At 43.0% G+C, this 288,358-nt stretch overlaps 8 protein-coding genes across 16 annotated transcripts; 5 read left to right on the forward strand and 3 right to left on the reverse strand.

Annotated features, from left to right (window-relative positions):
* The first annotated feature begins 920 nt into the window (after positions 1–920).
* Positions 921–21,808, forward strand: jakmip1 (janus kinase and microtubule interacting protein 1). 2 transcript variants are annotated; one of them, XM_047585117.1, is made up of 23 exons: positions 921–1,337; positions 7,393–7,730; positions 8,174–8,506; positions 8,820–8,981; positions 10,452–10,664; positions 11,948–12,061; positions 12,322–12,468; positions 12,700–12,849; positions 13,872–13,925; positions 15,172–15,300; positions 15,434–15,562; positions 15,680–15,763; positions 16,664–16,726; positions 17,218–17,316; positions 18,228–18,329; positions 18,424–18,477; positions 18,564–18,629; positions 18,831–18,899; positions 19,016–19,093; positions 20,014–20,223; positions 21,233–21,298; positions 21,460–21,536; positions 21,637–21,808. In XM_047585117.1, the coding sequence occupies exons 2-22, from the start codon at positions 7,575–7,577 to the stop codon at positions 21,508–21,510; spliced, it is 2,529 nt and encodes an 842-aa protein (XP_047441073.1). In that variant the 5' UTR covers positions 921–1,337; positions 7,393–7,574; the 3' UTR covers positions 21,511–21,536; positions 21,637–21,808. The 2 variants fall into 2 exon arrangements, with proteins under 2 accessions (XP_047441073.1, XP_047441075.1); XM_047585119.1 differs by lacking the exon at positions 20,014–20,223 and having other exon boundaries at positions 923–1,337.
* Positions 21,809–21,963: 155 nt separating this feature from the next.
* Positions 21,964–33,553, forward strand: LOC125008076 (golgin subfamily B member 1-like). 2 transcript variants are annotated; one of them, XM_047585116.1, is made up of 19 exons: positions 21,964–22,205; positions 22,674–22,949; positions 23,245–23,386; positions 23,801–24,679; positions 25,402–25,854; positions 25,955–27,370; positions 27,455–27,541; positions 27,728–27,883; positions 28,486–28,602; positions 28,770–28,892; positions 28,995–29,051; positions 29,162–29,644; positions 30,053–30,211; positions 30,304–31,018; positions 31,464–31,594; positions 31,674–31,727; positions 31,837–32,013; positions 32,106–32,158; positions 32,441–33,553. In XM_047585116.1, exons 2-17 carry the CDS (start codon positions 22,756–22,758, stop codon positions 31,951–31,953), a joined length of 5,283 nt encoding a protein of 1,760 aa, XP_047441072.1. In that variant the 5' UTR covers positions 21,964–22,205; positions 22,674–22,755; the 3' UTR covers positions 31,954–32,013; positions 32,106–32,158; positions 32,441–33,553. The 2 variants fall into 2 exon arrangements, with proteins under 2 accessions (XP_047441072.1, XP_047441071.1); XM_047585115.1 differs by having other exon boundaries at positions 22,742–22,949.
* A 758-nt stretch (positions 33,554–34,311) lies between these two features.
* Positions 34,312–77,866, forward strand: LOC125008218 (Kv channel-interacting protein 1-like). Of its 7 annotated transcripts, none has more exons than XM_047585358.1 (8): positions 34,312–34,394; positions 40,032–40,339; positions 74,228–74,352; positions 74,947–75,180; positions 75,272–75,379; positions 75,468–75,572; positions 75,805–75,867; positions 76,283–77,866. In XM_047585358.1, the coding sequence occupies exons 2-8, from the start codon at positions 40,108–40,110 to the stop codon at positions 76,328–76,330; spliced, it is 915 nt and encodes a 304-aa protein (XP_047441314.1). In that variant the 5' UTR covers positions 34,312–34,394; positions 40,032–40,107; the 3' UTR covers positions 76,331–77,866. The 7 variants fall into 7 exon arrangements, with proteins under 7 accessions (XP_047441314.1, XP_047441315.1, XP_047441313.1 ...); XM_047585359.1 differs by lacking the exon at positions 34,312–34,394 and having other exon boundaries at positions 39,956–40,339; positions 74,947–75,016; positions 75,110–75,180; XM_047585363.1 differs by lacking the exons at positions 34,312–34,394; positions 40,032–40,339 and adding an exon at positions 64,352–64,599 and having other exon boundaries at positions 74,947–75,016; positions 75,110–75,180.
* Positions 77,431–82,010, reverse strand: LOC125008220 (T-cell leukemia homeobox protein 3-like). Its single transcript, XM_047585364.1, has 3 exons — positions 81,312–82,010; positions 80,097–80,334; positions 77,431–79,251 (listed from the first exon to the last, which is right to left on the reverse strand). Exons 1-3 carry the CDS (start codon positions 81,736–81,738, stop codon positions 79,068–79,070), a joined length of 849 nt encoding a protein of 282 aa, XP_047441320.1. The 5' UTR covers positions 81,739–82,010; the 3' UTR covers positions 77,431–79,067.
* An 11,886-nt stretch (positions 82,011–93,896) lies between these two features.
* Positions 93,897–105,711, reverse strand: hrh2a (histamine receptor H2a). Its single transcript, XM_047585374.1, has 4 exons — positions 105,657–105,711; positions 96,571–98,083; positions 96,310–96,481; positions 93,897–95,922 (listed from the first exon to the last, which is right to left on the reverse strand). Exons 2-4 carry the CDS (start codon positions 97,571–97,573, stop codon positions 95,913–95,915), a joined length of 1,185 nt encoding a protein of 394 aa, XP_047441330.1. The 5' UTR covers positions 97,574–98,083; positions 105,657–105,711; the 3' UTR covers positions 93,897–95,912.
* A 3,362-nt stretch (positions 105,712–109,073) lies between these two features.
* Positions 109,074–190,821, forward strand: LOC125008053 (dedicator of cytokinesis protein 2-like). The gene is made up of 51 exons (XM_047585074.1): positions 109,074–109,224; positions 110,748–110,831; positions 111,178–111,218; positions 111,360–111,415; positions 111,506–111,602; positions 111,700–111,848; positions 111,977–112,112; positions 112,415–112,572; positions 113,740–113,821; positions 113,965–114,100; positions 114,714–114,789; positions 114,939–115,015; positions 116,397–116,647; positions 116,955–117,053; positions 117,197–117,269; positions 117,568–117,671; positions 118,811–119,009; positions 120,517–120,614; positions 120,707–120,796; positions 121,027–121,127; positions 123,443–123,577; positions 128,177–128,285; positions 128,712–128,782; positions 130,600–130,706; positions 143,518–143,660; positions 147,851–147,946; positions 175,317–175,412; positions 175,501–175,595; positions 176,370–176,448; positions 176,584–176,684; positions 176,968–177,026; positions 177,317–177,465; positions 178,179–178,264; positions 178,446–178,602; positions 180,231–180,271; positions 182,306–182,396; positions 183,292–183,402; positions 183,795–183,884; positions 184,548–184,652; positions 184,997–185,138; positions 185,429–185,510; positions 185,653–185,737; positions 186,103–186,189; positions 186,423–186,599; positions 187,071–187,154; positions 187,257–187,394; positions 187,865–187,992; positions 188,094–188,301; positions 188,447–188,552; positions 189,529–189,674; positions 190,095–190,821. Exons 1-51 carry the CDS (start codon positions 109,182–109,184, stop codon positions 190,155–190,157), a joined length of 5,517 nt encoding a protein of 1,838 aa, XP_047441030.1. The 5' UTR covers positions 109,074–109,181; the 3' UTR covers positions 190,158–190,821.
* Positions 148,111–168,496, reverse strand: LOC125008054 (protein INSYN2B). Its single transcript, XM_047585076.1, has 4 exons — positions 168,315–168,496; positions 157,390–159,307; positions 154,865–154,939; positions 148,111–150,227 (listed from the first exon to the last, which is right to left on the reverse strand). The coding sequence occupies exons 2-4, from the start codon at positions 158,976–158,978 to the stop codon at positions 150,044–150,046; spliced, it is 1,848 nt and encodes a 615-aa protein (XP_047441032.1). The 5' UTR covers positions 158,979–159,307; positions 168,315–168,496; the 3' UTR covers positions 148,111–150,043.
* Positions 190,822–238,437: 47,616 nt separating the features above from the next.
* Positions 238,438–282,155, forward strand: trpc7b (transient receptor potential cation channel, subfamily C, member 7b). The gene is made up of 12 exons (XM_047584424.1): positions 238,438–239,109; positions 243,438–244,200; positions 251,723–251,905; positions 254,586–254,750; positions 259,584–259,800; positions 261,039–261,272; positions 262,917–263,181; positions 276,311–276,506; positions 276,818–277,039; positions 279,982–280,062; positions 281,603–281,678; positions 281,980–282,155. Exons 1-12 carry the CDS (start codon positions 238,622–238,624, stop codon positions 282,117–282,119), a joined length of 3,030 nt encoding a protein of 1,009 aa, XP_047440380.1. The 5' UTR covers positions 238,438–238,621; the 3' UTR covers positions 282,120–282,155.
* The last annotated feature ends 6,203 nt before the right edge of the window (positions 282,156–288,358 follow it).

A 288,358-nucleotide genomic window follows, 5' to 3' on the forward strand; every position in this document is an offset into this window, starting at 1 on the left:
TTCTCAGGATAAAAGCATGTTTATCCTGTGAATATGTAAAGAAAATTAAATACAAACGTGCACATAACAAGATACGTAATAAAATTTTTTATTTTATAAAATGTATAACTGTTTTTAATTTCCTTGGCCAAACAGACAATATGATAGTTATACAACAATGATAAAACTGACTTTAAAATAATAAATTATTTAGATTCAGAGATCTGACATCAGGTAAATCATTGCCATTGTTATTTTTTGTGTACCAATCCTATGTGTGTTCCATCCACACTGCTGAGAGTAGAAAAAAACTTTTTAAAACCTTGAATGCACCCATTAATGATTTTAATAAATATTGTGTATAAACATCAGGCTCAGACACCATCATCTATTTCTTTGGTGTAAAATATTGAAACATGTTTCCTTGTTGGTATGGGAGGAAGTAAGGAGGGGAAATTCAAAAAGGAAGAAGTTATTATTTACAACCTAATGAGAATTCATTAATATTTAATAGAAATTTCAAAGCAGTTGCGAAAAAAACAAGATTTTATTTTTAGGATATAACAGGTTATCATAAACGAAATAAATGGTGTAAATTGTTTATAAATTAGTGTCCAGGATGAAAGCCTGGTTTTTCCTGCAGCAGAGAGTATTGCTGGGTCTTGTCTGCTTTCCAAACACATGTTTTACACCAATTTTACATGGCGCTCTTCTGTCTGTGCCTCCGTAACCCTGACGACCGGCGTACGTCTCTCCCGCACCGGTTGCGTGGTGTCCACGCAGTTACCGCGCGCGGTGTCATTCTTGAACACGCAGTCAGGTGTCGCGCTTCTATCACGCGACCGCCGGCGACGCCCACTCGACTTTTTTTCCCCTCTTCTTTCTTTCTATTTTTTTTTTCTGAACACGCGTTAACGTCGTCGCGGGCATTAACACAGTTGCACTTCATTATATAAATATATATGTATATTTTTTTTAACACCGAAATCTATAGGAAAGGATGACGTAGCTCGTGTGTGTATATGTATGTGTGTGTGCGTGTGGGCGTGGAGAATAATGTCAGCGTGCGGCGCGAGAGGAGGGGAAGCCTGGAGCTGCTGGTAGCTCGAGGAGGGTAACACTGCTGTCAGTGGCGGAAACCAGCTGCAGCTGATGTTACCTGCATGGAAATGTGTTTTAATGTCAGACGGACAGACGCAGTTTGCGGTTAGCGTCTATCTCGGCATCTTTAGAGTGCACGAGGTGAGTTAATTGAGCTCCACGCCGAAGCCCTGCCTCCCTTCCTGGATGAGAAGCAGCAAATTAGTCAGCGGCTTCTCAGCATCGGGCCACTTGTGACCACTGAGCCTCCATTTCAGGTAAGTTTTGCTCGGCGGTTAAGCCTTGACAACTTCTGGAAACCAGTTTGTAGTCTGTGACAGGCGGTGAGCTGCCATGACACACGTCGGACATCCGCGTTTCATCAGCTATCGGCGCGGCAGCGGTTTCATCGTTTGTGGATCTCGGTGTTAAGTCGGGGCTGCTCACAGTGACCGCGAACCCTCCCATGGACCCGCAGACGGATGGGAATGTGTAGTTTGGGCTTTACCCTTTAACTAAACAGGAAGCATGGAGCGTGATGATAACGTTAACCGACGCGAGTTATTTAATATTCCAACGTTTTAGTGTCATCCTCCTCCTTATCTCGTGCGTTTAGCTTCTTTCCGTACCCGGTGCAAAGGGAGGCCCCCTTCGCTGAGACCACATCGGTCCGTGCTCACACCACACCACACCACAGCAACACAATTTCAGCGGTTTGCACAGAAATGTCAACACGCGAATGCAAGGACACCCGTCCTTCTTTGGCTGGAGGATGCTGCAGCTGCAGCCCCACGCATGTCGCCGTGGGGTGTGGTTGGCAAGCTGGACAAACAGGCTGTCAGCGGAGTTAAAGAGCTCCCACCCTCCAGCAGCACCCTACTCTTTAATCTCCCATTTGACAGCTCATTTAAGGGGCCATCCACCTCGCTCTAAGCCCTGCCAAACATCCCCAGCATATTCCCCCCCAACACAGCAGCCCTGTGCCACGCATGCTTCCTGTCTGTCTGCTGTGTTCTAACCAGCAGGGACTCCTGTTTGTCATAACAGCCATGAGGCTCGTAAATCTGCCCCATGTGGACAGCTAACATGTGTTGCACACTCACCTCTATTTGATCAAAAATATCACGCATGCCGTCCCGGGTTGTTAGCTGTGCCTAAGAAAGGAGACGACTCATGCAGGCGTAAATTTTAACATTTTATTTCCGAGTTGACATCTTTTCTGTGATCACATCTGTGATTGAACGCACGTCACAGCATCAACCCTGCAGACTTTCTCCTCGCTCCTCTCCATCTGTCTTAATTAGGATACATCATATTGTTGTTTTCCTTATCCTAATGTGACAGGGTGCTATACGAGAACAGCCCTGGTGCTCTACTTCCTCGTAACGCTTACAATAAAATATGAGTTCACTCTGACGGCAATGCCATGATTTGATAGAGGACATGAGGTTATTATCACTGCTAACACACACACACACACACAAGCACAGAGGCCATCCATGCAAAACCTGCACATATAGTTGCTACTGCATGCAATACATTAGACCAGAGCCTGAGCAGTAAAACTAGTGACATCACGCGTGTGTTACAGAGACGCAGAGTCACGTAGATGCATGTTTATCTGTTTGGGTCGACTAGACATTGGGGTCAGTAACTTGTAGCTACTCTGCTGGCATAGTACTTTTTAGGTCATATGCTTCACTAATGTGACTCTTGGCTGAGTTACTTAACCTCTCAATGGGATCCTTGCAGTGTCTTAAGTGTGTCTCCAGACTGCGGGTGTGTGTGTGTGTGTGTGTGTGTGTGTGTGTGTTTGCGTGCGGACATCGGAGGGATGTCTGGAGTGTGGCCAGACCTGTTCTGACAATCTGCTGATGCTGATATAAGTGCTAGGAGAAGGTATGTGTGTGTCTGTGTGTATGCTGAGGCATGGCAACAACTGTGCAGTATTAACAGGAGTTTAAATTAGATTAATATAAGACTGTACACACCTTCATTATTGACAGGTCACCTCACCAGAGAAGTGAGTCTTTGTTTTAACTCCCATTGTTATTGGACCTTTATGTCTCACTGAAGTCTAGTCAATGTGTGACTATTTGTGAGTGTGTGTGTGTGTGTGGTCTGTCTAGCTTTTAGGAATTCCCTTTGTAAAAGTGTAATAAGCTGGTGGCCATTTGAAAGGCGTCAGTGTTCTTCACATGTCCGCTAACGTCAAGCCATTAGCTTTTGAAGTGCATCAGAATATATTTTCATATCACATACAGATCGTAACAATTATACTGCGTATCATAATATTTTTGTGGTTTCTCATCATTGTCATTATGTCAAAATATTTGTATATCTTTTTGCAAACTTAGTTTTGCATATGTCCATGAAAAACAGGTGTATTGCACCAGTGCCACTACTTATGCAAAGTACACAAAGTACAGTGCACATTTAATGTCTTCATTTGATGCAGTTTCACTGGTAGCGTGACCGAGCGGTCTAAAGCGCCGGATTAAGGCTCCAGTAGTATGAATGATTAGGTTAGATTGAACTTTGCCATATAATTTATGTGTGGAAATAACTTTGTTGCATAAAGAAATGAATGGATGGGTCAAGCAACAGGAACTGTAATTTCCCCACGGTGGGACATTACGCTACAATTACAGGATTAAATTGTTATTATTATTTTTATTATTATTAATACATTTTTTGATTGCAGCTTCATCAAAATAAGCTGTGATCAACTTTGTGATGGTTATGTCACATTGTGCAAATCCTTTAACTGGGACGATGCTCAGTCGATTAATTGAAAATCAAATAATTATTACTTGCAGGCCCAGAGGAAACAAAGTCATTCATAACCGTAGGGTAGGATGAGGTGAATAGGAAATAGGAAAAACACTCCAGTTTGACTTACTAGGCTGCGATCCCATATCTGTTTATTGCCAGCTGGTTCTTTGCAAGGATTCGCAAGGGTTTCTTGTTTCAAATGATCACAACTATCTCCAGCTGTTAAAGTAGCTTACTGTAGGCAGCTAAGAGGCTCAGACCACTGTCTGCTCTGCTGTCAGTGACGTCTATTGCAAAAGAGATCGGTACCAAAAAAACCTCAAAACATTTTCGCGTTCTTCAGTTACAGTAAATGCTACAAAAGAGGTAAACCGAAGCCTGCTGTAACCCTGTAATCATACACAGGCCTTTCCTCAGGGAGTTATGAAACTACCTGTACGTTTGTCACACTCGGTGCAGCCTGGTTTGACAGGATCGAGGCCGAAACGTTGGGCTGTGCTAGCCAGGTTCAAGGTCAAGTCTTTAGATTATGCATCGGCTTCTGCATGCTGTATTAATTCAGCACTCCTTAAGTTAATCTTAATTGTGAAACTCTTTCGTCACCACTTCTCTCTTTCATAACTTATTTAGCTCTAGTGTTTTCTGTAAACCGATCCCCTCACTGCTACGTCCGCTGCGTTTAAAAAAGGCCTCGATTTCTGTTGGCATATTTTTATTTATACAACTTATTGCAACATATGACTAGTGACTGATTTCATGAGTCATAGGCGTTTTTTATTTTGTTGACGATGTGGGGTTGCATCATCTCTTTGTGGTTGACAGGAGGGATGAACCCCCCCCGCTGTCAGTTTTTATCTGTTGTAATGTTTTCTTCCCACTTTAAGGCTTTCAGTCGCAACTATTTATACTTGGAGTGGATGAGGCGATTAAAGATCTATACCCTGCGCTGGCTTTTGTTTGCGTCTGTGAACATTACATGCCTGTTAGCTTTTCGGTGCCCTTGTAAAATTTTCCAGTTTCCCATATAACATTCCTGGTTCTCGCTGATCTATAAACTTTGGGATTTAGTGCCTGGTTGCCAGCTTGGGAACATGTGGCTCTGGGAGGCTTTGTGGGGACTGTGGGAGGTTGATGTCGTTGTGTCTGGGCGTCTGTTGGTTTCACTTGAAATCTGAAATTGTGCATGTGAAACTAGAGATATGCAGTGAATCCCATGTCAACTGTGGGTTAGTTTCTGTGTTTCAAATTACACGCTCCGAAGGAAAGAAGGCTGATAATAACTGTGGTGTAGACTGTCTTAGATTAGCCAGTGGTCCCTAAGAGATTATTTAAGAAAAATTGACATGCATCAAATCGGTGAGGAAGAAAGCGTTGCATTCAGATGTCAGAAGAATAAGCATCAACGCCTTCTTGCGCTTGTGAAACCTTCATGCCTCTCAGCCATTTCAGCTTGGGTACACCTGGTGTCAGATAATGGCACGGACGTGTATAAACACGCTGAAAGCACTGGCAGGACAGAAAATGTAGAGAAATCTTTTTTTTTTTTTTTTTTGGTTCTAGTAAATCGTACGTGCAGCTTCCGCTACACACGCTTGCCCATCAAGTCTGTTGAGCTGCTATAAATAAATGCATGTTTGTTGCTGTTGTGAATGAGCGTGGACATCTTTTGTTGCCCGTGTGAATATGTGTCAGCTGTATCTGTCCCTAGTTGTTCAGCTCAAGTCCCGGAGAATGCACGCTTGTGTCAGTGCTCTCTGTGTGTGAATGATCCCCCCCCCCCCTCCCTCCTCCTTCTGTCTCCGTGAATGAGAGAGAGCTCAGTAACATCACCATGCCAGCAAGTGGGGGCTGGAGAGATGGAGAGAGGTTAGGGAGTATAAGAGGAGATGGCTGAAGGTTTGTTTGTGTGGTTGAGGTCTGTGTGTTATTTCCCACTTATCTGCCTCTCTCCTATAGGCTTAACCCCCCCCCCCCCCCAACCCCCACCCCCCACCCCTCATCCACACTGGTTCCCAGCATTAGTCTGTGTTCACGGTGTAAAGATTCATGTGGAAGAAAGCTTCCTTGCCCTCCAGCATCAGTGCATTTCAGCCTTTCAGTCGACCTCGACTCAGAAATATGACCAGATAACAAAGTCATGTGTTTGTGTGTGTGTGTGTGTGTGTGTTTTACAAAAATACAGCCCCGGTACGATACAACTGTATGCGGTGTGCGTGTTCGCCGTCTCAGCATATGTTTCGTATCCATCCTCCGTGAGTCTCCTCCTTCCCGTCATCCTTTGCCATGTGACGTTTAGAGAGAGCTAAGGGTTGCCTTGGTAACTATTTCTGCCATCTGTGTATGTTGTATGACTATTTGGCAGTGTGTGTGTGTGTGTGTGTGTGTGTGTGTGTGTGTGTGTGTGTGTGTGTGTGTGTGTGCGTGTAGAAAAAGATGGGGGCGCCGCCAGTCTCAGTGCTTCAACTCCCTCGTCGTTGCATTATTTATTTAATCGTCAGCAGAAAGACTGAAAGGTTACTGGGTTACAATTCGCTCCAAGACGAGATTAGAGGAGTCCACTTTCAGTGCCCTGAATGTGTGTCGTCGTAACACGTCTATAATAAAATATGCAAAGAAATACCTGCTGATACAACTGTCGTCTGCCCCCATATGGAAGGAAGGAGTGGGGAAGATAACTATCATTAATTTACAGCTTAGCCGAATGCTGTAACTGCTGACTGTTTTGAATATTGAATAATTGATATCAAGTAAAAATATCAAACATCTCTTGTCAGCTTCTAAAAGTCGGTGGCTTTGCTGCTTTTCTCAGTTTTATATCATAATTTCTATAAAAAGAAAACTAGTTCACTCTAAAGTAATATAGATCTTGCATTTGTCTTGTATTAACGACTAAAGTGGAAGGATTAAACGCCTGTACAGCAGATATCTGCTGTCTCTATTCAGTTGGTCCAAAGCGCCACAGCGAAATCAATCTATTTGATGTATTTGAAATGTATTTCAGGATGAAAAGGCGTCAAGTCCAAAATAACAGAAAAGTCAGACATCAACGAGTAGGGATGGATGATGCAAAGATTTGTAACTCAAACGTATGGCATTTCTCTGGGACTCCGTTAGAGCTGGCAGACGGCGTTAAGGTAGTTTTTAGTGATGAAGGAGCGCTGATACGTCACGAGTGTATTCTGGACAAGAACAAGTTATGAAATATTTGGACAGTTTCATGGAAGGATTAGTCTATAGAGAAATAAGGGTCCATTGAGATGACAGACACTGGGGAAGTTGGTGGCCAGACACATTTTCATGCACTGTGGAGCCTCTAAGTACAACCCAGGGACTGGAAGAGGACAGTGACAAATGGCCCACGTGTATATAGTGAGAAAAGGGCATTAGAGGACAGCGTTATTCCCTGAAATAGTCTTTTTTCCCCTGACTGTACTGCGTCATGTATCTCGGGCCCAGAGTATTGTACTAAGTAGTTTTGTGTAACCCAGTTTTTAGCACTGACTCATCCTTTTCCAACTTTTTTTCCTCTCTTCTTGCCTGATTGTCTTTCCCAAATAGAAACTCTCAACAACCTCTAGCAATGATGTAGAGGCTTCAGCGACATGATGATGATGATGATGATGATGACGATGGTGATGATGGTGATGCAGGGCCTTGCAGGGAGGAGGAGCAGCAACTGACTCCTCCGTTTTGCCACGTCCCGCGCTCTATGTCCGTCCAGATCGGGCGGCTGGAGTGCTATGTCATCGACCACACCCCCATCGGCTCAGCCCCCTAAGAAGGGACGGAAGCCGGAGAAGTCTGAGGTGATGGCTGATGCGGTGCAGGCCACCAACGAGGAACTGAGGAGCAAACTCATGGACGTCCAGATCGAGCTGCAGCAGGAGCGCGGCAAGGTGAGGAGGAGGAAGGAGGAAGGAGAGAAAGGAAAAGTTTACAAAACTGGTTTTGAAAAAGCTGTCGGGGCAGTTTGCCTCTCCTCGTCACCTGCTTGCCTTAAAACTCTCTTTCTGTGTGTCTGTATTCGGCGCGATCGTATTCGGTGAATTCCAAATAATGCAAGCCACACTTAAAGCAAACGCACTTTGTAAATGTATCAAAAGCATCTAAATATGAATGGAATTCACGTTGTACCCTCATTTAAAGCATCACGATAAAAGTCTATCTCCTGGTATTGTACATAACACGTTGTATTTTAAGCTGCCAGGATTTAAAGCAGAAACCTGTAAATTGACTCATTACTGTGCATCGCATAGTCTCAACAACTGACACACTGTGGAGTGTTTTATATAATGATGCCCACTTCACAGGACTATTATCATCTATTGTGTCTTCCCAGGTATGCAAGCTCCGCGAGCGGCTCCAGGAGCAGCGTCAGGCTCGGGAACTGGAGCAACACAAACACGCCGTGGCGCTCACCGACCTGCGTGCCAAGCTCCATGAAGAGAAGCTCCGTGACGTAGCTACTGCCCGTGAGGCCTTGGCCCGGCAGCACGAAGTGGAGCTGGCCCGGGCCATCAAGATCCGGGATACAGAGGTACAGAGGCTCCAGGGGCTTGTAAACGCACTGAGGGATGGAGCGGCCGACAAGCTCAAAAATGCTCTTCTCGGAGAGGCCAGGGAGGAGGCCAGGAGAGCCTTTGATGGAGAGAGGCTAAAGCTACAGCAGGAGGTAAGTTGTAGCATGTATATATATATATATGTATTTGTGTATGTGTGCTTTGGTTGTGTATGTGTCTGTGTTCATGTGTGTCTGTGTACACCTTTGTAAATTTGCTGCTGAAAAACAGGAAGCAGTGAGGAAAAGCCTGTTGCCAAGCTATTGTTTCACCGTGGGCTTCCTAGACAAACAGGGCATCGACCATTACAACTATTTAATGCTATAGAGCAAGTGTTTATAAATGCACGAATATCCGTCTCTTTGTTGTTCTTATTTTTAATCGTATTAATATTATCGTGTGTGTGTGTGTGTGGTGTGTTTTTAGATCCAGGAGCAGAAAACAGCCAGGAAGCAGGCTGAGGAGGCGCTGGCAAATGCTCTCCAAGCGGATAAAGCCAAAGCAGCCGATCTCCGCACAGCCTACCAACAGCACCAAGATGAGGTGCATCGTATTAAACGGGACTGTGAGAGAGACATCCGGCGACTGGTGAGACCACGTGAAGCTGGAAGACACATACTGGAACAAAATATAAATCTCTGTCTGTCTTTTAATTGGAGAATAGTAAATGGAAATCATGTTGGCATATTTTCCGGGAGTGTTCCTCGAACAGAATCTTCAAAATTTATTTACATTTGCTCATTTCCATTTAAACTTTTGAACAGTATTTTGTATTAAAATGTAGTTCAGTTACGACTTATTAAGATTTTAACTTAAATAAGATATAACTGAGGAGTTTACATGTCCTCCCTGTGTCTGCGTGGGTTTGTTCTGTGTACTCTGGTTTCCTCCCACTGTCCAAACACATGCTCGGGGAACGGATGATTCTAAATTCGTGTCATTGTGAATGGTTGTCTGTCTCTTTGTGTTAGCCCAGCGATTCACTGTCCAGGGTGTAACCCGCCTCTCGCCCATTGACAGCTGGGATAGGCTCCAGCCCCCCCCCCCCGTGACCCAAGCGGTTGCAGAAAATTAATGAATGAATGAATAAAGATATAACTGGACCATGTGGGTGTGGTCCGGCCTGGGAAAATCACAACTGTTATCGCTTAACATTTTTGTGTCCGGACTGGTGCAAAGGATAGACAGAAATCTCTCGACCAACACACAGAAAAGATTAATTTCTAAGAGACTGAGTCAGAAAAGAGTTTTTGTGAGACTTAAACATTTTAATATATACTGTAGATCATCACTCCTGGATGTCCCAGCATTGTTTTCTTAAAGTCTATCCTGAACATGTTTGAATATCACAAGCGCCCTCACACGCTGACATCTGTTACCCTGCTGCTGAAGTTCAGTTCGGGGCTCGGGGCTCGGGGCTTATCTCGTTGATGTTGAATGAAAGTTAGGAGCTAATTGCTCCAGTCAAACACACGTCTTGAGTTTATGTTCACCATCTGGCGCTTATCTGCAAAATCATCACTGTATACCTTCTCCTGTTAGTCATTAACCCCATTACACACAACAGGACTACAGTGACAGCCATTAGTGTTACTGAAGGAATGTATCAGAAAGGAAACCGAATGAGTAAAGCGTGATGATTGATGGAGAGCAGGCGGTGCAGGAAATACCGGCGCTAAATAACAAAATGCAGAGGGAAGTAGACATGGGAACAATTGTCAGAAGCAGGTGTGTGAATACAAAGCAAGAGCAAAGCTTCATGAATTAATCAGAGTGGAACACAACTTTTTAAAAGCTTAAACACTCTTAGTCTCATATTCTGCTCTCGGCCATCGGAGCAAAAAACTGTGTCTGATGTGGTGGGAAATAACGTTAAACAAAAGTTTGTACATTGATTGCACTGATGAACATGTTCCCATTACCAACATAACTTTCCGTAAGATTAAAACGTTGTCCTCAGAAGTATTCAGACCACACGTTATTGCTTATTGTGTTCACCTTCTGGATTCATGTGGGTCTTGATGGGTAACTGCTTGTTCCTGTTCCCCCCTCTCATAGATGGATGAGTTAAAGGCAAAGGACCGGGTGATGTGTGCTCTGGAGAAGGAGCTGGGGGCCCAGGCTGGCTACGCCCAAAAGCTTCAGCTCCAGAAGGAAGCCCTGGACGAGCAGCTGGGTCAGGTACGAGAGGCTGAGAGACAGAACCACGGCAGCCCCAAGAGAGAAGTGGTGCCCGGGCTGGGTGAGAACGCGGACCTGCTCAACAACCAGGTATATGCAGATTCACAAGCGTCCAGCTGTACTTGGAAGCACATTGAGATACACACATTCTCAAAACAGGACCAAATCTAGATGTGAAATTTATGGAATTTAACATTTTTTTAGCATTAGAAATTATATTTTTGTGACTAATGAGATAGATCAAAAAAGCAGAAGGACAGCACACACCAGCCTTGGTAAAACAAAAGTCGCACACTCGTAGCTCCGATGTTGAAAGTTGGGATTACCCTGAAGAAGACCTCCAGGTCAATCTTCAGTCATGCCTGCAGTTTTTTCTCTTTAAAATAATCCTGACTTTCAACATTGGAGCTACGAGTGTGCGGCTCCACTGTCTTTTGTTTCTCTAATGAGATAGATGACACATTTATATAGCATATATTTGCTTTCTAAAGTATTTTTCTAAAGTTTTTTTTACAAAATTGTAAAAGAAAATATCACTGACATTGAACTTCTGCAATTTTGTGAGTTTTTTTATACAGTAAAAAAAAGATGAAGGGCCATTTAATTTCATAGTCACTGTGCGTACAGCCTGAACACATTGACAGTACTTTTACATGCATGTGAAAAAAAGAAATTATTGCCTTAATCCGGCTAGATCTGAAGTGCATGTGAACACGTTACTCCGACTAAAATCTGAGTTTTCTTTATCCGATTAAGACACCAGGATAATGAGATTGGAATTCGGTTTTCTCTGGCATGTATACGCTTAATCAGACTACAACAGAATAATGCGTGTGCGCATGCTCCACAACCTGTGACCCCGGTCGCAGAAGAAGAAGAAGGAGGTAAACAGAGCCGGTCTGAGGGACAGCGCACATCTTATCTGCACCAGAAGTAGCGCACACATTACATATGAGGTTTAAAAAAATGTTCTATTGTTTGAAATGCCGGGCTGCCGCATGAATGACTCTTGTTAATTATATGACGTAATAGGTCAACTGGAAAACAAGCCGTATTAACATGGTATTAACCTGCTGAAAAGACACATATCGCCACCTAGTGTGGAGGAGGAGAACATGTTTCCATTACTTATTCGACTTTCTCCACTGCATGTAAACAGGGACGAGGACTGCAGTCAGAAAGTTGAATTTCGAGCATAAAGCTCTGCATGTAAACGCACTGACTATGAAATGCCAACTCATCTGTGATCCCATCACCTCCCCTTTCCTTATCGTCCGTATTCATTTCCATTACCTGCCTGTCTATCTGCCTGCATGTTACCCTTTTTTCAGTTTTTGTCTTCCTCCTCTTCTCCTCTGGCGCTTGCTCAACAGGAGGTGGAGGAGCGTGACATGAGGAGGTTCCAGCTGAAGATCGCAGAGCTCCACTCGGTCATAAGAAAACTGGAGGACAGAAATGCACTGTTGGCAGACGAGAGGAATGAACTAGTGAGGAACACACATGCAGAAGTACATACATGCAATGACTACAGGCATGCACAGACAGCAGTAGTCCTACTGAATAGAACAAATATACACATATGAAAACTGATAAAGAAGACTAAATGCCTATGAAACATGCATTACACCCTTTTATGAGGTTTACCAGCCTTGTTCTAGTCTCTCCCCCTCAAGATGGAAATTGTGTCACAAGAAGTCAAGACCTAAGATTACAGTGGTTCCCCTCCCTGTTTCCTTCCTCTGTGCAGTTGAAGCGGGTGCGAGAGGCAGAAAGCCAAATGAAGCCCATGTTTGAGAAGAACAAACGGCTGTCCAAGAAAAATGATGACCTCCTGTTAACACTCCAGCGCATGGAGGAGAAACTGAAAAACCTTAGCCGTGAGAACGCAGAGATGGTGAGAAGCCCCATCATGTGTTTGCCTTACTCTAATTTCTTTTTATTAACTGAAAATAAAATCAAAGTTCAAGTGTCACTAGGACATGGTAGATATTTTAGTTTTATAAAGTAGGTGAATTGAAATTAAATCTGAGCTTCACTGTGGGTCTTATTCACGACCTCTAGTGGCTGTTTCGGGAAAAGCATCGGACCTAATCGATATCAGTTTTTTTCTGTTTCCCTTAAACAGAAGGAAAAAGTGTCCACCTCTCGGCCGCCCTCACAGCAGCAGCGGCCGAGCTCCCTGACCGACCTGAGCCACGCCCACGAGGAACAGGAAGTGGAGTTCCTCAAGCTTCAGATAGCTGAGCAACGTGCCATCATTGATGAGCTCACGCAGGTCAGGAAAACCAGCGGGGTCACATGCATGTTATATATTGAAGAAGAAATCCATCACTTCTATATGGTTTTAAAATGTAATGTATAGACTCAAGGATTCAAGGATTTTTGTTTCTCATTCGCATCCATACAGAAGCATGACATGGGATGAAATTGCGCACTCAGGACCCGGATTATTACCTATAGTAACAGTAATATATAGATACTAAGTAAACAGTATGGATGTAAATAAACAAAATGAATAAAAGACAAATAAAGTAGAAATATAAATAAAAACGGTAACAGAGCAGCATGAATTGTGCAAGATGTGCAAAACATTGGGTTGTGCAAATCACACAGCTTCACCAGAAGCTTCTGGTTCAGTCTTACTTCTCCCTGACAGTGTAAATATGCCTGGCAGACATTTTACCTTACCCGTACTCTGGTACGTCTCTATTTCAGCATCTATTCATGTAAAGGCTGTTGTGAGCAAGGTTCTTAACAAATGACTGAACTTGATTTATACTAAGTGGTGGTGTTTTTGTGTATTATACAGAGTCTGGCATTAATAGGATTATATATTTTTTTATGTTCTTTAGTGAATAAGTCTAGACTTCCATGTGTGGTTTTATTGTACATTACCCATAAACCCTTTCTCAGAAAATGAACAGTTTCACAATTTTTTTGTCAATTGTACACACCCCATTAATTCCTATATTATTATATTAGCCATATTACCTTTACAGGGGCATTGAACTAAAAGATCAGTTATTGTGTGTGGTGATATGTACTATTACTTTGAAAAGTTTGTTTGTTCTACTTCCATTGATAGCCTCATCAGTTCCCATCATGTGTATGACGTATGACTGCATTTTTGTTAGTTCATCTCAGTAATCAGTACAACTGAACACTGCTGGATGAGATGACATTTTCTGATGTTGTTTATGGATTTGTGTTATTGTAAAGCTCACAGGTTCCTGCATGTATCTCAGATGTGAGTCTTGCTCAGGACGAACTGCTCATCTGCTCTGCGTTTGTCTTTAGGAACGTGACCGACTGGTGAAGAAGAACAGGAGGAAACCGCTCAAGTTGTCAGAGGTAGGTGTCCACGAGTGATTTAACACATCTGTTAATCCAACAGTGTGTAACTAAGCAACTATCCTATCAGTGGTTGACTGATGCTTGAGTTTTGTTTTCAGTTGTGTGTCTGTGTGTTTAATTGGGCTCTGGGGACAATAATGACAGCCTCCCCCAGAGCTGGGAGCATCATGCTGAGCATGCGCTGTATGTTCCCAGAGCTAGTTGAAAATTATCATTATTAATGTTTTTTGTATTTAGTGTCATAGCACCTTTAATCCATATTTCACATAAATTTCAAGCTGTGTGCAGCGGTTCATGACTTTGTTTGTCAGTGTGAATGATGAAGGCAAAGGGATGATGGTTTCTAATTGGGTGACATAACAGTGTTTGAAAAAAATTGCTGTGGTGCGTTTCTTTGAGTGTGCATGTTTAGTCTAAAACCGTCAGGGGACGTTTTAGAGTCTGCGGTGTTGCTAGGAGGAGGAGGAGTTTGTAAACGAAGGATACACATTTTCTCTCTTGCTGGAATCAATTTGTTATCTTGGCAAGTTTGAGGGCGCAGCACAAGGTTGGGTACCACAGCTCGGCTTTTGGATCCGCACCTGGAAGTTGCTCACTTTATGGGAATTTAAAATTCACCTAGAAATTTGTGTCTCTTTTTGGGAATTTGAAGCAGATGCAGAATACATGAGCTGAGAGATCAAACCAAGGAGCCTGGACTTTTACTTTTTCCCTAGGAGTAGTTATATTGTAACCGGAAACTTTATTGTCTGCTTTTCCATTTTGTGCCGGAGTGAAAAAAAAACTAAAGCAGTGGTTCTTTTTGGACATTACTGGAGACCTACGGTGCACCGTGGCCACAATATAAAAGACAGATATTGAAAAAGATTGTTTCATAGTTGGGTGTTTTTGATCTAGTAGCAAAATGACAGAGTATATTCTCCTCATCCTTTATTTCTCTTCCTTCATTTGTCTGTGTGCCCTAGTCTGCCTTTATTTCTCTGGTTGCCAGGAGATGACTTATAAACACGATGGTAAGGACTCTGTGGGTTTGGAAAAGTTGATAGCAAGAAAAAGAAATAAGAACGCATACTGAGATAAATGAAATAAATGATGGTGTGACGGTAGCTGTAACCATGTTGGATTAGGCAAAGATGTATTGAGTTTAGATGTAATGTGAAATGTAATGTAATATGTTAACATGGTATATGTTTAGATTTCAGATCAATTTACATTGTGTATCCATTCATTCTGGTGTCTGCAGAGGCCTGTTGTGGAGACATATTTTGGATTTGATGAGGAGTCGGTAGGTTCTGAGACGTCCTCTCTGACCTCTTACAACACTGACCTCACTGACCGCACACCTGCTACTCCAGAGGAGGATTTGGAAGAGGTAAAATGAATATATATATATATATATGTACAGATGAAATTAACTGACTATAAGGAAACAAAATACGGAGTGAAAAATGTTTTACAGATTAAGAGGATTATGTAAAGATGAACGTTCCTCTGTTATATCACAGAGTGTTTCCCGCGAGGAGTCGGAGCTTCGTTTCCGTCAGCTCACAAGAGAGTACCAGGCTCTGCAGCGGGCCTATGCCCTCCTGCAAGAACAGGCCGGGGGCTCTTTGGATGCTGAGAGGGAGGCTAGGGTTTGTATTTGTCACCATTTGAAAAAATGGCGTACCCTCATGATTTTCTCAGTCCGTTCTTCTATTGTCTGCCGGATTTGCACCCAAGTCCCTGATGGCCAATCTTCCCTCCCACAGACACGTGAGCAGCTGCAAGCAGAGCTCAGCAGCTGCCAGGCCAAGATTGTTGACCTGGAGAAGGCCCTGGCCGAGAGGGGGCAGGTAATAAAGACGAGGGACGGGGACAGGAGCACACTGGTCCTGTCCTTGCTGGCCCTCCTGCATGTCTGTCTGGCTGCTGTGTTCCTGGGCTGGCGCTTTTCTGACCAGGTCTTCCGCAGAATCCTGTGATGTCACTTGGTGCATGTGTGACGTCGCAGCTCTGCGCCTGCATGTCTCTGCTTCACCCTCTGTGCTTACTCTCGGTGGTGGTGTTTCTCAGTGGGTCCTTCTGTGAGGAGGCTGAATCCACTCATGAATAGACGAACACACGAGATCTCTTGATCCGGATGATGTACTCTCTTTCTGTCTTTCTAAACAGAAAATACACTATTATCAGTTGATTTTGGTCATTGAATCGATGTGTTGAATAAAATTATTGTCAAAAATAAGAACAATGTAACAGATTGAGCACCTTAATTATTACCTGAGCATCATGAGAAACACTGAAATATAATGCTGAGTGCACATCATTATTCCTAATTTAATTTGTTGTGGGGTTTTGTTTGTGTTACCGCATGTTGCTGTCCCACTGTGGCTTGATCTGTCTCTGTTATTCTGATTTGCTGCTCTGCAGTTTTTTCACCTCAGACTGCCTCCCTTTCCTCCTGTTACTGTAAACTCTTGTTGACAGTGATTGCAGTTCTTTTGCCTCTGTTGTCTCAGGAACAAGCTTAATGTCTCTGGATCAATAAACTTGTGCCACTGCCACTCCGTTCCTGTCGTTTTGTGTCCGTGTCGCAATTGCAAGTGTTGTTTAGAGAGGGTCACTAGGCAATAGGCTGACTGGCTGTGCTGCTGACAGCTTTGCTCATCACACCCACTCATCGGGGACCCTTTCTTCCATCTCCTGTTCCTTCCAGTGTAATTTCTTGCTGATGTTGTGTTTGGTTGTTATGGCAGGATTCAAAGTGGGTGGAGGAGAAACAGTACTTGCTCAGGACAAACCAGGAACTGCACGAGAAGGTACATTGCATTAGCCTGTACTCACTCACACCAAGATCCCGTTTGCATCTTCAATACCAGTTGTGATGCTGTACTTGTCTGGTGTGTCAGTAAATACTACAGTTTACGCTCCTAGACACTTGACTTTGGGAAATCTAAATTATTTTTTCCCTAAATCCTTTTCCCACTTCAACAAGTTTAACATATTGAAGAGGAAATTCCAATATTGAGACACATCTTAATACTTTTTAGATTAGCTGTAGATGCTTTCAATTAGTTATTAAATAACTAAACCTAGAGTCAACTTTTACTGTTCTCTTCACCTCTCAGTGTTTTAGCCTAAATCTGTGTGCAGAAGTGAATTAAAAGTAGAAAATAGTATTATTGAAATTGTATTATGCTTACTAATTTAAATTAACTGTACTATGACATCTCTGGGACATCCACTGTCTTCAGGATTTACTTGTACCCCATGTTTAGTTTGTGTAACAAAGATGTGTTTGTGTCTGCAGATGTGTGCGTTGCAGCAGGCGGAGTCGCGGCTGCAGGCCGAGGTCCAGGACGCTCGGGACCAGAACGAGCTGCTGGAGTTCAGGGTGCTGGAACTGGAAGTAAGAGAGTGTACCAACATGAAAATGTCACCAGGAGGCGAAAACAACAGTCTCAGCTCCAGACGCAAGACTTACATACAGTGACTCACCAGGCAGACATGCATACCATCATACACACTTCTCAGTTCTTCACTGTATGCATCTGTGTTTCCTTGTTTTTTTTTGCATGGCAGCTGTGTGCATAACCCCTTCACTCGACTGGAATTTTTTTTAATTGAGCGAATGTGTTGAGATGAATATAATTTTGAATGAAATAAAAATATATTTAAGTTCACCACCCATTTCCATATTTGTTTGTTTTGCCTCTCATTTGTGCATGTCCTCCTCTGTGTAAACGTTTTCCATCAAATAAAAATGGAAAATGGAAACCCAATACAGCACTGAATAATGTCATTTAGGTATTTTATTCAATTATTTATTTATTCATTTATTATATGTTTTTAATACTGAGGTTAGCAGTATACATACATACTATACTGAAAGAAGGTTTTTACACATAAATAAATCAGCAAAAAGTACGGAACCACTTGACACTTTTATTAGTCCTTTCTCCATCTGTTGAAGTTTCAGTTCTTTCTCCGTTTAAGCAGAATTATATGGCACCTTGTTAATTTTGAGTTGGAGCATGTCTTCCCGTTGGTTTGGTCTGTGTATATTTTGAATCTATTAGTTTGCACCTCCCACATTTTGGCAGATCCCGACCATGTGTTCACTGTCATGTAAGTAAATCCCTTATTCCCTCTCATTTCACTGTCCATATACTGTCATTGAGAGTTAGCACCATGTCTCCTTGCTGCTCATTACCACCAATACTTGACAAATCTGCAGGACTTAGAGAAATGTTATTTTGGCTGAACACGTGACACATATTCATGTGTATGCTGGTATTAAAATGGTGCGTACTCCTGTAGGAGAGGGAACGCAGATCTCCTGCCCTCAATCTTCACATGTCTGCGTTCCCTGAGAACAGCAGCAGTGCCCTGCAGATCTACTGCCACCAAGAGGGAGTCAAGGTGAAAGCACTCTCACAGCTGACGCACCGTTTACTTCAGGGTTATTATCTCTGTCGATATCATGTCCTCTGTGTCCTGGTTTTGAACTCCGCAGGATGTAATCATTCCTGAGTTGATGAAGAAGTTGGATATTCTGGGGGATAATGGGGTGAGTTTGAGCTCATTGTCGGATGAACAAGAGATCCAGTAGTTTAAAGCTGAACTTCACCTGATTGTTGATTTATTTTTCCGTAGAATCTTAGAAATGAAGAGCAGGTGGCCGTGATCCAGGCAGGGACGGTGATCTCACTCTGTGAAAAGGTGAATGGAAAACCCCTCTGGTGTGTTGTGTTTTTACTGACACACTGTGGACACACGTTGCTACTGTATGACCGTTCATCGCTAATGTAGCCGCTGTATATGAGTTTTGTTTTGTTGCTAGATTTGTTAGATAAGGTAAAAATAATAATAAGGGAGAAATGTTAATTCCTCAACTTTGTGTTTCTTCCTCTGCCTCTGCAGTGGTTGAAGCAAATCAACAGCACAGAGGCCGCTCTCACACAGAAGATGATCGACCTGGAAAATGACAAGGTGAAAAATCCACTCACAAACACCCTCTTCAGAATTGTGAATTGATATGCTGCTGTTCTGATGTCTGATTTTGCATTCTCTGTTGTATATATACTGTTGTCGCCGTCTCGTTGCAGGAGCTGTTCAGTAAGCAGAAGGGGTTCCTTGAGGAGGAGTTGGACTACAGAAAGCAGGCTTTGGATCAAGCCTACATGGTACGAAGCCTGGAAGCAGTATTACACGGCGTTCCTGTGCTTTTCATATTAAAAATGTCCGGAACCAAGTTGCACATACAATATCTCACACATCGACTGAGGCGTGAAAGCTCACGATAAAGTGTTTCAGGGACGCAGACATGCGACGCTGTCATTTCAGCATGACACATAAACATTTGGCACCTCATGAAACATCATGAATGCAACATGCTCCATGAAGGTAAACAGTTTACCACGTTGGGATACTGCATCTTTTACCACTGAAGTCTAAATTATGTTCATGACAATAGACAATTGCCTGGGGTATTTGGCTGTTGTGCCAATCACCACTTTCTCTCTCTCATATACTACAAAATATGAATATGATGCATATATTTTTAAACTCCGTTCGAATCAAAGCTGAAGAGACTTCCAGACAAAATGGGTTTAATAGTTACCGTTAGTATGTGTTATTATAAATTATTCTGAAAGATCTCCCGTCCCACTGACAGAAACGGACTGTATCCAAACACAGAAGTCACACTTAAGACATTCTCCATGTAACCTAACCATTTTATTTCAGTCAATTTTGTGTTGGTTTGTTCACAGTCCCACCTGATATTGTGTTGGCAAAATCTTGGTGTTTACATGGTATCTGAGCACAACAGTTAACGAACTAAACACAGCTACCACGTAAAGATCGAGCCTTAGCGGCCCTCAATATTAGGTGTAACGGTGTTCCCAATGTAAGCCATGATCACAGTGGTGTGTGTGTATGTTTGTGTGCATATGTGTATCTGTCTGGGTGTGCCTCCATGTGTTCTTGTGCATGACTGTGTGTCTTTCTGCATGTGCATGTGCACGTGTGTGTGTGTCTGTGTGTGTGTGCGTGTGTGTGTGATTGTGTACCTGTTTGTATGTGTATGTGGCTGGTTGTGCAGAGGATCGAGGAGCTGGAGGCTACGCTGTATAGCGCTCTGCAGCAGGAGCAGCCGGCATGCCGGGCGGTGGCCGAGACGCTGACAGACAGACAGAGGGAGGAGCTGAGGCTAGCCGTGGACAAGCTGCGGCGTCAGATTCTCCGGCAGAGCCGGCAGTATGACAGTCAGATCTTACAGGAGCGCATGGAGCTCCTACAGCAGGCCCAGCAGGTAAGGCTCGAAAACGAACCCAGCCAGGTGGCTGAATCCCGTCCGCCCTCAATCTGAGACCCTGGTACCTGTCTGAAACGTCTGACCCCCACCAGACCTCTGGTTCTATCAAAAAGATGCAGTATCCCTGTGTGTGCTACCTCTAACTTCCTGTAAGTGTACATGTAACTGGAAGACTGAAAAGATGAGAGTTTGCGTGAGTGTGTGTGTGTCTGTGTGTGTGTGTGTCTCATTGTGATCTGTATAACCCCCACTCCTCCCTATCCCTCCACTCAGTAGCCCCCTCTCAGTGCTTTTACACCCGTGTCTTTTACACTGCGTTTCTCATTAATTACATCAACAACCACAGCATCTTAAACTCCATTTGAATCCGTTGTAACTCACTAACACAGTAACCTCTAACCACAGAACACATCAGTGCAACAAATTAATTATCAGCTGCTCACGCGATATAGGCGACTCATTAGATGTGTGTAACGATACAAATAAAGCACCTGTGCTACGTCACATAGACATTTAAGTCTGATAAAAATATGGAGCTTTTATTTACACACACACTTTTGCTTAGTTGAAGCATTTAGCATCAACCACAGATTAATTTGCAGGATGTTTATTTTTATTCAACAGGTTGTTGTTTTGGTGTGTAGTGTGTAGCTAGGTCACAGAGTGGGGATGCGTCTAAGCTGCTGTGTTAGAAACAAAGAGTCAATGAGGAGACCCCTCGGCTGTGGAGTCTCAAACACGGAGTCACTTCCACCGTTCACAGTTAAATCTGTCCTTTGGTTGCCATGGCAGCTCATTCTTTTCCAACACGGCTTCCATGGAGACAGAGGGCACGATGGGTAGACTTGAGAATAGTAGATATGTGAATAATTGGATCGCGGTCTCATTAACAGTTTTGTTTTTGCTCCCGACGACACGATTGTGTGAGATTCAGTCAAATGGTTTTGCCTCTTTGTGTGAACGGATTTTGTTTGACACGTTAACTGCTTCTGTCTCTGTGTTGCAGAGGATTAGAGAGCTGGAGGACAGGATTGACTTGCAAAAGAGACAAATAAAGGAAATAGAGGAAAAGGTACACACATGTGATTTGTTTCTTTCTGAGAAAACTTTCTTGACTTGCGTGGGAGGTTATATCTATTGTACTGATGCCGTGTATTACTTTAACTTTTTGACGCCCCTTTTCTTCTCTCTCTTTTCCGGCCTGTCGATTAAACCCCCTTTGTGTTCCTTTAGTTTTTGTTCCTCTTTTTGTTTTTCTCTTTAGCATTTATTCTTTGGCCTTAATAAAAATGACTGTGGAACCACATCAGGTAAAGCCATGCTTTCGCTGTATTATATCAGCATTTAAAACAGTTATGGTGCTGGCAGTGACACAATTATGAACAAAAAATATGTTTCCCTTTTTCTTAGGTGTAACGAAGCTGTGGAGGCAAGAGAGGATAAAACATAACCTAATTGTTTTTTATGCATTTGTAGACGGTTCATGAAAACCTTATGGCCTTTTTGATACACGCGCACTTTTGCAGAAGACCCTTAACTGGAATGCAAGTATATTTGAAATTTTAATAAATAACCAGATATAGATGAGAATAAAGTGAGTTTTATTTATAAGTAACATCTACTATAGCGACTCTTTCGCCTGGGACATAAAACCTTGACGCAAACACATGGATTTACTGTGGGGAAACTCTGAATCAGAAGGTTTTACGAAAGTGAGAAGAGCTACAGCCTCAGCAGAAGGACTGCCCAGCAAGACAACGGAAAAGAAACGATTATAGGGAGGGGAAGAAGAGTTAAAGTGCAGGGCTGAGTGAGGGGGGGTGAACACGCTGGGTGCCAACTGGATTCTGGCAAAGTCCAACGTCGGTGGCGTTTCTAAGGAAACGACAGCGCAACTAAATTCACAGAGCTGGAGCAGAACTTACTGGAAGCTTAGCGCGCCGAGGATCAAGCTGCAATCAGTGGAAACGCAAAATCAGGTTATTATTCAAGTTTACCTCAAGGGATTTTGTTTTGTACGTCTCTGTACAGCTAATGTATCTTATTATGACGTTCTTTGGATTCAAAGAAAATGTTTCAAAATCTGTAAGTGAATGATTTGCTGATTGGTTATCCATCGACTTGTGTATTTTCAACAAGTTAATTGTTAGCCACGGTTGCTTGCTAGGATTTGCTGACCTTAGAGGAGGCACTTTAAAACATTTGAAACCATCCTTTAAGATTTTGGTCAGGGAGGTGTTGTTCAGTCCCGTGCAGTCGTGGGTGCAGGAGGGGAGAGTATGTTTAGGAGGCGGGGTAACCTGAGAGATATCTGTGCCCAACTTGCTACCAAGCTGTTGACATGATGAATAATAGATGACTGTATTTTAAGTGTATGTATCTTTTCTGTGTTTATCTCATGATGTCCATCACATATGACACGTCTGTGTCATATGCGATGGACGTAGAGAAAACGCGTCGTCGTTCTTCCTCTTCGGATGGATCGAGAATAACGTTGCCAGTTCTTGTGCCGCAGCTAAAACTCACTTGATGGGCACCGGCTGTCCAATGGAGGATCACATGACCTCGTCTGACACGGCAGGCCCGGGTTGCAGCTCGGTTACCATGGCGACAGACTCTACAGGAACGGGACGATTTGATCTTAGGGTCCTGTGTGACCGAGTGGAGGTCCTGGAGCAGAAAGCAGGTTCAGACATCCAGTCTGACAGCTACCTGAGGAACAGGTGAGAGACTGGGGGAGAGGGGATCCAGTGACACACACCCACACACACACACACACCTGCTACTATATACTCACTTTTGGCCAAGGTGATATCGCGTATCACACACACACCGGACTGCAATACACACTTGCATGTGAGTCAACTGCTGAAAATTACTCGCTGAGGACAAGACTGTAGGACACGCAGTGTTTTTTGATGCTTTTACACCAATGGAAGTCAACTAAACTCTCTGGTTTCACGTAAACGCGCAAATGCTGTAAAGGTGAGGTAATGTGAGCCTGTTTTGATGTGTTAGGATCAGAGAGTTGGAGAGGTCCGAGAGGAGCCTCCTGCTACAGCTGTATCAGCTCGTCTCTTCCTCCAAACTCCCCAGCATGCTACACTCTCAGAGGCTGGACCAGAGACTCAACATGCTCAGGGAGGAGGTCAGGACTATGGTAAGTGACCTTAATGTGGTAAGTGGGCCTTGATGTAAAAAAAATTAAGTTGTAGCTTTGCGCACGTCTTGGGTCACACAGGTTGTATCTATTTTAGATATTGTACGAACAAAGTCTTCAGAAGATTCCAGAAATAATTGTGTTCTGCTGTCAAATGAACTGCAATCAACATTTTAATATTAAAATCGGAAAAGTGATTTTAAATAAGAAACGGGTCACTTTCATTCCAACTATAGGACACTATAGTAAATAGTGTGTGTGTAACCACTGTGACGAAAATATTTTTTTATGTATCCCCATCTAAAGTATCATTATTGTAACTTGTTCGTACTAACACAAAACTGGTGTACTTAAGAAGAACTATCATGTTGTAAAGCGAGGTCTGATTGGCGTCTTTCCCTTCGTCTTCCTCAGAGTCAGGAGAAGGAGCGTGGGGAGCGAGTATGGAGAGACAGACTGCAGCGCTGTCAGCGGCAGCTGAAGGCCAAAGAGGAGGAGATGAGTCGCCAGTCCCAGTATTTTGAAAACTTCAAAGCTCAGCTCCAACATAAGCTCAGCCTGTTCCGGGACAGAGAGCAGACTCTACAGAGTCGGATCTACAGTTTAGAAAAGCAGCTGCTTGACATGACTGTGAGTGCCGCCACTGGCACGACAACGATCAGGGCTGTGAGAATTACTCGGACAAACTTGGAAGAACAAGACAGGCTGCCATCGCTGAGAGGGGAGGGAGAAGGAGAAGAGGAGAAAAAGGAGGAGAGGAGGAAGCAATGGCAGTCCAGTGTGGAAATGGGGAGAAAGGAAACAAGAGAGGGTGATGACGGACAAGCAGAGAAAGATATAGAGGGAGACTCAAAATACACCTCAAATGAGGCCAGACTGCAAAGCTTTATTATCAGCCTGCAGGAGGATCTCAAGGTGCTGCTGGAGAGGGAGGAGGGCAGGATGACTGAGAGGAGGGGTCTTATGGAGCAGCTGCAGGAGGCCCAGGAGAACAACCTGTTCATGGGCTGCAGAGTGGATGAGATGAAGGCACAAGTGCAGCAGCTGAAACTGTCTGAAAGCTCCTTGTTGGAGGAGGTTGAAGAGCTGAGAGAGGAGAACCAAAGACTCCAACAGACCCTCAGGGATTCAGCTAATCAAACACAGAGTCAGCCATCGCCGATCCCTGAGTCCACACGTCTAAGTCCTGGGAACATCTCTCCAGGCTGTAGTCCTGCTGTTTGCTCTGGGCCCAATAACACTCCCTCATATAGCACTGCCATGGGAAAGTCAACAGCAGGAAGGGCAGCAAAGGTGCGTGAGACATAACTATTATTATTCTTATCGTTGAAATCAAGAGAGAAACAGAAAGGAGGAGCACTCTCTGATGTCTATAGTCAGAAATTAGAAGTCTAAAATCATCAATGAATGTCCTTTTAAGTTTATTCAAAATAATTGATGTAATTTTTTGGAAAGAACAGCCCTCTTTTTAATTGCAGGGACATCAGGAGTTAGACAGTCCTCAAATTTCAAGTTGTAGTTATAAAATTGAGACTAATGAAACATTTAACTACCTACACCCTCATATTCTACATATGAGTAATATTTTTACCTCCTGTGATGAAAAGCAGGGTACATGAGTGAACTGCATTATTTACACATTACGCATGTTTGTAAAGCGACAAGTTGCTGTTCAGCTGAGCAGTCTCACACAAATTACTATTTTAAATGTAGTCACTTGTCTACTGTGATACATAATCTCCTGCTTCTTGTGTTTGATCCAGCGTTGCAGTTGGGTTAATTCCTTCTTGTTTGTTTATGTCAGTATATTACAACATCAAACAGAAAGCTCTGTTGCTAGGATTTAGATAGTGTGAATGTTGATGATCACTGCCCCTGTTGTAACTGCTTATGCAAGTTGATCTAAATATTGATATTTCACCATAATTTAACATAAATAAGGATTATATACTATATTACAAGAATGAATCCCATGTTGATATGATGTCAAACTACTATTTCTGATCTCTGTGCAGGTGCAGCCAATCTCAGATGAGGGGAGTGCAGAGCCAAATCCACCTGCAGTTTCACCAGTTTACCACCAGGCTACAGCAGAGAGCGCACTATACAACACAGAGGATCGCTCACAGTTTAAAACTCCATCTATAAAACAACCTCTGAGCCACTTCACCAACTTCCAGTCACTTACCTTAACTACAGAGTCATTAGATGAGTTTAAACTGGGGACCTGGTGCTCTAAAGGGGTCCTAAACTTGGAGGAAATCCCCAGTGAGGAATCGGACGCCCTGAGGGACGCGTTCAAGAGTTTAGGATTAGGGGAAGATCTTCAAACGCTTCGAGAGCAACGTGACCGCCTGGAGGTTTCCCTGCAGCACACACAGGAACAGCTGCGGGTGACGGTTCAGGAGAATTCTCAACTAAAGTTACAACTCAGGAAACAGGCAGAGGAACAACAGACAAGAGAAAAGGTACGGCACAGGTGTTGTAGTATTCTCAAATATGTTTTAAAGCTGAAGAAATTGTGCTCTACATTCAGGATACTATTAATCAAAATACACCCCTGTGCAGATCAGCGATGAAGATAATCTTCTCCAAACACCCGCCACCGAAGATGACACCATTCTCGCCCAGGATGATCTGGTCCAAGCCCTGAATCAGGAAAACCGCGCACTGGCAGATCGTATCCAGGAGCTGCTGGCTCACATTGAGCTCAGGGAGGAGGAGATCACGAAGGAGCAAACGCAGCTGAAGGAGCATATCTCAAGGTTAGAGGAAGATGGTGTCAGGCTGGAGCAGGAGAACCAGGAACACGGCTGTTTGATCTCAGAGCTCACCAAGAAGACAGAGGACGATCTAAATACCATCATGGAGTTGCAACAAAAGTTATCTGAGGGTAGAGAGGAGAAAGAGGAGTCACAGGTTCAGTGGCAGTGTTCATTAAATAGAAGTTTTCTACAGAACAACCTGGAAGAATCTGTTGATAGTGTAGTTGCAAGTGTGCTAAAAGGAGAAGAAGAAGGAAAAGAAGAAGCGCAGCTGATGTTCAGTCAAGAAATTGACGCTTTGACCACAACTTCAGTGTTTGGTTGTCAAATCAATAATCAGAAAGTCTCACTGAAGAACATGCAGCAAAGTACTCTCCATGTTAGTGCACTGACAGATCAAGTGTCCCAGTTAACCAACTCAGCCCAGAGCCTCAAAGCCGAACAAGAAGAACTTACTGTCTGCATAAATTCTCTCAGAGAGCAGCAAAGAGAAGTAGCTCTATCAATCAAAACACAGACGGAAGAGAAACAACAGTTAACTCGGACCGTCTGGGGACTGAAGGAGGAAAAAGACTGCGTCGCTCAATCTCTGTCTGGCCTTAAAATGGAGAAAGAGCAGCTCAGCAGGGCGGTGTGTGCCCTGAAGGATGAGAGAGAACAGTTTATAGTGTCATTGAGTGGCCTCAAAGAGGAGAAAGAGCATCTGACTAAGTCTTTATCTGCTCTTGAAAGAGATAAAGAAGCAGCGGTGGAATCTCTCTCACGGGAAAAAGAAGAGAGAGATCAAATCAAACAATCAGTGCAGACTTTACAGGCAGAGAGCGAGCAGTTAAACCAGACAGTGTTTTATTTCAAACAAGAGAGAGAGAAACTAACCAATTCACTGAAGCCTCTTAAGGAACAGAGTGACCGGGAACAATTATCTTACACTTCGAAAGAAGGCCGTGACAGGCTGATACAGTCACTTAGCAGTTTGAAGGAAGAAAAAGAAAGAACTGAAAATTCAATCAGGTGTTTGAAAGAAGAGGAAAAACAGCTAACACTCTTGGTCCAAGGCCTAAGAGAGAATAGAAATAGTTTGCAAGCTCTCCCCATTGAAGCAGAAGAGAGTAGCCCATTGAATGTCAGTACTTGTGCGACAAAGAAGACTGAAAGTCTTGCGGGAGACTGTGCTACACAAAGATGTCAGACTAAAAACCGCTGGGGAAACTCGATCCAGGTATCAACAGTGTGTCAGTGTCTATTATGCTGGTTTATATGCGCTGTCAGTGTATTTACACCAAGTGGTTTTGACGGATAACAGGAGCAAAGTGATCTGATGAAGGAGATTGAAGCTTTGGGAGAAGATTTAAAGAGGTCACGAGAGGAGCTGGAAAAGTGCCATGCGGAGGTGAGTTTCATTTCTCTTTTATAGCTGCCGCAGAAGAGGCGGAGGTATCATTTATAGCCGTGCAATTTCCTATTAAATGTTGCCCCTACCTACAAATTAAGCTTGCTGTCTTTTGCTTTCCACTTTACATTTAAAAGACTACGACATAACGTGGAAAGCTTTACCGATTTTTGTGTCCGCATTCAGACCAAGAGGTTGCGCAGTGAACTGTGTCAGTCAGAAGCCAGGAGGGATGAGGCAGAAAGAAAGGCAACGCACGCGGCTGAAAAGGTGGCGAGGCTGACGGATGCGAGCAGTCAGATGGAAGAAACCAGGATGGAAAATGACAACCTCGCCACCCAGGTATTTAGTGTATTCCTCAGAAACCGTTGAGACATTTCCGTGATGCGAATAATCATAATCAGCTTTATTTGGCCAAGTAGGCACACACATGCAAGGAATGTGACTTCAGTTTAGCATTAATTAAATAGAGATAAACAATGGAGTCTATAGTACATAGTCTAAATAGTGCACCTGGTGAAAATAAATATTAAATGGATGTATTATTTACAGTAGTATGACTATGATCTATTGTAGGAGTGAATCTTAATCTGTCCTCCACATTCTGGGAGGTTTGCTGCTGTGCCATGTTTTAAGCTTATGTTTAAGCTCTGCACCAGAGTAATTTGCAACAGTTCAGTAGCTATACAAGTACAAGTAAGTAATTACAAAAAGAGCAACATTAGATCGGGAGTGAATAATTAGGACATCGCTATATTACGAGGCTGCATTTCAGTTCGATTATTTCACTCAACTGCAAATGAGAAAAGGAGTCTAGATCATCATTATTTGTACCCCCCGTTGTTCTTGGTATTGTTTTTCAATAGCTTTCTTTCCAGGTGCATAGCCACATTATGACGCAAAGCTTATCCGCGAGAGCTAAACAGTAGCTGTGTCTGCTGCAGGTGAAGGAGCTGCAGAGCAAAGTGACAGGGCTGCTCAAGGAGAAGACTGACGCGCTGTCACTTAAGGCACGAGTAGAGGAGCAGTACAACGTCCTCTCTGCTCAGCTCAGGGCTAAGGTAAGCAGGACAAAATATCTCGGTTTTTAAATTCACTACTTTAAAAGTCACTAAATGCATCGTGATCTACTGCAGTTCAAGAATGTAAAAACGTGTTGTTTGGGATAGTTTTATTCAGAAGCCCACAGTGTGTGTGTCAATGCGATGTGTGCTATAAATCCCCACAGACCGTGGCTCTGGAGGAGCTGAACTCAGAGTATATAGCTCTGAAAAGAGGACAGGGCAGCGGGGATGATCTGAGCACTGCTCTTGTCTCACTCAGGTCACGTTACAATGACATCAGAGCAAAGGTGGGCGATCAGTCATCCGTCATTTTTCAGTTTGTTTTATGATCTGTTTTGTCGTCATATGTATGTGATTGTTTACATGTGTTTAATTGTTTGTGTTGGTAGTATGATGCACTCCTTAAAAGAAAAAGCCAGACAGATTTGGACATAGCTCCTCTGAAGGTGAGGAATCTGAACAGATTTTGTTTCTTTACTCTCTGAGTTTCTGTTGAACTGCTCGTACTGTTTTTTTTTTTTTTTTTTTTCCTGACATGTGTTTTGTCCACTTGCAGGCCAAGATGTCTTGCCTGGTGGTGAAGTGTCAGGAGAGGAACAGCTTGTTAGTTCACTTGATGAAGGCCATGCACAGACAAGGGTGCGTGGACCCCCAGCTCACACAGCAAGTTGAGCAGCTGCTCAGTGATGCTGCTCTGCAGGACTACACTGCAGCATTCACACCAGAAACCTACACAAAGACTAAAGATTACTCAGAATTCATTTCAAAATTTCAAGGCCACACCAGTGCGTTAATGCCTGATCACACCTGCCCGGTTGTATACTCCTCTGCAAACAAACAACAACCAAAACACTCTTCTATAGTTACAACTGAATCATCTACAAATTTCCAAGATTGCAGTACTGAAGTCATGCCTGCTGCGACAGAAACGCTAAAGAAAAATACCAAGTCACCTGTGCCAACCTCACCAGTGCAAGAACATAGCAGTGTCCAGGTGGCACCGTCGCCGAAGGAGAGTCTGATCACTAACACAGCACAGGTGAGCTTATATTTAGACAGACTTTAATGATCCACAAGGCAAAGATTATAAAAAAGATGAGTTGTTATACAGCTGGATAGAGTAGGTAGGTATAAAAGAAGTTGTGTAGTGTGACACACTCTGGACAAGTCTGCTCCTGCCATTTGAAACTGAAGTTAAAGTGGCTCTTAAAATATTGTCTTAGTTCCTTTTTTAATAAAAATGTCATCGGCACAGCTTTTTTAATAGTTGTATACAAAGACTTGATCCAGTAAGAGTTTAATTATAGTTTTATTTAACAAAGTCCCGCCTCATAAAAACTCAGGAATATTAACATCGCATCACAGTTTACAATTGAGTTGTTTTCACCCTAAACTAGAAATAAATAGGAGGAAAGTCTAAGAGTCTTTTCTCTCAACCCCACCACAGCTGTCTCCTTCTGCCAGAAGGAATCTGAATGGATCCTCGTTGAGTCCCACCCCTCGTTCCTCCAGCGCATGTGTCGGCGTGAGCAGGAGGCTCAGTAGCCCTGAGAAGATCCTCAACCTACATGAGCAACTGCAGAAGACTCTGATGAGCAGCTATCAGGTACACGAGGAACATCCGGTGACACAGTTTAATGTTGAATTATGCAAAACACTAACATGACTTTCCATTTCTGAAAAAAAAAATATTCCAAGACTCATGAGAGCAGAGGAAGAGGAGAGCAGCCAAGAAAGAGCCTGTGTCTTTCAGCTCCTACAGACCAGAACTCAGCTTCTCTGACAAAGAACCTCAGTTTCAATATTTCCCATTGCAACGCTCTGCCGGTCGCCACTTCTTTGAGCCAAGCTAAACACACGCCAGTGGAACCAACTAAACCTCCCGCCAACAATAAGTCAACAACACTTTTTAATGCAGTTGTAGCCCGGTCAGCTAATGCAACATTCAGTCCCAGCATCTTTACTAACCACGGCCTCAAAGTGGATGTACCAAAAATTACGACGTCCGTGCTTTCAAACTTTTCTTTTGCCGCTTCAGGACCCAGCAAAGACAAACCCATCCCAGGTGGTGCCTCCAATATGACAATATCCCCAAAGCCGACAAAGAAAATCACCACTGTCCCTGAGGTATCACATCCACCTTCTACTTCTCTAACTCCAAGGACCACAAACTTTGGCTCTGACGTCACAAGTCCAAGAACCACTGCCTCAGACGCAACTGCCCCAATAAACTCAACTGCCCCTGAAAACATTATGATTTCTAAAATAGATGGTGCTGACCGTATGTGTCGTGGCTTTGCATTAGCTACATCCCGCTCTCAGTCTGCTTGCTCTACTGAGAGATCCAGCAAATCTGCCAGAAAGTCCACTGCTGCTCCTCTAGAAGAGACCAAGACTGCAAGACCCAAACCAGGTAATGTGTAATATATTCAGTGTTTGAGATCACACCATTGCTTAAAGATTAGGTGAAAGACCTTTTTTATTTGACAGCACAACAATATTTGTTATTCATAGCTTCTCTGCGTGGTTTTGTAATACAGGCTTGTAGAATATTAGTTTTTTGTTGTGTACTGCTGGGATGTGATTACGCCCCCCCTCTGTATCTGTCTCCCATATTAGAAAATGTTGCAGTGCGGATTCAGGCAGTTTGGCATTTCCCTGTTTATTTCACTCATAACAAGCCGTAGTACATGACTGCTAACATTTAATAAATCACACGGCTTCGTTGGCAAGGTTGAATATACTGTGCCCAGTTATGTCCGTTTGTTGTGGAAGTATTTTATTAATGACCTGTATGAATGACTAAGGAACAAAACGTGGTAATTGAGTGTGACCTTTCTTTGTTTGATCTCCTCCAGAAGCTCCAGCGGAGGTTTGCTGCGTTGAGGTCCTCAAAACGGTGGGACAGAGCAGCCTCATGATCGGCTGGGAGCGGCCGCCACTTGATGAGCTGGGCTGCAGTAACGGCACGTTTGTGTACGGCTACAGGGTAGGCGTAAACAAAGACCCGACTCCCCTTTCATTCGCTCATTTGTGCACTGTAAAGTCATGCGTTTTCTTTCTTCCAGGTGTTTGTAGACGGGGACTTCCACAAATCTGTCATGAGCTCAGCGTGCACCAAGGTATCAGGCTTCCATGACAGAGATCATTTTCAGCCTTGCGTAAATACAGCAAAAATAAATAGAGCAAACGAGTACATGCACGGTGTACCTTATTTCTCTTCTCTCTCAGTGTATTCTAGAGAACGTTGACCTGAGTGTCCCAGTCCACATCAGCATCCAGACACTGGGATCTAATGGTCTCAATTCAAATAGTGTCCACACCATGTACAGGGCCTCAGTCATATGAGACCAACACACACTCACAGTGTCCTGATTACAACAACCCACGTACTGACTTGGATGGCAGGTACGTGTAGTGTTATTAGCCCCAAACCCCCCTCCAGTTAACATGTTACTATTCCAAAAGGAGTTTACTTTTATTTCTGTGTCTTTGTGTAGAAATACAGCAACTTCTCAGTGAAAATCTCCCTCGTCAGGGCAGAGCTCAAATGGTAAGTTCGCTGCTTTGGGGTGGGGGTTCCTGGTCTGATTTAGGTGGGTGGTACTTGTCTGTGTAACGTCCACATGAATGACAGGCCCAAAAGTTTCCCAGCAGAATATTGTATTATCACAAAATGATCAATGTAATTTACTTCTGGTTTTAATGTTGTGGCAGACCGGTGCATATAAATTTTCCATACAGACATTTCTACCACTTCAAGGTTTGAGGTCATACGCGGCTCTATATATATACAAATCTATTTTTCTCTTTGTCCTGTGTGTCCTGTGTGTAGGTGCTGTCCCCTCAGTGAACAGCCATCTATAGCTGCAGCTCTCTGAGGGACCGTCCTAACCTCCACCTCAGCTGAGACGCGCAAATACCCACCATGTGATTCTCAGGCTAGCCAATCAGAAAGAAACTCATCTCACGTGGTCATAACAAACCGACGAAGAGCCCGGTGGCCGGACTTTAAACCTCAACATGATTAACTGAAGATGTCATACAAAAATACTGTGGTAGATCTGTGTCTGGTGAAAAGCAGCTCGACTTGTGTGGGAAGACATTTCTGATTCAGAGTCTCGCTCTCTGAACCTCTTGGATGTGAAAGACATTATGACGAACGACGGAAAAGAGAGAAAAACCAGAGTAGCTGCCAAAGGAACCTGTCCTGAAAACGGTTTTATAAAGCCAATCACATTGTAAAAAATCCACCTGTGACACCAACATTTACTAGCATTGGCCAAGAAGACACGAAAATGTTGGCGTTACATCTGCTGCACACTTTTCCACTGTGTTAAACTCTGAGAGATCACGTGTTGTATTGCTTCATCAAAGAGCTTCTCTGCTGCCTCTCTGGACTTGTTGGACTAAAGGAACATTAACTGTATGAGAAACAGCAGCACATACTGTATAATGTGTTGACAGCACTGTACACAAAGGTCACAGGACTTGACTTTTTACACATGAAGCCAAATATGTGAAAAGATGATTCACTCCAAAGACTTTTCTGTTTCCTTCTCCTCACAGGTCTACGGGATTTCTTTACACACAGAAGCCAGATGTTGATTAAGTTTGCACACAATCATTATTGATATCTAAAAGGTCACATAAAATAAAAAATAAGAGATTATCACTGATATTTTTTGTAGGGAATATTATAAAAATATGCCAATACACTGTATGTATTTTTCATACCTGATCGATGTCACGGTTGCACGCTCACATTCTTTTGTTCTAGTTTCTCTTTAGTTTTATAAATGCTCACAGCGCACTGTTCTTTTGTTACTTACATGTGTATGGGCGTGGAGTGATCATGGTGCAGCAAAGGTATTTTTTTAACAGTAATTTATAATATTTATTTCCCATTGATTGAGCTGTACAGAAAATAAATGTTTATATAATATTACCTGTCAAGCTGGTGTTTGTCTTTGTGTGATGTGATATGATAAAACATGAAAACATTATCTACAACAACAATTATTTCCTCCTTGCCAAGAAACCAAGAAATCTGCTTGATTATTTAAAAAAATCAATTTTGCAACTAATTGAGTTTTAATCTCTCCCTCCACCCAAACCCTTTCATAAACATTTTACTTTTTCTATTCAGTTTAAAAACTTCCAATTAATGAACACTAGGTGGCAGTCACTTGGTCTGGTTGAGTTTGTGGGTGGTGCAGTGTGTGTATACAGATGCTTTCACCAGAGATCACATGGAGAGGATTATGATATAGTGACCTGCTCAAGTTGGTTTATAGTGACTTCTTCCTCCTTTGGTGCCAACTAGGCACACCACCAAAAACTGAAGTAGAAGAAGAAGAAGAAGAAGAAGAAGCATCAGCAACAAAAAGGAGCTTAATAATCATGTGCTGTGCTCGGCAGCTTTGCGAGCTGCTCTGAGGACTTCATTGCTTCTACTCAGCAGAAAGTACGGTAGAGGAGAGTTATGACTGTTATACGTATTTTTCAGGTAGGAGTGTGTGTTCTCTATTATTTATTTATTTATTTATTTATTTTTTAAATCGTTTCATGCATATAGGTGTGTGCTGTACCCGCAGATGATTGGCTGGTGTTTCCCCCAGATTGGATAATCATCCAGGAGGGGTTTATTTGTGAGCTCCTCATCAACTGGCCACCACGTTTGTTGCGTGGTTGTTTCGTTTGGATTTGATCTGTGATTTAAGAGCAGTAGGAGTGAAGTGACATTTTATTAACCAGTTTTCTCCCGTTTTTTTGATATGTTGAGGCAGGTAAGAGTTTTGTTTCTTCCTCCATCAGGTTTTGGTTGTTTTTCAGTTAGAATCATATCGTTCCTTATTTTGGTCTTAGTTCACTGGGAAGTTGCGTTGTAAATAAATACTTTTTGTTCGCTTTTGATACACTTTGTCCTTGTGGCTACTTATGACTTTGGGGAAGATATACGTCCCAAACCCCTAGACTGGGCCTAACGTGTGTGTGTGTGTGTGTGTGCGCGCGCGCGCGCTTGCGCGTGTACAGGTAACTGTATTTGTCAAAGCGATATAAAGTCATCATACAACTACAAGACCTGCATTCAAATCCTTCCTCAAAGTAAATGCAGACGTATTATTAGCAAAACTACTGAACACAACACAATGTAGTGTCATCACTGATTCATTAATGTTTAAGTGTCGTTTTAGTGTGGAGATGGACGTACTTTTTATAATGTTGGGAACGTGAATGCAAACAGTTCCAATCTTAAATAGACTGCTTAGGATTGGAAACAAGTGATCACAATGCAGAGAATATAAATATATATTTAAATCTGTCTGTGTTAATATCTTGATTAAAGCAGGATTTTGCTTTATTTTAAAAGTCCTTGAACCATTTCAATTGACACAATAGTGCTGTGGAAGTCTCATTTCCAGTTGATTATAAAACTTAGAGACCTTAATGTGTGTGCTTTGTGCGACCAGCCGCTTCGCAATAAACCGTAATCGCTGAGCAAAAGGTGCATTAGTCATCTGTGAAATGTTGGGGAGTACAATTATTTCAAAGGGAGTTGTAGAACCACAATCTTACAAACCACGGAATTTTGAGAGCTGACAATTGTCGTAATCCTCAACCTTTCTTTATTGAGCTGTAACAGTTTGTTTTATCAAACTGTTGTACCCCCCCCCCCCTTTTTAATTCATTCATTCCCAGACGTGGCCCATGTGTGTACAGTGTGTGTTTAGTATCCATGTATGCAGATATGAATCCTATAATTATGAATAAGAAGAATAGTTGCACTTTTGTTGCATGCTGGATAAGTTACCTGCCTCACAGGTGTTTGGTTATAGATTCATCTTCTACCCAAGTGGTGGTAAAGTCCTGCAGCGCAATAACTAACGAAGCTTTAATAAAGCGTGCAGTGCAGATGCTTTTATGCAGTTTGCCCCTAAATCAGCCTGAAGAAGCTCAGCTGGACCCACAGGACTCCCCGTACCCTCCCCAGGGAGCTGCGCCTTCATTATTAACACACACTCCGTCATACATGATGCACACGCTCAGTACAGTGGTGTGTGTTTAGTGCCTTGTTTACACGAGTTAATAACCCCTGAGTTAATTTCTTGTCCATGCTGGATGCTAATGATGCCAGGCTCCGCTCTGACTCCTCCAACATGGGAGTTAAAAAGATGGAGAGCGATGGAAGAGAAGGATGAGATGGAAGGAGGGAAAACAGGAGCTGGAGATGAAAGTGTGCGCGTGCATGACTTGTCACGGAGGCGTCAATAACAGCAACAGCTGGGCTCAAGCTTCCTGCAGGAATATTCTGTTGTGACGCTTAAAGACACTTCTGGAGCTGCTTCTCCGGTCGTGTGTGTGTGTTTGTATGTGTGTGTGTGTGAGAGCGTAGCTCTGCGGGGGATGTCTCCATCTTGGAAACGTGCGTGCGCGTATAAACCCCGCAAATGTGCATGTGCAGCGATGCAGACAGACAGTTGCCGTCAACAGGGTGTCTTGGGAGGGGGGTTTGCTGGAAAAAGAGCGGCAGACGTGAAAGAGGAGAGGGTGTTGGTGGTGGTGGTGTTGTTGAGGCTCTAATTTCACCTAGAGGGGACGTTGTCACTCCATCACTGCCGCTGACACTTTGAGAGGCCGGAGCCTGAGTGGGGTAGCGGTTTGGAGTCGACTTCCAGACCTCCAGGGCAACGCTTGCTGCTCACACCCAGAGATGTGACTCTATAAGTGGGTTTCTCCTGCTGCTGCGTCTGGGCAGATGGGTCTTGATGCTGGGAGGTTGTTTGTGTTTCATTGTGTTTTGCACTGTGGCTGGGATATCATCCCGACTGCGGGTGTCTGTGTGTGTGTGTGTCGCTATAGCGTTTGAACTTGCATGGATGTGGTCATATTATGCAAACACGCTAATATATACTAAATCTGTCATCGGAGGAAAATTACCAGCTGGTGAGCGGTGATTCTTTTTGTGCGAGTATAAATGTGGCATTTCGCATCGCATCTCTCTTTGCGAAGCGGCAGTCGTTCTCACCCCCTTTGTGTGTGTTGTTGTGGCCCTATCAGTCCATCTCGGAGCCCGTTATATTTAGAGGCAAAGCACTATCAGAGCTTACAGCTGGCCGCCTCTGATTCAATTCTGACAGATCTACAGCGTTCAAAGCAATCTCCTCTCTTGGTCTCGCTCGTATTTTTCTGCCTGTCTCCACCTCCACCCCCTGATGCGCCTTTCTCTCGCTCACCGTCCCCTATTCTCTTTTCCACTCATCTCCTCTTCTTCTTCTTCTTCTTCTTCTTCACCCAGCTTTTATGTCATTTGCATTCTTATGGCCATCCTCGGTTCTCCTTTCTCAGTTTTCTTCTTTACAGTTTCTTTATGCACCTTAATCTCTCTGTTTCTTCTCCGTCTCTTGCGTGCGATTTCCATTTTCTCAAATAATCTCTCTATTGCTAGCCAACTCCCTCGTCTTTTAGCATATTTTAGCCAGTTTGCTGCCTCTGCGGTTCATTTTGAAGTGCTTTATTGGTGTTGTGCGTCGTGACACCCAATCTCTTCCAGGTAGTTCCGTTTATCCTCTCCTCCACTCTGGTTGTCTTTCAGTTATTCCCCACGTCTTTATCATCCACAGCACACATCACACCCGCTCTTTATCCCAGCAGTAAGAGAAAACCGAGCTGTATCACTTTGAGCAAATTCACATTGAAACAAACATCAAACAAGGCAACTTCTAATTTGGGAAGAGACAAGCAATTAGCTTCTATTACATCCTTGAATCTATGCGCAAAGGCAACTGTAATCTCATTAATCATGAACAATGGGGGTGGTAATAGAGAAGCATGTTTATGCAAATTCCCCCACGCAGTAATCTCCTTCATGCTTAATAGCCAAAACACTGGTGGTGCCTGAGAAGACAATCCTCCCCCTTCTTTTCCCTCCGCTCAGCTATTCCACTCGCTTTTATTTCCTCCCGTTCCTTTCTTGCTTTTCTTTCTTTTCACTTTCATGTTAGTCGCTGCTTTCGGCAAGAGTGAACCGAACCATTCAGATGTGGCGGAAGGAAAAAAAAAATTAAGTATTGATCCCACTCCAAGGAGGGACTTTCACTTTGATGGCAAACAGTCATGAGATTTTATGGGACATTGAGTTTTACATCCCACCTCCAGCTAACACCTCCCGCCTCTATTTCTTGGCAAACTCCCCAGCTCATTCCTACCCTCCTTCATCAATTCTCTCTGTTTCTTCTGTTTTTTTTTTTACGCCTTTTGTTTGCATTTTTATTGTTTCATTGCTTGCTCCTGCCTCTCTCTCTGTTTCCCCTATAGTGTCTATTTTAATTCATTTCTTCGTTTTTCTTTTTTTTCCCTTAACCTTCCCATTCCTGCTGTTTTTTTCAGTATTTTGCATTCCAGCCACTGGTCCAGTAGCCATACATGATTCAGGACTAAATATAGCCCAGAAAGACATTATAAGATTATCTCCCAGCATCCTTTCTCGTTCCTCCTCTCTCATGTGCTCTTCTTTTCTTCTCTGTTATAGCCCCGTCATCTCTCTTGAGTTGTGTGCCAGTTTCAGATGATGATGAGGATGATGGCGCGATGTAAAGACTGGTGACGACGAACCAGGGACCTAAAAAAAAAAAAAAGGTCAAAAGCAAGTGATCCGTCAAACACATGTGGACTGGTGGATTGACAGCTTCTCGATGTGACTGCTGCTGTATTGATAATTTGAGATTGGGGTCAAATGAGCCAATACAACTAAAGGGTCTTGCGTTTTAGTATTTTACTGCAATTTGGAGACTCTCACATTTCAGAATAAGAGTTTACAGTTTAGTTAGACTAGATTCACCTTCGAGCTGGAGCTAATCGTTATTTTGATTTGACTGTTTAAACTTGCTTGCTTGTGCATCAGTAATACTAATCCAGCTATGTCCAGCTGCAAAGTTAACATTTCATAACATTAAAACCATAGACGGAATAAATAAATAACATTGATCATCTTGTAACAATTCAATGTTCTGCTGGGGAACTTTTGAACCTGGAATTCATGTGGATGTTTTTTTCTTAGACATGTGCCACCCACCTAGATCAGACCAGACCAGACCAGACACCCCCAGCCCACTCATTGCTATGAAAAGGTGTTGACCTGGCCTCCAAATTCACTAGATCCCAAACTGATTAAATATCAGTGGGATGCACTGGAACAAGCTTGAATCTGAGCCTCCCCTGAACCCATAGGACCCAAAGACTCCCACCAACAACATTGTGTTGCCAGACGCCACAGGAGACCCTCAGAAGGAATATTAGGAAGGTGGTCATAATGTTACGCCTGATCTGTGTATATCTCATTAAACATACAAATATCTCTCTCATTCATTGTTTCTATGCCTCTGATTATTAACATTTTTTTTGCATTTCTTATTTATTTAATTTTATTTTGCAGGCATCCAGTCACGTTTAAAAGTTATATGGTTTAATCCTTTTAACTCTTTGACCTAAGAAAAGTGTACTGATCTTTATTATAGTTGTTTAGTTGCAAAATAATAATTGCATGTCAAATCAAATAGAAAAAATCAAATAAAATAAACAGCCGCTGACTTATACAAAATAATTTGTCAAAAAAAAAAAAAATTGAGGAAAAACATGGTAGCTCCCAATATGACTGTTTTCATCATATCCGTTGCTTTTGTGTTTAAAATCACTGACTATAGTGAGACTATCACTAACACAGAGTATTACATTATTGCAGCTCATTTAGTACTTGACTATTGCAAACTGGCTTCACATGTTTAAAGGGTTGTGGAAGTGTGTGTGTGTGTGTGTGTGTGTGTGTGTGTGTGTGTGTGTGTGTTTGCCTGTACAGCGGAGCAGGACGAGCTCAGTGTGTTTGCGCTGCATTGTGGGGAGCTGTCCATTGTCACTGGTGCTGAAAGTGGATTACTGCTTCACCACTTAGAAGAGAGAGGAGGGGGGTTGAATTTGATAAGCAGCAGGAAAGGGAAAGAAAAAAGCAAAACAAGAAGAAGAGAAAGAGCCAAGAAGAGTTTGAGAGAATGCTTCATTACTGCAGTCCTACAGGCTGACTGACTGCTGACTGAAAGCAAGTTTCATTATCGTCTTATTATGGAAACTGTGATTGTAAGAGTGCCTCCAACCGTCTGTAACTGCCTTACTTGGAATAACTTTACTTCTTTAACACATTCTCACTCTCACTCTCTCTCTCTCCACCCCCAACCCCTCTCTCTTTCTCTCTCTCTCTCTCTCTTTCACTCTCTCTCTCTCTCTCTCTCTCTCTCTCTCTTTCGCACATCTCACTCTCAAGCAGTCACTAATTTGGACACATTCAGAGGTGGGATGGAGCAGGCGGAAGAAGAGTGGGGGAGGGAGAGCAGGGAAAGCAGTGGGAGATCACCGTTTCTTTTTCTCCCCTCCAGCTTGGCAGGGCGAAAGGCGACGCAGTGAGAAGAGTGCACTCTCCTCTGCTCCTTTCACTGGCGCTGGATTCATTTCATGCGCGGCGCCAGAAGAAGTTGTAGCGGTTGTCGCTTCGGTCCGAGAGCGTTGCTACAGCTGCCGGTGGCGCAGACCTGGACCCAGAGACCCCCGTCCTGCCCTGGCCCCGCTCAGCCTGCTGTGCCCCGGGTCACTGTCAGGATGACGGGCTGCGCCAAGCGCTGCAAACAGGGACTTGTCAAGTTTGCCTTGTCCCTGCACAAACTCATCACCGGGACTCTCACTAAAGGTATGTAAGCCTTTGTAATTCAGCTTCATGTAGTGTACGTTGCTTTTTGTGGTAAAACAAATGTGTGTTTAAGTTGCTTAAGCTGCATGAGAAGTAGTCCTGAGCGTGGTGCGGACAGCAACGGCGTCACAGGCGAACCCAGAAAGGAGCATTTAAGTGTCACAGAAGCAGGAGGGAAAGTTCGCTCCTCTTTATCTTCAGCTGATGCAGCTCTTTGCTCTCCTCCGTGTGTGCTCTCGTCTGCGTTCGACCTTGTTCTGCTCTGTTCTCCAGAGGCAGGAGTGAAGGAGGCAGAGATGAAGGGAGTAAGCAGCTAATAGAGAGGAAAAATAAAGTTGATATAGAGCACACGGCGCGCGAGTGTGTGAGTGTGGTGTTGTGATGAATGTGAGTAATAAAACACGCCTGTGTGGCAGCGGAGAAGAGGAGCCGTACACACGAAGCTGAGAGGAGGAGCGGGAGGAGGGTTTTACTATTATAATTCATTTGTTATTGCGTGTGTGTGTGTGTGTTCATATTTTAAATCTAATTCTAGTGAATTTACAGTTGAAGAAAAGCGCAGTGCACAGAAATACACACAAAAAGAAAACATGCCTCGGAAACCATAAGCAGCAGAGCACTCGCCCGAAGGCACAAACGCACACACACACACACGCACACACGCACACTTACAGTATAGTACTCTTTGAGCCAATTGACTTTTTGTCTGGAGGGATGGGGAACATCAAAGAGGTCAGTCACACATATACAGTAGATGCACAAAGACATACTCGAGTGCGCACACACTCTGCCACACATGTTTGTGGATGGCTCAAGCATTCAGCCACAGTGGGCAAAATTGCCCTGGAGGTCTCACACACTCATGAACGTCATGAAGGGGCTGCTGCTGAGGTTTAGGTTACATAACAAACAGAAAATCAACTGAGACAAAGCCCCCCCCACCCCCCCCCCCCAAAAAAAGGAAGCAGCAGCAAAGAACATAAAGCCTCTAAATTATACGCACAAAAAACACATTAACAAGCATTCAAGAACGCACATGCATGAAAATACTTGTTTGTAAAAATAAATAAAAAATACACCACGCAGCATAACCATCAGCACACCCACACAGACACAATAAGGAAATGAGCTGCAGGGCCGAGAGATCTGGTTCTGCGAAATATCACACAAACACGAGTGCACACACACACACAGGTCTACATCTGCTCTTTTTCAGGGCTCCGGTGGGAGCAAGAGATACATCTGATCAGACAACAGTCATAAAGCCAGAGACACACACACACACTCAAGCGTACACACAAACAGCCAAATGCCAGCTCCTTAAAGAGCCATTACAGTTTTGTAGCTTTATGGATTGTGTTCACCACCCATTCCTATTCAATGTGGGACGTTAATTAGCTTTGAAGAGGAGCTGCCCTGTGCCCTCGTTTCTATCAGTCAAAGAACATCAAGGGTGGAAATACTAACTAGTTATAGTCCTGCTGTTTAACAACAAACAGGGAACTTATAATATTGAGTCCTCCGCAGAATTTCTACTGAGAGCTGCTGTTAATTTTAGATTTCTTTCACATACTGTCTGTACTGAAAACCGGATCCTTGTAAAGTGAACAGCTATGAAGCTATTATGAATAATTGGGAAGAGAGTCTAATCTAATGTGGTCTCATTTTGCATCATGTTTTGCTCATGATGCTTAATGGCGTCTTATATTAATATTCAGATGTATTATCATGTTACAATATGTGAGAAAACTGCTGCACAACTTAAGTGTCTATAAAAGTGACTGTGGTGTGCAGCAAATTGTAAAATCCAGATTAAAAATGTTTCATTAACGCTAAAGAATCCCAACTGGACTTGCAAAGTATTTAAGATATCGATCCCGTCATCCATGTGCGCACTTCACTGTTCACTGATTGCAACTCATTAGCCAAGAGGCTTGGCTATAGTTTAAACACTTCAATAGAAAGTACAGACGTTTTTTTTTCAGATGACCTTTAAGACCAGCTTTTTAAGACATTCGAGGAGCCGAGGTTGTAAATTGCTCCTCTTCTCTCAGTGTAAGCAGTATCTTTATACCAGCAGCTGCATGGCTGGCGAAGGAGAAAATAGGAAGCTTCTGTGTTCAGTGTCCTTAAAGGAAACACCATAAATATACTCTCAAAAGACTTAGCTCAGTGACACAGTCAGAGAAGCACTGACCTCTGCTGGTAGCTTTAAGAAAATGCATGTTAACTGGATTTTTACAGAAATCACAGGACGCACTTATTGATGACTGTCACCAACCATCAACGAATCAAAAGAAATCGCTCATATGATCATGTTTGTTGTGATTTTGTGCACTGGATTTTAAAAAACACGGAAAAAATATCGTAATAAGATATAAATAAATATATACTTGAAAATGTGTCCTTTACTTCTCACCGGGACTTCTTTGACAAGCAGCTGAGTAGAATCAAAATTCTCCTTTTTTTTTTTAGGGGAAACTGGAGCTAGACAACTAAGTGAGTCAGTTTTCTTACTAACTGAATTATTAGTTATAATGCACTAAAACCATTAAAACCTTAAATAAAACTAATATTCAAGAACTATCATTCAACCAGTCAATAAAACAGTCAATTTAAACTCACCTAAACCATCAAAATCACTTTGTTTATGTGGTTCACTTACATATTTTAGCTTGAAGAACTGAAAATGTATGGCACATAACTAAAAATAATTAAAATATATATATTATACAGTCAATGGTGGAGACATAAATCCGTTTACACCATTGCACCAAAGCAAATCCTTATTACTTAAATCATTCAACATTAACGCCAAGAGTCAGTAAGAGGAGGGGGTGGGTCTCAAAGAAATTAAATTAAATCAACTTAATCATCTGAAGTGAAGGAAACATGACTGAGTGTGTTCTTTCCATGTATCCTGAAACATTTCTTTTAATGGTTTCCATTTGTTGAATCATATCGAAAGGACTCTGAAAGCATCTGAGGCTCCTTTTCTCATCTGCTCTGTCTCATGTTAGTGCTTTATCCCCCATGTTCCCTGTCAGTTACTACCAGTTATATATTATTGATGCCAAGAAAAAACCCCAGTACATAATCTTAGAAATAACAAACCCAGCTTTATTCTTCACAGAAATCTCAAGCTGGAGGTTCAAGGCCTCCGTCGAGCTCTGCTCTCTTTAGCTGCCTGCTGATGAGACCAAACCTCTTTCATCACTTTGGTTTTCATCTTAGTTCATTTCTGGCTGTCAATGTTTGCTCCGCTTTAGCCCTGAACTGCTCCCCAGCTCCCTGTCGCCTCTGAAAACCTTGTAAACATCCCGTCATGCGGTGCTGTGTGATTTCACTTATCCTTTCTATGCAGCCTGCCCTCTGGTGCTTCCCACTGCACGTAACCGAACCTGCCTGGATGAAGGAATGTGTTCTACGCAGGGGTCTGGGCACATACTGTACGATGGCACCTGGTGGCCGCTTAAAGAAAAGAAAAACCTGTTTGGCTGAAAATTCACAACGATGCATAAAAAAAACCCTTAAGCATTCCTTCTTTTCTTCAACTAGCATAAACCAAGGAAGCCTGCAGCTACTCGCATCTTAAATAAGTTTGAACCCCAATGCATGTGGACCTGTGTTCCATCCTACTGCATCTGCTTTCTTAGTCATGCTCTTTAATAATGCAAATATGTTGCAAATAATTAACTCTGGTCTACTTTCTGCTTTCTACATTTGCCCCTGAATGTTCTTTGGAAGATTGAAACAGACCTCTTTAAGAAAGAGCTCAACAAAACCAGAAACCTGAACTGTGCCTACTCCTTTCGGCCAACAGAGCTCTGCTCTGTTAGGATTAGGAGGAACGTGCAATGTTAATTATCCTTCCTCTCCTTCCTATCTGTTTACCATCTTGAATGGAAGAGCTCATTTCCTAAAAGCAAGCTGTCATGCACCGATGACAACTTGTAAGATGAGTCCACCGTCATAATTGTCATCGTCTTGACTGAAGATGGCTGGGCAGAAACAACAGAAATATAATTTTAAATCAGATTATGTATTTATTCATGTAATTATCGTGAGAAATCTTCAGACGTTTGACCAAATCTCAACGTTTCGTGCTTTTTCTTCAGTTCTGCGTTTCTCACTCTGCACAGCAGAGGGCGCCAGGCCACTCCTCCTTTTCTCTCGACATTACTGTAAACACACATTCCCCACAATGTAAGGGCAGATTACAGCCAAAGGTGAAGTTGAGTTTTAACCAAATGAAGCTCTAAATATTGAGTGTCATAAAGTGCTCGTCGATGATGCAACTCTGCGTCCCACGGTTGATGAACTACGCACAGGGAGGATGATTTTCAAACGGAGGGGTTCACTGTCATCAGCGAAGACAATTCGGGTGTGTGGCGTTCCTCATAAGAGCACAATGAAATATTCAGCACCCCCCTCAACGCCATTTATTCGCTTCAGGTCTCCGCCTGCTTTGAGTCAGGGGGACTTGGCCGCATGTTTGTATTCAGTGAAGGAGGGAAATCACTAAATGAGAACAGAGCGCAGGGAAGAAAGGGAAATGAGAAGATGGCCGTGTGTGTGTGTGTGTCTGTGTGTGTGTGTGCATGATTGCAGTCTTTGCACATATGAGTAAGCCCATGTGTGTGCACACAGGCTTTGATGTGGATTTTGATGTGTGTGCTTTATCCACAGTGTGTGCTCTGAATCTGTGCGCCTGTGCTAGCTCCAAAATGCTGTCATTTCACTTTGAATATGCCATAGGGGACACAGTGAATGTTTAATACGAAATCTAATGCTCATGGAAAAGGCTCTCTGAGGTGGAGAGGGCCCCCCCCACACTCCCCCTCACACACACACACGCACACACACACACACACCCGCACACACACACACGCACACTGTAATCAATCCCCAAGCTGCATACAATTAAGACTTCCATCATCATCTGCTGAGGTGGGAGGAAAAGGGAGACACAGAGGGGGGGAGTCAATAGAGCTGTTTGTATTCACTTCACACAAACCACTGTGGTCTCAAAAAGGTAAAGAAATCATTCTGCTCGACAGCTAAGACGAATGCGAATTGCAGTTCGATTTGCACTTGCGAATTTGAACCTCTGCCGTGTCACATGCTAACTACATGCTAGCCATGTGTGTCCAGGAATAGCCTCTGGAGGGTGAAAGTGCTGAAGTGCAGGAGCATCCACAGGCAAGTGATGGTGTCTGTAAAACATTTATGGCAAATGAAGCTGTAAACATTTCAGCTGAGCTGAAGAATGAGTGGAAAACAGGTCTGTGCTAGCATTGCTGGTTTATGTCTTGTGCAAGTTTGCCTCAAACCGACTGGAGTTTAAAGAGCTCTGCCAGATGTGTCATCCGCGTATCGACCAGCGGGGGTAGGTTCAGCCGTGGCTGCAAAGTGCTGTTTTTCACATCTTGACAGGTGACATAAAGTTTGTGGGCAGCAGACAGCAGTGAATTTTTCTGAGAGATTCACTGCGGGGCAGGAAAACAGCAGCTGTGGCCTTGAGGAGAGGTGACTGTTGTCATGGTGAAACTGAGTAGACGCACCAGCACAGGGTCCTGCTCTTTTAAATAGAACAACAACTCAGTCTGTTGGTCAGAGGGGTTAGCAGCCGTCTTGTTTTAAGTCTCTACCTTTAACTCCTTGCATTTGAACGTTGACATTAGCAGATGTATCTAGACCAAATAGTTAGCACTCATTCTTAAAGTCTTTCTGAAAACACATTTGACAAAGTATAATTCTCACAGCTGTTGAAATATAAGACTGTGAAAATATGTCATTAGAAAGACACCCATAAAATTCCCAGGGGACTTCATCATAACTTTGATTTTCCCCAAGAAGCCACTGAAGATTGAAACATACAGATAGATAGACTGTGATTTGACATGAAAATGTATTTTTGACAAATCATAATCATCATCACCATAATATGGTATATGCGTCCTCATATGGGGACATTACAGTCCTGCTCACCATTATTGGCACCCATGAAGTTTATGGGTGAATGAATGAATTATAAAGTACATCATGTGAAACATTTCTTTTCGATAGAGAACTCGTGTTTGATACAAAAGAGCAAATGATAAACAACAATTTAAAAGAATAAACAATGGGAGCAAAAAACAGAAAAACTTAAAGCTTGCTGTGTCACTGGTATTGGCACCCTTTGCTGTAAATCAGTATGGAAACACATTGTGACTCACCTGTGGTAAATCACAAATGAGAATCACCTGTGATAAATTGTCTGTGCCCATGTGACATGAATTAGCCAGTGAATGATGACTTCCGTGTTTTAAAAAGCCATCTGTTATCCCCTGTTCGGTTGTCACAGTGGTGAAGACAAAGGAGCTGTCTGAGGACATCAGAAGTGCAATAATTAGCACAAGACCTCCAAAGACCTTGGTATCCCTGCTTCAATAGTGTGTAATGTTATTAAGAAGTTTGCCAAGCATGGAACTGTCAGGAACCTCCCTGGACGTGGGGGAGAAGAGAAAAATTGATGAGAGGAGTCTTTGAAGGTTGGTGCGAATGGTGGAAAAGACACCACGTCAAACATCCACAGACCTGAAGGCCAACCTGGAACAGTCTGGGGTCATGGTTTCAACAAGTACCATACGCCGCACACTAAACTAAACAGGGCTTCATGGGCGAAGGCCAAGGAAAACACCATTGCTGAGTAACAACAGACATAAAAAGGAATGACTAATCTTTGCCATAGAGTACCTGGACAAACCACAGTCGATGAAACAAAAATAGTTTTTTGGCAATGCACACCAACAGTTTGTTACAGAAGGCGCAATGAAGCCTACAAGGAAAAGAACCCCTTACCAACAGTTAAGCATGGTGGAGGATCCATAATGCTGTGGGGCTGTTTTGCTGCATCTGGTACTGGAGGCCCTGAACGTATTACAAGCCTCATGAAATAAGAGAATTATCAAGAGATTTTAGAGCAAAATGTCCTACCCAGTGTAAGAAAACTTCGAAGATCATGGGTCCTCCAGCAAGACGAAGCACACATCCAAAAGCACGCAGGAATGGTTGAAGAGGAAAGAATGGACTGGTTTAAAATGACCAGCAATGAGTCCTGATCTCAGTCCAATTGAAAATCTTTGGTATGAGCTGAAATCTGCCATTGGGGAAAAGAAACCTGCAAACGTTCAAGAGCTTGAACAATTTACAAAGAACGAGTGAGAGAAAATACCAGCTGAGAAGTGCAATAACCTTATAGATAGCTACAAGAAATGTCTGGAGGCTGTTATCACTGCTAAACGGTGTGCAACCAAATATTGAAGAGGGGTGCCATTATTGCTGCACATGCTGTTTTTTCTGTTTCTTCTTTGAAATAACAATATGTAAGTTGAAAAAACTATTTTCTTTGTTAAATTACTTTGGACCTCCAATTCAAAGATCCCGATGATATAAATTTGGTACATTTCCATTTATTTCTGAAGATATTGTAAAGGTTATGTAAAAAAATGAAGGGGTGCCAATAATGGTGAGCAGGACTGTAAGTTTTAGGTTTGTTGCAGCCTCTTATTCTGCTTCATTTAAACTTCTATCCTCATGACTAGGTACTAGTTGGTGTAAAAACATAGCGGTCACATCACAAAAGTGGACAAGGGACAAAACCTCAATTTTACAGTTGAAACTTGTTTATTTTTGCTTACCAACTTTTCTGGTTTAATATGGCACACAAATTCGATCAATAATAACAAGCTATAAACTTTGCTAATTAGCAAGTACTCGATTGAGAATGAACAGTTTTATATTTGATTACATATTGGTGACTTTATAATACTGATATCATATTTATATTAATAATATTATATAAAATATAATAAAGACATATTTTTTTCCCAAAAACTACTTCCTGGTCAAGGACGCCAAACAAAAGCTCAGGTCTCAGGAGTTGAAAGTTCCCTCTCTGTCCACAGGAAGGGGCGGGGCTTCATCCCTCTATTTCGCGACATGTTAGTTTGTTGTTGTTTATTTTCTATTTATTGTGCTAACTGTTTCCCCCAGTGGCCGTGGGGGAAAACACTCGTCACGACTGTAATTCTCACCGGTCGGCAAGAGCCTGCCGTCCTCTGGCCACAGGAGGCAGTAATGAGCCCGTTATCGGAAGTGTTTACAAACAGTTTTGCAGGAGACGCGACTTTTAATATGAGGACGAGCTGAGTATTTGGGGTGTTTTTCCACACTTACCTTACCACTGATTTAAACTACAGCTTCTTCAACCTATCGGGAGATTCATTTGTTTGGAGTCGCATTTCAGGCCACCTGGTTAGTGTAAGGTCAGTATTCCCTCTCATAGCTCTGCTTTGGTCTGCATGACTGCCTCTGTAGCTGCTAACTGCCCCAAGTGTTTACCATCTTGTTGTAAACACATCCAAATAGTTTTGCATAAATCCAGTTATTCTATCGTTTTATTTATTGTACTTTTTGCTCATCTACATTTGAAATGCTTATAATATTTCCTCACCAGTCCAAGTGGAGATAAACAATAAGCTGGTACATGGATTTATTGTTTGAAACCTATAACCTCCATTTGGCAAAGTAAGCATAGTGACAGTGTGGGACTCAACAGTAATCAAAATAATCGGGTTAGCAGTAGCTCAACGGCACACTGCCGCTTATAGTGTACACACATAAGCAGTATCAATCTAATAACGTCATGTAGTGTTACAGTCACGGGCCATTTGCCTGGTCTTTGAAGAGACTTGAATAATATTTACAAATTTAATTGCAGGACTTGACTGAGTGTGTACGTTCCATGAATCCCATGTATTTTTGGCATAGCACTTGTGGAATTCACCAAACTGCAAGTTTTAATTAATCTGACGGACGCATAATGATTTTAGTCAAGTAATAGTCACACTCATCTTAATGACCAACACTTTCTTTGTGGCTTCAAAGTCATAGAGGCATTTGATTTTTGTGATTTGGGCGAAATTACTCTTTAAGCAGCGATTCTGTGAAACACTTGCAGCAACCGATCGACTTTAGAGGCTTTGGCAGAGTTTGTTCACTTACTGTACATTGATTGCGGACCTTGGTTTGTAGTTGTTGTTGGAGAAACTGACACACGTTTGGCTTTGTTAATGAAAAACTGACGTGATCGACACTTTGCAGAAGGAACCGGCTGATCTCAGCGGTACACCTCATCCCCGTGTCTGACAGCATCGTTGAGCTCGTCTCCTTTGCTCCTCTCCTCGGTAAATCAATCTGTTTGTTGTGATGACTCAGGCCTCGCTGAGCCTGTTAGTGTACAGGTGTGGTTCTCACTCTTCGCTCCTTGCTCTACATTGCTCTACATTGCTCTGTCGTGCCTCCCTCCTTCACCTGTACTGCTCTCTGCTCTCGTCTTTTCATCAATCCATATCTACCTTTCCTTCAGAATTCTACTCTTATTTGCCACAATCATTTCTTACAGCTACTGCCTCCCTGTTGCATCTCGTTTACTCTTTCATTCCTTCCCTCTGCCCTCTCCTCTGTGTGGTCACCACTACGACAGACTCCCTTCAGCCTTCGTCTAATAAGAGCGGACAGAAACAAACCGGCAACTTTATTATTCACTGCGTGTTCACCAATTTCTGCGCTTGTCAACACTCCCTGCTGTCAAATGCTGTCTACCATTCAGCCTGTGTAAGACCGTGTTTTCATTTCTGTTCGCACCGTTCATTCATTTTGACTGCTGTCTCAGTCCTGTAAAAAAGTCTGTTGTGTAATGATTAATAAATGATGAAAGAGTGTCAGTCAGAATGATCCACAGTACCCTAGACAGGACTGAGCAGCGGCACAGATGATCTTCAGCTTAATGTCCTGGAAAAGTCTGGCACTCGGCCTAATGTGATGAACCTGTTGCCGTTAATGGTACTGTGCTGAAAGACTACTGAGATATGCTGGCTCCCCTGTTTAAACCACTGTTTATTTTTCTGCGTACAAATAAAAGATCTTAAAAGTACTAGATAATGTTGAATATCATATATCATCTAATACGACCACTTATCCTCACTAGGGTTGCGGAGCTTGTCAATTTATCTGGAGCATAGTTCCACAGACTGAGGAGGTTGGGGTGGCTGGATGGGTCAAGAAATGTTCGATTTGACACAAGTGAACTATATGTTTTGGTTTACTTGCAACATCTCATGTTCTTTTCTTTAACAAGAATCACAGTATGTATAGATGTTTATAATTGTATAGAAAGACATTTTGTGCCTAACCAAATCTCAACCTCTGTAACGTCCTAAAACTGCTCCAGTTCTGGGAGGCAGTGGCGAATGATGCCCTCCCTGAATGAGAGGGTCAGAACATTTTTATGATGTATCGCTCAGGACAACACTGACACGCATCCCACTGTCGTCTTCCACCAGTAGAACACAACCTCGGCTGTGATTTTCTGTCAGGTGACAACAGGTGGTTGTAATAATGGATGAGACTACAAACACTAATGGATTTTGACTGTGATCTGTCTCCATTCCCCCAACGACGGTGATGACTTTGAGTGCTTCCCAATCAATGTCATGGCCTGTTTGACGTCTGATGGATGTCCACAGGCAGCATCACATACTTCGCATATGAGTCCAACAAGCCAGACTGAACAACTCAATAGGTCTATGCCCTCTGATTCATATATGCGTTTTCTGCTCGGATGCAACTTTCAAAGATTAAATCATTTGTCATCAGGTGCCTCCAAAGTTTGGTTCGTACAACAGTTTGTTGGAAAAGAAAACATTACTATTGTTAAAAATGGCCGAACAGCGAGTTGAGGAACATTTCACATTAATCTTCTCATTGCAGTCTGTCTCACCCTGAAACAACATCCCATTATTTCTTTTCTAGCTCCGAGCAGATAGGAGTCGTCATTGTTGTGGCTACACGGGGGCTTTGTTGAACGTACAGTAAACATGTTGTGTTTGCTTCCCGAAAAATCCAATGCTGTTGTTTTTCCTCAAAGGATATTTTTTTTGCTATATTCCTCTCAACGTTGTGGGAGTTATTGGTCTGGTGCTACTTTAATAGCGTCCTTTCTATTCTAGCTGACAAACAAATCACACCTCGAGATTCCTTTAGTAGCTTTTGTGAGGCACGCGCACACATTTGCTTTCCAGTGTACTATTTCAGGGTTTCTCATCCCTATTGGGGACACAGTTGAGACAGTCTTCTGGGAATTCTTGGTCATATTGCATTTGGGCAGCCAATTGTTTCAAGGTCAAAATTAATCTTTCAGTCATAACTCTTCTATTCTGTTCTCTTCTATAATGGAGCTGCTGTTTTCTGCAGATAAATCAAACGTGTCGTTCATAAAAACTTGGTATTTAGAAATTGTCAATTTCGCAGGGATTGATCAAACCAGACTGTTTTGTAGCTTTTCCCTCTGCGGGCGTCTTCCATTTATCCAGTGGGTTTTAGAGAGTGTTTGATCAACCAACAGGCTTTCTCTCCACTGATAGATATGTACGCAACCCTTCCACTGAAGTTAAACACCATCGCTACAGCAGATCGCGCTGCCTTATCTTGTCTATTCAGCCGGGCTTTCAGAATTTAATCAGCACGTCTGTGTGTCACCGCTGCAGTCTGTATTTAAGACCTGCTTCTCTCCGTTGATGTATTGCCAGTCTTTCTGGGGTGTTACGAGTGGGTGTTGTGTGCATGTACGTACATGCGTGCGAAACGCGCTTGTTGGTGCGAGAGTTTTGATGCGAAGCCGCCGTCGCTTTCTGCAGAGCCGGAGAACGGAGAAAGAGGAGGCTTGTGTGTTGGTGTGATCTCTTGCATACCAAAAATATGTCTTTCACTGTTACACTCACACTCCTGCCCTGCAGCACAATTTTTTTTTCGTAGATTCCTTGCCCACCTTTCTCTGCCCTCTTTTTTTCCCCCCTCTTCTCCTCTCTCTCGTTTTTATTCTGAATTGATCCTCGGTGTGCGAGGTACTACATCTCGTGGCGTTTAATGAATGCCACGGCCTAATGACTTCATCATTGGCCTTGATGGCCTCGGCTCAACCGCAGCACCTCGACTGTAAATTGTTTTCTTAACTAAAGCCATGTGAGGAATGCTAATGGGGGTCGCCGTCAATAGCGTCGGCGCGGCCCGCCAATCTCGACCGCGCGGTGTTACACGGAGGGCAGCGACGGGTTAGGGTTGACTGACAGCGCAGTATATGTGTGAGGTGGACTGTGTCATGGGCTGGCATCCTTCCCTGCCCGGTTGTATTGCTGTAGAGGCTGTGAGGCCTGTGGTAATGTGTGTGTGCGTGTGTGTGGCCGATGGATTCATCAACAGACTCGTGAACTAAATACGTCTGATACGGCACGCTGATGCAGACGCTGACATATGCGAGACAGCCTTTCTGCTGTAGTGGTGTCGGATGTACGGGGGTTTTGTCTGTGACCCACCGGCTATAGCGGAATAATTACACACACACACACACAACACCTGTCAGACTTGTGCGTGTAGAGATAAAGGAGCAAATACACTCTCCACAGTCAGGCTTGCTGAATGGTAGCAGGGAACGGATCAGTCTAGTCCTCCCTTATCTCGCCTCACCTCTTGCACCCTTCATCTTGCTCTGTCTCTTCCATCCGACCCCCTCCCCTCCCTCCCTCCATCCTCGCCTCCTCTGCTGTTTGTGAATCTTCCCAATTTTTTCTCTTCTCCCCCGTCCTTCTCGTCATTCCGCTTCTTCCTCCTCTCCTCTCCCTCTTCTCTCTTGAGTTTTTTCCCCTCTCTCTCACGCTCTCTGCCACCCTCGCCGCTCCGTCTTTTTCCCGTGCAACAGTGTGCAATCCCTCGTTCCCCACCAGACAGACAAAGAGACAGAGCGTCTGAGAGGAGTAGGAGACGAAAAGAGAGAGAGAGAGAGAGCAGAAGGAGCAGAGACAAAGAGGGGTAGATACATAAAGAGGCTCGGAGGAATTGATGGAATGACAGTCTGGTGGCAGGGGACACACCAAGAGACAGGAGGGAGGGTGCATGAGGCAGAGAAAGAGACACTAGAAGGGATGTAAAATAGGCAGCTTCGGTGACAGCGTAGACAAAGGTAGCTTCAGAGTGCCGGGTATTTTATTCACACACACTCACACACTCGCTCTCGCTCCCTCTCTCTCCCTCTCTGCCTCTCTCTCTCTCGCATACATCCTCTTCCTCTTTCACTCACTCACTCACGCACACATGCCCTCGAGCAGAAGCAGCAGAGCCGTGTGGGTGTGAAGCAGCATGAGAAGTGATATCTGTACTTCCGCGCATACAGCTGATGGACTAACTTAATCACAAATTACGCGCGCAGACTGCACACGAGCACTCGTTAGAGCACCTTGATTAGAGACGCACAAGCACACACAACCTTTCGGCAGCCAGGAGTCAACATGGGTATCGTGATGGGAACATTTTCCTTGCCTTCCAAACAAGTGTCCTACCATAAAGGTAAGATGTTTTTTTTATTTATTTTTATTTTTATTTTTATTTTTTAATATTGATCAAATTTCCTCTCCAACACCCACAGTAGGCATGTGTCTTTTTCTCCAGTGTTGCTGTCATGTGAGAGCAGCACCTGTCATGTTGCGCGTTTTTGCCTTAACAACAGAGTCACTGGAGTCAGAGTATGTTTTGCTCTCGGAGTCATGAATATTGCACAAGAAGTGCGTTATGTGGATGAGCCGAATGAACGCAGCAGGGCAGGAACGTGGAGTTGGACAAAGAAATGTTGTTCATTCTCATATCATTGTCGACGCAACCTTCAGGCCGCCTGTCCTCTGTTTGAACTGTGGATTCAGGAACATACATGCGCGCCCTTGTGCGTGCGTGCATGTGTGTGTGTGTGTGCGTAACCATGCCACTGGCCATGTCTATAATAGGTGATGGTATTTACCCCATCTGCTCTCTGAACCAGCCCGCTTCCTGCCTGACCCGCTGCTGTTTGACAGGCGCTGACACTTGACATACTGTAGTGTAATCAGCTTTGTCCGGGAAAATATTTATGCACAGTGTTCACTGCACTGCAAACGTGCATGGGTGGAGGCTGTGTGCGTTGGTGCTGTGAATTGGGGTGGTTGGTGCGGTCCGTCAGCATGTGGACGTGGTCCGCCCCGTGTCTGTTGACCTTAAACCTGATGGTCATCGCAGACAGACACGGGGCTGCGTCGCACACGCAGCACGCAGAGACCCGAAACCGATGCGCCTCATAATTTTCCATGTCATGTAGGAAAAGAGGAGACACAACTCATACTTGCATATGGTGTAACTGTGGAGGCTATGTAAGTGATGTAAATTATGTGCTGTCAATGCTGTTAAGTCCCTCAGGAAAAAATACCTCTTATCTGCCTGTGTTTTCTGCGTTTTATCTGTAAAATCAGCACTAGAAATAGCTTTAACAATACTTCAGAGATCCTACAAATGCGTTTCTGAAACATAAACACGTATAGCCTCCTCCTCGACTCGTTTATTTTAATTCCTGACCTGCGCCTCTTTTCCTTGCGTGGCAACACCTCAAGGCAGATTTGTGGCGAACTGACACTTGAGGCATATTTTCAAGGTGGGTGCTTTCTGTACTCTAAATTATGGAACCTGAAGGTTTCAGTTTACGGAAACGGCACATGCGTCAGAAACTTCTTCCATTTCAAGCGCAACCCATTTGCTACTTAGGGAAGGGAAGGCAACAATGCTCACCAAGAAACAGCAATGTATTTTTAGCTAATTTTGAGCGGGAGAGACTCTCCCCCACTTAGGGTAACCTCGAAATAGCAGCCGCTTTGAAGTTCGCACTGTTAGGGTGTGAGGAAAGAGCGATAGATGAGTAAAAGTGGAGGAGAAATATTGAGAAAAGTTGAGAGAGGAGGCGAGGTTGCTCCTCGGGGGGCCACTGTGTGTGTGTGTGTGTGTGTGTGTGTGTGTTAGTGTGTGTGTGTGTGTGTGTGAACCGATGTGTGTGTTCCACCATCTGCTGCAGTGTTATAAAAAGTGGCCTAATGAAAGCAGGGCAGGATTCATTTTGCATGGAAGGTTGACCCATCCTTGATCACAACCCAACACGAGGCAACGACCAGCTGGAAGGATCCGACGTAGGATAAATAAAGGATGTCTCATCTTATTCATAACTTAGTCTTTCAGTGTTCCCTTCTCCAGCACATTGAGATGTTAAGGCCACCCATTGATGACAATGAGTGAAGAACATATTCATTATTTCTGCAAACTGAGTATACTAAGTCGTCCCGTATTAAAATGTGGAACATGAAGAGTAAGTGGTGACAGTTTAGTCTTGGGACACTATATGTGTCATCTGTAACCCGGGCTACTTGGGTTTGCTCCAGGTGCTGCGGCCTCTTCCCAAGTAACGAGAACATGCTGTACATGCGAGTTTAATTGGTGATTCTAAATTGTAAGTGTGAATGTTGTTTGTCTCTCTTTGCCGACCGTGTGATAGACTGGCACCCTGTCCAGGGTGTACTCCGCCTCTCACTCATCACCGGCTGGAACAGAGTCCTCAGTCTAACAGCAGGATAATAATTCAAAGGGATGGTTGGCTGGAGCTCAGTCCGATCAAAATTCATGCAACATTTACGTAACTCTCAAATGACTTTTGTCACAAATATTCGCTGGCGGGAGACATGATCTGCTTCCGACTGCTCGGTGTGCGCACACACACACACACACACACACTTATGCACTGAAGTGGACGCCACTGCTTCCAGAAGTGCCAAATTAAAAACTTGACTCTGTATCTCCAAGCTCAGCTTAACACATTCTCTGCGTGTCAGCCTATAAATGAAAGTGTAAACACCGTCTTCCATGGCAACTGTGTTTACTTGTGTGCGACAAGGAATCTGAAATTAAAAAAAAAATGGTGTAAACACACGCACGCATTCACACACGCATGAATCTGAGCCGAAAAGCTGAATTGAGCACCAGGGTTTACAGCCATTTTAACAGTTTTATAAGATTATGTGTCAGGTCTTTCAAATAATATGCGGTAACACAGTATCTCTGTATCACAAGTGTTTAACTCAGAACAGTTTTGGTGTGTAGTCTGAGTTCAAGTGCATCCCTTTGTTAAATATTATACCTGAAAGAGCCATTATGGAAAATAACTCAAATCGTATTTTTCAAGATCTGTGATTTGTGTTTGACTTTCCATTCGCCATAAAAAATAGTAGATTGTATGCAAAACTTTGCTTTTGTGACATATTTTATTGCTATTTTTCAGTTTGAGAGCCATTATCGACAGAACGATCAGACTGCAGGCATGAAGTGGAGTGGGAGGCGGTAACTCTGATGACATTGGGATTATGTGGCGTGCATCAGCCTGGCCTGTATTGCTTTTCATGTAAAGCAATGCAGTTATTTTATTCTACCCTTCGGTCTTTTAATATTTGAAATTTAAAACATTTGACAAGGGACGGTCACTTGTGGCTTCGCGCACATCAAATTAATGCAGTGTGAAAGGCGCTTTATATCCGCAGGTCACTTACTTCAGGTGTGCAGCTCAAACCATATTTCATAATGTAACCCGTGCTCCTCCATTGCCGTCCAACACCTGCGGCTCTGGATGTAGAGCAGCCGTGGAGCAGAGTTGGTAGTTTGATCCCGAGCTCCTCCTCTTTGAGTTGAACTACTTTTAATGAAGACGTTAAACCCAGGTGCCAGTTTCTGTGCGTTGCATGGAGAATAAAAGTCACCCTTTTTAAGTGGTTTGTTGTGATTAATGCGGCCACTCTTAGAGCACCTCATTGTGATAAATTGTCTGCACTGATTTGAAGAAAGTTGCTCAACTACACAATTAAAATGGTGTTTTTTTTGTTTTTTGGGGGGTGGGAGAGTAAATGATGCCACACTGACGCTGTAGCCTATATAAAGACAGAAGGGAAGCTAGCAGGTGAAGACATTAGGCAGCGCCCCCGACAGCTCACATGGCTATAGGTCGGTGTTAAGGCATTAATCTGTATATGTCTCTATTCACCTGGGGTAAAAAAAAAGGAATGTATCCACTGTCTGTGTACAAACTGCTCTGCTCTGAAATATTTCCCTGCGGTTATAAACTACAAAAGCTGCACCCTAGCGACACATTCATCTTTCTGTCCGTTCGCTTCATTTGTTTCTGCCTCTGCTTTCATTCTCTGCACCCTCTCGCTCCGTCAACTGAATTTTCACTTTCCCTCTTTGTCTAGCTGGCGTTCACCTCATTTCACCTCCTCATTTTGTCTTTATGTGTTGGTCTTTTTTTTTCAGTTTTTCTTTCCTGTTTCGCCCAGCTGCTCTTGATCTACGGCTTTTTGTCAGTCTTTGCTGTTTATCGCTGAGTTTCCGTCTCTTTTTCAGTCTCGCGAACCCTCACATCTCTTTGTCCTCCGAGTTTACTCTCTACAATAACTGCGAGTGTTTGAAGTTTCACTAATCATGTGGAGTTTCAGTTTGGGGGCAGCGCAATATGTAAATATATATGTGTTTGTGTGCATGTGTGGGTCTCCTGGAGAAGCGTTTGGCTCTGTTTCCATCTGCTGCGGGGCTATGGAGCTGAGGAGAGAGGATCCCTGTATCTTTAATAGGCTTTACTGTTTCCACCCCTCTCTCTCATCCCTGCACATCAAAAGAGGTGCACCAAAAGGGCCAATTAGCAGAGCAAAAGAGCTTTATTAGGCACATGGAAACATGAAAACGGGATTGTGGTTAATTCCATGCCTGAAGCATGCGTGTGTTTGTGGGCAAATGTGTAATGATGGGATTGTGTTGCTGCATCTCATATGTCTTTATGCTCCTCCATACTGTGTGGATCGTCTTAGCAAGAAATGATCCCATTTAAAAATATCTTCCTGTCGTTTAAGATCCGCTGTCAGTGTGTTTGATCTTCCAGTGTTGCAAATTGAACCCACGTTCACGCAATTTATTAAATAAAAAAAATAAAATAAATAACATCTCTGTACTGTATACATAAAATACTTTATTTGCATAATTTGTTTTGCTCAGTTATTCAAAGATAAATAACATTTTCTTTGCAGTGTAGTCAGCCCCGCACTTGCCTCCGGGCCTTTGTTATACTGGAGCCGATGGAAGAAATACAGATGATGAATATAGATAGCTACTTATCTCTGACTATAGGGTTCAGCCTGTACACTCAGTGATGACATAAGCGTTGCACATCACTTGAACCAAATTAATGTGACAGTTGAAGTAACACTTATAGAGAGGGAGATGCACATGTTGCCTGTGCAGCATTTTACAGTAGATGTGCTACAACAAATATTCATTAAAATTCTGATGAATTGCAGCCATTAATGGATCTGTAGAGGGAATCAATCCTTTTAGCATAAATAATATATTTAGATAGAGTAGAGTAAAGCAAAAACATGAAAACACAAAATATATTTTTTATGAGTGTGTCTATAGGAGAAAACATTAAATTAAACTGGATTTTGTTAAACTGGTCATAAACTCACTACATATTGACACTGTGGGCGTATGCTTATTACACATTAAAGTAATGTTGTTCGACCCCAGTAACAGGAATTAACAACATGATCGGTCGGCTAAGTTTTCAAATATCCAGTGTCAAGTTTTTACAGTGTAAAATAATGCCGTGCTTCACTAGCTCGGGGTAACTTTACGCCACCAGAAATACATTCTCGGGGAGCAGCAGGAGTTGTAAACTCGCCTTCAAGTGACATGAAGATTCCACAAACAGCCAAAAGCAACAAATATATCCGATAAAGCTGTCAAATTTGCTGTTCTGCACGACCAACCCTGCCGGTCATGGAAAATTTGCTCGCTTAATGGAGCATTTCAGGCCAATTTGCCAGGTCAGAAATAGAAACTGTCATCCAGTTTTGGAACATTAGCTGTCATAGCTTAACTCTCTTATCACGGCCATATAGGGTTAGCAGTAACAGATGTTAAAAATATAAAAGTACATCAGGTATTTAACTACTGATAAGTTTTTCGATTGATTATTCTGTCAGGATTTTTTTTTTGATAAGTCAATTAATCCTTAGGGAAGTTTATGTTTACTATATTCTGCCATTAATTAAGAACCAAGGCTTCTTAATCATAGTGCTTAAACCCACACAGACCTTAATGTTAGAGGGAATTTAAATCATTTAGTTTTACGTGCATATACAGAAACCGTAAAACGAAATCCAGATATACAGACTTGACCACATTGCGAGCTTCAAATAACTAAAACAAAACAGAAAAATGGACATTTGAACACACTCCAGCAGTATCGTAACTACCCTAAACTACAGAAGCCATCCATGGAAATAAAAGGCATTTGATCTGTACTATGGAGGAGATGGAGCTTATGACCTATACTGCAGCCAGACACCTGCTCTGCATGATTACAACTTGCAAAATGCAGTGGAACACAATGGTGCCACTTAAAATTAGCACTAGCTCCAAGGAGTTTTTTGTCAGAAGCACAATGTTCCTGTCTTGTTATTTTGAGGTTAGAAACTCGTGCGTCTAATATTTCTTCTTTCCTGGAGGGTCTAATTTCTAGCATGAGGGAAACATTTTTCCAAATTACGGGCAAACAAGCTATTACTGAGCAGCCCACCTGTCGCCAAGTGAATCTGCACACATCCAAGTTGTTCTGTGGCCTGTGAGAAATAAAAACCTTCGTCGCCGGCTGTGTGACGGGAAAGACAAAGGCAAGAGCGCTTTGCTTAATAACAAATCCCAAGTGAATGCGAAGAAAGAACGAGAAATGGGGGACATCTATTATCGCTCTCGCTGACATTCACACACGGTTTCTGTTTGTGTATCCGCGCTGCCGTTGGAGGGAAAAAGCTGGCACAGGAAATTACAAACGGCCCCTTCATCTGTTAAAAAGGATGTCATCTGACTCCAAGGGCACGTCACATTTGGATGCCCTCATATGCATCAGGTCAGTGGTTCCGCTGGGTCGTGCATTTAAAAATACCTTCATACATGTAAAATGAAGCAAGAAGGTTTCCAGTTTATAATTTAAATACAAGCAAATAATTGCTTAAATTAATCTAGATTAGTGTATTTTTTGTGTACAGTAAATTATAGCTGTGGGCCACTGATCTCTGACTGAGTGCACTCAAACTACCCTATAGTGTGAATCCAATCAGACGCTCACATCCCATTCGGGAGCCTTTCATTTGGGCTGCTTTCTTTCCTGCATAAAAACCTAAAGCTCCTTCTGGCAAAATGTCTTCAAGAAAACCCAACAAAGCTAGCAGCCTTTGTTTCAGCCTTGTTGTCTAGATACACCACGAGGCTGGATGACTGTGAACCTTTTCCAAACGCATAGAATGGGAACGTTTTCCTGCTGCTTCTCCGTTTGCCTCGTGTACATTTACGTGCTTTGTCAATACAATTTGCAGTAAGAATACTAACGAAGCAGAAACCATGCTGATGAGGAAAACAACCGATACCTCTTCCCTGTCTTTATCTCTTCGATTCCCCGTCTAATCACACTCTCGTTTAAGCTTAATTCCTCTTTTCCAATTTTTCGTCCTTCCTCTCCTTTTATTTATGTCCGCACTTATCTCCCTCTGTGCCTCGTTTTTGCCTTTATCCCCCTCCCTAGATAATGACAGATCAATAGCCTTAGCCGCCGTTAATTATTCCCTTTTTTCATAATGTGATGGGAGCCGGTCAACATGCATCTTCTAATAAAGATACAAAGATGGGTCTGTGTGATAAGTCATTTGGACAGAGATAGATATTAGTATCGATTTTCCTAATAGACATGGTCCCTGTCCAAAACCACACCGCCTCTGATGAGTAATTACCAAAGCTGTGTGTGCCGACAGGTTGGTCTCATACAGCAGCAGTGTGATAGATTCATAATCCATAACCGCTGAGATTATTTTTTTTTAAGAAGAAAGGAGTGAGTTTTAATGTTTTTGGCCTGCGGATCAAAGACAGAGGTTGGTCTGAATGAGCAGCTTTGAAGAGTTGAGCTGATTTTCCAAAGCTCCACCCGGCATTTTAATCTTAATCAAGATCTTTGGAGTTCTACTTTTCTCTCACGTCCTCATTCTTTGTCCCTCCATCGTCTTCTCTGGAAATGTGATGATGTGATGTTTGCATGTCCCCTTGCTCTCCTCTGCCTTTCCTTTTTTTTTTTTTTTTTTTTTTTACAATACCCCTCGCCCACTCTCCTGGCTCTTGTTACCCGGTTCCATCTTTTTCATTCTCACTCTGCATCGCACTTTAATCTCTTGCTGGAAGCTTTTTCTGTTGTGTTTCCCCCTGCTCCTTCTTAAGCCTTCATTGCCAAATATGTTTCCACCTTCACTGCTCCTTCCTTCCTTCCTTCCTTCCTTCTTATATAGAGCAGAGGCACATTTTATTCCGACGCTTGCTCGTCTCCCCTCTCGTCTGCCTCGTGTTATCTCTTTTCTTGAAAGCGCGATCGGGGTCTCGTAAAACAGTCTGCAGCCGTTCGCTCACATGCCTGCAGGGAAACACCAGGCATTGTTGTACACGCGAGAGCGAAAGCGGGCGCGCACGCTCCCTCTCGCTCTTTCTCCTTGCTCTACAGGCAGACTTTGAAATGATTACTAGAATGAGAAACATTTCTGTCACTTCGTGGAAAACGGGCCCGTCGCAGACCGCGGGGAGATAGAGGGGGATGGAGAGTTGAGATGGTTACAAGCCGGGAACAGTGAAACAGACAGGAACGCTGGGCTGAAACAAGCGGAAAGATTAATAGAGAGGGAGATGACTAGATAAAGGTGTATTGGCCTGAAGACAAATCCACAGATATAAGCAGGAGAAGAGAGATGGATAGATGTGCTTTAAGGCTAAGGATGAAGTATGGTGAAGCTAAGGTAGGGGGAATGACTTTGATAGTCTGTAAATTCCTATAGGCATAGTGGAGACAGTGAGTTATATAGCATAGCAAGCAGAGAGGAAGAGCTGTGTGTGAATGTGAACGTGGTTGTGTGTGTGTGTGTGTGTGTGTGTGTAGCAGGAAATGGTCCAGCTCCATGGGGCTGAATGCCGCTTGGATGGCCCCACAGTCCACAGAGACCTCGTCCCATGATCAGCCGCTCTTTCTGCCCACGATTGGTGCGTGTGCAAGATGTATACATATGTGAGCCTGTCTCTGTGCGTAAGCATGTGCGTGCGTGTGTGTGTGTAGGCAGGGTGAAAGCAGTACTCCCCACTGCTGTCCGTTCTGTCTCTCTTGCTGTTGTGAGGACAGAAAAAAAAAGAGAAAAAAACCCAACACATCGGAGCATTCATGAGCACATTTTCACAGAAGCAGATTGCAGATTTTTGACTCACCAAACGAAAATCTTTTCCGCGAATTCTACCCATATGGCTCGCTAACGTTCACGCTGCGCTCATTATTCATCGTAATAACAGAAAATGCCCCATAGTCGGGGGGTGGGGGGGGGGAGTTGCCACATATGCAGAGGCATCATTACGGACGGCTGGCTTGATATAAAAGGACGGCGTATCTGTTCTTATAATCAACTTCATGACACGTGCATGACTTGCACAAGCAATTACTTCTGTACTAAACATAGCAGTGGCAAAAAATGGTGTGACCCCATCCATGAAGCAATCTGCAGCTTTGATCATAACCGAAACTGGCAGTTGTATATGTGGTAGCCTGGGTTGTAACTAGTAGCTTCTGTATCCGTGAGCTCTGGCCAACACCTCGACCCAGTGTCTGTATGCAGTATTAACAGTGGCAGCTCTGCAATATTTATTTGTGTTATAATGACTAGTTATTTTGCGTATTCAGATAGCGTGTGTGTATATATGTATATATATATTATATTACTGAATGAACATTGAACATTGAAATGAACATTTTCAAGCTCAATCAGCTACATTAAAATGCTTTTTTCTAAGTAATGCACTTTTTATTATATATATAATTAATTATTAAAATACTACATTCTCTGTTTATTATTTGAGTTGAGGTTAAAGGACATTATCATAAGAGAGGTTGTATGTTCACTTACAGTATTCACTGCTTTTTTCCACCTTTGCATTCTGTATGTTTCTTATGTGCAGCATTAGCACGTCGCTTCCAGCCCTTTTCTTTGTACATTCAGATCGTAAATTCGGTCCACTCGGTATTGAATGGTCTGTAATTAAAATGTGATTTAATCTGGGTGCGAACGCAAAAGCACACACTCCTGCACTGTTATCTGACAGTTGCCTTCGTCCCACCCTCTCAGCCGTGTTCAATATCTAATTTGTCTCATCCTTTGCCTTTTGGTGCTTTTAATCTCTTGCTCTTCTCACTTTCTTGGCGTCGAGCTTTCTTCTTTCTATCCTGCCGCTCTTCTCTATATTACTTTTTTTTTTTTTTCCCCCGCCTTGGGAACCAGTCTGCCGCCCCACACACTCTCCATCCCTTTATCAATCCTGTTAGTGTCCGTGTGAAGGTTTGAGCATCATGGATGGATGAGCAGGAGTGGTGGATGGAGTCGGTGGAGGTGCCGATAGATTGGAGCGGCCTTTTCGTGAATAAATTGTACCATCGAGGGAAAACAGGACTGGTGCTTTCTGATGTCTGTCAAGTGCACGTGCTTTTTTTTTGTTGTTGTTGTCATATTTCGTTTCTCTGTTGTCAATATCTGAGCTTGTGTGTACTCACATATTTCTTCTCTGTCAGAGCAAAACAGATGGTTTTATGTGTGCAAATGTAACGCGGTGTGTTTTAGTCCGGAGTGATTCATGCGCTGGTATCATCTACAAATCAATGGGTACGCACACGTTAATGTATAATTCAGTGAATCAACATCCTGCCGATTTCAGACTGAATCACTGACGCTCCGCTCGGGCTCTTGGCTTGCGGTGAAGGTGGGAGGGTGATAGATATATAGAGAGAAAGATGAAGAGGGAAGGAAAAGGGAGGGAGGCTACAACCTGTGATGGAAAACAGGGAATTGGTGGGGGGGGTGGATGGTGGGGGAGGGGGGTGTAGAGAGAGGGAGAGAAAGAGAGGAGGAGCGCCGTGAGATGGAATGAGAAAGCATGAAAGAAGGGATGATAGAAAAAGAGGGTCTCTGCCGAGAGCAGCCGCTGAGTGAGGAGGTGGAGAGAGAGAGAGAGAGAGAGAGGGGAGAAGAAGATGAGAGGTGGAGAGAGGGCGAGGGAGTGTGTGTGTGCGTCCTAGCCGTCCAAACACGTGACGAGGGGATACAGACTTCAGCATACAGACACACTTGTTTCCACGACGACAGCGGAAAACATGGGGGCTGTGGTGGGCACGCTGACCATGCAGACCAAGTCGAGGAGGCCGTCCAGCGGTGAGGGAACACACACACACACACACACACACACACACAAATATGCACATGCGCGTACATACGCACGCAAACACAAACACATGTTTTTTTTTTGTTTTTTTTCTTCTCTCGTTTCAATCAGCACACGTGCACGGAGGCGGACATGTGTGCGGGGAAACTTTTAACTGTGTGTTTTCACTGTGGCTGTAGTTATCACAGACACTCCCTCCCTCCAGTAAAAATATACAGCTCACGTACGCGGGCTGCAGAGCGAAGATTAATAACTGCTGGTATTTCAGTTAAGATGCAGTGAAAGAAAAAGAAGATGTGCTGGGAGAGAGAGGGAAAAGGGAGGAATCGGGAGACCAACAGGTGTTCCCAAGGGGGAAAGTGTCTGTTTATTCTACAACAAAGTTTTAGAGCATCAGTGTGTCAGAGCTTGTGTATTATGTATATATATATATTTTTTCGACACAGGAAACTGAGGGAGACATGGTTTCTTTGTGGCTTAGCGTGCGCGTGTCCCTCTGTCTGTCTGGTTTGTGCGTGCAGACGTGACCACGGGCGCTGGTAATAAACACACATGTCGAAGGTATTTGTCACTCAGCTCACACACTGCTTTTCTGTCTTGCTGTTACCTTGGAAGCACGGTAGCCATGGCAACAAAAGATGTCGTTTTGGGGTGGGAGGGGTCGCGTTTTTATTTATTTATTTATTTTTTTGATGAGATTGGGGTATTCCTAAGTAAGCCGGAGACAGAGACTGATGCGGAAAAAAAAAAAAAACAAAAAAAAAAAATACAGATGAGGCGAGGAGGGGCTGGTTTTATGAGAACCTGTTGCCTGTGAGAAATGTTTTACTGCCATCGTTATTGGTTCTGATAAAACGCTGTAAACCCTAAAGTCTTCAGTGCCAGAGTGAAAACACCCCCTACTAATAGTGTGCTGTTATTTTAACCTATCTGTTGAGGCAGACTATTATTCAGTCCAAATTAGCCCATACAGGACATTTTCCAAGTGAGTGCATATGGCTGGTTGTATCCTTTGAGTAAACTTCCCCCCCTCCCTTTCTCCACAAGCTCAAACAAACACCTTTTTCCCCGTGGGTGTCAAACAGGCAAGGCGTAAATTAGTTGCTATTTTGAAAAATGAGGCGCTTGTAGACGCGCTCACGTTGTGGAACAGTGTGAAATCGGAGCCTTCCTGCGAACGAAAACAAGCCTCCAAGAACGCCCCGGCTCAGACGCACGAAACGAGGCATGTGGAAGGAGGGTGCCGGCGCTATTTGGAGATTGTTTGTAATTCTCGTGTTGTGTCGTTACTTCGGCGCCTTTCCCTCTTTTTCTCCCGCTCCGACACGTACTCTGGATTAGTACAGCGGGGGCCTCATTTGTATGCGGCCATTTATTCCTGTGGTGTTGCAGATAACGTATCCACGATCAAAACACTGACGGGGGAGACAGTGCATGTGTAACGTTGAGAGATTAGATTCCTACATGATTGATCCTCTGAGCATGAGCTCATCACCGTGCTCTGAGGCTCCCTGCGTTTGCATCCTGCACCTGCTTTCAGTATTTACGTGCCTGTCTGGGCTGTCTGTTTTCAGCAAGGGCTGCTTGTTGTTTTCTCAACTTGCTTTATTTCCTGTCATCTTGTCTTTTATTTTTTAATCTGAAGTCTCTACCTGCTGTCTTGTCTGGCAGGCTAGCTGCTGTTTTCATCCTCATCTGATCCGGTGGCCTCTGACAGCTCATTTTGTCATCTGGTATTTTCCTCCAGCGAATTCTCCATTTCTTTCCAGTGCCTACATCTCTTGCCTTCCACGCTTACTCCCTGCAGCAATGTTGTCTCAGTCTTCTTTTTTTTTTTTGCCCCCACTCCTTTCTTCTTTTTTTTTTGCTTTCTGCTCCCTTCCTCTGCATTCCCCAACTCTTTGCTCTTTGCACAGTTCTCCATCTTTCTTTCTTCCAGTCTCCCCCTGCTGCCATCTCTTCTCCCCATTGATTCTCGCCCGGTTTTATCTCTCCCACTCATTTTTTGTCGTGCTTGTTTCTCTCCATCTTACTTTCTTCTAATTTTTCCTCTCCTCACCCTCACGTGCCGCCACCACCACCACCACGATCTGCTCCTGCAGCCTCCATCTCCACACCTCCCCTTTTCTCCTCTCCCTCTCTCTCGTCATGCCTTTCTCTCATTTACTCCCTTTCTCCATCACCCACGCTCCCCATTAGCTGGTGTGAGTGCTTATTAAGTCATCTTGTCATCCTCATCCTTTGGCACCTAGCGCCGTGTGTTTGTGTGTTTCCGACTGCGCACACGTGTTTGTGTATTCCTGCAGAGTCTAGACATGTATTCACTCAAAAATCAATATTGGCATGCTGCAATGTTTGCCTAAATGAGCATCGTTTGACTCACTCTTACTGAACGTAATCAGCAGTTGCACACTAATATGTGACAGTTTTCTCTGTGCGTGCCTCTGTGTGCGCCTCTCCGCCTTAAAAAAAAAACACAACAACGGCTGTCCTCTGTAACACTCTGAGCGTTATTAGGCAAACAGATACGTGTGCACACACAAGCTCTGGAGTTTATGTTGCCTTATGCACACGGCCGCTTTAACTTCCGACTCTCGAGATAATGCGCTCATCTTCAGAGAGTCACTGACCCAGTGAACGTGTGCACTTGTGTGTGTTTCCAACCGGAGCGAGCCACTGGATTTTGAGTGAACCGCCCAAAGGCCGGTCAGGGTACCGCATCCACTGACTTGGACGTTGCCTGTGGAAAACGAATGAAAGCTCGAATTCCCACTTTGTAACGAGATTTCGTGTTCATCTTTTTCATGGTTTACCTCAAAAAGGACTGTTGCAGCTGAAATCTATTTGAGATACTTCCTCTTCCTCCTCACCCCCCTCCCCGCACGGGAGTTCATGGCCAGAAGAGACGCTACTTTTCTGGAGAGCGCACTCCACCATTAAAGAGGCCAATGGAGAAGGCACAGCCCCTCTCCATTGGCGCCAGGACAGCAGATTAAGCTAATTCAGATTATGCAAATGACACACTTTTCCGGCTAGGATTACAGGACACGGTACAAGAAGGAAGGAGAGAGCGTGGGAGCGGCAGAGAGAGGACAGTTTGGTAGAGGGAGAGAGATAAGACGCGGGGGAGAAAGGAGGATCCTGTGGGGAAGAGATGGAGGAGCGACAGCTGACAGAAGCAGCGGTAGTTTGGAGGAAGCCAGGAGTTAAATCCCGTTCCTAGGCTTTAGGAAGTGTGTGTGTTGGTAGGAGATGTATTTTTTCTCTGACAGCTCGCTGCCTCGGATGAGTGAAAGGAGGTGTCTGTTTGCTGACAGTTGAGGCCGCCATTAAATACTCCAAACAAGCTCTGAAAGGAAAGAGTTCAGGTTCTGGTCACCGTCAGACTTCACAGCTTATAATGTTTATGTAACAGATAGAGGTGCAGCTCTCAAGGTGGATTTCTAGGTTGGGTTTATTTAGGCGTGCTACACCTGCTACATTTGCATTTTTCTTGTGGATCATGAATCACCCTGGTTTCTAGATCTCACCTGTCCAATACAAACTGCTTCACAGCAGTAAGGAGCACCTACAAGAACTTCATTATGCATCGCCACAACCCTTACACAGACACAAAACAAGGACTACTGATTTAGAAGATGTTTAAAGTAGACTTTGGCCTAATGCCACAATGAGATTCAAATGAATGGAAATTTTCAGCAATGATGAATACATTATGCTGCACTCAACCACTCGCGAGCGCTGCAGGCACGTATGACCAGAAGTGGAAGAAAGAGCTCAGTGAATAGTCAAGATGGCCTGATCACGTTTCTGCTCCCAGTCGTAACTGGCTGACTCTTACAAATGGGCACACGATGGAATCAGATAGAATTTTTTCAAATGTGCAAACGAACAATACAATGAGCTTGTCAATTCTAAATCAGGCTGCCACGTATGCCTCGGTGATGATTAATTTATAGATGTACAAACAGACTGGCGCAAAAAAATCTCTCCTGACTGTTTTGCACACTTGCACGAAACGATAAACTGAAAATGACATGTGTTGATCCCAAGTTACAGTTGGTGTAAGAACTACTGATCTTTGTATTTTTTGCTTGTCTATAATGAGCTCCCCACATCTACATACTGCAGCTCCTCTTTTATGGAGCACCATCTTGTGGTCAAAAACAGAAATCAGCTTTTAGCTGAAATCTGCTTAGTTTAAAACAAATTGTATCAAGGCTAATAAATTAAATCAAATAAAAGCTCTGTTTGTCATCCATGTGGCAATAAAGTGCGTTAACTACCTAAAATATTTCACATTTGGCGAGCCATGGATGTAGATTCTCACTTTATGCATTTCACAATTTTTTCTGTCAGTACTTGAAAGCACTGGCTTGAAATTGCATCGACTCTAAATTTCCTTTTTTACGTCATTGCCTAGCAGGCGGTATAAATGTGCTTCTCATCCTCCAGTCCTCAATCTTAAATGTATCAAACCGTGCTCTCTGAGGGAAACATATTTTTGCCATAGGTCCGAATGTCAGGTGTACAGTTGTCTCTTTTTTACCCGTTTGGTGTTGTGGTTGCGTTTAAACTCGATCTTGCAGTGTTTGCACGTAGCTTCATTTTGTTCTGGGTTGTGTTTACAGAAGCCAAATTGAGCCCACTGCTGCTTTTTTATGCATCAGACCTTCCTTGCCTGCACCTCTTCTGTTTCTGACATTGGGCAATTACATTGGTATTCCTGCGGTAGCTGTCAGGTATGAAATTGCCAGCTGTGGGTGAGTGAGCATAAACACAAATGGGGAACACATGCCATCAACATTCCTTGTTTGTGCAGTGGGGTATAATTTTTGATGCACTATTATCACGGACGCACAGCCGGGGGAGACAAAAAATTCTTCATCACGTAGAGTAATAATGATAAATTAAAACAAATGCGTGCTATAAATGTAATGCAACGTATGATTCCAGTAATAGTGATAATTTTTATAGTCAAAATCACTGTGAATTTCCTCTTCAGATACAGGGGAGAGATGTGAGTTGAGGATCAATTGGCACCATCTGTCTGTTTTTCAACAATGCAGTTCTTATACACGCATTTATGGTATGTCCTAACTGTACATTAGTCATGAAGCTGTACTGAAAAGACACAAGAAGAGACCCCCAATAATGCTGCTCATTTGAGATGAAACATTGAAACAAACATGAGGTTGGGGACTGCACCCAACCTAATACCCCTCCCTTACCAGGTGTGTGTAAGAACCTCGGCTGATCGTCATTTCAGCCATAACATATGAAAGGTGTTTGATTTGTCCCCTCTGAGCTACTGTAGAGACATTGGTGGATTCTCTGAATGATGTACTTTCTGTCTGCTCTAGGTATAAAACTAAAACCATTTTTTTTTTTAGAATAATTAATAACACACCATATTCCATTTCTACTAGTAGATTACCCCAAATTTGGGCACATCTGTCATTTAAGGCAGCTTCAAAGCATTAAGAGTACTGTAAGAAAGTATGAAAGTATTAATTTATTGAACACATCATTAAGAGTGAAATCTGATCTCTCAGAAGGATGATTAATCAACTTACTTCATAAATCCGTGCTACAATGTTATAAATGTAACTGCTGTTGTGTACAAGAAGTTGTCCTGTACTATTCTATTCAGATGTTGAAGGACGCTTCATCATTTGCAGTATCTGTGCAGACATGTAGTTGAACACTCACGGCAAGAGACATGGTTGATGACTTGAGTAAACACAATATACGGTACACTTAATCACCCTTATCAAGTGACATTTATACTAATGAGCATCTTTTAAATGTCTGGCATATTAAGTTAAACGCTAATCTGATGCCACTAAATTAAATTTCATCCAGCAGTGCTGCTTTAATTCCAGGGGACTAAATAAAACAAACGTGCAATTGGAATCTCTGTGGGAAACCTCTTGATACAGCGGAGCCCCCTGCAGTCCGCAAGTCATAGGCTACACTCCAGCTCAGCTCCTTATTTTGTATTTACATGAGGAGTATAAGTGAATGGCAGCTTGTCACAGTACACACATGCTCCAGATGTATCCCATGTTTATGTCACTGTGATCCTCGCGTCACGTTTTCTGTGACAAAACAGATTTTTAGAGCAGTCACTACAGTACATGGATAAAATGTCAGCGACCGCACATCTTTACTAGCTACCTTTCGACACATGGCTGCTCCTTTCTCCGTTAGTTTCTGCTTCCCCCTGCTGGTGCTGATATGTCATAGCAGCACGTGTATTTTCTACTATTCTCAGTTAGATTCACTGCATTATTTAGTCAGTATCAAGTCAGATTAGGAGGGATCCTGTATGTTAATTCATAATTACTAATTTAGATTGTGTTGGTGACGGGGACGACTGGGTCATATGATCGGATCGGAGTGTGTTTAGTTAGAAAAGTCACTTTGTGCTAATTTAAGCCTTTGTTGTTTGAGGATGACTGTTTGTCTTAATGGGAGCAATTAATCAAGAGCCGATCTACACATGAACACAAACTGAGCCGCAAAACAAACACATGTGGTTGTGCATAGGACGGCGAATTTGTCACTGTCACCGCATGCTCACATCGAACCCTCAAGTTAAGGCGCCGCTTCCAAAGAGAAGAGTGAAGGACACCAGAGGGGGGAGCAGTGGGATAGAGGGGAGAAAGAGAGAGTTAGAGAAAGGGAGAGTGAGATGGAGCGAAGGTCAGAGTAAGGGAGGAAGATGCCCCAGGGCTAGAGAGAAGGGGGGGATAAAAAGACGGAGACAGAGAGAGGCAGGTGAGTGCTGAGCTCATTGTGGGAGAAAGCGGAACGGAAAGAAAGTTCACAGTCATGACAGAGGAAGGGAGCTGTGCTTAGAATGGAGCTGCATTAAATCTGCAGGGTTAAAGGTTGTTAAAGGTAATCATTCTTACATTCAGTATATATACGGTATATATATATGTGTGTAACTAAGATCAGAGGGAGGAAAAGTGCATAAAAGAAAAAGTCTAAAGATACACAACAAAGCCAGAGGAAAGAAGGAGTTAATCAAAATGGAGAGAGGGGAGCAGAGTGAGAACAGCTTACGCACCATAGCCATCATTCTGCTGTGCTGTGGGGCCGTCAAGATGCTGCACCTACTGGGAGTCATCACTGTGGAGGGTGAGTCATTATTCTACTAGCATCCAGCAGCAGCTGTCAAGTGGCAAGCTGTTGGGGAGAAAAATTATTAATATGTATTATTAATGTGTGAATGTTGGGTAGGGGGGAAACTTTTCTCAGACAAACAAAAACAAATATATGAACAGCGAATGAATGTGAGCCGCTGCCGGATTAGAACTTCAGCCATTAGACAGGGGGGTTCGATCCTCAGACCACGCCACATTGCCAAAGCGTCCTTAAGCAAGACACTGAACCCTTAGTTGCTCCAAGTCTTTGACACTGGTGTGTGTGTTTGTGTGAGTAAATGGGCAGATGTGAATGTAAAGCACCATAGGTAGTAAATGCTTTATGAGTACGAGACCAGACCGTTTACACGCAGGCAGCTTGTGTATGTGTTTTACCTCTGCTCATTTTAACTTTGTGAACATACAATGAATTGTCTGATGTGTTTCTCTCTGATCATCAGTCCAGCTTTTACTCCTTGGCTAATTGTGGCATAAGTGTAAAAAACAAATCTGAACTCTAACTTATGCCGGCTCTCCTCATTTTTTATCAATTTAGGTCATGTCACATTTATTTACATTGGCCAAAATCACAAATTTGCCACATATATAGAAAAATATATAAAAAAAATTAACCCCCTCTCTCCTCATATCTAATTATAGTTATTTGAACATGCTGTTTATGTCAAAGCATCTCCATAACACAGTCTGATTGGATCCTGTACGTCACATGCTGCTGCTGTAATATGAGCTACTTCAGAAACTTTATTATTGTGACTTTTCCTTATGAGACCTAGTTTTATTTGGAGTGTCCTAGATGTCCTGAGCAGTGGAGGCTATCAGTGTTAGCGCAGAGTGTGACGGTGACTGTGATGTTTCAGTGTGCACAATAGAGCCACACTGAGGCCTGTCCGTCATATTGGCGTGTGTTCAGTAATTTCCTAGCTGCATTAATCGCAAGTTGAGTGGAGTCACTGTTTTTAGATTTTCTCAGTCTGAACATATGTTTAATTGGCGTCTGTGCTTCTTTCACCTTGAACACGAGTCTGAACCTCCAGCCAAATGTGATGATGACAAAGTCTGATCCGCCCAATCAGACCCTCTAGAGGACAAGTGGTTACAGATAATGAATGAATGAGTCGTTGACCACAAATAACCCTAAATCTGAATATTTTAGATCGTCAATAGGGCCACATTTGAGGGACAAAGTTCGAACAGTGAAATTGAAGCCTACTTTTATGTGTTTGAAAGACCTCTGAGCAGGTACTTACAGAAATAGTCTGCGATCCGTGGAGTGGGAACACTGGATGCCGAATCTAAAAAAAGGGTTGCGCTGATGGCTGAGGATTTATTTAAGAGTAATGTAAAATTGTTTTAGCCTCGCGCCGTGAAGCGCCGCCCTTACAGTCGTAACTCACACAGAGAAGAGAAGTGAAGTGGCACTGGTGCAACGAAGCTTTTCAAAGCACTAATGGTTTTTGTCGCACGTATAAAAAAAAAAAAGAAAAAAAAAGTCTCTCTTTTGAAATCTGTATTGCCAAGGACGGCGCGTACCTCCGTGACACACAATTAAAGCTCAACGGGCTCTTCAAAATCTGTGTCAGCAGTGGTGTGAGTATAATCGGCCCAATAATGAGTTTACTGACCTCGAATTCTAAAGTAAGCGGTCATGAATCTGACGGGTGCGTTATTTATTTATTTATTTTTTTTATTTTTTGCATGTTAAAAAGATAGGAAATTGCTCTTGACTTAATCACCGTGCAGTCAGCTGGAAAACACACATTTCCATCACGCCCTGAGATTTTTTTAAATTTTTTAAACCATATTCTGATGAGACGTCTCTCCTATGCTGCTCGTTATTCTGAAAAGACCCTCTTTATTATTTATTATTCCTGCTCTTTCTTCTTCTATGGTCCGGCCTTTTACTACTTTACATTACGACCACTCTATCTTATTCTGAATTTTTATGACCACTTCTATTAAATTATGCACAGTTATAACAGTATGCATAATTATCACTCTGTAGATTGCTTCAGGGATCATGTGCTCGTTCAGATGTGTAGACGAGTGAGTGTTCACCTTTGTGCGTGCGTGTGTGTGTGTGTGTCAGAGTCAATGGTGTGTCCTCTCTCTCCTCCCCTCCAGCAAAGAGAGTAATGAGTTGTTAATGATAGGACCGGTGAGAGGACGAACACAGAGCTGTTAAACTGACCTCTACCTTTCAGCACCTCCATCTTTCATCCTTCCTTCTCTTCTCTTCTCTTCTCTTCTCTTCTCTTCTCTTCTCTTCTCTTCTCTTCTCTTCTCTTCTCTTCTCTTCTCTTCTCTTCTCTTCTCTTCTGACCACTTCCTTCCTTCCTTCCTTCCTCTTGATCTGCTCCTTTACTCTCTGTAGACCACATATAAATTCAAGCTGAATGTAATTTCATTTTCTCTTCGTCCATTTTTTTTTTTTTTTTTTTTACAGACAAAGCTGACGATGACTTGGAGATGACCATGGTGTGCCACCGACCGGAGGGCCTCGACCAGTTAGAAGCCCAGACCAACTTCAGTAAAAGGGAGCTCCAGGTGCTCTACAGGGGCTTCAAGAATGTAAGCTGTGAACTGAGAACTGACTCTCGCTGTTTTGTGAGAAGAAATTGTAAATTTGAATCCACCCTCTTGACTTTTGCACATTGACTAGAAGTCAAGTTACTTTGGAAAAGTTTATTGTTAACAGTCAAGCACGGATACATTTTACAGTTGTGATAATAAATGTGTTTTTTTTTTGCAGTTGTTCATTCATTTCCATTTTAAAATATTTATGACACAATGAGCTGACTGTCCTCACAGTCGGCACCAAGTTTGAATATGTACATTTTTACAGACAGTTACAGACAGATGGTGAAACATGGGCTCTGTAAGGGCTTTCAATAAAAAACTTTTCAGTAACGAACCTTCCTGCAAAGATTTGAAGGAAACATATTCAGACTTCATGTGGGGAGTGTAAGGCGCTAATAAAACTACAGTAATTAGTGAGATCGTCTGTAGTATGTCTAAAATGACAAAATGTTATATTGACTACAAACCTTTGGCCAATGATGGTTACACTATAAATACTTTATTCATTTGGTGTTTATGATGTCATCACACTCACTCTGACTTGACCTCTCTCCCTCTGTTTTGTGGATCCTTCTCTCTTTCCAGGAGTGTCCAAGTGGTGTTGTCAACGAGGACACCTTCAAGCAAATATACTCCCAGTTCTTCCCACATGGAGGTGAAGAGCGAGTGTGTGTTGAGATGTTTACATCTGTACTGGTCTTTGTGTCTGTTTTCCATCATTCTTCTTCTTCTTCTTCTTCTCCTGCAGATGCCAGCACCTACGCACACTTCCTGTTCAACGCGTTTGACACAGGGAATACAGGTTCCATAAAGTTTGAGGTTGGTTTAATTCTCAATCGTTTCCAGACATCAACATGACTCTCTTTTTTTCTTCATTTTGTTGTTTGGTCTCTGCTTCTTTTTCCATCAGGACTTCGTAACAGCTCTGTCCATCCTGCTGAGGGGCTCCATCACCGAGAAGCTCCAGTGGACGTTCAACCTCTACGACATCAACAGAGACGGATACATCAACAAAGATGTTGGTGCTCCTGTATATAGCTTTTTATTTTCCACTTGTGGTCACTGGGAGTTTTTATTAATCGTGTCCTCTCGCGCTTCGTTCACAGGAGATGACCGACATCGTCAGAGCAATATATGACATGATGGGGAAGTACACGTACCCTGCCTTGAAAACGGACGCACCCAAACAGCATGTGGATGCTTTCTTTCAGGTACCAACATGTGATTTCTTTATCAGTCTAATAAAACTCAGCAACACTGACCAACGAGTAAGCAGCACCAGCAGCAAGAAAGAAATATTACAGATAAAGACCAAAAAGCTAAACCTCCAGGATTTAAATTATGAAGTTGTGTATTCGAGATAGTATATCATGTATAAATTATACAAACTCTGTGTTTTTACTCACAAAAATGCCCTGACATCATGTTTGTTTCTGCTCCCAGAAAATGGACAAAAACAGAGACGGTGTGGTCACCCTCGATGAATTCATCCTTTCCTGTCAAGAGGTACTCTTTTTAACTTATTCAATCCATATACTTTTCCTAAGTGTCAAGGACATTTTGACATGGAATGGTTGTAACAGCACAGGTGGAAATAATGTAGCCTGTAATGGTTGAACCATCGGACCTGTAAGTACCACCCACCGTGACAAATTAAAATGTCTGCAATATGAAATCACCCCAATTAAAACAGGTTTACTTACCATTTAGACAAGACCTCCCACATTTCCAGGCCCCTATACTGGCTATTAATTATGGTCATTGCCACCTTTCACATCAATGTGTTGATCTGCAGAGATTATTAGCATTTTATGGGCTGTTACTGCCCCCTAGTGGCCAGTCGAGCGAATTAAAAAGGTGATTGTTGGGCTGCTCTCCTTTCTGGCAGCCAGTTTTCTGATTTCCCTTCTCCTTTTCACAGGATGAAAACATCATGCGGTCTCTGCAGCTCTTTGAAAATGTCATCTAGGCAACGCACGCGAGGGAGACAATAGACGAAGCGCGAAGGGGAGAAAACGACAACGGGAGAGAGGGCGAGAGGGAATCTCTGAAGAAAAAGGGCCATGTTAATTTGTGAGTGAAGGGAAACAAGGAGCCTGTCACTATCTGTGAGCCAGCGACCCGCAAAACCGCATGGACGACTTCTCTCTGTAACAAACCTGTGGCAACAAGCCATCACCGGTCTTGGAAAATGTCCTTCAGACTTTTTTTTATGTTTTTTGGCTTTACCTTTCTGTGAGCGTTTACCTCGTCTCCATCTCCCTCGTCTGTCGCTGTTGTAACAGTTGCCGTCGTCTTGGACAGTGTGTACTTCATGCCACTGTGTAGATACTGCCCCTCTCATATTTGGTCGAACACCCTTCCGACTTAATTGTTATCTAGCAGGAACGGGCATTCCTCCTAAAAGCATCAACGAGATGCACACTTTGCTCATTAGAGGCTTAAATAATATGGGCAATATTACGAAGCACAGAGGCCTACATGTGTGTGCGCCGTGACAACTTGGTGGCGAGGTACTCTCTGTAAAGGGTAATATTTGGGGAGCCAGGTGTGTCATCAAGAGGTTTGCAGAACTGAAGTGACCTCAGCCAGCTTGCGGCAGTCCTACATCTAGTGCAAACTCGCAAAGAGCCTTCAGAAGCCTCCTTAACTCCTACTGTGTGCCCCCCGTGTTGTCAATCAGTGTTTGGACATTGTAACGACTTTTAGATATTTAAATGTCGTGTTCGTGGCTTCTCCTCGCCGTCTGGAATCATTCGTGTCTGTGTTTCTGATTCTCACTCCCCGTCCGTCTTTCTGTCTGACCGGACATGACTTTTGTAATTATTCCACCTGATGTTTATTGTTCAATTCAGAGCCCGATTACACATGGAAAGCAATATGCAGGGATGTGCATGTGTTCGTGTGTGTGCTGTCCTGATGTAAAGTTCCCGTTTGCCTGAATATTAAAAGTGTTATTTATCCTAGCATGTAGTAGCTTCATCTCGTGGACGTTGCGGTCAAGTCCAGCTGAACTGACTGTGTTTTTGCTCGGGAGGAGGGTTTCATCTTCTCCGGCTCTGTCTGTTTAAAAAAAAAAAAAAAAAAAGTCGACTCAGACTGACCAACTTTTCACTGTGAGGGAGACACACTGGGAGGAGGACGGGATATACGGACGAGAGCAAAGACCTTTTCACTGATTCTGGAGGAAACGGAAGCCATGTTTCAAACAAGAGCCATCGTTTTGGAGATAAAGCAGGGCAAAAATACACACTTCTGAATGATTTACTGTCACGCCCACTCACTGTGCTACCAGCGATGTAACAAATATTCCTGCAGAGACGCGTCGCTGCTCGTCTCAAATGTACCCAGGCACACTTCCAGACAGACTGACAGACAGGAAGACGGACAGATCCACAGGCACACAGACAGACGCTCACAATGGTCAGAATGAAATAATGTGTGTGTTGAGATATTGTATAAAATCATTATATTTATCAATAAACTTTTCAGGAAACAAAATGAACTCGCGTCTGCTTTGTTTGTTTGTTGTTTTTTCTTCCAACCGTGTCGCTCCGCTTGTTTCTCATTTTTAATGTGTCAAAACTTTTTTTCGGGCGCACCATAAAGAGCATGAGCAAAAGAGTCACAAGAACATTTTTATGCTGTTATTTACACATATACAGCGAAGGTTTGTGTCTCGATCCCAAAGGATACGGCCCGCAAATATGAGCGCGGTAATGTGCATATGAAAAAACTTCACCACCATCACTGAACATGCATCACTCCCTTTATTACCCGACTTACAGCCCGTTTCATATTTCCTCTGCTTCTCCCCACTAATCCTGGTGTCTAGTTTTCCCTTTATTGCTCTTCACAGCAGCATACACACACACACACCCCCATAATGGAACAATTTGGGCATCATTTTGCTGGTTCACCACACCTGTGTAAGTGCAGGTGATTGTGGTGGCGCATTGTGGTCGGAGTGAATACATTTAGAAATGGGATCTGAAGGTTTAAGCGCCACAACATAAAATAAAAGATAAAAAAAAAAACAAAAAAAAACAGCTTTTATCTGCAATATTGTGAAGACATTTTTGATAAAACGGAGCAGGAGATTTACTGAAATCTCATAAACATTTTAATGCAAGTACTATGTACCACTGAAGTGTAGGCCTCGCCTTTATTTACCTGTTGTTGTTTCCCTTAAAAAGCAGCCACCTGTAACCAATCAGAACAGCGTGTCTCAGAATGAGGAGAGGAAAATGAAAAACAAAAACATTCACAACACAATGAGTCTTGCGCCCACTGTGTGGCAATAATTACTTCTTTCATGTCTCTGTGGTGCATTCCTTTCTCCTCTTGTTCTAACAGACAGAATTAGTTAAGCATGAGGAGGATGATCACAGGGCGACGAGAAATTTCAATGACAAGTCTTTTCCAGCTCCCTTTTTGAATTTGAAAAGTCCTGCTGGTCCCAGGTTGCAAAATTTAGTCCAACAAAGTTTGTGATGGCACCACTCACCATCGTTTCAGGTCCACTTTCATCACTATCCACTCAAAATGGGGGTGATCCATTCTTTTAGTTTATGTGCACTTTTTTTTTTCCTCCACAGCAAAGACCAAAGTGAGTCCCACTGTCCTCATGTAGACTTAATTTAATTTATTTATCCTCCCAGGGATAATAGAGGACGCTCAGCGATCACCGCCCGGTGCCTGGCCTCTTACTCCCTCTCCTCGGCCCAGGGTTGGAGGTTCTGCAGCGCGTACAGGGAGGAGTTATGGGCGCACAGTGGATCCGAGACCGCTGATTCGCCGAGAGACTTCTGGAGGGCGGACTGCTGCAGCTGCAGGATGAGGCGATTGGCCTGCTGACGCTCCGCCTCCCTCTCCTCGGCCGTCTGTCTCCTAAGACGAGAGAGGAAAATTTAACATTTATAAATAAATAAAGGAACAAACAGAGAAAAGGTCTCCTGAGGTGTAAAAATTCATGCTAGTGGCATGGAACAGCCTGTGCCAGAAAGGGAAAATGCGATGCAAGTATGACATTTTATTAGTTTTAAGCTTATGTATGTATATATATATATATATATAATATATATATATATATATATATATATATATATATATATATTTTATATATATAAAAGCTTTTATTTATTTATTTTTACACCATTAAATTCGTAGTTTTTTAGGAGCTAAAGAAAAAATATTTGGGGCTGATATTTTACAAACTGAAGTGTTTATATCTAAATTAGACAAAAAACAAATAAATAAATAAACGCAAAAAATGAACGCAAACACAATTATACGGAAGTTGAATTTAATAATTATTAATTTTTGCGGTTAGTGTTTATTCTTTCAAGATTTTTGTTATATATATATTTTTAAATTAAAACAAGAGTTTTTTTTTGTTTGTTTGTTTTTTTAAGTACAAACAAATAACCTCGTCAAACAAGTCCAGTTGACTTTATTTAGGCTTTATTTATATATCCATATATCTATACCATGACCTGATAACTAAGAACGTTCTCAGACATTTCCTGATTTGTTTCCGCGTCGGGGTCAATAAACAGGAAATTACGTGCGGGGTCACCTGCTAAAGAGGAAAGTTTGATTTTGGGAAAAGGGCGTCTTTGAACAGGTGTAACTATTCCTGGAAGATAACGGTATTCTCTGATTTTCTCGGGTAGAAATGTGTCGAAATACGGGCTCAGTGTCAGACCAGTTCAAACGTCACATTTCACACCAACCTCCACTTTGTCCTGCGGTTCTGAAACCAGGTTTTGACCTGTGCGTCTGTCATCTTCAGACTTTTAGCCAAAGCCGCCCGCTCGGCACTGGCCAGGTACTTCTGCCGGTGGAAGCGTTTCTCCAGCTCGCAGATCTGAACCCTGGAGAAGGAGGTGCGGGGCTTTTTCCGTTTGGGAGGTGTCCGGTTCTGGTACGGGTGTCCTATCCGCCGCGTCACAGCGAATGGCACCAGAGCGGCTGGGAAGGAGAGACGAGGAGACAACGGTAAGCGGGACATTTTTTTTTACTAAGCAGGCTAATTTACTCCTGTCTGTGTAGGAAAAAATGAAGGCCGTATATCACGGATAAATCCTCTGTTTGACATGAGGTCACTATTTTGAAAGTGTAGGCCAGGTGTGAAACATGTGGAATTGTATGTTTGGTGTAAAATAAGTCCGGTCAAAGTGAATAAAACCTTATAGACAGAAATAAATATATACACATCTGAAGCTGTTTGGACAGACCATCTCCACACACATCTCCTCTGTAGGCCTTTTGACCCAGCCTATTAATTGTGCTACCACACACTACACGTACATATAGTATATTGAAGGCCTTTGCTATTAATCTCCAATTAAACAGACTGCGGGACTTCCTGTGTGATTAAATATTTAATTCAACTTTTAACAGGTTCATCTTCACCTCTGTTAAATAGAGACAAATTGTTTCCGTTTTGCTTATTTCATAAAATAATGTTTCAGTGTTGTCATTTATCAAGTAAACCACGTTTATTGACTAATACTTATCTTATACGTCATCGTCTCCAATTCAGTCAGTTAATAATATTTTTGCTACTTTTCTCCATGGCAATAAATTGCACTAAAACATGTGGTGTTTGGTTTGTCGTAATAAAATTATCCGCGTGGTTATATTTGTTCTGACCTGGATGCACAATTAAATGTCGGGAAAAAAATGAATTAAAATCTTAAACGCGTGCACCTTGCGTTATCCGCACACTTGGTAATATATTTCAAACTGCAAAATTGTGTACCGCTGTACATTTTCTTCCGCTCAGAGCCCTTTTAAATAATTTACGAGAGAGCATTTCTGATGGCTGTAAACAGCCTTCACAGATATTTGGCGCGGGTGTTTGTTTTCTAATGGTTCAGTTGTAGTTACTTCCGTTTTAAACATGATAAAATATTAATGAGGGGAATCCAGAACAGCTGGCCTACCTGATATTCTGTCCTTAGCGAACCTGTTTCCTATCCAGGGGAAGCACAGTCCTCCAAACCCGGGAACAGCGCTCTGAACGGGGGTCGGGGGTCCCGGGGCTGTCATGGGTCTGTGGGCAGGAACTCGAATCACTCCCCGGCTTCCCAGACTCCTGCTCTCTCCGTAAGAACCTGAAGCCTCCACCGGAGGCATTATACCGGAGAGGGAGATAGACAGCGCGGTGTATGAAGGCGCACTGGCCCCAGTCGGGCTTCCCAGACTGTAATAGCCGTCCCCGTTGCTTAAATCGGATCCACTTTGCCTTCCAGCCGTGCGTCCGTTTTCTGGCTCCGTACCGGCTCCCAGAATCTGGTCGATGCCGAAGCTGATGGGCTCGTGGTGGGCCGGTTTTGGAGGAGGGCTCGGCGCGCTTGGTGCTTGCTCCATCCCTCGCTCTGTCGCAAAACGGACAAGAAAACTGAAACACTGTGTTTTCAAGGGGATTAAACGGAGGGTCAAACTGTATCAAAAGTCATCATCCGAAGTGTCTCCATCGCTGTCCAGCCGTGTCCTCCGAATCCAGCGTGTCCTCCTCGTTTCAGGCCTCTTTCAGAGGACTGAGTCCTCTCTACAAGCTGTGCTGAAAGTTTGATGGGCGTTTGGAGAGATGTGACGCTCTGTCCTCCTCTCAGCGCGTCAAAATGCTCCGTCTAGCAGCTCCGTCCTCCTCCATCCGTCTCCACCTTTCATTGGCTGGCACAGAAGTGACTGATTGAATGTCAGTGGGGTTATAGGCCCGCGATTAGGCACAATAATCAAGACTCCCCATAACCACGGGCGTCAGTGTGTTATATGGTAAGATTATGGTATCTTCATGCCGTATGAGTGAGTCAGTATTTCATTTGGAGTTTCTTGTAATTCCACTCGAGAGCACGGAGCACACCATAACTCCACATGAAAATGTATATGACATATCGAAAAAATTGGGAGACTGTGAAATTCACTGCTGTTTGGCGACGAGTTTCATCATTCCAGCCGACTGGCGTTTTGTCATTCATCTGTCAGAGTTACCGCTTATATGCATTGAGAATAAGCAGGCTTATAACTTTTATTTCAAATGATAACAGATGGAAACAACTTTGTACACATCTCGGAGTGCGACGATTTGATACTCAGTTCTTTCTGGCGAGACACAAACTGCGCATCATTTGTCCTTTTGCTGTCTCTTTCACCTCTTCAGCCTGTGTCATTTGATACGTGTGCACTGATAGAAGTTCACGGCGGAAATCGGTTGACAGCTATTAGGAAGTGCTTTAGAACATAAAGGCTAGTTATAGTTGATTTAAATGAGACACCAAAAGTGAAGAAATGTGTGTCTCGCTATATTCCTTTACATGCAAATCCCTCATTTCGTCGGTGTCTTGGAATCAAATGCGTGAGTTATTATTATTATTATTATTATTTATATATTTATATAACCCGTGCATTTGATATTCGTTTCCCTGGTAATATTTAGTCTCCAACTGTCTACAATATCAAAATAAAAACATTAATTCCTAATGCGCCTTATTTAAAATCTGTATCTCTGGATCTGTAACCAAATCCAGAGCAATCCTTATCATGTTTTGGGCGTTTGTGGATATTCAAGATTATGCAGGTTTAATATTTAAGTAAAAAATTATATCGTCAATAAAGTCGAAACATTAACGTAATAATTTATTTAATCTTGAATATTTCAATAATATGAGGTTATGGAATCATTAAAGCTCCGCAAATCCGCCTCAGTAGCCATCCTGTGCGTAATTACGCACAGCTGATTCATGACACCCATCACGTAGCTCTTTAAAATAAAAAGACAGCAGCCTTATTGAACATTGGCAGAATCACCAGCACCTATTGAGCTTGGCAAAGGATTACGTGGCCTTATTTGTTCCTGCTAGCCAGTGCCACATTAAATGACCTGACAAGGGAAAGCCACGGGCTACTTCAGATAAAGTGTCCGAGCTCTGGAAGCTGCTAACCGCTCAGATTCAATGTAACAGGCGCCCAAAGTGACCGGGTAATCTCATTTTCACTAACTTGTCTCATGGACAGACAAATACGCGTCGGGTTCGGCTGCGGCAGGTGGCTTTATAGGCTATCACATTACAGTACTTTAACAAACTACTGCCCAGCATATTCATTTACTGACTGTGTGGTTTACTATACATTTTCTGGTTTCCTTTCAACCTTTCAATTAGTCCCATTTTTGTAGGGTAAGTTTTTAACGTCTAAATTAACGTAAAGATAATATGAATAAAACAATAACAATTAATTATTATTTTTTTTCTGGGAAAAACGCTTTCACTGTCAGTACATTCGTTTTTATATATATATACATTAACATTCAGTCATTTAAGAAACGGTTTTAATTTATTTGATACTTTAAACTGCATGGAAACTCTTGTGCCGAAACAAGTTTCAGTCGTTCAGTTTTTAAAAGTCGCACCTCACAAAATCAGCGGGAATGCAAAGACGCTTCTGCAGGTAGCCTAATGTATATTTTAAAAAGGATGGACATCTCGCCCCTTCACAATAAAGTCTTATGAAGCAATATGAGATGGGACGAGGCCCGAGGTGTTTGTTTGGCAATATGGACAGACTCTGAGTGTTGGCTGGTGCACCCTGCCATATGTGAGCTCACCGGTGGCTTTTGATGGGGGAGAATTGGTCTGTTATAGCTGTCAGCATCTCAGACATTTTTATGTTTCTCTTGGTGACATTTTCAGAAGATAATTCTCATATGGTGAAGTTGTGCATTTAACGCCACGTGTGTTCACCTTAATTTAATTGCCACTTTATATGGAACTGCACAGGTAGGCCACGCTGACTTCTGAATGGCTGCTTCCTAAAAAAAAATAATAATATGATGATGATAATAATAATAATAATTGTTGTATTTATCCTGACTCCACCGCAGAGTGAAGGAAGTCCCTCCAGCCTGTACAGAGCAGAAGGGGTACCGCTCCTTGCAGATGTTAGGTGTTAGTAATCTGGTGTAATCCGATGATTATGACCGATTATGACACATTAGCTCTGACCTTGCGGGATACCACGGTGATACCGGTTATCCGAAAAAAACACACCGAGAGGCGCCTCTGCCCTCCTCCAGTCAGCTTTTATGAATTTATTGTTGGTGCGGACGTTTAAAGCGGCGTCGGACTTTTTTCATTGCTTCCTGCTCGGAGCAGGAAAAAAAAGCTCCACAATTGATGCCAAGAGTCCATTTAAAAAGCAGCCTTGAGGTTATCTCGTTTAGACAAAAATATTTAGCTACTGTTTCCTAAAAAACCTACAGCCGGCGTGTGTAATTAAGGTGCACATCAATCCTTGTTTTTTTCTCCCCACAGGCAATATAAAAGCTGACACCCTGATTCCAAAAGTCCAAAAAGAAACGACAACAAAAGAGTGAAAGAGTGCGATTTGTTTGAGAAATTACCACTTGATCTGCATAATCGGGGGTCTGGGCTGCAGCTCGGTACCCGGGGGCTGCGTTTTTATTGCGCGTCTCTTCGCCGTTATCAATTTCAGCAGCGCGCCTGACTTTTTAAAAGGGGGACGAGGCCGGCTGCTTCTGAATAATGAATGACACGCTTTTATATTGTCGCTAAAGTGCCCGTGATGTTACAATATGAAAAGGCAGCGGTAAGTAATAGTGCATTTAAAGGGGATGTAGTGTATTATTATGATGTAAAAGAGAAGGAGAGAGGCGGCGGAGAGAGGGAGATGAGTGGAGAGCGGCACCCAGAGAAAGAGAGAGATTGTTTTATTACAATAAGAGGAGATGAGTTTGCCTCGCAGCGAAATGGGGACCAGTTAATGAAACTTTACCGCAGCTAACGATTTCCCCTCCCTCGCTCTAAAAACCGCCCTTATGAAATATTTAAACTATTTAATATAGGTGGTATTAAGCTGAAAGACACTGGCATCGGCCATCTGACAACATTTACAAGGCTGTGGATTTTTTAAAGTTGGGTAAACAAAGCTTTACGGCCCTCTCTCTCTCAACCCACATACAACAAAACTCGTGTACTAAATCAGGCTTACACTGAGCGCAATATAGTGAAAATGTGTTTTACTGTTGGGAGACTTGATTTAGTCTAATTTACACTTTTCTCCATACCCAGGCCATGCCTCTTTTCCTCACACAGATGCAGCAGTTATCCTGTCAATATAAGTCTGTCTTTTCTATAACGGGAGGGATTGCCTAGCATGGCCCCAGTGCGTGTGTGTGCGTGTGTGTGTATGGGGGGGATAGTGTTTCATATTGACATGCTCAGTGGGATTGTTGGATGAGAAGAGAGCAATGGGATCCCCCATCAGGGACCCGGACGGGCCCATCATCATGCCTGGGCTGTCACTGGAGCACTGCTCTGTACTCTGTGTGGACACAATTAATCTGAAGACATTTAAAAAGCAGATAAACCATGTTAAATGTCACTGTAAACGTCCGTTATATGGCTTGGTAGATAATAAAGGATTTTAATTACCAAATATGAAGGCTTTAAAAACCACAATGTGCTTTTTTTTTTTTTTTTTTTTTTAAAAAGGAAAGATATTTTATATCCTCCCCTTAAAGACTAATGACAGCAAACATTTTTCCTTTTAAATGTAAAATAACGCGGTCGGTTATCTGATATATTCTTTCAACCAGAAGAATGACGTTCAGGCGATCATCCTGCATAAGTCGCAAGCCTTTTTGGAAGCATGAGGATTCACATTTAACCACAAAAAGATTCCGTGATGGTAGACGTTTGCTGGGTTCTTGCTCTACTTGGGGAACTGCATGCTCTTGGCTCCGTGTGTGCGTCTGTGAGGCTACACCATGTTAGCCTGTCTGATGGTTGAATGCATGGCTGCCTCTTCACGCTGGTTAAAAGTCGGGGAGGGAGAGTTGCAGGGAGAGGAAGGGAGTGAGTAAGGGAAGTAAGTAACCGCACAGACGTGAATTATAGGGATGGACGAGAGTAAAAACAGGATGGCTAAGACTGGGATGTTGGAGAAAGAGTTAAAGCATTAGTGGGGGATCATTTGGGGCTGATGATAATTGAACACATGCCTTGACTTTGGACATGAGGATTCCCGTAACATTGTCTCGCCTTTGTGTGTGTGTGTGTGGTTGTAACTGGAAGAGTTAATGTCTTTTGTTCTGCGTGCTAAGTAAAAGTTTCTCTGCTTTTAAGTGTCTGATCGTACTCATTGGCTTTCAGAGGGATCTGCCTTTGACAAAATGACTGATGTAATCTAAGTTTCTTGTGGCTTTAATGACTTATGACTGATTTATGTGTGCATGTCTGGGAGAGCGTGCCGGCGTGGGTTTGCGTTTAAGAGCAGCTGAGTGCTCTTGAACGCCTCTGGTCGTGCCGCTAATGTGTTAATTCATTACTGCTTGTAGTCAGCTGCATTGTGTCAGAGCTGTGTTTCCCCGTCTCCCTCTGCCTGTGTCCCCTCCACTTCATAAAAGCCGATTATGCCGCGTGTCGCTGCCGTTCCGCCCATTCTCCACTGCCTCTTGACCTCCTCACCCCTCCTGTTGCCTGCCCGCGGGGCGCTCACGCAGGGGAGCAGGGGAGGGAGGGACCAAGGACCAGCTGCCACCAGCCATAGTGCTCTGGTGCCTGGCAGAGGGAGCTACTCCAGCCCCCTGCTTCGCTAGGCCTTCTGGCCCCTCAGGGTGGAGGGGAGGGTGGGGGGAGCACCAGCCTCATGCCACCAGCCCCACCTGTCTTGCCCTAGGCGCAGTGTGACCGATTAGACACACACGCACTCAGACACACTCAGCAATGCCTTTTACACCCAGTTGACTCAAAAAAAGATGATGATATGATCCAGTGTCTCTCAGAGTGTTTCCGTAAAAACTTGGACATGTTTTGCTCGTGTGGATCGGCCTACGTTTAAATGCTTAAACTGATTTCCTCCGTGCACGCACTACGCATCCCCACACACACGCACACACGGATACACCAAGGCACTTTGCTGTGAGGCGTGAAAGAGCGAGAGCTAAGTGAGGCCACTCCAGAGCGCTATCCTCTATATTGATTTCCCATTATCAGACCCCAGTCCCCGTGGAGTCATTAGTGCCGGGATCAAACAGACAGACAGAGAAGGAGACTAATACCAGTCACTTACACCAGCACAGGGAGATCACCTTACCTCCCCGAGGGTACGAAGGCCAGAGAGGAGCAGAGGAGGAGAGGAAACGAATAAGAAAGGGGAGGGTGGCGTGGGAGGGAGGGGGGGGGGGGTGGGTTAGTGGACGGACGAGTGCAACGGGCTAACAGATGGAGACGGCAATGTGTAGAGTAAGAGGAAGAGGAGAGAGGTGGGGTTTCGCAGTGGAACGTTCACGGGGAAATGGTAGACACTCTTTGATCACTTTATTCAGCCGTTCTGTTGTTGCTCTCTCTCGTCTCCGCTCTCTTGTTTTGCCAAGCAGCCGCAGCATCCGCCCCCCCTCCCAAAAAACAACAACAACAAAAAAAAAAACTCCCAAAAAACAAAACGCTTGGCTGTTGTTTTTCGCTTAATTCAACTTGTCGTGTTTTCGCAGATGGGTGACTTCTCTCTTCGTCCAACCTCGTAAAGTGTAGCAAATATAGCTCCTCGCTCTCCTCTCTGTCAATAATTTTATGGTAAAGATGCGATGATGAATGGTTTTCATGTAGCTAGCAGCTGTCCCCTCACCAGAGAGACACAAAGAGAGGGAGAGGGAATGAGAGAGCGGCACACACACGCACACACACACACACGCACAAAGAGAAAAGGGTGAAAGAAGAATATGAAATGTGAGATACTCATTTTGGTCCCTTGCCTCATAATTTCTGTGGATGTATTTATTCTCTATGGATTCAGCCGCAACAATGAATTTGAAGCATGAATCAACACCATCAATCTTATTCACTTCTGGCTGACAGTGAGCTCTGGAAGGGATGGTCAGGCTTCGCTCCACACACACACACACACACACACACACACACACACACACACACACACACAGATCGACACGCACTAGCCATGCACACACGCGGCTCAGACGGGGGTGACCCTGGCCTGACCCCCCTGCTGACCCCCAATCTGTTCCCCAACCTCACGCCATGAGAGACCGGGGCACACTGGGATAAGGACACACACGCTCAAAGACACACACTTTTGGCATATTGTGCGGCGTGCGATCTGATGGATATCTCCTCAGACAGTGCCATGTGTGTGGGCAGTGTGTGTGTATGTGTGTACGTGCAAGTGTGTGCGCGGCCGTAGCCTCTGCCCCCTCCCACTGGTGTTAATTGATTCTCGGTGCGCTTTGCTGATTGGTGTGAGGACCCCTAGAGGCGGGTTCAGTCGCCACTAATGCCCCCTCCCCATTTGTGTAGCGCCTCCGAAACGCACGCGAACGCACCCAACACACGCCGCAGATATATAATATTCTATATATTTATGTATTTATACTGTATGTACCCAAACTGTCTGGGGTGCATGTGTTGACTGTGCTCGAGAAGAAACATGTTTGCATACTGCACTCACACACGCACACACACGCGTGCACGCTCACACACTCATGTCTTTCAGGGGGTTTTCACACCCTGGTAAAGAGGAAGCTGGCTAGCTGACATGAGCAGATTGCAGATCATATGAGACGATCCACACAGAAAAAAAAAAATCTGTGTCTTAGAGGTGATTCATGAACAATATAGGTGGGCGTAGGTGTGTGTGTGTGTGTGTGTGTGTGTGTGTGTGTGTGTGTGTGTGTGTGTGTGTGTGTGTGAGAGAGAGAGGGAGAGGGAGCCAGAAAGACAGTAAGAGAGATGAATCTCCGGTTATTAATTTCCAGCCGCGGCCCCTGGGTGAGATGTTAATATAGGGCTGATTGTGACTAATTTCTTATTAATTGCCATCAGCGATTACACAGTGGCCAGTAATGTGGCTAATTTGTTGAAATGAATTTGGTTTTCTGAGGCGTTTTAATTGCTGCAGGTGGGCAGCGTCCTGCGTGCGCTGTCACTTTTTGCTTTTCAGCAGGAAACTTTTGAAGTTGCGCCGGTGCCACGTCCGAGCGGGATCAGGAACAACGCTTGAAATATTGCGCATTACCATATGTGATGTGTACACATGTCATGTGCGTGCGTAGTCTTCCCGCGCGTGTTTCTCCCCCCTCCATTTCTGAAGGCGCGCGCGCAAACGAATCCTCGCAGCGTTGTTGTAAATGCCCTCGATATCTTATTCATCAGTTTTATGCATCCCCCTACTTCCATATATCTCTGCACGTTCATGATCATTACAGTGGGGATGGAGGGACATTTAAGTTGTTGCCTTTGTTTGTTGAATGTTTATAGCTTCCTTTAGCACAGTCTCAACGACCACTGAGGAACCAGTAGATACAAAATCCAAATCCTCCTATAAAAGAGGAGATGCCCTCTGGGCAGCCATAGCTCATAGTTGGCCTGATTTAGTGGCAGCCAGGAATCTGGGCTTGAATAAAGACAGAGAGAGCGAGGGCAGAGAGGGAGAGAGAGAGGAAAAGATAGCTCCCCGCGTGATAAATAGCCCCAGCTCTCTCTATTGCATTAGCCGTCCGGGCCGATAGATTGCGAGCCCAATAGACCCAGACGTATGCGATTGGTTTCTCATATAAAAGTTGCATATTAAATTCCTTCACAGGACTGTGCCCCCCAAGCATGAAAGGAGGGAAGGAAGAAATGCGAGTTAAAAAGCAGAAAGTGGAGAAAGGAATGGAAGAGCAAGAAAAAGGCTTTTTATGAGAGATGAAACGGAGGCAGAGTTGGGGAAGCCTGAGAAGAAGGGGGGAAGATAATGGCAGGAGAAAAGTAGCTTGATGGTGGAAAAGACAAATGGTGATGTCATGTATTTAATAAGTCCGTGGATATTGGGCGATGAGTGCGACCGTACGTCCATTTAATCAGTATTGCTTCCCAATGAAGATTTCTCTCTTGTTTGGTGCACGCCCTCCCTTCTCCTATTCTCAGCCGCTCTCCGCATGCTAACGACCCCTCTAATTGTTTCCAAGCTCATTAAGATGCTGATGTTTTAATAGTAATTAATCCGTCATTTGCCTACACGCGAACACGGGCCGCTGAGGTTTGTTCATCGCTGCTTCAATACACTGGTAATGCAGTAGCCTAGTCAAAGGAGACAATATCCTGCTAATTTAGCTCATCACTGTTAATTGGTTGTTAAGTGCCTTTAATTACCAAGCAGGCTTTGGGATTTAGGTCGGAGGAACGGGAGGGATAGCTGCGATTGTCCCTGTCTCCGTCCGTCTAATGAATCTTAAGTGAACTTCAAAAAGTGGAATAAATGACCGAAGAGCGAAAGGAGACGCACGCTGACCCTGCTCTCCTCATTCCTGTCTGCGCGGCTTTCTCTCTCCCCATTTCCTTTCTTCTTTTCCTTCCCTTCCTCCGTCCTCCTGTCCCTTCCTCCATCTCCGTCTCACTCCCTATCTCTTTCTCCAGATATTATTAACTCATTAAGTTTTTTTCATTATTTTTAATAAAAGATGAGTTATGGCTTTAGCCTCACTGTGGCAGCATCCCCCACCCCCTCCTCCCTCCCTCCCTCTTCTCTCCCTTTAACCATTTACTCCCTCCCCTCCTTCTCCTCACCCCCCTCCTCCCTCCCTTCCCATTTTCTTCTTCCTTCCTCCTCCTCGGCCATATTGTGCCTGCTCTGATACGTTTGACCCCTGAACCGCGGTTTCTGACCTCGGTGTTGCTGGTTACAACCTTCTGTCCATCTTCTTTGCTTTCGCCACAGTCACTCACATCTATCAATCATCTCTCTTTCTCATAGCGCTGAGCAGTCTTTAGATGGCATTCATAAGATTTATGATTCATGAGTTCCTCTCCCTTCCTGTGTGTGTGCGTGTGTGCACGTGTGTGTGCGCGCGCGCATTGTGTGCGCAAGAGAAAGAAGAAGGGAGAAACAGAAAGACAGACTGGAGAGCGGAAGAAGTAAAGGGGTTTGTCGATGACACAGTTGAATAATGACAATATGTATGATTGATAGCTTATACAGACCCAGTCGGGTGTGTGCACTGCATTTGTGTCTGTGCGCGCATGTGTGTTGCGAGTGGCAGAAAGAGAGTTTCTGTGTCCCGTTTTCCCCACATTAATCTGATGTAAAAGAAGCAATGATGAATGGTTTTCATGTGGTTTGAGCTGTCAGTGGTCACTCTCACCAGCGTCACCAAGGGACACATGATCTTTATGTTGCAATAGAGGTACTCACTCAGGAGGGATCGGGGAGAAAAAAAAAAGAAAAAAAGAGAGAGAAGTGTAATCAATTCGAGCCGGACAGATAACACCCGCTTTCAAAGATGTTAACCAACTTCAGCCATGGAAACGTTAAATTAATTATTTAATGCGTCTCTCTTGTCTTATTATTCACGCTGTGAGCCAGATTACATTAACGGCCCTTTTAAAGGCACTTCAATTATACATTTGGATTTGTCATTTTTGTTATTATGTTAATAAAATACTCACATGCCGTATATACGTAGAACGAGTTGTAATTATTCCTCCTGATCCCTTCGAGCACTGCTTCGGTGTAAGTGATAGGGGGAAGAAGAACTCCACGGTTCTTGTTCAGTGCAAATATTATGTTCAGCCGAGGATACTAGGGGGCCTCTGCATCCTGTAACGCTAAAGTCAAGTCAAAGTTAAAGCCTTTTTTTTTTTTTTTTTAATATGCAGTGTCTTCTGTGTGGTTCTCTGCTGAACCGTTCTGGAGGTAGTTACATATGTTTCAGATCAAACTTTCCGTAGGTGATACATTCAATTCATTTGATTGAAAGTCAGTTCTCTGTTGTGTCATGTAGTCTTGTCTCTTCCGTCATATGGAAGTGTCTTGGTTTGGTTACGTTGAACAGACTGCTGCACTGTCAGAAGTTTATTTAAGTCTTTATCAGATTCTAACGCAGTCCTCCGTTCCTCACCCACAACCACAACCACAAGAATTAGGATTAGGCAAAACTGAACTGCCTAATCTTCATTTTCCAGTGTTGCCTTGAATGACAAGACAGGGCTCCAATGCAGGAGATTACAGAACCGTGAGCTTTTCATGTGTAGACGCAATATTCACTCACACGGTTGAAAAAGCCCAGATTTGTGATGAGGGTGAAAATAATAACTTGCAAATAACCAGTGAGTTGCACATATTTAGCAAAAGTTGCTGTGCAGCTGGAGAGGGTGTTGTTTTGCTCAGTAACAGCGCATCCACAGAACCACGCGGCCTGACATGAGCCTGGTGCTCATAAGCTTTTTGCTTTTCTTGTACATTGTACAGAATCTTCACAAATGTTGCTGCACGACTGCGTTAACAGCGTGAGCGAATGAGCAGATGAGCAAAAAATAAAACTACAACACGAGCTAGCCTGTCACACGGAAAAACGTCAAGATTAAATATATTTTTTTGGCAATATGGCCACAAGTAAAGGAAGATTTAACAAATAATTAATAAATGTTTATCAGGGAGATTATAAATAGACCTGGAATTATATTTACAGTATAAAGGCTGCATTCTGGAAATATTTGTCTGCACCTTTGGAGATGCATGATTTCAGTCTCACACTACCAAAGCCTCATAGCGTTACACCAAAATAAAGTTTAGCTTTAGGCATAGTGCTAAATTGCACTCAGGTCAGCCTTTTGCCTTCAGCTCCTGCTTAATAACACTGGGTAATTGAAACCTCATCCATTTGGCTGCCAGCTAACCAGTGACATCCTTTCATATAAATGAACTAAGGAGATATCTTAAGATAACACCCTTCACCACATCATCCTCCTTAAATGTTTTGTTTAGAGTTTCGTGCTGCCCTTTGTCTTTATTTCTCTTTTATTCTCCATTATTATGTATTTTGATGTGTAATTTCTCTTTCTGCAGAACCGTTATTGCTGTTCCGATACTCTGAGAACCAGTGAGTCCCACTATACTATTCGTTTACTAATAATTTACCATAAATTTCAAAATGGTGAGACTTATTTGTTTAGTTCCACATATTTTAGAGTAAGTCAGACTTGCTGCCTAGAAAACAAGGAGATTGATGTGCTTATTGTGTGTGGGTATTGTACTTGAAACAACCTAAACTTGCCTTTAAACTGCCGCCTGCAACAGCGGAGCCGCTCATTTGTGGTTCAATGAAAGACAAAAAAAAAAATCCCGTGGAGCTGAACCGAAGAAATGACTGTCCTAGTTGTAGCTATCAAATAAGTGCTTCCATGTGGTTGAATGAATTGTAAAACCAGTTGTTTCCAGCTAGAACCTGACATGCGTAGCGCATATATTAGTGTGCGCTTTCGGAGTCATCCCTCAAAGGAAATAGCTTGAAGTGCGACGAAGGTTAAGTGTTAATGTGGCAATAGTTTGAAGCAACGTGTGCTGACAGCTGTGATGAATTGTTTCCAATGTACTCGTGTTCCTTCCCACACGTTTTCTGCGTTGTCCCACATGATAATACCTATGCATGCTTAACAGTCTGCATTGACACACACACACACAAAAAATAATAATATAATAATGGCACTGCGCTCTTTATTTAAGCTGCTCTTTATTTAAGCTGCTCTTTATTTAAGCTGCTCTTTATTTGTGTGATTGTGATTTATTTTTTATTTTGAAGAAACAGTACATGCCTTTTTTTTCAGTGTCTGGCTACATTTATGATTTGATGCATACATTTGCCACTTTTACATCGCAAAATTATCAACAGTAAAGGAATATCTGAAGGTGGCTGCATTCTTAGAAACAGCGTTTCGCATGCTACACATTCATAGGTCACACATTTAAACACATGGGTAAGAGAAACAAAAGTTATTTTATATCTCTTCCTTTTGATTGATTTCTTTTTTTTTTCTTTTTTTTTTTTTAATTAAATGTCCATTAACTTTGTCCATTTTGAAGATGTGGTACTTTGTGTTTCCACTGGAGTGCACTCTTGAGTCAGCATTAAAAAAAAAAAAGTCAAGTAGTTCCTCACATTTATTTACCAAAAGAGTTAATTGTCAGGCGTTCAGCAGAACTCCAGTATTATCCACTATTAGCCCGGGAGCATTTTGGGGCCAGAGGTTGCCCCGCGTGAAGGTTGGTTCCAGTCAAATAATTGCGTTAAACAACTTGAGCTCCATCCACGTAGAAGCATCCTCATTTGTCCGGGGCTGCAGAGACTGAGGCCAGCTGTTCAGTGGTTCATACCAATTAGGTGTAGAGTTTCCGATTTTTTTTGTTTGCTAAATAATGGCTAGAGTGAGCTTTAACGTAGAGACACAAATGAAAAGGATCAAGAGTTCGGCGTCTATAGCACGGAGAGGAAAGAAACCTTCACTTACATCTTTGGGATACACCATGGCCATGGATGACTGAGAAACTTGACATTCACTTAAACTACTTCAACATTATGGTGTGAGCGTGGGCTACATTCTTTCGGTACAAGTGTTCTCCTGTCTGCCGCGTCCATCACATACAATTCAGGGGTTATAATAAACATTTTAGGAGGTAGGACTGGTTCTGTGCACGCGATATTCAGTATGCTTTTAAAAAAACCTTCATTTCCATTAATGTATTGTTCATGTTGAAAAGCAGAAATTTGTCAAAGAAAATCCAGACACACACAAAAAAAGACAATTGCCAAATCTTTATTCCTGGTTATAATTAAACCTCCTTGCCCTTTGTGTAGCTGAGCATTGGCTCACTGGAGTGTTGGCTATCGAGTAATCCGTCCGTAAATCGAAGATACGTTCTGTAAGATTTAATATTGTCTTTCTTTCTGTGTGCTCTGAGGATTTCTGCTTTCCCCTTTGTTTAAACTTTATCTGCCGACAACTGCTATAAAAAATATTGTTCATACTCAGGTTATAGGTTTAATCTTTTGTTGGCTGACGTGGCAAACGTCGGCAAGTGTCGTTTAGGGTTGAACTTATATTTGGTAAGACTCTTTATTTACACACATACACTGCCAAAGTCTGGACACGCCTTCTGATTGAATTGAATGAGAATGTGTGTCCAGACTGTTGCCTGGTAGTGTACACATGAAATACAAACCTTATTGTGGCTTCGGTTGAGATTGTGTGTTAATTTCTGCACCGAATCCGTTGAGCTTTTACAGTGCATCCGTAATCATGAAGAAACATGCCTTTGTTGTGTCGCTGCTTTAACTGACAATAAGGAAACATGCACATAAAACGAGCAGACCGATTAGCCGGTGTTATTCACAAAATGCGAACAAAGAAATGGAAGCGGAATGTGAAACCGGATAACGTGTCTCCTCTGTGCTGAAAGCACATTTCTTGGCCTAATAAGCATATTGCCATATGGCCTGATGCACTGTAGATGACACAGCTAGGATCTGTGTATCACAGTTCACTTGTTCTGGGCCCCACATGGTGGAAACTGTAGGGATGTCGGTAACCATGTATATCCACTTACATGGTGTTCTTATGGGCGTTTCTGCTGTGGCACTGAAGGAATAGAGGAGCTCAACGTCTCTGTCCATCTTTTGTCTGTCTGTCGCTCCTTCTCCTCAGGCTGACACCGGGTTGTATCGTGAACACAGCATTCACCTCAGCAGGGAAGGCTCAGCTCGACCTGGGCTCATTGAAAAAGGGTTAAAAAAAATTAGACACATCTCTGTGTTTGTTTGAATGTGAATAGATTTACACGGCAAAAAGCGTTTAAGAGCCAGCGCCAAGACATACTGAGAGCAGGGTGTTGCACACAGGCAACTCGGTGCTCTGATGAATTTCTTCCCCTGTGGTTTGCTTTTCACAGAAGGCATTCATCCTATTTAATGCAGTGTTCTAACATTCACGTTCATACATTTGTGTGCATCACTGTATTTTAAGTTGCTTGTTTATATTTCAAGAGCTTTGAGTGCACGACTCTGCAAGCGCTCTGTCGCTTGCCTGAGCTTCCCTGCAACATGTTTCCACTCGGGAACACGTAATATGAATCTACTGTACTTGTATAATTTACCTTTCATTGCCATTGACGTCTGTGGTGGCATTGCCATTTGCAAACTGAATAGCTGCTGTTGCTGCCCTGCTGTTCATTTCTTGAAGCATGACATTTTGCTCTGTTAGACCTTCCCCGCAGGTGACAGGGGTGTGGCCGCACAGCAGTGTCACCTCTGTAAGCTGGTCTCTGGCTGAGATGTAGACAAGGACATAAGACATTGGACAGTACAGTAAGTGCTTGATTTACGCAGATTGACCCGCGTGCTTTAAAATGCTTTACCTGCTGTGACACTGGGGGACGGCTGTCTGCTCCTCCACCCACTGTTTAAAGGGCATCGGCATCTCAGTAGATGGGTGTAGGCTTCCCTGAAGTCCCTGTTGAGGGCTCCATAGAGGATAGGGTTGAGGGCTGAGTTGGCGTAGCCCAGCCACAACACAATGGGATACTGAGGTACTATGCTAGGGTCTGGATGTTCCTGTAGACCCAACACAGTGAATAGGATGAAATAAGGTAACCAACACACTACAAAAGCACCTATCACTGCTGCCAGGGTCACTGTGGCTTTGTGCTCTCTCAGCGCCACTACTGTAACGCTGGAGACCACAGTGGTGGTGGTGGGCGGATTGTTCCTGCAGTTGTAGGTGGTGGTGCAAGTGGGTCGGGCACTGACGATGCGCTTAGCCTGTGCCCGCGCAATGCGGAGTATTTGGAGGTAGGTCCAGCACATGGCCACCAGAGGCAGGTAGAAGGTGAGAAGGGAGTCGGTAAGAACGTAGGGTCCGTTCAGCTCAAAACGACACTTTCTCTCTGAAGCCCAAGGCCCTTGGTTCTGCACCGTCCCATTCACAGTGTTCCATCCCATTTGGATAGGCAGAAAAGACACGGCCACGGACACTGTCCAGACACTCGCCATGGCTACAGCAACTCTCCATGGCAACACTATTGAGGTATATCTCAGAGGCATGGTCACTGCCAGGTACCGGTCCACGCTGATGGCCAGGAGTGTGAGGATCGAGGCGGTGCACAGCATAACGTCCATGGAGATGTAGAAGTTGCAGAACACGGGGCCAAGCGGCCACTCGTCGTTAAGCTGGGCGAGGGCGGAGAAAGGGAGGACTAAGAGGCCGAGCAGCAGGTCTGTCACAGCCAGCGACACAATGAAACAATTAGTGAGGCAGCGGAGGCGTCGAGACGCGCAGACAGCCAGGCACACCAGCACGTTACCACCGACAGTCAGAAGGATGAGGAGGGACAGGATGATGCCCAGCAACAGCTTTGACATCGTTGCTGGTGCTTCGCTGGAGACGACCAGATCAGATCATGGCTGGAGCTTTATGTGAAGCATCGTTGTATTTTCTTTTCAGGTAATTTTTTTTGAAAAGCAGACATGTTCATCATAAGCCTCAAGCTCACATATAATGTCAGTAAATATGTTCATTTGAAATGTTCAAGGTCTGCAACTCATTAAGTTGCACACATTTGAATCTCAGTGCCTCCATGGTCAAATGTGACTTGAGATCCAGGCCACACGTGACTCCTTTGTTTTCCTGTTAAAAACGGCAAAGCTTTCGACTCTCCAGTAACTTGGCTTAACTTCTCATTTACACTCGTGACATTCATCACATTTGTTGTTTGACAATTGCTGCTACAGAGAACTGCAACTCAGCACTATGCTTGATTGTTGTTTGGCACTGTGCTGGCTGCTGAATGTCTCTCTGTCTCTGTGGGTGATTCATAGTCGTTCTTGGCATCGTGTAGGCTTCAACATCATTTTTTATGGCTGTAGTGACACCTAGTGGACACGGATAGGAAATACAGTTAGTTTAGTGTAGTACATCCTGTGCACTTCTCCGCTCTCACATCAGTGTTTTCCTACTTTAAGTTTGGTAGTAATGATAGCAGTTGAATTCGAAAATCAGAAGTGGCTTATGTCAACGTAATTCACCAGAATTAAAACTATAAAACAACTATGACTGCTGAAACAATTAAATAAATGTTTATGAATACAAATATTCTTACCACTGTTGTTAGGCTTAGAGTTTAGACAAAGCACATTCTTAGCACATTTAAGTTAATGTCTGCACTAGCAACAAAGTTGGTAACTTAGTGCAGGCCTTTATCTTGGGACCACCATGGCCCCTGTGCTACTTTACGAACATCTGTGGATTAATACAACACATTTCATTGTGGAATGCACTAATGCAGGATATACTTATCATTGGATAAGTGGATAAACAGGCTTCAATGAGCTGCAGAACAAAATTCAAACAAATATCTTACAAAACTTAAGTCATCATGTACTGTCATCATGTACTAACTTGGCCCAGGTTTGCAGTTACTAACTAATAACGGAGTACTGACAGACGGAACAAATAGTCCGATAAAAGAGTCAGCCATGGGGATGTAAACTGAGACAACTTGTGTTTTAAGACTGTTCATGTTCTCTGTGATCATTTTCACATGATCTCTGAGGCTGCATTATTAACTAAACAGGGCCAAGGGTGAGATGATGATAAATGCTGATCCTGAATGTAGAGACAGTACGAGTTGAGAAAATTGTAGAGTTTTTGAAAAGGCTTTAGTTAAGAAACCTGTACGTAACCTATAGTGTTCGGAAGTGAGCAAGAGCACAAGGCAAAGCGTTCATTACTTACAGTTTGGTTTACAATGTGTCTGATTTTAACCTTTACACCTTTGCTTTGAATGCATGATGTGTAATGTTAAATATTTCAGCACATGGCTGCCACAGTTGGCTAATTCTGTATCTTGACATATTCAGTGCATGTCAATGTGTGCAGACGTTGTAAAAATGATTTTGTTCATAAAACAAGAAAAGTGAAGTTCCCATTTTAGGCATTTAACTAATGTGAATTCCACTCTATCTACAATAAAACCATAAAAGAAGACAGATGAGCATGCTCGCGGTGGACACACTGTTTATTCAGCTAAGCACTAAATGTATAAACGGCCAGCGTGGCTAAATGCCTCTGACTAATCTAGTGATGATAATAAAGCTGCTTTTGGTTTCAGTATTGCTTTCTTTCAGAATTGTGGAAAAGCTATAGCGCTGGATGCGACCTCCTATACATACTTGCTTAAAGCATTTAGAAATTTAAATTTTTTCCCACAATTTTCTACATCAGTCTTTGCTCTATAGAGAAACCATGTTTTTTTTTTTTTTTTTTTTTCTGTTTGTTTTTTTGTTTGATCAGTCATGCCTTTTACTAAAGAAATGCTTCTGTCTAACTGCTCCACCATGAAAGACTCACTGATTAAGTGTTGCTGAGATGTCCGGCCATGACCAGCTCTAGGGAGACTGCTGATACTTTCAGACTTGTTTTGTTAAACAATCACTAATACTACAGCTCAATACTTGATGCTTTCATTTGATATATTTAAAATGAAATCTTCAGCACAAAATGTCGAGAAGTGAGTGAGTGGTATTTGTCCTTTGTGAAATCATTAATGGCATGTGGGCATGAGTTTTAACGTGAGCCTGGCAACTACTTGATAAGTAAGAGTGAGTGTGTGTGTTAGGTGAATGTGTTTACGTCAGTAGGTGGTGGGTAATGTTTGCTTGTCTGTTTCTAACACTGTAATCTGTTTTGGGATGTGGGCCAAACTGGTTCAGAGCCACTTGCTTATCAGAGACGGAGACGTTAGGAGATGAACAAAGTGGCTTCACATCAAGCCAGAAAGAAGTAGTAAATAATGGAAAGGGTACAGAAGGAAGGATTTTAATTAAATCTGGGTCAACGGTTACCAGAACGCCGTCTCTAATCTTTGAACTTGTCTAATCTTCACGTTTCTGTCAGCGACTGATGCTTTGAACTCCTTCCAGAGCAAACACTGATAATGGAGCCTCTAACGCATGAAGTGCAGCACTCAAATGCACATGCCATCTCGGCCTTTATAGCTGACAAAACCGCAGACCCGCTCACTCACGCTGCACTTTTCATCCATTTTCATCATCATCTGTCAGTCACCTCCTTCATTTTATCTTTCGCACACAGACACTTGCTCACTGAAACAGCTGAAGTTAGGTTTGGCTTGGGTTCATCGCCGGCCTGCACGGGGTGTCCACATACGGACATGTCACATGACCGCTGGATGTTTTCTAACTTTGTCTCGTCCTATAATGTGATGTATGCGGGGATGTGTGTGCGTATGCTCACACGGGGATACTTGTGACTTTCCTTCAGCCAAAAGTATTCCTCCCCTTTCCCATGTTGTCTTGCATGTGTTTGAAAGTGCAACCATATTCGTTTCCTGTTTATTCTTGCATAAACATTTGTGTTTTAATAAAAACCATATCAATATACAATCTTGACCACTCGCTGGATGTGCAGTAAGCGCAAGACTTGTTCCGTATAAGATGCAAATAGTTGTTGATGCTGTTGTATTTGATAGAATCAAAATCATTCACCTTTTGCTGTGAAGTATCTCCCTATAATATGAAGAAGGCAGGGTTAAAAAGAACAACATTGTCCCACTCTGTTACTCAACATCTGTTTTCTGTCACTAACTTCTCATCTCTCACCCCTAATGAAAAGCAATAGTGAGTGTTCCTGCATGTGTATATATAACCACACACTCATGCACATGCAGGTCTTCATGGACACACTAACAAAACCCAACATGTGTTTCCGTAATGGATTTTGAGGACTGTAATGGATTGTAATGACTGCTGAGTACTCTGTTTTCCACAGGATGTGAAGGCTGTGTAACGTTTAGAAGTTTTCTCCAGAAGAATGCTATTTTATGGCGACGCATGCTTACATGGGTTTTGTGGTTTTGGAGGCGACGGTGCTTGAGGGGGTTCATCCCAGGACTAGTTTATATCCATGTCTGTGAGTAGCTGAGATGACACCCCGCATTGAGATGAAACATTAAGTGATTTACTTTGAGGAGCTTCCTTTCCTTGTCGCCCGTCTTTGCACAAGCACAAGGAAGATGCAAATCAGCGGGGTAGGCTTCATCCTGTCTCATCTAGACCTTCCATTACTCACTAAGTGGTCTGGTGAAAAGAGCACAATTTGGGTATTAAGATGAAAGACGGGCAGAAAAGTAGTAGCTGGAACAGTGGCTCTTTACCAGACGTGGTCTGAGCTCGGAGATGAGTAATGAGGTTATTTACCTCTCAGCTGGGACTCGCTGCCTAAATTGTGAGATTCTCCAAATACCAAGTGCTCATCTTCTCACGTTTTTCTTTTTACCAAACAGATGTGAAATAAGCACACAAGCAATATCTGCTCATTTCATCCCAATACGTAATCAGAGTAATCATATCTATTGTCACAAATGCAAAGTAAAGTGTTGGCTTAAAGCTCAGAAATAGATTAATTCTACGGTAATTTCAACCCATTCTGAAGTGTCAGCAGGGTGTGAAATTACATTTTTTTTTTTTTTATGAGGCTGTTACCAGGAAATAACTCATTCATCAATTCACTTGTTCCATTTGTCTTGGAACGGATATGGCTATGCCCTGAGATGACTCCCTGAACCAACTTGGCTTGTGTTTGCAGTGTTGCTGATATGTGTCAGCAGTACCAAGGGAGATGCAGTTTTACAGTGACATCATGTTTTGATTGTGGTAGGACAGCACGTGACAAAATTAGACTATTACAGAAATGAAGCAGCTGATGTGATGGGTATACACCAATCAGGCGTAACATTATGACCGTCTTGTGCCTCCTAAACAGTTGTGACTCATCAGAGGATGATCATGGACCTTCTGAGGGTGTCCTGTGGTGTCTGGAAACAGGATGTTGTTAGCGGGGGCCTTTGGATCCTATGGGTGGAGGGGCGGGGCCTCTGTAGATCATCCACAGATCCGGGATCAGTTTAGGATGTAGTGAATTTGGAGGCCAGGTCAACACCTTGTGCTGTTTTTCATGTTTTTTTGAGTTGCTCCTGAACCGTTTTTCTGCTGCCTTCAAGTACTGTCATTACTTTGGGGTGGGGGTAGGGGGGGTCTGGTCTGGTCTGGTCTGGTCTGGTCTGGTCTAAGTGGATGGTACATGTCTAAGTAACATCCACATAATTGCCTGGTCCAAAGGTTTACCAGAACTTTGCACTGTCACAAGTGTTTTTCTTTCTCTTGCCATTGGTTTTAATGTTGTGGCTGACAGGTGGATCTGAACTTTTAGGCAAAACTGAAGATGTTTTTTGCCTCCAGATTTATTGCACATAAGATAAAATCAAGGACTTTAAACCGGGCCAATAAATGTTTAATTTGAGCTGACTGTGATGCTTAAAAGGCCTAGAGATGCTCAAAGCAACTTTGGTCCCTGCATGCATTGTTCATCAGAGCAGCATAATGCAATCAGGCCTCTGAATATGTTTATCCTAATATAATTCGATTGAGCTCCAAATACGTGGCCCACTCACTTCCTGTGTTTTTGCGTAAGTAATCTATAACTGTCTGCAATTTCGTGAATGTGCAGACGCCTTTTTGCTTGTGTGACTTGGGTGGGGTCTGTATGTGTGTATATGTGTGTGTGTGTGTGTTTATGTGTGTATGTGTGTATGCCGTTTGCCTTTGTTTTTCTCCTTGAAACAGAGACCCAGAGAGGGACTGGAGAGTGAGGAAGAGTTCTACGATGATGGGTTGCTTGGAAACAGTTGTATGTTCTGGCTATTGAGGGGAACCCTGTGCAATCGTGACGAAGGGTGAAATGAAACACACACTGTGTGACAGACACGACCACAGCCAGGCTAGGGAGAACAGACACATAAAATATGCAAAGACATTCACCACACGCTGCGTGTGTCTGTGACACGCACACATAAATAGACAACCATGCACAAACAAGTTGACATGTCAGATGTGGTTAATTGATTGCCCTCAGTGTGCTGGTCCCAACCTTACAGCACCTTGCTTAGACCAATGTTGCAGCAGATTGCTTCAACAGATTGAATGCTTGTGTAAGTGGACACTTCCAGAGAGATTTGCAAAAAAAAAATATGCACAAAGCAACAGATTCCATGTTGTATCGCATTCTTGCGCTTTCCTGCAGCTATTTAGATGGGGAAGTTTGATCTTTAACTGCTTAGCTTCATGTACTGTTATCTGACATGACATCTGCTTTGTGTTCTTGTGGCTGTCGCCACCTGAATTTAACTCAGCAAATAGGTACGAGCCTCCTGTTGGATCATTACTGCGTGATTATCCTTCAGCTGGCAATCCCAACTGATGCAATGAGTATCTTCTCATGTCCTAAATAAGCCACCAGCTGGGAGGGGAGGGAGAAAAGCGGTCGGAAAAGAATCCTGACTGATTGTGATCTCCGATCACTTTTGGACACAACATTTGGTGAAATCAAATCAAAGATAAACACTGGTAGAACTCAGTGTTGTGTTTAATAGTGAAAGTAAGACACACATGCGATGTGAAGGGAACTCAAGGGATTGGGACTGAACAGCTGTGTAATCTCTTATCAGTGAGGCTAACCACGGAAAAAAGGCTTCAGTTTGCTGGGGAGCATAAAGTTGGCCTCTGGAGCAATGGAAAAAAGCCATGTGGTCTGATGGGTCCAGATTTACCCTGTTCCAGAGTGACGGGGCATCAGGGTAAGAATTAGGTCAGGTGACTACCTGAATATACTAAATGACCAGATTATTCCTCAATGGATTTTTCCTTCCCTGATGGCACGGGCATATTCCAAAAAATGACAATGCCAGGATTCATTGGTCTCAGATTGTGAAAGAGCAGTTCAAGGCGCACGAGACATCATTTTTACACATGGATTGGCCACCACAGAGTCCGACCTGAACCCCATTGAGAATCTTTGGGATGTGCTGGGGCTTTGTGTAGTGGTCAGACTCTCCCATCATCAATACAAGATCTTGGTGAAAAATGAATCGATGGAAATGGATCTTGTGACATTGCAGGAGCTTATCGAAAGCACACAGGACAGTTTAGCTGAAACTTTTCCATAACCGTTACAACGCCTCTGTTTAATGCTCAATGGAGACGACGTGATTTTACCCAGACTTTTTACCTTCATTCAATGAAAACCTGCTCAAACGGGATTGAACACTGTTTCTTTGACTTTACAAACACAAACTAGAAAGCCTGTGATACAGAAATACTGTAGCCACTGTCATAACTTAATGGTGATTTAGCTCATTACCTGCACATGTAAGAGTCTGCATGTCATGTTCTAATGTGACGCCTGAAAGTACTTTGGCAGGGAGGGAAAATCTGTCACACATGCTGCAGCAAGGGTGTGTTTTGCATTGAGGAAGAAACCACATCATCATCATATACAGCAAGGAACATTATGTCCCACTATTGGTGAAACTGACTGAGGAATCTCTCAGAAACACAGAAAAAAAAGACAAAATATTGTGTGACTTAAGATGTGTCCAAGGTAGGGATTTCATGAAAGATGAGATGAAGACAAAAAGAATCAGAGAGAATTTTTAATTCTTAATTTGCTTTTCAGTACCCCAGTAGAGTGAGAATAGTGTCATTATATTCAGGCTGTGAGCAGGTCACAGAAGTCTTCATTAACATTGTGGCAATTCTTATCATAACGAACTGATCATATTAATTCATTTGTAACTTGTCTATACCCACTGTGCCTCAGGGAATTTGCCTGAATTCTCTGCACTTTCGTGTCTGGGTTTGTTCTATATTTGCGGCCATTCATCTGTCTTTTCTGCCTCCGTTTGTTTGTCTATCGGTGTGTTACCATGGCAGTGTCAACCGCTGCCAAAGTTAAAAAGCCTCATGCAAAAGTAGCAGCGTGTAATAAAATGTATTGCTGCTTCTTTGGTTTCTTAATGCAAGCACAAACAGCGCAATCTCACTTCCTCATATTTAGGACTGATTAAGTGACCCTGTTGTATATTTGTCATTGTGCATAGTTCACATGCGCACGCACGAACCGAGACTGACTAACTTGAACTCTCCTCAACCTCAGAACTGTAAACCTGAATGTGACAGTTCTCCTCACAGTGTTTTTTTTTTCATGACCACTGAGCCGACTAACATTTAAAATAAAAACATCTGACACTCTGTTCATGTCATGTCACGAACCACACACAGCTTCTCCATCATAGCCTTCCTCTGTCCATTATTGAATTGAATAGCCGAAAAAACATTACACCCAAATCCAGAAATGCTGCAGAACCAGATATCGACAAGCTACGAGATGACAACATTTTAACTGTACTGTTAATTAAATCCAGCATTCTTGCTTTGCTGCTAAAAAAAAAAAAAAAAAAAAAAGTGCACCAGTATATTAGTGCAGACTTAAGTTATGGGCTCACAAAGTTTTCACGCCAAGCTCATTCAACCATGCTGATATTAAGTAGTGGGTATTTAGCCAGTATAAAGTGCGAATTGATCAACTCACCTCAGCGCTGCATTTGCTTCTGTGTGACGACTGCCTTTGCTACTCTGCTCTGCTCCCCGGGAGCGCCACAGTCTCGCTCGTGAAGTGTGTGTGCGCACTTAGTCGGTGTGTGAGCGCGTGTGAGCGTGTGTGTGTGGGAAAAGAGACGAGAGAGAACGCAAAATAGCACCAGTTCCTCACACAGCTCTCCCTCTCCCTCTTTTCTTTTTTTTCTTTCTCTGCCTCTTATTGTTCTCCGCTCTTACTCGTGTCTTTAGGGTAATTTGCTTGTGAATTACTTCAATGGCTCTTCTCTTCTCTTGTCATGCCTTTTAACTTACATGTGCCAGCTGCCATAATAAAGGCGGTTCTCCTCAAGAATTTGTTCCCTGATTAAAATGGGGCCATAATACCTGACTAATCCAAGCAACCTGCTCCATTCTCCCCTAATGGATTTGCTGGCAAATAAGCGCAATTTACCATTGGAGAGGACGATACGGAAACACGCGTAGTTATGCAGGCACCGTCTCTCGCTTTTGAGATATTTGCTTTTTTTTTTAATATCTCAAAATGACACGAGTGCTTTTGCTTCCTTGACTTTACACAGTTTAATAATTTAGAGAATATTCAAAACTTCATGGACGGGTGGCTCCTTGGTAAATCTCTGAGAATTGGCACCAGTTGGTCTGGAGGGATGTCAGTGACCTGATGGGTCAGAAAGATTTCTAAATCCATCTCCCTATTTCTGGCCCAGACTTTCTTTCCATTTTTCATCTGCCTTGGCTAATGGCGTGGCTTCTCCTTCCTTTCCAATGTCAATTCATCTTCGATGCTTCAGGCTAACATTCAGAAGTCATTATCACTTCTCTTTTCATACTTTTTCCTCCATTTTCCTTATCAGTCTCATCCCTGTCTTTGGCTCTCATATCTTAGCTGGTGTTGAATTTAATCCTTCTGCTTCTCTTTTTTTTTTGTGCTCTTTCTTCCTTTTAGAGTCTGGCCTCCTGCATGCTGCCTCTTTTTATTCCTTCCTCTTTTTATCAGGTGATCTCTGGCCACAGTTCTCTGTTAGATTCTCCTTTCTTTCGTTGCCATGCGCTGATGCTCCACCTTTATTTCTCCTTGTGAGTTCCAGTTACAAGGTTCCACCGCTAAAAAACTCTGCGATAACATATCTTTCTTTATCATTTTTTTCTTTCTGTCCCCTCTCTTTCTTTCGTCATCTGTCTTCCTGTAAACTCTGCCACTCATTTCTAAGTGGCATTCTGAGTTCACCTTTCTCCAAGTGTTAAATCCTTAGCATGTTGACGAGATCTGTCCCCCGCCATGTTTCCATAACAACAAGATTTCCAGAGTACCTTCTGACATTTCTAAAGCGATGTATAATACCTGATTGTCACTCAGGCATTTGGTTCTGTATGCAATGTCTACAATAAGTAGTTGGATAGTTTGGCATTTCTTAGCCTTGATAGCTTTGGGTCTGTCATAAGAGTAAGAAAGAGACCGTTTATCTAAACTGGCAGTGTGCAGATGGAAGTTGGCAGTAGCGCCTTGAATTCCATTAGCATTGTAATATAAATTTTTACTTTGTGAAGTAAACCACAGCCCACAGATAAGGTCAGCTGTGTGTTTGAAATATGACATAGCGTGATAAGAAAAGATGAGGCCAGGTGAATAAAGAAAAAAATGGATAAAAACATTTAGCGCTCTACTACCCTCTTCTGGACTGGTGAGATCATTACGTTCTCACTTGATATAGTGTGCACAGTCGTAGACGGGCAAGGCAAGAAATCACTGACTGACAATAAATATGCTCCAAAAACAACTGGTTCTAAATGTTTGTCTTTTCTTTTCTTTCTTTCTTTTTTTTTTTTTTTAAATTGCAAATGGAAATTTAAAGGAACATGCTAAACATTCAGTATCAGTCAGTGAAATTTGACCCCACACATTCAGTCTCTAGCCTTGAGCGTGATTGACCTGTATATGTCAGAAATTTAGATTTAACCTTTGATGGCTTTTATTTTTAAATACTTGTTTTGTGTCTTCATTACTTTAGTTGTCAGACAATGTAACTGTCAAGTATCTTCACACGCAGTGGACATCAATGCTGAACTGAAAAGTAAAAAATAGAAATGACTATTGAATTATATTCGACTCTTGGTTTTCGAGGTGATGACATTAATGTGTGGTGGAAGCGGCATAATAAAACTGGAACACACCAGCCGTGCCAGCAGTGAGATGCTGATAACATGTCAGCTTCTGTGTGTCTGTCAGGTTCTGAGAGCCACATTGTTGGGAAGCTGGCTTGTTGCCAAGCTGCCGAGGGAGCCTTTTATATTGTAAGTCCTGCTTTCCAAGAAATAACACCCTCTGACGGAAAATGCTAAGGTCATGGATGAACGGTCTCTTCCAGCATATTAACTATTCTTCTATCCTGGAGGCGTCTGATAGACACCTGGCACAAAGCGATTAGAGCCTCGTTGTTTCCACTGAGACTATAGCTGCGTTTATCCAACACAAGTGACTTAATTGATTGGAAAATAAAAATAGATGTTTGTGTCTGACATTAATATGGTTAGGGATTTGTTGATCGTATCTTGAAGAAGAGAAAGATTTTTATATTAGTGTGTTTGGATGCTACTCTCACTAATACAGTAAATGGAAAATTACTATTTACTAAAAAAGTCAAGAGAGTAGTCGCTAATAGCATTCTCATCTATCACACATGATTGATGCCAATTGCTGCGCTAAGGCTGTTTGCAGAGTGGGAAGCTCATGGTTACTGTGGCAATGTCATCTGAAGTAGATTAGGGGGGAAAACAACATTTTTGGTGAAGAAGTGTTTTGCTTCAAATATGATTTTGATAATATTTCCTGAAACAAGCAAATCCAAACTAAAGTATCATTTTAAATATTGCCTTGTGCCAATACTTTTGAAATTACCACGTTAAAATTAACTGCATCAAGACGCTGGGACTTTCGGGCAGCGCCAAAATAATGACAGCAACACATTGCCGCATGCTCTGATGCTTCTTCCTCTCACTTAAAACATTTTTTTTTCTCATTTCACAAGTTTGAAGCACAAATGAAAAAGTCTTGAAAGCAAGAGATGACACCATGACTATTCATATAAGTCATATATGGCTTTCTGTGGGATTTCTGCACCTTTGTTAATAGCGCAGGCCCAGTTTAGCATTGTGATTAAAGTCGGAAACTGTCGACATCATCAATTTCTAACGCCTGCTTGTAACAACACACATTTTTCATGTATTACGTTCAAGCACAATAAGAAAACAGAGGTGTCATGCACTCTACAGGCCCTGCGGGTTCTTTCGGGCTCCACCTTGTTTTCAACCACTTCCTCTTAACCGCCTGAAGGCAGGAAGAGAGAAGAGACAGAAGAGGAAGAGAGTCAAAGGGGGATGGGCTTATTGCTTTCATTTAAAGTAAAACAAATGCAGAAGTGAGAAGTTAAGGGCGATAAATAAAACAAGAGGTGAATCAGAGAGACAGGACTGGCACTAGAAAGTGTGTCCACTTGCAATCATGGCTCCTTGGACCAAAACCACCACGGAGCGGTTTGGTGTGGGTAAGTGAATTAAACTTTGAGTTGCGTGTGCAAAAACATGTCTTTACTATTTTTGGTGAGGTGGTAAACGGTCCGCCTAATGAATAAGAATGACAAAAATAAACGGCCATCACTTCCTGCTTGACGGGATGTGAGCAGGTGCTGAAGGCCTACAGAGCTTTAGGATGCACACATCTCTCTTAAGAAAGTTTCATGTTCATCATTTAACATCAGCAAAGCCAAACTCTTGGTCGCTGCAGAGGAATGTGCCGGGGCTAAGGAGTACGAAACCTGCTGTCTGATGTCGAAGGAAGCTGCAGCTAGCAGGCAGCCTCCACCCACACTGTACTTTACGCAGCAGCACGTTCATTTGGCTGCATGAGCTACAAAATTAGTTTGTACCAAAAATGACAGAGTCAAGAGGGAAAAGACTGATTTTGGCCAGGCATGCATCCTAGACTGTGTGACAGCAGTGTGTGTGTGTGTGTCTGTGTTATCTGGTGTGTGGGTTTAATATGGCGGAGCTCATCAGTGTGTGTTTCCATTAGATATGCAATGCAGCCACAAACTTGGCAAGAGGACTGATTTTGGATTTCTAAAACATGGTCCAGTGACAGATTCATTGGTCTGTTGCAGCCATTGCGTTGATTTATTTGTTACATGTAATAGGTTATATATTTATATACATATAGTTTATACTGTGAAAATTTGTGGATTTAAACTATATTTATCATGTTGGATATTGCTTATAGCTTAAGATTGACAATACAGTTGTCCATTAATCTAAAATGAAGCCATTTACTGCCAGTCTCTAGAGTAATTACTTAAGGAAACGGTTACATCTACTGCATCTATAGACTACATCTTCCTGGTCTGTGTAAGACTACAACACAGGAAGTGCAGGAACGTACGAAGGAGTTTGTGCGAGTTTGAAGCTGTATAGCAGTAACGTTCTGAATAGCACGTACATAACCTAAATGTGTATTCATCAATCATTTTGTAGCAGTAAATGTTAGTTGTCCAGATCAAGCCTGTGAACAACTGCAGATGAAATCATATCCTTTGCACCATTTGCAAGGGAGTGAACACTTGCAGCTGCCAATGCTCTGCCATACAACTGCCTTTTCCTGCAGCATGCGTTGCTGCAACTGTTGCATATACTTTCCATTAAATATGTATTTTCATCGTTTAGGCTAAGTGAGTGATAAATGGGTTGAGACATGTTAAAAAATACAGTGTGTTTTTTTTTTCTTACAATTTGTCTCTCAAAAAAAGCACTGATCTCAACCACTGAAACACAACTAAGGCTTCTAAATAAGACCAATTACAATTAACACGCTTCTTTATTTTATTGTCGGCCATTATTTAATTAATTAACAGTCCATCAGGAATTCTCCTTCTGCATAATCTGTATCCGTGAAGGCGTCTTTGAAAGATGCAGGATTGCTTTAACCTCAAACATCCGCATGGAATCGAGCTAGCTTTCTGCAAATTTTCATATGATTATTAATTCTTCATCAAGCCTTCACAATTCCTTTCTTTAGTGAAGTGGAATTTTCCTGGCCAAGGAGAAAAGCAACTTTCCCTGGAGATAGGAGATATGGTCCACATCCTGGAGACCTGTGAAGGTGAGAATATCTAATGATGTAGCATCGCTACCTTGGTATGGTTCTCCTATATAACAGCGCTATCCTGTTTTCTTGTTGATCAGTGTCAACAGTGTTCAGGTGACGTATGTATTTGTGGCATTTAATGAAACAATGCTACATTTTCCCCAAATCGGATAAACCGGCCAAACACAGCAAAAAGACACATTAGTCCGTTGAATTTATAGCACTTCATATCATTTGAAGGTGTTAGCTATTTATGTCTTGTGTTTCTCATTTATTACTGTAACTTCCTTCATTTATTTAATATCACATTAGTTAGTTGCAAATGCTACGTGACGTTAAGATGGTGGCCATTTTCTTTCAGGATGGTACAAAGGATACTTGGTGCGGAACAGAGCCCAATGGGTAAGATCCCACAAACGAATAACCGTACATGCACGGCAATCAGCCAGCTTTGAGAGATATTCTGTGTTTTGTGGATAGAAGCCTCACTTATCACTCATTTAGGTTTTCCTTCTACGTCTCCTGATATTTATTCCTGTTTAGGGAGTGTTCCCTGCCAGTTTTGTCCATCTTAAGGAGGTCAACATTGAAATTCGAGAGTGAGTAAGATAAGAAAAAAATAGAAATATATAATCGAAAGTTACAGGAATTCTGAATTTGTCCCGTTTCTTCTGTGTGTTCGACTCCAGTGATATGCAAGTGGTGACGCTTGCAGAGATGCCCCTGGTGAAGGAGGTGACCACCACACTGAGAGAGTGGGGAAGCATATGGAAGCAGCTTTTTGTGGTATGAACCAAACATTAAAAAAAACAAACCCTGTTACTGTCTCTGACTATGTGTGTTTGTGTGTATGAATCTAACCCCCGTACATCTGTCTGCCCAGGCCAATAAACAGATGCGCGTGAAGCAGGTAAAGAGGCTCATGTGGGAACTGATGGAGTGGCGTTCTCAGCTCTTGTCTGGCACCCTGCCTAGTGACGAATTCAAGGAGCTTAAGCAGAAAGTGACGTCCAAGATTGATTATGGCAACAAGTATGTCTGCACTGCATTAAAAAAACGAGCTCTTATTAATGTTTTCTCATTGTTTGAAAGTTATGTCAAACTCTACTTATTCATTCACCTTCCATTAATTTTCACAATGCTCATCTTTGACACTCTAGGATCCTTGAGCTGGACCAGGTTGTCCGAGACGAGGATGGGAACATCTTGGACCCAGAGCAAGCCAGCGTCATCAGTCTCTTTCGGGCTCATGAGGAGGCCACAGCCAAGATCAATGAGCGCATTAAAGAGGAGCAGGTACAGGACAGTGTGCAGGAGGGAGAGCGCGGATGTGCCGGCTAAAAATCGTCAACTGAAGCTTACTTTATCTGGCGTCTTTGACAATGTTCCAGTTTGTGGTTTGTCAAGAAACTTGCCTGGCTGAAGTCCTTTTTCTTACCCGGTGACCAGTGACCTGTACTCTGAGTGCTACAGCTGCTAGATTTCTCATGAGTAACCTTTAATTATAAATGATTATACCAGCCAACCAGATCTGTCAGGCTTTTGTTTTGCCTGTTATGCTGTTAAATCCTGAGACATAATTATGTCCTCTCCTGCAGTCCAACATCCAGCCAGACCACAGCGGGATCTCAGCACGGATCCAGTCTTCCCCCACCCACAGCCTCTACGTCTTTGTCAGGAACTTTGTCTGTCGCATCGGCGAGGACTCTGAGCTCTTCATGTCCCTCTACGACCCCATGAAACAGACCATCATCAGGTGTCACCTTTCTTTCCCTTATAGCTCCTAAATACGATGACTTATATATGTAAATGTACTCAGTGCTTTGAGTCAAATTTCCATATGTGCAGATTTGACATGATAAAATTAAATTATAGGCAATTAACATAGAACATAGTTCCTGTTTAAGTGTCTGAAATTCAGAGAGAATAGCTTTCAAGTTTAGGTCTTTTTTTTTTCAGTACTTTCTTTCTTCAGCTGTCTAAAACATGTATGAAGACTACTCACTCCAGCCCCCACACAGTCTCCTTCTCTTTTTCCGCCACGTTCTCCTCAATATACATCTCCTTCCCCCCTCCCCCATTGTTGAGCCCCACAAAATTAGAACAATGACACGCCAAAAATAAATATACAGAATCTACAAATTATAGGGCGGCAGATACTGACTGGCAGCTCTATGTGGTTGCTCACAGAGCTTATGTTAAGCCCTGTCACTCACTGTCAATCTGGGCATATCTATGTCCCCCCCCAGTGCAAGTGAAAGTATTAAGATAGATGAGATAGACCTGAAACTATGAACTGATCACTTCTTTATTGCTCCCACAGCTTTTAGATTGTGTTTTACTTTCTTTTCATTTGTTCTGATCTCCGATTCTCTTTCATCTGTGCGTGGGATGTTTGTTAGATGGTTAAATGCTCGGATGGAAGTTATTTTTGAAGGATCCATTTTCTCACCTTGTCTATCCGTCTGAAGAAGGGCAGCTTTCGTTCACATCGATTGTTTGTCTTTCCGTACGACCCCTGGCCGTGTGTTGTGCATTCTTGATTGTTAGAAAAATGCTGTCGGGAAAAGAAGGGTCGCCCTTTCACCTCTCGAGTCAAAGTTATTATGCAGGCTAACATGAGTCATTTCATGTGTCTGTCAGGAGATGATTGAAACATTTGAGTTTTAGTATCCCTGAAATTCCTCAACACCACGTCGGTGCATGCATGCTCTGTGCTAATGTGCAGCGTCCCGGGTGCTGTGTGCAGAATTTTATTTAGGACAGAATTAGAGGCAAGAAAAATTGTTTAAGAGATGAGATCAACTTTATCATTACTGCGACAGTGTTTTGTAAAAGTGTCTTATTGATTATTAATATTGCTTTGTACAGTGATGTAAATAATGTATGTATTTTAACACTTCACCACCCTATGATTCTGCAGTGAGAACTACTTGGTACGCTGGGGCAGCAAAGGCTTCCCCAAGGAGATTGACATGCTCAACAACCTGAAAGTCGTCTTTACAGTAAGTGGCCACAAGAGGGCACTGCCGCACTGCTTCTTAACTCTGTAGATATTTGCACTGTAACGGAATGAATGGACCACTTCATCACTTAATTCCACTCTCTCCATACTTTCACTTAAAGTCTCTTTTTGTTTGTCCACCAGGACCTGGGGAACAAGGACCTGAGCAGAGAGAAGATTTATCTAATCTGTCAAATAGTGAGGGTGGGCAGGATGGACCTGAAAGAAGTAAACAACAAGAAGTGCACCGTTGGTCTGAGGCGGCCCTTTGGAGTGGCAGGTACTCTAATAAATGTGAAGTGCTTTCATTGTGGAGTAAGTAAAGAGAATGCATTTGTGAAGCTCCTTTCTAAAGCAAACGGTGCAGCAGACAAACTGCATGTGGCAGGTTAACTAATTTGTCTTTAGCTTTTTTGTTTAAAACCCGCCTTTAACTTGTCTCGGAAAGCTGCAGTATTTCTTTTTTTCTTTGACAGAAAACACTCTCGTCTCTCATTTGGTTTGCAAACTTCACAGTTTCTGCCAACACTAATGACTTTTAGTGAGAAACCATTGCAGTCATCTTCACTTTACTTCCCCGGAGGATAGAGTAATGTGTTTCACTTGTTATGGCCCATATTTACTCCTGGGAGCCACCGGGTAAAACCACAGTCTTTGCAGAAAAAAAAGATAAAATATTGATGCTAACCATTAACTCCTTTTTTTTATCTCCTTTAGGCTGTTGTTGCTTCAACTTTATCAAAAGCATTTGCTGAAGGTCCCCATTTAACCTCACGAAACGTCTATCTAGTTTGCTTTCTGGTTTTGTGACGTGAGGCCACATCACAAGTTACTGTACAGGGCTTTATTTCACTTTCTCATCAGACACATTTGTTTTCTCTTCTTCTTGGCAGTGATGGACATCAGCGATATCATCAAAGGGAAGGTTGAATGCGACGAAGAGAAGCAGTACTTCATCCCCTTCTTCCCGTATGTCCTGTTTTCTTTTGCTACCTGTTTGGCCTTTTCTTCCTCATTTAAATCCGTTCAGAAATCTTCAGTAGAACTAAACTGGCTAGACTGCAACTCGGTATTTGGTTGCGGTTGTCAGATGGTGACCTTTGCGTTTGCGTTTCCAGGGTAGTAGCTGAGAACGACTTCCTCCACACCTTGCTGAACAAAGTGACAGCGTCACGAGGAGACAGCGGTGGCCAAGGTACTGATTCACGCTCGCCACCTTTGCTTTCTGTTTCCCGCCCATGGTACAGTTCTTGCAAATGTCAGAGGCCCTCTGTGTGCTGGACTGTGCATGTTGCAGTCATTTGTGGTCTGATGAAATGGCTATTTTCTCATAACATCCTCGCCCCTCCTCTCTGCCCTGCAGAATGGATGACATTATCCTGACAGATAGCTTTCGCCCTTGAGCTGCTGTTTCCGTATTACTTACCCTTTATTTCTGTCTCACGGGCCTTCAGTCTCGCTGCCCGCTACCTCATGTTTATGGCTGATTTTGACAACCCCTATGGGACGGCTCCTATCTTGTTCCACATAGACTAACCCTGCATGTTGGGCTGCCCTGTTATCGCTCAGGTTTTATCTTCGTCCCGCTCCTGAAGGCCCTGGGCATAACCTAGATATGAAAGGAGCACCCGGACAAGTAGATATGGAAGGAGCACCTCAGGCCACCAGATGTCTGTTCTTAACATTGGTCACCTCTAATATTTCCTTCCTCTCACCGTGAGGTGATTTCGCCGTAGAGACACGCACGCAAACGCGCACACGGTTTTCCCTGTAGGATTGTGGTTAGCCTTGAAAATGTGGGTTTGTGCCGCAGTCTAGATTTGACCAGCTAAGTGTTTGCCCAAAATAGCTCACTCCTTTCCTTTTTTTCACTGATTTCTTTTTTTCTAAAAGCTTTGAGAGCCCATATTCTTTAAAAGTGCATCTCTGTTTATTATAATAATACCGTTACCTTCTCCTTTTCCTTGTTTGATGTCCATTTCCCAGATATTTAACACAAATGTTGCAATATTGATAACAGCAAAGGCTGCAGCAGCAGCAGCCGTAACCCATAACTGCTAGCGTTTTACGCAGAGTGCATCACACATTAAGTTCAACCTTCAGACCTTGTGTTTAGAGTTCCTGCTCCTCCTGAAAATGATTCTTAAAATGATTTAAATTCAATTTTAATAATACGGGACCGGGGTATTCCTTTTTCATTTGTTTGCCTTCCTTCCATTTGAATTTACTTACATGCGGGCACAAATGAAAACGCATTTGTTTTCTCATTCAAAACACAGCGGAGTGGCGCCCATTTGTTCCAGTAAATGGTTCAAATTTATTGATATTTGTTCCCACAAAGTTATGTGAAGCATTTGATTTAACTCTCTCATGGCTAGAGGCGTACTGTCTCATTTTTTTTGGGACTGACTGCCATACAAAACATCAGCATAAAGGCCCTGTAGTTCCCCTCCTTTATGGCCTGTTATATATTATCGATATAGGCCGGCCATTGCCAAATGGCCATTATGTATTATGTGTCTATATTAAGAAAACTGAGAATACTGCTTTTGAAACATAGACCATCTCCTTTTCAGGTCTGTGGGTCACCATGAAGGCTCTGGTCGGGGACGTCGTTCAGATCCGGAAAGAATATCCTCACCTGGTGGACCGCAGCACCGTGGTGGCTCGCAAGCTGGGCTTCCCAGAAATCATAATGCCCGGAGATGTTCGCAATGACATCTACCTCACCTTGCAGGGCGGCGACTTCGACAAATACAACAAGACAACGCAGAAAAACGTGGAGGTCATCATGTTGGTCTGCGACGAGGAGGGCAAAGTCATACAGGTGAGCAGCAGACGGGAGCTCGCTGTGAGCTTAAAGAGGCGAGGAATTTCTTCCAGCATTCGCTTTTGTTTGTGTCTAGTGCGAGAGTGAGTAAGCTAAAAATATTTGTGGTATTTTAATAGATTGGGTTGGCATGGGCCAGTGAGCAAGCACAACACTGATCAAGCACCCTCGCATATAGTCAGGGGCATTATCCCACACTGAAAATCCATATTAGGCATACATGGATGCGCACACACGCACACGCACGAACACAAAATCCTTAGAGTTACTCTGACACAATTTTCTCTTCCTCCCTTTTTCCTAGAACTCCATCTGTCTGGGAGCAGGGGATAAGGCGGTCAGTGAGTACAGGTCCGTCATCTACTACCAGATCAAACAGCCCCGCTGGATGGAGACGTTTAAGGTGTGCATGTCCTCCGCGTGTGTCACCTCCTTCCTTCTTTACCAGTCACCTTCAGTTTCCCTGACATATACGGCATCAGAATAGGGTGCATCTTTAAAATATCTGTTGCATTGTATTCTACAATAACCTGATGTGTACTCCAGGTGGCGGTCCCTCTGGAGGAAATGCACAAGATTCATTTACGCTTCATGTTCAGACACCGCTCCTCCCAAGAGTGTGAGTATCCTCCCCCGTTCCGGAACCTATCCGCGTCTTAATAAATCCACACTTCTAGCACCTCTCCCCGGGTCCCCTGAGTGTGATGTGACACTGAGAGGACCGAATGATTGTAAGCAATTAGGAAAACGACCCCCTGCATCATTACACACACACACACACACACACACACACTTGGTTATGAAAATGAGTAGTTTTTCTTTCTCACCCTCTCCTTCGTCCTTTCTCTATTTCATGGGTGTGATGTTCCCCTGATCTGACGGCTCCCTTTTTATGCTTCCTTCTCCTTCATCTCCAGCTAAGGACAAGAGCGAGAAGAACTTCGCTATGGCCTTTGTGCGCCTCATGAAGGATGATGGGACGGTTCTGCAGGATGGACTGCATGACCTCATAGTCTTCAAGGTCAGATCAAGTAGAAAAACAGAGGGATGGGTTCAGTGTCTTTAAAAAGAAAACGGGGATTGAGAAAATAAATGAGAAAAATATCACGAGGATGTTGATTTATTTAACAGTGGGCATCCAACTTATTCATGGCTCCATAATCCCATCCCCATCATCCTCTAGTGTCCTCTAATGACTTTTGTTGGACCAGATAGTTATGGTTTGAACAGCTGAGCTACAATAAATATGAAAGCAGTGGGTGAAATCAAAGTGGTCACTCATCAAGATTTTCCCAACAACTTAGGGATTGTTTGCCTAAAATATTTACGGAAATGCAGATTCCACGATGACTGTGGCTACGAGAATCCATAAAACAGACCCAAAGAAAGACCTAAACGTACTGTATAGTGAGGAGACTAAAGTCACCAAGACAGTTTGAGTGAAGCCAATGGATTTCCTGCCAAATGAGCCAAAGCTAAGACTGAATCCTCCTATTGATTAAATGCCAAATGCAATGAAGACTAATTACTCGTGATTCACTCAAAGACCCAATGGATGATTCCCCTGTGCCCTTTCCCTCGATTATCTCTCGTTATCCCTGCATTCCTCTCGATCTCTGTGCCACTCACGGCTTCAGTCTCCTACTCCATCATTTTTACAGCCAGTCACTCATCATATCTTGGTGCAGCTTTAAGGAATTAAGGAGTAATCGTTTGAACGTTGAACTTAAACGTGCGAGAACGCTGAAGTTACAAAGTATTGCCGTGTAGACAACTGTGGAAGTGTAGGTGCCAAGAAGAGAAGAAGTCTCACCTCATTTTCTCGTCTCCGACCTGCCTGGCCTCACTGTTTTTATAGTTATGAGTTTGCAAACTGAAGCCGAGTTAGGCAGAAGTAGACAAAGTATAGTAATCAAACAGGATCGCTGCTGTGGAACTGTCATCTTTTTCCTTCAGAGCTAGCCTGATAAATCAAAGCAGATGTTTCGTATCCCAGTGTCTACCAGTTGTCTGCTCACACATTTGTGTCAAGACAACGCAGTTCTTGTCCCTGCGCCGTTGAGACACCCACCAAACATATGTGCCGTCATTTACAAAGTTTTCCCACTCCTGGTGTCTCTGGCATTAATGGGCTCGAAATGATCCTCTTTCTCCTGGCAGGGTGACAGCAAGCGCATGGAAGACGTGAACTCCTACTTGCCTCTGCCCTCGACCCGCCACCAGCACGGCGACACCCACAAGGGGTCAGGGTTGAGCCGCAGCTCCAGCAGCGTGTCCGGGGGTGGGGGCCTGTCGGTCAGCTCCAGGGACAGCTTCACCATCTCCACTCTGGTGTGCTCCACCAAACTCACCCAGAATGGTAAGTTCAAGTGTGTGCAACGCAGGTGGTATAATGTTTAAATGTCCCTTTTTTTTTGTTCACAAAAGCGAACATGTGCATGCCAAAGTTGGAGAAAGGTCAGAGCAGAAGTTATGTGGAGGAGGGTGTTTGAAATTAAAAGTGACGCATCAGAAAATCATTAATTAACATCTTCTTTCGACGGAGTAATAAGGGCAGGGCAAGGAAATGAATCATCGGCTGGGTGTGAAATGGTAGAGGACGAATCCACACTATGTGAAGCTCTAATGTGACATCTTCTCAGTTGAAAACCCATAAAGTTGTACGGAGAACATTTCAGGCAGTGTTATTATTTGGTTTAAGGTTAAAAGTTGAGGTTGGAGTAAAGGCGACATCTACTCGATTCGCAGTGAGTCAGCAGAATGTTAATTAGTTTTTTTTTTTTGTCAGAACTGCAAGTGTGTGTTGTGGTCATGGAAAAGTAAGCCCAGGATGAAAGGAGGAGGCCGTGTTAATACGTGCGTTTTATTAGCGGGGAGCGTCGTCACTTTGTCCTACACACTCAGTCGGGCAGCCACGCAAGCGAGACACGCACACACGCTGAGGTGCGCATCCGCGTCGACAAATGCATGACTGCGCGTACAGTCCAGACAGTAAAAGGTGCATCAGACCCAGGTGCAGCCCAACAGCTGTTACCGAGGAAGCCAGTCCATCACTGTAATGAACGTTATCCTGCTGTATTAATCACCTGTACCACACGCACGTAGACACACTCAGGCGAGCACACGGTGTTGTTTAGGGCCACCCACCAGATGTGCAGCTTGGCCTGGTGAGTTGGAAATTATTGGACGGGGAAAGCACTGAGCTTTAAAGCGGGCAGGCCTACAGTCACATGGCAATCTGCCCCATGTCAAACTTGATCAGAATTAACAGCAGAAACCGTGGCTTTAAATGTTCAGTTGAATGTTTAACAAACCAAAAGCATCTCTTCACAGATTGTTACTTTGTTGTCTTATGTATATTTTATATCTAACCTTGTCAAAGGTGTATATATATATGTGTGTGCTTGTATGTATGTATGTATGTATATGTATGTATGTATGTATATGTGTGTGTGTGTGTGTGTGTGTGTATTTGTGCTTGAGTGCCACAAATCCAAAACACACTGTTAAAATTACATACAGCTAAATAGAACAGGAGGAAGTAGCAGAGTCAAAATTACTGCCGTGCAACAAAACTGAAGCAAAACAACTTCAGTCCTTCACATTATATTAACGCTGGTGGGCACAGTTTCAATTAGTTCTGTGGAACAGAGGAAGAAAAAAACATTGACAAATATGTGAGGACAGAAAGGCAGAAAAGTAATGTGTTTTGATAATTAAAAGGTCAACCGAGAAGACGTTTCCGTCACATTTGTCTTGAGCAGCATCCGCTCTAAGATGCCGCTGTTCCTCTCCGCGCTGTACCGTGCACCTGCCTTCATACGTGCAGCTGAACAAAAGATATTCTGTGTGTGTCTCCCCTTCAGTGGGCCTCCTGGGCCTCCTCAAGTGGAGGACTCGACCTGAACTCCTCAAAGAAAACCTGGAGAATCTCAAAATGATTGATGGAGAGGAGGTGGTCAAGGTCAGTGGCGTGAACGCCAGTGTGCCTTTGCATATGTATGTACGCTGTTTTGTGTGCGCTCTCACTGCCTGTATGTGTGTGTGTGTGTGTAGTTCCTGCAGGACACGCTGGATGCCTTGTTCAACATCATGATGGAGCACTCTCAGACTGACGACTATGACATCCTCGTGTTCGATGCCTTGGTGAGTGCGTGTTTGCTGTGAAAATGTTTGTGGGTCTCACCCTGCGGGCGAGCAGCTCATTTCTTGACGGGCCGCCTCTGTGTGTATCGACTCTGACATCTGTGTGTGTGTGTGTGTGCCTGTCCATATTTTTCCAAGTGAACACGTCTGTCAGATGACTGCACATAACTTCATACCTGCCTTATAAATGTTTACTGCTAAACGTAAACATACCTGTCCTGTCCTGACAGATATACATCATAGGCCTGATCGCAGACAGAAAGTTCCAGCACTTCAACACTGTGCTGGAGGCGTACATCAAGCAGCATTTCAGCGCTACGTTGGCTTACAAGTAGGTGGTTCCCCTCATGCTGTTATTTCTGAATGAGTGAATGTGCTGTTTTTAATGCTTTGACCCCTTTTTTTTTTTTGATTTTAACCGTGCAAGCGCAGTAACCAGTAAAAGGCAGTAGGTCAGGGGTGCATGAACTGTGTGGGGGTCTCAAAGCAGGGCACCTGTGGTTTGGTGATATTGAGCTTGTGGTGATTAGTCAAGTCACACTCAGCCAGTCACATTTCTGCTCTCATATATATATATATATGTATATATATATATATAGAATTGCTGTGACATATGACAACGACCGCTCAGCAAACAGAAAGAGGTTTCTCCATGGAATGTGTTGTTTTGCCTACACAGTGTCAACGTGCCACAAACACTTCAGATCTATAGCCAGTGTGTTTGTTTCTGTTCAACCTATATGATGAAATATTAAAAATGACGATGAGGTCATCAACCCTAGACATGGCATCATTTGCACTGCCCTGCACAATTAAAAAAGCAAAAACAAACACACAAAAAAAACAAAAAAACAAAACATGGATCCATTTGCATGTGTAAACACAGGCACTGGAAGAATCAGGCTGATTTACCAATGTTCCAGCTTCAAACACAATAACATTTTTATAACATATAAATAACCATTATTAGCATTAGTCCGAAACTTTTTGTTAGATTTCTAGTAAAGACTGCGTGATGGCATTGAAGTCCCTGAGCTGAAACGCATCAAGTGTTTGCTTTTAACCATGTCCTTCCCATAACTTATTAAAGGCATTTTAGTTTTTTTCTAAGATAAGTGCCTTGGTATCTTCTGTTTTTTGTTGTCCACTGTTTTTTCCCTGAACCAAAGAGTACCATCTTCAGTAACTTAGCTTATAGTTCCGGGCAGCACTCGTATTTCTCTGACTTTTTTAAAAAACTGCACGGTATTTTGCATTTCAGCATTTCATTAGACAATTGTGCCACCACTTTTCAATTATAAAGTCCTGGCTGTCAGATAATCAAAACCCAGACTGTTTTGTGGGGCCACTTAAACTGAAGCGTTTCTAATATTTGCAGTATTGATCATCTGAAGTTCTAATGTTAAGTGACTAAATACTGCACTGTGTGTACTTTCCACTGGAGGTCAGTGTTTGTGTTGCCCTTTACCGCACTGCACAACACTGGAGTACACTTCTTACACCCTAACCCTTCCTGCCCCCCCCACTTGCTGGCTGGATCCACCAATCTTTCAGTTCACCTTGCTTGATTCCATCGGGCACTGGAAGAAACATTTGTTCGCTTTTTCAAAGCTCCAGTCAGCAAATTAAAAACATGTCTAGAGATGTGTCTGTCTCCTCCGGCTGTCTTTTCTTGCCTCCTCCAACCTACTTCCGCTCCTCCTTTCAGCCTCCTTTCCCAATTATCCCCATCACTCTCCTCTTTGCCACTTTCCTTTCTTTACCCTGCTCCATCTGTTCATCTGTCTGTCTGTCATCACTCCATCCCTACCCTCCTAGTGTGTTGGTACTCACCCTCTTTAAGAGGTCCACTGCAGCTTATCTTCTGTCAGCCCGAAGGCAGTTATGTAAAACTCTTTAACTCCCCCTCACTACATTAAAACTGCTCAAAAAGAATAAATCCTCCTGTGTTTGCCTTTAAGCCATGCGGCAAAACAAAACCAGGCGAGACTGAACGGTAATAACTTTGGTAATATTTTCAAGGCCACCCTGACTACAGTGAGGGGTTGTAAGGGGACTTCTATATTGTTTAAGAGGATTGGGTAGTTTTAAACCGGTTAGCGTTTGATCCCCTGTTGCCATTTAAAGGAGACGGAGCTGTCGCAAAGCCAAAAAGTCCCGACCGCGCCCGCTGTGTTTTGCGTTCTAAATATGCTGGTTTACGATGCCATTGAGACTGTGCAGAGGGCCATTGGAGAGCTGAGCGCCGGAAGGTCATAAACTTGGCCTGAACCCTGCGCTGCCCATTCTCTGCTCCAGCACGCTGGAATATTTCTGTGTGCCTAAAGACGGCTGTGGGGCATGCTAGCGTTGGACAATGATTCCTTCGCCCGGGCAAATAAAAATGTCTCTGAACTGTGTGAAAGGTACATCTGTTGAGGTGTAAAATGCTATTTTGCTATTTTTCCAGGACCACCTTCCAGTCAGTCCTCCTCTCTCCTTCTTTCACTCTCACCCAGTTGCATTGTGTTGCATCTTTTCGCTCTGCGGAAGCGAAAACTGAAGTTGGTAATTAACTTTCCAACCTGTAGAAGAATGATTTTGATGTCCTTATTTCTTCTCTTCTTTTCTGTCTACCCCCCCGCCCCCCATATCTTACTCCCTCAGGAAGCTGATGTCGGTGTTGAAGAGATATCTGGATGTGTCCAGTCGAGGAGAACAATGTGAGCCCATCCTCCGAACCCTCAAAGCCCTCGAGTACATCTTCAAGTTCATCGTCCGTTCCCGCATGCTTTACTCCCAGTAAGTGTCTTTTTTATTTAATTTTTGTGTGTGTTTTTCTTTCTCTTAACCGATCATTAAGATAGCGTCGTCACTTTTGATTTTTGGTTCAACGGAAATGCAAATAGAGCTTCTTAAGAGGCGCACACACAGAGCCCCAGTGGCCGCGCGTCGGCAAAGTAATCGTTTCAGATAGCTCGGCGAGAGCGGGCTGCTGATTACAGCACTATCGTTGCTAATAAGCATCGATGATGAACAGCAAGAACCAAATTGGAGCTAATGTCGGTGCAGGACTGCTGAATGGGCAGCGAACATTGGCAGACAATTCCAGCACCCACAGCGTGAGTTAGAGACCAGGCCACAGCTACACCCTGTAATAGTGTCGACACCAGTAATAACTTCATCGCGGAAAAATTAACGCTGACAGATCAGAAACATGACCGTTGTGTTCAGTGCTTGGCCAGTGTACTCGTTTTTTGGTAGTTGTGCGAGTATACAATCTGTAAGACAGTCGGTTATGTGGAATTGTGGATTTGTATAATATAGTTTTCAAGGCATCTTTGTTATTGTGCGGTTTAGTGTGTCTATCTATCCAGTAGGTCTCTGATTTTAGTCTTTTTAAGGGCATCATGGGTTCAGATCAGGCATCTTAATAGTGCACACATTTTGCAACAAATAAATACATAAACATTCAAACACCCCGATATTATAAACATAGTATTGTAGGCTAGTTGTAAACACAGTATGTTTCACAGATTTTGTCAGTGGCCACACCACAATGACAAGGAATGGATAGCAAAAATCGCTCACCTGTGTCCCATCGCAGCTCAGTTAACTCAGTTTGCCCCTGCTATAGGGGAGAATGTCCTCATTTTGCCGATAAGGTATCTGAATTTAAAGCAAAATGATTGGAACTGTGGACAAGAGCATATTTACCACGTGCAGGTCCTCATCCCAGATGTTGCACAGTCACTTGGCTTTGCCGCCGACAGAACTCGACTGTAAATTACCGACCGTAAATGACCCAAGAAATGCAAAGGAGTCGGTGTGTGACCCCTTTGTGAAGAAGATCATCAACTCGTCAAGCTTGCAAATGATTATGGGTTGAAAATCATGTTTTACATAATGTCTCTGCTGGTTATCAAGTGAAACATCCTGAGGTAAGCGCAAAAAAAAACCCCCTTAAAACTGGCCTCCATTTCAAAGTTCATATCTCTGCAGTAGGGTTTTGTGCGGTTAATGCATGTAGACTAAATTGTGGAATGGCGTCACCTCGAGGAAAACGCTTCAGGTGATGCGGCAAACAGTAGTAGTTTGGATAATGAGAGGTTGCACTCAAATATTTAAAGTGTTGCAATAATGGTGAGAAAGAGCTTGCAGGTTCAGTGAAGTATAATCAAATGTCATTGACATAATTCGACAGAGGCTACGTGTTAACACTCTGTCCAAACGTGCCTCCCATAAGACTAAGTTAATATCAAATGACAAGCGTAAATGGCTCGAAAATCGTGGTCTTTGAAACTCGTGTGCTACTTCATCAGTCAGCGCATATTTGTTTTGATTGGTGTGAATTTCCAAGTCAAGGCCGTGTGCGCATTTCTGTCTGCTCAAGAGTATGTGTGGGCATGTGCGTGTACACACATAAATGTGCTTTTAAGTGTGTGCCTGTGCGGGTTTGTGCATCACATTATCTTCCACTGCTCCTGGATTGAATAGGCTTCAGATGGCAGCCTCCCCTGGGTATCTCAAAAGCAATAAGTCTCACACTCCTTCCCCCTGCTCCTCTCTTCACTCCTCGATCTGTTGTTCCCCCAACTACCAGCTGCCGACAGTTTCGACTTCTTCTGCATTTAAAGTTTTCACATCAAATTACTCCTCCTATGAGGCCTTGTCATGCCAACGGAGAATCAGGAATTCGAGGGAGCCACCGTGGCCGTAGGTGCATCGGTACGGCTCCATCATCATCATCAGCATCACCATCAAGACTTACGAGTCATAAATAGTTAAGTAGGTGACATTGAAGATTTATTAGCTTGTCAACCCGGGCCCCATGTTCACGCAAAGCCTATTAGGAATGTGTGATGTTTACTCCAAAATACGTTACGTAAGGCACGCAGTACTAGATTTTGCTCTTTCCTTCACCTTCTTCTTCTGTCCTTCACGCTCTATAGCTTTCATTACTTCTCTGTCGTCTAGTTTATTTGATGTATTTGTTCCTTTTTTATTCTTTCCCCTATGTGTTGTCCTCCCCCATCCTTCTTCTTTCCCTTCCTCCCCTCGTCTCTAAATCTCACTTTCTCTCATATCTTCACCGTTTTGTGTGGAGGCAGATTGATCTAATTTCATATTAAAAAAAAAAATAGGATGCTTTCTAAGCAAAGGTCTTTTACGTGCATTTTATTTCTAATGATGTCATTTTAGGAAATCTCGTTATTTCCACACGTTCAAACCATAGTAGTAATATTTTGATGGATTCCTTAGAACTGCAGAGCCCTTAGAGAGGGAATTTGTAACTTGTGGTGGACATGTTGTTGTTCTTTTATTCTCTTGCCCACCACAATGCAGAGAGGATGTTTTTTTCGTATCCCACAGGGGAACTGGGGGGTTGTCTCCAGCAAAATCTGTCATAGGGTACATAGAAAGGGGAAAGTTGAGGAGTATTGTCAATGCACCTTAAGGCCTCCATATGTTTAAGACAGTCTGTGACTGTATTTGCAAAATATGCTAATAGCTAATCACCTGGGGGCAAAGCAATGTATTGATTTTCCCATTCTGACCATGATCAATCCATGCCCCTTGCCTCGAGTGTTAGTTTGCTGTACAAGTATAACTTAATTGCATTGTTTGTTGTGCCTGAACGTGTGTGTGTGTGTGTGTGTGCGTGTGCAGACATTCTAGAGATTTTTCTCGTTCCACATGCGTCTTTAGGATTAAAGTGGGCATCAAATACACCAGCTGTTTTATTCGAGCATGCATGCATGTGTGGATTGAGTGTGCAACCCCGTGTCACCGCGCCAACACTGACCCTGACACATCTACGCATCGACGCGCACGCTCCTGCACAGACCGTGCCGTTGGATTAAGCAGGACAATGCGTCTGTAATCGTAACTGTACTCTGCAAAGAGCCCGGCGATAATGCCGCCGTGTGTTGCCGCCTAATCCCTCCCTCCACATGCTAAATTCGCCGTGTGCCACATGCTAATCCTTCCCCTCAGCACTCATAACTTCTATTGTAATTAACAACTGCTCAGCGCAACGGCTTCACACAGAGATGGCGAGGAGAAGGGGAAGGGCCGGGGAGATTGATGAGAGTAATGTCTGTTCGGGGGTGGGGAGTTGAAGGGATGGTAGAGGGATGAGTGGGTGTTTAAATGCGACGTTAACAGCAGCAACAGATAAAACACAGCTTTTATGTTAAGCACCATAATATAATCAAACTCAGTGTTTATCAATGTGTTCTTTTAACTTGGCAGCATACGACTGCATCACTATAATTTTATACAGCGCATTGAATTAGAAGTGTGTATTTAATCATGCTACTGTGTAATTACTTAGGCAGTATGACACTTTTGTTGAGGCACTTAACAGCTCCGTGTGTAAAATGAAATACTGATTTAAAGGTTAAAAGGCAATGTGTTGTCGTCACACCAAGTGCATTTTCATCCATGTAGCAGAAGGAGGATGTGAAGAATTGCAGCCGTTTCAGCCGATGAGGAATTTCCACATAAACACAATAAACAATTTCACTTTATTTTTTTACTAAATTACTTTAAGTTGGTGCGGAGAGAGGCAGCGCTTGCAGAATGAAGATAACATCAAAAACATTATTATCATTACCAACCTGGAATCAATTGAAACCGCGAAGAAAAACAAATGCCGCAGGAGAATTTCAACCTCGAAGTCACTTGTTGTTGTTTTTTCCTGGTAAAAGCCAGTGAGTAAAAATGTGTTATGGCCATATCATTTACTTGTCATTATGGATACATGTTTGTTTCAGCAGAAGAAGGAAAGAAACAGCTCATTATGCGTCACCTTATAACTCGTCTCTGAAATTATGTAAAAGAAAAGTTTAAGTACAGCAGGGACCAGTCAGTAGATAATCAAACATATTAAAGACAGTGCATAGTTTATTGAAAGGGAAATGACTTAACGCTGAAACCACACAGCTGCACTTGGTGTGAAGTCACACCCTGTTGAAGAGACAGTGACTGATAATAAACAAAAAAGTGTAAAGGAATCGAGCGAGGGCAAGTTATATTATGAACTGAATGTTAAAAAGTTGCCCACCCATGTACTCTACATCCATCTGTTTATTCCTGTTTCTTCATACTGTTATTCTCGTCATCTCTCCGCATTTCTGTTACTCGGGAGAAATACAAAGATGGCCCTTTTAGTCTCCTATTCACTCTTTCCACGTCCCATGCTCAATATTTATTCACCGCACCTGTTGCTTCCTGTCGTCTGTCTCGCATCCCCCGTCTGTTTTGCTCCCGCCGCCCCTCGCTCCCCTTTGCTAATCACGTCACGTCATGTTTTCAGGCTCTCTCACGCCTTCGCGCTTTCCGCCGATTTATGTTTTTCTCGTTGCATTTCCATTAATTTTCCCCTGCCCTCGCCAGGCTGTACGAGGGGAAGGAGCAGGCGGAGTTTGAGGAGTCACTCAGGAGGCTTTTTGAGTCCATCAACAACTTAATGAGGACAGACTACACCACCACACTGTTGCTCCGGGTAATCACGTTTCCTCACTCCGCATCCGCACCTCACACCTGCATCTGTATTGTCATTCCCCGCTTTCTCCGGGGGCTTCGGGCTGTGGGTTCTATGAAGCGTCTTGAGACAATTTGGATTGTATTTGATGCTATAGAAATATAATTGGAAACTGAATCCCATTTCTGCCAATTCTTTTTTTTAATCTAATATAATCTTTCAATCTGACTGCAAATATGTCAGTATTCTGCCTCATGTATATATATATATATGTAATATCTCATCTTATAATCACAACTGCTGAAAACTTACATGGTCACAATAAAATGAGCTACAGCCAAGCGTCCCTGTGAAAAATAAAGTCGCCTTCCACAGGATCTCAAGGCTGTGATTTAATAGTGTTTACTTATTGTTTGTGTGTGTGTGTGTGTGTGTGTGTGCCGCCAGGTCGCAGCTCTGAAGTACCTGCCAACAGTCTTGCATGATGTTGAGAAAGTATTTGATGCCAAACTCCTCAGGTAAGCTTATCCTTAAAGCCACACTCACACTCCAGCATCTTATCTTTTGGACTCTCTGAGACACACTGACAGACGGGGATATACGGGAGCTTTCACATCAGCTCAAGTTTTCCTCTTGGCTTTGTTCAGTGACCCCCATTCTCCTGTCGCCCACGCGTCCCATCTCGGTCGAGCCTCACCTCCTTTATCAGGTGATAAAAATCTCATCAAACTGCCGCAGGCACGGGGGCAAACCTCTCAAAACGCGCCCTGCAGATCCTCCGTGTGCCCCTGAAGGAAATGGCAGTTTCACCAAAAGCGTCAAACAAAAGCCATTTGAAGCCCTTCTCTTTTACAGTAAGACTCCTGAAGAACAAAACGATCTGAAGTGGCTCGCCTAACCTCTCCTTGACCCAGAATTAAACTCACAATGGAAAATTAGGTCCAGGAAATCAGTGCTTCACCAACAGTTAGGTTTTTACAAACATTAACAACTCAGTTTACCCGACAGAAATCCCACAGCCAAGCGTATTTCACTTTTCGCTTCACCGTGACCTTTTTTTTTGTGTGTTTGTGGATCATCTGCCAGTTCAGTCCCTCTTGTGGCTCTGTGTCAACGCAGTGTCACCGAGGCGCTACCTTTAACACCTGCCTCGCAGATGCACACAAGCACGCGTACAGAGGTGGAAAGGTGTCGACGGGCAGAGTTAAAAGTCGGGGCATATATTCTCAAATTCTGTTTTCTGTCATTCATGTCGTCTGCCCTTTATTCTCACATTCACTCACCCTTTAGTGTCTTGCTCCTACACCTCTTTGCACACCCCCCCCGCACACATGCACGAACCCACCCGAGCTATCTGAACTTAAAAGCAAGGTCCCCATTGCATTCTTGATCAGAATTGCCTCGAGCAGAGTTTCCACAACCGAGCCGGGTGAATCACAATCACTGTGCATGAGGTGGGCATCAAAGCTTTCTCATCTCCCATACAGTTACATTCACACGGCTTGTAAATTCACCTGTAGTGTGACGATCGAGTGGTCCTCGCACGGACGTCGTCAGCTGTGCGTGCGTTTTGTTGGATCTCCGTCTTCTGTGTGTCCGTCGGGGGGATACAGTGACATTTTAGATTTTTAATTAGATTCAGTTCGGATGATTTGTGGGCCCGATGAGTCTGTCGCTGAGCCTGCGCGCCCCAGCCTGTCCCCGTGCCACCTTTGTGCACATCAAAAGTCACGCAAGCCTCTCTGTTACGTTTTTGTTTGCGAGCGCAGGGCGTGCATTTTTGCTTTTATGCTATCATCAATAGCGGTGCTGCTCCCTGTGTGGCATTAATATAAGGAGACGGAGACAAAGAGAGATACGGGCAAAAAAATGGAGACAGAGGGTTTGCCGCGCTCGGAGCATTCAATCTTTCTAAGTGACATCGGGGCTTGCAACCAGCCCTTTTAATTATTCTAAAATTGAATTTAGGCGGAGGATAAGTCAAACCTGTCTCTTCGTTAAAGTGCATTTAGGCTTCGGCTCATTTGTTTTCATGCGGCGTGCAGTGTTCTTCTCGTCTTTTCACTGTGATACAGCTGCACGGTTTAGCAGTTGCATATCTTTGCAAACATGAAGGTGAGATGTTTGCATTTTTGATGTTCGAATCTATTACGCCGCGCGACTACTGACCAGAGTTTGGGGATTTTTCTGTTGACATTCGAGGCACGCACACTAATGTGTGGAAAGTGACTGCTGAATATTTATTTTGCTCAAGAAAAACAAACCTGTTGCTCCTCCTGTGTAATGATCTTGTCGATTATTCATCATACTCCCCTTTTTCTCTTTCTCTCACCAGTCAGCTGCTGCATGACTTTTATTCCTGCATCCCCCCTGAGAAACTCCAGAAACAGAAGGTGGCATCTATGACTGAAATTGTCAGCAGCCAACTCTTCAAGAGACAAGGTGTGTAATTTATTTCCCAGTTGCAGGCCTCAGCACGGAGCCGCTGACCAGCAGGCGGACTTAGCGCTACGTATGAGCAACCAATCCTGTCCAGCCTATCCACATGAAATCCTGCGAAATCCTGCATTAGTTGTTTCTCACGTTAAAACATATATTATGTTATAAACTGAGTGATTCTAGCAGAGCTGCTGGACTTGGCGGAGAATGGCTCCCACTGTACTCGATGACCTGTTAGGATGCTCTTTGCTCTAAGGGTTTTATCTGGGTAATGCCGAAAGTGTAATGTTCCATTTCCCATGGGACCATCCAGCAAAGCACTCTAGATAAAAGCGTTAGCCAAATGGTCGAAGGACACAATGGTGCGCTTGCTTAATTCAGTTTCAGTGAACACACACACATTCGGGTTAAGTCCATCTCATTTCCATAGATCTAACTCCCTATATTACTTAATTTCTATGACAGTCTTATAAATCTTTAGTATTTACTGTTTTAAGTACTTATTAATAAACCTGAAATGATGAGCCTCACTTTAGACTACCTGCCGATTCAGCGTGAATTGATTTGTGTTTATTTCCTTGCGGAGCGATCTTTTCCTCACTGTCTAGTTTCTATTGAGATAAAGACGATGCTATTTGCTGCTATATTCCCCCTCACTAAGTTTACAATCAATACAATGGACCCCAGTCAGATACTTATTATCTTATTATCCTATAATCAGCGTGAGTGGCACTGATTAATGAGCTCCAGTGATGAGAAAAGTCTCTTCATGTCACTCGTGCCTTCTGGAGGCAAAACCAGGCAGATGTTCCTTTCGTCGGTCATATCTTATGCGCTTTTTCTTTGTTCTCGTGGTGTTGATGACTCCTCTCAGCACAGAATGACAATGTCTGCGAATCCTGAATTTAAGCTTCGCTGAAACACGTACACTGTTCACGGCTCAACTGGTGAATACGGAGGGTTTTAAGTGTAATATTGGTGGCAGTTAAGACGGGAAGGCTTTTCAGATCTCTGCAGTTTCCCTGCTATTAATGTGTCAATTTTCACACCATGCTTGTTTCTACTTTTTACTATAACTTCAAGGACGCAGGATTTTGTCCGTATCATATCTATACAGTGCACCACACCTAGCGATCACATGCACCGCACCGATCCAGGTCCACCCCCTGCCTTTGTTCAGCCCTATTATTTCTGTCTAATTTGCTCGTAGTGGGCTGTGATAAGTGGTGGTTTCCCCTACAGAGGTTGCACACAATGATGATAGAGTGGTCTAATACTGTGCTGTTGTACAATGCAGAGTTGATAAAGGGACCGGTAATTGGACTTCTGCAGAATTGGACGGCTCGGAGCGGTTGTAGTGGACCAAATCCGAAAACTTAAATTGGGCAGGGAAGGATAGACACTAGGCCGTGCAGACATGTTCAATTGCATCATGTGCATTTCTTCATGAATGCACAAATGCATTCTCAAACGCTACCTGCAAATACATTTGTAAGTATTTGTTTCAGAGTGTGCCGCTCTGGGTGGGAATGTGTTTGTGCGACGATGCATGCCAAATGGGTATGTTCCTCTACTGCCTTGAATATTATTTTTGCCCAGTCAGTTGAGGCCATACACATCAGTAGCCAGTTCAGGATATACTTCCTTTATATTGATTCCGGCTCAGGTGATTGATTCCTCGGGGCTTGAGGCGACAGGTTCGGCCCTCTGGCTTTCTGTCAACACGCTCAGAGTCACACTCTGTCACCAGGAAAGCAGCGAGAGAGAGAGAGAGAGAGAGAGAGAGAGAGAGAGAAGAGACCTTGATGAAAGTATAGTAGGGAGTGAGAAAATGAGAAACTGGAGAGAAAATTTGCAAAAGGCACAATGGAGTTATCGAAGAGGAAGGGAAAGAGAATTGAGCTTAAAAATAACGGAGATTGTGAGACGGCGTGACTCCTGTTAAACAGCCCAGAACTGGTTAAAGTTTACGACGTGCTCACAGTCGGTCTGTTAGAGAATTTGCAAGCTGTTGGTCAGCGACACCTGTCTCCTCCTCTCCTCTCTTCCCCTTCATCCTCCAGCGCAGCGCTTATTTATTCATTCATTCATTTATACATCAGCCCATTCCATCTCGATCCCTGCCTCGTCAAACGAGGGCTGACACTCGGCCTAATTGAGATGCATTTTAGCATTGGGATGCTAATCAGCGGGCGTGTTTATACTAGGACGCCATTCATCCAGGAGGCTGAAATATGCGGCGGAGCTAAATTATATATTTATCATAACTAATGGCCACTGGTGTCCTATTACCTCACTGCAATACATATTTAATGCCCTTACCTTTCTATCTGTCTGTCTGTCTGTCTGAGCTGGGCTGCCAGGCTCGCTCTCGAGGGAAAAATGTCAAGCCACTGACAACGCATGAGAGTGGGAACAGTTAAATGATGGAAGGGGATGGTGTGTGTGTGTGTGTGAGTGTCAGCGTGTTCATGTTTGACACAGAGTGGGAATGAAAAATCTTTTTGTTTTTTTAATGTTTTTTAACGTGCATTAAAAATACATATCAGTCAGTTCACTGGCCTCTATTGTGCAAAGAGGAAAAACAGCCAGCAGCACGAAAATCTGAGCGCTAATTGGATTCTAAAAGGCGTCATTTACAATGCAGCTCATTTGTATTGCATTTATTTGAACAATTCCTTTTTTTCTTTTTTTCTTTTTCTTTTTTGAAATTATGCATGGCAACTCCCTGAGGTGGATAATTTGAGTTTGCGCCACAGTTTTTTACCCTCACATGCTGCGCTCATTCCAAGCAGGCATTGTTTACTGGAAATTGCTTTGGGCATCATGTTCTCTCTGCAGAAAACCTACAACCCTAAGGGTGTGTGGGGACGAAAACCTGTATGAAATATTTTATTATTTTATCTGCTCTTTTCCGATATAAACACAGGCGAAAACCCGGATACTATAAATCTTCACATGCCGTATCGCGTGTAAGGTATTGTTTTCTCCAATCAGTGGGAGAGCAGTTGGTATTTTGTGCAGTGAGGTCCCGTCACTTTGTAACATGAATGTATTGATTTTGCTTGTTTGAAATGAGTGAATGTGTGTGTGTGTGTGTGTTCATGTCCAACTTGCTGATTTAGTCAGTCCATGTGCTTGCCTTTCTCATGACTGGTTGCGTCCATGGGCAGTGTTTGAAGGGATTGGAATTTTTTTTCTCCCCTCTTACTCAGAAATACTCCTCTGATTTATTCAGCATACGCTCCTGGGATTAAGGGTCTTGGCAAGCACATAGTGTATCCGCGCAAACACACACACACACACACACACACCAAGGAAAGCCACGTACACACCCTGGCGCACATGCATTGATAAACATGTGCGTCCTGTCATACGGGTTAATCTGGTTTTGAGACAAAATTAAATTTACAAGGCGCATTATGCCTCAATTTGGGCAAATTATTATGCCGCGGGGCAATCACTGTGACAGATTGTGATCGCCGACGTTGACAAAGAGGCAAAAAAAAGAAAAAAAAAACAGAATGAGAGATCAGGGAGAGCAAAGAGCAGAGGGACAGTGGGGTGAGTCTATCATTTTGTTTGCCTACTCATTCCCCAAAGCTGGTCAAAGTAGTTTATTCAATCCACTAACCCTCCATGTTTCCTCAACAAGGCCTCAGTTTCACCTCCCTCCATCTGTGCAGCTTAAGAAAAGACTGCGGTTACAGTGTCTTCATCTTGTTGCCTCTATTAAACAGATTAAAGGACAGCCCATATGTTGCAGTGCAATACTGATTGTAATAATAACTGTTACGGCTTGTTTTAAAAATAAGAAATGCAGACACATGTCACCACTCTCCAGTTTAAAAGCATATATCTTTTCATTGTGTTACATTAAAAAATATAAACTGCAGCAGTCTCATTACTTAAATTGCTCCTGTTTTACTGCCACACGTCATACATTATTGCTGATATTGTTCACACCCGTGTCTGTATTCCCCTGTTGTAACATTACTTAACAGATGCATGTCACTGCTTGATGAATATGGATGAGGGATGTACTGTACGGTTATTATCGGCGGGATTTAATCAGCGCTGAGTGATCTCGCCCTTCCCCGCATTCTCTACCAATCAGCATTAGTGACAGGTCACTTTAAGCCTCAGCCGTAATGATACCGAACGTGGTCTTCTACATCTGGCCTTTGGGAGAGGTTTAGAGATATTATCCTGTAACCAAGCAGGATCAGGCTCTATAACTTCTGTAGTCAAACGTAAGATGAAGCCGTAGCTTGTGCTAAAAGCAAATGTAAAATGCACATTAACCGCGTAGGGATGGCATGCAATATGTAATCTCAAGTTAAGCAAGCGTTCGCATGCATCACAGCGAACCTGCATTTTATTGTTATGTATTTCTCCGCACCATTCTCAGCTGGTTGAGCTGTAATTTAAAAGCTGTCAGCTTTATTGAGGCTCGGGTGTGTGAGCATGCGTATGTGTGTGTCAGGTTGCTGGGTGGTCCACTAAGCCTCTGTGTGCCAGCTCTGCAATAGTTACACAGGGATATTAAGAGACGGGCGCGTGAATCATAAAGAAAACATGCAATAGTCATAAGGGTGTCCCCTCAGGCTGCTCCTCATGAACTTCTCTTCTCCTTTTCTTCCCTCTCCCCTTATCTTTTATCCCCCCGTTTCTTGCTCTATTAGTTTTTTTTTATTTTTTACATTAGCATTAGATATCATCTTAAGCTTCTGTAACTGCTGACACGAATGCCCCGCAAAAAAAAAAAAAAAAAAACTAAAGGCCACTGACCTCAAAGGATTCTCGATGGAAATCGGGTCCAAGGAGTGACACACACGTGTAAATTTGTCTGTTTGACAGCGGACACAAGTGACTTTTAAATGACGTTCAGAAAATAGCAAAACAGGAGCTCTGGGTTGATGGTTCCAGAGGGCGTAATGAGGGAGAAAGATGTAGTTGCTGTCATTCAACCTCTGCAGAGACCGCAGTTTTAGATGTTGTGAATGGAACAGTGTAAGAAAAGAGGGATGGATGAGACTAATGGAGTAAATTGAAAGGGCTTTAATCATTTTGGGATATGCCTCTGTCTCAGACAGTCCCTCCGTCTCATTTATATTCCAACGCGGGTGTCTGTAAGGGTTCTCGGAGGCAGCAGACAAGGGCGATGGAGAGACGCGCTGCATGAGCACGCCGACCCATAACTCATTTGGTAGCGGCGTGAACATACGTTTACGTTAAACGGCAGCAACCTTAAAGAACAACGCGATATTTGCAGTAGTCAGCTCTCCGATGCACTAAGCCAATTTGTCAGCTCGCTGCAATTTCGGGCAGCGCTTAAAGCTTAATGATCCCCACTGGGAAGCTGGGTTGTTGTACAGAAGCAGAGATAACAATTGAAGAATTATGCCATTACAAGAAATGATTAGAGTAATCAATGTTTGAGTAAATTGGAAATACTATAATATAATACGAACAGGGATTTAACGCTCGAGCATAAGTGCTCGCCCTCTTATTCAGTCTGAACAAACACAAAGCGGGATTTAGACTGGGATCAGATATAGGCTTAGCTAGAGCCAGCAGTTTGTGATATCTGCTCCCCCCCATTAGGGCATACTGGGAATAAATCTCCACGTCAGTCAAAGCAGTGAGGTGGTTGACCTCGAGGCATTCATCTACCATTGATCTGCCCGCGTTTAATTGATCACAGCGCTGTAGCAGCTGACGTTACCAACAGGGGAATTGGGCAGTCAGTTTAAAAGTCACATGGGCCGCTGAGCAAAGGAAAGCAGAGACAGGTGGTGGCAATTAGCAACCGACTCTTAGAGGGTGACTAAGCTATGAGGACAGGCCGGAGAAGATAATTTTGTTTAAAACATAGTGTAGAATAAATCAAAGCTGCATCTGGGAAAATAATAAAATAAAATACTCGAGGGATTATCGGAAGCAGATCAATCTCATTCTTGTTACCCCTGCACCAAGACCTTGGTTTACTGAAACAACATGTCCAGTTCTGTCTAAACTAATGAGTAAATATCACCACATACAGTAAATGGTATAATACATCTTCTTTATTTTGTTTTTTTATATCTTAGACTCTCAATCATCAATCATGGTATATCAGAGCTGTGGGGATGTGCTGCTGGCTCCGCTTGAGATCGGTTGTTCTCATTTTATTTTCTTGTTTTTCTTTTCGTTACAGCGAAAAATTTTCTATTCATACTTGAGGTGAAAGTAAGAACCCTTCGCTGTGAGTGTATTTACTTTCTTGTGGACCGCATCTTCTTCCATGCCAGAACTTATGAGCATAATCGCGAGGATCACAGTGAAATATGCACTTCAGGCACCATTGCCCCTGTATGTCTCCATTATTCACTGGCGCTCTCGATCATCTGTAACTTATCGGCCTATAATTTCAGAAGAGCACTTATTCACATGGGAAAGACAATTTTATGCATTCTTTTGAGAATAATGAGCCACTAAACCATTTTGAGACGGCTTTTTTTTTTTTTTTTTGCTTTTGCAAATCATGCATGTCAGATATATTTTACCATCACGCGGCGGCATCGAGCCATTGATTAAAAACAGTGGAGTGCGGAGAGACGGGGCACGTCCTAAAAACGAACAGGGGAAGGCTATATTTGAGCTATCAATCAAAGTGGGGTTTAAAGATGGAGCAAGGGAAAAAGTGAGAAAGGAGGGTGGAATATAAATGAAGGCCTGAGTGAAAGTGGATGAGAGGAAACACCCACAGTGACACGAGAGAGACATTTAGTCGTCACCGAGCGTGACGACGGTTGGCTCGGTCCCAGCCCCCTCTCAAGTCAGAATATTTACTTGTCGCTGCACCTGCTTATATCCTCTTTATCATCTCCTCCACCGCTCCGTCTTCTTGAAAGCAAAGGACGACGACCAAATGAGAGAAGAGGGAGGGAATGAGGGAAAAAACTCTGATTTACATGCCTCTTAGAAAGCGAGACGGCGTCTCATTATCATGTGCTGTAGTTTATTGTGTTTAGCTGTCAAATGAGGGGAAAGAAAACAGAACAGAGAGGAGATGAGCTCGCTGCTGAGCCATCAAAGCTGCTCGCCGCGTGGTGGGATGCTAGAACTGGGTGCCGTCTGCTCTCACAAACTTGGTAACCCAAACACATAACCGCACTGGCAGGCACAATAGAGATTCAAACTCGCACGCATCGAGTAGCGGTGACGCACCAAATCCGACACAAAAAAGGACAATTCGCACTTGGGCACATATTTGTATTTGTAATGAAAAGGACGGGATTACGGCTTGAATAAATAGACACTTTGAATTGAATATAGATGGGTGCTTGAAGCTTCGTTGACGTGCGGAATAGAATGCGTGCGCGTGCGTTTGGACACCTGTGTGCGTTTATATACACACGCGGACGTCAGCGGTAGCAACAAACTCGCACTCTAGTGAAAACTAGAGATGCATGCCAATGTTTGCCGCGAGACCTGGATTTCCATTTGCTTGTCGTTGCCTTTTGGCAAAGCTTTCTTTCAGAGCATGGCTGAATTGATTTGTTGCATTGTTGCACTGCAGGCTATAACCCACAACATGCACTAAATCACACAGGCAAGTGGAACGCATAAACATAGGTATGCGTAGGAAAGTGCAACAACCAGTGTTAATATTAAGAGTGTGTTTGCGTGTCTCAAGCTGTACTTTTTCCATTATAAAATGACTTGGGAATTTTAGGATTATAGATTTTCTCATGTCACGTCAATCTGCTTCTGAGTGGAAAACAGCAGCATGCCTTTTGGACAGTTTATTTACTCCTGACTATCCCCTGTCACCACCCTTCTCACCCTTAGGTTGGCCTCTCAGCATCACCCGCTTTCCAGGCTCCTTTGTCACAAATCAGCCGTTAGACAGCCTGTGCGAAAATAGGATTAGGTGATAGAATGCCAGTCCTCACGAAGGAAGTGGACCTGCCAGAAAGGAAAGTTTTAGTCTGAGAGAAACAAGCCAGTACAGATCTGGAGCACACGGCACATGTTGTTTTGTTCTACAATAATACGTGTGAATATTTTAAGCTCAAGAAATGAAGGGAGAACACTTTAAAAGTAGTTTGTATTTATCATTTTTTTTTTGTCTGTGTTCAGCTAACTTCCACCACTTGCACACAGTTTTTCAGTGCACTTGGCAGGTTTTGTAGGTTGTTCCAGACTTCTTGGAGAACTTGCTACAGTTCTTTGCAGGATTTACTGCCTCGCTTTCTTTTGTTTCCTATAATTCCAGACTGACTCGATGATGTTGAGATCAGAGCTCTGTGGGGTCCATACCATCTGTTTCCGGCCTCCTTTTTCTTCTGAAGTTCTGAAGTTCTTTATAACTCGAGCTGTGTGCTGATGGATGAGAATCTGAATATCTTCGCTACCTTATGAAAGCAAAGTGCTGCACAGTAGCACATACACACCGAGTTTACAAGACACATGCTTACGACAATACAAAACTAGAAACCGGGTGGTTTGTAAAGTGATTACTCAGATTTTATAGTGAAATAAATGTGTCCTAAAATACTCTGCTGGAGAAGCAGAATTGTGATGGATAGAAAAGCGCGGCAAGTGTAAGTAAGATAGAAAATATGGAAATCAGAAGAAAGGTGTGACATTATATGAAGAGTCTCGGTAAAGAAGGACAAAAAAATCTTGATGGAAAACAACAGGCCTGGTGACTGAAATGGAAAAGACTAATAATAAAAAGGAGCTGGAATCCGAAACAATAGACATCTCAAATGGAGAAAGTGAGATATACCCACGCAAAGACCCCTGGAGGACTGAGAGGTGGATATGTGAAAAAGCTCTAGCATTTATTCCACTGAGCACCGACGGCAGAGGAAATTCCTCTAAATATGGGCATATTTTAACAGATTATACTTAGCAGATATCAAAAGTACTCTGAATACCTACTTTGACCCAGCCAACCAATAAAATCCCAATACAATTATTTTAAGAGCCGTTGAATAATCTGTGATTTTAGACTGCACCATAGATGGGATTTTCATATTTCTTTGGAAGTATTCAGCGCATACATTGCTTCGCAGTGGTTGAAGTGCATGTATATATATCCATCTATAATGCACTTCTTTGAAACAGAAAAATAAAATAAAAAATCAAATGCCCTTATACAGAATGACCTACACCGATGCTACACACCACTGTAGCTGGTGCTCTTATAAGACTGAAAGCCCCGAGGACCACAACGCAGTTCAAAGAAATCCCATAGAAAGCCACCGTACAGACTGAACTAGCGGAGATTAATATTCCTCGTGTTATTCCAGCACAGGCAAGGTAAGAAGAAAAACCTGGAAAGTTTAAGACACCGTCCTGCATCGGTGATTGAAGGCCTCAAAGTCTGGAGGATCCATTGCCACTGCAACCTGTGCTTCATCATATTTGATGCTCACATTGACGGATTCGAGACGTGATTTGAAAGGAGAAGAGTGGAAATCAAAACAGACAAAACACACAGAGATCCATCAGAGGGTGCCAGGGATGAGCGAGCTATTAAGGTGCTCATGGTTTATTAGTGTTGTGAATCTCAGGATGAGATGCAGGCGCTGACGAGGGCGTTTCACTCTGCACTCGCAAGCTCTGCGCAGGTCGTACAGAGAGTTTTGATGCTCGGGTTATTAAAATTTTGCGAAAGTATGTCAGCAGAGTAAACCCGAGTAAAGGTCAGCCAGAGTTCCGACTCTGCAAGCTGATATATTAGCTGAATATGAACAGCACATGCCGCATATGCATTTGGGTTTCGACTGCAGTTCGCTACACACAACCTCATAGTGAGCCCTGTGCATTATGCACAACTAGGCACAATCATGCCCAAAAGAAAAGACCATGTTTAAGGAGAAACATACTGACTTTTAACCTTATGGAAGCCTTTTGATATTTACAAGTTTTTGCGTATATACCCTGTGTAAACATAACAAATCTGACCTTTTCCAGTAGGCGTTTGAAGGAATGAATAGAAGAGTCTGTGTATGCATGGTGCAAGACCACTCGCCTTGAAATGCAAAGAAATCCTGCTCCATCCTATGAGGCATAGTAGAGGAATAATCACTTTCGCTGATGCAAAGAAATTTAACCACTGAAGACACTGAAATGGAAAAAAAAAACATTACCTAAAAATTCCTACTATCCTACCTAAGTACAAACTGCCGCTTGTGACGTGCATTAGAACCTCTAATACATGACAAACCCGTGTAATAATTGTTTGCGTACATGCACCCAATCTTCTGTGACGCGAGTTAGTCACTTAACTTATCCCTCCGTCTCACTGGGCCATTGGGATTATTTTTCATTACTGCTGGCCTTGTCACTGCGAAAATTATGAAGTACAGAACGTATCATACCACGGGTTACCCTCGCCATGCCCCACATTCGCATTCCCTCCCTCTGAACATGTTGCACCCAAAAATATCAAATGGGTTTATTTGTTAGATAGACTTCTAGCCCAGAAGGCAGATGGATTAATTCCTAAGCTTGCACATACACAGAAATACTGCCATGTAACAGAACCCATTGTTTTCCCTAGCTGAAAGAACAAAAGATGATGAGTTTCTGCTTTGATGGATTAAACAGATTTAGCCGGGTTTTGACTTAAATACAGTGCTTCATCTAAAACACCATCCTCTACCTTTCCGAGGGGCACAAACCGGAAGAGGCCTCGTGTCCTTTAATTCTGACAGAGAAACATTTTCATTCACATTTGCAACGCCACCGTGCTTCGCCGTTCATTCCCAGTGTCTTGCCGAAGCCTCCTTGTCCTGCCCCTCCTCCGCCTCCTCCTCCTGTTCCGCCCCCCAATTCCTGGAGGCATTCAGTGACTTGTGCCTGTCCCCCTGTCTCTCTGCGATCCCTCCTTCCCTTTTCCCCGTTTAGGTGATGGAGTGAGTGTTGTGATGAGGGTCCACTCAGCAGGCGTACAGGCTTGGCTCACTTAATAATGAAACTAATGAGCATCAGCCCAAATGAGCTTTTAATGGACTCTGTGTACCCGCGGCTACAGAGAGAGTGATGGGACGGAGGAGATGGGGAAGGAAGAAGACGAGAAAAGGAGAGGTCAAGGAAGTGAAGGGGAGAGATGGAAGGATCAGCTACTAGTACATCTGAGTTTTATATATTACAAACTTGTAAGGGCACAGGGCACGCTTTTTGACAGGTTAACAATTATTAGACCCTACCTGTCATATTAGCCTTAGCTGTAAATACTGTTGGATGTGAATTATAGTGTGAAGACATTTCTAGTGCTTTCTAGTGGAAAGCCGTCCAGTTAATCAAGTGAGCTTCCACTTTACATTACGCACAGCCATTTCATAATTAGACCAAGTGGTGCTGTAATTTTTCCTCTCTTCTAGGGAATCACTGGTTTCTGTTCATCTCAGCTCTCTATCAAACTCCAAGATATTTGGACCGGCTATCGTAATGAAACACGTGTCCGCACTGGTTTTGTCACTTAATTGGGGGCTTCACCGGTAACTAAATGATCTGTTAATCCTTCCCAGTGCTGCGTTCACGTGACGAGGCCAATAATGGAGCTTCTCCTCTCTCATGATCAGAAGCCGTAATGTTATGAAGCCCATTTTATTAAACGGGGAATAAAACACTTCAGACGCTTAAGCACTCCACTCAGCCGTCCCCTCTGACGCTGTGATCAGAGTCTGCACACAAGTCTGTTTTACAAGCAAAATCATGATTGCCACGAGTCATAAATGGTGAGCTGCATTTTACCAGGCAATGCTCTGAATTTTAATGTGTATGTGTTTCACCGGCGCATTGAATGAAAGGGTAGAGAATTCGAACGTGGTCCTTAAATTATGATTTTAATTGTGTATAACAATGTGTTTGGTCAAAGGACGGTTGTATCAGGATTCACAAAAACATAAAAATAATAGTTTCTTCTATGGAAGAACAAACAACTCTCAAAGTATGAAGACATAAAAATCTAAAATGACAGAAGTTTTATACTTTATCTGTTAATTTACTTCTGTCTGTTTCCACTACAGTACTTTAGCTACTTCTGATGTTTCCTTTAACTCCCAGAATGACTTTGAATAACCCCCGGAGAAGGGCTATGAATACTGAGCGTCCGTAGAGGATTTATGATGTGGTTACGCACAGATGTAAATAGTATATAATGAATTCCTTTGTATACAGCGAGATTAAGTGTAAGTGCCATCATTTTCTCAAGTGTCCCTCTATTTACATATTTTTATTTGTGTAATTACTGATGATGTATTGCATGTGTGACCAAATTAACTTTTGCCAAATTATGGATTAAATAAAGATTGGCATAAATCAGAGACAAGGGAAAGAGAAAACGTTGGGCCCTCTGGTGATTGATGTGTTGACGGTGTATCCGACGGAGCCCCAGACCATGCATTAAACTGTAAATAGACACTTGATTGATATGACTCCATTGTGCAGTCTGGAGTTTAGCTTTGAATTTCTTCTTCAAGGTCCAGTGGCATCATTACTCATAGCTGTGTGGGAGCAGCGGTGCCCACAGGTGCTGCGCCGACTGATGTAAAAGCACAGGTTTAGGTTTTGAAGGATGTTTCAGAGAGGAGGCACATTAAAGGAAATAGTGATGTTGTGACTTAAAAAAAAAAAAAAATAATAATAATCTTTTTACAGCACAAAGGGATAAAAAGAAAAACTCATTCTTGCATGCGCCGTCTCACTTTGCTTATTGACTTAAAACAATCGGTCTACTGCCACAGTTGTTACTGTTGTTTGCATATAAACTTGTCATCTGTGACCATGTGTGTGCTTTTTGTTTCTACAGAGTGCCGTGATGTGCTGTTGCCCATGATGTTGCGGGAGTTGCGCGTGGCGCTGGAAACCATGGCTGATGGGCCCCATGACGAGAGGAGAAATAGCTTGGAGCTCCTCAACAATATTCTGGAGGTCCTGAGCAGGAACAATGTGGTGAGACACATTTATAGGATATTACAGTGCAAGCGCATCCAGTACGCACAGGAGACATACTGAGCTCTGAGTGTTTAAGCCATCTGTGGATTTGACCGCATGTAATAATGAAGCAAACAAAATGTCCAAAAATGTTTTAAGCGTTACATTTGGAAACTGTGCCATGAACCCACGTGATGGGTTTAAGGGACCACTCAGTGAAAGTGAAACAGGTCAGGTTTCATAAACAAATCTAATCCATCGGAGATAGAGAGGGAGAGGGACATTAATTCACGTTTATGCCACTGCGCCAATTTGACGCTGTAGACTGGCGTGCACCTCCCCAGAAATGTCACAGCGACACAGACCGCTGTAGTTTTTTTTCCGGCTGCTTAGCCCTCTCCGCAGGTTTCTAAAAGATCATTTTGGATCGATAAAGATGGAACACATCGAGGAAAGGTTAATTGAAGAGGTTCGGAGACGCAAACATTTGTAGTACTTGTCTCCTGTGAAATTTTGGCAAAAGTTCCACTCGCCATGGTCGAAACTGAAGTGGAAACTAAAATGGACCCGACTGCCAAAAAAGACACAACTAGCATTTGTCACTGTCCAAGCACACTCACCGGGCCTCTTTGTTAGGTACACCTTGCTATTAAAAGGTTGGATGCCCTTTTGTCTTCAGAACTGCCTTAATTCTTTGTGGGATACTTTCAGCAAGGTGTTGGAAACATTCATCAGAGATTTAGGTCTCTGTCTTATTTTCTCTTTTTTTTTGGACCATTCTCTGTAAACCCTAGAGATGGTTGCGTATGAAAATCCTAGTAGATCAGCAGTTTCTGAAATACTTAGACCAGCCCGTCTGGCACCAACAACCATACCACGCTCAAAGTCACTTAAATCCACTTTCTTCCCCAGTTGTCTTGATCACCTTTGTGTCAACAAGCAATTGAACAGGTGTACCTAATATAAGTGGCAAGTGAGTGTATATGGACCTATGTATAACACAATAGTGTCTGCCTGAATAAAATCTTTATTTATTTATTTATTTTATTTTGAGGATTTCTGTGTAGTTTTCAGTTTCATGTATTCACTCCCTCCAGCTTCCCACAGATTAAATGTTGGCAGGAAACAGAATCCTATCCTAAGCAGCCACTCGCATCCTTGATCCGTGGAGCAAGCCGCGGTATCGTATCTAGATAGCTGCATACTTAAAATAAAATAAAAAAAAGGTATGTGAAAATAAAAATATTCAGCTATCCACAAGCACTGATAAGGCTGCTCACAGCGTAGTGAGACCAGTGAACACCCTGAGGTACGTGGCCACCCAGTGGAATTCGTCTCCTGCAGACCAGATATCCTTAAGCTGTTTTGTCTCCGGTTATCCATTCGTGGAGCGAAGCAGGCCTTGACCAATTAGAATCTAATTGATTTTGTTCCACACCTGTTGCTGCATGTTAGTGCGCTGAAACAAATTCCAGTTAGCTCTTGAACTAAACACTTTAATACACACAGAGATGCAAACACACACACACACGAAACAAATCCGCCAATATCCAGCTGAGGGCTTTTTAATTGCTTCTGCAAGTTGTTGAAAGCCTGCTGAGTATTTGAAAGGAAGGTAAGGCTTTTTTTTTTTTTTTTGACTCTGTTTATTTGGACGCACTAATGAAGCATGAGCCAAGTGAAGACAGTGAGAGAAGAGGGCGATGTAATGAATGAAGTGAAGTGAATTTGATGAGATGAATTTGCATTGCTTGAGACACAACAACAAAAGCAGGTGGCGGCAAATTGTCAAAAGGACGGGACGGGTGCTAATACAATCATGTCTGCAGACTGCAAAAGCAGACGCACACAGCCTGGAGTTTAGATGACAACAAAAGCTGCTGTTGGAGGACGTACAGTATGGGTCAAAAACTACAAATTAAAACAAGGATGAATACGCAAACCAAATGGAATAATCATTTCCAAAGGCCATTTAATCAAGAGCCGGAAAGGCTGCAGTAAAACATTAGCAGGAGAAGAACCGCATCCTCTCTCTTTGTTTAATCTTTTCTTTGCTCTGGGTGGTACCTGATTTAATTGTCACACCACCAGTGTCTTTAAATTACAGTGAGGAGAGAGATTCAGGAAGAGATACAGTATGTTGTGATAGGGATAATTTGGGTAATTTGTCATCATTTTTGCGTGTAAGCATTTGCGATCAAATGAAAATAAGACAAAAACATGGCTCTCTGGAGTTGTTTTCCTTTCCCTTAACTCCAAAACAATGTTGTTTTATTTTTTTATTTTTTTATTTTTTAGTTCATTTAATCCAAGCCAGCCAAGGTTTGGAATAAATGAAGAGTATAAACTTTAGGGCGATGGAGCATTGTGTCCCTCTTTTTTCTTTTTTTTTTTTTTTTTTTTGTCTTGCTCCGAGATGGCTGTCTGAGAGAAACTCTCTCCCGGAGACCAAAATATACCTACAGTGAGCCAGGAAAATTTAGGCTTGTTTAGGATCAACAGCTGCGTCTCTATGCCTAACACTGCCAGTGTGTGAGGCAGTCTGAAATGGAAATGCTTTGCGAGATAACACACACACACACACACGCCCTGACAAAGTTATTTATCTTGTCTGTGTCCTGTGGCTGCGAGCCAGTGCATTTAATGTGGTTTAATCATATTTAGCAGATTCTCATCAGGCCTTTCAAATCATCTTCCATCAGGCCAGGACAAACACAGACACACACACACACACGGACACACTGCTGCAGATAGAAAAAAGGAAACTTTCAACTTGACTTCCTTTACCCATTTCTGCTATTTTTGTACCTGCACTGTTCCCTTTTTATGCATTACTGATCAGCTCATACAAGGACATGCAGACATTCGGTACACACACACACACGCTTATTTGGGTCAGATTATGCTAATGAAGTTGTACACATAGATGTACCCCGCAGTACTAAGGTGTGTTTGGATGTAGCAGCTGCTTCAGTAGTGAGTTATTAGCCCGAGGCAAATTTGAGTCAGCTTCCATTGACTGGCAACACTGTCGGTGTGTGTGTCTTTTTGTACTTATTTTTTTTTCCCTGTGCATATTTTACATATTCATATTTGCTTTTGAGAGAAGACTGTATTTATATTATTCCACCTGCGTTTCTCTTCACCTACAGTCTTCTCAAGTCTTTGAATGATTTTGTCATTAAAATGTGTATTTCCAGCATTTGTTTACAGTGATGGTGATATTGATATTGTGATAAAAGTCTCTAAACCAGGGGTGCAAAACTCATTTTAGTTCAGGGACCACATACAGCCCAATTTAATCTCAACGCGGCTGTAACCAGTAACGCAGTAGTGTATTAACCTATGAATAATGACAACTCCAAATCTTTAAGACAGCATTTTAATAAAGGGAAGCTGTTTTCCTTATGGAAAAGTAAATAATTTAGTTGATTTATGGGTCCACACATCTGTTTTTATTTATTTATCTCTGAGTTTCCTGAAATACCATATACCATATACTATAGTATATACTATACTGTATACAGTACATATATTAGTGTGTCAACATCATAAGTGCTAATTATTATTGCTTAGCTAATGTGAAACAATGAAAATGAATTCATCTTCACTGGTGTTAAATTTGTTAAAGTGTACGATGCTGAATCCAACCACTAAACGGTAGGTAATGTGACCTGAGACAGACTTTGGCACAAAGATAGAAACTTCTCTTTGTTTTCTTGAAGAAAAGGAAACTTGACAGAAGCGGCTTCAAATGGAATACAAATAGAGGAATAGGACAGCAGGTCTTCACAGACAAATCCACATTCGTGCGTCAAAAGGCCTTTTAAGTTTACGATTAAGTGTGTGTGGCGAAGCTTGTGTTCTCAAAAAGTGAAACGATTTAAAATTTCAGAAGCGGAAAACTTGTTTTATTTGAACCGTCAGCACCAGAATCGAGCTTTGGAATGCGAGGGGAGTTCACGAACAGAGAACACAACAAACACCAATAAAACCTGATGCGCCTTAAGTTTCATGGAAAAGTCGAGTTCTGAGACGTCCCCGGGAACGGCATTAAAGTTCTGCCTGAATCGATGCTGTTTGAAGAGGCCAACTGTTCTGCGTTTGTCTGATTTTGTGTGTGCTTACACCTGAGAAATCTGACAATCTTTTGTTTTTCTCCGTCTCCTTTTTCTGTCCTCCTACTACTCTGGCTTTGTCTGTCTCAGGGCGAAACGTTTCAACACATCCAAGACATTGTGGTGTCTCTGCTGGTGATCATCAACCGCACGGTCATCACGATGGGCCGAGAGCACGCTCTGATTGTAAGTACACATGCCTCTGCATGCAGGCCACACAGTGTGCCTTTCTGAATCTCCTGTTTTGTGTCTTCATCACACTTTGTCTGCTGAAGCAATGTTGATAAAAGTGGAATCCTTTCTGCCATTCAGCTCCATTCTGAAACACAAAATATCTTAACGACGTTGGATTTTGCTTAAAATACACATTTTTTATTGCACATACAAGAGGAACATCGGGAAGAGAGGAGCATCTCGGGAGCTCACACACTATTAAGGGACAGCTTATAAAAATGCAGGGACAGGGCATTTTGGATATAGACCGCGTAATTAGCAAGTGTGGTGTCATCCAGTATTGTAATTGGTGGCAACTTGTCAGTGAGAAGCAGCTCAAGTAGGCCCTTGTGAGATTAGCGGCTACGCTCTAAACTGCTGTGAACAAAGCACTGTGCAAATGCTGTGTTTGTGTGTACAAAATAATTGTTTGGGTGTGCGTTTGCGGAAGGGATAGACGGATACAGAGGTTTCACGGATTTTAGTTCCTTTTTTTAAGATCACAAACATGTCTGCCGGTATATAGTGTTTTGTAAAATACTATTTTACTCTTCTAATTGCGTTATGATTTTACAAGGATATCGTTTACTGAGTAAAAATACACTTTTTTTTTGTTTTGTTTTTACTTGGGATAATGGATCTTGGCCTATGGCGTACACAGATTTTTTTTTTGTACATTTTGACGAGATGTGTTGACCTGTAGTATGTTTAGCACAGATTTCTGCACCAATTCGCAGTGGCAGTGTGGCCTGAATGCTACTCAGGGATTTGAAAATGGAGTGAATCTTTGTTGTTTTTATTAAGGGGACTGGTTATTTTATTGTTTATTTTCTGTCAAATCTTCGACTCATTTTCTATAGAGTATGCTGTGAAGCATGTCAATAGAACATCATTCATAATTATTTCTTTCACTTTCACACTCCTGACATCCACGAGTTACACTGACAGAATCCATCAGCACCTTATTGGGTCAAATTTTACCAAATTATACCAATATTTATACATTAATCTATCAATTTAACGTTAATCCTGGCCGTCATCATCGTTAGCTGTAAGATGATCAAACCCTGGTTTGTACTGGTGGGTACTGAATGCATGTGTGAGTACTTCCTCTTGTTTAAGTGAGTTCACTGCGTTTGTAAATTGCAAGTGTATTGGACAGACATTTGTATGCATGTGTGTGTGAAAACCCTTGAAACAAGTTTGAGCTTATGGCAAATCACTTTCATTTTGGATGGTAATAAAGGAGAGAATCAATCACTGTCAGTCAGCTCTGGCAGAATTTTTAATTATCTGACACAGACTGTCAGTCTCTGATCAGCTGCCTATCGCACTGTCTCTTAACGTATTCTTTGTAAGTCGCCACACTCCTCTCCAAAATCCTGACGATCCCGCGAGTGATTTCTGTGTTTCCGCAGAGTTCATCTTGTTTTCCGGTGATATCCTTCCAGTGCTTCCTTTCGCTACATTCAAATTCTTGTTGCCAAGCCATCCGGAGACACGGTATTCCAATTAGATAAATTCCTCGGATTTTCAAAACCATTCGAATGCACCTGCTTAGCGTTGTTCAGCCGAACACATCTTGATGAGTCACTCCCAGCGCAGACATCTGTCAATTAGTTTTTACAGCCACTCAGCACACTGTCTGACATCCAGAGTATTAACGCTTCATCTGTCTGCTACAGATGTGTCCTCACTTCCAGTCACACGTTAATCACAAATAGCTGCTAAAGACCGGCTCCTCCAGAGGAAAAGAATAGTTGATCTCTTTCTTAGTCTCGCTCCCAGTCAGATCTGTCAAAAAAGGACGTTTCACAATTCCTTTGGTCCTCTTTTCCTTCTTCAGTACATTTCTCCCTGGTCACTGGTGTCACTGGTGACTGATTTTTGTCAGAGCTCAAAATGGGTCGGTATGGTATATGTGCCATTTACAGGCATGCTTCTTTGGGGTGGAAAAAAAACCCCGTCTGACTTTAACAGCATACTGCACACCCACATGAGAGAGAGAACTATAATCCACACCTGTATGCACCTGCTCGCCCCGAGAGGCCGTCGCAGCTTTTGCAAAGCTTAGAGCCACCAGAAACACTTCTTTCTCAGTTTCTTGACGCGCGCCTTGGTGTTGGGGCGGCTGGAGGCAGATGGGGCTGGCACAGGCTTGGTCACGGTCGGCGCAGGCACATCGTATTCCCCTTCCAGGGCCTCCATGACCCCCTGGAAGCGTCCCTCCTGCTGCCGAAAATCATGCTCCACGCTGGAGAGGAGACACAACACACAAGACAGTGACGAAGGGTGACAACTGGGGTATTATTTAAAGGTTGGAAAAGTGCGCACATTTATTTGTGCGGCTCCCTTCCCACAAAAAGACAACATTGCCGAGGGTTGAAAGAAGGATTTAAGCATTCGTTTTTTCATTCGGTTCATATTCATATAGTTGAAAATACCAAATGGTCTCAAGACTATTTGCAGAACCTGTAGCCTGAAACCTCCAGAGCAGGACTCGGATGACAGCGAGGGAAAAACTCCCTTTTAACAAGAGGCAACCTTAAGCTAAACCTGGCTCATACAGGTGAACTCGTTGGCTTGAGGCTGGACGAGGAGAGACGCACAAAAACATACCGCGGAGAAGAGCAGTGCAGCAGAAGCAAACAGATGGAAAGATACAGTACATGTAGCATACAAATAATGCACAAGCAAGAGTACATGATACTAGGTGATACTACATGTAGAGGAGGAGGAGAGAGCGAATGGACAAGGAGTTGTTTCATAAATGAATGAATGAATTATAGAAATCTTTCTGGGCGTGCATGATGTTACAGGAAGAACAGAGACATGAAACAGTGTCAGCGATAACAGTAGTTATTTTACAGATGGGATACTATATAAACATATCAGGTATCATATGCAGGTGGGAGAATAAGGGTGACACTTAAGTCGATAAACATGAAAACTTTAGGCGGCGGACACTGGGGAAAAATATCGATATTGAAAGGTGTGTTGTTAATTTAAATGTGCGATGCACCTTCAGCACAGGACGCGTACTTTGACAAAGGCACCGAGTTAGCACTCGTTTCACGTCCATAGCATTCTTCTTCAGTTCATGCACCAGCAGATCACAGGCTGGTGGGATGAGAAGAGAAGGAGGAGAATGGAGGGGAGGGGGAAAAAAAAGAAGAAGACGGCGGGAGAGGAGAGGAGCGTGTGCACAATAGAGGAGCTAAAGGGAGGAACTTTTTTGCTCTCCTGATATGTTCAAAGCGTACCCTCTTGGCTTTCTTTTTCCATGCTCTCATTCCTTCATTCACCCCTCCCATCTCCCTTACACTCTTTTTCTCGCCATGTCTCTGAAGTGTCCATCGCTGCAGGTCATAGCACGGTATACTTCTTTTTTTTTTGTGTGTGTGTCTGTGTGTGTGTTGAGGTGGATTAAAGGGGTGGACCTGAACAGGGCCTGGCATATGGAGTTAATGAGGCACATGATGAGGCAAGGAGAGCAGAGACAACTACCCATCCTTCCACCCTCCACCGTTGCGACATCCCAACAAACACATACACACACACACACACAGTTGTGCTCCCCTGACATCCAGTGCGTACGTCTTCCCAAAAACGAGCCTGTGCCGGAAGGCGGGGTAAAAGTTAATGTACAGGGATTTATAGAAGGCGAAAGAAAAGAAACTGGTTCTCCGGGGGAAATTGAAGCGCGGCGGGAAAAATGAAAGAAACGTAACCTTTAATAAAGTAGGTCAGAAAGATCACCGCGGAATAGAGGAGGGGAACAAAGAAGTCGTGGAGGTATAGGGGGGAAGGATGAGAGTCGCGAGAGATATAGAAAGGGGAGCGCCGAAAGGTCTTGGCTCCAAGACCTTAATGATGGACGGAGGGAGGGAATTAGTCGATAGAGGAGGGAATAAAAGCACAGAGGAGGACAGATAGCTGCCATAAATAAAAGATAAAGGGGATGCAACCAGAGTGCACCTACACACAGATGGATATTTCTCACAAGCAACACACATAGTGGAGGAGAAGTTCCACGGCTGGGCCTGTCCCACATTCACTCAACTCACGGTGGCTTTTGTTTTAAAATGGAGCGCCTCTGCCCTAATGCAAAGCTTTCAGCCTCCCCTCCTCTCAATCCACTGTGTTACTCCACCTCATCGACTCACATCTACCTCCCCTTTACTATTGTTCGTGGATTTACAGCACAGTGGGAAAAGCTGCTGCTCTTAATTCTTTCCGCAGGCAGCGATCTCCACCATCTTTGTAAGTGTGGTTGGGAGGTTTTCATACTGTTACATATTTAAAGCCTGTTCTGTTAAAGTGTAAAGGGTTAACATGTAATGGACAGGGTTATTGTTTGAGTTCTGAATCTATGGATGTGTTACATAATTCATGTCCCCCCCTCCCCCCGTTAAGTGTATGTATGAGAGGAGGAAAATGTGACAATACCTTTGGGTGCTTGTGTGCATATATTTCAGTTGCTGTGTTTAAGCATTGGGAGGAAAACAGAGTGGCTGTCAAAATGTTTTCTTCCCTTTGTCTCTGATCATAAAGATTAATAAAATCTGACAATGGTGAAATATCTTCAGGCGGCGAGCCCACATCCATACTTGTTTTTTCCAACACAAATCATTAGGATGGATGTTCCAGTCCCACGTGTAATTTGTCCCCTGCTCGTGTGCGTCTCTCTCCCTACCTTCCCTCCTCTTTACCCAGAATCCCCTCGGGTCTTGATGAGGCCTTTGCCATCCAATCAGATAAACGCGTCGCAAACTTTTGCGTTTGCCACAATAAAACCGCTGAAAACGTGTTTACTGTATTTGTGACGGACTGATTTATGCGGAGAAAAATGATTCGGAGGCAGATTCTGTGTTTCTGTCCAAGTCATTAACATCACTTACACAGCGTGAAATATATTCATATCTTTGTTTGTCAGTATCACTGACTGTGTGCATGTGAGGGTGTGTGTGAAAAGCTGATTTCCGTTTTCTATTAATTAACATGTGTGCATGTATGTTTATATTTGCATGTGTGCAAACAACAACAACAACGAAAAAAAGTAAAATGGAGCAAGGAAGAAAATCTCTGAAACTGAGGAGGGAGAAACAAGGGCCTGTAATGATGTGGGAAGTATTAATGAGATCAGGGAAGCCCCAGGCCTTTACAATACCTCAGTATGTGGAACTCTCCAGTTTCAAGGACTCCAGTGCTGGTAATAGATGTGCTTTTGTGACATGATTCTTTGTACAGCATGTTCTACTGAGTATGTGTAAAAGGAAAAAAAATAATATATTTATATATCCCGTAAACATTAATTTCCCCCTTCTTCAATTTCTTAAATGTCTGATCTATACTTTCTTAGCACTCATTGATTTTCAGATGTTGCTCTTCTTCCTGTTGCTTTTTTTCATATTCGTCAGTGTTCTGTAGTCCGTGTGAAATTGCTTGTGCGAGTGCAGATTAAAATCACCCGGGCCGTGCTATGTGAGTTTTCCTGTTGTGTGTGTGTGTGGGATGTTGTTTAATTCAAGGCTTGTCACCACCAATAATTCACATTATGGCTTAACCGCTGATTCTAAAGTGACTGCGACGTTTTTGCAAAGTTGTCGAATGGGTCATTTTGTCTAACTAAGCGCGGCCTAAAGATATTCCACTTGAAATTCTCACGCTGGATAAGCTGCAGCCGTGGAAATAAATAAATAATTAAACAACGTAACATCCAACTACATGTATAACATTGTAAAGTGAAGGAGAACGTATGCATGTTGAATATATGTGTGGACCTGCACGTATATGTAAGTGGATGACGCCATGTGGCGGTCTTTTCCCCTCGGTGCTCATTACAGCTGATATAGGGATCCTGCTGTGTTAATTAAGAGCGAAGGAAGGAAATATTGGAATGACGTGAGTTTGGATGCAAAGAAGAGAAGAGCAACAGAGTAAGAGAGTAAAAAAGCGCAAGAGACGCTGAGGTGGGGTTGCCTTGAGGCAGGCGGGTTAGAGTGTTTAGGAGAATTTGAGAGGTAAAGGCCCCGCAAAGTGCATCTGTTTCCTCTGAGGCATGCCCGTAAGATTTATCTATGATTGTAAACAAGCACGATTCGCTTCAGGTTCAGCTTTGGAAATATTTCTTTTCTTTTCGTATCATCCGTCCAGTTACAACCTGCATTTGGAGCTTGCAGTGCAGAGGGAGCCTTGGACGTTGGGTGTGAGCGGGGCGCAGGTGATTATAGCTCTGGATACTGGCAGAATGAGACGCGGGTGTCCCGAGGAAACTAGTTTTACTGAAAGCTGAGATGACAACGTATGTGTAGGTATGGGATGGAAAGATGGGATTTTTTTTACATAATAAAAAAAAAGATAAGGAAGGATTGGGTGGAGGTGATGGAGGGTGGGAAGATTCAGCCACAGTGGTGCACCTCCGTAAGTTGCAGAAGATCTAAGAATGCAATTACTTATTTAGGTCAGTCACACAAGGGATGACTGGGATGGGAAAGACGTATCATTTAGATGCAGAATTCATTTGCTTGTTTGCAGAGAACATTCTTTCATGTGGAAATAACTCTCCTGGATATATCACCCTCTTCTAATCGTACAGCATATACTTTAAATATTGATGAGAGGGGAATCGCTGTTTTTCTCACATTTTTCGTGTAATAGAGGATGCAGCGTGTGGGTAAAACAGTTATCAGAACAGCATCAGGAAGTGAAGATGATAGGAAATAAAACAACAAAGAATTTGTAGTAAAAAGTTGCAGAAGATGAAAACTGAGAAAAGGGACATTTTCAGGGCTACAAGAGGCATTACTCATGGCTGTTTATTTGGCCATAGGAAAGAATGAGTTTGGTGGCTTATGTAATACAGTAAGCTTATTATCTAAATCAGGTTACCTGTAGATGATGCAGGCTGTCTTTTGGCAGGTGGAGCAGTTGTTTATGTCCTGACCAGTTCTGTATGAGCTGCGACTGCAGAAACAACAGACGTAAAACATTCACACACACTCGCAAAAAGGAGATTGATTGAACAGCTCTGTGCATTCTGATGTTACGGGCGCTGCAGCGGTTTGCTGATACTGTTTATTCCCCGAACCAAGGTCTTTCTACATTCAACTGTAAGCATAGATTTAATTAAAAAAAATAAATAAATAATTGCTCTAACGAGAAGCCCGGCCCTTCATGATCAGAACGAGCCTCACTCTCCTCACTGCCGGTGTCACGACTGCTGCCTCCGCTGCGCACACTTAATGCGGCAACATGCAGGGGAGACTTCTCTGGGGGCTGTCAAAGTGGGCAAAATAGTTTGTGATGGTTATTGCATGCGATGTTACCCAGCAGGACCATCCAGGACATTGCCCCTCGGTGGGTTAAAAATAAATAAATAAATAAATACAAATGCCTGTTTACTATTCAAGGCAGGCAAAAACAGTGTTTGCAGCGTCTGTCTGGGTAGATCTAGTTTGAGGCCAAACATATTATTAGCAGCAGGTTCAGTGAAGGGGATGTCGTATTTCATCCCAGAAAACAGTTATAATGAAAAATGGTGGGCAATGGAAAAAGAAATTAAATATATATATATATATATCATTGCACACACACTGTGTTATCAGGGTTGACTAGCTAAAGACAGAAAGTAAACATTGAGGAGAAAAAAACAAAAAAGCTTATGCCAACTGCCATGTAATTAAATTGCTTTATTTTGCCAAGACGTTTTCACTGGCCTTCGGTTGAACTGCTCAGATGAAAGAGTATCTGATTTAGGCTGATAAAATAGACATTTAATTAGACGGAGAGGGACCTTGTGTTTGACATCGTTTTCCTTTTCCCGCCAGTTTGTATTAAAGGCAACTGCTGCCACAGAAGACAAGTATTTGCTTCGGGAGAGAAAAGAAAACAAAGAGTTGAGCACAGCGACAACCTTTTAGCTCAGCCGACACCTTTATCACAGCAGCCCACTTACAGCACTTTCGTTGCTGGCACAGTATCAGATATAGTTAGTCCGTCTTACTTGCTGGTTCTCTTGCTGCTCCCCTCTCCTTCTTTTAATCAATCTGTCTCTTCTGCCTGCCTCTTATTTTCCTTGGTTTTTGTCTTGGCATCCTCACAGCAATAACATGCGCACACCCAGTAACATGAATGTGGGATATTATGGTGTCACAAAGGCTGGGCAGTACAGCCTGTACGCCGATTTTGGGAGTCTTATTGTGATTGCAAGGTAATCTGACAGGGATTTGTTGGGAACTAGATACATCTGTTAACCCTGGACAGAGAGAAGGGTGTAGAGAGACAGTTTCTATCGGTTTCAAGATGTTTTGAGGGGTAAGGGTTAAGTAAAAAAGGGGGAAAAAATTAAAAAATAAAAGAGAAAGGAGGGTTGAGCATGACTGAGGGAGCGAGGTTTGAATGTAGTGTGCGGAGGATGAAATGTGGCACAAACACAGGAGGACGACGCGCTGACTGTAAAGGAGAAACGTCGTGAAGGAAGGGGAGCAATAGGAGGGGAAAACAAAACGGAGTGATGGCAAATAGATGGCAGCGGGGAAGAGTGATGGACGTGCTGTCAGGGAAGATGGAAAAATGAGTGAGAGGGCGAAGGATTAATTCACAGTCGTGGATATGTGGCCGTCTAGAAAGGAAGATAAGAAGAGAGAAAGGGTATTAATTAAAAACTGAGCAAAGAAGGGCGTGAGGGTAGAGGTGGAGACGAGGATGAATTGCTTGAAGCGGGTTGAAGAGCAGCGGTAGGAGATGGGGGCTTTGATTGCGATGTAGCGAGTCAGGGAAAAACCTGCCGGGATGTAAAAAGAAAGGAGAGAAAAAAAGAGCGAAGCAAAGAATATGCGACAAGACAAGAGAAATTAAGGATAAGAGAATTATCGCTAGAGAAAGTGATTAGTTTGCTTTTTGGGGGGCAGTATGGTGTCTCATTGGGACTGTATAAATAAAGTATATATAAGAAAATAAGACAAACGGGTCGTAAGGACGCTAACATTAGTGGCAGCCTGGCAGGTATCACATATCCTCTCAGAACTGGATCACAGTCATGCATACACAGGACAGCAATTCACTACAGGCCTGACATTTAAAAACCCATTACACAGACTTGAAAGCCTGTCGGTATATATTGCTCTAAAAACTCAAATACACTCCCTGCAGTCCCTTGACACTCTCTTCCCTCCCTGTCTTTGTTCTCTTTATCACTCTCACTCAATCTTACTTAAACACTGGCTGTTGCATTGAATACCTCAACGTCCTATTTATTTGTTCTTGCTCTCCATTGTTTTTCTTGTCATCCTAATCCTCCTCTCTTGCTCTTCTTTAACTCGTGTCAGGGTATCTAAGCTTCTTCACTTCACACTTCTTTCTCCTTCTCTTCTTTGCCTTCCTGCCGTCTCCCCTCCCCGAGTCCCTTCTCTCACCCTTCGCTGAGCGCCTTGCTCTTCTCCAGGTCTTGAATCACGTTGAGAAGCACCTTGATCTTCTCCTGGTTGGACTGCAGGTTCTCCTCCACGCTCTGCAGCTGCCTCTCCAGCCCGCGTGGCGCGTTCACGGCGCGTCCGTCCAGCAGTCCTCCCGGAGCCCCGTTACATTGTGCTTTCATATGGGTCTTACAAGGCAGAGTGTGGTCGTCGAAAGATTTGCTCTTCTGTTTCGAGTAGTCCTTGAGTTTGGCCCGGTCTGAGGGTTGTTTGGATATATTTACTGTCTCCTGCTTTTTGGTTTGCGCTACAGGCGTGGCTGCTTTGGAGCTGGTGGGTTTGGGTGAATTTTTAGGCGGAAGCGATGGGGCACTGTTCGATTGCGAGTCGCTGGGGACGGACGGAGCAAGAGGCTCCGAAGTGACGCGTTCAGACGCGGACGTCTGATGTTCACGTTCATCAGTGTGATGGATCTGAGCCAGCTCAGCGCTGTGTTTGTTGTTTGAATTTTGAATTTCCGTCACATTTGCGGTCGGTGCGTGTGTTTGCGGTGTGTGTACGTTAGCCGTGGTCCTTTCTGTGCTGCTGTGCAGGAGTGTGTCTGTCGTCTGCGTGGCTGAGTCCTTGTAATGAGTAAAGTCTGCGGAGTGTGGCCTCGTCTGCTGCTTTGAAGCTTTTGTTTTGTCCTGGCTGTGTGCTGCGTGGTTCGAGTGTGAGCTGTGGGTTTTTGGTATAGTGTGCGACAGCTGCGGTATTTGAGTAGTCTTTGCCGGAGCGTGCTGCTGTGCGCTGGCTGTGTCTGTGTTTTTAGTGTGAGACTGAGAGTTCAGAGCAGCCGAGTCTTTTCTGGACTGGGTGCGAGCCACCGAGGGTTTCCGTGGCGGATTAGGTAAGGTTTGGCTGGCTGTTATCTGATTGACCGCCCTCCTGCGACATGCCCCCGTGCACGGGGTAATCTGGGATCGTCTCCTCCCACATGTCCCGCAAAGTTGCGGTGGGGAGGTCGTTACTACTCGACATAGCCGAGGTGGAGTTGCGTGTACAGTTGTGGAAACACTCCCTGTTTTCAACACAGAGCGATGTCCCTCTCCCCTTAGAGACTGCACCCTCCTCCTCTCTTGGGCCGGCTCCTTTCCTTCTGTGGCCTCCGTGCACACGCCCCCCACCACATCGGAGGCTACCACGCTGCCATTTGTGTACCGGGCTGTCCTTTTACCTCTCGTGTCTTTGGCATTTATCGGTATGGTTTTGATCTGGCAGTAAACTCCACTGCCCGACCCCTGCGACCCCATGTCGTCCTGTGTCAGGCTGTTGATCTCGTTTTGAGAAGTCTCTTTGGACACCGGCAGACTGTTGCTGTCACTCCTGATTACTCCCCCGATCTCTGCTGTTGTTGTTTTGTCTGTTGCCATGGCAAGTGGCTGATGTGCACTGGTTGGCTGGCTGCCGCGTCGCTTGATGGAGGGGAGAGTCCGCAGTCTTGGAGATGTCTGAACCCCAACGCTGCACAGCGGGCCCCATCGTCCCCCTGCCAGGGGAACTCCCAGAGCAGGCACTGGATTGGTTGGGTCAGCCACCCTCCTGCCCATGCTCCCCTGCAGGTTGGCTCAGCCCGCAGAGGAGCTGAAAGGGGTGGAGGCAGGCGATGACATCAGCCAGCGTGAGCAGGATTACATCCAACTGAGAGTTACGGTGTTGCTCTGGTTTATCCAAACAGATTGTGTGATTGAGTTTGTACGTGGAAACTGGAGACAGGAATTTGATATCCGATAAGGCTATGATGAGTCAGCGTTCTTCCATCAAAGAGCTCCTTACTAGTTTAGCTACTTCCCATTTGACGCGAAAGCTTATTTCAGTCTGTGGCCGATGGTCCGCGGATGATATGTTTGATGAGTCCTCCGGGCACTGCTGGTTTGTTCTGTAGAGACAGAGGAAATAAAGACGGAGAATGAGGGAAGCGAAAAGAATAAAGGAGAGAGGCTGGTAGTAAGTGATCGCGGCAAGAAGACACAGACATTAGGCACGTAAAGCTCCGTATAACAGCTTTGACCTCAACTGAATGCACACGCTGGCCAGATCGATAGAAGTCTATCAAGTTGTTATTGCGCCAGCACATCAAGGTTTAGTGGTATCTTGAGGGTAAAAAGCATATGTCGGCATAAAGTAGTTACGCACACAGCTCTGGAACTGTCTGTGGCTTGATGACTCATTTAAGTGATGTTATGTTTGCCTCCCACATTAGTATGTAACCTGATGATGCATCATGTGTCATGGTAGCAGGTTGGAATACTGTCTGATGAGTTGGCATCATGGTACTCTCTGCAACACTGTCTTTGTCCTCTTGTATTTTTCAGTAGATTTTTCATTGTTTCTGGGGCGCAGCACATTTATTTCAAACGCACGACTAGATTATGAAACCTTATCTAATTTTGTATTCTTGCTACATCAAAATTAATTTATTCCTTTTTTTTTGGCAGGCAACACAATTAGCCATTTAATCTCAATCACTTCAGATCGCTAAGAATTGACTCTTACTACTTTAGCGTTGCACTTTGATACTGTGATTAAGTGATCAAACCAGGATAAGATTTTATTATATTAGATTTTTCCCTTAGCAGGAAATTGGGCCATTGCAGCAGAAAATATTGTTAAGGTACATCAAAGAAAAAAGAAAAGTAAATCAGGGTTACTTAAATACACATATGCAAATCATACAGTGCTTAAGAGCACGGGAAAGTTTCTGGAGTTCTATTTGTCAAGTTAAATATTAGTTTCCATTTAAGCTAATGGAATTGCATAACCACAAACATTTGGCTCCGGAGGGTAATTGGAGTGCGTTGGTTGTGTTGCTGCACAGAAATTGAGTCGATATATTTTAAAATGTTGCATATGCAGGTCATCTATTTTGGCAAATATCTTTCCTTCCATCTTCATTTAAATCAGAAACCACCCCCCAGGTCCCTGATACCTCTGACACACACAAGAAGAGAGTAAAGCTGCTGGTAAAATGGGATAATTTGACCATAAAAACAGGCCAGGACAAGGTGTGGGCTGATTTTAATTTTTATGCCGTCATCAATATTTTTTTTTTTTTTTTTCTCTTCTACCTTCTTAACAGTGCTGCCACTACACTGCAGTCAACGCATGCGATGCTAAACCAGCTGGGTTGCTCGCTCACACTCTGGAGAAAGAAAAGAGCTTCTTTTATGCCAGCTGGTGCAACATCACTGCACAGATACTTGTTATGTACAGTCAAGAGTCCAACGTTTTCTAAATAAACAAAATATGGCTGTGATCACCCATTAGTTTAAGAACCCAAGAGACTTCTGACAAAAAAAAAAAAGGAATCTCATCTCTAGAGAAGTGGAACGCAGATTTCAGCTCAAACTTTCATGAGGTGTTAGAAGTCTTTCTTGTCACTAGTCTCGCCAAGAGAAATGTAACCGAGTCTGACAGAGATGAGCCTGACCGGCGCTCTAATAGTTCATGAGTATTCAGTAACAGAGCCGTGCGCGCATTCGCTCATACCAATCATCTATCATGACCTATAGCATAGTCATTTTGAAGCCTGATGTCCCACACTGTTTTGACATCATCAGCAGAATAAAAAATGACATTTTAACCCTTTAAATAGTTTTCCCTGCTGATGGCAACTGCAGTTAATATTGTCAGGGGTGTTGGAACTTGAGCTTTCATTTGAGTCCATCAAATATTAAAAGCGAAACGAATGCGCTTTATGATGCTGGTGGACCTGCCAATGAGCAGCAGAGCAGAACTGAGAACACTTTAAATTTAGGCCGTGCTCAGTCTGCGTCCCTGCAACTTTTTTTTGTTAATAGCGAGAGAGAACAACAAATGTCACAGAGTGCTGCGTACTTATCGCTCAGCCCCATGGCTTTAGAGCTTTAATGGCAGTGGTGCTTTTAAATATCATGTTTTTACATAAGCCATTAAAGATCGGATGATTTCTGCATCAGTGGCATTTTGTTCCAATTAATATACATCAAAGTACAAGTACTTCCCCATGGCCCGGAAGCTGGCACAGGTCAGAGATAATTGACAGTGCAGACTGTTTAAGGCTGGTTACCATGCTAACTGTGGAAATCCTCATCTTGGAGTAGACCACAGAGGTTTTGACCTTGGGTCAAAACTAGTGTTTTTTTTTTTGTTTTCTTTCCACAAAGCATGCCACAGCTGCTGGTGGATAAGGAAACAGTGTTGTCGTTCGCGAAAAACAAATTGCAGATGATGATGAGGGATAGCCAGAACGAGAGCTCTAGCACATTTCTGTGTGCGCAACAGACTGTGTACAGACTGCAGGTACGTGTGCAGATGCACCAGTGTGCGCATTTAAGTGTGAATATGAGCAGTCACGCAATTTGCCTTGGAATTCAGACTAAGTAAATTGAAGGTAATTTCGCTGCAGCCCATTTCCTACCGTTTGTCTTTCCATCAGCAGTCGCGGGAGATAGTAGAGCACCTGCTGCATCAAAGTCCCCCCCTTTCTCCCACACTCCCTTCAGTCATACACTCTGCATTTCTATGTGCTTGTGTGTTTGTGTGTGTGTGGGTCTGTTTCTACTCTTCACCCCCCTGACCTGCAGGCTGACAGGCAAAAAGTGACACCATATCCTCAGAAGTCAGTTTCACGCTCATGTCTGTCTCAGCCATTTTACTCACTGAACATCCATTACTTTCTCTCTGAATGTTATTGGATGTCACACTCTCCCTGTCGCTCTTTCGTCGTTACCCCTGTTTGTTTTTTTGCACTTTTCCCACTCACCACCCCCTTTTCCATCTCTCTCTGCCGCGCCGCCCTTGATTAGCTGTGTGTTTCTGTCTCCCGTCCCTCCGTCTCCACATTTCATCTTACTCTCTCGCCCACATTGCACCTCTGCCAGTGCAAAACGAACGGGGAGGAGAAGGGGAGGAAGCGGTGTCGGCGCGGCGAGGTGCGGGAAGGTGGCGGAGGGATGAGGGAGGGATGAAGGAGAAGAGCCATGGACAAGATGAAAGCGGTGCGTGATCCTGTGTGTGTCAGAGGAAGAGATGTAGAGGCCTATTTTCCTACAGTAAGAGTGTCATCGAGTTGATAGGGTTTGTTAAAGAATAAAGAGAGAAAAGCTTTGAGGGAGGGGGTGCATGGAGAAACAGACATCAGAAGAGAGGGAGGAAAAAGATCTGGGCAGCTGCACGCATCGCATGCCAGTAATCAATACGTGCTGCAAGTGCGCTTGAGCGTCTGTCATCAGGCAAACAAAAACACACAAACACACACACACAGTCTTTAAACACCACGGGGAGTTTCTTGACAGAGAGGAGCTTTTTATGAAATCTGTTTATACATGCACCGAGTTTAATTTACCAGTTGCCGGCTTCTTGGCGGTTTTTAAGAATCGTCTGCAACGCGGGCGCTCTCGCCGCCGAGGCCTCGTGTTTTTTTTGCGTGCGTGCACGCGCGCACACGTGTGTGGGACCGAGTGCGCGCCCACGCCTTTGCAGCGGTAACAGAGCACTGAATGCTCCAGTGAATCGAGTCCCCCTGTCGCTTCAAGGTGAGCCTCATTTTTCAACGGCCGATTGACGGGTGTGTGCGTGCGCGCGCGTGTGTGTGTGTGCGTGCGCGCGCGCGCGCCTTGGATTTAGGCAGGCCGAGACTCGCTTTACTGCGCCGTAATCACACTGCTTCTTTCAGTTATTATCTCTCACCCACTCACCAGCAGAACAGAACAAACACGGCACTTCATTGGCCCTTTGAGACGGGGCACACACTGCCTTTTGGGTAGTGCAGTCAGTTTCCCTTTCTTCTCTTGTCTGGGTTCAAAGCAAACATCTGTTTAGTGCGACCAAAAGGGTTTTTGCAATGCTGGACACAGTGTTTTAGTTCAAGAAAGCCACGGACATTTGTGATTTCTGTAAAATCAAGAAGTCGCCATCATCTCCAAAGTAAGAGTGTGAGCTGATTACTGAGACCTTCCCTCCGCTTTCTTTTTTTGAGGAGACTCATTTTTGAAAGAGGCTGCTGATACAATCATTGGGTGAGCTGTCAGACAGATCAGTGGACTTATCAGCTCATTACAGGTACAACAAACAGATTATTCAGTTCTTCCCTCACGCCTTCCCTTCAAAAAATGAACCGCAATAAAAAAAAATACAAAAAGGTGTATTACTTGACAAATGTTACCGCCGATATATTTAATTATCGGTCACCTTTATATAAAAATCCCTTGGCAGGTTGGTTGCTACAAACAGCTCAATACTTGTCACATTTCTTTTTTGGATTTAGTTCTGGTCAGTGGCTTCTGTCTCTTCGTGTAATCCCAGACTGACATCATGTCGAGATCAGGGTTCTGTGGGGGCCATCTGTGGCTGGACTCCGCCGAAGATAGTTGTCTGTATGTTCACGGTCTCTATGTGCGTGTCTGATAAACACACACAGACAATTGTGGAGCTTTGTGTCAATATTGGTTGCAAAGATTAACTCGATGTACCAGAGGTCATTTGGTTTATTTCAGCTTGTATTTAATAGTGTGTCAAGATGCGCGTGCTTGCATTGCAGATATGGGCCTCCCTCATTTATATACGGCATGTAATATATCTTTGATTTTATTTCAATAACTGGTCGCCTCTTTAACCTTTTCTTAAGTGTAACATTAAACCCTGCTCCTCACCCACAGGGAGAAATCCAGTAATGATCATTAAAATAACCAGGTGACCTGCTCAGCTGCCTCACTACTCCTGTTCTGTTGTGCATTTTAATTGTGTTGTTCAGGGACGGGGCACTTTAATCAGCAATTAAGCTGCAGAGTCGGAAACCACAGAGGCAAATGTTCGTGTCACAAAATGCCAAGCTTCTTATCCAGCCCGGAGAAGAGTAATTCACGTCGCGGCATTATTCAAGAACAGTTTGGGAACAGTTTTTTGTGTTAAAGACTGATGTCTCTTCGAGACACGCGATGTCTCACGCTAAGGAAGCTGGTCCTCTCAAAGAAACATGCAACATGATAATCCAGTGGGTATTTATAGACACACACACTCAAATCCCAACAATTTCTGTAAACATCAGAATAATAGAAAGTGTCTGCGCTCTGCAGCTCCTGCTGCTCTGCATCTTTGTGATAATTTTATGTTTGCGCTTTGTCGCGTTCGGTTGTGGGTTTTGGAATCTGCGATGAATAAATTAGACAAAAGCAGAAAATAAATTAATCAGAGACCCGCGTGGTAAACTAGCGCGTGCTTTCGTCTAGAGCGCCCTCCGACAATACTCACTCGCACACGATCTCACAATGGAGCTAATTGTAAAGCAATGCTCAAAGGCGTGGGGCTGCTCTGCCATTCTGTGTGCAGGAACATTGTAAATGGATATCGTAAAGTAAGCCCTGGAAGTTGTTCCACATAAGGAATTCCCTGCAGTAGAGGCAGGGAGCAGAGAGACGCGTTTCAGATATAAATTCATTTTCACATTCTTTGCACTTCCGCCCTTGTGACGTAATGACTTTGCACTTGTTGAAAACTGTCTAAGGCTATTTTACGACCCCCTTTAAAAAGTGCGATGGCAGGGACATTAAAAGCTACACAGAATTCATAGTTATGAGTTTAAAGTCTGCAGCCTGTTTCTCAGATTCTGCTTGTTTACGGGATTATAAATGGGTGATAATTCAAAGCGATGTCCTGTTTATGATGTAGACTTATAGCCGGTTAGGTGTGTGTGATGAGGGAAGGAGTGAAATATTGAAAAGCACGTTGTTGATGTATCCATACGGCAGCTCATTACATCTGTTTGGTTGTTGTGTAGAGGAACATTTGTTGCCTGAGCAGCAGAGCAGAGAAACCAATGGAAAACCGGGTATTTATGACTAGCTGCCACCAAATATTTGATTAAAAAAAGATTTAAATATGATAAAGTGGAAAACAATAGTGAGTTAACAAGAGAAAACAAAGTGCCTGAGTCTAAAGATGCTTCAGACGGATGACCACACAAACACTGTATCAGTGTAACTGCGTTTTGCATTTTTTTCCCCTTCTCTCCCTGTCCCCTTATCTTTTTGTCCTGCCCCTTCACGTGATTGCTCCTCCTCATCTCTCCCCTCTTCTCCGCCATATCACTCATCCTGTCTGCACACCCCTTCCGATCTCTCCATCATTAACCCCCCCCAATCTATTCCTCCTCCCCGCATCTCTCCATCCTGTTGCCCCCGCTGCCCTCTCTCCCACTCTCTCATCCGTCTCCCTGCCCTTCTCACTTTCTGGTCCTCTCGTCTTTTGCCACATCTCATCACTTTCTCATCACTTGTTCGCAGGCTGTCTGGTTAGCAGAGCAGGCGAAGCGTCAGTGACATGCACACATGCACGTTTGCACATACGTACACACACACACACACAAAGAAGCTTTCCTCGGATTCTTCTTCCTTTCTTCCTGTCGGTAACCTTTATATCTCTTTCTCTCCATTATCTGTCACTCTCTGGAGGGAAGGAATTTAATGAAAGTCAGTGCAGAGCAATGTCATAACCTATTGATAAGGTTTGTCTGGCCTGTAATTTGCATCAGACGGCTTTCAAATGATCTCTTTCTGGGCTTCATTATTTTTCCAGCGTGTGTGGGCATCATCCCTTTGCATCCATTTATCACTTAACGTGTGAACAAATTTTAAAATTGAAGTTTAAATCCTACAACAAAGAAGTGTGTATCTGGTCTGAATTGACAAAGGACATTCTTTATTATCTTTAGGAAAGATTTCTTCTGTAATGAGTCCCTGTAACAATACTTCAGCTCTGCGACATTCCTTCAGAGAAATGCACTTAACGTATTCTGGTGCTTTGCTTATAACCACGGCAAGGTCTTTATACTTTTATATGCAAATATTTGGGCACCTTGCTGTGGGCAAATTGCTTTCATTCCTGCTTGTGCAAAAGTTCCACTGGTAAAGTTTCAGTACATCGTTAGCTTAATTGATTTATCAGAGAGAGTCGTCCTTTGGATTCCAGAGCTTGATAAATTGTCTTACTTTCAAAGCTTGTGGTACACTCAAGGCTTGTCAGAGCAACTGAGCGAGGATCTGAAAATGAAATGGAAAACAGAGCTAATCGATGTCTACAAAGCAGGGAGAGGCAAAAAAAAAGAAGATATTAAAGGGCTAGCAGCTCACCATTCTTTCTCCAAAATGAAAAAACAGGGAAACTAACTTAGAAAACTGTAAATCTTCTGAGCACAAAGGAAAATAAAAGCCACATAAGACAGCAAAATAAATAAATAAATAAGTCCCACAGGAAGGTTTTGCTGGCACTTGAGTAGAGGTGCACCAATCCACTGTGAGCATTGACCATGAGGAAACTGTACCTTCAACCTCAGCACAAAAGTTGACGTCCCGGGTATACAAAGCAGCATCTGAATAAGCCAGACTAATTTCAGCGATTCAAATTGAGCTGTTTGGCTGCAATCACCAAAGGCATGTTTGTGGGGGAAAAAAATTAATATATGACAGCATTTTATGAAAAGAACACCTTGCCAACTGAAAATATTCTGTTTCGGGGTTGTGCAGCAGTCAGTGGCACAGGGAAGGAAGGAAGGAAGGGTGGGTTCGACAAAATATCATCAAATTCTGTATTTAAATGTTACTGGGAACTTTTACTGGCTTCAAGGTCCAACATGTTTGACACTGCATCTTAAAAATACTGTGAAAAATACATCTACCATACGTGACAATTTTACCATTGAGTTAATATATTTGTTCCCATGACTATAGATAGGATTGATCAATGTTCTCTATATTATATTCTACAGATATGTGAAAAAGTATTTTTACTGGAAAACTTGAAAGTGTTGCTCTGAACACAGCATAATCGAAAAAGTGACAAATGAAGGAACTAACTTTATTGCTCTGTTCACTTTTCAACTTGTTGATGTGTATGTGCCAAGGGAAGAGGGTGCCGTGTGGTATCTTAACACACAAACACACACATTAACACTTGTGCATATGCACAGACATGTGCATCAGTCGTTTTAAATTATATTCTGAACTGACTGATGAGGTTATGTAAATGTTAAGTGCACAGGTCAAATATATCCACGCTGTCTTAGTTGCAGAGCCCTGCACACCCATTTGCTTATTCTCTCTCTCTGCACACGCACACACACACACACATCCATACACAAGCACAGATGCATGGTGACAGCATTAGTGTATAAGAGAAGGGTTATTGCAGTATAATCCCATATTAAAGCTACACTAGCTGCCCTGATGATTGGTTCAGAGGCTTTTAATAGCTGCCGGGCAACAAACGCTACACATACGCTGACCGAAAGATTTGAATCCTTGTTAAACGCGTGAGTTGTAATTAATATTTCATGACAAAAACACACGTACGGTACACAGACGTACATAGACTTATTTATATGCGTCACGTCCTACTGTGACAGATGGCTGGGATTACTCACCTGCCACACACACACACACGCACACATATACAGTGTCTCCATGCTTGATTTTGATCCTGTTATCGCACTACTTTCCTTTCACAAAAAAAAAACAAGGCACAGCTGCTACTCAGTAGATGGCCTTCCTGAAGCAGACAATATTTGTCAAAGCGGCAAATCTGTAAGGCATTGTATTTTTTCTTCATTTGCATAGTCCAGAGGTCTAACCTATGGGTTGCTGTCTAGTACACCAGTTACCTCTCTGGTGTCTGCTTCCATGCAGTCCCGATCACCTCCATTCATTCAAAAACCTGACCATTGCCTTAAATCTTAAATGAACTTCTTTAAAAAATAAAGTACTAGCCTCGGGGTATCTGGCTGGAAACACTCCTCAGAGGGTTAGAGTAAGGAGAAGACCAAGAAGAAAACATTGTGGGGCTTTTAGGCTATCACTCCTGCAGACACACATTTTCTAATTAATGTCTTTGCTCTTGTTTTCTCGGTTACTTACCCTTTCTTAATCTCCTCTTTGGTCCGCATGCTTCTCCCCTTCGTTGGCGTGTCTCCCTCGCGTCTGGTAGTCCTTTAGTCCTCAGCAGCGCTCTCCTCCGACTCCGACTTTCCCCCTCTCTATCTCTCTGTCTCATTCTGTCGCTGTTGATCCTCACATGCTTGCGGAGCTCAGTGATCCTCCCTCCCTCTCTCACGCTCTCTCTCTCTCTCTCTCTCTCTCTCACGCTCTCTCTCGCGCTCTCTCTTTCTGCTTTTCCCTGATCGATCCCTGTTTATACCTGCTATAATTTTCTCTAAACTCTCAAGTATTTCTCGTCATACCATTGGTGTGCTAAGTCAGCCAGCATATCATTCTTTGCCTCACCCTTTCCCTGTAATTCTGTCTTTTTATTGGCTAATCCCTTGCCATGACCTGCTTTTTCTGTCTATAAATGTGCATGTGCCTACATTGACCCTGGCGTGGTGGCAGACCCAGTGATAGTTTGGCAGCTCTGAAGCGCCTCCGCCCGGGAGTCGAGCCAGGACACAGACAAACACGCACGCTTGCGTACGCACAAGCACACACTTCTATCACCCGCTGTATTTATATCTTAGCTTTTCTGCGTGAACTCGGTCTACTATCGCCACGCACACCCTCTCTCTTTCTCTGTTTTGTTCTGCTGTTTCACCTCCCTCTACTCTTTGAACTGTTTAGCCACTGGCCTCTGTCCTGTTTGCCCCACTTCAGCCTCTTTGCACCATTCCTCCTCCTCCTTTTATCATCATTTCACATCCTCTGCATTTGACTGCCTCGTTTGAACTTATTGCCGTACTTTCTCTGTTCCCTTTTTTGCACCAGCTGAGGATGACTCTGCTTTCTTTCCAGTTGCTAAACTAGATAGCAACCGGCTAAGCAAGATTAAACAGCACGGCATCAGGTTTTAATGATGCTTAATCATGAAAGCTTTTAAGCACGGTTAAATGATTTCCTCATTTGTCATGCGTCCGGACAGAACTTTTGGGTTTACATTTTCTGCTCCGGCATATGTTTAGTGTAGAAAAGGGTTTTGAATAGAGAGAGGGAGGAGAAGACGGTGGTGGTGATGGATGTGGCGATACCAGGTGACGCCAACATGAGATAAGTAACAAGGGCTGAAAGAGCAGCTGGAACGGATGTGGAAGGTTGAGGCGAGCGTGGTCCCCGGGGCAGTGACCCCCAAACTGGGAGAGTGGCTCCAACAGATCCCAGGAGCAACACCTGGAGCCTCAGTCCTAGGAACAGCTAAGATACTGCGCAGAACACTAAACTCCCAGGAGGAGCTGAGCTTGAGGAGGATGCAGATACCACCCTGTGAGGGAGAGAGGGACATTTTGTTTTTACACACACATATATATATAATTAAAAAAAAAAAAACTACATGACTGCCACTGAAGAGTTTAAAATATTTTAAAAACCTATGAGGTTGCTGTGTGTTCGCCCGTGGTCCCTGTACGCAGCGTCCACGTGAACGTCCCTCCTGACGTCACCCCCACCCCCACCCCCATCTGAAAATAACTGATGATGTATGCGCCACAGCAAAGTGGTTGACTCACCTTGTGTTGTGTTTCAATTGACCTCTGGTGGGACGAGCAAAGTGGTGCACGGCATGCGTGCGACAGTGTGAAAGTGTTTGTGCAAATTGCATAAGCTGCCGGGGCGCGGTGCGACGCATGGGGTCTCCAGGACGCACGCACATGTGCACAGGAACATGCGTGAGTCAGTTGTGATTTTGGAGCGGAAGATAAGATTAGGAGCACGTCAAGGAGGGATGGAGAAAAGGGAGATTACAGAGTGTGAAATGATCGGGGAGAAATGGGCAGCTAATCTCCCCTTTTTCAGCCTGTAAATATTTTATTTGATTGCCTGTAGTCTTCTCTTCTCTTCTCTTCTCTTCTCTTCTCTTCTCTTCTCTTCTCTTCTCTTCTCTTCTCTTCTCTTCTCTTCTCATTGCACTCTCTCCCTATGCATTCACTTCTCGATCAACAATTTGTACTTGACTTGTGAATGGGAGGCTGAGAACACATTGATCTGTTTTCTGAACAGTTAAAAGTCGTGCATGTTCACACACACACAAAGAAATGCTGCCGCCCGTGCATCCAGACAAACACCGTGTCCCACATCTTTCTCTTCCTCCGTAATGAAAAGAACACACAGCAACAACACCCTGACACACCTCCAATTACACCTCTGCGCAATCAATCTCCCTCTTTCATCCCCCCTTCGTCTTTTCACCTCAGCCCCCAGGTGTTTGGGGAAAAAAACGTGTGTGTGTGTGTGTGTGTGTTTGTGTGTGATAGACGGGGGTCAGAGATGAACACGTGTCTGGGGTGCTACAGTGAGCCGTGCTGCAGGCTTCCTGAGACTGTGTTCTTTAGATGTTCTATTTTAAAAAATGATGAAAAAAATCACAGTTGAGAGCGGGGTAATGACTTCCCACCAGGGGGAACGCCACAAAAGGAATGACAGAGGGCGAGAAAACGCGAAAAGGTGCAGGAGGAGAGCACACAGAGCTAAATGAAGTGCTGCGAAATGAAGAATTCAAAGCAGCTGATGTAATTGCGACTTAATAGTTGAGAATATACACACGTAGATGCCAAAACCATCAGTGTGTGCTTGGTGGATTACTTTGTTCCACGCTATGGATCAGCAGTTTAATCAATGCAATTTGGCACAGGGCAAAGTCATGGCTCAGTCATGGACCAGGCACTTCGTTGTTTATATGTAGGAATATCATCATGCTAAAAAATGCTACCTCACCCGTTCTCAGTCAAGAAATCACTTAAATAGGGCCTGGCTGACAAAGTGAAGTAGATGAAAAGATCCTGAAAAGCTAGACATCATCCCGAGATCCAGAGAAATTCAGGGACAAATGAGAAAGAAAGTCATTAATATTTATCGGTGCACAGTGAGAGTCATTATCCACAAATGGTGAAAACAACAAGAACAGTGGTGAACCTTCCCAGGAGTGGCTGGCCGACCAAAATTACCCCAAGAGCTCAGTGACGACTCATCCAAAAGGTCACAAAAGACCCACAACAACATGCAAAGAACTGCAGGCCTCACTAGCCTCAGTTAAGGTCAGTGTTCATGACTCCACCATAACAGAGAGATCGGGCAAAAATGGCCTCATGGCAGAGTTCAAGTCCAAAACCACTGCTGAGAAAAAAGAACATGAAGGCTCGTCTCACTCCTGCCAGAAAAAAATTCTTGATGATCCCCAAGACTTTTGAGAAAAAAAAAGAAAAGTGTGTCACATTACATCTGGCGTGAAAGTAACACTGCATTTCAGAAAAAGAACATCATCCCAACAGTAAAATCTGGTGGTGGTAGTGTGATGGTCTGGGGTTGTTTTACTGCCTCAGGACCTGGAAGACTTGCTGTGATAAATGGAACCATGAATTCAGCTGTGTACCAAAAAGTCCTGAAGGAGAATGTCTGGCCATCTGTTCGTGACCTCAAGCTGGAGAGAACTTGGGTTCTGCCGCAGGATAATGATCCATCTAGTCCACCTCTGAATGGCTGGAGACAAACTAAATGAAGACTTTGGAGTGGCCCAGGCAAAGTCCTGACTTGGAACCTACTGAGATGCTGTGGCATGACCTTAAAAAGGAGGTTCACGCTAAAGTGTGGCTGAGTTACAACAATTCTGCAAAGATGAGTGGAACAAAACTCCTCCAGAGTGCTGTGAAAGACTCACTGCAAGTTATCGCAAACGCTTGATTGCAGTTGTTGCTGCTAAGGGCGGTCCAACCAGTTATTAGGTTTAGGGGGCAATCACCTTTTCACACGGGGCCATGTAGGTTTGGATTTTTATTTCCCTTAATAACAAGAACCTCATATAAAAACTGCATTTTGGGTTTACTTGTGTTATGTTTGACTCATATTTAAATTAGTTTGATGATCTGAAACATTTAAGTGTGAGAAACATGGGAGAAAAACGAAGAATTCAGTAAGAAGGCCAAGACATTTTCCTGTCACTGTATTTAAATGGATAAGGAATACTATTGGGAAGCTATAGAATGATGCTGAAAACCAAAAGGAAAAAAAGAAATGGGCCTGCCCTTTAATAGACAGCTTTTATGGTTCTGACAGTGGCAAGGCTTTAAATTAATTTCATATCATGCAGGTGTTTTTTCAGGCAGCTGTCATTTTGAAGCATCTCGGAAATTACAGCTGTTAATAGATTATAAATTAGAGTGGCCAGAGTGAGAGGATGGATAGATGGATGGATGGGGAAACAGGGGAGGGAAAGTGAAGCAGGGAGGAGGGAAGGAGAGAAATCCCAAACCTCGCCAGCATCTGTGTCCTGTTTTGTCAGTAATCTCTTTACTGTTGTGTAAGGCTTTTGCCTCAACAAACCCTGAGCTCTCCCTCTCCCTCTCCCTCGCTCACTCTCTACCTCTCATCCACACTGTGGAAGCAGTTTTATTAATATACACAAGCCAGATGCAACTACCATATGCCTTTGCATGGCATGCAATGTGTTGATGAAACACATTTATATTTTGAGGAGACAAACAGCTGATGGTTGGATTTTTGGCCCTTAGAGCATTCCTGTTGTTTCAGTGGTGTTAAAGGAGATTGAGAGCACTGGTCCTCTGAGAACACCAATTACAGTGAAGTAGGGCAATATTACACGTGACCTACGCTTCCAGCCAGAGGGTACTGAGCTATAGAGTATTTTGTGTGTGCCTGTGTGTGTTCTTAATCCTATTACAGATCAGTTGCTGCATGCGGGCAAAGAAGGAAAACAGAAAAAAAAAAAGTTAATTGCGCTGCCTGGTACCGTCTGTTGATATCAGCACACCGGTGGATTTTCCATACTCAACTTTACTTTCAGCAACAGGAGCTAGTAAAATGAAACATGTTCATTCTGTCCCTAAATCATCCCTTAAAAACGAACTCTTTCTTCCAGTACTTATAAAATCTGTCTCCAGGAACCTTTATAGGGGGAGGGGGGCGTGAGATTAAAGAAGGGAGTGTGCTGACGGGGTCTCTGGTGTCACTTCACTGCAGAAAGAAAGTTGGGCGGGAGGTGGGGGTGATTACGAGTGGAGCTCAAACGTGCAGAACATAGAGTACTCAAACACAGTCACCGACGTGTGGATATAATCGAACACCAGACCGAGAGGGTATCTTTTCCCATCAAGCCCGAACACACGCCCTGCTCATTTTGATCAGATAAAAGCTGTCACCACGTTACTTGTTATTCATCTTTCATCACCAATTAGTCATCCATCATCCTTCGTCTCTGTCTCGTGTTTTCCCTTTTCCTGCCACCAACCGCGGATGCCAACCTCGCGCAAATCCCGGACACAGAATTGTTCCTTTTCTGTGTTTCTTTAGCAGATACATGAACCTTGTGTAGGCTACAACAATGGAGGTTCAGAAATCATTAATCTAGGAGAACAAAACAGACAAAGGCGTGAAGCGAGGCACACTGGTCCACACTGGACATTGTTAACACAATGCCTCATTGTTTAATAGGCAATATAGAAAATGGACAGAGAGAAATGACAAAAGAAAGGAGTCAATTTATATTTTGCAGTTCACTTTTTTATTTTAAATGTGTTGTCAGTTTACATTTTCTATTATTGGTTCTCAATAGACGATTTAATAGACTAGAGAGAATATGCTGTACTGTAATAAGGAGAGGAACGTTCACACAGCAAAGTGACTGAGACAGCAACGTACAGTTGATGTAGTAGGGACCTGATTAGTCATGTCAACTTTCTTTGGAATGACTTTATGTGGAATGTACGCAAGGTTCTTCAGGTCATCACATTATTGCAGCTCGTCCTTTTTTTTTTTTTGGCTGTTTTCTTCACCTTCTTTGACCACTGGCCCTCTCATCTTCTGGTTATGGACAGATTTACACTTGATTTTTCAAAAATATCGTTCTTTAATCCCGCCCAGAGTGTTTTTCTCTGCATAAGTAGTTTTTCACACAAATTTAAAACTTAAAACTTTTTTAAAACTTTTTTAATATATTTATTTTTTGGCTTTCCTCTTTCATGTCTCTCATGCCTGTCTTATTTTCATAGTCATGAAGCGTTGTTTGCTCCTTCTTCCACCTCCCGTGTCTCTCCTGACTCGCTTTCATCTTCTATCTCTAATACTTCTTATTACTAGTCTCTTTGTGTGTGTGCTTTTGTGTACTCACCGTGGGCCGTATTCATAGTTAAGGACACATAATTAGGAGGCAATCTCTCATTAAAAACTAAACACTATAAAAACGATAGAAGACAAAATGACAGGGACATTTATATCTTCTATTTGCACTTTTGTGCAGGTTTTAAAACTGAACAAATGCTCCATTATCCCATCATGGAACCAACTATAAGTCACCTTTTTTTTGTATTTTGTTTTTTGATCAACCAAACTGGGAGTTGAAGTTGTCTCATGAATGCAAAAATGTTTTCCCTCCTGTTCTTTTCTAAAGAACTTTAAATCAAATGAAATCTGTTTTGGAAAAAAAAAATCTTTTATATTTCTGAAAGCATCTTTTTTTATTGTTGTGATTGAGCAAGTCATTCCTTTCAATTCAGAGCTTCTTGTAAACTTTATAACTAGAGAACATAATATGAAAACCGAAAAGGTTATGTTTCTAATAATTGTGCTTATTTTCGAATACCATTGTGGGAATTACTTGTGGACCCACACGGCATAAAAAGAAGAAAGAACTGATCTTTTTTGTTGTTGTTGTTGTTGCTGCTTTGGGCACCAGCCTATTAGCTGCATGTGATACCTGCGATGCTGTTTGGACTGGTATTGTGATTGTGTAAATGACTGGTCCGAGGGTTTCCTTGAAATTCTCTTTAGCCAGCTTTAGGCTGAGCAGCAACAAATTACTATAAGAGGCTTAAAATGGCTTTAGATGTATAGCACTCTGTTAAGCTGCACACTGCCCAAAAAGTAACGATGCATTCTTTCCCTTCTCTCCCTTTCTCTTTCACACACACTCAAACTTTCCCTTTGTAGTCTCGCGTTGTGGCCTGCATGACAGCCATCCTCAGTCAGATGCATGATCGCCACTATGTTCGGTACATAGAAACCTTCACCAACCGGGATCTCGTCGTAAGTACTCACACAAATGCTTGCAGATGTCTGTATTGCATGAAGATATAGTTTCCTTAAAAAAACATCCTTTGTTCTTCGACTGCAGGACTTCCTGATGGAGTCCTTCCTACTTTTCAAGGACCTGATTGGGAAACATGTGTATCCCTCTGACTGGATGGCTATGATCATGGTACAGAACAGGTACAGTGTTATATGCAGGAAGATGAATGGAGAACAAAGGTTTGAACACTTACATGCTGCTCCGGTATGACCGGCTATTGGCTCCATGAGGCTTTTCAGAAGATTGTTACCATCCAATCATGATCATCCGATCAGACCATATTTAGAGGACTGCGACATAGTAAAGCTGGGATCAAGGCTGCAATGATGAAAACGGTTGATGTGACAAATACGTCTGTGTGTGAGAGCTCATGGGGTGAAAGTTATCGTTTTTTTTTTTTTTTTTATGTATGTCAGGGGGATGCTAAAGCTGTGAAAAGGACAGCTTGATAAAGAGATATGCAGATATGCGTAGAGAAAGAGGGGAATGAGAGTGGATGGCATTTGGCTCGGGATAATGATGATAGATAGGCGGCGTTGGAGCAGAGAGAGTGGGAACAGTTTGCTACTTAACTTCAGAAATGCATCAAGTCATATTTCACTGATACACCTGCACGCGGTGTTAAGTTCCTATCATGATCAATCACTTTGACATCAGGTTTGAATCTGAAGTAATATTACAGACTCTGTGGGCTAGAGTAGCTGTCAGAGCTCTTTGGTGAAGAACAAATAGGTTATATTTGTAATCACTGACAGATTTCCTTTTTTGTTATTCGTAGGAAATGTTTTTCTCCTATGATTTTTTTTTTTTGTAACTGATTAGTAATTCAGCGCCAATCGAGAAGCATCACGTGAAAGTTTGTGACCATTTCACTTGATGTAGTGATAACCTATGTGCTTATCTCCGTTCATTAGGGTGTTCCTAAGAGCCATCAATACATACGCTCACACAATGAACCAAAAGTTCCTCAACAACGATGACTTTGAAGTACAGGTAAGAGTTTTTGTCATTTCAAAGCTTTTGCTTTAAATTGACAACATCTTTTTTTTTTTTTTTTTAAATAACTGTGGCTCTAAAATTTCTTTCTCCTCATATCCTCTCCCTCCCTCGCTCTACCTCCCTGTCTAGTTGTGGAATAACTACTTCCACTTGGCGGTGGCTTTTATTACCCAGGAGTCTCTGCAGCTTCAGCATTTCTCACCAACCAAGAGGAGCAAGATTCTGGCCAAGTGAGAGAAGAGACATTTCATTTCCTTATTTACCTCCCTTACTCTCCCTGCACTAATGAAACACTCAGTGATTTGTGATCTGTTTTGGAGTCTGCATTTGCTGTTTACACTCCCGCCACCTTTTAAAGCCCTGTGTTACCTGGAGGCAGACATTCAATTTAATTCATGTTAGGGCAGAGTAGTGTACGGCTACCTTTCCCATTGGGTTGTTTTGTTTCTGAAGCTTAAATGGATTAAGACATTCTTCGTGGAGGCTGATTTTGTTGTGTCTGTCTTCTTTAAGATATGGAGATATGAGAAGTCTCATTGGCTTTGCTATACGTGACATCTGGTACAGACTAGGTAAGGAAATATCTAACTCCTCCTCCTAACTTCAATACATGGCACAAGCAGGACACTGTGTTTCCTCATTCCTCATTCCCATTCTGAAAAGGTTGACATAATCAGCACCGTTCCGCACGCTGTTGACATCAATTTATATATTCACTGGTTGTCAGAGAAAGTATAGAAAATGTCTGTGGAGCTACCTGAGGGTAAATGAATGCAGATGGAGAACATGGAGAGTCAAATATGAGTCTACCTGTGCCTTTTACGTAGATTTGTATGTAAGTATGTATCTCCGTGTCTTCCAGGCAGCCATAAGATCTTTTTCATCCCTGGCATGGTGGGTCCCATCCTGGAGATGACATTGATCCCTGAGGAGGAGCTGAGGAGGGCCACTATTCCTATCTTCTTTGACATGATCTCCTGTGAACACGCCCAGTTTGGAAACTTCCACAAGGTAGATACACACACACACATAGACTAGGGATGGGCATTGTTAACCGGTGCTTATAAAGAACTGGTTTCAACTGGTTCAATTCATCGATATCATTAGCCTTCATGCTAATCGATTCCCCTTATCAATACAGAATACAGTATATCAATGCAATTTATGCAGCACTGTAATGTCAAGCAAGGGCGGCAGCGTCACCAACATAACATGCATTTATTGACGACGCACACATTAAGTACCGAGAGTATCTACTTTTTCTAGACCAAAAATTCAGAGGAGGAATTGATAAGGGAATCAATAAAGAATGGATCGATAAGCAGAATCGATAATGGCATCGATATCATTAAAATCCGATGCCCATCAATACACAGGACTATGTCTGAGATGATCATCCAGGTTTTTGGATACATATACATACACATATACTGTAAAACACATAAAAGAAGGTGACATATCACATTTACATATGTGGATGTGTGCAATTTAAAAACAAAAACAAAACACTTGCACACACTATAATCACACTCATGCAGAAACACTGACACTTACTGTTCTCCTGCATTGATTTCCTGTGACGCTGCACACAAAAGTAACAGAGATACCTTAATTATTCCTGCATAATTGATTCCTTTTCTGTTGCTACTCTCGTTTGCTCCTTCATCTCCCCGTTGTCCTCTTCTTTGCTTTCTGCCAACCTCTGTCTCTATTCTCTCCTGCAGTTTGAGAATGAGATCATCCTGAAGCTGGATCACGAGGTGGAGGGCGGAGGAGGAGATGAGCAATACATGCAGCTGCTGGAGACCATGTATGCCCAAATGTTACAATATGCTAACTTATAACACCTCACAGAAATGCTTAAAATTAATATACATGGTGCTTACTTGACTGTATTATGTAGTCGGTGAATAACTTGGAGTGAATTACTGAAAAACAAGCAGTCCTCTCAGGCGTCTCTGATGATAGGCTTGTGGATGCTTTTCTGCCAGCTTGCTGGACTGTGCTGCAGAGAAACCCACTCTGAGGCCACAGGTGCAGCACTTTGTCTCCTTAGTGAAGGGACTCCTCATCCGTCTCCTTGACTACCGCACCGTGATGAGCGATGACAGCCGCAACAACCGCATGAGCTGCACTGTAAATCTCCTGGTAAGTGCAGCCTTGCTTTTGAGTATTGTGGGTATAATAATGTCAAAGGGTAGTAACCAGTGGAGGTAGGGGACTGGAACTTTACCGAATAGTTGTGAGCCTTTTAAGAATTCCATGATTTTTTTTGTTGTCCTCATGTTTCACTGAGGACAGATATATATCAAGTCAAAGGCTAATGTCTCATAATGTGACTAGTATGTGAGTTTTCTCCATCTAGATCTCAGTCAGGAACCTCATCTTCACCAAACGAGTCTAAACAAATGATGTTATTTTATTGTATATATTAGTTATGAAACACCAATTATGTGTCTGTCTCCCATGCCAAGGTCATTCTATTTTTTCTCCACGTTTAATTTATGTACAGATTGATCTAAAGGAAAAGGATCTGGCTTTGTGTCTGGTCTCCAACTGTTTGCAGTGGGTTGCATCAGTTCCTGTCTGTTCCACATCCTCTCAATTGTGCCATACCCCAATCAGATTCTTCCCCAGGGTGTTCTGTTTAGTAAGAGGTTCTATCTACCAACCACATGACTGTCTCTAGAGCAGATTACATGGCAGAGTTCCTCCTCTTAGCTCGGTCTTCATCTTGCTTGGAAGATTCATCTTTTAAAGAAAAAAAAACAAACTTTTCTGATATGCTGGCACACTGCAGAGGTGTGTAGCTCGAAGCCCGTTGCAGATGCCCATTAGCTATTCTTTTTTAGTTGTTTGGCCAGCTGAAATAAATCTTTCTGCAGGCTAGCAGGCACCAGTGCACTCTCCTATCCACCCCTCCCCTGGCAAACTTGCACATAATCACATGCATATCTGTTGTGCTTCCTTGAGCAGATGCATTTTCGACAAATAAGCTTGTGCATATTCAAATATACACACCACTCAGCCTACTGTGGCCTCTGCTAACCTCCACTTAAATTCCTTCCAGTACAACATTGTCTGTCCAAGTTCAGTTTCAGCTGCTCTCAGGGGTCTAGTTTTTTGACTTTAAACTCATTCCACTTTGTGCATTTTGTCAGTTCTGAAAGATACATTGAAAAAGATGCTGAGGTTGCACTGTTTCTTGTGTTGTTGGACAGATTGTCTGCAAATCAAACCATTAGATCTTCCTCTTGATGTCTTGGTAGGAAGCCTACAGCTATGTAGACTGCATCAGTGGAACCGGTGCAAGTTGAAACTGAAAAATAAAACATAAATATGCATGCAGTATGCGTTTTGCTTCAGTTTTCACTATAATTAAGTATTTTTTTCTTCCCAGTTTGCGATTGTGTGTGTGTGTGTGTGTGTGTGTGTGTGCTGGTGATGGGAGGTGGGATTACGTCAATTTGTTCCACTCCTCTGTTCTCTGTAGATGTCATTAAACTTCATTAAACTGGGACTTTGGCTGTGTGTGTGATGTGTGGGAGCGTGCGCACAGCCGCACACGCATTTTTATTATTTTTTTTTAGGAAACTGCACAATCAGACGTATACAGGGAAGCACACAACGAACACATCCAGCCATTTGGACAAACGCATAAATACAAAATGACACGCTTACAGTCACTTGAGTGTTCTTTCTCTGCTACGCACACACACACACACACTGCATACAGTAACGCAACTAACTCGACCTCTGATTTCCTTTTTTTGCAGAACTTTTACAAGGACATCAATCGTGAGGGGATGTACATCAGGTATCCACATGCTGAATTTGACATGTTGAGATGCCACATGTCTGTGTGTGCGTGCGTGTGTGTGTCTGTGTGTGTGTGTGTGTGTGTGTGTGTGCGCGTCGCTCTATAATCTGACATGGGATTATATGAGTTCCACTGAATTAATGTCAAAATCCACAGGATCAGCCCTCGGTCTGACTGGAGGGAGAGCAGAGAGACACGATGAGCACGAGGGAGGGAGAGGTGGAGAGACACAGAAATAGAGAGAGAGAGAGAGAGAGAGATAGGAGAAGAAGCTGTCAGGTCTCTCGGTGAATTTCCGGCTATGGCTTTTAGACATATTAGTTATCTGTAATTGTGAATGTAAGGTCAAGTCAGACGTTGATCGGCTGCCTCTGTGAACTCTGTGGAGAATATAGTGCCATTTGGCCTGTTAGCTAGTCATTGTTAGCCATCCAACATCATCATGTGAATATATATTTAAAACATACAAACTAAGAGTAAGAGTATAAAACTAAGAGTCAGTGTATGAATTGATGCCTAGATGATAAATATGTTTTAATAAACCTAAGAAGACATAATGTGGGGACACTGATACAGAATTCTCTTTCTGCCGCTGCCCACAACCAAAACACAACTTTGGCCGTACATAAAAAAAAAAGTCAGCATTCACAATCGTGCACAACTTTGCATCATCGTAACAGAAACCGGCAGCATCCCACAATGTGGCACTGACTCGATTTCTTTTGGCCTCTTCAGTCTTGACTCCAAATTGTCTTCGGATACAGTCATTTGGAATCACTTCAAAGGAAACCTGCTGTGTCTCAGTTGCGTGCTATTGTATAAATCATTGTGCTAACGTACAAATCAATACAGTTTGCCGTTATTTGCGGCTACATTGTCAGATGTTGCTCAAGTTTTAAAATGAAATAGTCTGTTTCTTCAAATGACTTTACTTCTAACAGCTGCTGCCACATCCTTTTCCTTTGTTATAGGACAGGATTGTACCTGTAAGCATCCCTGTGTTGCACTAGTTTGTGTACTCATAATAATAATTTGTGACTTTTTTTTAATGCAAATGCACCAAAGTACATGCTCAAACCCAGAATAGCAGAATAAGTATGTATCATGGAATTGGGTCACTGCTTATGTCGTGCCCATTCAAGGTGAAGGGCAGTAGATTCAGCAGTCACGGACCACGAACCAGCCATGAAACTCAATTAGGGGGCAACATGAGATCGATTTCAAATGAAAAGATGAATTTTGCAAGCTTAATTGGTTTGCACATCTGGAGCGCCGAGAAGAATGAAAAGCTGCGGCTTGCTAAATTTGGCTCAGGAAAACCATGTCTGTGGAGAATGGCTGGTCTGGGCAGAAAGGAGGATGACAGAAGTGTGAGAGGGGAGGAGAGCGAGGAAGAACGGGACGTCGGCCCGAACGCCGAAGTGAAAATAAACAACAGCTAGGGATTAGTGAAAGGAAGAAAAAAAAAGTAGATGTAACTCGTGATTGACTGATTTAGAACAAGCAAGAATAAATCTCCACCCAGATAATTCGTTAAGCTAAAGGTGATAAGAAATAAATAGGAGATGAGACACCATCAGCATTTAGGCAGAGAGATGGAACAACTGACCTGAGAACAGTTAATTTAAAGGCATCCACTGCTTTTATTCCTTATCAGTGGTGCCTTAGTGACCGAGTTCAGCCTCTGGCCATGTTAAAAAAAAATATCTCCAGTCAGAAGGATATATATGCAACATAGGGATCAACATTAAAAGTTGTAGATGGGGACGAGTAGTCCTCAAGGTGCAGAGTGTTCCCAAATTTCTCTTTGCAAGGCTTATAAAAGATAATTGGGGCTACAAACATCTGTCAGAGCATTAAAAGACATGTGTTGTGCTTTTGTTATTTTCCCTTATATGTGTATGCGCGTTACAATCAGTGCTCTGTCTGCATGGCTTCAGGTTGCCCAACAGTGGCATCTAGTGGAGTAACAATTTAGTTGCTTGTGAATCTTCAGTGATCATGACCATGTCGGTGCTTGCGTGTGTCCAGATACCTTTACAAGCTGAGAGACCTTCACCTGGAGGGTGAAAACTACACGGAGGCAGCCTACACGCTGCTGCTGCACTCTCGTTTGCTCAAGGTAGGGCAAACACACACACTCACACACACACACACACACACACACACACACACACACACACACACACACACACACACACACACACACACACACACATAAAGACGTGTTTGCTTTTTAATGCTGGGCCCAATGGCTCGGATGTTGCTCCGTGTAATCACTTCACTCCGCCCGCCACAAATGAGACAGTTTTTTAGTAGCTGATAAATGGTTGCTATGTCGCTGGCCTCCAAATGATGAAGCTCCGGGGTTAGTTTAAGGTATGGCATCGGCCACTGACGCTGCATCACTATGGTGATTGATGCAGTGCACTTGCACAGCGAGTGTGTGTTTGAGGGAGAGGATGTGTCTGAGTCTGACCTCTTTTGTCTCTTCATCTCTTTTATGGGACGCATAGATCCACGCGGGGAGGGACAGAGGAGCAGGGGCACCTCTCACTCGGTTTCTCCTCCTCCCGCTGTCTAGCGTCGTTACAATAAAGCAGTTGAACTCATAATGTGTAATGTTTACTACAATCCCCGTTTATATGTAATATCCACCTCCTGTCATTTCTGTTTAACACACATCATGCTTCAATATTCTTCCCCTCTATCTCAAGCAGATTAGACACTTTGGGAAAGATTTGGTTTCTAAATAAATTTCTGTGTGTCGGTGAAATATTGTCTCATGAATAGAATTAATGAGCAGTGTTTGCAGCTATAAACTAGTATTGATTTACAGGGGCAAAGAAACTCAGAGCTTTTCTCTTGCTTTGTAATGGTGATGCATTGGACATAACAATTCAGACTTAGTCCTGACTGCAGTTTTGTTTTCATTTCAGTGGTATGATATATTTTCACAAATATCTCACACTTTTTGTGTTCCTTACGTCTGTCTTCACTCCTGTCTCCGCCCCCAGTGGTCGGATGACATGTGTAGCCCCCAGTTCGAGTTCCACGGCTCCCAAACCCAGCGGCAGCTCAAAGAGACACTCTACGACACCATCATCGACTACTTCGACAAGGGCAAGGTCGGTGTTATTGTAGACCCTGTCGTCATCACGTTTTCACAACGGAGAAAGCATTTGGAATTTTCCTTGCAAAACAGCTAAAAGTTTTCTGTCGCTACTGAACTCTCCTGCGTCATATCTCCAGTATCTGCACTCATGCAGTCATTTTCTCTGTGCAGTACGCTGGTATCACTTTCATTTTGCATTCCTCAAGAGTGCTTCATGTTCTCTGAAGCAGAGATGCAGACTTCCCTGAGCTCTGTGGAGACCTGGAAGCGGAGATTTTTATGAGATGAATCCCTAGTGCAACAGCTGCTGCTGAGTTATTAACAGATGGTGTAATGAAGGGCACTGTTTTTTTTTTCTTTTTTTCTTTTTTCTTGGTGTGTGTGTGTTTTTGTGCCTGTGTTTAGATGTGGGAAGAGGCCATCACGCTGTGTAAGGAACTGGCAGAACAGTACGAGAACGAGATCTTTGACTACGAGTTACTCAGCAAGAGACTGGTAAGACATTACAATCTCCAAACCTTCATATCTTCTGTGCATCCTCCCTGAGCCCTCTTCTGTGAATTCTATCTCTGAATGTTCTATGTTCACTTGCAGCATTTAAATGTCGTAACCTCAGAACATAATCTTCCCAATAAGCAGCTATCTTCACATTTACAGCGATTCCGCTTTCATCCGTGTTTAATACTTACTTGACACTTCAAATGAGACTTGATAATTACCATATGACCCCGAACGAGGGATTCAGCCTCGTCAACCTTCAGCTGCCTCAAACCCTTCCTAACCCTTCTCAGTCCGAACTTGTGATTTAGCACCATCTTCTCCTCCGTCTCCCCTTCGCTTTACTCCTCTCCTCTCTTCAGAGAATTACACTTTTCCAAACAATGGAAACATCTCTCTCTTCCTCTCTGTGTCTCTCTCTCTATATATGTCTGCAGCAGTGGCTCTCTCAGCTAATCCTAAATTTATGTGGTTACATAAACGACAGACATTGCCCTTGGATGGCGTGCACTTTTTTTTTTCTCTACATCTATCATCCTCGCAGGCCAAGCGTTTTGCTGAGGGTAGCATTGACATTGGCACGAGCTGATAAAGCTGCCCCGGCTACACACATTGCACATCTGAAACACATCCTCTGTTCCTCACTTTGTCTCTCTGCAGGAGAAACAAGCCAAGTTCTACGAGAATATTATGAAGATCCTGAGGCCGAAACCAGACTACTTCGCAGTGGGCTACTATGGACAGGGCTACCCTCCGTTCCTCAGGGTTTGTCACCGTTAAAACGTGATTTATTGTATTTATTCAGATTTTTGCCTCGAAGAATATTAGCACTTTAATAACAATGACTCCTGTCCTAGTGCAAAAGGGTCAAAAAACAAACGTGGCCCATTATTGTCCCCAGAGCTTTACGATTGCAGAGATTTACGATTTTCAGGGAGGGGAGGGCGGGCAGTGAAAATAGTGATTTGTGCAAAGGTTTGTACTTTTGAGAAGGAATTGCCACGTCTGCTAGCCCAGATGGATTATCTGATTTAAGGCAGTCAATGTAAATGAAAAAAAAAAAATACATATTAGGATTATCAACCCCAGTTCATTTCCCCTGGCTTTAGAACAAGGTGTTTATCCACCGTGGAAAGGAGTATGAGCGCAGAGAGGATTTCCAGAACCAGCTGATGAGCCAGTTCCCCAGCTCTGTGCGCCTCAACACGACCACCATGCCAGGAGACGATATCATGAGCTCTCCACTTCAGTGTATCCTTCAGGCAGCGTGACAAAAGCATAAATCTACCCAGAGACACGATAAAACTTTAGCCGAACATCGTATTTGTTGTATTATTCAGTTATCCACTTTCAGTCAGTTTTGGTCTCTCGTTTTAATTTTGGTGTTATTTTGTCGTGTCTTTTGGTACACCTTTATGTATCAGATTCTAGCACCAGAGCTGATAGTACAAACCATCAGTTTGTACTCCCTAACATAGGGATAGTGAGACACTGTCTATCATGTAGCGACACATTTGTTTTTCCTGAGCGTCCTGATGCAGATATCCAGTGTTTTACAGTGCAGCCAGTCCTCGAGATCCCTCCTCGCCTGAAGAACAAACCTGTTCCGGACCAGATCATCAAGTCAGTGCTGTTTAATGACATACTTTCACAAAGTAAAATGTGTAAAATGATACGATAACACTGAAAATATATGTGTATTTCTGTCTATATATCCACATGTTCCTCTCTTGTTATATACTTAATTTCTTTGCTTGACACGCAGCTTTTACAAGTCCAACTACGTGCAGCGTTTTCACTATTCCAGACCTGTGAGGAAAGGACCTGTGGACCCCAACAACGAGTTTGCTGTGAGTTGCTTTAAAATGAAAAAAAATATATATATTGAGAGCCACGGGAGCCATGTAAGGGTTTCGAATGCTGTATTCTTGCCTTACTATCACTCAGAAAAGATGAGTTCCTGTTCTATTAAAGGATTTTACTCAACAGCAAGGTGTAATACAAGTCTGTGATAAGATGCCAGCTTTTGTTTTCAAGGTTTCAGATGAGATGCAGCATCAGCTTTGGGTATTACTGTGGTCTATGATTGGATTAAATCAGACTGTGTCTGATAGGAGGATATCAGGTTATGAGGGTTCTTGAGTGGCAAAAATGTATCTCATAGCTTTAGTATTTCTTTTCTCATTTCCACCTATTTTTTTTTTTTTTGTTTTAGTCCATGTGGATTGAACGTACAACCTTCACCACTGTGTATAAGCTGCCCGGGATCCTGCGCTGGTTTGAGGCGACTGACATGAAACATGTAAGTCCGTGTGGGTGTGATTTTACGCCATGTTTGAATTGTGTGTTTACTGTGAGATGCTGTCTCCAGTGTAGTGTCCCCCGTCACTGATTGAGTTCCTTTTCATTCTCACTGTTATTAAATTTTTCATTTGACACCTCCTACACCTCGCTCTGAGAGCCACCCATCGTTACTCCCTTACATCCCTTGCCTCCTCCTTCATTTGCCTCTCCTCCTTCCACCCCCTTCTCCAGACTACCCTGTCTCCACTGGAGAATGCCATAGAGACCATGGAGTCCACAAATGACAAGATTCTCACCATGATTAACCAGTACCAAGCCGACTGGAGCCTTCCCATCAACCCCCTCTCAATGCTGCTCAACGGCATCGTGGACCCGGCTGTTATGGGCGGCTTTGCCAAGTATGAAAAGGTATGACTTTCAAAACGTATCTAGAGTATAAAACATGCTCTGATCTGTTGCCCCACACAAATGTGAGATTAATGAAAGCTCCATCTGAGTTTTGAGATCATGTACGGTTGCAAATGCTATCTGTTATAACGTGTTGTTTTCATAAACAACACGTTAAAAGACTTTTAATGGACAAGGACAAATAATCAACCAATTGAGTAAGTCCTTAAAAACTTAGCCGAACTCTAGAGACTGCATCACTCATGGTTTATAATAAAATGACTTCAGCATCACCTCCTAAAGCTCTGAACACGATCATAGTCAAATCTGCAAAAACGAGATTTCATCATTGCTCTTAATGTTAGTGGCGATCTCCCTAAAACAACACCGAGTGTTGTTATATTCATATAAAGTCGGTTACTGATAATACAAACGGGGAAACTGTAAAACCGCGATTCGTTAAATACGTCTTAAGTGTTTCTTCTGTTTCAGGCGTTCTTTACTGACGAGTACACTCAGCAGCACCCGGACGACAGAGACAAACTCATGCGGCTCAAGGACCTCATCGCATGGCAGGTATAGAACATGTTAAAACCTGATGATATTCTCCAACACATGTCCACATTGCAGTACATCACATGTTGATGCGTAACCTGTTTTTTTTTTTTGTCTTTGTAGATCCCCTTACTTGGCGGGGGAATCGCCCTCCACGGGAAGAGAGTGACAGATGACCTGCGTCCTTTCCATGAGCGCATGGAGGAGTGCTTCAAACAGCTGAAGAAGAAGGTGGAGAAGGAGTACGGAGTGAGAGAGCTGGTAAGAACTCTGGGGGGGATTAAAAAGAAAAGATGAGAGATGGACAGGAGAGAAAACATAGAGAAACGCAGTGTTTGCACTATAAAAACATTGAACTCTTTGCAAGGCTGGACACCGAGTAGAGCTGCACTAATTAAGCTGCAAATTACCTGACCCAGCCGAATTTAAAGATCAAAGCACTTCCAAAGCCCCCTGAGTAGTGTTTTGATATGGGATTTTCACCTTTTAAATTTCTCCTTATCACGAACGGGGCACGAATGGCTTTAATTGGGGCAAACAGGGGTTATTAACTTCTAAAGTGACCCTGCCCTTCAGGAGAAATTAAACTAATGATGCATGGAGTGATGATATACTGTTGCTAAGGGAGGATTCACATTTCTTTTGTCTATATACTGACCTGCCACCATGGTATTTTAGTCTTTTTTTTTTTTTCATCTATGTATTGCTCTTACTTCTTTTCCCCTCTCCAGCCGGACATGGATGAGAGAAAGTCCACACGCCCTCGCTCAATGCTGCGCTCCTTCCGTCAGTCCATCATATCGATCTCCTCCCTGCAGGGGTCTGAATGTGGAACTCCAACCAAGGCCCACGCAGACAGGTACACATTTTGTCACCTCATGCCGGGATGCTTGAATGAATCTGCATCTCGCCGGATATCCGCTTTACCTTTCTGCTTGCTCTCTGAATGCCCCCTCCCAGGGAATTCCCCCCTGAGTCTCCAAACTCCTGGAACGCCACCCTGCCTCGCTCCAGTGGCAGCGTCAGCGTAATCCCAGTGGACGATGCAGTTGTGACGGTGGGCGACGCGGAGGTCAGACTGAGGAAGAGTAAGAAGAAGAAGAAAAGGAGCAGCATGATCTTCATCACGGAGGAAAGAGAGAGGACGAGCACGCTGGACTGCAAACGGGTGAGGGATTGGTGAAAAATATTAGGAAAGGTAGAAAGAAAAAGAAGAAGGGAAAGAAGCACGTACAAGGAAGCATGAAATATTGACTATATGTGTTGGTAATTTTTTTTTTGTGTGTGTGTGCATGATCTTTGTCTCCCTCTAGTTGTCCAAAAAACAGGAGTTCCGCAGTGACACCAACTTGTCCGAGCCGAATGAAGGAAGTGTGACGCTGACCAATGCCAACTCCAGATCTCTGCCCGTCATCGCAGGTGACACACACACACATTCACATCGTGCTGCAGAGTTCCTCCTGTAAGATGATTTGACTTTGTGTGCCTGTAAAATGAGTGCACACCAAGTCTTAACCCTGGTGATACGTTAAAGCACGCTGTGTTTGAATAACAGTAACTCACAGTGGTTTGCTCAATTGACAAAATTCAACGTGTAGCTGAACACTGGGAAGTTGTGCTTTTGTCTGGAAGACCTTCATGGCATCTCAATGATATAATGAACTTCGTTTTTACCAACAAATTCCTCCAAACAGCCTCTTACTTCCTGGGGCTTGTGCTAATTACCGTAATGGCAGCTGAAAGCATAACTTCCCAGTGTTAAGTCACACTTTAATTTTTGTCCATTGGTGAGTTACGGCAATTCGAATACCACAAGCCGCTTTTTTATGCACAGGCATATGTTCAGGTCTTAAAGGGTTAACAGAAAGTCATGACCTCAGTGGAAGTAGAAAGCTGACTGGAAGGAAAACACGGGCAAGGTCATGGCTAGACACGCATCTAAGAACAAATTGGCAAGCTGGCCGTTGCGGTGGTACCAATTTGACCTCAACAAACAGTTAATTAACGAATCAGTCATGTTATAATTTCATCTAGTTTGTATTAAGTTGTTTTAGTTCAATCACCATGCTCTTTACTATGGCGCGTCAGACCAGAATTCACTGATGCTTCGCTGGCGCTGTGCCACGATTGGACCAGCTGAGCCAGCACCGACTGTGGCATTAGTCCACCACCTCTGATTACCACCTCTCACTACATGCTGCACTGCCTCTTTGAACGTACACACAGTGCCACCACCGTTACCAGAGTACACAGATCATCAGCAGAACAGCTGCAACAGCCCAATTACTCCCATGGGTGGAAAAAAACAAAACATATCTGGCTGCAGGAAGAGTCTATTGTTAGCTCGTAATCAGTGAGACATGAACACTAAATCCTCTGTTGTTCCGATCTCTAGGTCTGTCCTTGTCTGTGGCTGGAGGGGCAGAGGATGCGGACTCCAAATCCAAGAGGGACAGTAAGAGCATGTCTGTGTGTGTGAACGCTGACAGAACAGCAGACAGACGCTCAAAGGGTGTCATCAACCTGCTCTTCAAGTCCAAGGTAGAGTCACAGAGCAACATGTTGAATGAGGTGCAGGAAACGCACCTATTTCCATTCTGAGATGAGAAGCTTGGTATGGATGTCATGTCTGTATGATGCTTCAAGCAGGAAATGTTAAGTCCAAAAGTAACAAAACACACTGAAAAATACATCTTTTGAGCTTTATTCAGTCGCTAGCTGCTTTCTGGGCTATTTATTGTACGTAATGTGGTTTGAGTATGTTCACCTACCTCTTAGTGATACAAATGCAATAAGTATATTGCAAACATTTTTATTCCATATCATCAGTTTTATTTAGATGAACCAAAGCAATGTTAAAAATAAAATCCACTGTTATGTGTTATTTGGAAATATTTCAAGAAAGTTTTACACTAAACAAATCTTCTACTAACATATTGTATGTTTGTTTGTTTTTAACAGAGCTCCAGATCAGAGGAGGCAAAGCAGAGTGATGCGGCCAAAGACAGTGAAAATCATTTCTGAAAGCCATTATATCCATTTTCTATTTCCTTTTCAGATTTTTATGCATTTGTTTTTACAGAAAAAGGCCTAAACCAGTGTGTAGCCAGAAGCAGAAATGATGCACTCACCCACTTGACCTTCCTGTCAGTCTCAGTATTGCTGTTGCCTTAATATAATTGATTTCACCTATCAATAAAGGCTATTTTCATTAAGTGACCTTTTTCTTGGTAATTTAAATGATTCCCAGTAAAGCCAAATGCCGTCTTACAGCTTTTCAATCAATTCTGCTTCTACAAGAACGAGCAAACACAAACAAACTCGGCCAACGCGCCTGATTAAAAAAGCTTCTTATTATACGGTTTTCAGCATTGTTGCGACCGAAGTTGATGGGAAAATAATAATTTGATAAAGCACAAAGGTTACCATGTCCTCGTGGAGGACTTTAAACTGGAATCCGCTGCCAAAAGGCTTTGGCACTGATACAACAAACAAGAAGGACTAATAGATTTAAATCAACAAACTGTGGAGCCTATTGTAGAACTGCAGCATCACAGTTGTGTGTACAGAGACTTTATGCCACGATGTTTGCTGTTTTTTACATTCTAAATACGATCACTTTATTCTGTGCAGGATTTGACTGTTATTGTTTTGAACTTTCTTTAAAATTAAAAGATCTTAAACTTTGGGTCAGTATTGATTTTGGGAATGCGTCTTTGCTCAGTTTTACATGAAAAGATGTTTGTCTCTTTGGTAAATGAGCAGCTACAGCCAGGAGCCATTTAACTTGTAGCATCTTGTGCTGACGTTCTGAAAATGTTACTTTTTCTCAGGGACATATAAGATGGAAAAGTTGCTTGGTGACCAGAACACTGACTTCCAAAGTTTGCAGAAAGTCAGTGCTCTGACGTAAATGTTATCTGCAACACAATAGAACCAAAAAAACCCAGCTCATATGAGGGGAGCAGTCTGCTTGAGGCCAGAGAGAGATACTGAAAACAAAGGGATATTGTAATACATACCAAGTATGTATTACATTAGTAATGACCGTTAAAATGATCCTAAGCAGATCTAAAATTATGCATACAGTTAGGGAGGCTAATGACTATTTTCTTCCGTTGGCTTTCAGTCTTTATGCTAACCTAAGCTAATAACCTCAGGGCTCTATATTTATGAAAGTTCACATGAATCGTTATGTCTCACACTTGACCAGAGCAGAGACACTGTAGATGCACTTATCGAGTCCTGTGTATTCTCTGTTGTTGTTGCTGCAGTCCTCTTTTCCCCCAAAGACTTTGAAAATAATGAAAGTACAGACCAATCAGCAAAAGCAGTTTTTGTCTGCACACCATCCTGGGGCTGAAGCTATTTTGGGCCAGAGGGTGAAAAGCAAACTACATTGGGGTACGCATTTCCTCTTCAACCCTCCAGGAGAAAAAAAAAATGCATCCGTGGAGGAGAAACATTGCAGCCTTTGGGCCTGTTGTGAAGTTTTAGTTTGTCATTTCTATAACCTTTGAGTTCATCCTGGCTAACTCTGAATCTGCGCAGCTAAATTCCAGACAGGTAGCAAGCGAGGTTAGAATGATATTAACTTTCTTTCTTTATTAGCTTAATGACATTTCAATAAAGATTTTAACATTAAAAACTGTTAAAAGAGCACCGAGGTGACTGAATTTGATGAGTATAAATTAGAAGCCAGGGTATTTGAATAGGGAGTTAATGCCTCACCTGCATTGGCAAAAGGTTATTATATAGAATTTTAGTCGGACTGTTTTAATGATTTGTAGATGAATGAATGAATGCATGAATTCGCCCAATGGAGGTTTTATTTCCTCATGATTCTTTCTGAACTCTGTCAGTACAGGCAGTCAGAACGTGATTAAGAACAATGTAGGCATTTTTCTTCCTTCCTTATTAATACTGCCATATTAATGAGTGTGGACCTATTCGGAGCCACCCTGGGCACGGGGTGTCTCCACAGCCAATTTAAAGTTGCAGACCAGCCTTTTAAAACTCGCGCAAAGTCCTTTACTCCACCACTTCAGAGTTTGCCTGTGGATTTTCCGATTAAACCACTGCTCCGTGACCACCGAGTGATTTCAGCCCACAGACTTCTGCAAAAAAAAAAAGGATGGATTGGGTTTGCTGGCAGAGTTAAATGATATTCTCATTGGTAATGAAGGAGCAGAACTGCTTGGCTGATCAACAGATTAATTCGCACGGAAAATACAGAGGCTGTCCTGGTGAGTGTTTTTAATTTGTCAAAACACTGGTTGGGAAAATCACCGGTGTGCAGATGTAGGAACGTGGAAAATGTATCAGAACGAGAGCATTAAACGAGCATGCTTACAAAGTTTTCAAAGATTTATCATATTCCGAACCATGACTCATTATTTGCGGCTCATGGCTGTATTCATCACATTCATATCAAAGTTAATGATCATGCTCTGAGGCTTCTTTTTCTTCTCCTGATAGAAAACCTGTCAAAAACTCAACCCAACTCCTGCAGTTCTAATAAGTGCTGCGTCTGAAGACACGTCAAATACGGCTGACATTTTAATAAGACGTGACACCTGGATTTCTATTACTTACGTGTCATATTAATAGGTGTACATTATTTGATAAACTGACATCTCGCTGGCTGTGTGTTGAGAACTTGCCATGGCTGCCGTACTTGGATAACACATTCAGTGCCACTTAAAAGTTTTTGCACCTTTCAGACCACTTGTGTATTTCTTTGTTCAACGCAAATGCTCATTTGTACATATCTCCAAGCTGCAAAGGTATGTCAGCTGTTTCATTTTTATGACCCATAACAGCAATTAAAAATTTATCAGCCACTGTAAGAGAGCCCATTAATTGCTGTTTTTCTTTAGAACCCCTCAGACTATAATGTGTCTTGCTTTTTGGAGTTTGCAACCTTTTCCTTGACCTTTATGGAAATTGCTTTGTAATCTTAGAGGTGCACTCATTTTGAGTCATCTTTGAATCAGATAGCCAGACAAATTTGTTACATTTGGAGTGTGGCATATATAACAGAAATATAGAATGTATAATTTCTCAATGCATTGACAGTTGATTGACATAAAAAGCATTTTAGCTCCTAAATCCTCAATGCTTATGCAAACTTCCATTTCAAGAACCTACAGGCGATCATATGGGATATTTACAAGAACCAAATGTTCAAATGTTACAAAATCTGTTAAGCAGTAGGCTACCCATCCTGCAGTGCATCTACTGTTCATTGCAGACACATAATGACTTGGCCTAGCTGATATGTATTGGGGGTGGTCGACGTTCCTGCTGTGCCCTGCAGGAAGTCGACTAGTCGTCGATCACGTAACCATAACAACAGGGTCGCCTCTGGGAAGTCAAATGAGGAGGAGCCCAGAGGGTCAACTAGCAGCAGTTCATCAAGTGTGTGGAAAATCTTCACTGAACATGGAAGCGTGCAGAATATGTAAGTCAGTACTGAAATACAACAGATGTAGTCTACTATTTCAATGCACACACATCAAAAAAAGGCATCCGCTAATGCCTACAGAGGAAGGATCCAAATGCTCTCGGTCTGCCGTAACAGAGTGAGGCAGCAAATCAATAATTTGCTGGTAAATCAAACTTTTTGGAGTCAGGGACCCTTTAAGGGAGAAAACTTTCGAGGATCCTCACACCAGTTAGACATATGTTTAGTGCCATTTGTCTTTCCAAATTCCATAGGAATTATTTGCTTCAAGCTGTTCAAACCAAATACCTAAAAGACCTGTTTCATAGAAATGAACATCATTTAATTTTACACACGGAGTAATTTTATTCAAATGACATTTTGTCTTCACACCATTTATCATTTTCAAGTTATAAATCTTAAAGCTTTCCGAAAATGAACGGCATCAAAACTTCAAAACTTTTTTGAAGCATACTTAAGTGCTCCAGGTTTAACATAATTTATTGCCCCTTATTCAAATTATTGGCAGAAAACTGAACAACGGCATTCCTCACCCGTTTGTGAGGAATGAAAATCTTTTGTTTCGTCCTTACACTCTGGGTGCTTTGTAATGAAATTACAAATTTTATCTTAGCAGGCTTCATGGCTTCATTTGCTAGCACCTGAAGGCACACAACACATTTTGGTCTTCCCTCGCTGTTCTCAATAAATCCAAACTCGAGATAACTGTCATATTTTCTCAGTTTAGCTGGTTTTGGCTTAGCATCACTTGAAGCGGACGTACTGAAATATTCATCCACTGATGCAAGCAAGAAATGCGCAGGAGCTGTGCAGCAAATGCCTCATGAGTAAAGCAACAGATACAGGAGAGTGACACGTGACAGATTTACATTGTGTCACAATCATATCAGACTTTTTATTGACCCACAACTAACGTAGTTTGTTTTGTTGGTCACCACATGTAATTATGCACTTTTTTTAATGATACAGCATAACTTAAAGAATTTATTACAAATTGTTTCGCAGACCACCAAGCTTTGACTCGGGGACCCCAGTTTGAGCATGTTTCTGATGGGTTTACCCACAGAGTTTGTGATTTGGAAGGGTATACATGTGTCTACCTAAGGTACCTAAGTTGACGGTGCATGTCAGGGCCCAAACCATTGTCTGTAGACATCCAACACAGGATTGCCTTGAGGCACATATCCGGGAAACCGTACAGAAAAAATTCTGTTGCCTTAAAGGTCCCAATGAGCACAGTGCCCTCCATTATCCATAGAAGAGGTGTTTTGTGTGGAATTTTAACGTCGAAAAAATAAATAAAAATTTAATACATTTTGGAATAAGGCTGTAACATAACAAAATGTGGAAAAAGCGAAGCGCTGTGAATACTTTCTAGATGCACTCGACACGTATATGAAAAAAGGACGGATACTCGTAGGGGAAACGATTAAAGCACCCACAAAGGTTTTTAATTTATTATTTATTCATGTAAATTGTAGATGCACTGTGGACTTTTCAATATCTCCCCACATTGGGTGCAGCTGCACACGGAGCACCACTGGGCCTGAGATCTGCAGGCTGCTCAGAGCTTGCTGCTATATATCAGTCTGACTGGAGGATGGTGGACATGGCTGAGCAGCTCCACTCTGTTGGAATGCATAATGAGTCAGCGGTTGATGTCAAATTAATGGCGGTGATGACTTGAAACGAGAGAAACTAACATCCAGTGCAGCTTATTTGCGGCTGATTGCAAGCAAATTACACCATCAGACTTGTCCTTTTTGAGCTTTGTCATCATCAGTGGAATTGTGACAGTGCAACTCTAATGCAGTCTTGCACTAATTGGCATAGAGAGTCTTGTGAGCAGGAGCTGTGATTAGAGCTGTAGTAATGAGTATTGTCCAGTAGGGGGCAGTGTAACACTATTATACGTTTTTAACAGAATTTTGCTTGCTGTTAAATGGAAATAAGACGAATATTTTAAAAATCTTTAACCCACAAGTGTTAAGGATAACAGGATAATCTCATGTTAGAGAAGCAAGGTGTCCCTCTGGGACTAAAGACTCCAGTGAATCTCTTTGTTTCTCACTTCTTTCTGTGATTTCAGCCGCAAGGAAGTGTCAGCTGCGACATCATGTCACCGCTGCAGGGACTTTCTCCACTCAGAGCAGCATCCATTTCATCGAGGTCGGCAGCCATTCAACCGAAGCAGAAAAGGTCATTTTAGAACTACAGTAGGTTTCCTTTTTTGTTTTAGAATATTTATGAACCAGTGAACCCATACACATCTGTAAACAACACTGCAAGGAATTATAACCGTACGTGATCATCACGAGGTTCGGGATTGGCCTTGAACTTGGCGAAACATCTTCCGGTTTTAAGTGTCGCTGCTTAATTTCGAGGTTTTAAATGAAATTTAAAGTGATGCACAAAGACCAGCAGTTTGTCTTTGGTCAGCAGGTTCGTCTCCACCTCCTTTGTTCCAGGGCCTTAAACTTTAACCTCTCAAGTTTTCAGTTCGCGTTTCAGTGCATCAAAGGATACCTGGGCTCAGTGCACACTATGAATATAATCAGACTGTGTCCTTGGTGGACACCAACAATATTAAAGAGCTTTTTAAAAAAGTAAGAATCGCAGCCATATTTTTAGAGTGGAATATTGCTGCAATGTGAAGTGGAGCCTTTATAATCGCCTCTTCAGAGTTTCTGCCCTTTTTTCATTGTATAAAATGGAGTGTTTTGTATATAATGACAGTATTTACCAGGTAGTTGGTCCCAAACAGACTGTGTAAAATCATAGTTTTTCTTTTATTTATTTATTTCTGTATGGCGTATTGGAATATAAGCAGCTTCATTTCTACACCAACTTTCACATATCCTCTTGGTAGACAGAAAAACAGCTGCAGTTTCCTCCAATGTGGGATAAATGGAGTTTGCTATATTTTGGAATTCCCTCTCCAAACTGTAGAGTGCAGTGTTGCTATGCACCAGGAGTCAGTTCTCCCACTATGTCTTCATGGTTGTTGGAGGAAGCTGATGTGTAGGGAACACAATCTGCTGAATAGCCCACACAGGTTCGTAAAATACGGTCTGATAACATGCCATACACCCTCTACCCTTTTACTGTCAGTTCCCTTTCCCCTTTCTGCCTCGTTGTAATTGCCTTGCTGTTATTTTGCCAGCACTCACTTCCCCTCCTCACTCATCCCAGCCCACTTTGCGCTCCTTCTGATACCCTTGATGCTCCCTCTCGCTCTCCTCTGACAGGTTTCGCACGCAGCTGATGGGGGGAGCAGGAAGTGGAACAGTGCTGTGAGTTTTAACGGGGCTCACTGATAATCCTTAATCTGACAGCCCATCAAGGGAGACAGTGTTGCTCACGTCGCCTCGTCCAAGGATCATTCACCAGGTTGCATTCGAGTGAAATGTATCACTGTAATCTGTGCCTGTAGCCCCAGGGTATGGTCCGTGTTTACATATCTCAGGGGTAGCATTGCAGATGGTGTTGTGCTGGTGTATGCCACTGGAAAATGTGCAGGGCAGAGAAGAGATCTGGAACAGTATCAGAGGAAGTAATGGCATATTTCGGTTTGCTGTCAGGATACTTGACAAGTCTGCAGACATTTATGTGCCAACTTTTTTTTTTGGACGATTTATTTTGCTGACAACTTGACATGTGTCAGGTTTAGCGTCTCACCTCGTTCACAGCGGCAGGAGCATTACTTTAGAAGAAGAAACAGAAACGTTTTTCACTGCAAACCTTTGCTTCATACGACTACTGGGAAACATAATTTCATGCAAGAAAAAGCAAGGGAGAGATGAATGAAAACCACAAAACTACGTGAAGAACAGAGACAGAGGCTGAATGCAGGGCGGTATGTGTACTGGTGCAGGATCTGCCACAGAGGATGTATGTATACGGAATGATGTCAGGTGTACCAGCAGGTTGAAGGAGTAGGAGATCTGTCAGGTGCATATAACTGAGATAACCAAAGAGAATACTTGGGAAACGACTAGGAGAGCCTCGATTTATAAGGTGGGAACAGTGTGCCCTTCAGGTTTTATGCTGGATCTCAGTGTTACCAAGCATTATGATGATTGATTGGACTGATAAAGCAAGGGTATGGATGGAGATTATGGTGAGACCAGAATGGAAAACTTCTGTCCCGTTTGACAGTGTAAGGCATATAAAACAAATCTGTTTTGAATGTGATTTGTCTGAACTTCCCCTTCAGCAGATGAATGTGAATATAGCTCCGCTCACACAGTAGCTACATCGTTCTTCGGAGCTCATACATCGAAGTTTATAGATTATAGGGGGATCAGAATTACACCGATCGGGCATAACATTACGACCAGTGTCGTGTAGGTCTCCGTCCTTATGCCAAAACAGTTGTGACTCATCAGAGAATGGATATGAACCTTCAGAGGGCGCCATGTGGTGTCTCGCAACAGGATGCTGTTAGTGGAGGCCTTTGGGTCCAATGGGTTGTTCCTGTATGTGCCTGTGTCAGGCTGCATCCTGCTGGTGATGCCTGGTGCCATCAACGAGTGTCATTACTATGGGCTTGGGGTGCCTGGTCTGGTCTAAGTGCGTGGTACATGTCTAAGCAACATCCGCCTCAATGCCAGGTCTGAAGGTTTCCCAGCAGAACACTGCATTGTCAGGAAGTGGTCATAATGTTAAGCCTGATTGGTGTAAATCAGTGCCATTAGTTAAAAATAAATACATTAATCTCCTCGACTTGACTCGCACTAATGTTTTCTAGAGAACAGTGTTACAATTCACTTGGCAAAATATCTTTTATTCCATTTAAGGTGACCTATTGAGACATGTATCAATGATTAAGACCATACAAAACTGGACCAGATTTTACAACCCAGCCTACCGGACCTGTATGACATTTATTACGACATTTATAACGGGCCGGCAGTTTACAAGGCCAGCATCTCCTTATTAGTATGATCGGATTGCTCACCGGCGGTCGAAATTAAAGTTTGGTGAGCAGGATCCACGTCATCCTGAAACGGCAAGACTAACAAGCGTGACATTCAAGTATCAGCGTGGCAGGCGGCTGCAGGGAATGATGAGCGAGCTCGGCATCGACCGCCTAATTGGTGACGATCATGTTGTATGTAAGCTCGGTGGTCATTCGTGTGCTCTGTGGCACTAAATTTGCTATCAGATATCTTGCCGGCCTAATGACGGTCTGTGTGAGCCAGAGACACCACGGCAGCAGACGAGAGGAAATGGAGAAAGGGGAGAATGACAGGAAAGGACATTATCTAATGCCGAAGGAAGACGTGTGTGGAGACTTTTACTGAAATAACTTTTTCCTTTTTTTCTTTTTTTTTAATAAAAATTACGGAGAGCAAAGAGATTTATACTTTTACTTCTTTTTCCTTAGAGGCTACTGGATTAAAAGAACGTTGTCTCTTTCTTCTTCACTTCACTGCTCACATTTGTCATTTTTTAGTGATGGATGTTGCATGTCACAATGTTAGACTTTGGCTCGTTTGTAAGCCCGGTAGGGGAGATTTGGTGGGGGGATGCTTACTCTGAATATTGCCTGTCTTCAAGGGCGGTGACCTCTGGTCCACCTAGTGTCAGGGGAGATGGTGACCCTGCCCCTAAGGTTAACTCCTTCTGAATGCCTTTAAAATCAAGGACAGTCAGGACCTCAGCGGCGCAAGTCAAATTCAGCAGTGTTACACCTGTGGAAAAGCCTATTAAGAAATGTTCATTCTCGACTTTAAGTAAATACTTTTAAATGCTTCTCTTCATGTGTAAACACTATCAGCTTATTGTTACCCTTCTGGGCTTTACTCCCCAGAGCAGACGAGCTTAACTATCTTTTCAATCACAATCAGAGGCTTCTATTGACTGACTTCCTGTCGGGAGAGTGATTTGTGGAGGAGTGCCCACTGAGAATTGTGGTGGTGGGTTTTAAACCACAAGAAAAAGATGGCCTTTGTTTAGTAAAATGAACATGCGTTAACTTTTCCTGCAGATTTAAATATGGGCACGCACACACTCACACACACACACACACACAAAAAAAAGAAATCAATTCATTTTACTTTAGTTTTTGGAGTTGATAACATTTCATAAAAAAGAACACAGTTATTAATAATTCACTGCTACAAAATGCTGGAGAACAATTTGCTGCCATGATGTCCTTTAGCTGTTGCTTTCTGTCTGGTAACTTCCAAAATGTTTCTACATCTTCTGAGTGAACTGAGTGACATTTCTCTGATAACCTTTGGTCACTGTTCAGCTAGAGTCTCTTTGAATCGTTAAATGTATTTGTTATAAAATACTTCCAGTGGTCATTAATGTAAAAATATTTCCTGGTGAAATGAACATACGTCCCAGGGGGGCCGTTCGGCCTATCTGACCGTCCAACCACTGATTAGGCAGTTGTCACCAGAGGCCTGGTTGTCAGGGTAACCGTCTTCTGTCACCTCCCGTTCTCATTCGCTTCCTGCTGGTCTCCACTCTCTGCTGGACTCCTGCTTTCCTTCTCCTACTCTCTCCTTGTCTTTTTCTTTTCAAAGGGCAAGTGCTCGCAAACTTCTCGCGCGTGCCTGCGTATTTCCACGCACGCGCCCCCCCTTTCGTTTTGTGTGGCTCTGTTCTTTTGTGTGTAAGTGACAGTGTTTTTTTTTTTTTTTTGTTATAAGCCGAGAAGAGTGTGACCCGCTGCCTCCCCCGATGATGGTCTGTGATGCCAATCTGTTGCAGGGGCTCAAAATAAGTCTATCAGACTGACAAAGAGAAAAAGAGTTGCTCTCAATTCAATCGTCTTTCGCCATATTTCTTTCTCCCGTTTTCTAGATCTACTTAATCCCCTTCCACGCTTTCCTTCGACAGCATTTCCCTTCACCCATCCCTTACATGTTTTGCTTTCCACTTCATTGCCTCCCTTCTTTCTGTTGCTATTCATTCTGTTGCCGTTCCACATTATGCTACAGTATTTTCTCTTTGAATCTTTGCACCACTACGTCCGTCACTGGCTCTCTGTTTTCCATTACCTTCCGTATTTCCATATAAATCCATCTGTGTATTTACTTTATTTTTTGCCTTTCGTTCTTTCCCTTCCACGCGTTAAACAGAACAGTTACATTCATTTGCAGACAGTGTGTGCGAGACAGCATTCTCGGGCTCTAAACTGACTTAAAAGAACCAGGATTTGAAGCTGTTTCCGATAAATCAAATTACCCAACATAACGAGAATCAATGACTGCCCGAAACAAATTTAACCTTCTATAACTGTTTTTAAAACGCTCCGTACAAGTCGCTGACATGCAACAAGGAAAAATAAAAGATCATGGAAAAGCGCGCAGAGGATAAGCAGATGAGATTGATGCTGTTTTTGATAGAGTCACACCCACCGCTGTGAGTGATTGCAGTGTCGATGGAGGGGAAGAATAGGGGAAGAATAGAGAAAGAGAGAGGATCTCTACATCATGGTGTGAGCTCAGAGTTTTACGTTATCGAAAGACTCCAGGACATCTAGATGCAGGCGAGCCGGTCGCCGAGCCTGTGTTTGGGTGTGTGTGTGCAAGGATGCCAGATGGATGCTGATGCCTGGCTCCTATCGGAGCAATACAGGCCTAAACCCGCTGCTAACCACCTGGAAATGTCTCCTCTCTGGGGTCCATGTGTTGAATGCTCTTTTTCTGTTTTATCCTGTAAACCGCTGTTTGCTCAGCTTGTAAATGATAGGTGTAATCATTCTTACAGCCGGAGAAATGTAAGTTAGCAGACGTGATAGGGACCGCGCCGTGGCTGGTTCGCGTTAAAACCAGGCTGTTCTGATTGTGAGTTACGCTGTGTGCTCTGCCAGTTTAGGCCTGCCAATCAAATTGTCTCTCACATACTTCACTGTTCTGTCTGTCCATTTACATGTTCTTCTCTCAGCAGAACGGTAATTGGCGTAAGAGTTTATGAAGGAGTGGTTGGTCCCACAGGACGCCCAGTCCTCTCCGTGACTCTAATTAAACACAGCTTTCTCACCAGCGCCCCTCCCTCCGCTCATCCTCCTGCTTCCCCTCCTCCCTCTGACGTGCCCGTGTTGCACAGCGCTCATATTAATTACTCAGGAGTTTACGGAACATACAAGCACATTTGGTACCACATGCAACAGTACCGATGTATCGCTGGCAGCCGGATGACCAAGCACCTGCTTTCTTTTCGCTATCCAGATGGTGTTCCCTTGTTTTGTTTTGTTTTCGCCACAGATGAGCGTGTGCGCGCTCGTGCCTCTTTGATGTGAACTGTGTAACATGAAGGTACAGTCACCATCTCGCTTCTCTTAGATCAAGTGTGCAGCCATGTCTCATCTCCCAGACGGATATCTGACAGCCAAAAAGATAAAAGGGAGGGAGATGGAGAACACGTGAGAACAAAGACACAAACAAAAATGAGGTTCTGTTAAAAGCATGACTAGAACGCTCTTAAGACTGAGTCATGGTTTTATGTGAAGGAAATATACAGCAAAACATTGGGCTTGAACAAGGAAAACGAATAACTGATATATTACACCTTGAACGTAGCTTAAATACTGCATTGCCTGGTTAGCAAAAAGACAACTGTGCTAAATCGGTGGCATGTCTAGTATCCCGTTCAGACGTTCATGACACAGGTCAGGGCCGTACGTGGATGCAGTCAGTCTGAACCAGACAGCACACCTTAACATCCGTCATCTGGATGCTCATCAATATTCACATCAGCGAAAGGTTGCCATCTTGGAATTCAGTCTTGGAATGTGACCGTCATTTACCACATATATATTACGATTAAACTTAATTCACTCGCCTGCATTACTGACATATAGTACTGGTTAAAAGGTTAGGAAATGGCTTGCCATTCATGTTATGATCCGTTGAGAACACTGAGGTCAGGAGCATTTTTAACCGTTTTCCTGACGAATCTGCTCTAGATGTTTCACAGTCCTGTCAGTTTAGATGTTATATGTGTGAGTGCTAGAGTGTGATGTGTTTTCTGCAGAACCAGGTTCAAAACTAGAAGATTAGCAAGGTTGTGATGGGATGAGACGAGCCACAAGCTCCCCGGAAAAAAACGCCCGGAGGGAGACGGCTTATTCCTGAACTGGCTCCACTTGCATCATTCAGGTACCGGGTAAGTTGCTCTTGTGGAGATAGTTAACATGTCTCTGTGTGATCTTGCTTGTCATGTACATTATGCTGCTTAAAAAACTTTTTTTTTCTTTCTCTGGGTGGGTGCATTGACATTCAAATGTATTAAGTGAATGCTCACAGCTTAAGTGGAGGTGATAATGCAGCAATATGAAAATAATCTCCTGGGGAAGGTGGGAGTGTTATTTTGCGGCGTGGATTTAAATGTGGAATTATAAGTCTGTCAGGTCTGTAGGTTGAGTCAAATGCTGCATAAGAAAACCTTCTTTTCACAGCTGATATGCACAGTCAATATACACTACATGACAGTTCACAAGAACCTTTTTATTCTATGGAAACTATTATTTTAGTTATTGTCTGTTGCTATGATTTTGAGCATAATTGTTATCAAATGAAAGGATCCCTTCACTTTAAAGATCAGTGAAATTCTACTTATTTTACCTTCTTCTAAACCCTTGCAATCTTGCCTTAAAGTCTTTAGATTTGGTTTTAACAGTCCTATAGAGGTAAGATGAACATATGTGAAAGTCATAATATAAAAAATACTTTGAAGGGGGCAGCTCGCTTTGACGCTAAGTATGTTAGATTGTGTAGTTACTGTATCTGCTCCCACAGCCAACAGCAAACCTCACACAGGCTGCTTCAAAATAAAGCAAATGTTTATTTTTGTAACGGGGATAAAAAGGAATAACGGGAAGACTCAGGGGAGCTTTAAACACACGAAACCTCAAAAGGACTGACTCATGTTGCGATCAGCGGGAGATTTATCAAGAGAGTTTGTCTGTTTTCTTCAAGTCTCTTGCTCGAGGTGATGTTGTGTTGCACTGCAGTGGGGCATTTAAAGAGTCCTGCTGCGCAGAAGTGGCGATATCAGAGCAGAGGGCTCTTTTTACACCAACCGCAACCAAGAGTTTCTATGATACTTGCTTGTAAAAGCCTAAATTGGTATCTAATGCTCCTATTGTGAATAGACAGGTTTCAGTCCCCAAAAGATCCAATGGGTGATGCAAAGGGGTGAGCACTGAGGATTATACTCTACTCTACTCCACAGATTCTGCCGCCAGCCTTTTAGCATCTCTCAACTGACTTTTTTTTTTTTTTTTTACTGTTCTCGTTTACTCGCATCTGTGATTTTTAAAAGTAGCAGCAGGGAAAAAGCTTTGGTAAATCCACAGATCACAGCAGAGATTTAAACAGAGGAAGAGTCACGTATTTCCCTGAGGAGATGGTAGAGACCACAACACAATGGAGAACCAGTGTTAATATTCGACAGGAAACGCCACAGTAACTGCATAGCATCATCATTGATGTGTTTACCCCCCTCCCCCCATTCAGTAATGGTTGAGTACAGTTTGAGTGCGGCCATCTAAACTACAGCAGTGACAGGTTTCCCTTCCAGTTAATCTTGACAGCGTTAAGAGTATTTGTATTCAAACACAAGTGCGTCATTATTTTCATCTGAAAAGCAATTGCTTCATTTAGCGTGGTGCAAACTCAGCCGGTAACAAAATGTTAATTCTGTTCATCATTTCTTCTAAAAAAAAAAAAAAAAAGAAAAAAAAGCAGCCTTTAAACTCCATATTGACAAAGAAAGTAGATCAACATTTTAAAATGTAGGAAGCAGTCATTGAGGTGAGAATAAATCAGCGGTTTTCAAACTGGGGCCCCCGGAACCCTGGAGGTCGCTGCACCATAGCTTGGGGGTCCACAAAATAATTTGTAGTAAATTCTTTAAGTTATGCTAATTAATTTAAAAAAAAAATGCATAACTACATGTGGGGACTGCTGTGCCAATAAAACAAACATATTAAACCAATTATTCTCTCCTACATTAGCTTTGGATCGAATAAAGAGTAAATATGTAACAAGTCACTCTCCTGTATCTGTTGCTTTACTCATGAGACACTTGCTGCACAGCTCCTGTGCATTTCTTGCTTGTGACAGTGGACAAATATTTCAGTACGTCCTGTTCAAGTGATGCTAAGACCAAGGTTAGTATATAGTTTGAAACAAACAATTCCTGTGGCATCTGGAATCACAAATGGTAGTAAACATATGTTTAATTGGTGAGTATGAGTATGAGAGGGTCCTTGAAAGTTTTCTCCCTTGTAAGGGGTCCCTGGCTCCAAAAAGTTTGAGAACCCCTGGATTAAATAATGGCATGGGAGCGAACAAGTGACAGAAACAAGAGACTGACGTTGTGTGTCCTAGCTAAAGAGGCTTGACACTGATTCAAATGTGATTGTGTGCGGGCGTATTTGTGTGTGTGGCCAGGATGGGAGTATAAAAGTAGCTGGGCAGTGTACTCTTTGAAAGCAATTATCCTTGGAGCAGGTGTCATCCAATTGGTGACGAGATTTGCCGGCCTTTTTGAGCACATTTCAGAATCAGAGGATCAGATTTCTAATCCAGCAATGCACTTCAATTTCAGGCCCCAATAAATAAAATAATACCGCTGCCACAAATAACTAAATAAGAACCAGTATCAGAGGCATGGAGACCAGGTGGTAGAGTGCCCTGTGGTTATTTCAAAGAAAAACAGGCGAGCAGAAATCTTTCTAGATCAGACAGAACGCATTGTGGGGAAAAATACAGACGGCAAGCAATTCCAGGGAAAGTTTTGTCTTCTTGGGATTTTATATCTGTCTGAGTTTGAATAGAAGACTAATGATAGCCCAGGCTATTGCGAAGACATGATGTTTTCTTTCTTTTTTTTCCCCAGGAAATTGTCTGCCAATCTAACATTTATGTACAACACTGTTACATACTGTATGGTATTTACAATAACGTAATGACGTTGAATGGAGCAGGTGCCAGATCTTAAATTACAGAGTAAAGCTTACATGACCACCACAGGATATGGGTAAAAACTTAAGTCCTCGGGCTTTTCTCACATTTTTAAATACAGTAGGCGTTCGAAGCTACACATTTACGGCAATTTGTTTTGTCAGTCAAGGTGGCTCTTTGTTTGTGTGATGCATCCAATGAGTGCTAAATGATTCAGTTGGTGTCAGCACTGCCAGATGTATAATCATTTTGTCCTGCATACAATGCGCAATCAATAATACATGTGGACATTTTGTAAATCTACGCTTGTAATCAGTCGAGTGCGGCTGCCTTTTCTTTTTCTTCTAGTGTTTCACAAGGGTTGGCAAAGAGCTTTACGATGCATTACCTGGGTCAGAGTGGGGATCTGACTGGATACGACATAATGTGTATGCACTGTTTATTTTGCATGATTGTGTGTCCGTTCAACCATGTTATTTAATTTCCATTCAAACTTATATAGTTTACAGCCGTTTGTTTATTCATCAGATATTTCCACATTGGGACATTTTCAAATGTGTTGAAGCTACACATTTACACCACTTTGTTTTATTGGTCATGATGGCTTATTGCATTACCCCTCGAATTAAAGGCGATTTTGAAATTTCCCATCTGGTTAATGTACATTAAATCATGCGGCTAACAGCAACGGAGTCCAGCATGTTGCTGCCTTCAAATGGAGCTCTTGAGCTTTTTTACGAGGTTGTGAATGCTACAAGTGGGGTCCGTTCATATGGAGCTTACATGCCACCTGTAACATTTGAGGCCTGGTCACACTAGCAATTTATGTATGTAAAAAAAAAACATGTGAAGAGACTTTGGATCATGCTCACATGTGCACAGGTGTATTAAAGGGAAAAGGCAAGTGAGAACGCACAGCCAGTATACTTTCAATACTTCCAATAGTCAGTCAAAATAGTGAAAATAACCTGCACACTCACAAAACCCAAGTTAGAAAGGGTTGTGTTTGGGGTTGTTTGAAACTCTACTGTTCGTATAAGTGTGTTGCTCCTCTACTGTGGCTCCTAGAGCTACAGTAGTAAGAGCAAAAGTGTTTAGTCCAGTTAAACCTGCATGGTTCATATTTTGCAGCTGCAGTGGATGTGATGAAGAGTGGAAGGCGTATCCTCAATTTTCCAGCCTAATGCTGAAATGGTTAGGACAATGAAAGAAACATGAATTTCTCAGAATCTCAAGTGATCGCAAGTCCAAAAAATGGAAACATGAATGAGAAAAGGGGGAGGCACTTTATGTTTTTCCGTGTTCATAAGCTTATACTTGACACTGGTGATGAATGTGTCTGCAACCTTTTTGTTAGGTCTGATTAATGTTAGCCTACCTGTTCACCACATTTTGAAAATGTCAAGATCTTTATTTGTCTGCTTTTGACAGCTGCAGTAATGAAACACTGTAGAAAGTTTAACTCAGTCATGGAGTTGGGACAGCGGAACAAATTTGATACGACTCAAGTGTATAATCTAGTTGCATAAGCTAATGTAATGAAAATAATACTAATGAAAGCACGTGCCATGCACTGAGTTTCTTCCTTTTCACTTGAGATAGACACAATCAATATATGAGAAGTAGTTGAATCGATCAGCATAACAAGATCAATACCTAATTAGGTCTGGAAATGCATATCCCTGTCAATGGGTACAAATGCTCAACGAGCCTCTAGGACTAATAAATAACAGGGAAGGAATTAAATTGACTAAATCTATACATTTTTTTTTTAATTTATTGTCTTAACTAAGAAGCATCTGATATAAAGATGAATGATAACCTTTTTTGTTAACCTGTTAAACCCATGAAAAACTTTCATTGACCACCATCACCATGACCAACTCTTTCATCTTTCCTTAGCAGAAATGATCAGGATAAGTTAGAGAATAACAAGAGCATCTGCTGATGAGACGTTGCTTCCTCTGTAGATCACAGATACCAGCCATGCTGGGACATACTGTGCATCACAGGCTGACGGTTTTATCTGCAAGAGGATCTGAACTGCAGTGACACTGGGAGGAGATGCAGACAAATTGCATCGTTGCCTCGTCCAACTCCTTATCACAACTGCCACACATATCTCCTCCAAGTAGAATGACGTTATTAAAAGGCTGAGTGAGCAGCGGGAAGAGAGACAGCAACTTGAAATGCAAAAAAGGAAGACTACAGGAGCGGGAGGATAAAAGTTAAGAGGTATTTCCTGAGGAAGGGCTTACATTAGGTGCTAGTACTACATGTTACTATATTTAGCTAGCGCTGGGCCAAAAAATAGTTTTCCTGTTTTCATACTGTGCACAGATTTCATTTTAAGAGCCCACTCAACAACGGAAAGTTTGCTTTTTAAGCCAATGCAGATTGTTTGTGCAAGCCCAGGTTTCTACTTAACTGGACAGTAAAATGAAAAGCATCAGATTGTGCCATGAATGTGGATATTTACCTTTGTGAAAAATGTTCCAGATTGACGAGTTCACATGCCCAAATCAATAGTAATGAATCTAATAACTTGTGATAACGGTTTCAAGTGACATTAAATCTCTTTTGTCGATATGATTATGCATATATGATCCATAGTTTTTTAAAGTACTCTGTGTCACTCAGGTTTCCAGTCTAAAGAACTGTGTTGTGCTGTCAAATAATAATAATAATAATACTAAAAACAACTACAGCTATTCTCCATGGCCCCTGGGGAAGTGTGGGCATGCAAACTGGACAGGTGCCTGTGTTTTATTATTTCCCTGACCTACTATATAGTGCTATGAATTATTATAAAGTTCCTCTAAAATGGATGTTTTCTGTCACAGATGGACTGGGATGTTTTGGAAGCTGCAGTGAGAGTTAAAGTTCTGTGCGATTTTGTATCAGACTGCAGTCTGACAAACAAGCAAAACGTCCATGGTTTCCATAATTGGAATCTACATGTGGGTTCTGTATTTGTAATGATGTTGGTCTAGCACCGAAAGGAGTTTTGAATAAGCTAAATTGCCAAAAGCTTATGTGTGTGCCTGTCTGTGCCTATGTTTGTGTGTGAGGAAATGTGTGCACATGAGAATGTGAACAGAGGGACACAACATCCCCGTGTTAATGCAAATTGAATTCGTCCTCTTTGTTTCCCAAAGTGAAGGAATAATAAAGTAAAACCACAGCGGGGCTGCGCAGCTGCTGCCAAGTCACATCGGAAGAGTGTGTGTGCCATTAAATGCTTGTGCACCTGGGGACTTTGTGGGCCTTAAATTATTGTATTCCTGTTTATGCCAAAGGCTTGTCAGTCACAAGCTGAGAGGTACACAGCAGGGTAATACGGACGTTCATTTTTCTAGCTGTCCTTCTGAGTGGGAGGATGTGGCATTAGAGCTCTCATCAATCCAAACAGGACAACACCCACTTTAGCATATCTCATTTATCCCCAAAATGTGACCCTGTGAAGGACAGAAGTTGAAGTGTCCCCGGTGAGCGAGTGGGTGTGCTCCCATCCCTGTGAAAGTCACAGAAGACTTCCTGTTTTTAAAGAGTTTTACGGGAGTCAAAATTTACGTGTCACTCATCCATATTATTGGCACGCTCCGGGAAGTCAGTGAACCTGGTTGCTGATAGGAAAACAAATTTTAAGCCAGTCAGAAATCAGATCAGGGCGGCAGAGCAGCTTGGTGGTTGGCACTGATGCCTCCTGGCGAGAAGGGGTTCGAGTCTAGCTGGGACCTTTCTCCGTGGAGTTTGCATGTTCTCCCTGTGTCTGTGAGAGTTTTCTATAGGTACTCTGGTTTCCTCCCACCTCCAAAGATATGCTCGTTAGGCTGATTGGTGACTCTAAATTGATCTTGACTTGCTATGGTGTCATAAAAGCTTTTTGTTTTCTCACTATCCTGGTCATTGATGTTGATGACTGCCGCAGACTGGACTGAAATGTATGCTGCTTGTATATTAGAACAACATAAATGATTAATGGAATGTATCTACCAGACAACTGACTAATCATGAACGTATGACGTATGACACTGCGGCCCAGATATGATGTGGGAAAAGGCAGATTTGGTTTGTTAAAAGTGAATATCTCACTTTAAGTCAGGATGGACTAACGGTCTAAGGTGCTGTGTTCAGCTCGGATTTGCCCCCAGAGGTGGGAGCTCGCATGGGTGCTTTGGTTATACTTTCCACTCAAGTATTACCAAATTTCCTATGGGATAAATTTAAATTCTCAATCTGTTCTGAGTCTGCTGGATCCCAGCAGTTGCACAGTGTTAAAAAGGTTAAATCCAGCAAAAGTATTTCTTTGTTCATGTAAAACTACTCAAATAATGTAGCCAGTATTGTATTTAAAATGAGCCTGAAGGACATAAAGGAATGTCTAACTTAACAAATACCTGCACGGCACCATGTCCGCATTATCCATCCATTATTTATTACTGTTTATCCTGTAGGGTCACAGGGATGCTAGAGCCTGTACCGCACTATCAAATATTCCCACTCACATACACACTTACCAAAACTTTTGAATCCCAATTAATGTAACATTTGTGTATGGACTGCCAGAGGATGTTGGAGTGTCCAAAGAATGCCCCCACAGGCACGGGGAGAACAGCTTAAACAGCTTAAAATGAATTACAAAGTCCGTCGAATGAATGGATTATGCAGAATGACTTGATTCATGAATCTTTGTTTGTGTTTCTTAGTCATATGTGTGAGAAAGATCAAGGCAGAAGGGCTGTGTGCATGTGTTTGTGCGCTTGTGTTTTGTGCATATTGGCTACCTGACAGTGATAATGGCTGTCATAAATTACCAGCAGGTCTTCGTAGGACTTGATAGCTAGTTAATCAGCTGTTATATTCCTCCCCGGGGGGTTTATGAACACTTACAGATAATCATTTCAATTTAGTGTGTGTGTGCGCCTTTATGTGTCCATTAGTATTTGTGTGTATGTGGATACGGTGCAGATTGTGGATGCTGCATGCTATGTGCCTGAGTAGGTGCACATTACCTGTTAGCCTTTATTTCCTGCATATTGTAGCTTGAGAAAGGTCTTGGTTCCTTGGTGAATGTCCCGTTAATTGGTTCCTGGTTGCATTTCCTTACGGTTTTTCCGGTGCCCAATCATTTTCTTCTGTGTGAATGATGAGGTGATCAACTCCCCATCACGGTGTCTCATAGGCAGGCTTTTTTGTAATATTATTTATTCATGACCAGCCATTTGGAACATGCAACTATAACACATCGGTTTGCCAGAATGATTCAGTATTGAATACGATATGTTCTGTAACCATGGCTCTGTTCTCCACAGACGCTCTGTGCTGTGCCTTGCAGGTTTGACGTAAAGTCGACATTTGCATGTGTGTAGAGTTAGGGGGGTGTTTGCATGTATCCTTCTCTCTAGCACATTCTCATGATCATTGACCTCTCTCTCTCTTTCTCTTTTTTAAACAGACAACACACCTGAGCTGCACACAAATACAGCAAGAAATGAGAATCGAACGGAATATTTAAGGGTGAAAGATGAATATGGAAAGCATGAGCAGGTGTTACGGTTACACAAGCGCACGGTGGCTGGATTCGTATTCCGTACGCTTGAGGTTATATTCATGGCTTTCACACACATTTACAGTGCACACACTGTGAGTCATAGTGCCACGGCAGGTTTTACGTGTCTGCAGTAAACTAATGAGCAGTCAACCTCACAGCAACCCCTCGCTTCCTAACTACGGAGCAGAGCTGACATTTAAGTTGTTTGTGCCGTCTGATCAGTTGATAGTTTACCAATACCTAGCTTTCATATTTCTCCCCTGGGGATAATGAATCATTATGGGAGCAAGGGGGCAGTGCAGCTTATAGTCCACACTGAATATTGCTTTGTTACACAGTTAAATTGATATTCATGCATACTGGCTGAAGAGCACACAGACATAGGTCGCGTGTGTGTTGGTAAATGCGCGCAATATATTAACTTTGAAGAACACTAACACATGCAGACACAATCATATTTTTGATTGTATTTAGATGCATAATTATCAATTAAAGCAATTCATCAGCACTTGGAAATAGTCCTTCTCATTAAACACAAACATGCATGCCTGTACACACACGCACACACACGGGCTGCAGATTCATCTTGGTTAGCGCTGTGATTAGGAAATGAGACCTGGGGCTGTTATTGGGAGGACTGATGCTGCTCTCTGATGTCTTTCACTCTGTGTCTTCCAAATCGGGAGATGTATCCCTTTCATCTTCTCTGCTTAACTACAGTATCTGTCTGCTTCTTTCATGCCTAAGTAATGTGGAGATAACATTTAACTTAGGTGACATTAGACCGGACATACAGTGACGCTGTAAAAGTCCTTTTTTTTCATCCCCAATTTTTGACATTTCTGCATAAAAATGATTTAAAGCATCAGCGGATTTTCACCTACGCCCCGACAGGACACAGAATCCAATCAACTCATATTGAAACAAACACATTATGCTTTTGTGTTTGTTTGTTCATAAAAAACAAATCATTTGTACATATCCATTAGATGCAAAAGTAAATGAACCCAAGCGGGTCTGGTGTGACCCCCTTGTGCAGCAGGTAACTTCTGATCAGTTGTCTACAGCGGCTTAGCACATTCCTCAGAAGAGAAACGTTTCAGTTCTGAGATGTTAGTGGGTCTCCTCACATGACCGACTTGCTTCAGATCCTTCCACGACATTTCAGTTGGATTAAGGTCGGGACTTTTCTGTCATTCCAAAGCATTTAGCTCTTTAACCGTTGTTTTATGGAAGGACCTTTGTCTTGCTGTATGACCCAGTTTCCCTTAAGATTCAGCTCATGAACCAGTGTCCTGATATTTTTTTTATAAAATATTCATTGGTAGAATTCAGAATTCAGGGGGCAGCTCCTGAATTCTGCCTTTCTGTGTGGAGTTTTCATGTTCTCCCTGTGTCTACGTCGGTTCTCCACGGATACTCCAGCGTCCTCCCACCATCCAAACACATGTTCGTTAGGTTAATTGGTGTGAGTGTGGTGGTCTGTCTCTCTGCGTTAGCCCTGCAATAGCTGGGATAGGTGCAAACAGTTACAGTTAATGAATGAAGGAATGAATTCAGAATAAATTTTTCTATCAATGGTGACAAGCCGTCCTTGTCCAGTTAAAGCAAATCAGGCCCAAATGAGTTGCCATGTTTCTCAGGTGGGAGAAGGTTCTGGTGCAGTGTTGTTTCACCTCCTGACATGACACCTGCCATTTAAGCCAAATAAAGTTTTATCCATCCACAAAAACATTTTCCTCAATACTCTTCTTGCTACAGAAGCTGGCTTGGAGAGCACTGGCTTTGTCTTTACCACTTTACCCTGGGTTCCTTTGTGACCCCTCAGACTGTTACGTGTCTTGCTTTTGGAGTGATCTTTGCTGGTGGACCACTTCCCTGGCATGTCCTCCACTTGTTCACAGTCTGTCTGACCATGGGTTTCTGGATTACAAACTTTTTTTTTTTTTTAACCTTTTCCAGCCTGATAATCAACAACACCTCTTTTTATGAGGTCTGTAGAAAGCTTTATGCTTTTTTTTTTTTTTTTTTTTGCTGATTTGGATGAATTGCAGGCAGCTGAAGATCATAGTAGATCACAGTATCATATTACTGTGTCTAGCTGAGTGGAAATCAGGAGAACTGGTGCTTCAGCCCCATTCTGTCCAGATTACTGTTGGAAATAACAACGTTTCATCAGCATACGATCACATGCTTTTTGCTTACAGATTGATTGCAGGAAAATTTTCATAATGGCTGTTGAGACTCAATCAGAAAAGGTCTGACTTGTTTCTGATTTAGGGACACGCTGGAATTGGTTCAAATCAGAAATGAAAAGATCAGAGTGATTTGTGAAGAAAAGCCTGATGGAGGAAGATAAAATCAAATACGGTATTTTCATTGTAAGTCATTCAAAGAGGGGGCAGACATGCTAGCGCCTTGCTGCTGTTTTTCTCAACGTGGACATTTCACAATTCATTGCCATGATGTCTGTATTTTAGTTGTTGCTTGTATGTTTATTCAAGAGTAAGGGTTTGCGAAAGACGAGAAACAAAATTAGAACGTGTTGTGTTATCCTTGTCCGTCTCTATGGAGGCAGGGCGTTTCGAAGGAAATGAATGTTAAGCTCACAGGGCACCCATGGAGATTTGGACAACAGTTTGTTTCATTCAGATGTGCATTTTAATGGTCCGGCAAGCGCGCTGTTCTTTTATGGAAAACAATCCCACACAAACAGAAACATATGCATTTAGAAACACTTAGAAACAAACAGTGTAACTATGGCCACAATTTTTCCTGTACACAGTTTCCCTCCTTAATAATCTCTCCCTCTTTCTCTCCCGGTCACCAGACGGCCTTGCCACCTATAAACACATTTTTAATATCAACACACTATGGCTTTGTTTGCGCAGCCCTGCCCAATTTCCCATTCATATTTGATGAGTCTTCATGCTTAAATGATAAAGGTAATTGCGGCTGCCAGCGAGTTTTGGCTTCGGTTCAGCAGCACAACGCGAGCCGCCCGCAGCAAACACTCTTCTCCTCCTGAGACGTGAGATAAAAGCCCCGTTCAGCCCATCAGAGTGCAGCGCAGCCTTTGCTCCGTTCACTTTGTGGTTTGTTTCATCACGTAATCTTTGATGAAAATGAAATGATCATGGTAATAGGCTTAAACAGCACATTTTCACACTAGTTTAACTTATGTCAAGTTATGGGCTAACTATACACCATCCCTGAATGCAACTGGATTACAGAATAGAGCAGTGTAGTCACTTATAATGTGTCCATGAGCACATTATTGTGTCTTTCCAATAGAGTTTACCTCGAGATTTTGCACATTTGCAGTCCAAATAGAGTCTCAAAGTCTAAGTAAAGACGTATAAAGACATAGAAGCTTCCTAAATGTACTGTTTGTCTTCTGGGCTAAATATAAGGGAATGAAAAATAGGCAGATCATGTCTAATCCCTGCACTGATGATTTTCTTATCACGAGGTAAGATGTGCCTTTATAAGTGATTAATCTGTCAGTACTCCAAATGAATGCAGATCCCGAAAGCACTCCAAGCATAGAGCCCCTGTGATTTTTTAAGTACTTTATTGCTCTATTTCTTAACTTTTTTCCTTTCCTTCCACATTTCACCTCAAGTTGTGTGTGCAGAAGTGCAGGGTATGGTTCTCCCTAACCCAAACCCTTTAAAATAAAATGCAGGACGTGGCATTCACTGGGCTAACATGACATCCTGAAGTGATGACATATATACAGTATATTGATTTGTATTTATACCATTTGTCCTATTTTTTAATGGCTCGTAGGATTTACCATTAAACTGCTGCAGGGGACCGAGTGAGTGACAGCTAAATTCAAGAAGAACCACGGGTTCAGTGAGAAGGTGAGAGGGTTCAATGGTGACGGATTGTGGTGACGGTAAAGCTCCGAGTTGTCGTATAACTATTATTGCACTCACAAATAGTGTCATTCGTCAACACGGAAGGTTGTGATTGGGGTTCTTGCTTCCTTTGTGTCACACCGTGGTGAGGGTGTCTTGTCTTGGGGTTGTTTTGTCATGTCATTTCCTGTTTTATTTTGAAAAGTAACTCTCCTCTTGTTTCAGGTCACTTGCCCTTCCTCATGTGTCACCAGTCTGATTGTCTTCCCTGATTCCTGATTGTGTCCACCTGTCCCCTATTTCCCTCCATGTGTTTAAGTAGTCTGTGTTCCCCTTGTCTCGTGCCAGAGTGTCGTCTTCGTCAACCTTCTCGTGCTTCGCTTCATGTTTTCTTCCCAAGCATTTTTCACGTAAGCCTGTGAATCCTCTCGGAGAGATTACTTTGATTTGTTTAGTCTTTTCTTAGCTTTTTTTCCTCAGTTCTGAGGTTTCCTCCATTCGGAGTGTTTTGTGTTTATTTTGTGAATTGTTTCTTCATTTTGAATTTTCCTCCCTTTGGAGAGTTTTTTGTTTTCCCTGATTTGAATTACGTCCAGAGATTTTTGTGGCCATTTGTTGTCCCTCTGTAAGGGATCTCTGTACCTTCCAATTAAAGTCCCTAGTCATCTCTGCATACTGAGTCCTGAGTGCTGCTTCGAGTCCCGGCCTGACAGTACACTCTGGCCAGTATGGACTCAGCAGAGACTGGCCAGATAACGGCCGCGCTCCACGCTCACGAGACCCGACTCTCCCGCCAGGAGGAGTTTCAGGTGGCGGTGTTCACGCAGTTGGGTCAACTTTCATCTCAATTGCAGGATATGCTTGGACACCTAACAACAGACTCACAACCCGCCAATTGTGCCGGAGCCTCCAGTCACAGCAGTTGCTCCTGTTCAGACGGTACCCACTGTCGGAACAGGGATCAGGCTGGCACCCCCGGAGCGCTATTCCGGAGAACCAGGATCTTGTAAGACTTTCCTCATAGACTGTGCCATTCATTTTGAACATTCCCCCCTTGCATTTGCCACAGATCGGTCTAAGATCGCCTTCATGATGTCTCACCTGACCGGAAGAGCGAGAGTATGGGCCACAGCGGAATGGGACCGAGACTCTTCACTGTGCCACTCGCTTCGACAGTTTCAGACCGCTCTTCAGAAGACTTTTGATCCGGTGTCAACGGACAGAGAGAAAGCTAGGGAATTGAGCGGGTTGAAGCAGGGAAACGACTCGGTAAGCGACTACGCCATCCGCTTCCGCACCCTGGCTACGGAGAGCGGATGGAACTCCGAAGCCCTCTATGATGCTTTTCTGGATGGACTGTCTTTTCCCATACGGAAGCTACTGGTTCCCTTGGACCTGCCTGCGGACCTGGATTCCCTCATCGCCCTAGTCATCCGGACAGATAACCGGATCCAAGAACTCCATCGGCATCAGAAGGGCCAACCATCGTTGGAGAGGTACCGACAACCGCTGGTTCGGGATGGGCATGAAGCCCGGGGACCAACTCCCGAACCTCCTCCTTCCTTATCCACGGTAGGAGAGGCTGAACCCATGCAGTTGGGCCAGACCCAGCTCACCCAGGCGGAACGACAACGTCGTCTCAAGGAGGGGCGCTGCTTCTACTGCGGAGAATCTGGACATCGTGTGGTCGTCTGCCCAGTCAAGGCAGCTCGGGGAGTAAGCAAGTATTCAACCTCAGGTTCTCCTTCACGCAGTTTGACCGCCATAAAGGTAAAACACAACACCACCGTCATGGAGATGAACGTTTTAATTGACTCTGGGGCTGATGAGAGTTTAATGGACTGGGATTAGCCAAGAAACTGGGAGTGAAAACTGAGTCTATCTCACGACCCATCCTGGCAAGGGCCTTAAATGGCAACGCTCTGTTCACTATAGCCCACGTCACAGAACCCATAGCCATTACCATAAATAATCACAGCGAATTAATGAACTTTTATTTGTTTAAATCACCGACACGCACCCTGGTATTGGGACATCCATGGCTCACAGCGCCACAACCCCCATATAGACTGGCCTACGGCAAGATCTTGGGATGGGGGGAGCTTTGTGAGAAAGAGTGTCTGCAGGACAAGATTCAGGAGAAAGTTACCACTGTCATAAATTCTGTTTCCGCTCACCCTGTTACAGACTCCAAGTACCCCGATCTGACTTCGATACCCACCTGTTACCACCACCTCAAGGAGGTTTTTAATAAAATCAAGGCCACGTCACTTCCACCTCATCGACCATATGACTGCGCCATCGACCTCATCCCCGGTCCACCATTCCCAAGGGGCGGCTGTACTCTGTGTCAGGGCCCGAGCGGCAGGCCATGAAAGACTACATAGAGTCATCTCTGAAGGCGGGACTCATACGTCCATCCTCGTCACCTGCTGGAGCCGGTTTTTTTCTTTGTAAAAAAGAAAGATGGGACCTTAAGACCATGTATTGACTACAGCCCCCTCAATGACATTACTATCAAGAACCGCTACCCCCTTGCCCCTCATGTCATCGGTGTTTGATCAACTACAACAGGCCAAAATATTTACAAAACTAGACCTTCGAAATGCATACCATCTGGTCAGGATCAGGGAGGGGGACGAATGGAAGACGGGGTTCAACACCCCTAGCGGTCATTATGAATATCTGGTTATGCCATTCGGGCTCACTAATGCTCCTGCTGTGTTTCAGGCCATGATTAATGACGTGCTAAGGGACTTCCTTGACCATTTTGTGTATGTTTACCTTGACGACATTCTCATCTACTCACCTGACCTGGACACCCATAAAAAACATGAAGCAGCTGTATTACAGAGACTATTAAACCATAAACTTTACGTCAAAGCTGAAAAGAGCGAGTTTCACGCCGATACCGTCTCCTTCCTGGGCTTCATCGTAGCCCCTGGAAGGGTGCAGATGGATCCGGCTAAAGTTAGCGCTGTGGTCAATTGGCCCACCCCTGATAGCCGCAAAAAAGTTCAGCAATTCCTTGGTTTTGCTAACTTTTACAGGCGGTTCATCAGAGGCTTCAGCGCAATAGCGGCTCCTCTGCACGCACTCACCTCTTCGAAGGTTCATTTCTCCTGGTCACCAGAGGCAGGAGCTGCCTTCCAGAAGCTGAAGTCCCGCTTCACCTCGGCGCCCATCCTCATCATGCCGGACACTCGGCGGCAATTCGTGGTAGAGGTGGATGCTTCCAACGAGGGCATAGGGCTGTCCTTTCACAGCGGTCTGAGCAGGATGGGAAGATGCATCCCTGCGCTTTCCTGTCGCGACGACTGTCCAGAGCGGAGCGGAATTACGATGTCGGCAATCGGGAGCTGTTGGCGGTTAAGGTGGCATTGGAGGAGTGGAGACACTGTTGGAGGAGCTGAGCACCCATTCATCGTTTGGACTGACCACAAGAACCTGGAATATATACGCAGGGCTAAGAGACTCAATTCTCGCCAGGCCAGGTGGGCGCTGTTCTTTAACCGCTTTTCTTTTTCTCTTTCTTACAGGCCGGGGTCCCGAAACGTCAAGCCTGACGCCCTGTCACGTCTATACGACCCTGAGCCTGTAGCCAAAGAACCAGAGCCTATCCTTCCACTGACCTGTGTGGTTGGAGCGGTGACTTGGCAGATAGAAAATGAGGTTAAGCAAGCTAATGGTGAGGCTCCGCCACCTAGTGGGTGCCCCGAGAATCGATTGTTTGTCCCTGTCGATTTGCGCCCACAGGTGATTCATTGGGCCCATTCCTCGCTGCTTTCCTGTCATCCGGAGTTCGGCGGACGGTGTTCGCCATCTCTCGGAGGTTCTGGTGGCCATCCATGGAATCGGAGGTCCGGGAGTACGTCGAGGCTTGTTCGGTCTGTGCGAGGAACAAGGTGTCCTCCGGGTCACGTATGGGACTTCTGCAACCACTGCCTATCCCCTCCAGACCATGGGCCAATATATCGATGGATTTCGTCACGGGGCTCCCGGTCTCTCAAGGTAACACCACAGTCCTCACTGTGGTGGATAGATTCTCTAAAATGGTCAGATTTATTGCCCTGCCCAAACTGCCTTCAGCCAAGGAAACAGCTGAAATTATGATTGACCATGTTTTCAAGATTCACGGGTTTCCCAAGGACATCGTCTCAGACCGGGGGCCCCAGTTCGTGTCACGGTTCTGGAGGGAATTTTGCCGGCTCATCGGAGCTAAGGCCAGTCTGACCTCGGGCTACCACCCGGAGGCTAATGGCCAGACCGAACGCCTTAACCAGCAGCTGGAAACCGGCCTCCGTTGTCTAGTGTCCCAGAATTCCTCGACATGGAGCAAACACCTGGTCTGGGTCGAGTACGCCCACAACTCCCTGCCTACGTCTGCCACAGGGTTTTCGCCCTTCAAGTGTGTTTATGGTTATGAACCTCCTGTGTTCGCTGCCCAGGAGCCTGAAGTCTCGGTCCCATCCGCCCACGCCATGATCCGCCGCTGCCGACGCATCTGGGCCGCTGCACGGCAAGTGCTTATCCGCCAAGGGGACCGGACCAAGAAAGCGGCGGACCGCAAGAGGCGACCCGCACCTGCTTACCAGCCGGGCCAAAGGGTTTGGCTTTCTACCAAGAATCTTCACCTCAGGTCCCCTCCAAGAAACTGGCACCGCGTTTTGTGGGTCCCTTCCCCATTACCAAGGTCATCGGTCCTGCGGCTGTCCGACTCCCGCCTGCCTCGCTCCCTCCGTGTTCACCCCACCTTCCATGTCAGTCAGGTCAAGCCGGCCAAGGAGAGTCCCTTGGTTCCCTCCCTCCCGCCGCCTCCTCCTCCTGAGATGATAGACGGGGGTCCGGTCTACAAGGTTAAACGGCTGCTAGCTGTACGCAACAGGGGCCGGGGCAGACAGTACCTGGTGGATTGGGAGGGGTACGGTCCAGAAGAGAGACAGTGGATCCCATCACGGTTCATTGTGGACCGTACTCTTATTACTGACTTCAACCGCGACCATCCTGAACAGCCTGGACCGTCTGGTAGCCGGTCCTAAGAGGGGGGGTTCTGTCACACCGTGGTGAGGGTGTCTTGTCTTGGGGTTGTTTTGTCATGTCATTTCCTGTTTTATTTTGAAAAGTAACTCTCCTCTTGTTTCAGGTCACTTGCCCTTCCTCATGTGTCACCAGTCTGATTGTCTTCCCTGATTCCTGATTGTGTCCACCTGTCCCCTATTTCCCTCCATGTGTTTAAGTAGTCTGTGTTCCCCTTGTCTCGTGCCAGAGTGTCGTCTTCGTCAACCTTCTCGTGCTTCGCTTCATGTTTTCTTCCCAAGCATTTTTCACGTAAGCCTGTGAATCCTCTCGGAGAGATTACTTTGATTTGTTTAGTCTTTTCTTAGCTTTTTTTCCTCAGTTCTGAGGTTTCCTCCATTCGGAGTGTTTTGTGTTTATTTTGTGAATTGTTTCTTCATTTTGAATTTTCCTCCCTTTGGAGAGTTTTTTGTTTTCCCTGATTTGAATTACGTCCAGGAATTTTTGTGGCCATTTGTTGTCCCTCTGTAAGGGATCTCTGTACCTTCCAATTAAAGTCCCTAGTCATCTCTGCATACTGAGTCCTGAGTGCTGCTTCGAGTCCCGGCCTGACACTTTGCTTCTCATGTGCTCCACGTCCGACTTGTTTAGATGGGTTCCCAACTATTTCTCCTCAGAGCGATGATGCTATTTTTAAACCACAGACACTTGTCTCTCGCTCACTCCCCCCTAATATGTTATCGAATGTGAGGGACTAACGCGCAACTGACAAATCCCTTTCTAAAGAGGCTATTTATTTTTTTCCCTACTTGCTAAGACAATGAGGATGTGCGTGTGTGCGTGTGTGGACGATGAAGCAAAAGAGAGCATTTGAGTGGGAAAGAGGAAAGGCCACGTTGTGTATGGCTACGAATCAAAAGTGTGTGAGGAGGGCTAATGAAAACTAATTCCAGCTGAAAATAAGATTGGACTGGAGACACAACGCCGCTAGCGTCTGCCTTATCCCCTACCCCTTTTGTCATTTCCCCCTCGTTCTCCTCTCCTCTCACTTCCTATTATCATGAAGTCCTTCCGCTTCTGTCCCTCTTTCTCTTTCTCTTTGAAGGCCAGGCTCAGATAAAAGGGGAAAGTAGAGGCATGCAGGAATTGAGGCTTTCCCAATATTTCTGAATGCGTTATTGTATTCATCAGCCGAGCTTGGCAATTTTAATTAGCTGTGAGGAAAGACCCTTTCATGATAAATAAATAATATAAATACCTCGAATGTCATTTTTTTTTCTCTGTTCCCATAGAGTGGCTGCACTCTACTTGCTCCTCTGATGGGATTTAAAATCACCTCTTTGTGTCAAAAGAAACATCCGCCTTGTCATATAAGACAACACTGATAATTCAAAATGAAAATGCTAATGACTCTGGTTCTAAGTGCAGGAATGAAGGGTCTGTGATGGGAGTCTGGGAGTAGGAGGAGTATAGTCTATAGGCATATTTCTCCTAGTGCTCTTAGGTATGACTGGCAACCTTAATCAGGTGTCACTTTGGTTTGTACTCTACTTTTACATGTGTGTTTTTCCCTGCTGCTTACCATTACTCATCTCAGATGTTGACAAGAAGCACTGGGACCATTGATCTGTCACAGACATGATGGATTTTGTTATTGCTGATTGATTAGACAATTTGAGGAAGCTTAATTTTAACGAATCTCTTTTAAATACGCCTCAGTCAGTCTTTAGCAGACCGAGTTCAATTGCACATACGTTGTGTTATTACCATATGGCACACGATGACATCCCAGCGCACACGATCCACTGATGAAAGCGCAGGGCTCCACTATATTTCTTCATTCATTTCATCGAGTAGTGAATGCAACACCGATTATATCCATTGGGTGGCGCTGCCATTCAGAAATATTATGATGTGAAAGTTGTCAAAAAAAAAACAGAGAGACTTGTTGCTGCGCAGCTCCTAAAAAATGACCAGCAGTACATATCAAAGTTGAGGTAACAGAGAAATCTTTTCAGATATAATTTCTAGTCACCCTGACCATGATATTTCAGTTGAAAGGCATAAGTCAGACGGTAAAAAGTTATCTATGATTCTTCAGAAAATGTGGTCGACCACTTGGTTGCGTTGCCAATGAAACAGCTTAGCGCCAGTCGCTAATTTCTCATTATGTACCCATTTTCTAACCATTGCTAGTCACTCATACATAACGCAATAGTAACTGTAATGTCTGTTTCTTGTTATCTTTCTGGAATATTTGACTGTCGCACATTGTTTAATGTTGACCGTTAGTGGTTATTGCAGAAATTAAAGAAATCCATTACTGCACATGATGCCGAAAATAACCCTGAACTGGCAGGTCAGCTGACTGGTTGTTATCTGCTTCCTGATCGGTTAATTTGACAAACAAAACTGCAAATTTTGCTTAAAGAAGAGGCAGAAACACAGTTTTACAAGTAAATACTTTTTTTGTGAATGTATTTTGTATTGTGGAAGTTAAGCCCAGCAGGTTCCTCTTTCTATAAACTCGGTTTATTAGCTTTTATAAAATAGTGGTAATGTATGTACGGCATACGATAATGTTTACATCAGCCTGTTCTGTAAACACAGACACTGCATGGAAAATTAGACCCCCTTGATGACCCATACTGTTATCTTGGGTATTTACAGGAGGAGCTATAGCAAGAAATACCACAGTACAAGTAAATAGACTTAAAGGGGAATTCATTTTGAAATACAATATTTACTCTTGTTATTCTGAATTATTTAGGTCACGGATCCAAATCAAGGCAGATCCAATAAGCAAAGTGCACTTTTTATACGTGTGTCCATGCACCGTAAAGATAACAGACATCAATTGGCCATCCTGCAAAATTAAGTGCTTTTTCTGTGCCTCTGGGCTCCATGCACGTTTGAAGTACGTCAAATTCATTTACGTGATGTTAAGAAACAAGACACAGAGTATTAGCAGAGTATTCACTCTCGTTCTTATCACTGTGTTGGACAGAGCTGATCATTGAGGAATACAATGCATGAGAGAAGACAAAGGAGTAAGGAAAAAAAAAAAAAAAGTTTAATTTCCCAGCTTGGCAGGGGCATACCAAGTTAATTAAACTTTGCGTCTTGTGGAGGACTTTGAATAATTTATTAAGGCAGGCTGTCGGAGAGAGAAGGAGAAGGAGAAGAGGGGAAAAAATCCTCCGTCATTTTATCATCCCGAGAGTCATTTGTTTTGTTTGTTTTTTTTTTTTTTGTTTTTTTTTTGTAACTGCCTTTGATCAATGTACAAGCAGAAAATCCTCTGGACTCGAAGCCAAATCCAACACTTCAAGATGGTGACCTGTCTTTTTGTTGTGTGTTCTTTTAAAGTTCACGGACAAAACAGAGGACCACTCATTTTGATTAAGGGTTTTAATTTTTTATTAAAATATGCTTTTTTGGTAATGATAAAATGAGTGGTTTAATTTTGAGTTGCATTATGACGTCAATACATTAATAAAAGCGTCTGGTTTCAGTGTTTTCATCGACGTGTAAATAAAGGAACATCTTAAATTAAGACCTCAAAATGTTAAAATCCTGAGTGGTAAAATTACTGAAAAGCTTAACCGCTTCTTCAATTCACTGATTACGTTTTTATTTTATTATTATTATTCAGAAACTATAAAGGTTTAAATTTGTCTGTAATGTCGGTCGGTTTGTTTTGGGCGTTTTTGGAAGACAGAAACTGTTTATCCGGGATAAATCCTGCAGCGTAAAGCAGGGGATTAAATAATCTGAGTCCTCTGAAGAAAAGAAATGCCTGAATGCCCGAGTTTGCGTTCGCACCCTGCGCATCTGGGAGCTAAGCTTTTCTCTGTTAAAATGTCAGAACTTTGACTTCCCGCAGCGTCAAGCCCTTGAGCCATTATTGCTTGGCCACTGCCTTCTCTGTCAATCAATACAACATTTTAAAATATCACATGTTGTGTGCGTGTGTGCGTGTGTGCTGTCGTGAAATAGCGCTTTGCTCTCCTTCCTCCTCCCCCTCACCTTCCCGCCCCCCTCGTCACCCTCTCGACGTCTGACGAGATGTGGAAGCAGGAGGGTAATTAGAAGGTCAGTTTGGGGTCAAAATGTGCAATTTGCCACAGCAGCAAAGGGGGTCGTTTAGCATATGGATGTCAAGTCAGAGAACGGAGCTTACATGCGCGATAAAATAAAAGCCAGCTATTGACGCGTTTCCAGCTCTTGCAGCGGCATTGAAAAGTCCTGTGTGGTGAAGTTGAGCGACGGGTATCTTCTCTTGAAAACGCTCCGACTGCCCCGGTGGCGTTACAGTGACGCGCTAAAAATAATTCGTCTTGGTTGTGGCCGCTCACGGACACGCAAACAGCGCGCTCCCCGCCGCCGCAAAGTTGCAAATGAGGTGAAGTGTCACTGAAAGACTGCGATAAGAGGCTGTTGGATTCATAAAGGAGAGGACAGAGAGAGGGAGAGGATGTGACAGAGACAAGTGGATGCACTGCACCACAACAGATAAGCCGGGCAATTCTTTGTCTGGTCCTTCTATCTCCTCTCATTCTGGGGACAGAATAACCTTTCAGGGACACCCCGTGCATCGTCCCCAACAATTCATCTTTGTTTTCGGCCCCCAGTTTAGAATACGTAATTTTTCAGTACACTCGGGGGGGTGGGGGCATCGATTGTGTCTCCAATCAGCCCCCCGAGTGTATTAAAATATTGAATTCCCTATAAATGGGTTAAACTGAGGCATTAACAATGTGTGAGGCAATCTCATTGTCAGGAGCCTGCCTGAGGTGGTGGTGGTGGTGGTGGTGGTGGTGTGACAGGGAGAAAGTGACAAACAGAAATGAGAAGATGAGTTTTTGTAATTCACTACAGAATAATCTTTTTCCATTAGTAAGTTGCCGCGATTCACTCTTCCCATGTTGCCGGAGAGGAAAATAAGATTGATGGGGAGGGCGGATGATCAAGTCAATTGGGTGTGATTTCATCTGCGGTGGAAAAATAATAAAAATGCTTCCATTACCTTTGAATAAAATATTTAGCTTCTGTGTTTCAGCAAATTAGCGCTTATCAAAGTAATCAATATGGTTTTAATTGTATTATTACTCTCTTCTCTTTGAGAATAAAAAAAAAAGAAAAGGAAAAAGCCACAGCCTCCTCATTACGTCTCTTCTCCTTTTCATGGCCCCGCTCTCGCTGCCCGGCTCTGACTCAGGCGAAGGACTCCCGTAGATCACAGTATGGGCTGTCTGCCCGCAAGAAGCCAGTCTCACATTCTTACGCTGTTATTCTTCTCCCTCTTTGTCCCCCTCCAACCCACCACCTCCGCTCCAATCCTGTGTTTCTATTCGAGCTCGTCCCGCACAATTCGAACTCATCCATATTTTAAGAAACAACGCGCCTTCATCCACCGGACTCACTGTTTTCAGTGCAGCTAGAAAGACTGTGTGCTCGGATAAAGGAGAGTTAGGGGGGTTACTGCAACTGGAGCTGGAGGAAAATGGGTGAAAGCCGTGGAAGATTCAAGATGTATGTGTTTACTTGTGTTTATTAATGATTTGTGTGGATATACAGTGTGTGTTGAGAGTGATTATCCAGTCTGTGGATGAGCTCCTAAGCCCAGTTACTTGCACACGCTGCCACTGTTGGACGCGAGCTGGGAGCACACACACATACTGTATTTCTTTTCTAGCCCATCACATTTTGTGACAATAACTGTTATTATGAATAAGAGATTTTCATCCATCTGTATGATTGCTCTAGCCCACAGTAGATGCAGAGGAATATATATTCTATACCAGTACTCTCTTTTTGAGTCAGACATTCAAATTCTTTGTTAGATGCCATGGGGCTAGAGATTTCTTTGGCTGTGCCGGTAGCCAGCCATGATCAAAAGAATGTGGAATATTATGTGGATATGTGACTCAATAGCAAATACCTGGTCAATTTAACAAAGATGCACCTATACAGTTGTCATCCTCTGGTTTGTTTTAATGTCTGCAAGCCCCGAATCAACAAATCTCACCTTTAGCTAACTTTAGGCTACTTGCAGGAGACTTGTTCTTTTTGCTTTTCATCTGACAGCAGCAATTGGCTTCCAGTGGGAGTCAGCGCCCGTCTTTCACGTCACTGGTACACCTACAGTACAAACACATGCACACGGTTCTGTTTAATGAGCAGGAACCTCAAGCGAGCAGCAAATGAGCAGAATAAACCATGCTGGTGTTTTATGGGGGGATGTTTACTTTGGGAATGCAGGTTGTATGCGTTTATCATGAGTGCAGACAGGCTGACATATCCGTTCATATATATATATATATATATATATATATATATTGGAATATAGAATGAATTTCCCATCGTTCTCCCTGTCTTTGCCTGTCACTCATATTAGTCTAGTCGTGCACCCACAGCCTGTGAACCTAAAACTCTGTGTAGTGAGAGGAGTATTTATGTGCCATCCATGCACCTTTGCTTTCAAAGTCAAGTCAAAGTTGTTGTCAGTCCTGCTACATGTACAGGACACACATGCACGTGGACTATGGACTATGGGTTAGAAAGGCAACCGAAGCTGCTTTTACATCAGATATGTTTAATAAAGTCCTGCCTACATCAGCTGATTAGCATCAGTGAGTTCAGCAAAGAGCAGCAAATCTAGCTGCATCGACAGTTTTTTACACATTGTCAGTGACTGATCTAAGCTTTAGTACATGACTAAGCGAAATGTCCTATTTCAATCAGGATTCACAGCATTCTTGATCAAGGCTGAACAGTTGTATTTGTCTACGTGTGCAGATATTTGGTTTTATCTGACAGAGAGGCAGCTCTCCATTGGGCATGCTCTGACGGATAGTGCTGAAAGAACATAATTCTTATCGTGTTTTCATCGTATACATGCGCATTTCCACCAAAGCCAGGATTGAATCAAATCCTGTCAGAAGCCAATAGAGTGTAGAAATCTTTTCAGAAATGAAATAAATGGTAGGTGAAGAAATTTCAGCAGTTGCTATGTTGTTTGTTGAAAGATTAGAAGAGTTTAGATGTTGTAACAAAGAGACTGTTAAATAACAATAATAAATATTAATTTCAATGTGGCCTTTGACAGAGGATTGAATGTTGCTCCTGGTCGCCTAATATTTAGGATTAGCTGATTGTGCATATAATGTATGCCAGCAAGATGAAGACCAGTCAGCTCTTGTGTGTAGAACACTGGTTCATTAGCCTAATAAAAAAAAAAAAATCTTGTTCTCTGAATACATTCAAATATGACTTACGGAATTATGCTATTAGACTAACGAGTTGTGTTACTGATCCCCTGTAAGAGAGGAGGATTTAAAGGGTGAGCTGTTGTCCATGAAATGCCCTCTTAAGAATCACGTGAGCCAGGCACGGAGCTGACCAATCGACAGTATAAAGACAGACAGCGGAACAGCTTCTCAAAAGTGAAGTCAAAGCGAGTAGAGCTCCCCCTGGTGGCTGGCTGCAGTATAGGTCAGAAGCTCCACCTCCTCCATGTTAGTGGATGTGACTTGGGCCAAACTAAAATACATATCAAATAATTATTTTTTTCAAGGATGGTTTCTGTTATTGTAGGTAGTTAATATATTATTGATGTTCAAGTGTCATTTTTTTGGCTAAGTTTTAATTTAGTGATTTAATGCTATATAGAAACAGGATGTGACACAATGGCGACTACTGGTTGCCATGCCAACCGCTCTGTAATACGTCCTGTTGGTGTAAAAAGTTATAAAAAATAAATGAATAAGTAACTCATAGGGTGGCGCTGCTCGTATCCCCGGGAAAATAGTGTCCTACACAAAGGAAGTGGCGATACGTTGTCCATACTTATACAGTCTGAACATTTTCTGTATAAGCGCCAGTATGTTGTTAGTGTTTGCATTTCATTACCAAGCATATCCTTTCGCTCTCTTTCATCGAATGACTCGGGCCACAGGAACAATCATTAGCTGACACATCTCATTTGAATTTCAGCAGTCACTGTAAGCTGGTTACTTCGCCTGCCAGGTAGACAGTGGAGCACTGGCTGATGGAGCAGCAGCAGCAGCAGGTCTGTGATATGTGGAATCATCACTGAAGCTTAACATAATAATGGGGTCTCCTCTTTGAATCTTGGCTCTCAAGAAGTTCGTCACGGTGCTGATGATGACTGTGTGCAATAATTGCTTCAAATATGGCATGCTGTTTAATTACAGTGTTGCGTATACACATCTAGTATTTAAGCCTCCGTTATGAATTCAGTTCTTCCTTTCATTTGATTCTATGACTTTTCAGCTGATACCTGAGGGAATGATTGGCATGACCTAGAATTAAGGTAATGGGGTGGACCTGCTTTATATGCTAATTAAAGAGCTTTAAATTCCCAGTCAGCGCAGTGGAAGCATGCTGAGATAAATGCTAATTCAAGGTTCACATTGAGCCAAACACACAGTCTGATCGCACAGATGAGCCAAAACATTACGACACGAGTGAAGCAAACAGCGCGCTACTGTCTCGTAACACAGATGAAATCCAAGGTCTGCGGTGTAGCGTTAAGTGGAAACCGGTTCTTATGAGACGACTGGATGAAAATAGCTTCAAACCACAAAAAACAAAACAAAAAAACAAACAAACAAAGAGCGACGCAGTCGAACTCATCATCTAACCACAACTGAGATGCTTACAACAGCTCTGCTTGGTTGTAGGACTATCCACATGAATGCAGAGGTATTTTTTTCTCTGTCAGTTGAAACATGCTCCATAATGAAAATATTGATAAAAACGATAAAAGACTTACCATTTATCTTGTTCATGTTTTTTTCTCAGTTCCCGTAATTGGCTGATGTAAATATGTAAAGTAAATATTAGCACTAAAATGAAGTTCACAGTCCTTTGTTGAAAGAAAAGAAAGGTCTCCAAGGATTTAGTTTAAGAAGTGTTCGGTGGTGCTCAAAGGAACAACATCCTGTTAGGTAGAAGTCTTCATTAGGTTTTAGCTCATCAATTAGCTCAATAAACCATAAAGTATTATGATTGTGGGAGGGAAAAGTCATTAGCTTTGGCAGTACAATATTTTCTTGACTACTGAAATGAAGAGGGCGTCATAAGATCAGCCTTTTTCATTTTAGGAGCGCTTATTTAATTGTCTTGAATGATAGCTTTTCATAAGCCCCAGGTTTGCTTGACTGGTGCATGCGCATTCTGTTTTCCACTCCACTGTAGAAGCTGAGTGTCTTGTAGGTGTCATCCAGAGTGAAGTGAAGCAAAGGCCGGACACAGACTGATCGCATCTGCTTACCTTACCGCGAAGTGTGAATTTTATTTATTCTGAACATCATCTAAAATTCTTTCACTCAATTTTAATGTCAACTTTTAAGAACTTTAATTGATCCTTCATGTCTTTTCAAATACAAAAACCTATACTTTAGTCAGCGTTTTCCATTAAGTGTGAAAGCAAAATGGTAATACTGTATATAAATATATTTAGGTGCCAAGGGCACCTTTGTTCAGTGAAATTGTTGTCTAGATTAACACTAGCATCGATTGCAAGTTGTTCATGAAATAATAACTCTGGTGCTGTTTTGCTTATATTATCAATACATCAATTTGACAGAGACATGACCAAACCAAATTAATGCAGATATTGTCAGTGTAACTTCATTGGGATGTAGCTTATACGCACCAGAACTTGTTGTGTTTTCACCCACAATGCACACAGTTACGCTCTACTTTTTTAGTGCTATTATATATATATATATATATATATATATATATATATATATATATATATATATATATACATTTTGAGTGTATTTTGAATTACGACGTCCAGGAGGTTAGCTGACGTCAATAACCACTGTACTATACAACCTTAGTCCCACAAAGCTGAATCAGCATTTCTGTAACATGGACAGCTCAGCACTGTTTCCAATGTGACTTGCGCTGCATCCATGTTTTCTGATTTTGTCTGACAAATTTTTCAAATCTACAATTCATTATTAGGTCCGTGCCATATCTCCTTGCCGTTAGCCAGTTCTTTCTTTCAAACCAAGACACATGGAACGTACGATTTTGTCGTTTGTCCCTTATTTGAACATTGTCTGGCCGATGTGATTCCAGTCTCTTAACATCCAACTTTCCTTCCAAAGACATTGAGGAAAATGGATTAGAAAGCAAGTAATCCACCTCGTTCATGCTAACACCGCCATAGCTGAACTTCTTCTCCCTCCTCCCACTCTGTCACCAGCAGCACTTTTGACCAATGACCAGTGGCCTGAGTGCTGACTGAATTTAACCTAATCTGTTATTTAATTTATTTATTTTTTTCTCAACTTTTGTTGTGTTAGTTTGGGAGGGCTGAGCCCTGTTAGCCCGTTTATACCAACCGTTCCGGTTTATTGTCTAAATAAATATAACAGATACAACAGCGCACAATCCAAGACGACTTGGATTGTGTGCTAGCTTTTCCAGAGTCCATTTTGGTGCATTATTGCATTATTTATATAAATAATGAACAAACATGGAACTTTCACATATTATTTATACCTCTTTTAGCAACATGTGGAAATCAGTTGGAAATCTATTAGACAGCTTTATTTCCTGTATAATCTGTTTAATCAGCAGCTTTTGACATTCCCTCTTTATTAATTAAGTGTGTTCAGTGGGTTGAAGTTTTTTTTCAGCATCGCCGCCAGACATGGAAAAGCTTTCACTCCCTCCACAGCCTTGTGTCACTTTCTCTTCTTTGTTCAGCAGCGTGAAAAGGGGAAATCTAGCCAGCCACTTCGTTCTCTCAGGACCTTTTTCAATTTGCAGCCATGGATTTCCCATGGCTGTAAATGGTGGGTGAGACTGAGATGAAGGGTTTTGGCAAAGAAACCTGATGTGTAACAAGCCGCTGGTGAGGCTCGTGCGGGTTCACTTCGGGGCTAAGGATGGGCGTGTTGCGCAGTCATTTACAGATCAGACAGAAGCTGCATGTCGCTGTGAGTGGAGAGAACAGAATGTAAATCTCCACACAGATTCGCCCTGTTGGGGACAGTTTCTCACCCCAGAGTGCTTGGATGATGTTCTGTAAAAGGTTGCTTGTTTGTTCTTTTAATAACAACAGCAGCAGGGGTTTTAGTCTTGTTGATTATAATGGATTAAAGTCGTGACGAGTTTCCAGAATGGGACGCCTGAAGGGATGTGGAGACTGCTCAAGAGTTTTTTTTTGTTATTTTTTTTGTGTGTGGAGTCAGTTGGGATGGAAGTCTAGTCTCTTGTGGGATTTGAATGCCATTACCATAGCCGTTTACCCCCTACCATTCAAGCGAGGAGCTCTACAAGATATGATAGAACTGCACGGCAGTTCATGCGCGTCTGATGTTATGGCAAGGTGATTAGGTTGAGGTACCAAGGACAGGGTGAGATGGCCCTTCATCTGTATCAAAACAACACAGCACAGGCACAGATGATGGCATGCAACATGACACAATTCCTATTCTGTTAGATGATGCCATCCTGAGAACGCAGGTCCTCTAACCATGTCTCCTATAGTACAGTCTTATTTGATGGCATTAACATTTTGACATTTTATTCAGAATATATACATAATCTACATAAATGTTCGTTGTCAATATTGGATAAAATCAATGTCACGTGATCATTGTGTACAATTAAAAAAAAACGATTTCCCTGAGCCGTGGTGACTAGTGTTTCAAACAGCATTTCTTTTCATTTGTTTTTATATTTATTTGAGGTTAAATGCCATGAAGGTTTACATATTTATAGTCACGAAAAGAGTTCAACTTAACGTTTACACGAGCGTTTAGAATTAAAAAAAAAACTTTCTTATCGACTGTTAAGGTCTTGCTGTGAGTTCAATAGTGATTTGGAAATTAGATTTTCATTCACGTAGACATCGGTACTTATTCATTTAAGTTCAACCCAGGTGGCGTGTTTGCTCAGTGGGGGGCTTCTCGTTCAAGAGTGCAGAGGGGGGGCATCCAGTTCTCCAGCTGTTTGGCTGAGAGAGCAGCCTCAGTGCTGGAGACAGCTGAGTTGATCCTCCCAGCATAGGTCACTGGTGGGGATAATTGACGGCAGGTTCCAATGATCGGCTCTGCGTGAAAGAAGGAAACTGCATTTCCCACTTTGCTTTGACTCCTATTTGGAGAACTCCCAACTCCAAATGTGCAAAAACAAGAAACAGCTGTACAAACAGCTGTACAATCTCAACATTTCTGATTGTCAGAAAGTGAGACGTTAATGACTTCATAGTCTTCTGAATGAACTCACGATAGAGGACCAACTTCATGTTTGGATTTATAGTCTCAGTTCATATCATTGGTTTGTTGGTGTGCACTGTTACATCGGGTTAGGTCTGGTCTAAAACATCAGGCCTACCACAGCCCTGATTGGTTTGTTGTTGTTTGATTTAAAATGTGTTTTGCTGCTGACCCCATTCACTCCAGTTTATTCCTCTTGTTCCATACACGTACTTCTGTCTCCTTCTCCAAACTGCGGGCAACTGTAAATAATCACCGTCTACTTTATTCCAATGTTCCTTAAACCACCCAACTTCAAGGAAACTGAATTTTCGTTTTTCTATCAGTGAGTCTGACCTTTCCGAGGCCAGTTATGACCCTGCACCCTCCAAACATGCGGACACAGGAAAAACATTTTGCTGAGCCAGAAACCCTTGCCATAGCTTTCCATAATGACTTAGAGTCAAGGTGAGACTATATTGAATGCACTGAAGCGAGAAAACATCAAGAGGGATTTGTTTTTTTCCTCTGCCCCAAAGTATAAAATTTGTAGCACTCAATGGGTTATAAATATGTGCCAGCTAGTTGCATATTGACTGTACCCACAAACTACAGTAAATGGCAGCAGGTCCACATTGTATGAAGGATTTGGTTTATCTGAAGTGGTTTTGAATATTTTATGTAATAACAAAAAAAAAGAGGAATAAGAGAGAAGACTTTTCCCGCAGCGTTTATTTGCATGAATTTGCACACAGTTTTATAGCGCGTGTATTTTCGTGGTTCGGATACTTGCGGCCAACTAACGCACACCTGATATCTTTAATAAAGGCAAGTTAGCAGAATACCTCATCAAATCCTCTGTCACGATTCATTCATCAAACCCTGAGAGGCAAACGTAATAAAAGTTTCAAACATTTCAGTACCTCTCCCATTGCGCCATACCAATAAAATATGCATAGAGCATGTATTGACTCCAGTATCTGCCGGCTTCTATGATTTCAACTGGCTGGAGGAGAAAGAGGTAAATATTCGGAGGAAACTAAAGGACACATCTGTGGTCCTCAGGGGAGTGCTGTTTCCCTGGATAGACTGACGCATCATTGATCAAGTGGGCAATAGAAGTCAATAGAGGGGGTGTCACATTATCTCTGATTGACCTTTTGAAGTCAGAAGGACAAGAAGCCGGGTCGCTTTGTCCACTTGATTTCCCCTAACAGGCCGTAGCATCGTACGACCAGCCTCGTTCTTTCTCCTGCCCCGACGTTCGGTCACAACTGAGGTTGAAGCGATGAATAGTGGCTCGGTCTAAAAGCTTGCGGTCTTTGTGTCTCTCATATGATTTTAAAAAATGATTTTGCTACCCCGTATTTTTTTTTCCCCCTACTTTAATCGGCTTTCTGGTAATCCTAATGCCCGTTTTTATCCCAGAGCACCTTCACGGTAAAGAAAAACAGGTTCATATACAGTTTCTGAAAATAAAGCAAACAACAGAAATATGAAGCACTCTATAATGTTTTGCGCAGTATATGTCCCCCACTTCTGCCCCTACGTGTGATAAAACAGCGGCTTGAATTGCAATAAAACACAAGGAGCTGAGGGTGAGGCAGTAAATCAAATCGTTGACAAAAGACCCTTTGAATGGTTGATATTGTGTCTCTCTGCTACCCTGTCTCCTGACAAATATGTTCACATGCATCTAATTTGCATGTCCAAATACAAGGATCATAAATTGGCAGAGATGACGTCTTTATGTTTATATTCAGCATATCTTTAAACTGACTACCAGAGCAAAATGTTCAGACTGACTGCATCCTAAGTGGGGAAGAGTGTGGTACTGAATAAATATTGAGAAAAGTGCTGTCTCTAAAACAAAGACAAGACTCCCACATTCCCATGCTGGCTCACTTGCAGAGCCAAAACGTCAATTAATTTATAACTATTTTTACATCCGCAACGTGATTCTGCCCATTATGGAGCATTTGATGTGCCATAAATAGAAAGAGCAGAATGTCTTTCACCCAACTTTATCAGCGGCATTGAAATCATTCAGTGGAAGATGACCAAACTGGGTCACTCTCAGACATTTGCTTGGAACCTCTCATTGTTTTTCTCCAACCATGTTTCTGTCCCACCCAGAGACTCGTCACCTGATATGTACCCCACTTGCTGTGCACATTTGCGTAAATGATGCAGTTATTCAAACCAGAGACAAACAATCACACCAAGCATTTATGTGCTAATAGTTTTCTATACAGAACGGATTATCTAAGCTTTACATCACCCCTCTCAGTCTGATTGAAAATTAATTTCAGTCCGTCAGCTGGAATGACTGATTATATGAGGTATTTACATTTAGCTTGGGCTACTATTCAGATTTTTAGCAAGGGCTTGGACCCAGAGGGGATGAACCATAGTGACTGGAATGGAGTAAGCAACAAAAACATGGATCATGATCGATCTTATATAGCGAAGGAAAAGTTACAAATGCAAATAGTATTCCATGAATTCACCGTCTCTGACAGACGTTTTCCATTTCCATAGAAGAAATGAAACAAAACAAAAGTCAGTATTCCGAGGGTCTTTTGCCGTCTAGGACAGAAAGCAATCAGTGTAACAAGACATATAGGGAATTCACTTACTTTTCCACCTTTGATACCACTGAAAGAAGATAAGAGGCAGTCGCCAGGGGTTACTGTATATGCCTTTGTCAGCAGTGTTGGTGTTATTTCTCTCATCTCTGGAGAGGAGAGACAACAATTCCACACTGTAGCTTTCATTGCCTTTCAAACAAAGTAAACACTGTATTTATTAGGATATAAAGCTCACACTGGAATTGTCATCTAAAACCACCTCAGTTTTTAAGCAGCTAACAACTAGCCCACGTTAGGCTATATAATACGTTTTTTCTTTCTTTTTTTATCAGGGGTCTTCAGTATTTTTCAGGTCAAGGACCTCCAAACTGATGGAGAGATTAAGTAGGGACTAAGTAGTGTTTTATGTTAAACTATTTATAAATATACATAATTGTTTTGCATCTTGCATTCAATATTAAGCTATCCCTTATCCCTTTACTAAAATATGTTGGATTCATGTTAATGTGTATTTAAAGAAATTTAACTTTGTGGGGGAAATTAAAAAATATATAGGTACTGCACCCCCTGCAGTTTCTCCGCGGACTCTCTTGTGGTCATGGACCCCCTTTTGAAGACCTATGGGCTATATGAATGAGAGACTATCTGAGGGACAGTGTACTCTGTCACTGAGGACTGCTGTCCTCTACAAACCTGAAGGGAAAGAATGTAATGACGCCTGGTGAACATACTGGTACTGCAGGGTTGTGGCTTTCTCTCCCGCTCAACAGCTCACGGTGTCATGGTCCGTCAACTTCCTCTGATGGACTTTCTGTTCAGAAACACCTGTCAGATGTAGAGCCAGGGCTGAGAAGCTTTATTCTCTAACTTCTAATTCCAAACCAGAGTAAGTGATGGCTGGAATCACCCCACCACCACATCTGCTGTTCGCTGGCATGAGAGGTTGGAACCCCCCCCCCCCCCCCCCCCCCCGACAGCTTATCTAACAGACTGTAATGACCTAGCTGTTGGTGGAGTTCATCCACTTGGTTGTCCACCAGATGCTGTAGGCAGCAAGCAGGTGATGACACAGATGGAATCGGTTAAAAGCAAAGCTCATACTGTATGTAAGACCAGCTGTTGACGGCTAACATACTAACAGGTATGTGTTCGGAGGTGAATATTCAGTTCAGCCACTTGTCCGTGTGACAGATAAAGGAAGTCAAATCACATCTGCAGATCTCATTGTCTATAAATGAATTCTTCTCTCAGATATTTCCCTGTCTGATTTTTGACTGTTTTTGTGGGAGCTGCATATTTTAATACAATAGGAGGAGAGTGGTTGTGCTGTTAGGGGCAATCTGCAGAGTGTTTAATATGATCACATTTTGCCTTTGTTCTCTCTTAAGACGTAATTCAATCATACTTCCCAATCACCATCTGTCTGCTTTCCGTCTCTGTCTTTGTGTATTTTGTGCGTTTGAACATAGAAAGAAGAGCGCGTCCTATCCCCAAAAACCTGAGACGACACATTGATCAGATAAGCGGAATGTGGACCGCTCTTTATGATCTGAAATAGCAATTTCACACTAAATCACACGGAATGGAAAAGTGCTCCTGCACAAGCGTGTCGCTTTTCTAAACACTCCCAATCAGCGATTTCCTCTGCAGGAGTTCCGCCTGTGACAGACAATTGAAAACACCTACTGGGACACTGTCATTGGACTCAGGCCACAAAAACTCATACAAGGACACTCCATTATCCAAAACTGATTTATCTTTTTAAACAGCCAAACAAGGCTGTCTGTTGCTTTCAGTATATTAACATTTCTAAAGGACTCTGGTCTTTGCAGTAGGGCTCTGCAAACCTGTTGTGAGTAATTTACGAAGGATTCTGTGGATTGTTGCCAAACGAAAATGCTCTGGATAATAAACCTCTTAAAATTAACTTAGTGTAGCTTTAAAATCTCAATCTTTTCAACACACAAGGGAACTCAGTCCCACTCAGTGCCACTAAGGATTTTGTGTACAGAGCTCCACTCAGTTCCACCCACTTCACATTAAGCTCTAAATTACCTGTCAGGTTGCCCTGTATAGATTAAAGAAGAGCTTTAATGTAATGATAATGCGTTACCTATCAGAGGTCCTCTCAGTCAAGGTCACCATGTGTAGAGCCTATAGAGCACTCGGTGTAAAAGCCCACACCCGTGCTCTGGTAACATTGTAAGAGTTTACTCACAGCCAGAAGAGTGGCTCATTTCTACAATATCATTAAAATATTCATTTTCATGTGCGTAATTAATCCTGCACGGCCACTTCACTGGTTTCTCATTTTAACTGATTACTCTAATAAGGGGCAGATGTGAAAGTCTGACATGAAAATAATTTATGAGTCCCTTAGTTTGTTAATTCTGGAGAAATTAAATTATGAACATGTCCTTTAATTTCTTAAAACGCTTTCTGGAGATTACGTTTGTCATTTGGTTGAGCAATCTGAAGCTCCTGAAATGAGCCGGTGAAACCTTGAAGCAATATCAAGTCAACGGAGGAACACATAAATCTGCAAAATTTGTTTCCCAATGCGTTTGTAGCTTACAGATACACCGACCAGCCCCAACAGTATGACCACTTTCCTGATGTCGTGAAGGTCTCTCTTACAGATATGCCTCATGAGACAATCTTTTCATGTTTTTTGAGTTGTTCCTAAAGTGGTTTTGTGTGTGTGTCTGTGTCCGGCTGCATCCTGCTGAGGGTGGCTGCTGCCATCAAGGAGTGTCACTGGTTATGGGGTGGGGGTGTCTGGTCTGGTCTAGGTGGGTGAATGCCAGGTTCAGAAGTTTCCCAGCAGAATATTGCACTGTTATAAGATGGCCAATTTTAATCATGATTCTTTTCTTTTATTTGTAAATTGATCGTTCCGTGGGAGAATCAATATGTTACTAAAAAGTCATGTATTATTTAAAACAGCAGTTATATGAACTATTTTCTACCCCCATGGAAACAGCAGTGAGAACATTGTGTATGGATGAGTTTGGCGCATAAGCACAAGAATGGATCAAAGGGCTGCGTTAGGACTGGTTATTGTCTGTGTGGGGGAGCAGGAAGTCTCCATCGTGACTAATGGGATTCTGCCTCTAATTAGAAGGCTAAACACACACAAGGACACGCACTAACAGAGTAGGAGTTGGGCACTGGATAGGCCTATTCATTTTTTGTGTCTTAAATGGTGTTCACATTGGTCCACACGTATACAAAAGAGAAACTTGCAAAGACATCGCTGAGGTCACTGTAAGTATTCAGTTGTTTATCTTAAGTGATAGCAACTGATTAACAATGTGTAACCATTCTAATTAACCCCTCCACGACTCAACCAACCTCTTTTAAATGGACATCGTCTTGGGTTTTCTCGCCCAGTACAGTCTTTTAAATCCTCAAAGCAAAAGCGACTGGTCACCTCAATAAGAGGGCGTTGTTCTATTGGTCCATTAGTAGTTGACTCTAGAGATGCCGGTTTTCAGTTTTTCCTCATGCATAAGGTAGAAACATTTAAAGATAACACGTAATAGATTACATTGACCGGTTTAATGTGCAAGTGACTTATTGTGTGCTGTTGTCACTTGTTCCATTCCTTCCATTTTGTAAAGGGCTGGCTTCCTGCGCGCGCACTCTTGGTGCTCTCTAATTAGTGCGCGCACTGCTGTGCAAAGGTGGAGGCTTTGCTCCTCGCTGCTGCTGCGCGGCTCAGAAGAAACTTGTACAATGGAAACTTTGGCATAAATGTGAGTCACATAGCTTAAATCGTTTTTGCAGTGTATGGTGCACGGGGACTCTCCCAATGTGTGACGAGGGAGAGGAAAGCGACAGCGGCGAGAGGGCTCATCTCTCTGAGTCTCCCTCGCCGCCGCTGTCTGTCAGTCTTCCCCGAGGATCTCCTTCCTCTCCGCGGCCCCTAGACCTCTTCTCCTCCGCGTCTCCGCTGTTGGGGGACACGGACCCGCCTTACCTCGCCACTCCGGAGTGTCTTCACCCGTCTCCAGCGGACCGGGACCTGGGGGACTCCGCGCACTTCACACCGCCAAAGTTCCGCAGGCGCGCCGGGGACACCGGCTCCCCGTTTCCTTCGCGGCCAGATGTGCAGGTAGATGTGCTGCACGACCAGTGCGATGACCCGTTGCCCAAGTGGGGAGGACGAGGCGCGGCGAACGCCGAGCGCTTTCAGCACCGCGGACAGAGACTCCACCGGACTCCGGAGCTCTCTGCCTACGGGAACCACTTCTCTGTGGAACACATAGACACCGAGTTCAACTCCGAGAACAGGCAAACGTGAGTCCGCACTGTTATTGTGAACATAAAAATCGAATTTGCCCTTTCGGTGACAAGTCTCGGGGCCCTGTGCAGAGCTACTGTGCTTATGAACTCAAATAATTATTAAATAATACTTTGGGAAATAGCTGACCTATCCTGGGGTGGGAGGATGTCATCACCTAATCCACCTGGAATGTCAACAGGTAGAGGTCAGTTTTGGAGAGTGTAGAGTACAGTAGCCAGTCAGCTGCACCTGTGGAGGAATCTTTTAAACTCAGCTGTGCTTTATGAGGTCTTTCACAGATTGCACCAAGGTACTGCAGATTAGCAGACTTTTGTTGCAGATGCATTGAGTTAAGTCAGTCAAGTATCATGTAAGTCGTTATTTTGAACGTTAGTTTTACTGAAATAGTGAGAAATTACTTGTCAGATATATATATTCAGCTGAGGTGTGGTTAGACTCTAGAGTAGTCTGCCCTTTGTGAATGCATGTATGTACAGAATGTATATGCGACTCTGAATGAATTAGTGCCCCTTTCCCACTACATACCTTAGTATCTGGCTGTGAGCATCTTAATTGCTTCCAATGTAAGCACCAGTCAACATGGATTGTGTGTATGTGTATGTGTGTGTGAGAGAGAGAGTACTAGTAAAGTAAATGAGAAACACCAGAGCAAAGCCATGTGACACTGAGCTTCAGCGGACTACAGAAATTGGCTTGCACGGTACATCCCTACAACGTCACACTCATCACACAGAAAGCGCACACAGAAACAGCGTGCATGCTTTTTTTCCCCCTGTACAGAAATGGTGTAGTAGTCTCCTGTGCAATTCCCTTAAAGGTTCTATATCTGTAATAGCTTCACCGTGAGATAAAGGCTCACAAGAACATTTAGTGGGCACGATCCACTGCCCCGGGAAATATCCACAGAGAAGAAATGACTATCAGATACTGAGAACGGCAGGCCTTAATGTTGGGTCTTTGATCTTCCCTAGCCTGTCTCTTTGATTCAACAGTGTCCATCTTAAAAAGGCCTTATGTGGACAAAACAGATGTATGCTCTCACTCCTGGCTAACTAGACTTAATGCTGGACATCTGTATGAGAGAGGGGGGAACGTGCCTGTTTCTCATTACCACTAAAATATGGCGAGCAACTCACCTTTGATGTGAAAAATTGGCAATTTACTGCTTGAAAGAGTGTCTACGTGTGATTGTGTGTGCGATAGATAAAGGCATCGTGAGAGTGCAAATCGTCTCGGATATTCTGCTCATGTCTGTGCACTGTTAAAGCACTGACTCATTAGTCAGTTTTGTAAGTATTCCTACTGAGTGGAAACGTACTTTGTCTCATTATGTCAGACCTGATTTATCTTCTCCTTTTATCTAATTCACATGTAAATGACCTAATTGGATGTTTCCTGCCCCAACCTGGGAAAGTTCAACTGTGACAAGAGGACATTCTGAACAAATAAATATTGATTAATTTGGCTGATGACAGAATAGCTCGTGGTGGCAGCTGTTTATTGTGTTGGCCATATGTAAAAGATTTATTGGTCATTTCAATCCCGTTTTCCTGTGTGCAAATTTTCCATGAACCACATCCACCGATATTTCCTGGGCCCAAATACATAAAACAAAATGTTTTGTCAAGTTTGTCAAATCCGAGCTTTCCAAATTTAACTAAATCACCAAAATTTGACTCAACCCCATGTGGTTCATCAGCCCGTGAACCATTAAGACGTCAAAGAGCTGTGGTGTGAGAACCTAAACAGAGAAACATCTTAGCTCTGCAACTGCGTGTTGGACTCACTAGCAGTAACACTGCAATCCTGTCTTTTTTTCCTTTTTTTCTGACAGTTTTATTGTTACCAGGCGAAGGAGCTCAACGATTAGAAAGTCGCTCTCAGAGAACTACAGCAGGCTCTCACTTGGATGAAGCATCGAAACGAGAACTGAGTAGACTCTGCCCCAGATGAATTACTGCAGTGTTTCTTTTAGGGATTGAGAAACGTATAACACATATAATCGTGATATGAGTGTCCCATTAACTTTGAATGCATTTGTCACATCGCTGCTAAAACTAATATGAATCAACACTCATAGTGAATCTCGTCTGTGAGATTCAATCCATACCCCCCCCCCCCCCCCCCCCCCCATGGTTAGTGTTTCAAATGTTTAGTGTGAAATGCTCCAGAGTGGAATAAACAGCCACAGTCAGCTATAGACACAGATGCTTCGTGAACCAAACCATGATTTAAAGTTGGGTAAGCATTACATACTGGTGAGTGTGATGTATCATCTGAGGCATCGCATTATTTTGAGGCTTTGTTTTCGAAACAAAGTAGGCTTGGACGCAGCACATTAAGTGCTGCAACAGGACAAGAAGTCTTTCAGGCACATTCACACAGGTCAGACAGTCCTTCATTTCCACAAACCCTCCTTTACTAACAAATATTTCCTCTCCTTCTGTGCCAGACACCGTTTCCCTCCAGCCATCCATCTCTATTGTGTCTGCCTCATCCTGTCTTTGTGACTGTAATTCCACACAGAAATGATGCAGGTAAATTCTATTTCAGGTCAGAATCGCAAACAATCAAAGACGGATGGAGAGGGAGATGGAGAGGGACGGAAAATGGCGATTCATTACTTCACTATAAGGTTATCTTGAATGGGCTGGCAGCCAGACTGTCCCTTCAATTGGGAGGAATTCTCCCAGTTCCTACAAATATGCCAATGCTAATGGTTGCATGTCTCTGTCTGTGTGGCGGGACGGAGACGTTATGTACGCCCTACAGAATGTAATGTATTGTAGTCAACCAACGGCACAAACGACAGCCTTAGAAAACGCATACTTTCCTTTCAGAGTTGAACAAACTTGTATCATGAGCTTCACAGAGTGAGCTCTTCCTGTAGGACTGTGCAGATTGATTTTCATTACATTTTATGACAAATGTGGGATGTGCACACACTGTGTGTGCACAGTCTGCAGCTGTGTGTGAGTGAGGGAAAAAAAGAAAGAAAAAGACAGGATTTTTGCCCTTTGCCACTGCCTGGTAGCCTAAGGCATCCTAAGGCATATGCAGCTGACTGTGCAAATCGAAAATCAAGAACTACAAACCTTTCATGCTACTTAATGGCACACTGGAAAACACACATTCTCTTTTACATGCACGTGCACACATAAAATTTGTCCTGGTGAACACACCGCGTCTTCTAGTTCCACATCCTTTGACAGCCCCGGGGAATATTTCTACTTTGAACAGGTTTCCATTTTCACCTTTTCCTTCAGTGTCTCATGCATGCGTACGCACACATACACCTTCACGCACACCCTCGCACACACGTACACAAAGTAAAGAGCATTACAAATAGCCCAAACTCCATTTTTTTTTCCTTTTTCTCATAGTGAAATTAGACCTCTTGTCGTTTCCAAGGTTGCTGGTTCAATTAAGATAACATGCATTAAATCTCTTGGGAGTCTTTTATGTGTACAATGCAAACCAATTATAGTTAAAGGGTTATTCAAGTGTGCACGTAGCCATGAGTCCTTTTATCCCATTCAATACGCTCTGAGTATCATATTGGTGTTTTCTAAATTAAATCTCAAGTCTGAATTGGTTATTGTAAAGTGGCAAATCAATCCTCACAAAACCATTATTCACAGAAATAACCCCCAGAAGTGACAGAATTCCTGCACGCCATCTCAAACGGGTGACTGTGTGGCTTTATAACAAATCTGCGTGTTTCTAAAATGCAACAGAGGGAGTAACAGGGCTGTACCAGACATTATAAAAAGGAGGATGTTGATGTCTGCATCCTTGCCTGCGATGACGGATGAAGTCAGATTTAGCAGTGGTTAAAGAGTCCCTTCGCATGATCGCTGATGCTTAGTGCGAGTTTGTCATGCCAGAGCCAATTAGTCTGACAGCTTCATCTCTGCCATGCCAATCAGAGCTGTTGACCTGAGGTGGCCCCCGCAATGAGCTTTGGCCCATGTGGCTGTTCATTGATCTGGCCAGGGACCAATAAATCATGGATGTCTTGGTGGTGTTTTCTGTGAGGTCAGCGGAGGAGTCTGTGTTAGACAATGCTTATTGTGTTTGACCAGTCCCTGTCCACAGTGGACATCCACGAGGGAGGACAGTAATGACTTTGTTTGGGCTTGGTACACCATCGTCAGGCAGACATAACTAATGCTGCCTGTTGTTTTTGCCTCAGACATTTGCCCTCTTGCCCTTTAGTATACTTTTTCCTCACCCTCCATTACTTATGTCCTTCTCCATCATGTTGATTACCGTTCCTTCGCACCGTTTCACTATGTCCTACCCTCTTGACTGCTTTCAGGGTGGAAGCCATGCAGCGTCGGCACACCACGCTGAGGGAGAAGGGGCGTCGCCAAGCAGTGCGGGGCCCAGCCTATATGTTCAATGAGCGTGGCTCGGCCCTCACTGCAGAGGAGGAGCGTTTCCTGGATGCTGCAGAATATGGAAACATCCCCGTGGTCCGCAAAATGCTGGAAGAATCCAAAACCCTAAACTTCAACTGTGTGGACTACATGGGCCAGAATGCTTTGCAGCTGGCGGTGGGTAATGAGCACCTGGAAGTGACCGAGCTGCTGCTGAAGAAGGATGGTTTGGCTAGGATTGGAGATGGCCTGCTTTTAGCCATCTCCAAAGGCTATGTTCGAATAGTCGAAGCCATCCTTGGCCACCCTGCTTTCGGCGGAGGACTGCGGCTGGCTTTGAGCCCTCTGGAGCAGGAGATGCGCGATGACGACTTTTACGCATATGACGAGGACGGAACGCGCTTTTCGCACGACGTCACCCCCGTCATCCTGGCGGCTCACTGCCAGGAGTATGAGATCGTCCACATACTTCTGATGAAGGGGGCCCGCATAGAGAGGCCCCACGACTACTTCTGCAAATGTTTAGAGTGTGTGGAGAAACAGAAGAAAGACTCGTTCAGCCACTCCCGCTCCAGGATGAATGCATATAAGGGCCTGGCCAGTGCGGCTTACCTGTCACTCAGCAGTGAAGACCCTGTCCTCACCGCCCTTGAGCTCAGCAACGAACTGGCAAGACTGGCCAACATCGAGACAGAGTTTAAGGTGAGGCGGCATTCCTTTACCTCTTTACCTATACTCATGTGGAAAGAACCAATTCTGTATCTTCTTTTAATCATATTTATAAGTGAACATTTACTTACTTAAAGCTTATATAAACTACAGTTAACAGCACTGTAATGTACTACCAAATCTAATCTATAAATACACTATTCTACTGAAGATTTGTGTGCATTTCACCTCATTTTATTAACGTTCTGTGACATCCATTAACCCTGCCTTAACTCATTTTCCCCCTTTCTCCTCGTTGGAGGACTGTAGGCACTTTGAGGAATACAGCACAGGGACCATTAACTTTATCATTTGATGAATATCAGTTGAATAATAATAAAAAAAAACTCATGTGAAGATTATCCTCTCTAATGTTCAGAGAAAGGGAGTCAAAGGACACCAGCTAACCATGGGAATTTGAAATAAATATTCGAGTGATATCAAGCCATTGATCTTTAAGATTCCAAGTTACCGCCAGGGAACTGGATTCATATTTGAACCAAGTGTCTGATCCCATTGCTGAGCTTAACATTCTTACCTGAAGGCGTACTTTTATAGTTTTATGTGCACCCAGCATATAAAGATTCTTTTTCAGAGGTAAGGTTGATTAGGGTTTCAGTACGATATAGAGCTGAACAAAGATTTGTATAGCCCACTCCAACAGTGTTTCACCCCATTCTTGCCAGTGATTCAGGTTAGTCACGATTCTCATTCTACACTCCTAGCTTTTTACAACTCTTCAGAGCTCCCCATTACCAAGATAATCTCTCTTTGGGTTGCATCAGAGTAAGAACTGTAAAGTGTTTTTTTGTTTGAAGGAAAGTAAGGGGGAATTTTGTTCATTTAAACTGAGCAAATGAATTGCATTTTCTGTACCACAGTGACTGTTCACTTCTCTGATAATGCCTGTGGTGCCAAAATAATACATGTTTAAGACCGAGTTGTGGTGCTTCTATTGCCATCTTGGTGAGAGCGAGAGCTTACAAACTTGGGAGTCCGGACGGGGCAGCACACTAGTGTGATGGTTAGAGCTGATGCCTCGTAGCAAGAAGGTTCTGGTTTCGAATCCATGCAAATTCCTTTCTGTGTGGAGTTTGCACATCCTCCCTGTGTCTGACTGGGTTCTGAGTGTGGTTGTCTGTCTCTGTGTTAGCCCCGTGGTAGAGTGGTGACCTGGAGCCACCCCAATTGTTACAGAAAATTAATGGGAGTGACGACATTTTGGGTAAAGTGACACATTTTCAAAGGGCTGTTAGAGGCTTCAGACTTGACTTGAGTTTAAATCTGTCAAGAAGTCAAGAGTGGTCAAGAGGTTTTAAATGTCCACTGATAGATGAGAGAACGTTCCTCTAGAACAATAAAGCTACATGAAGGCACAGGACTAAGTGCAATACAAGAGACTGAGTATAAAGGACATGTGTGCACATCTAGTCAGACGATACAAACATTGCAAACAGTAGAAACGGTGCTGACAGACAGCGGCAATGCAGAGAGTTACGACAGTACACAGACAAGCAGTACAATACAGACAGCACCTGTGAGACGATGCGCTTACAAAAAGACACTACACAACAACAGAGAGCAGCGGAAACTAATAAGCAGACTAACATATATCAGTAAAGTTGGGGTTAAGCTGTGATCCGTAAGGTGAATGTGTGAATCAGTGGCCAAATGTGTGCGTTAGACGAGAAAATTCTCATGTGTAACACTTGATGTTGTCGTTTAATTGACTCCTAAAAATTCAAAATCATTTTTTAAACCAGCAATCAAACATAACTGTGCGTGCTGGCATCTCTCCTGGAGCAGGTTGATTAGTTTGAAAAGGGAGCCACAACATGCCTGCTCGCTTACACCCTGTGGCAGGTGTAGGCATTAAGTAGCAGCTTGACGTGCAGAGGAAGCTGATTCCCCCCCGCCGTGCCAGCTCGCGTTCCTCCTCCAAATCAGTTGGCTTGGGAGATTAAGGCCACCACGCTCGCTGGCAAAGGAGACAGACTCATGAATGAACTCAGAATGCATACAATATACTGTATTTATTATCCCAAAAAGTTGTATTAATTTTTTACTTGGAATATATATACGATCAGGCATAACATTAAAACCGCTGACAGGAGAAATGAATAACATTGATCATCTTGTGACAGTGTTCTGCTGGTAAACCTTTGGACTCGTCATTAGGCGTGTACCACCCACCTTGCCAGGCACATGGCAATGAGACACTCCTTGAGTCACAACTGTTTGCAGATTAGCAACATGTGTCTTTTTACAAACAGAGAGAATGAGAGTGATGAATGACAGGAACTTGTTCAGACCCTGTCTGCCATAATTGGTTAGTTGAAAATGCTGACTAATGCAATGTTCAAGCTGTGAACTGAAAAACAAACAACTTGTTCCTTTTTAATTCCTTTCCTTCCCACTGATGACAGATGTGATGGGAAGTTATTAGTATTATTATTATTAATAATGCTAATAATGTGTGTGGAAAGTGTGGCCCTATAATTAAACCAATCTGATTAAAAAATAACTATTTCCATCACTCTACTTATTTGTCCATCTTTGTCCGCCCATTTGTTGCTTAATTTTTTGTCCACCATCGCTCTATTAATTTCTGCCTGTCCTTATTCATCCATTGTTGCTGCTTTCTGCCCACCTCTGTGTTTGATATTCAGCCTTTCTTCTTGTCATTCTGTTTCCCGTCTCTAGACAAGTTAATGAGAAGGGCTCACCTGAGGGACCAGAGTTGTGTTGGAGCTCATCTGTCTCATTACCATCTCATTATCACCCCTTTGTCTTGTCTCTTTATTTCTCTTCCTGTCCCACTCCGTATCATCCCCTCATTACTTCAAAATATCAAATAATGTTTAGACAGTGCGCCAATAGCCCCAGTCAATCAGGTTTTATTTAGGGAAATCAAACAAGGGAAATTAAAGCTGAGACACTGAATGTCTTGTTGAGAGAAAAAGAATTTGTTGAGTCAGTATTTCATGGCATTAACCCACAACTCTAACGCCGAGTGATTCTCGCCCGAGTGATTGTTGGTACCTTCAGGCTGTTGACTGATGTCTTTGAAGGTGGGAGCATTTCCCCGCTCAAATCCCTGTTTTTTTATAAAGGTCAAAAGTCGGATGATTTTTACCCGATGTTGGTGTTTGTGTATTAAACTTTCAATGATTCAAATTTTATATGAATCCCCTGTGATTCATTTTTTTGGTTTTATGAGATATTTTATAGGTTAAAATAAAAGACAAATACCTCAGTTTACTATGTATTGTTGTACTTAAGTATTTTTACTGGGTATATTTTATCGGGTGAAATATACTAATCTGTTCAAAAAAGAGTGAAATTCACAAGTAAAGTAGTGAATAATCTTTCACCAGTTTTAATTTTTACTTATGTGCAACATGTTTATGTATTTCAAAGTTGGCATCTTGACAAGAGTTCGATATCCCAGCCAGCTTAATTGCATGTTGGATCAGCCTCTGCTGAGCACAGTTACCTGCACAACACCACCTTCCTCTTTCTCTGATGGCGCCCCCTTTCCCTTATTGTTCATTTTCTTTGTGTGGTGTTCTGAATGATGCCCTGCTTGGCACATGCATTACATGGACTTTGAGCCCGAAGCTTTCCTCTGCTGGTCACAAAGTGATTCAAGGAATGTGGCGAGAATGAAAACCCCGCTCACAGATTAAACAAAAGCTGCATCCAACTATTTTTTTTTCTTTCCCTCTGTAATACATTTGTAAAAATACATTTGCAGTGGCTTCAGTCTGGACACATCGTCAGCGATGTATTTCCTGCTTTCATCAAGTGTTTCATGTCTTTCATCATCATACACCCTCCTCCAGGTTTACCTAGCCGGGGTTAATGAAGGCCTAGCATGTCCACACAGCTAGCTACTTTGAGTCCATGGCTCTCCTCACTTGAGTTGCAGCCATCTTGAGTATCTCATGTCAGCACTGCAGATGGCTCTTCTCTTCAGCTCCCCTACAATGCTCAAACTGCTTAAGACCAGGGAATGAGGGATGCATGCACCTGTCTTCCAATGAAAAACAACGGGCTCTCCATCCAGTCTCCTTGTAGTCTGAGAGCTTTTTGCTTTGTTTGCCAAGTAATGTTCCCCTTGGAATCTATCACAAGGACAAAGTCTGGTCGCAGGATGCTTGATTCGATGTCGACTCGCCATCAAAAGTTTGGACACACCTCTCATTGAATTAAATGTCCAAACTTTTGATGGTAGTGTACCTGTAGAATTTTAACTATTCTGTGAGGTCTGCCAACAGTTGTCAATCCCTTGCTCCTTGAGGTCAGGATTCCTACAGATGATCTTGTCTTGGTGGGAATTAGCTGCTCTCCAGCTCAGATCGTATGAGTGTGCATAAATACATGTGTTAAGAAATCAACATCAATGATAAATGCACATATTATGGACCTAAGCCCCCCATAAAGGACTGCCTAAGTGCTATATGAACAGTCCATAATGTTAATTTCTTTATAATGGTCTCCATTTCTACTCTCCAGTACGTCTCATGCCCTTTTATCTGAGAGAAACAAGCAATACTAATGAAATATGGTACAAAAAAAGTGCATTTTCTACTTCATATATGCTACAAATTTGACAGCATCCATTTCCCATAATGCCTGCACGCATCAGTCCAGCCTGATGTTTAGTTCTATCCCAAGGAGCTTGTAGGTGTTCACCATCTCGACTCCCACCCCCCATGACGGTGACAGGAGTGAGGGTCATTCTGCTGCTGTGTTGTTACATGAGCAATCAAATATCAAATAAACATGTGCTCACAAGCTTTTACAAATTAACAACCGGTCACATTGCAGAAATTAGACGCTTATTTCTCATACAAGCCTCCGGACACTTAGAGGCTCCCTGCAAGAGACACACAGAGAGAACACTCTATGACAGGGAGCAATTTTAGTTAATCTTTTTATACACTTTTTAGCCTGTGCTTTTATCCTGGCATTTTCGGTGTAATTTATGTTGTGAGAAACTGAGATGATGGAAAGCAAAAGAGAAAGTGAAAACTAGGCTGACTGATGGTGAACGTCCAATGAAGTGCAATAATTCAATCTTGCTCCTGTTCTCATCTCCCCATCTTAGAGCTTCTCCCCATCCTGCCTCCCTGCCTCTTGTGTCCCCCTCCGTTCACTCATCTGTAACAGTTCTCACTCTGTTTCACACCGCTCTGTCTCCAGTTTCAATTTCACAACGCTGTTCCCTTTCCTTAGTCTCAGCCCCAGAGGTGAGATAATGCCTGCATACCTGAAATTGTGACGGGGTTTTCATATGTGTGTGTGTGTTTGTATTGCACTGTAAATATCATTAATTATGAAAATGTTTTCTGCACATGCATCCTTGTGCGCGGACAGCCATGGGAATTGGGATCCATTTTTTTCACCTAGCCCCAAGGAAAGATACACAAATGCAGACATTTCCATCTCGTCCCCAAAGGGACCAGTAGATGCCCATATTTCACTATTCAATTTGCAGATAATAATACACCTTTTGACCAGCTTTGTCTTGCGTGGCGTTCAGTTTCTCTTTTTAGCTAAATCTAAGCTGTGTGGATTTTAAGAGCATGATCACACTGGGTCCACAAAACTAATTTTACCAGTTTATGTTAAAGATATGCTAGAAGGAAACATCCTTAGTAAAGGGGTCAAATGCTGGAGGAATATAAATTATGAAGATCAGGTAAAACAAAGTACACTACAAATACACCTGTTTATGGAAAGATATGTCATAAAATAAAGCAATTGATAACTTCCCACTGCGTTAAACACTAATTCATTTATTGGGGAGCCCTGCTTCAGCACACTGTAATGGTTTGCTTGAGCAGAAACATGGTGGTGAATACATAATGAGAGTCAGTCCTCAGGGGCCGTAAACCTGCCAGAAGCCCCAGCCTTGTTTCCCTGCTTGGCCAACTGTTGTCTAACAGAATGATGTTGGACGATGAGGAGGAGAAGGAAGGGGGAGAGGGTTCGGGGGTCCTTCAGAGGGATGAACTGTGGCGGCCACAGGGGATAGGGGAGAGGGGTCGAAACTTGAATGTACACTGACTGAGCTAATTTGTTTTTTGTGGGAGCCACACAAGTTTTATATCTCATTTTAGTTCGTAATGATCTGACACGATTACGTAAAATGACAAATGTTGCTAATTTAGTCAATTCTTCTGGTGTAATTACAAAGTTAGTATTAGGGTTAACAAATGGTGCAGCCAGGTGTCCTGGAATACATTTTTCATCCATGCATGTACACTGCTGTTCCAAGTAAGAGAAGAAAAACAACTTTCATTATTAATTAATCTCAGAAGTTTGCGTATGTGTTATTTGATAAATGCCCATCCTGTTGGATGCAGCGTCTTGGCAGTGCCTCACTCTGCTTCACTCCCAGGTAATCCAAAGAGGTTCAAAGAGGAGGAATAGCATCAAGAGCACCAACTTGTCACTCACATCTACCACACCCATAATTATGCATAACTTTAAGCCTTAAAAAAACTGAAAGTGCACAATATAGAAGTTGGGCAAATTAACTTTCGAGAGCGAAACAGTTATTTATATTTATTTCTGCTTTAAAGTAGTGTATTTTAACATTGGGGTCTATAGAGATGCCTTTCAATCATTCAAGGTACTGCAGCTGCTGGCGTCTTTTTTTCAGCCAGTTCCCCGACTGGCTTCATGTCATTTGCCTTGATTTGTGACATCTGTTCTACTCAGTATGAATGTCAATCAGGTGATACACAGAACATTACTGCGCTGTAAACATATGTTGACGTACGTATGGACGGCTGGAGGATAGTACGGATCGTCCTTCTGTGTTGACACTCTGTACCCTCTCCTCATTCTCATTCCCATCTGTGTCGTATTTCGTTCTGACACCGATTATTTCTCCATTTATTTTTAATTTTTAGTCAACTACACTGAAAAAGAACTACTGCTGGTGTATCTACCCAGCCATGGAATATGGTTTTTCGAATATACATAGAAAGGTCAAGAGCAAAACCACCCTTTACATTTTTCTACCAGATTATAATTGCAGATAGGAATAAATGTCTCTAACTGTGATGTTGACATTTCTCATATCGAAAGGCAAGAGAAGCCACTTCAGCCGTGGTCGAGGGTTTTCATTAAAATACGCAAAAGACTGTTGAGGTGCCTGACTGCTTTACACGGGTAAAAACAGGTGGCAAGTGAGTGGGCAACAAATCACCTGCCCTTGAAAGGAGGCGCACACATGGAGCACTCAAAGAGATGATAGTTTGATTGAGGGTAGGGAACCATAATAATGAGACTAGTGTAAAATATAAATCAAATAATAGTCAATAAAATAAAGGAGCAGCTGAAGCCTCGCTCAGACGGATCCTTTGATTTGTGATGTCCGAATTCCACCATTGAAGAATGATGCAGTGTGTATTAATATTGAATTAGACTGAAAGCCGATGTCTAAAGTTCTTCTCCCTTCTCTTTCCTTCTCTTCTTTACTTACACCACTCTCATGCAGAATGACTACCGTAAGCTGTCCATGCAGTGTAAGGACTTCGTGGTGGGCGTGCTGGACCTTTGTCGGGACACAGAGGAAGTGGAGGCCATACTGAACGGCGATGTGGATCAATGTCCGCCAAGCCCTTACAACCGACCCTGCCTCAGCCGTGTCAAACTGGCCATCAAGTATGAAGTCAAGAAGGTAAGACAAGTGGAGAAAGTTAAGTGTGTTGTATTTCATGAATCTTGTGTCGTATTTAAAAAAGTATATATAAAAAATAATGTAAGTTATGTGACATATTTTCCCACCAGGGAACTGATAGGAGTAGCATTTCAATTCTAGACCGTAGTCTCTCTTTCACTTCAAAGATGCAGAAGATATTAAAATAAGATCCAGAGTTACTGATGTCGGCTTCAGGAATCCAGTTGTTTTTCTCCAGAACCACTGTGACGTATTATAGCTACTCTTAATAATAACATGAAACAGGATTATGATCCACATGACTGAGAAAGACGGTCCCAGTGGCACTTTAAGCAGTCTTAAGTGACTTGTGGGTTCAGTGCTGGAGGAAGCAGGATGCGGTGTGACATTTTTATAGCTCAGTAACCATAAAGACAATGATGCTGAGGTGATCGATTGCCATAAATACTTGACATGGAGTTTAAATCTCAAGTCTGAACTTAACCAAGAACAGCAACTCTGAAGCTAAACACTCCTTGGGGGATGAAAAACGTAAAGAGTGGATCAATAAAGTCACATTGCGTTACAAAACTCTCAATAACAGCGTGTTTTAGTTGGGATTATTGTTATCCATGCATGCATGTCATGCGCAACAATGAAAAATGTACCTTGAGAATGATTTCTATAGAAAAATACAATACATTATTTGTTTCGGTGTTTGCTGCAGCCATTTGTGTAGAAACAGTGTACAAACATGTGGTATGTTGGTGTGTTTCCGTGCCTGTGACCTCAGAGGGCCTTCTGTAAACAACTGACTGGACTCTGTGTAATCCCTCCTGAACAGAAGTGCTCTAAGTAAATGTCAGACCAAATCCCTTTTTCCCATTTCCCCTTACAATACTCTCTCGTCCACACGCTCATATTTGACCCTGGTGTGCGGATTGTTTACTTCAAAGGTGAATCCCATGTGTACGTGTGTTATTTGTGCCAGTGCTCAGGTTGGACAGCAAACGAGCCGGTTTCGAAGCAATGTTTTTGTTTTTATCCTGTACAAGAGAGCATGACCAGTACCAGGCAGCTAATTATACGAGAGGAGAGGAGAGCGAGGGAGGGATGGATTGCCATGGAAACCAGGTGGAGCATGACTGTGAGCAGCGCATGTTGCTGGATGCAGGCAAGGTCCGTGTCATGGGTCAGTGGTCTGATAGACTGGACACCAGTAGAAATGATGTTAACTCTGATTTTGTTGATTGGCAGATTTGATTTTAGGGTTAAGAGGTACCCACTGTTGCATGTGGTTTCCGTCTTTCATGCTCAGATGATTGAATGTACGTCCACACATTGTTCTTATGTCTGCTTCGATCGGCGGACGGGAACGGAGGATGTCAGTCGTCAGCCAAGATAAATGCTCGGTAAATGTGATTATCGAGGCTTATTGATAGAGGGGTGGAAAGGATTGATTGTGGGTAGGACAAAAAGAGGCAAACAAACCTCAAAGGAGAGCACGTTTGACGAAACGTAACCTGTTGCTCAGATCTGAGACATAAACGAAAAACAGTATGCAAACACAGTTTGATTGTAGGCCACCGACGGTGGCCAGTAGTTGGCCACCGACCGAGCATTGATTGCTCTGCTGTCCACATCCTTCCTCCAGTGGAAAAAAACACATCCATCCACCCTCTCTTTCCCCATGAGACCTTCGCTGGCTTTCATTTATCCTCTCCTTTCTTGGAATAAAGTCAGTAATTAATGTCAACACTCAGTCCTGCTTATTCGCTGCCTGCTTTCTTTTACACACGGTATATGAGATTGATTTTCCAACCTGCTTGTTGGCATTTTTTTTTCTAGATGAAGTCAAGGAGCAGTCATAAATACAAATATGTTGTGAATAATGAATTAGTGTTTTAGCAAATACACAATGTGTACACTCTGAACGGAAATGCAGCCTGCACACTCAGCTGCTTGAGTTACTGTGTACAGAGTAGCACTAAAAGCCCTTTTCATGAATGCGGTGAAGTGGTGAACCTTATTCACTTTACACTCGTTGCATTGATATAATGCCAAGGCAGCAAAGCGACGTGCGTAATATGCATGCATTTTATGATGACATAAAGTACTTTACAGTGCAGAGGAGGTGGTAGAATGTGTTTCATTGCTTTTTGAAATCAATTCAAGCAGGATCCGGTCCAGTTTAGAAGACAAAGATGCCTTCTGTTCTAGAGGAAACGTCCTTCACCATCTGTGTATAAATACATATTAACAGATCATTCATGCATTCTGAAATATCCAACATTACCAGGAAATTTGTCACCAATTTAATTGGACAAACTTGAGGCGGGACAAATAGGCCTCTCCCATTCTATTGTTAGGGATGGTATTCTCAACATGTTTTACTTATCTTCTATGTGCCCTCATCACTCATCAATGTCTTTAAAATTGTCTACGGGACTCAAATTCCTGAAAAGGAGCTGCCTTGTTAATGATAAACATACTCATTTACATGCTCCTAACATTTTCTGGGGTCACAGCATTTCGTGTCTTTCAGCATCTTCTCCCCGTTGGTCTGTTAACTGTTTCGCTCCCTTCGTTGCCCTTATGTCTCTCTCCTCCCTCGCCTTCCTTGACCTGAGCCCACATCTCTTCTCCTTCATTCTCCACTCACTTGAATTTCTAATTCCTGTCTCCCTCCCTCCATCTTCAGTTCGTGGCCCATCCCAACTGCCAGCAGCAGTTGTTGACGATCTGGTACGAGAACCTGCCCGGCCTGAGGCAGCAGTCCGTCGGTGTGAAGTGCTGGACGGTGCTGGGGGTTACCGTGGGTCTGCCCTTCCTGGCTATCGCCTACTGGATAATTCCATGTAGCAAGGTATGGCCACACAAAGGCTTACATGAACATGATTAAAGTCAAGCAGAAAAAAAAACTCGCAAATTTGTTAAATTGTATTTACTTAAATTGTATTGTATTTTGCAGTATTTGTTCTGTGTATGTAGCTAAGTTATAAATTTTAGTCGTCAGCGTCATACGGGACGGGAAAATCGGGAGAGACAAAGGACTCATCCAACACTTGTTATCTGGTGCCAAGAAAACTGCCTCGATCTGAATGTGGGTAAAAACTAAGAAGCTGGTGGTGGATTTTTGCAGAGACAAACCCACGCGACACACACCGGTGAACATTCAGGGAATGGACATACATATAGTGGACTCTTAGTGGTTCCTAGGTGTTCACCTGAACAAAAAACTGGACTGGCCAGAGCAGAATCTACCTGCAAAGGACACTGAGGTCCTTAGGACTGCAGAGAGCACTATTGAGGTCCTTCTATGGCTCTGTGGTCTCATCAGGAAAACACTAGTATGTGGTGTGCTGGAGTAGCAGCATCTCAGTGTCAGGCTAAAAGAAAAGAGTAAACTGGTCACTGGTCAAGAAGGCTGCCTCTGTTCTGGACTGCCCTCCTCAGCCTGTAGAGGTGGTGGGTGATCGGAGGACGATGATGGAAAACTGTCCCCGCCCCCTCCATGGCACCACGGTGTCTTCAGCAGCCGATAGCTCCACCAGCGCTCAAGCAGCTTCCTGCTTCTGTCAGCCTGTACAACGAAGCCTACTGCCAGTAGACCACATATGTAGAGCTATAGTTGCATATAATTAGATTATTTTGTATTTTTCCTTCTCTTGTGTGCACAATCCTTAAATAATTAAAACTTAATTAAAAGTCACATTTATTGGACACATATAACAACAGATTGGGTTAAACTAACATTTGCCTTGAAGTAGGGGAAAGAGGAAAGGCCGTGTTATCAGGGGTTATCCTACACTGCGGTTATAACAGCAGTTTTCATGGTCAAAAAAGAAATGTTGGCTTTATATTGTAATCCACTTTCTCACTCTCAATGCGTGTTTTCATTTTCTGAACCAAAAAAAATAAGTATATTGTTTCTCTACCTCACACAAAAAATACTTAAAAGCTTCTTTAAGCCATTTAAGTTTATTTTTCTGGGGATTATGAACACGTAGCCTAACTTAATGACGATGCATTCACGTCCTAGCAACGCATTTTACTGTGCTGACGCCAAGAAATGACTTGGGTGAATAAAAAATTTTTAATATATTTCCAATTTAAAGAACATCGTATAATCACCATTTGATTAGTGGGCCTGAAGCTCTGTACAACATTTTCTTCATACTCCATCAAACAAATTATAATTTGTAAAGTGACACAATATGATGCGGGCCCCACACGTGCGCGGGAGCCAAACAGAGCGGTTATGTAAATCTGCTCATCAACCTGGATAATCCTCCACCTCATCATAAACTGATGCGTGTGTGTGTGTGTTTGTGTTCGCTAACACCGAGTGATCCAGAAACAGTGTTGAGGGCTCTGTGTTTGGTGTTACTGATGAATTAGTCATTTTGTATACTCAGAGACCGGAGAGCAGCTGATGTCAAGTGTATATGAGAGGATGGAGAGCAGCTATGGCGAGAGAGCGTCTCCACCAGTGAGATGTGGATTCGATCGGCAGGCACTCGTTGCACACGGTGTCACATGCTACAAAAACACCTGTGTAGGTCAATGTGCGTGAGAGTGTGTTCGCTTATGTGTGTGCGCGCCTGTGCGCGATTATATTTGATTATGAATCAACCAACCGATGAGCCTGCATGTGACAGTCTGCCATTTTGTGACGCGACTGAAAGAGCAGGAAAGCACCAGCAGCACCCGGACATACAACATGTTGCTATTGTTGTATTTTCTTTTCTTTTTTTTATTGTGCACATCGTTTTAACTCATGGTTGAGATATTAAAATGACAGAACTACTGGGTGAGGGGCCTTTCAATCAAACAAATATTGAGGCCAAGTGCATGTGTATGTATGCCGAATAACAATATGACAGCAGCTCAAAACAAGTACATAAATGGATTTGATAATGAAATAGATAAAGACAGAGGAAACCAGAAAAAAGGACATCAAGACGGAGGTTCTCGTGATTGTGTGCAGTGCGCCCTCGTGCACCTGGAGCTAATCATGCAATTTTGTTCATCTCATCAACTGCTCATTTCTCACAGGCAGAGATGATGGAGATACTTTTCTTCCTTGCATGGAAGTGCGGTGTCACTGAAGGCGGACAGGATGGACGTAAATGTTTTGGACATCTCCTTTCACAGAAAAAAAAAAAAATATGAGATGTGGTTTTTAAGATGTAGATATATTTAGATATATTGCTGTTTATAAGCGGAGAAGACATGGAGTGATGTGACAGATATTGGTCGGTGCACGCGAGACGCCTTCTTCAGCCGTCTCTGAGTGACAGTGAATAGATGGAATGTTGAGTGACAGAAGTAACGAGACTGACTGAGAGGCCTCTTGAAGCAAGCTACATATGTTAGTCAAGGACTGACGCAGTTAGAGTTTGGCTAATTTCAGTCATTCTGCGCAGATGTCTCGGCAGCTATGTGAGCGAAAATGGAAACTGAATAAAAGTGGAACTACGGTGAAAGAAGCGTGGTTATTCACACAGTGCTACTGGCGCAGGCCGGGTTGCTTTATATACAGTAATTATACCTGCTATCACAATCAATTTGGGTCTGATACCCTGACATTTGCAAACTCTGCATGTCCTCCTTTATTAGCTTATTAGTTTCGCTTTAATTACTTTTCTGTAGTGTGTCATCCATTGAATTTGCTGACGTGTCTCACTGCACACAGGCTATGACACTGCTGTTTGGGATTTTTGAACCTTTTATGTGTGAAGTAGTCCCCGTGCTTCCTCCTCAGCATCTCTGTCTCCGTCTCCCTTGTGTCCTTTTGGAGATTCAAATCAAACAGCAATGAGAAAAAATCCTATTCAGTACATACAGGACAGGGTCATAGTCCATTTATCACTGCTGGAATGGCTGGATATCATGTATGTGATCAATCATGCTGTACTTAAACCATTGTCTGTATGCATTTAAAACTATATTACTTGCATAACATTAAACTTAACCCAAGTAGTTGTAAATATGCAGGACACAGTTTGGTGTCTGACCAATTAAATCACAACGCATAAGCAAATCTGTTGCTACTTTTTCACCAGCTCCACGTTCCTCCACCTACTGCCACCAATCTGCAGCATCAGTCCACATTCGTTTGCCGTGTTTGTAATGGAACAAAAATTGATATGGCACACCGTGTACTGTTTACCTTCTACCATTTAGCCTTTAATAGAAAATATTTACAGTACTTCCCTCCCGTAGAGACGCATGAGTCAGATATTGTGCAGACGTAAACAAGACGTACGTGCAATTTTCCTGTCACAAGATAGTCACAAGATGCATGCGTTTTTTTTTTTTTTTCCTCAATATGATGTCACTTTCTAAATTCACTTCACTGATGAGTGTGATAATTACATTTATTTTGAAGCAGATGTGTTTGGGTCTGAGTCTGGCTTCATTGACATGTCTGGTCTTATTATTAACAGTCCCATCCACCCCACGCTAATCGTTATTTCTTCCTCTTCATTGAAAACATGGTCCCATCTGGCTCCAAATAAGGCCCCAGTCGACCAAGGGACTCAAACCCAGAACCTTCTTCCTGTGTGTAATATCTGTGTTATTTTGGTGGTTTCCGACAGGGATCCTTTTTTTGTGTGTGTAGTCCTGAATTGTTGGGGGAAAATGCAATATGATTACATCATGCAGCGAGGTTTTCGGAGTGGACGCCTGTCCGCACACCGTTCACATCAGGTTTTAATCTTCTAGGTGAAATGATGTCAGACACTTCAGACGTAACAGCTACATTCTGGCCTTTCAAGATTTCCATGTCACACCAGATGTCTTTTACGTAATCTGCATGCTCCTGCCGCCAGCGGCAACCATTTTGTCGCAGCCTCTTGCCGCCTACCACCTATAAAAAGTAAACACGTGGGGTTTGCGGCCGTCACACAGCAGACAGCCTGATCTGGGATGACCATCTCATTTAAGCTGAGCTGTGAAATGGATCAGCCTTATCAGCGGAGCAGCTGGGAGAAATGCGGGAGGCAGGAGGAGGTTTAGGGGAGGTTTTGCGGGGTTAAGAATTATCAGACAACCTCTTCCCACGTGGTTTAACAGTGTGTGTGTGCGTGTGGCATGGGGTTTAGCTACCAGATCTCATGTGTTACTGTGCATGCAGAGAGTAGAGATATCCTGTGGGTAGTTAATATTGAACACAGCAGGTTCAGAGAGTGGCAAATATTGGGATCTCGAATGCCTGTATGGGGTTGGAAGTGTGTACGCGTGTTTCTTAGTGTGTAAAATGCTCCTCTGTTGTTTAATAATATTTGTGCAGCACCATCTTGTGTTATATTCTCCCCATATGTTGCGTTCCCGCAACCTCTGCTTGATTGGCATCTAGTTGCTTTTCCCTTATGCCACTGCGAATGCGAGCGGTGGATAAGAACGTGCATGCACTGCAGCAGCTGCTGTGCGCCTGCTGAGATGGTGACGTAACTGCACTTTTGAGCTTTTGATCTCCAAGGTCCAGAACCGCGGGCAAGCAAGAGTTCTCCCGGAAAAAATCCTGCAATCCTGACCGTTCAAAAATGTTTCTCTTAAAGCATGAGTCGCCATGACACTAAAACACATCTTGATCATGGTGGTTGTAGTAGCTAATGAATTAGTGACTGAGAGTTCAAAGATATGCACTGGAACATCTATCTAATTATTTCCTCAATGTTTTTACTTCCAGCTTGGCCAGATCTTGCGAAGCCCCTTCATGAAGTTTGTGGCTCACGCCGTCTCCTTCACCATCTTCCTGGGTCTGCTGGTCGTCAATGCTTCCGACCGCTTTGAGGGCGTCAAGAACCTGCCCAACGAGACCATCACAGATCACCCACGACAAGTGTTCAGGGTCAAAACCACCCAGTTCTCCTGGACGGAGATGTTGATCATGAAGTGGGTGTTAGGTGAGCCACCCTCCAACACACACCATGCATGCCGTTCCACTGCAAAGCCAGTTCAAATATACGCGATTAGATTCAGATTAGAGTAGACAGTTGCTGTCATAAGCCTTGATGTACATCAAAGTTTAAATTTTTTTTCTGCAAAACAACATCCCCTGCTATAAATCTATAAATGTCCTACAAAGAGAAAATAGAAAACTTTTTCTTGCCTGCCTTTAACATGAGACATGTTCAATACTGTACCATGCCAACCAAGAGAATGAAAGCCAATGCTATGGCAAAGCAACATTTCACACTCTTTTATCTTCCAAGCATCAAATAGAGGTTCCCCGGTTGGTTGAACCGCAAGCTTGAGTTCTTGAAGCTGTAACCATGCTGAGTCCTATCAATAAGCTGACCCGAGAGGTGGTGCTTAGAAAATATCTGATGGAGAGAAAAAAAAATGTAGGAAAGACGGGATTGGCAGAGAGAGAGACAGATATAAGCGCAAGAAGGTTCATCTCACACAAGGCATGAAGAAACAAGGAGACGGAAGGAGGCGACAGACAAATACAGAGTGGATGGATGAATAGCCCGTGGCAGTTATCTGTCAGACCTCAGCTGCTTCCCATCTTCTGATGTTCTCTCGCACTCACACATATAACGCCATTATGCGTGCCATTCGTGCATGTTCGTAGACATATGGTTCGGCCTTTATTTGTTTACTGGTAATGATGTCATTTTTTTCCCTGTCCTGTGTCATTTTAGGCATCAGGTGTTGTTCTGACTGCTTTTTTGCTTGAATGTGTGTGTGTGTGCGCGTGTGCTCTGAGTGGTGGCTTGGTTAGACGGGGTAATTGTAATTCCAATAGCATGCTTTGAAGGCTGGGTAATTGTTACGGACATGATACTGATCAGTACGGCTTTTCACTAAGCAATTTTCTCCTTGTTTTGGCTCCAAATACAGAATGACAGAGTGGTTGCGTGGGAGAGATGAGATTTTCCACTGAGTGTGTGCGTGTGGATGCACCTGAGCTCTAAGTGCCGCATGTCTGAGTGGTTCAGTTTAAACTGTGAGATTTTCTGTCAACATCTGTGTTTGTGAATGCTGTTTTGTGTGTATATAGGTATATATGTACTGTATGTTTATCTTGTCTTTTCTTTACTTTCCTTTGCACATATATCCACATACGCTATATACTGCATGTATGTGTATATATATACTGTACATATTGATGTTTACCTGTGCACTCCTTCCTCAGGCATGATTTGGTCAGAATGCAAAGAGATCTGGAGTGACGGGCCCAGAGAGTACATCATGCACCTTTGGAACGTACTTGATTTCGGCATGTTGTCCATATTTGTGGCGTCCTTCACGGCACGCTTCATGGCTTTCCTCAAGGCGTCCAAAGCCCAGCAGTATGTGGACATGCACGTACCGGACGAAGACCTCAGCAACGCCTCACTGCCCGACGAAGTGGCTTACTTCACCTATGGTGAGCAGTTACACCACTATTCAACTAATATCATTTTTATAAGGTGTGGAAGGCATGGTTAGGTGTATTTTATTGTTCTTGTTTTGTTTATTATCTTTTGTGACGATTACCACTTGACCATACTCAAAGTTCCTGTCCACGGTGCCCCTTTTTTTGTTAACTTATCTGTTGCATCAGCATTCATGATCCAGTCCCTCAGATGTTTAATAAGAAACATGACTACTTCTGCAGTTTCATTTCTTGACTACCAACAACCGAACAAGATAAAACTATTGTTTTTCTGCATCCGTGACTGATAAGGGGAGCAAGCCAGATGACTGAAAATGTCACGAATAACTAGAAAACTCAGCTTGGATTCAACGTGGAACAAGACGATTGAAGTGTGCATTTGTCATTTGGACATAAATATCATTTTTTCATGCTTACCTGAAGATGTTTACAGCTATTTCCGCACACAAGCCCCCGTTTAATTAATGGTTTCATTGGCAACAAGCAGTGATGATGATTGTGATGCTGCTACCGTTGTCAAATGCACATTCACTGGAAAGTTACTCAGAGGAGATACACTGTATACACAACGGAGAATAATAGATGCAAACAGATAAGGAAAAAATAATGAACAAAATTGCTCAATGTGAAACAAATCCAACATTAAGACCTTGATAATGACCCTGTATCTAGCTGACGACCAGAAAACATCTGTATGCCATACAACAGCTGCAGGCTACTGAACTGTTCAATGCTACTAATAGAACCTTCATCAGTGCTGTCATCTGGTGGTGTGACTCTGCCATGACACATCAGTAAACAGATGGAGGCGCATTATTACTGCACTGTCACTTATAATCCACACAAACCCTCGTCTTCATATCTGGGCAATTTGTGTCTTAATTAGACACAAGAACAAAACAGTGAAATGGAGCCTTTCTTGCTTTTACTCATGTCTTTCATTTATTATGTTTCCATCTTGCCCGGTTTTCCTGTCCTTCTGCATGTGCCGCTTTGGCTACACCTCTTCCCTCATCCCTTCGTCCTCACTTCTCCTTGAACACACTGTCCCTTTACCCCCACCCCCCTCCCTCCTCTCTCTGCTCCCCACCCAGCTCATTGCTTCCCTCCTCCCACTCCCTCCTCATGCCAATGACATTTCCATCCTCTCTTAATCCATCTTCTTACTGTTCCTTCTCTTCCATCAAAGTTAAGATGATGCTTCTTAGGAACATCCCTTGCTAACATTTAGATGTGTCCGTTACCAGAAGTTTACTCTGAACATACTGATGAATATGAAGAGCAAGCTGTGTGTTTGGGTGCTTGAAGCTGCACGGATGAAAATAACGTTGCGCTTCATTTTAAACCCCTGTGTTTTGCACTTATTTACTACAACATTCTATTTGTGAGCTCCAACAGGGGGTTAACAACAAAACAGTTGGTCTAAAATCAGGAAATATTTAAATCTTGACTACATCTGTGGTTTCAGCACTAATAAAGTATTTTTCTTTTTCTATTTTATTCTAATCTAATTGTTAATCCACATTATCCATCAGGTTTAATTCAGTTTAACAATGTTAAGTGGGCAAAATCTGACCCCTTTTTTTTATTTTCTGAAAAGTTTACCATCAATACATTCATTCCGTTTTCCTCCAGCCAGGAACAAGTGGCGCCCATCCGACCCCCAGATCATCTCAGAAGGTCTGTACGCCATCGCCGTGGTTCTGAGTTTCTCGCGCATCGCCTACATCCTGCCGGCCAACGAGAGCTTCGGCCCGCTGCAGATCTCGCTGGGGCGCACGGTCAAAGACATCTTCAAGTTCATGGTCATCTTCATCATGGTGTTCGTGGCCTTCATGATCGGCATGTTCAACTTGTACTCGTACTACCTGGGAGCCAAGTACAATCCGGCCTTCACCACGTGAGTTAAGCAGTGGGAGCGGTCTGGCATGGAGAGGGAGGGTGTGCGTGTCATGTCAGTTTCGCTGTGCGTGGCCCCTCGTTGGCCATTTTGAATTAGAATTGACTGAAGTTGGGGTGAGATTATTTTTGTCGAAATTATTTGACAAAATTACTCCTTCTAGGCCTTCCAGTTAGACAAGGCTATGGAACAAGGACATCCCTGGGAGAATACAAATCATCACAGGAGCATTTGGATCAGATTGTTTTCTTGGTCCATCAGATCCTTGGTTCTTAATCAGTGGCAGAGATCGAACTTCAATCTTATCCTAACAACGGCAATCAGGCTGTTCTGTTAAACTTATTAAGGAGAATCATGTATGAGGGGGGGTTCACCCACTAAAATCTATAACAAACACTTGGGTACGCCGCGTTCATGTCAAAGCTTTATTAAAGTTGTGCATAAGAAAGTAATTTGAGGTTACCGCGCTGCTGAAGAGCCGTTCACGAGCAAATGGAGGAGAAAGAGAGATGGCAGTGAGAGATGTAAGGAATATTCAGTACAAACCCTGGGAAATGCATCAATATTGGTATAATTACAAGGACTATCTATCTCACCCTACCATTTTTTATTTATCAAGGCTGATTTTCGGATGTTCTGACACTGTTTTAAAAGTTAGGGATGCCAGTCCAAACTATTTAGATAGCTCAGTTTAAATACCTCATTCACATTTATTAACTATTATTTAAAGAAAGAAGACACTGATATTTCATACAGTATTCACATACCGTTACGGTTTTCCCGATCATGAAATTTTGGATGACGATCATTTGTCCTACAGATTATTATGTTTACTAATTTAATTGCTTTTCTCAAACTTTTGCACTATTTCTACAAACTCTCCATACTGGAAGTTAAGCGCCTCAAAATAAACTGTTGTCCTAATTTTCCCTGTGTGTCACTAAACCATAGCAGAAGAAATGGACTTAAGATGATGATTGAAGGAGTGCTGAAGTCATGTGTTCTGTCACGCTTTCAGCCAGCTGTTGAAAAGCTAACAATTATGGAAAGTTATTGTGGTTAGCTCATATAATTTTAGTTTAGGCTGATGAGGTTTGATGTTGATTTCTACAGCCTGACATCTTATCAACCACTTGCTACATCCACGACTAATAAGCAAAGTGGTATATAAAAAACTACTCGACCTGAAACTGTGAGACGTGACTGTGTAGTTGCCATCGAGCCATAAATGTCATTGCTGCATGATAACCTGAAGATGTCTACGGTGGACTGTGCATACAGTCTCCTGCTTGATCACTCATGTTTTGGCTACACAACGGTGATGACTGCAGTACTTCTACACAAACTGACGTTGGAGTGACTGCCAAACTGATGTGGAAATAGTGACGAATATATCGGCATTCATGGCATTTCTTTCTCATCCAGACAGCTCTACATACTTCATCATCCTACTCATTGTCCTCTCCACACAGGCAGTCTCTCGTTGACGGAGCCCTTGTTGTGTTTTCAGTAGTCTGGGAGTCAAATGGAGTGCGACAGATTATTGTTGTATTGCGAAATTGAAAGTCATGCCACTGAATTAACCAAGGCGTTGTTAACAACACTCGGGGCTCTGAATGTGCTCTACCTGCTCTTAATGGGGTCGTTCATTCCACATGGTGAAGTGCACATTTTAACTCGGTTTGCACTTAAGAGCTGCATTTTTTTTAATCCTCCCGCCATGCTTTGAATGTGACTTTGCTTGTTTTAGACACTTCAGCAACAAGTGATTCAGACTTGATTCATTTTCCATTATTGTTTAGACAAATTGATATGTTATGTATTGTATGAACCTTCTTCGGAAGTAGTCAAGTGCTCCGACAGATCAATGTCAACCTCACCGCCCTGCCTCCTCCCTTCATTGCAGCTGGTTCATGTCTCTGTCAGCCCATCCTTTCATATCAGCGGCAGTGGATGCTTCACTGTCATTGTCGGATATTGGCTCGAAAGTTATCCATCTTAAGCTGCCGTCAGGATCTTTCTGTTTATCATCACTCATCTAAGAAAGGAAACGCTCTCTGAGGTCTCTCTCCGTCACATGCCATCACTCATTTTCTAAGAGGGAGACATGCCCAGATTTAAGCAGACGACACTACAATATCTCCGCTCGACGCAACTGAGCAAAATGTGCGTTAGTTTGTAATCATGTCGTTGTGCGCCGCTCCTTAATTTACAAACCAGAGGGGGGGAAGTGTGTTACTGGAGAGCCTGGGTTTTTGGAATCTACTCGGGGTATTTAGTAGAGCATGATACTCTTATGTATAATTTGCCTTCAGGGTTTCTTAGCTTAGCTTAGCTGCAACTAAAAAAGTAAAAAAAGTGTTCATTTCGCTATAGCAGACGTTCTAACCATGACAAACTGCTGCATATTTGTCTCCCTGATTAGGAGTACTCCCAGTATGCCACGCAGTAGTTAGAAAGGTTAGCCCCCTGACTTACTGCACCGCAACTAAGTTTCATCTTCTTAATACAACCAGAGCTGAAGGATTAAACATGATGAAGTCAGAATGAGCTCAGAACATTGCCACAACTCTCTTGCTTCTAGTTGTTTTGGCAAGCTGTGCAGTGACTATGTGATACAGTTTTCCTGGCAGGCATGTCAAACTACTGGACTATCCATCTGTCTGCCTGCCACCTAACCTAGTTGCACAACTTCTTCTGTGCCTATCTGCACTAAGGCCTGTACATGTGGCCATGATAGAGAAGCATATCTCGTCAGTATATCTGCTGAAAGTGTAGTCAGCACACTTGCTGCCAAACCGTTCCAGTACAGTGAACAGTGTGTACAGCTTAAAAGCTACATAAAAATAAATGAGGGTCAAATACAGGAAGCAGATACCTGATTTTTAAACATACTTTATAGTTATACTCTTATCTGCCTATTGAACTAATGTCTAAATTTATGAGCTGCTGTGCATTTGCCTTAGAAAAAGGCCTATTAGAGTCACTCACAATAAAAGGTGCTCTGCTTTTCCATGCAGACGTCTTCACACATCTGTGCTGTGCATGCGCAGAGCCTCAGCATAGTGGTCTTAGTGGCTCCCAGTTCTGCTTGGCCGGCCACGTGAAGCCAGGGATCCAGGGAACGTGATGAGGAGACAGACAGAACAGAGGGTTAAAAGACAGACAGGCAGAAATCTAACCGAGCTGAAACAGACTGTCAGAAAGGAGACTGCAGTCAAAACGAGACGGTCTGGCATAATGAAGACTTCTGAAAAAAAGCCAAGAGCAAGTACAGAAAAGCCCCCGGGCCCTGTAGATGAAAATGCCTTATCATCACCATTACACAGTCATTTCCATCACGAGTGCATGATCCAGCTGTCCCCCATTGTCGCCTTATCACTTCTCCTCTGTGCTTCGGAGATCGACATCAAGGCTGATTCCAAAAATCAGTTTTGACACAGAGGCATGTTAAAAATAGAAATCACTTTCCCGTTTTAACAACCTCTTACTGCATTTCTTATCAGAATGGGAGGCGAAGAAAATGCCCCTGAATCCCTGCTTCTAAATGACACCATTTCCTCCAATCCCTTCTTCTGATGCCTTTAAGATAGATAACCCTAAATTCTGCTGTTGTCGGTCTCGCCACCAGGGGTCAGTCTGGCATTAAACCTCAGCTCGTCTGAGATTCACACAGACATAAAGCATTTGCTTTTGTGCTAATTCGTTGCTGTGTAAATCTAACTATACCTTATGTTCAATCATTTGCATATAAATGCCTCATATAAGTTGTAAGGTGTAAGGTGAGGTGTATTTTGTGTTTTTCTGACGTGTCTGTGGGTGTTTATTTTACTGTATGTACAGTTACCATACATTACATTGTGTTCGCTAACTGCTAATAATAGTTGTGCCTACACCACACACAAATTGTGAATTTGTTGAATTTGTCACTTGTCAGCCAGCAGAGATTTTTTGCCTGTACAATTAGGATTGTATATTTTTGTGCTTAGCTCTGTGTGTGTGTGTGTGTGTGGGCTGTGTGACTTCAGACACTAGATAGGGCACACTGGATGGAGGGCAGAGGAGAGGGATGGTCTGATAGCTCTGATTCAGGAAAATAAGGAGGGAGCCAGGTGGAGGTGGTAATGATACCCCAGGAGGGACTGCTCGGCCAGGGGGAAGGAGGGCAGTTTATGACAGAGAAGTGAGGCTGAGGATACTGCACTCACACACACATTCACACACACACACACACACACACACACACACACATGATGTCAACCGGCTCATACTGGCAAAAACACACATAAATGCACAGCTTGACAGGACTTAATGAAGACTGAGCAGTAATAGCCACAGTCACCCAATCCCCAGAGGCGTGAAGACACTTGTGACTCACAGTCTTAAAAAAAAACACACACACACACACACACACCACATGCTCTTTGTAGAGTGCCCACACAGTTGTACTCTAACATATGCAAATACACTAAAACAGTGACACACAAACACATACACAAGAGGGTCGCACGTATATATACACTGTGTATGCATATATTTTTTTTTTACAACAGGTGCATACATGGACATAGGAACTACGTTCAGATCAATTAACAGAGCAGAATTCATCAGGACCTTGACTTAGAGACAGGTAGACAGAGATGAAGAGGACCGGGGAGTTAAAGGCAGAAAGACAGTGGAGAGGAATGAACTAGGAAATTGCATATTTGGGGGCAGAGTAAAAGAAGGGGGGAACAGAAGAGCTGGAGAAAAATATTGATTATTCTCACGCTGAAGTGAAACCGGACAAATGCAGCAAAATCATATGATTAACAGCAGCGCGAGCAAGTCGGGAGCTGTAGTCCACTGGGAAGAGGCAGAGGGCAGAGGGAGATGCAGAGGAGATGAGGGACGAGAAGAGAACCACAGGCAGAGATGCAGAGGAGGGTGTTTTTGGCCTGCCTCTTTGTTCAGGCTAAATGCGGGAGACCGGCCAGAATACATAGACAAAGGAGGAAAAACAAGGGGGAGAGAGAATGGGAAAGGAAGAGAAGGTCATAGAGACCGAGCAACAGACAGAAGAGCAGCTATACAGGCTTGGCAAAACCATAGCCATTTGAAGAAGAAATCAGGCATAGGTTATGTATTGTGCATACATTTGAGCATAACCTTTTAATGCACTTGGAGTGAATTGAAAGTCACAATCAGTGCTGACAAAATAAGATATATGAGACTCTAAAAGCCATTACACAGTGATATAATAACCGAGCCAGAAAAGCAGAGTAACAGGAATCAAGACATTAAGGTGCGGGCAGAATTATAAAACTAAAGTGTAGACTGAAAGAGAGTGTTGTGAAAAAAGACACAAAAAAAAACAATTCAGTCTGAAAGACTGTTATTAATAGGATGAGATGGAGACGGAGGGGAGACAGGAATAGTGGTAAAAGAGATGAGCACTGAAAGGAGGATAAGAGGTGAGTGAGAGTCAGAGTGTGAACAAAGGAGCGAATTTATTTGCTTCAAAGGCAAAGCAGAGGTGTTGTGTTACCAGCCAAGCACATCTGAATGTCAAACTAAGGACGGGACACTCAATTTTAAATAGCAAACAGTCAAGTCGAATAAAAATAAATGAGACACAAAAGTAACGGAAGAAGAGTTGATGTGTTGATGTTTTAAATGTCAGTGCCTGGACCTGTAGCCTCAGAGTTTGTGCCAACAGTGTTTCAATTACTTCCATTATAATGACAAATTATGTCAGTCTTCTATTTCTTTGTTAGATGCATATCATTTGACATAAAATATTATCAATCACTTTGCTTTAGCTAAGTTTAGATGAAGTGACATATTGCAATAGAAATGCTGGAATACTTCAAGCAATGTAGATGCTGCTCATTTTAGTTCCAGTACTTGGCCATTCACATTGTAGCTGCATGAGTTTATTGAAATATATATGAAAATATGTCCGCATTCATGTTATTGTGCTGAACAGCTAAGAGAAAAACTGTTTTCACAATGTGAAAATAAAGAAACTATGCTGTAATTATGTCTGATACAAGCCATGCACTGCCATTTAGAGAGGACGCTGACAAACCACACAAAGCTAACTGGCTGTATTAAAGAAAATGCGGACATGTCGTCCCTTATACAATTCCCGAAGACCGGTTTTGAAGCTCAGTGTGGGAGGCTCTGGTTGCAGCCATCTTAACGGTGTCCAACTCTGCCCAATTAATTCAAAAATGGGGAAAGAGGATGAGCATGACTGGATCTGAGGCAGATAGCTAGCTAGCTGGCTAGCAACCAAACATGTCACCTTCTCATCATTCAGTGGCCACGCCTTAAATTCTGCATAATTTTAAGCCAAAATACAATTTAAACAGGTGAGTCACTTCTACATCCCAAAAACAATCTAGTTATAGCTCAAAATATGCTAATGGGCTGCCACCAAAAGCATAGCAGGATGAGTTCCCTAGTAAATTTATTAAGCTAGTTAGCTGTTTTATAAATGTTTTACACTTGCTAGCTGTGCTTTTGATTTTGGGGAATGACTAAAAGAACAGCAAACCCACTATGTATCCGTCTTCAACGATAACCTCCTGCGCGCTTGTTAAACCATGTGCTATGACTGGATAGTGGTGAGTTAAGGGCTTCACTGGTAAATGAAAAACTGACAACTGACACGACATCACACACAGATGAACATTTTTTTTTGGAGGGGGGTGGGGGGTTGGTCAGCGCGCGAGGTAGCAGGCAAATTAAAAAAGTTCATGTCGTGCTTGATCAGAACACTCTTAATTGCTCATCTTGTGGTGTTGTATTCCCCCTTTAATAAGATTTCTCTCACAGCTTGCCTGAAGCAGTGAAAACAAGGAGCCTGCTTTTGCGTCGCTGTCTTTCTGCCACATTCTGTATCAAACTCTCTGACCCGCAATTGTACACAACCACTCACAAGCAGACACACGTTGGTTTTTGTTCATTTCTCCTTTCATTTGCCGTCTTTTTAGTTTCACTATCAGACATGCACGCAGGCATCCCTCAGGAACTGCGTGCATTCATTCATTAAAAGCAGAGGTGGGCAAAGCCCCACCCGCGTTGTCACCATGGTGACAGTTCCTTTGGTTGTGACAGATAGAAAGTTAAACTAAAATTAATATTTAAAGATGTTTCGGCTATATTTGCATTTCTGTTTGTCTGTGAGAGGAGAGGAGAGGAGAGGAGAGGAGAGGAGAGGAGAGGAGAGGAGAGGTGATTGGGAAGGAGAATTTAATATCTTGCTAATGACTGAAGGGCAGAAAGAGACAGAGAGCTGAAGGCCGGGAGGAGCCGTTCACAAAGGCTACATTTACATTTACATTTACATTTGGCCAATGTGAAAGTATTGCTGCAGATTAAACAAAGAGGAGGACCACATGAGATGGAAAATAATGAAAAAAGAAAAGTATAAATCAAAAGAATAGACCGAGTGACAGAAATGGCTAAAAAAGCTGTTGGGATGAAGGATGGAAACCGCGAGAAGAAAGGAGGACAATGCAGGGAATCATATAAAAGCAATGGGCATATAATGAGAAAATGTGGAGGCAGAGGTAGAGCAGACAGACAAGAGACAGAGAGAGGAGCTGAGATGACAGATACAAACACAAAGCATAAAGAAGGAGAGACGGAGGGAGTCTCTGGGGCAAAGAGGTTGATTTGGGCTAGTTGGTGATTGGGTTTAGACCTCTCCTGCAGAGCCGAGGTGACTCACCGGTCTCCCACACGCACACAGACGAACGCCATGCTGTATGTGGCAAGAGTTCAGTACAGAGAAGAGACAGAGAGTCACATTAAGTAAGAGAGGCAGTTATTTGTTTTCAGTGTCCTGCGGTGGTAAGTGTTTTTGTATTTCTCGTGTTGCGGGGACATAAATCTGATTGCTCAGTCACACCAGGGGACTTCTTTTTGGGGATGAAAACTAATTGTCCATGACATAACCCAGTAAAATTTCAGGGTGAAGAATTGGTTTAAGGCTAAAGCAAATATCCCACAAATGAATCTGACAGTGAATATAATATGCTCGGAGGTGATGGAAACATGCCAAAGACGAAGTGTTGGAGCGTTTCTGTGTGTGTGTGTGCGTGTGTGTTTCCAGATATCAACTTGAGAACATTTAGGAAAACTGAGGACCTTTCGGCTACTTTAAATGTCTAAGTCTTTAGGCACACGGTCGTCATGGTAAGGGCTCAGGCTAGGAAATTCACCGTGTTAATGAGTGTGCTCACAAAAATAGCTATACAAATGTGTGTTCACGTGTGGGTTTGTGTGTGAATAGGCTGCAACCCATTGGGAGCTGCCACTCTTAATAACGGATAATAACACACTGTCCATCGCTGTCTCCAGATGCCGGCTGTCCCTGTTGATTCACTGCCTCTTGTACAATCCTGTTAGAAAGCACACACACATTTGAAACAAAATAATCAGATTCTTAGGTTGTTAAAAATGTTTCCATTACCCAGAGCATGAAGCATCTCATCCATCACCGTAACAGGGTATTGTATAATACACATGACCAGTGCCTTTAGCTGATATTAGCAAAAGACAATCTTTAGATTTAGCAGACATCTCCGAGGATACTTTTTAGGTTTTCTATAATTGCGCTTCGTCCCTGGGAGGCATTGCACACTTAATCCACTGAATTAAATAAGCTGCAAAACAAGACAAGCCAAAATAAAAAAAATAAAAAAAAGATGATTCACAGCAACACTGGCTGCCCATGCATCGATACTATTCAGTATGAAAGAAAAGCATCATGACTCACATGCGCTGCCGTCCAAGTTCTATCTATATGAGAGCGAAATGCGAAGCGTGATCTATGCCGGCAAGCCTATATTCCTGTGTTTGACTTGAAATGCAATAAGGAGAGGTTGACTCCGAGTACCTCTGCCAGCACAGAGTTACTGTTAATGTCACAGCGCTTTGGAAGTTGCTTCAAACTAACAATCTACCCACTTGAACAGAAGAAGACTGAATATAAATAGTCAGCTGTGTGGTGAGCGTGTTATTGCAATCGTGTGTGTTTCTCTGGATGTCTGATTTAATGGCACATGAGTGTTAGCTGGAACAAAGCCCTCGTCATTATCCACACTTGCATTTTTTGGGAACACAGAAATCTAAATCGGGTGAGTGTTTCACAGGGGTGGGAAGGAGAGCTCGAAGACTAATTGGAAGAATAATTTGACTTAAAAGATAATTGTGAAAAAAAACAATCGGCAACAGATCCTTCTGATTGTCCTTTTGTTTTGTTTAGTTTTGTTTCATGTTTCAAAGCCACAGTAAAGGGGTTTCATCTTTTAAGAGAGGCTTCAGAGAAGTGATGAGATATTATTAAAACTCCACCAAAATCACCTTCCTCTGCTCTACTGATTGTGCGATAGGCCTCTGAGTGTGTGTGTGAAGTGAATAGTGAGTGAGGAGATGGTGTTGTTGTACTCCCCAGTCACTGCTACACTCACAGCAATGACCTGTCTGATCCCTATGCCCTCTATCAGAGCCACACAAAAAAAGTAAACCGCTCAAAAGCGTAATGGGGTTGTTAGTGTCAGCGTACTCCTACACTGGAGAAGTCGAGGAAGTCCCTGCCCTGTTACACACGGTGGTTTACTCGCTGCGCCTGTTTAAATTGTGTTTTTCTTGCCGTGAACTGGAGAACCTGCCTTAAGCTTTGATATGATTTAAAGCATTTTTTAAATTTTTCATCTCCGCGAACATGAAATGGGATTTAAGCAATACTGTTGAGCTATAAACATAATTTCATTTTGAGTTGTACAGGTGGACATTTTAACATGGGAGTCTAGGGGGATTGACTTGCTTTAGGAGTCAGCCTCTGGTGGCTATTTAAAGATATCAGTGGTGGGCCGTCAGGTCCTGCTAAGCCTTCTCTGCTGGGCTAAAAAAAAAAAAAATCTAAATAACAGACTTAATTATAGTCTCCATGAATACCTATTAAATAATTACGAATGTTTTGTTTGCTTCCTTTCATAGCCTTTCCCCTGGTTGTGCTGCTTCCAAACGTGTATTTTCACATTAAAGCCTGTATCCAGTCACATTTCAGCTTCGATTTGTCAGTTCTGCGGGCCCCACAGCTTAAATAAGTGTTAGATAAATAAGACTTAAGACTTAAATAAGACTGTGTCTTTAACCGGTCAGACTTTAAGTTGAGGACACCAGACTTGCTAGCAGGCGTAGTCACTCTCTGATTAGATAGTCAGAGATTGAGCTAGCAAACTGCATCTGTTGTGAGCTGGACAACCAAAAATATAGTTGTGTTGATTTAAGAGTTTTAAGAGTTTTTTGTCACCCCACAATGACTGAAGGAGGAGAAGATATGGATTGGATTGACGATTTACTGCCAAAGCCATTTTTTCATTTTGAATAAAATTGGATAATTACTGCATGGGTGGACATCATTCATCTGGCAACAAGTTATTTAAACCCAGCTGATGCAATTAGTAGCTTCTCATTTCTTAAACAACCATGTGGAAAGACACATCCTGTGGTTGTGGAAAAGATGTTAGTCTGTTTGAGAAGGGTCAAATCATTGGCATGCATCAAGCAGAGGAGACTCAAGCAGAAACTACTGAAATTGGGTTAAGAGCTGTCTGACGCATTATTAAAACTGGGAAGGATCGTGAGGAACCATTGTCTTCCATCAGTGGATTTTTTCTTCCCTGATGCATATTCCAAGATGACAATTATTTTAAACTGGGAAGTAGTGGTTCAGGGAACGCGAGGCATCATTTTTACACATGAATCGGTCACCACAGAATTCAGACCTTAACCTCAATGAGATTATTTGGGATGTGCTGGAGAAGGCTTTGTGCAGTGGTCAGACTCTCCCATCATCAAGATCTTGGTGAAAAATTAATGAATGGAAATAAATCTTGTGACATTGCGGGAGCTTGTTGAAACAATGCCACAGCAAGTGTGTGTTGTGATCAAAGCTAAAGGCAGTCCAAAGAAATATTGGAGTGTGTAACTTTTTATTTGGCCAGGCAGTGTAGTAATACAGTGGCTGAAATGGGTTTCACTGTCCTAAAAATTAGGGCTGTGGAACCCTGGAAGGGTATAACATTATGACCACTTTTCTAATATTGTGTAGTTTATCCTTGCACCTCCGAAACAGATTTGACTCATCAGAAAATGGACATGGGTCTTCTGAGGGTGTCCTGTGGGGTCTGGTATCACCGTGTTGTTAGTGGAGTCTTTTGGGTCCTATGGGTTGAGGGGAAGGGCCTCTGTGGATCATCCCACAGACACTTGATCCGTTTGAGTTCGAATGAATTTGGAGGTCAGGTTAACACCTTGTGCTGTTTTTGGAGTTGTTCCTAAACCATTTTTGTGTGTGTGTCTGTGTCAGGCTGCATCCTGCTGGGGATGGCTGCTGCCATCAAGGAGTGCTATTGTTATGGGGTGAGGGTGCCTGTTCTGGTCTGGTCTGGTCTGGGTGGGGGGTACATGTCTAACAAATGCCAGGTCCAAACATTTCCCAGCAGAACATTGAATTGTGACAAAATGATCAATGTAATTTACCTCGACTGTCAGTGGCGGCTTTAATGTCATGCCTGATTTGTGTATAGTGGCTCTAATATTGCACACGCAATTTGTGCTATTATGAAGCGTGAGTCACAGAAGTAACAGTCATACAAATTTAATCCACATTGCCATTTCATGTATATATTTATAATCGCGGTAACAAATTGTTACGAGATTTAAGTATCATTGTCACGGAACACGAAAATAAAAAGTGAGTACATGTTAAGAGTTATAATATACAGCCACTTCTCTTCAGACAAAGTTCATCAATGCACAGTGAATTCAGACCAACATCTAGAGCTCAGCTTGTCTTTGTAGGGAAGCATTTCTAATGAACAACAGTGGTGCATGTTAAACAGCAGTCACTGATGCTTTACCTGTGTCTGTGGTGTTGGACATTTAAACACCACATTATTAGATTGAGTGAAAGAGAAAGAACACACACAAAAACAAACTCACAGATCTGGTGTTGAAGGTTAAAAAGTTATTTTTTTTTGACGTCTTGAAAGGTTAAAGCTGAAGCACCCAGAGGAATCTTTGCTTCCAAGGTTGTGAGGAAGACGGAGGAGTCTGTGTATGTGTTCCTGTCTGCCTATCCCTTTTTATGAATATCAGAGTGCTTTTTCTCTGTGTGTGTGTGGCATCACCTAGCATCCTACGTGCCAGTGAAACTGTGCCTCTTTGAAAGACCTTCATTTGTAAGGTGCCTCCAGCTCCACACCAGGAACCAGCAGATCTTCCCTCCCGACAGCCTCTTCCTACATCCCAGAACCTCAAGCAATTCAACCGGGAAGCTCCTTCCTCTCTATGGAGTGCCCCCTCCCTCTGTCATCTCAAAGCCCTGCTTGCCACTCATGTAATATTTAACAACAGACATGTACCTGAATGTCAATGTTCACAGGTCTTGCAGCTTTGTTATGTTTTGCCATGTCTCTGGCTCTTCTTTCGAAAAACCCTCTGGCATACAAACACACACTGGGTCAGTATCGGAAAGTGACCCTTGACTGTGTGAACTTCAGGAAACACCACCCTTGGTGTAGCATACTTAAATGTAAGGGGGAAAGCCAAGTGGAGTTTATTGTATATGTTCCATAAGAGTGGGAAATTTCATTTGCAATGACATTCATGTGAAGAAAGTAATTTGACCACAATTCATATGTTTTTATATATATATATATATACTGCCTTTACACACACACAAAAACACAATGTTTTCTCATGAACTTGAGAGATGTTTCGGTATTTTGCACTGAGGTCGACACAGGACGAGTTCTATAAACCAAATGATCTCTCCAGTGCCGGAGTTGAGTAATTTCCTGCAATTTCGGTTTCATTTTTATGCGAGTGTGTACACAGTGCGGTGCTACCTGCCTGTAATTCTAGGTAAATGTGTTTGTGCATGTGTGAGACAGAGGGAACAGAAGTGGCATAAATTGTCGAAATTGAACATGAGTCATCAGGTATTTCATCAGTGCTACCTCATAAGACCCATCGCGTTGAAATGCTTTTCACGTGTAAGCATACCTGCATTATAATATTTCATCACGCCAATGTTTTCTCCCTCTTTCTCTCTCTTTCCTCGCAGGGTGGAGGAGAGTTTTAAGACTCTTTTCTGGTCGATCTTCGGTCTGTCTGAAGTGATCTCTGTGGTGCTTAAGTACGATCATAAGTTCATAGAGAACATCGGCTACGTGCTGTACGGAGTCTATAACGTCACCATGGTGGTCGTTCTTCTCAACATGCTCATTGCCATGATCAACAGCTCGTACCAGGAGATTGAGGTACATAAACAAGGCAGACAGTCGATACCGACAAGGGCTTAATGTTGTCAACAAGTCAATAAAGATTATTGTTTGATCATTCCTCTGTCTGCGGGAGGATTAGAGGGTGACTCGAAAAAGCAAAAAATACTAAAAGCCGCGGAAGGTCAACGCGGGCGGCAGCCACCAAAGACACAGAATGCATAATAATAAAAATTGATTCACATCCAAAAAATAGTCATGAGAACAGAAATAGACTACACATAGTTACTGCCTCTTTCGTAGACAAGCACATAAGCCCTCTGTCTCTGTCTGTCTTCTTGTGTCCACAGGAGGACTCCGACGTGGAGTGGAAGTTTGCCAGGGCTAAGCTGTGGCTCTCTTACTTCGATGAGGGCCGCACCCTCCCCGCCCCCTTCAACCTGGTCCCCAGCCCCAAATCCTTCTACTACCTGGTCCTGCGCATCAAGTCCTGCCTGGTACACGTCTGTAAGGTCAACGGCCATCGCCACAACAATGAAGTGGAGATGGGCATGCTCAATTCACAGGCTAAGGTCAGTTAAAACGTCTACCTGCACAAAATATATATTTTTTTGACATCATTCCAAAAAAGTCAATATTCACACTGAGCTCCTCACATTACATGGCTAATGAATACAAATAGTCCAGGGTATATGCAGAAGATTTTGAATCTTTTCCACTGGTGGTGGGTTGTGCAAAATTTCATTCCTTCGACCACCCTCCGGTTTGTCCATTTCCAAAAACCTGTTAATCAACAGTTGCCGTGTTTGACCTTTTAATGAGTGTTTTCACTTTGGGCAAACATCTTTGAAGCCCAGTGTTGCGAACTGTTGTTTTGTGTAAAACACATAAAATTGATTGCAGGATGTTGTGTGCCACAAACTGCAGCATGAACCCAAATTGAGGTGCATAATCTAGGTCTAAGAACATCGATCTAGGTCCTTGATGCTGCAATAAAGTCTCGGCTCTTACGTAAATAGACGATGCTGTATTTGGAAAATGACCAGATTTAGAAATATCCATCTGCAATTCTGTTATTACTTATCTGGAGACTGTTAACAGAAATAAACAATGTTCTGTTACTTTGCATTTGAAGTATCATCCTGCGAGGAATAAACTAACGAGCCGACTGTTGTGTTTGTGACGAAGGGTTAATTAACGGTTTTCTCGACCAAGCTGTAGTGGCCGCTAAAAATAGATCTTGTTTCTTTTTATCTCATTACTATCTTGTCTGGATACTTCCTACATTATGTACTCCCAGCTTTGGTTTCCCCATGTGGCTCCATTTAAATAGTTTTAATCACTAGAAGGTCAAAGGACACTAATTGCACCGTGACAGCCCTCAGTGGAGTTTTCTTTGTGTATTTATTGTTTGTACCATGACTATATTGTATTGAATCATACCCAGCTGCAGTGTGTAAAGCGTGCTCGGATGGCCTTGTGGTTAAGAGCCAGGCAAGAACAGATATTTCTGCTTGCCTGGAATGCAACTGAAGCTTTGTTCATTCCCCCACTTGCACCCTCTTAGGGACTGTCCATCTAAATAAAATAATGGAGATGAAAAGAAAGTCTTGCGTGAAGAAAATGGCATAGACCATTAATAAAGAATCAGTCTCCTTGCAGGGCACGTCCACTGGCATTTCCTTTGCCGGATTTCTCCGCACAAACGGCTCACCTCAGCACCTCGGCTTGCTAAGCTATTAGTCAGGCCATTGGCTCTGCCTGCGTCTGCTCAAATTCCTGGACAGGCTTTGGATGGGGACAAGATGGGTTACACCTTGCTGCTGCTGTGAGCACCTTACCATCTCTGCAGCCCTGACAGTTTAACTGCAGAGCCGGGCAGGTGCAGAAGGTTATCAATGCGTAAGCTCACACTGGACAACAGTACAGCGTTGAGAATGTCGAGTGGGATTTATAAATGACAGCACGGTGTTTCCGAGTCACTCTTTTTTTCATCTCGGCCCTTTTTGGGTGCAGGTTTCTCCATCATTTGCGAAAAATAAATTATGATGATGAAAAAGATTCACATGATGCATTGGTTGAACTAAAAGTAATAAGCCCACATCACGGAATCACTAAACTTCTTCTTCTTTAATGCATGTGTCTCTTTCCAGGCAGTAGTCCATGCTCAGCACTTTTGGTGACACCGGTTATATATTCAATGCAGTTAGGACAATCCATTTCTCAAGAAAAAAACATACAAACTGAACATCAGTTAAATGCAGGCAACACAGGCCAACAAAAAGATGTTACCAGTCGGAGTAGACTTGAGGGACTCAATCACACCACATAGAGATCTGATCTTTGTCAGTCGGCCTTTGGCAGACCTCTGCATAAAAGATGTGTTCCTCACACTCACATGAAGTTGAAACAGTAGTTACCATCTGGGTGTGAGGTGCAATAACGCAGCAAGTACAAAAAAACGTAAGGCGCCTTTATTTGCCTTTCTGTAGCGTGTAATTCACTTTGGCAGTTTACTGCAATATGTATGAAAATCATGAACGTTAATTAAGCCAGTAATATGATAATACTGTACAATGACAGAGAGTCCAAAGTTAAGGTAACTTAAACTACTAAAAGAAAACCTATTCAGCGTAATAAATCATAATGAACCCTGGGTAATATTAGTCTGTTATGATGTATAGCATATTAGAATGAGCCTGTTTTTTATTGAGTTAGAGGAGACACAGTCAGTGCTTGTTGTTCATTTGTTTTTTGTGCTAACATTATATTGTAATGGGCCAGTACGTTGACGTCTTTGCAGGGTTCTGTAGCTTTAGTGCTAATACTGTAAAGTAGCAGCTGGTTGCATGTGTCCACACTTAAGGTAAAACTGTTTTCTTCACTGCGGTGTTGAAATGACACACATGCTACAAAGCAAGGTCAGGGCCATGGAATGCACCTAGAAGCCAGATAATGAAGATTCGGTCTGGTCAAGTGATGCCTTCGAGATTCTTTTTTTTTTTTTTTTTTTTAGATATTTTCATATTCTCCACAAAACAAAACATTTACTGACATAGGACCCTATGAATTACACTGTGAATACACATAAATAGCTTGCAATCGAAATATCATAAAGGTAAATCACATGGAAAATAGGCATTTGTACCAAGGGGAATTACAGCGATACAATATTGGTCATAAAGGAACACAACAATCTTATAATAACCCATATTCCTCCATCAGTCATCCAAATACAGAGTAATACAGTTCCACCTTTGTGGAAAAAGTGGCCATTTTCAGTTGCAGACTTGCAGTCATTTGCTGCATTTTGTAGACCCTTTCCAGTCTCTGTACCCACTGAGTCGAGCCCCTTTGAAGACTCCTGATCGCTAGAAACAAACAGCAGCCTTTCACGGCTGTTTTGTTTTGGCAGTATGTTGCCTCCCATTTCAAATGCTTCCACTTTAGTAGGTCGCTCAACCCTGAAATGTGATGTTAACGCTGGCTTGCCGACTGTTTCTTGTGGCTGCAGGATGAACGCTTCAGATCTTATGCACGGCAAGGAGAAGAATTCATCCAGAGGAAATCCAGAAAACACCCCACCAGATATCAGGTAAGACAAGACCGAAATCAGAAGCAGAGAACAAAGGGTGGCGGGAGTGAAGATCAGACGTGGGAGAATTGGAAATTGGATGAAGGCAAGACGAGGAATAAAATGGAAGCCGGGCTGAGGGATATATAAGTAGAAAGTCATAAAAACAGAGAGTAAGGACGACTGAAGGATTCAAGGATTTTTATTTGTCATTCACAACCATACAGAAGCATGAGATGGAATGAAATTATGCACTCAGGTCCCAAGATTGTTACCCATATCAACTATAATATATGGTGACTATAATATAGACACTACTAGTAAACAGTATATAGATACTAGTAAACAGTGACTAAACTAAATAAAATATATATTATAATATATAATATAAAAACAGCAACAAGCAGCATAAATAATGGTAGTGGAGCAGCATGAATTATTCACATTTGTGCAGGGAAATAAATGTGCAAAACAACTGAGTTGTGCAAATCACACAGCTCCACCGGAACATAACAGTCTTACAGCTTCTGTTAAGAAGCTGTTCCTCAGTCTGGTGGCCCTGCTCTTTATACTCTACGCAAAGAGCGCGTGTGCTGAGTGGGAGGAGTCCCTCCTGATGCAGGTAAAGGCGCTGGTGTGCTTTCCTGACCAGAGTGGAAGTGTTATTTCCCCAGCTCAGGTCGTCACTCAGAGGGACACCCAAGTACTTGTAGCTGGAGACCACTTCCACTGCAGATCCTCCGATGAGCATGGGGAGGGGGAGGCGACTGCCCTGTCAGAAGTCCACAATCATCTCCTTCGTCTTCTGCACATTGATGCAGAGGTTGTTTTCTCTGCACCAACCTTCCAGGTGTTCCACCTCTTGTCTGTAGCCGGACTGCTACAGATGCATGCGTCCGAAGGGTGATGACATGAAGGGGGAAAAAAAGAGGTGGGTGGAAAAGGTAAAGAAGTTTGAGTGGAAAAGCATCGATAGAAAGGAAGCAGCAAAAAAAGAGAGAAAGGAACGGCCGAGAAAACTCCCCTAATGAGCTGTTTCAGGGAGATCGAAGGCAGGAAGGCAGTAAATGGACTGGAGAGAGGGAAGATGCTCTCCTCCTTAGTCTGTTCCTCACCTTTCCCCTGAGGGAAATCTAACTCAACAGGTTCGCAGCACTTGCGTCTCAAGCCTCCAGTGGGTGTGTGCATGCAACAGCGCACACACCCAGCAGTGAGATGATTGGGCATTTGGATGCGGGCAGTTTGCGTGACGACAGGTATCGACCAATATCCAAAGAGCCTACACACGAGGACTAAGTGTTTGACCCTTGGAAACAACTGCAGGACATCCCTGTTGGCCACGGATCGGATCAATACCCAGTGCTGCACACACCATCTGAAAGATACACTGCTCTTTGTGTCAATGGCATGTGCGCACAATAATTCATGTAAAATGAAACAATGTAATTAGGGATGGTTTTTTTGTTTCTTTCTTTTTGAATGGATAAAAACTACATGTAGCTTCATGTCACCCTTTCATGTCCTCCCTGTCTAATGCTTGTCTTTCTTCTCCTTCTCGTAGAAGATCATGAAACGCCTGATTAAGCGGTATGTGCTAAAAGCTCAAGTGGACAGAGAGAGCGATGAAGTCAATGAAGGTAAGCAGGCCCTTTTCATCATGGCCCACTTTAATTGTCTTCCACTTTTTAGTATGTGAGGGACAAAAGGCCTGTGTGTCTGCAGTCCAAGTCAGGCTTTGTCCCACGTTATTGCACTGAATGTACTACATGACTTCATACTGTATATTAGCACGTGCCAGCTACATTGTGTTGCGGCCTTGTAGATGAGTGCTTACCTGCGCGCTTGTGAGTGCCGGCTCATGCTCACGTGTCAACCTCATTGTACATTTGCTCACTTCTCCTTTTGTATCTTTTGTGTCCGTGTGTGACTGTGCTGCAGGCGAGCTGAAGGAGATCAAGCAAGACATTTCCAGCCTCCGCTACGAGCTCTTGGAGGAGAAGTCCCAGGCCGCTGGAGAGCTGGCTCTGCTCATACAGCAGCTCGGCGACAAATTTGGCAAGAACACCATGAGACACTGACAGGACTTTTCAAGAAGGGAACGGAGAGACACAGAGAGAGAGGGGGGTGGGGGGGATGTGAAATCAGGAGGAACTGGGGGCAAAAACCAGGGTCAGGACCTGTATTTTTAAGACCTCAGTAGCGTAAGAGGTAGGGGAAGAAGGATGTTTATGAGGTGCGCAGGGTAGATGGAAGATAGCGGAAGCTTGAGATAAAGAAAACCTGGCAGAGTGAAAATGTGCTAACTTAGCTGAAAGCTAGGTGATTTGTGTGCGACCAATTAGGGAGGAATGTGAGAAGAAGATTGCAGCTTCAAGTAAGCACAAGGTCAAAGGACCAGCGGTGAAGTCAAATCAGTCGGAGGGGCTTTGTGTTGACAGTTCAATTCTAATTAAAGGCAGTGTCTTCGGGGAGTCGGGAGAGGAAGAGTGAGGCCCGCAGGCTGGGTGGGAGGCATGGGGGAGACGAATGAGGAGGGGAACGCAAGCACTGTGAGATATGAGGAGGCACCACAGGGCACGGGGCTGAGCTGAGGCAGCGCAGCGATGATGGCCCCCACATCCACTGCCAAGAGATATCAGTGTATCACCAACTTGGAGAGGAGAGGGAGGGAAACCTAGAGAGGAGATGACACAGGGAGAGGACCGGAGGGGGAAGGCAAGAAAGATATCTTTAAAAAACTGCCACTATTATTCACACCAGAAAGGCTGGCTTTGCTTCCGAGGCTTCACTTTGTCACGAGGAGCGGCGATGCCTGTCGAGATACTGCACACACTTTTGTACACCAGGCTACCTAATTAATGCATCCTTATCCATAATGCACAAATAATCATCAGGAGTCAGAGGAATCAGGAAAACGCAGGATTTCTTAAAAACTTAATTAAACTGCGCCTTCTCTTCTTAATGTCACCCAGGAACCTACGTCCATGTCATGCAGAATAGTATGTGTTGCAGCCCCATGTGGTCTGTCTCTGAGAGATTTGTGTTTCAAAAAAAAAAAAAACGGTACAAAAGGGTAAACAAAAAAGCGGCATCTCTGTAACCTCTTTCAAATCTCGTTAAATCTCGTTAAAGGCGACAAATAAGCTGCGCAAACATCACCAGGAAAGATGTGGCCCCTGTTTCACTATAAATACCTGCTGCTTTCCTCTTCATTGTGCCTTTGCAGCGCTAAGAAATTCCGTGCGACACATTTTCTAAAAACAGACACCAAAAAGTGACATGTCCTGGAGGAGCTGTGTCTCCGGCTTCCAGCTTTAAGAGGTCAGCGTTTAGGTGAAGCACATGAAAGCAGCAAAAATGCTGTGTCTGGTTGCTTTAGGGCAGCCAGACATGTTTGTGTCCGAATGCAGTCATTCAACTGTGCAAGTGGGATTCCACTGCAGAGGCCACGTTGAAATATTTAACTGGACAGATTGGACATGCTGCTGCAAAAACTATGATACTGTGTCTGAATTTGTCCTTGCATAGTTTGCTAAATAAAAAAGCTTGATCTGGAGTACTTTACAGTTTGATGAACTAAACTCCAAATTATTATGCAGAGCACGGAACTGGACTCCTGTTTACGCCAAACATGATACAGACGTATGGTGCTACGAACAATTTGGACCTTTAGGATCAGTCTTATTATCCCTGCATGACATTAACGCATCAGTACATTTCGATTCGGAAGGAAAAAACACCCATTAATATGTCACTCCATCAGAATTTACCAACCTGAACGAGTTGAGGGCTTTGGCAACTGATTTTCTTTTAATACTTAGCTTCCGAAATCGAGTTTCTTAATAGAATATCAAGTGCTGACAACCCCTGTAGACAGTGTAATATTTTTACACTGACATATAACACACTTCATATTTCATGAGACAGAGTCAGTTAATATAAATGTAATCATCAGACTGAACAGGTTCCAGTAGTTCTTTGTGGGATTCACAAAATTGCAACGGATCAGACAGGCTCTTCTATCCCCTTTAAAATTAATTGGATACCGCAACAATTATTATTGTGTATATGCCATCACATGTCATTAGCCGTGAAAGCAGAGGGTTAGCGGAGGTCTACTGCACCTGCCGACAGCGTTATAGGACTGCCATCTGTTTGAACGGAGTAAAAGAAGTCTAACATTTAACATCATCTTTTACAGTAAGATTTCAGTAAGACTGTGAGATGAGTTACTGCCATGACAAATGTATCTATATTTGAATTCTTACAGGTAGTTAGAAGAAGGAGCCTAAACTCACTATAGGTATAGTAGGCCCTAGCGTACTTCTCAACACTATTAGAGTGGCATATAACTCAAAAGGCTTTAATTATAATTGAGAGTTTAGTGTTTTCACAGATACTTGAGTGGCCAAATTTCTTTCAGCTACACAAATTTTCATTTTGAGTCGGATTTCCCTCAGAGCAGGAGGTTCGACTTCAGCTTGTGTCTTCATTTGTGTTACGTGTCGGAGCTGCTTATTATTTTCTGTGTGCAGGAGCAGGCGAATAGAGACTCGCACATCATCACATCCCACCACACGACAGGCAAGATTACCCGAAAAACTGTATTTTTAACTTCTACCCAAGAAATCTTGTACTGTATATTGTCATATTTTTGATCCTTAAATTAAACGGAGTAAGCTCTAAACTGTTTGGTTTGATGTGCTTTTTTGCGTTCGCGCTGACTAATCGGTGTGCGTCCCCGCCTGCACCCATCAGTCACTGGCGGGTGCTGGAGGGAGGTACACTGGGTAAAACGGATGCCTTCTGCTTTAATGTTCAGCTTATGTTGACGTAAGGTAAGAAAGGAGAGTGTTCAACTGTATGATCTTTTTAGGAATGTTTCTTTTATTTACCCCAGTCTGTTGTCTAAAATGAGGCCAGAGCCCAAACAAGTGACCAAAGCCGTTGTGAGCATTTATGCTCATGTGCTGTTGCGTCTGCATCGCTACATAGTTACACATCCTAGTTACACTGAAATCTCTGGAGAGTTTCTGTGGGATACGATGTGTACAATCATTGAATTGACCAAGGCAAAAGGAGGCAGAATTCTCTCTGTTGGTCAAGTCACGATTAACATTCAGACACACTACTGTTATCTCCACTACGTGTAATGTATTGTTTTTCTGGAAACGTGCAATACAGGTTGCAGCATCGCTGCGTATTTTATGCTACGTGTTAGATTTAAGCAGAGGTAGGCTTAGAAATAGAGCTCAGCGTTCTCCACCCCCAACAAAGCAATCCAAACTCACAGGTTACACTAACATCTATCACGTGGTAAAGGAGCAGTTTCTTAAAACCACACCAAATACGTGCCGCTACAAATGCATTACATAAAGCCGACGTGGACTTAATATGTTTTGCAGCGACTTTGGAGAGGCTTTAAAAACCAATGCACATCTCTGCAACCGAAAAATTGTCATCCCTGGCAGTGAGCGTAAGCCGAGTCAAGTTGACCTTGCAAACATACTTGGCGTGAGACCGAGGCATATCCTGAAAGCTGTCCTCTAAAGCAGCTCTGTAAACACTGCGTTCCGATGTAGGTCCAGATGTATATCAGGCCTCAGTTCCTCCACACTGTTCACTCACCACTTTTTCTGCATTGTTTCAGGCTGTCCACTTTTAAGACTTACTTTTATTGCCTAGTCTGCTATCAAATACTGTAGTCACTAAAACTGCCCTTACATGGATGTATTTCAGACTACATTTGAGAAAATGACAAAAGATTGCTGAGTTTTTGTACTATTTTATTTATTCAATTTTTTTTTTTTTCAGAGGAGACATACCTTTGATTAAAAGAGTGTTTAAAACAGTGTTCCATTCATTTTGCCTCTTTGGATTTGTCCTTTTCGTTGCACATGATAATGATGTAAGTAGAGGAGAAACATTTTTTCCCCCCAAAATGTTCTTTTTAACTTTGTGGAAAAAGGACCTCACATCCTCACAAGAGTACAAACCTCCTCCTGGTCTTGAAACAGGTTTGTCACTTTTAAACTGCATTCACGGACCAAGAAAATAGAAATGTCAAAACTGTCTCTCAAAACAGAATACCTAACTTCAACCTGTACAGAAATGTTTTGCTGCACACACAAAAAAAACTAAATAAAATAATAAAAAAAAAACAAACAAACAAAAAAAAAACAGCAAAGACTGGACCATCTCTATAGCAAAAAAAAGTGAGTCTGAGGGAGATGTGCTTCTGGAAGTTCACAGGAAATTCAATCATCTGATTTCCTTCAGTGCTCTCCCTCAGTGTTTTGATATGAGATCTTGCCTTCGGGGCATTACTCAGTAACACGCTGTTCCAGTAAATGTGTGTTTATGTTATGTGTGTGTATTTGTGAATTTGTGTGTGATAGACATGTTTTGTCTGTTTCAATCGCGTGATGGCATTTTGCAGAAGTGTATTCGTTTATGCTTGGTTATGTATGACCTGTAAGCCAACACTGACCTCTCTGCTTGCAAGAACTAGAGGACTTGTGTGTATGTGTGTGTGTGTGTGTGTGTCAGCGCACCACAATATAACTGACATACCCTCTCTGGTGTAATTTTTCCCAGAGGCCCGAGGCAAGGAAGTGTTTCTAGTCTTGCCCTCCCTCTCTCTGCTCCTTCCCTCGCCCTCTTCGTCCTGCCTCCCTCCCTCCCTCCCTCCCTCTCACCTCCTCCATCTGCGTTTCTCCCTATCTGTCTCAGTGAGCGATATGACCTGCTGCCTTCGAAAGACAGGGATTCCAGGGATTTAGAGGAGACGCTACACTCTCTCCAATGTGCCCCTGCCTACTGCCTGGAAGCGTGCTCTCAGACAACTTAGCAGTGTGCACACATTCAATAAAATATGCTTCTGTAAACACAAACTTACATACAGCAGCTTTCCCTAACTCTTTATTTTATTAGAAGCTTAATGGATGTGCTCAAATGTGCCAGAAACAGAAACACACTCACCGGAGTGAGAATACTCACAGATGCATGTGCGCTCGCACACCAGATTGTCTGTCACAAAGACGTTTAAAGGATAACCTGCTCGTGCGCCAGTAACAAGAAGAGGATTACGCCACGATATTAATGGACGCTTTTACAACAGAAACGGGCTCATGCTCAAAAACTCTCCGGCTGGCGCGACTCTCACAAGTGTACAATCACGAGACGAGAACGTGTCACTCATCATTTTTTCTGACACTCACGCGGAGATACGGCTCCTATCCCAGGCATCCATCACACCCTTAAGCGAACTCAGCCTTTCATCGCGGTATCTCATTAGAACAAAGCCCTCTGGAGAGAACCTCATCAGGAAAAAAAAAAAAACCTCTGAAACAAACCAAAGGACAGTTGTGTCGCAGAGCAGAGCTGAGCTGTCACAATCTAACAATCGCACCCATCCATCACCAAAGACGTGAAGTTGATTAGAGCCATTACAGTGTGTTTTTTTGTTTTGTTTCTTTGTGGCTTTTTATGGAGCCTAAGTTATAGTCTGTAAAAAAATAAATAAATGAAAAAATAACAAAAACATAAATCCATAGTTGGGAGATCTTTCTTTTTAATTGTATCCCCATCATTTGTGAAACGCCGATATCTCATTTCTGGAGCAGTCAGGTGGCTGATGGAGTGGTGGAGGACGGGGCTACTCGGGGGGCTATCAAAGGGAAAGATTTGCCAAGTGCTTACCAGTTCTTCAAAGCCTTAGCGCACTGATGAGGAGGTGGATGGAGGGAACGATATGACAACTCTGACAAGCTCTCCAGGTGGCTCGCCGGGCCCTCGAGGCTAGAAAGAGGCGGCGCTGATGAATGGGAGCTTCGGGTCTATACAATGGGATGGTTTTTCCCTCGGTTAACATCATTATTGTCATATTCACTGTAAAAACAAGTTTTAATGTTGGAATAGCTTCTAGACAAGCTTTCAGCAATTTTTATGCAACTGCAGCTGGTGGTGGTCTGCAGAGGAAATCAAAGAGCTTGATAATTAGGGAGTTTGATGCCTCTTAGTGTACATGCAGCTTCCTTGACCTGTAAGGGAATATTCAACTCATCTGAATTCCTTTGTGTGTACACCAGGCGGATTTGGACCAATCCAGTCAAGAATTTAGTTGCGTGTATTTTTAAAAAAAATTTGATTCAGCCAAATTTGTCTGTTCTGAATTAAAATCAGATATCAGTAACAGTAAAGGTTCTCCATGACACACGAGTCTGCGGGAAGTAGCTATCCACAATCTGTATATATAGATCAGTTCTGTATATCATGTTGTCCCTCATTACATGGCATCATTAGAGACAATGGACAA

This window comes from Mugil cephalus, chromosome 5, assembly GCF_022458985.1.
Source record: "Mugil cephalus isolate CIBA_MC_2020 chromosome 5, CIBA_Mcephalus_1.1, whole genome shotgun sequence".
NCBI classification, from domain to species: Eukaryota; Metazoa; Chordata; class Actinopteri; order Mugiliformes; family Mugilidae; genus Mugil; species Mugil cephalus.

Bases quoted from the DNA above. Each gene is read 5' to 3' on its own strand.
- jakmip1 (XM_047585117.1), top strand. From the start codon at position 7,575: ATGTCATCGACCACACCCCCATCGGCTCAGCCCCCTAAGAAGGGACGG. The intron at 10,665-11,947 runs GTATATGCAGAT...CTTGCTCAACAG, and splicing joins CGGACCTGCTCAACAACCAG to GAGGTGGAGGAGCGTGACAT. The intron at 12,469-12,699 runs GTGAGAAGCCCC...TCCCTTAAACAG, and splicing joins GCCGTGAGAACGCAGAGATG to AAGGAAAAAGTGTCCACCTC.
- LOC125008076 (XM_047585116.1), top strand. From the start codon at position 22,756: ATGGGCACCGGCTGTCCAATGGAGGATCACATGACCTCGTCTGACACG. The intron at 28,603-28,769 runs GTAAGCAGGACA...AAATCCCCACAG, and splicing joins CTGCTCAGCTCAGGGCTAAG to ACCGTGGCTCTGGAGGAGCT. The intron at 31,595-31,673 runs GTAGGCGTAAAC...TCTTTCTTCCAG, and splicing joins CGTTTGTGTACGGCTACAGG to GTGTTTGTAGACGGGGACTT.
- LOC125008218 (XM_047585358.1), top strand. From the start codon at position 40,108: ATGCGCGGCGCCAGAAGAAGTTGTAGCGGTTGTCGCTTCGGTCCGAGA. The intron at 40,340-74,227 runs GTATGTAAGCCT...TTTTTTTTACAG, and splicing joins CACCGGGACTCTCACTAAAG to ACAAAGCTGACGATGACTTG. The intron at 75,573-75,804 runs GTACCAACATGT...TTCTGCTCCCAG, and splicing joins ATGTGGATGCTTTCTTTCAG to AAAATGGACAAAAACAGAGA.
- LOC125008220 (XM_047585364.1), bottom strand. From the start codon at position 81,738: ATGGAGCAAGCACCAAGCGCGCCGAGCCCTCCTCCAAAACCGGCCCAC. The intron at 80,335-81,311 runs GTAGGCCAGCTG...TCTCCTTCCCAG, and splicing joins CGCTAAGGACAGAATATCAG to CCGCTCTGGTGCCATTCGCT. The intron at 79,252-80,096 runs GTTGGTGTGAAA...CTCTCGTCTTAG, and splicing joins AACCGCAGGACAAAGTGGAG to GAGACAGACGGCCGAGGAGA.
- hrh2a (XM_047585374.1), bottom strand. From the start codon at position 97,573: ATGTCAAAGCTGTTGCTGGGCATCATCCTGTCCCTCCTCATCCTTCTG. The intron at 96,482-96,570 runs GTAAAGCATTTT...TCTACATCTCAG, and splicing joins GTCCCCCAGTGTCACAGCAG to CCAGAGACCAGCTTACAGAG.
- LOC125008053 (XM_047585074.1), top strand. From the start codon at position 109,182: ATGGCTCCTTGGACCAAAACCACCACGGAGCGGTTTGGTGTGG. The intron at 110,832-111,177 runs GTGAGAATATCT...ATTTTCTTTCAG, and splicing joins CATCCTGGAGACCTGTGAAG to GATGGTACAAAGGATACTTG. The intron at 175,596-176,369 runs GTACAGTGTTAT...TCCGTTCATTAG, and splicing joins ATGATCATGGTACAGAACAG to GGTGTTCCTAAGAGCCATCA.
- LOC125008054 (XM_047585076.1), bottom strand. From the start codon at position 158,978: ATGGGCAGGAGGGTGGCTGACCCAACCAATCCAGTGCCTGCTCTGGGA. The intron at 154,940-157,389 runs GTGAGAGAAGGG...TTGTTTCTGCAG, and splicing joins AGCAAGGCGCTCAGCGAAGG to TCGCAGCTCATACAGAACTG. The intron at 150,228-154,864 runs GTAACCTGATTT...TCTCCTCTCCAG, and splicing joins ACAGCCTGCATCATCTACAG to CGTGGAGCATGATTTTCGGC.
- trpc7b (XM_047584424.1), top strand. From the start codon at position 238,622: ATGTGTGACGAGGGAGAGGAAAGCGACAGCGGCGAGAGGGCTCATCTC. The intron at 263,182-276,310 runs GTGAGTTAAGCA...CTTTCCTCGCAG, and splicing joins TACAATCCGGCCTTCACCAC to GGTGGAGGAGAGTTTTAAGA. The intron at 280,063-281,602 runs GTAAGACAAGAC...TCCTTCTCGTAG, and splicing joins AACACCCCACCAGATATCAG to AAGATCATGAAACGCCTGAT.